This window comes from Schistocerca nitens, chromosome 9 (assembly GCF_023898315.1).
Source record: "Schistocerca nitens isolate TAMUIC-IGC-003100 chromosome 9, iqSchNite1.1, whole genome shotgun sequence".
Lineage (NCBI taxonomy): Eukaryota > Metazoa > Arthropoda > Insecta > Orthoptera > Acrididae > Schistocerca > Schistocerca nitens.
In genome coordinates this window covers 17,433,668-17,677,460 of record NC_064622.1, presented here as the reverse complement: position 1 = coordinate 17,677,460, position 243,793 = coordinate 17,433,668, and the positions used below count along the sequence as shown (strand labels likewise).

The 243,793-nt window shown below is 42.2% G+C and overlaps 2 protein-coding genes across 3 annotated transcripts; one reads left to right on the top strand and one right to left on the bottom strand.

Moving 5' to 3' along the window:
• Nucleotides 1-6,958: 6,958 nt before the first annotated feature.
• On the bottom strand, nt 6,959-121,505 carry LOC126202990 (UDP-glucosyltransferase 2-like). The gene is made up of 6 exons (XM_049937188.1): nt 121,280-121,505; nt 90,851-91,103; nt 75,602-76,185; nt 46,241-46,463; nt 11,448-11,667; nt 6,959-7,877 (listed from the first exon to the last, which is right to left on the bottom strand). Exons 1-6 carry the CDS (start codon nt 121,283-121,285, stop codon nt 7,577-7,579), a joined length of 1,587 nt encoding a protein of 528 aa, XP_049793145.1. The 5' UTR covers nt 121,286-121,505; the 3' UTR covers nt 6,959-7,576.
• Nucleotides 121,506-154,380: 32,875 nt separating this feature from the next.
• LOC126203122 (UDP-glucosyltransferase 2-like) lies at nt 154,381-234,293 on the top strand. Of its 2 annotated transcripts, none has more exons than XM_049937369.1 (6): nt 154,381-154,481; nt 180,449-180,683; nt 188,731-189,314; nt 203,064-203,286; nt 208,044-208,263; nt 233,581-234,293. In XM_049937369.1, the coding sequence occupies exons 1-6, from the start codon at nt 154,422-154,424 to the stop codon at nt 233,879-233,881; spliced, it is 1,623 nt and encodes a 540-aa protein (XP_049793326.1). In that variant the 5' UTR covers nt 154,381-154,421; the 3' UTR covers nt 233,882-234,293. The 2 variants fall into 2 exon arrangements, with proteins under 2 accessions (XP_049793326.1, XP_049793327.1); XM_049937370.1 differs by lacking the exon at nt 154,381-154,481 and adding an exon at nt 169,172-169,314.
• Nucleotides 234,294-243,793: the final 9,500 nt, after the last annotated feature.

Genomic DNA, 243,793 nt, shown 5'->3' with positions numbered 1-243,793 from the left:
TGGAGGGGTTAGCACCCAGAGAGTCCTGCAGACATTATTTTAAATCTCTTGGTGTAATTACAGTGCCAAGCATGTACATATATAACTGTTTAATATATGCCAGAGAAAATCTGAAAAAATTGAACATGAGATGTGATGTGCATGCACACAGTACAAGAAACAGTCACCTGCTGGACTTGCCTTCCACAAGACTTGCTGTAGTCCATAATAACTATAAGTACTTAAGCATAAAATTGTTCAATAAGTTACCATGCTCAGCTCGTACAGTACCACTAAATAAATATAAGAATACATTGCAAACCCGGCTAAAAAACAACGAATTCTATACAACTGAAGAATTCTTAGAAACTAATCATCAAAATATATGTTTTACCTAAGTTATGAAGAAAATGTTTTGATATTATACAAGCTAGTTATTTACTGTGATTCTTTTCTTATGTGTGTATTTAATTACTGTATAAAACATTGTTTTACATAATGCTGAAGAAAAGGTCTTTAGTTCCTTTTCTCCCTTTCTGTAACTATTTTAATATTGTGCTGAAACTAAAACCCTCTCTAAACTTTGACGAAGCCAATTGTATGAAAAATACTGAAAGGCTAATAAAAAAAAATTCTGTTCTGTTCTATTCTATTCATACACTAAAAACTTATCTGCAATTTAAGTTTCGATTCTCCAGAAAATACTTTTATTTTTCAGCCCTTAAACACATCTAATTGCAAGAATTAATAATATAATTTTTTACCCTAATTCTTCTGACGTAGTAAATACACTTGGTTGTCAGAATAATGTGTTACTTGAGAAATTAAGCAAATTAAAAAAATTAAGAAAGGAGACATTTACTAGAAAATTGGTAAATCCCCACAGAGGTCTACAAAGTATGAACAAATAACCCATCTCATTTTGTTAGTTTTGTAGTTCCCTAAGATATAGTTGAACCAAATTACTACTTGATTTTCTATGGTTCTACTGCCACTAATTTGGACCTTAATCTCATTGTAAAGCTATATGTACTTACAGATTTCACTAATTACTCACACACGTATGTATAAAAACACTGGACAGTAGTTCTAGCAGACTGTGACTAGTAATCAGTCCAGTAGTTTCTCTCTGCCAGTCTGCATTCGCTCACCAACATATAAAATTCTGAGTGTTAAAATCTGTGCCTGGTTACCAACCAGTTAACATCTAACAGTTACTATGTGTCAAAGTGTACAATTAATTTGCATTAAACCAGTTTTTCTATCCATTTTAATGACTTTACATACACACATGAACTGTGTCAACCAGTACATAGAGGTTGGACAAAGAGATTTGCATGTTCAAACATAAATGCAGATGCTAGTCAAGCTCACAGGTTTCACTATTGTATTTGACAATGAATGGCACCTGCGTAGTATTCTCAGTACATTGCAAGTGTCAGTAACAGTCAGAAAAGTGTTTTAGACATGGTCACAACCAGTGCTTTTTTCTCTAAAAGAAAGTTTGAGGGTACTCCGACATTGGATATAAGCAACGAAAATAACTTACAACTGAGGCATGGGATACCACTATCTACTTTTAGCCATTACATCATCAACATGTCGAACTAAAAAAGGACAAGAACGGAACAGCAAATGCCAACGAATGAAGAATAACAAAACAAAGATGGCAATAAATCGTGAAGGATGATGGTAGTGGGACTGTAGAGACATCTATTGGTAGCTCGGCATTTGAGCGTACGCATATCCGTTAGCACTACCATTGCCCACTATTAGCGGGCGAGGGCACTACATGCTTGTCGAACTGGCTGCCAGCGATTCAGTTGTCGAGAACAGTTGCCATAGCTTCGAAATGCTTGAAAGAGTCAATGGCATCGCTTTTCCCACCAAAAGCTGCACTGGTACCGTTCGTATAGAAATTACCAACATGAAAAAATGAAATAAAAAATGTACGTCCGTGAAATAAATCTTTGCCACTCTTCCAGGTTCTCAACATCGCAAAAAAATTACTTTGTCAATGAATTAGTTTAGGGGTACGCATCCCCCAGCGTTCCCCAAGAAAAACAGCACTGGTCACAACAGTGTTTTGTGTAGCTTTGAGTGCATTATGTCAGAGCTAAGTGAATTCGAATGCAAACAAATTCTTAGTGTTTGGATGGTCCACCAGTGGACATCAAAATGGCTGCTGAGGCGCTGGCATGGTTATTGCAGCAGAATAATACACAACACTGTCAGAGAGGTGAAGAATGTTGAGACTGGGATGTGCAGAGCAGCCGACCGAGATGTTTTCCTGCAGTTGGCAATGGGCCTGGCCCGGCAGCTCTAATGCTGATTTCAGTTCCCACAGATCGAGTCTTTATCTCCCACAGTGCTCTGTTTACATGTGCTCAGTTGTCAGTGGTTCACACTGACTGGATGTTGTTTTCCCAATGCTCAACGTCTACGTGGTGTTCAAACACTCTACTCTCCCATAGATTGACTTGCATGTCGAGTTTCATTTCCTCTTCTGGAGTTCAGCTCCAGGCTTGTTGTTGAGTGACCATCAGCTCATGTAATTTACATTCGGGATGACAGTGGTGGTTTGCATCATTGTCACGCCTTGTACGGACACTAAACTGGTGACAGCAGACATTCTTATGTATGTGATACTCTACTTTTTTTTCTGATACTGTTAAAATGTGGCCATCATGGTGTTTTTGTGCTGCTGGAGGAAATGCTCAAACAGAATGTGGAATTTCTCCATACTGACAACACACTGACAATGGGCGAGAGCCCTACCAAGAAGTTTTGTGGTGATTTTAAACAAATGGTCAATGCATATGTGTTGCGGGTTGGTATCCAATTCCAGGGCCAGAGGAGTTGCTGGTGACATTGTCAGGGAGCCGGTATTTTCATACATCTATGCACATAGTTGAGTGATGCACACCTGCAGTTGTCACTGGATGCCATTTCTTGAAGGACCTTACTGCTCAACACCCATTTAGGCTTTATTAGTTTAATCGCTTACCTGTTGAATTTTCATCAACAATATTTGGAGAAGTTAATTCAGGGCATTCCTTTTGACATCCTCGATGCCATCTGAGTCACAGGCTCCAAGTGATACGAGAATTTATGGAATCTGAAGGTGGTTTTCATTGACTTCTGAAGAACGGTCTACATTGCAAATTGGAAAACTGTTTTTTTTTCCCCAAAGGTGCATTGTTTAGGTCATGTGCTTTGCAGAGATGGCCTTGTCCCTGTGTAAAAGCTCACCAAATCCATTATCAACTTGCCAGTGCTCAAAATCCTGTAAGAGCTGCAGTCCTTCTTGGGCAAGATTTCATTCGGTCTCTCTGCCATCCTCTTAACTGGCTTTGACTAAAGGATGTCAAATTTTTTTGGTCTGTGGATTGTCAATGAGCTTTTCAGTGTTTGTGCTTCTCCCTGTTAGGTTTACTTTAGGTAAACCTTCAACCCTGACCTGTGATGAGCCCCAGTATGGTACTGGCATGGTTCTGTTGCATCAGGGTCTGGATGACACTGAACAGCTCATAGTTTACTCATCAAAGACTTTTATGCTCTGCAACATAATTACTCAAAAGTGGAAAAGGAGGCATCAGCTATGATTTTTTGGGATTAAATAGTTCCATGTTTTCTTTATGGGGCAAGTTCCTACTCATTGCCAACCACAAGTCACGGGTTTCCTTATTCGTCACTTGTTCCAAGCTGCTATATAGGACTGTCCACCAATTGCAGAGGTGAGTGATCTTCCTCAGTAATTGTGGTTATGACAGTCAATACTGGTCACCAACCAGTATGCAAATGCGGATGCTCTATTGTGATTGATAGTGGTAGTAGATGTTGAATTCAACCAACAACCTGCTCTTGTTTTTACCATGCTTGCTACAGTAGAGCAAGGCTGTTGAGTGGTCACCCTTCCAGCATTATCTCCTCACATACTCCAGTTGCTGCATGCATCACACTGGGGTACGACTTGTATAAAAGGTTTGGAATGTTGTCATGTCTGCTGGCTAGCAATCAACTGTGGTACTGAACTTCTGGTAAGGGCTTGCATGGCCTGTGCACAGTACCACGGTGCACTACCACATCACATTCCCCTTGGCCAATTCTGACCAACCTTGGGACAGAGTGCACTTGGGGGCACCCCCCTGCCCTTGTATCTGATAATGATCAGCAACGCAATGGTGTCCAGTAACTGACTACTTCCCCATTTCAACCACAATCGAACTGGAGGCCCAGATGAAAAAGTCTGTGTCTACCTCATCCTGAAAAGATGCACTGACCAATTTTCTTGGATGCGTACTGGGAAATGCTGGTTAGTGGGTGTAGTCCTCCACAATGTTTGCATGGGCACCATCTACAGGATCTTTGGGATTTGTTGCACCTCAAGTTCCATGCCCTGGACTGTTCCGGCCTGTCATATTTCCTTCATGGGGCTGATGTTTGTGCCCATTCATTCAGCTGGTAGCAGGTGTAGCTGCCAGGTACAGTGGTGGGCAAAACAGGTCGGCAGTTGCTTGTGGTTGATCTCAGTCAGCAGCTTTAGATCAGTCATTCCAGTCACTCGTGGCCACGACCTTTCAGACCTCCAATGCTGCTGACTCCGAGCCTGACGGGTGAAAGGGTCAGTCGAGGCACTGTTCTGGTTGGAGGCTCCCAATTGTGGCAGTGTGCTCGTGCACTGCTATCCCCACCGTACCCTCTGCTATCCTGCCTTCAGCCACAAAACTGGGTGACAGTGGACCTGCCCCTTGTGCCTGCTGCTGTGGAGCCAATGGAATTTGAACCAGTGCACTCTTTTCCCTGCTCACCAGTGGCCCAACCATTACCCCAGCCTCTGGCCTCTGAAATCTTCTGGTCCTCCAGCCGAGCAAGTGGCATAAGCATTGTCTCCTTCGGTGGTTGACCAGCTTTTAAGGAATCTCGCATCCTTTCCTGTTTTGTGACACAGGTCGAGGCACAATCCAGGTTATTTTCAGTCCTATGTGGCCTTTCCAGTGGGGAGGGATTTAATATCCCTGCCAGCGGAATTCAGATGGATTCCGAGGAGCTGGTACACTTATAGCAGTGGAATAGTACAGGATGCTGACACAGAGGGTGGTGGGGGCAGAGCCCTGGCCCGAGTGTTTACCTGCCAGCAGCAACAGTGGCAGCTCTAATTCTGATTTCAACGCCCACAGACCGAGCCTTTGCCTCACGCAATGCTTTGTTTTTATGTGCTTAGTTGTCAGTCGTTTGCACTGGTTGTGTAGGGTTTTCTGCCATGCTCAATCTCTATGTGGTGTTCGGATTCTCTGCTGCCCCTTAGATTGATTCACACATCAGGTTTCCTTCCCTCTTCAGGGGTTTAGTTCTCAGCTTGTTGCCAAACTGCCATTGGCTCATACAGTATACATTTGTGCTGACAGTGGACAGCTGACAGTGTTGTTGTGCCTTGTATGCATACAGGGAAAATAGGAAAACATCATATGTTAAGTCACAATGTGGACAAAAGTGTGTTGAGTGATCATGAGAGACAGTCACTGAAGAAGATTGTGATGAAAACTAAGAGCACGGCAGCTGCAAAAGTCGCTGCAGAATTGAATGTTGCACTTGAGAACCCTGTCAATACCAAAATGACATGAAAGCAACTCCATAAGCAGGGAATTCCTTGGATCCCACGATTACCCTTGAAGGCTGCATTACTGCCAAGAATTGTGTGATCATTTTTGTCAGTCAGGCCCATCTCATGGCGCAATATTTGTTTCCCAATGGTGTTGCTGTGTTCCAAGAAGACAGAGCTCCTGTTCACACAGCTTGCAAAACCCAGGACTGGTTTTGTGTGCATGAGGATGAACAATTAAACAAACTGCAAAATTCAAAGTATCTGTGCATACATACCTCCTCTGTAAATGTGTCTTATAATATAAATGAAAATTTGTAAGCATATTCCCACCATGATGTCATAAAAATTCTAAATACCTTTTAATTTTCAAATTTGTGTTTTTTTATGAAAAAGGTGAAGTTGTAACTATGGTGATGAAAATGCTGTAAAAACTGTAAACATCATTTCTCTTTTTTTAACTAGTTCTACAAATCCGTACATCAAATCAGTATTACGATGAAGCAGAAACTTCACTTGAAAGTTATTTTATTTCATATTTTACAGTTTTCACAAATTAAGTCAGGTCCTGACAAGAACTGCTAACTTCCAACTGTTACAGCTCCCAACAGGAAATGGCTCTACGACTACATCACAACTGCCTCCAGCCAAAATATATCAAACATTCCGTTTGTTCAAGAACAGAGATCTATCCATTACATCGTCAATAGAATTGATATTCTTGACCAAAGAATTAGGATTTGGTTTATATTCCATGAAAACAAAAAGAAATACAGTCTTCTGTTTATTACAGAAAACAATAAGTAAGATCATAATACTAAATCTAAATATTATGGACTTCACAAATGAACAACACTGCAAAGTACGTTGGGAATAACAAAAATAATTATGATTCTCGTAAAATAATAAATTTTATGTCACCATTATGCCTCTCCAATGAACATTTGTATAAAAATAATATAAACTATACAATATGCAGTTTCAATCTCTTTGGATCATGTTGTGGATTATAATGTGTCGGGTTCTTCAACAGTGGAGAAAAAGAGGTATACTGAACAGTTCCATTACACTGTTCTCCACCTGCTTCCTTCCCTGCTCCTGCTCCAGCCCTACACACACTATCATAGCGCTTTAACCTTCTATACTTCTCTCCTCCCCCCCCCCCCCTCCCCCATCACCACTGCTCACCCTCTGGAACCCAGTATAGACTTCTGATGCTGCATCCAGCAGTCCACTACCTTGTGCCTACCACATTCCAACACATTCTCACACGCAGCACTACAGCATCTTCCCCCACCCCAACCCTGCTATCCTCCCCCTTCACATCCCACACCTCTTACCTCTTCTGTAACTCCCCCCCCCCTCTCCCCCCAGCACAGACCGCTGCTGATCGTAGACACATTGGCTGTCGGGCCTTAGTGCCTGGAGATGACTGCAGCCATGCATGTGTGTTATGGGTGTGTGAATGTATGCATGTTTTGTTTGGTCTACATCTCAATCTAATAGTTAATAACATCTAGTAGTCTTTCTTTCTTTGGCAGCTGTCAACACCTCCTCAGTGTCATAAGCTACAATCTATTCTTCTCATATTGCTGTTAATTATGTATGCATACCTTAATTGTGGGCAATCAGTGTGGCATGACTGGACATACAGTAAATAAAATACACAGGAAAGTGTAATAAATGTATTAAAGCCTTTTTTAAATACTCAGACAATCAAAACTAGGTAATTACATATGCCTTCTGCAGTTCATGTTATGAAATTGAAAATTTTATACCAAGTGATAGAATGGTATCATAGTAATATGTAAAGCACAATGTTCAGTAGTTTAGCACATGTGTACACATTTTTCATTCAAATAAACACAGCTTTGTAAAATTTGTTAGATATGTGATCTTGTTGATCATTGAAAATGCCAGTCAAACATAAATTATTTTATATGTACTGTCTTACTGCCAAGAAATCCTCAATATTTTTCTTTAAATGTCAAAAACCTAGTCATTTTTTGCACTTTTCTTCTTCTCAGAAGCTGAATGTTTGGTACCACAGATGTACTTAATAACATATTTTATTGTTATTGTCATTAGCAGTACTGCACTTAAAATGCAAACCAGTAGGAAGAAGATGACATCTAGTAGGAAGTATTGGTACCATGTCAGATCCAGTGCCCCAGACCTCATGTGGTAGGCTCCCTTGTGACGTAAAACATATTCTGTCCAGTAGACAGCTGCATCCAGGGGTTTTTGTGGACGGTCATGAAACAGTTTGGAATACTTTCTCGCATTCTCTACATATCTGAAACAATTGAAACACACCACACTTACATTAAGACATACACTATGGAGGTGAACAATATCAGAGATATTGAAATTAAGTTTGTCTACTGTTATGAAAATGAGTTTCAAGTCAGTTGTATTGGAAAGTTAAAATTAAAATTAATGTTTGTTTATGTTGTTCCAGTGTAAGTCAAGTGCCGGCACGCTGATCAAGAATGTCAAAAAGTGGAGAGGGCTGTGAAGAAGGCGTCAGACAATAGTACACTGACCGACCCCTCTCTAGGATGACACCGACACAGCAGTGGCCTCTAGGCAAAGAGAACATTGCCTGGCTGTGACCCAGTTGAAGATCATTGTAAATCCACAATGTTAAGTATTGTCATTTATCTTACTGTTATAAAAATTCATTAATGCAATTTGCCTCAATTGTTGTCTAGCGATCCGAGAAAGCAGGTTTCCTAGGCACCCTATATTCGACGAATGGGCAGGACACTACATAAGTATAGTAAAATACTGCAGAAGCATGATTGATCATTGTTGAAGCAATGGTCAATTGATATAGCCTATGACACAATGCTGGCCAATGGCCTTGCTGCAGTGGTAACATCAGTTCCTGTCAAATCACCAAAGTCAAGCACTCTCGGGCTTGGCTAATACTTTGATGGGTCACCTTCTGGGTCTGCCAAGTGCTGTTGGCAAGTGGGGTGCAGTCAGCCCTTGTGAGACCAGTTGAGGAGGTACTTGACTGGGAAGTAGCGGCAGCCGTCATGAAAACTGATAACGGCTGGGAGAGCGGTGTGCTGACCACACACCGCTCTGTACCTGGATCCAGTTATTCCTGAGAACTGAGGATAACATGGCAGCCAGTCAGTACCGTTTGGTCTTCAAGACCTGTCAGACGATGTTTGTTTTTACGACACAATTCTAGGAAAGGAAAATAATAATCACAATAATAATTAAATAATGTTTTAACTAGGTGTTATGAATTGTGCTCTTAAGTAGGTAGATGCCTCTCTTTCTAGTAGTAAAAAACTCCATGCTAGCCATTATTTAGTCCTGCTTCTATGCAGTTGTAGTCCATTTTGTTTAGTGGAAATCAGGACTTAAATTCTAATGAAATATGTTTGAAAAATAGTAAAATTTTTCATAAAAACTATCTACTTTGCAAAAGATTTCCAGCACTCTTCCTGGAAGTTTTTCTCTTAACACTATAACTCAGTCATTGTTTATTAGGTGTCAGAGACAGCAGTTGTTTGAAGCAAATGTTCTAAATGAACTTTCCAGCCATTTGCACATAGTATAATGTCTGCTCTTCACTAAACATCACCATAAAATCAAATAGTAGTTAGAGAATGTCCTCTTTTACACCATACATACAGTAAGAAATCTGTCTGAACTATAGGATAATGTAAACTTTGCCCACGACAATAAAAATAAAACACAAACTAAAAGAGACACATGAAGGAAATGTACTTCCTTGTTTCTTGGTAGTGCTACTGCAGCCAATTTTAATGAATGAAAAATCTTGAGAATCAATGTTTTGCAATAAGGGAAGTCCAATTCTTTCAGAGTTAAAAATAAACAAACCAATAATGTAAAATTCTTAGACATATAATAGAGGTTTATTGGGTGCTGGTTTGTTTCTGAAAACTCTAGAATGCCACATTGGAATACAAAATAAACTTGGAGTCTTCCCTTGTTACATCTGCACGTTTTGTATCAAATAAAGCTTTTGGCCCATAAGGCTGTTAAATCTTGCAATCCCACTGGATATATCAGGTGATATAGTTGTGCATATCTCCAGCAAGGTCACTAGGTGTGGTGCAGAGCACTATATATGCTGGCACCAGGTCATTAGGGTAAACAATGGTGACAAATTTAAGGACAGCCACAGATGGCCTCAGATGTCTGATCTGGCACACTGTCCACTTTCGGCTCTCTGGCAGGATTATTTATGACCACTCTGCAATACTTAGCTATTTCTAGGCATTAATTTGGACTCCATTATTTCCTGCCAACTGTGTTTCGCTTGCACATATGCACGTCTATTTTAATAATGTGGGCAGTCTCAATTTGACTGCATATTGTGCGTAACAGGACTGCACTAATGGTGTGTGCTTGTGCCTAGAAAGTGATTCACATTAGACAGCTTCCCAGCCCAATGAAGTGACAATGGTCTCCAACACTAATGTTTGAGTTATTTAGTAAATCTACAGGGTACTTTAAATGCCGATAGAAATTGTCCACATGGAAATCACTTATTCGCCTGAGTTCCTGTGTCACAAGAACGATGAGCAACCTGCAGAGGTGGGGCTTCCAGATGGACTCTCTTGATAGTGACTGTGGAGCTGCCATGCAGACATCAGATCTGCTACAATGCACATTACCTCCAACTGTTTGCACTATGGAAGATCTTGTATATGCTACACAAAATGTACTGGATGTTGCTAATTTTTGGGCATCCATTGTATAGTTAAATTAATCAATGTTTCTTAATATAATTGATGTGTATAAATATCTATTTCATTCTTTGACTGGTTTAATTTATAAACCATACTGTATGTAGTAAAGTAATGCAGAAATGTATTCAATAATGTTTCAGTTTGCTTCTGACATGAAATAAATAAAAACCCTTAAACGCCTTTGTTTTTTCCAGAATGAGATTTTCACTCTGCAGCGGAGTGTGCGCTGATATGAAACTTCCTGGCAGATTAAAACTGTGTGCCCGACCGAGACTCGAACTTGGGACCTTTGCCTTTCGCGGGCAAGTGCTCTACCATCTGAACTACCAAAGCACGACTCACGCCCGGTACTCACAGCTTTACTTCTGCCAGTACCTCGTCTCCTACCTTCCAAACTTTACAGAAGCTCTCCTGTGAACCTTGCAGAACTAGCACTCCTGAAAGAAAGGATATTGCGGAGACATGGCTTAGCCACAGCCTGGGGGATGTTTCCAGAATGAGATTTTCACTCTGCAGCGGAGTGTGTGCTGATATGAAACTTCCTGGCAGATTAAAACTGTGTGCCCGACCGAGACTCGAACTCGGGACCTTTGCCTTTCGCGGGCAAGTGCTCTACCATCTGAGCTACCGAAGCATGACTCACGCCCGGTACTCACAGCTTTACTTCTGCCAGTACCTCGTCTCCTACCTTCCAAACTTTACAGAAGCTCTCCTGCGAACCTTGCAGAACTAGCACTCCTGAAAGAAAGGATATTGCGGAGACATGGCTTAGCACATGGTAGAGCACTTGCCCGCGAAAGGCAAAGGTCCCAAGTTCGAGTCTCGGTCAGGCACACAGTTTTAATCTGCCAGGAAGCCTTTGTTTTTGTTTGGTTAAAGAGAATCAGGATCTATTATTTTCTGTGATTTAGTTTTACTTAACTGATGTTAATTAACACTCATGTTGTTGAAGAAGCAGGCTTATAAAACTACCTTCCTCATTTTCTCCCTGAAAATTACAGTCTTTCCTCAAGGGCATAAATTTCTCTCAGTGGAATAATCCTCACTCAAGTTTTAGTGCTTTAACTTATAGAAATTTTAATTATATTGTGTTTTGTACTGCTTTGCAACTCACATGTGGTCGTTACCTTGGATTCAGAAGTAGTTCATTTACTGCCCATTGAAATGATTTTTCAGTGATGTTATTAAGCAGAAGCATAATTCCATATCCGAGACTTTGCACTTTCAACAAGTTTGGTTCTTGATCACCATATATAGGAACTCCAAGAAGTGGGACAGCAAAGTGAAGGGCTTCTTGAACACTCATCATTCCTCCATGAGTGATAAAGAACTTCAAATTTCTGTGAGCTACAAGGGAAAAAATGATTATTACAACCTGGAAAGGCATGTATCCATATGAAGCAAGTGATTTCATTAATACAGCTTTAAGTTTATGCCTGCTCATCATTCCACCATCCTATTCTGTCTCTGTCTGTCTGTCTGTCTCTCTCTCTGACAGTACAATATATAAAGAGCAACTAGAAATGACGCGCATAAATGGATGTTAGTTGCAGGGAAATAAAGTATTGCATTAATAATGTGACTGTTTCACCACTAGGTAGAACAATTTCATGAGTACAAATGAAAAGCATAAAACTGTAACTGCTCCATAGTATTAATTCAATTAGATAACTTATCTGTTGCTTAGATGGCCTTGCAACCAAAAAACTGGTTAACTAAATAATTAATACTGTAGAATACCCACAATTTTGTGCTCTTCATTTGTAATTTACATCTGTTACATTCATATTCTGCAAATCACTATGAAGTGAATGGCTGAGGGTAATAATCTGTTTATTACCAAAATACTCCAAGCATATGATTATGTAAGAAATATATTCAGGATCTTCAAAAATAAATGTAAACAGCTCAAAAATAAAATTATAAAAAGAAAATTAAAGTTTTGTTGAACATTACAGTGGCTACCCAGACACATTACTAATTGGTTTTAAGGCCTGCTCACCAAACATAAGAAACATAGACTGAGGTGACAAAAGTAATTCGATAGAGAGATGAACATGTACAGATGATGGTAGCATCACATACACAAGGTATAAAAGGACAGTGAATTAGCAGAGGTGTCATTTGGAGTCAGGTGATTCATGTGAAAAGGTTTTCAATGTGATTATGGGTGCAAGATGTGAATTAACAACTTTGAATGCAGAATGGTAGTCACAGCTAGACACATGGGATATTCCATTTTGGTAATTATTAGGGACTTCAGATATCCATGGTGTCAAGTATGAGACAAGAATATCACGTTTCAGGCATTACCTCTCACCACGGACAATGTAGCGGCCGATAGTCTTCACTTAATGACTGAGAGCAGCAGCATTTGCATAGGGTTGTCAGTGCTAAGAGACAAGCAACACTGTGTAAAATAACGGCATGAATCGATGTGGGCCATATGATGAATGTATTCATTAGGACAGTGCAGCAAAATTTGGCATTAATGGGCTATGCCAGTCGGTGACTGACGCGAGTGCTTTTGCTAACAGCACGACATTGCCTGCAGTGCCTCTCCTGATCATATCAGTTGGACCATACACTACTGGAAAACTGTGGCCTGGCAGGGTCTGGGTGTGGTGCAGACCCCACAAAGCCATGGTCCCAAGTTGTTAACAAGGCACTGTGCAAGCTGGTGGTGTCTCCATAATGTTATGGGCCGTGTTTACTTGGAATGGACTGGATCCTATGGTCCAAATGAACCCACCATTGACTGAAAATGATTATATTTGACTACTTGTAGACAATTTGCAGTCATTGGTGGACTTAATGTTCCCAAACATGTCACCAGGCCACAATTGTTCGCAAATGGTTTGAAGAACATTCTGGATAATTCAAGCGAATGATTTGGCCATCCAGATCGCCTGGCACGAATACCATCAAACATTTATGGAACTAATCAAGAGGTCAGTTCATACACATAATCCTCTGCTGACAACACTTTTGCAATTATGAATGGTTATAGAGGCAGCACGGCTCAATATTTCTGCAGGGGACTTCCGACAACTTTTTGAGTGAGTGCCATGTCGAGCTGCTGCACTCTGCTGAGCAAAAGGAGGTCTGACACAATATTAGGAGGTGTCCCCTTATTTTTGTCACCTCAGTATACTTCATGTGACTACGTCTTAAGAACAAGGCAGTTTAAAATATTTTTTAAGGCTCAGAGTAAATAACATTTTCTTTCACCTTTTACTTCAAATATTATCTCACTTCTACAAAGACAAGAGAATCACGTATTCTAGAACTTGGATATCATACTTCGTATGTTTTGACAGTTATTTCAATGGGCTGCAAAACAATTAATTTTAAATATGTACTTTTGTGTAGGGGAAGGTGTTGTATCTTAGTAACTTTTCAAACTTCGTTTCTAGCCAGCTCTTTAATGGAAGTTTGATATATTCCCTTGCTCCACTTTTCAATGATGCCATTCACTTTTTATGTGGTACAATCTTTTCCTGAACTTACAACAGTTACTTCAGAAAATTGTGTTATTTTTTTAACAGCAAAAACATGTTCCAAAATGCAACATGATCATGTGCGTACAAACAAACATTCACTTGAAATTTTAAAGCTCTGCAATCAAAAAAAAAAAAAAAAAATCTTGTCGATACTGTGTTTAACAGTCTATCTGTTATGTTATTACTCTGCTCCACACCAACAGTCACTAAGTGAAATCAAATTAAGCAGAAGTATTATAAAAAAATGAATTACATGTTATACACAATTTCAAATAGAAGCTATTGCAAATTAACACAAATTTCCATTTTCAAGACAAGTAAAATTGTTAAGACATTAAAGAAACTCAGATCATTTGTAAGTAACACATGTTCCACTGTAAAAGATTTTCTTCTGTTTCAAAGTACAAGATGATGCATGACCAAAGTACAGCTTAACTTTGCACATGTTACATAAATAGTTTTAAAAATATATAATAGTTTACTCACCATGAAATTCTACACCTGAAGAAATTAGCAATATATTTCAAACAGTTTTAGTTCATTGTACACCACTTAAATGTCTAGAATGCAAAATATTTACAAATGCTGTGCAAAACATAACCTCATACCTAACAACAACAAAAACTGTAGAAAATGACTGAAACTGCTTAGGGTAGTCTCCAGTGTGCATTGCTTCTGATTCTAAAACCAGTCACTAGACTGAAGTACTGACAAAAAACATTGTTTGTTCCTAGGTGCAAATCTCTCCCCTACTCTCAATTAATGTCATATGTTGTACAATAACCAGACAATATTTCTGCAATTATCTTTGATCTATGATAACAGAAATGTGTAAATCACAGTGGCAAATAGCATCTTATGTATGAATGTTTCTCTTGTTCTTCTTATTTCTTTTATTAAGCAAATATTTCCATGTAGCTCGTAAGTACAAACTCTTATTATTAGTCTTTCAGTTTGGTAGGAGGGAGAAATGTGTAGAAATGAAATTGTGAAAACTGAGGAAATGAAAATAATAATAATAATAATAATAAAAATAATTGACATGTTCCACATCCACAAGGATCTCCTCAGCACAGATCTATGTAATGAAAAGCTAATCTAATCCAATATAATATAAAGAATGAGTGTCATATCCATGGAATCTAAAAAGCAGAGTAATTAGTGATATATGTGTCTGCAACAACAAAACAAAATTTTTTGAGAACTGTTGTATTCTAATGAGAGAAAATTCACTTAGTCTTCATAATGTCATGCATCAAAGAAAATTAAATGCAGAATATTTTTTGAACACAGTAGTTTCTAAATCAAAGCTTTATTTATGCACAATGAGTTCTTAAAACAAGTTTTTGAAAAGTACCAGTGTAATCAAGTAAATATTAAGCTACCACTAGTGGATAAACAGCATTGATAGTTAGAGACTAGAGTGTACACACTGTAGTAATAGGCTTTTGGTACTACTTTAGTACATTATGGCATTGGACTAGAATTTCTGCATGAGGTTCATACCCCAGAGCTGAATATGACACCCTGTCACCTTCTCAGCATGCCCAAATTCACAGACGTCTTGTAATTCATCCTTTGCATTTTTATTGCCAGTTATTTATTGAATTCTGCTGTCATACCTTGCACCATTCTTTACCAAAAGGTAGTGAGCGACTGTGGCCTTGCTTAAAGTGCTTGGTAGTATTTTATATAGTTTTAATTTGAAACAAGTCTTCCTCGACTCAGTCCCATAAGATTGAGGTCTATATTAAGACTCTAAACTTGAAGAGACCAATATCACATTTCTTACAGCCCAGAAACAATATAATATTGGCAAGCAGGTGAAATATCTGTCATGCATGATGCTTCTGAATTATGGAGCTAATTATGCTGAAAATAATTTCATTTTATGGCTTCTTTGCCATATCCTAATTTTATTCCCATTATCCACTATTACAAATTGTAGGAAGTGCCAAATAATTTAAATTACATCCATTGTGCTAAAATATTTTGTCTGAGTTATATAAAAGACACATTTGGACACTGATGTTCTTTTATACAGCAAGAAACCCAAAAGCTTAGTTGAGTAAAGAAGGATAATAAGCAAAGGTGAAAATGTTATGTCAGAAGAGTTGCTTTTATGCTGTAGAAGAATTTATGAATGCCAATCTAAAGTTGTTGTTGTTGTGGTCTTCAGTCCTGAGACTGGTTTGATGCAGCTCTCCATGCTACTCTATCCTGTGCAAGCTTCTTCATCTCCCAGTACCTACTGCAACCTACATCCTTCTGAATCTGCTTAGTGTATTCATCTCTTGGACTCCCTCTACGATTTTTACCCTCCACACTGCCCTCCAATGCTAAATTTGTGATCCCTTGATGCCTCAAAACATGTCCTACCAACCGATCCCTTCTTCTAGTCAAGTTGTGCCACAAACTTCTCTTCTCCCCAATACTATTCAATACCTCCTCATTAGTTATGTGATCTACCCACCTTATCTTCAGCATTCTTCTGTAGCACCACATTTCGAAAGCTTCTATTCCCTTCTTGTCCAAACTCGTTATCGTCCATGTTTCACTTCCATACATGGCTACACTCCATACAAATACTTTCAGAAACGACTTCCTGACACTTAAATCTATACTAGATGTTAACAAATTTCTCTTCTTCAGAAACGCTTTCCTTGCCATTGCCAGTCTACATTTTATATCCTCTCTACTTCGACCATCATCAGTTATTTTACTCCCTAAATAGCAAAACTCCTTTACTACTTTAAGTGTCTCATTTTCTAAACTAATCCCCTCAGCATCACCCGATTTAATTTGACTATATTCCATTATCCTCGTTTTGCTTTTGTTGATGTTCATCTTATATCCTCCTTTCAAGACACTGTCCATTCCGTTCAACTGCTCTTCCAAGTCCTTTGCTGTCTCTGACAGAATTACAATGTCATCGGCGAACCTCAAAGTTTTTATTTCTTCTCCATGGATTTTAATTCCTACTCCGAATTTTTCTTTTGTTTCCTTTACTGCTTGCTCAATATACAGATTGAATAACATCGGGGAGAGACTACAACCCTGTCTCACTCCTTTCCCAACCACTGCTTTCCTTTCATGCCCCTCGACTGTTATAACTGCCATCTGGTTTCTGTACAAATTGTAAATAGCCTTTCACTCCCTGTATTTTACCCCTGTCAACTTCAGAATTTGAAAGAGAGTATTCCAGTTAACGTTGTCAAAAGCTTTCTCTAAGTCTACAAATGCTAGAAACGTGGGTTTGCCTTTTCTTAATCTTTCTTCTAAGATAAGTCGTAAGGTTAGTATTGCCTCACGTGTTCCAACATTTCTACGGAATCCAAACTGATCTTCCCCGAGGTCCGCTTCTACCAGTTTTTCCATTCGTCTGTAAAGAATTCGCGTTAGTATTTTGCAGCTGTGACTTATTAAACTGATAGTTCGGTAATTTTCACATCTGTCAACACCTGCTTTCTTTGGGATTGGAATTATTATATTCTTCTTGAAGTCTGTGGGTATTTCGCCTGTCTCATACATCTTGCTCACCAGATGGTAGAGTTTTGTCATGACTGGCTCTCCCAAGGCCATCAGTAGTTCTAATGGAATGTTGTTTACTCCCGGGGCCTTGTTTCGGCTCAGGTCTTTCAGTGCTCTGTCAAACTCTTCACGCAGTATCATACCTCCCATTTCATCTTCATCTACCTCCTCTTTCATTTCTATAACATTGCCCTTAAGTACATCGCCCTTGTATAGACCCTCTATATACTCCTTCCACCTTTCTGCTTTCCCTTCTTCGGTTAGAACTGGGTTCCTATCTGAGCTTTTGATATTCATACAAGTCGTTCTCTTCTCTCCAAAGGTCTCTTTAATTTTCCTGTAGGCAGTATCTATCTTACCCCTCATGAGTTAAGCCTCTACATCCTTACATTTGTCCTCTAGCCATCCCTGCTTAGCCATTTTGCACTTCCTGTCGATCTCATTTTTGAGACGTTTGTATTCCTTTTTGCCTGCTTCATTTACTGCATTTTTATATTTTCTCCTTTCATCAATTAAATTCAATATTTCTTCTGTTACCCAAGGATTTCTATTAGCCCTCGTCTTCTTACCTACTTGATCCTCTGCTGCCTTCACTACTTCATCTCTCAGAGCTACCCATTCTTCTTCTACTGTATTTCTTTCCCCCATTCCTGTCAATTGTTCCCTTATGCTCTCCCTGAAACTCTCTACAACCTCTGGTTCTTTCAGTTTATCCAGGTCCCATCTCCTTAAATTCCCACCTTTTTGCAGTTTCTTCAGTTTCAATCTGCAGTTCATAACCAATAGATTGTGGTCTGAATCCACATCTGCCCCTGGAAATGTCTTACAATTTAAAACCTGGTTCCTAAATCTCTGTCTTACCATTATATAATCTATCTGATACCTTTTAGTATCTCCAGGATTCTTCCAGGTATACAACCTTCTTTTATGATTCTTGAACCAAGTGTTAGCTATGATTAAGTTATGCTCTGTGCAAAATTCTACAAGGCGGCTTCCTCTTTCATTTCTTCCCCCCAATCCATATTCACCTACTATGTTTCCTTCTCTCCCTTTTCCTACTGACGAATTCCAGTCACCCATGACTATTAAATTTTCGTCTCCCTTCACTACCTGAATAATTTCTTTTATCTCGTCATACATGTCATCAATTTCTTCATCATCTGCAGAGCTAGTTGGCATATAAACTTGTACTACTGTAGTAGGCATGGGCTTTGTGTCTATCTTGGCCACAATAATGCGTTCACTATGCTGTTTGTAGTAGCTAACCCGCACTCCTATTTTTTTATTCATTATTAAACTTACTCCTTCATTACCCCTATTTGATTTTGTATTTATAACCCTGTAATTGCCTGACCAAAAGTCTTGTTCCTCCTGCCACCAAACTTCACTATTTCCCACTATATCTAACTTTAACCTATCCATTTCCCTTTTTAAATTTTCTAACCTACCTGCCCGATTAAGGGATCTGACATTCCACACTCCGATCCGTAGAACACCAGTTTTCTTTCTCCTGATAATGACGCCCTCTTGAGTAGTCCCCGTCCGGAGATCCGAATGGGGGACTATTTTACCTCCGGAATATTTTACCCAAGAGGACGCCATCATCATTTAACCATACAGTAAAGCTGCATGTCCTCGGGAAAAATTACGGCTGTAGTTTCGCCTTGCTTTCAGCCGTTCGCAGTACCAGCACAGCAAGGCCGTTTTGGTTAGTGTTACAAGGCTAGATCAGTCAATCATCCAGACTGTTGCCCTTGCAACTACTGAAAAGGCTGCTGCACCTCTTCAGGAACCACACATTTGTCTGGCCTCTCAACAGATACCCCTCCGTTGTGGTTGTACCTACAGTACGGCCATCTGTATCGCTGAGGCACGCAAGCCTCCCCACCAACGGCAAGGTCCATGGTTCATGGGGGGGGGAATCTAAAGTAACCAAGTTAAATAGTTTCTTCTGTACCAATAGTTTACAGCTGATTAATGCACTGTACATATGTTACTGTTACTTTGCTTATTGTCAGCATAAAATAAGCAAGTTAAATGTTTTCTTCAATACCACAAGCTTTTAGCCGATTTATTTCATTCTACAGAAGTAACTGCTGTTTTTTCTTTTTGTGAGTTAATTATAATATATAGGCTACACAAAACCTAACTGTGACTTTTGCTATATCTGTGTGTAAAAATACACAACAGGATTTTCGGAATCAGTAAAAATCAAATTTCATTTGGAAACATTCACTACAGAAAGGTCTGAATGTAAAAAATAGATATCACTTGGAGTGGACAGACAGTGCCCTATTCACAATGAATCCCTCAGAAAACTGGGCATGTAAATAGCCTTGTAGTTGACTCATTGAAGGATATACAAAAAATGTAACACAACTGAAGGGCAACATACTGATCACATAAATGTGTGAAGTACCAGAAGCATTCCACATTTACTTACCATCCTTAAATGGATAACTGAAGTTGCAGACTGAATTATTTATAGTATCAAAAGAGTCATAACATGATATTTTTTGTGCTCTCATGAGGAATATCAGCATATGATATAAAGTTCTAGGCCAGTTTTTCTGACACTGATACATAGGACAGACATCCTTTTTTATATAGCTTTTGTAAAGTTTTAAAGAAATGATGTGTTCTAGTCACTTCATTCATGAAGTATATTGATTAAATATATTTTTTAAATTATTCTGTCAGAACCCTCCTATGTACTGATATGCAAGATATGAGTGGTGGATTTAAGTCAGTTAAATGCTACATGTTAACCACATATATGTATAGATGGAAAAGTAAATTGCATCAAAAAGAAAATTCACTCGAGAAAACTAAAAAATAGACAGACAGGATTGGTGAGTGGTACTTATGCTCAGGAGGTGAAATGCAGTACCTGACAAAAAATTCAGCAATCAGGAGACACAGTCAGGTGTCAAAGTAATTTTGTATGCGTACTCACCATAGGTGAGAATGTAAATGATTAATAGTTGCTTACCAGGCTTGTGAGGCTATGTATGGGGCAGGAACAGTACGAGATCACTGTGGAGGACACAGAGTATAATATCCCTTGACCCGTACTAGCTGCCAGAAGAGAGTGATTGGTTCAACGACCTTTCTATTGTTATTGGTTTAAAGTGAAGATATATCACAAGGTAGCGCGTTTTGCCTAGTGATATGTGATATTAATGTGGAGTTTAGTAACATTCATAATACAGTTTGTATCATTTCAAAGGTAAATGCGGGTATTTAGTTTTGATCAAATGATTCTGTGATGAACTATTATGTACTACAAGCCTGTATAGGACTTCATCATTTGGTGGTTGATGTTTGCTGTAGAATCTGCTTCAATAACATGGTAAAAAGAATAGAGAAAGTTTTCTCTGCTAAAAGGAACTTATTTCACTCGCAGAGAATCATCGAATGACTAAATGTGAATGGCAGTGTTGGAGTTCGAGAAGATCCTATAGAAGTTTTCTTTCTCTTACATTTCAAGAATTTTACAGGCAACCGTCAGAGTCGGCAGCTGCTTCTCCACCGTGAGATTAACTTGTTTACGTGTACGAAATTATGTATGCTGTGGGAGTAGTCGACACCGATCGAGACAGTTCTCTTCACAGACATACAGAGAGAGAGACTACACAAACTAGTTCAGTAACAATGAGTTTAATATTACCAGCAGCTTAAAAGATTAATTTCTTCTTTCGAGCAGTAAAAATATAGTAAAGGAGGGGCCACAGTCTTGCATGAGGCAGTGCCCTCAGCATGTGACCGAGCTTGAAAGTGGCCTCATTGTGAGTCTCCATTTGGCTGGCTGGTTGGAGCGTGTAGTATCCAGATTTGTGGGGCATTCAGATGTGACAGTGTCCCAATGTTCAGCTGCACGGGGATGTGAGGGCAGGCATTTTCACTGCCAAGGTTCCAGTTCACCACCCCTGATCATCACAAGTGAGGATCACCATATTCTACACTGAGCACATTGGAACCCCTTCACAACTGTGTATGCCACCTGAGAACAAGTAATAAACTCTCTGTAACATTCTGTGTCATCACGCACCATTGATCAGAGACTAGCAGAGCCGGACTAGGGAATTATCATTCCACGCGTACAGTGCTGTTAAAAGAACAAAACAAATGGGTGCATTTGGAGTGGTGCCATGACTGGGAAGCACGGACAGCTGATGAATGAAGTCAGAATGTGTTCAGCGACGAATGGCAGTTCTGCACAATCCCAGATGACCTTTGTTGGAGAATATGATGGTGGCCTGGTGAGAAGCCTCATTTAAGAATTTTTAACATGTTGCAGCCTTGTCAGCAAGTGTGATAAATTAATGAAGTTTTGTGTAGAGAAACATATAGAAGCATGTGCCTGTGAGCTTAAATTAAATAAAGGCACATTTATAATTGTAACTGTATATAGGTCCCCATCAGGAAATTTTCATCTATTTCTGAAAAATTTGGACTCCTTGTTGTGTTATCTGTCAGACAGGGGGAAGCAAATTATTATTTGTGGGGACTTCAATGTAGATTCTCTGAAAGAGGGTAATAGGAAAAATGACCTTGAAGTATTACTCGGTTCTTTCAATTTGACACCCGTTATTGATTTTCCTACTTGGGTGGTAAAGGATAGCAGCTCACTGATAGATAACTTCTTTATAGACCAAGATAAGTTTAACCAGATAAATGCTCAGCCTGTTGAGAATGGTCTTTCTGATCATGGTGCACAGCTAGTTACAATATATGACATAGCTCCATTCAGCAATACTAAACAGTCCTCCAAAGTAGTACGTTCAGTCAACGATTTAACAATTGCAAATTTCAGGGAAAGCCTACAGCAGTTAGACTGGGATGAGGTGTACCGTGAACCTGATGCCAATTTAAAATATAATTTATTTCATGACATTTTTGTAAATGCATTTGAAAACTGCTTCCCCAAGAAAATAGTTAAATATACTCGTAAGAAACCTTGTAACAAACCATGGCTTACTAAGGGTATAAAAATATCTTGTAACCGGAAAAGGGAAATGTATCTGACAGCAAGAAAGAGTAGTGACCCAGAAACTATCAAACATTATAAAAACTACTGTGTTATATTAAGAAAAGTTATTAAAAAATCCAGAAGTATGTGTATCATGTCTGAAATCAGCAACTCTGATAATAAAATTAAAACAATTTGGAATATTATTAAAAGAGAAACAGGTCAACCAAGAGCAGAGGAAGACAGTATTACCATCAAATTGAATGAAAACTTTACGAACAAAAAGTCAGAAGTTGAAAATATTTTTAATAATCATTTTCTAAATGTTGTGGATATAGTAGGATCCAGGTGTTCATTAGAAGATGCTAGGCTGTTAATGGAAGAGGCCATACCTATGCAATTTGATACAATTGAAATCTCACCCACTTCTCCCTCTGAAATTAGGAAAATAATAAACTTGCTTAAAAGCAAAAACTCACATGGAATTGATGGCATTTCCAGCAAAATACTAAAAGCTTGTTCTCAACAGATAAGTAAGATTCTCAGCCACCTGTGTAATAGCTCTCTGGAACAGGGCATTTTCCCGGATAGACTGAAATATGCTATTGTTATACCTTTGCATAAAAAGGGGGATAGATCTGATGCCAACAATTACCGTCCAATCTCCCTTCTAACAGCTTTATCCAAAATTTTTGAGAAAGTAATGTATTCAAGAGTAGCTTCACATATCTGTAAAAATGAAGTACTAACAAAATGTCAGTTTGGTTTCCAGAAAGGTTTTTCAACAGAAAATGCCATATATGCTTTCACCAGTCAAATTTTGAATGATCTGAATAACCGAACACCACCCATTGGGATTTTTTGTGATCTCTCAAAGGCTTTTGATTGTGTAAATCATGAAATTCTGCTAGACAAGCTCAAGTATTGTGGCATGAGTGGGACAGTGCACAAATGGTTTAATTCGTACCTAACTGGAAGAGTGCAGAAAGTAGAAATAAGTAGTTCTCGTAACATGCAAAGATCAGCACATTCCTCAAACTGGGGAACTATCAAGAATGGGGTTCCACAAGGGTCAGTCTTGGGTCCTTTGTTGTTCTTATTATATATTAATGACTTGCCATTCTATATTCATGAAGAGGCAAAGTTAGTTCTCTTTGCTGATGATACAAGTATAGTAATCACACCTGACAAACAAGAATTAACTGATGAAATTGTCAATACTGTCTTTCAGAAAATTACTAAGTGGTTCCTTGTAAACGGACTCTCACTGAATTTTGATAAGACACAGTACATACAGTTCCGTACAGTGAATGGTATGACGCCATTAATAAATATAGACCTTAATCAGAAGCATATAGCTAAGGTAGAATATTGCATATTTTTAGGTGTGTCCATTGATGAGAGATTAAATTGGAAGAAACACATTGATGATCTGCTGAAACGTTTGAGTTCAGCTACTTATGCAATAAGGGTCATTGCAAATTTTGGTGATAAACATCTTAGTAAATTAGCTTACTACGCCTATTTTCACTCATTGCTTTCATATGGCATCATATTTTGGGGTAATTCATCACTGAGGAATAAAGTATTTATTGCACAAAAGCGTGTAATCAGAATAATAGCTGGAGTCCACCCAAGATCATCTTGCAGACATTTATTTAAGGATCTAGGGATATTCACAGTAGCTTCTCAGTATATATACTCTCTTATGAAATTTGTTATTAACAACCAAACCCAATTCAAAAGTAATAGCAGTGTGCATAACTACAATACTAGGAGAAAGGATGATCTTCACTATTCAAGATTAAATCTAACTTTGGCACAGAAAGGGGTGAATTATACTGGCACTAAAGTCTTTGGTCACTTACCAAATAGTATCAAAAGTCTGACAGATAACCAACAAGTATTTAAGAAGAAATTAAAAGAATTTCTGAATGACAACTCCTTCTACTCCATAGAGGAATTTTTAGATATAAATTAAGAAAAAAATAAAAAATAAAAAAAATAAAAATAAAAAATAAAGAAAAACAAAAAACACAATAAAATAAAGTTGTTATATTAATTTAAGTATGTTGTTAAATTAACCTAATTATGTCATGTATTGGAAAATTCGACTCGTTCCACATCATTATGAAATATCGTATTCATGATCCATGGAACTAGTATTAATCTAATCTAATCTAATCTAATCTATGTCAATAATCCGCCTCAGTTGCTAAATGTTACTGCTAGAGTAACTTCCAATGTAGCGTCTGTGGCTAACCGACCGCTTTCCACGAAGTGGGGCCGGGGCTGTTCCTCAGTTAAGTAACATAGCTTGACATGGTACTTTAGCTTTTTATGTTTGACCGTGCCTTATTCTGGCATGTATTAGTTTATTTAAGATGGCGGCTAGTGACAAGAGTAAATCGTGTCTTAAATGCAATAAATTCATAAAAACCACGGAAATATTTGTGATCCATGGATTATGTTGTAGAAAACAGTTTCACAGTGATTGTGTTGGTCTAAGCAATAGTGAAATAAGTCTCGTGAGAAATTCGAAAGAGTGAATTAAGTTTTGTTGTGAAGCATGCGAGTATGCCTTACATGTTCAGCTGTCGAAAGAGGTAGGAACTACAATGGATTGGGAAGCTGTACAATATTTAAGGGGCTCTGGAACGCCCTATACTTGCAATGTTAAAATAACGCTTATAAATTACATCTTTCATCACAAAGTATTTGAGGTAGGAAGTTGAACTTTTTACAGATTATTTATTGGAATATTGGCTACAACTTAACACAGGGATTTTACAAAATTTTAGTTCAGTTATTAAGGATGATTTTTTTTTTCAATTGTAATGAAAATTCACAACATTTTTTGCAATTTTTTATTTATATATTAAAAAATATACAGTTTTTTGGAAAAAAGGCTGTGTTAAATTATGCAGAAGGTACTGTGTAACATTTACTGAAAGTTTGAAACAAATATGTTTGGAAGATCCTTAGAAAACATGTAATTAGTATGAGAAAATAAAAGTTTTGGGAATCGAGCGACAAAGATTGGATTAACTTTTTAGTGCATTCCAGGTCCATAGGATGGATTATCTTCATCCTCTGCAAACTCTTCCTCCAGCTTCCTCTTGTTCCTCCTCCTGTTTACTCTTGCTTGTATTTCTAGACTCTTTACAGCCCTGTCTGCAGCCCGAAGGCGTTCCTTGTCTAAAGCAAGCATCGCTCGTACCATGTTAGAACCTATCTTCATTCCCATATTTCTAAATACCTTGCACCTTACAATGTTGCCATCATTGAAAGTCGCAACAGCATCATACACACCAAAGTGAAGTGTTTCTATTCCAACAAATACAGTCTTGGGGATTCTCGACCATATAACACTATTTACACTTTCATTGGGGTTTTGAGTTTTTCCGTGAATACACTTTTTCAACAGTTCAGGTGCTGCTAAGTCTCTGAAAATAGGTTTTATTACCTCCATTATTGCATGAGGCAGACTATGCTTATGAGTGTACACTTCACCAGTTAGCAATACTTTTTTATATTTAAACCAACTGTCTTCTTCTTTGGGACACAAGCTATGTTGGGGATTTTCATCGTCTTTATTGTTTACAGTAATAACACATACCTTTGGCTTTCCAACATTTCTCCTTTTCTTAAAAGCCTTCAGAGGATTTCTAATAACTTTACTTTTACTCATTATTATACTTCAACAAAACAGAGACTCAAGAAACAGAATTAATTACGAATATTTTCGAGATAACGACAGAGTAAATAAACATGAAACAATCGACAATCACACCAGCGATATATATTGAACCATCACAGGTTAGCCACAACACATACTTTATCTCACATAACTAAAATGTACCTGATGAACACGGACGTTAATAATAACACCATTTGACAGCAGTTTAACAGCGCCACAGTGGGTCACGCCCATGTAGAACACATTTCAAAAAATATTTAAAAATAGTTGTAGTCTTCGGAATTGAATAAATTATATATCTATTAAAAGGTAATAGTCTGCAGATTCAGAAAACGCAAAAAAGTAAAAATTGAACTTTTCATGATTTTGAGCCTTTCCGGAGCCCCTTAAGGGAAAGCACGTCAAGTGCAGAAGTGAGTAATATTAACGAGACAAAAAGCTACAGCCACGTTGTAAAAAATAGTGTTTGTAATAACGGTAAAGGTGAAATCGAAAAGTTAAATGAACGATTAAAAAGTCTTCAGCTAGCTGCTGATATACTGAGATGAGATACCACTAAACTCGAGAACGAAAACCGTGAGTTAAAAACACTGGTTGCGAGCAGTAAACGCCAAAAGAGCATACACAACTTAAACACGCATTCCAGTGAAAGTAATTGTCAAAATTGCGCAAATAGGCTGAACTCAAATGCCAGTAAAAGTAACGGTCAAAACTGCGTAAATAGGCCTAACTCAAATGCTCTTCAGAGCGAAAACAGTGGGGTACAGTGTGTAAACAATTCAAAAACTATTTCTCGTGTAATGCCAAACAAAGTGACTAAAAAAGTGCCTTGCTCACAATGAAATACATGGAATAAACCTAATCTCGTGTGCACAAATAAGTTCAGTGTGTTATCAGAAAGCAGCAGCAACTCCATAAACATTGAAAGTGAACAAGCCACCCAATGTGAAGATAAAAACATTGCAGGGAGCTGCAAAAACATCGCCAACAGCCAGAAACAGTGAACAAAGAAACATAATGTGCTTTCTCTAGCAGACAGCCACGGAAGAAAGCTAGCAAATATTCTACAGGATGTGAATACGAATATTCGTGCAACTGGCACCGTAAAACCTGGTGCGAGGACAGAAAATATTGTTGAAGGCATCCTAGAACACAAGAATACAAGGGAAAGTGACTTTGTTGTTTGTGTGACTGGTGCAAATGATGCAGCACATAATGAAGCCAAAACATGTATAAAAGTTTTGAAAATTTTTTTACATGTAAGTAAGATGGAAAACACTATTATTGTGACGATACCTCATAGACATGACTTGATCTATAATTGATGTGTTAACAAAGAGATTCGCAAAACAAATATTAAAATCAAACAACTATGTTCCATTTATGCTAAATGCAATGTAGTGGATATTAGCAGACTTGAAAGAAATTTGCACACTGAACATGGTGAGCATCTAAACTACCATGGGAAAACATTTTTGTGTCAGGAGATAAACAATGTTCTAAATGAAATACGAGCACGCAGCAGCCTTGTCTTAAAAGACAGTCCCACAGAGCATGACTGTACACCTCCTTTTTTAGAGAAAACGACATTACAGACGAAGGAAAGTTAGAAACCACTTTAACTGGAAACAGCAGCAGTCTAATTCATTCAGATAATTGTGCAACCCTAGATCATGTAGCGAAAATAAATGAATACAGAAAGTTCTGTGAAAGTAGAATACCATTATGTAGCAGTGGCAGTTTCCTCCTCCTTCATATAAATGTACAATCTCTTAGGTGTAAAATCAATGAATTACAATACTGGTTCGATAAAATCAACTGCAGTGTACTATGCATCAATGAATACTGGATGGAAGACACTGAAATAGACTTGTGTGTTCCTCTTGGATATTCGTTAGTTACAAGCTACTGCAGAAAAAGTATTACACGTAGTGGGGTCTCAATATATGTCAAAAGTAACCTTGAATTGCTTTACTCAGTTATAGACCTTAGTAGAATATGCCTTGAAGCTACAATAAAAGTAGCTGGTGTGGTAATGCACGAACAGAAAACTGTAGTTGTCTCAACCTATCGAATCCCAGGCTCTGATGAGATAGTATTTATAGAAAAAATTAATACTTTAATATTGCTGTTGTCAAAATATAAACAGCATAGAATTGTAATTGTAGGGGATATTAACATAGATATAAGGCCAAAGAGAAAAAATGTAATACATATGATTAACACTCTGAAGTCATTAAACTATTACTGTCTCAATGAAAAACCCACTAGACTGAACGCATGCCTTGATAACATAATTAGCAATGTACAAAGAGACTCCATACAATGTGATGTAATAGAATTACGAATATCAGATCATGCAGGGGTATGGCTTCAAATAGAAAAGTCAGCCTTTAGTTCTACAGAGAGAGAAGTGACATATAGAATTCTAGGCGAATCCAATGTAAACAAATTGATAAACCAGTTAAAAGGAATGGATTGGACTCATGTAATGGATAACAAGAAAATGATTAATAAATGTTTTTCCATTTTCCTGACAGAGATCAATCATATAGTAGAAATGACATGCCCCTTGGTAACCAAAAGGTACTAGTGTAATATTACTCATAAGCAACAAAATACTAACAAGTGGTAGGCCTACACCCCACAACTTAACAAATTCACAATACTACTGATGATTATGAAAGACAAATCTCATAACAGTGATAGGGACAGGGAAAATTACACTAAGATGAGAAACATTTACAGATTAGAAATAAAAAATGCTAAGTGCTGTGCAAATGATGAATATATTTTAAATTCTAAAAATAAATGTAAGGCTGCCTGGACTGTCATTAAAAGGGAAATTAATAATACCAATAAAGAAAGGAGTATCCCTATTGACTGCAATATTCTCAATGAATATTTTGTAAATAGCATCACCACCCCACCCATCAATTCTGCCTCTGATGCAGAAGCATTGCTCACTTGTGCAAAACAGACAAGAAGTGAGAAGTTCACTTGTACCCGAATCACATTAAATGATATTCATAAGTCAATAAACAAATTAAGTAATTCCAAAACAGAAGATTATTATGGACTCAGTAATCTCATCATTAAATGTATAGCAAAAGAAATTGAAATGCTACTTCTCTCACTATCAAACAGAGTACTTGATGAAGGAACATTCCCCGACTGTCTTAAGCTCACAGTTACATTGCCTGTGTATAAAAAAGGTGAAAGAAACCTCCCAAATAACTACAGACCCTTTTCAATAGTACCAATCATATCCAAGTTAGTAGAAAATTGTGTGCATAAGCAGATATACAGGTATTTTGAAACCAATCAAATTTTAAATGAATAACAGTTTGGCTTCAGGTCACACCTATCAACTGTAAAAGCAGTAGAAGCTTTGGTGAGCAATGTTTATGAAGGGTATGAAAAAAGGGTATCAATGTTTGGAACACTTATTGACCTAAGTAAAGCATTTGACTCGGTGTCACATGACATACTCATCAAAAAGTTAAAATACTATGGCATTGAAGATGACACACTCTGTCTATTCAAATCTTATCTAAGAAATAGGGTACAACTTGTATATGCAAATAAGCAGAGGTCAGAAATACTCCCTATAGAGGGAGGAATACCCCAAGGCTCTGTTCTTGGACCTATTTTGTTCATTGTCTATATTAATGACTCCTCGAATTACATAACGTGTAAGAACATATTATATGCTGATGATATGACATTAATAAGTACAGGAGAGAACTTACATACTGTACTGGACAAAAATAGAGAAATGAGGCAAATGGCTAATTACTGGTGTCAGGTTAACCAGCTGTGCATAAATCAAACAAAAACAGAAGAAATAATATTTAATCTCAAAGTAACTAAAAATGAAAACAAAACAGTGAAATTACTTGGAATAATCATAGACCAAAAGCTCTCATGCGAAGGACACACCAATTATCTATGTAATAAACTAGCACAAGTACTTTTCTTACTGTATAAATTAAGAAACAGTGTGAGCAAGCAATTGCTACTCCACTCATACTATACTTGTTTTCATTCCCAACTGCAATATGGAATATTGCTTTGGGGTAACTCCCCAGGGGCTGAATGTATTTTCAGATGGCAGAAGAAAGCAATCAGGTGCATGGAAGGGTTAGCACCCAGAGAGTCCTGCAGACATTATTTTAAATCTCTTGGCGTAATTACAGTGCCAAGCATGTACATATATAACTGTTTAATATATGCCAGAGAAAATCTGAAAAAATTGAACATGAGATGTGATGTGCATGCACACAGTACAAGAAACAGTCACCTGCTGGACTTGCCTTCCACAAGACTTGCTGTAGTCCATAATAACTATAAGTACTTAAGCATAAAATTTTTCAATAAGTTACCATGCTCAGCCACTAAATAAATATAAGAATACATTGCAAACCTGGCTAAAAAACAACGAATTCTATATGACTGAAGAATTCTTAGAAACTAATCATTAAAATATATGTTTTACCTAAGTTATGAAAAACATGTTTTGATATTATATAAGCTAGTTATTTACTGTGATTCTTTTCTTATGTGTGTATTTAATTACTGTATAAAACATTGTTTTACATAAGGCTGAAGAAAAAGTTCATACTGCAACTTTCTCTGTCAATTTGACTCTTATATTGTAAACACTGAAATAGCATCACACCCTCCCAGCCTACCCCTTCTGGGTGATCCACTTTTTTTTTCAGGCTGCTTCTTTAGTATTGTGACACACACACACACACACACACACACACACACACACACATACACACACACACACACAGACATGTTGGTAACAGGTGGGTCCCTGTTATCCTGGTGTCTAAGTATCCAGCTCTTCCTTCTGCATTTATTTATTTATTTATTTATTTATTTAGCATCCAGTAGATCACACATGTGATATACTGACCCAGGTGGGTCCCTGTTATCCTGGGGTCTAAGTATCCAGCTCTTCCTTCTGCATCCCCAAACTGACCCTCCTCTCTCATGGAGGAATGAACTAATAGTTCTGAAAGATAGGATAGTGTCATCACTTTAACTTGTACGGCTATTGGCAGCACTAAATATTTCACCTCTTGATGTTAAGTACTGGCTAGCAGACCTCTCTCATAATTTTATAAACAAAAATTTAACCCTTCAGTTTTTATGTCAATAAATTTATTAAAAGCCACACAAAATAAATCGGTGAAATAGTTTCCTTTAATTGTAACCAATACTGTAACATCCCCCTCACTTATCGACCTTAATGTCAGTGAAAAATTAAACCACGTGTACCTAATGGAAATTTGGGAAAAGCAATCGTCACCAAAGTTAATTTGTCGGTAAAGAGGGGGGAAAGGGTTACATCTAAATGAAAGGAAAAATGCAAGTGAAACTGGTGGAAATTAATTTTGAAAAGGGGTAAAGTTAATAAAGAAAGTAAATGTGTGGCCGTTACGTTAACAATTAACTAGCGGTAATTAGATATTTGAGATTTGGGGGAAATTACGGTCGCCAGTCCTATGGACAACTACTGTAATAACTGAAAAAGAAAGGTTAATGCACATATAATTAGCACTAAAAGCGTGGCAACTGAAGGTTGACACGTGTAGTGTGAAAACGGAAAGTTTGTCAGAAGTAATAAATTTCGCTACGTTCTGACTTAATTTAGCAAAAGAATTAATAAAACCGGAAAATCGTGAGTTAATTTAGTGACTAAAGTTAATAGTGAGGTTTCTTTCTGAAGCACATCGAAATTCAGTAAGATACGGTTAGTCTTGGACTACCTCAACAATCATTTCAAAAGCTACTTGAATCTACGCAATTTAGAAATAAGAGATTTAACTTTGAACTTGAATTAAATGATTCTGAACAATTAACAATAGTAAAATTTAGTGCGTACCAAGCTGAGCTGCAGTCACAGGTAAGCTAAAATACGGTAACAAAACTCGCACTCTTAATTTGTGCTTGTGTAATCTAAATATTGTAGCCAGCTATGAATACCTTAACTGAACTTTGAAATTAAAGCAGTGAAATCAAATGAATTTCAATGACACTCAGGTTCATTCCGGAAAAGGAAGGGACCCTGCTTGGTAATGCAATTGGGACAATGAGCAACAGAGGTTCATGCTACGTTGCTGAAATTTTGTGATTTGAACAATTTGAAAAGCTGAGGTCTGCCATACAGTTCTAAAACTTTACGTGCTTCCAGTCTTCCTTGTTGGTTGATTGAAGATTTGAAGCCGTCGATCGAGGTGGTGTCGACAGTCACTCATTGTCGGCTGTCACTGTTGCAGAAGCTGGATGTTGGCGCGCCTTCTTCTCGACACGTTCACCAGGCGAAACGGGCTCTTGATGTGCGCCAACTAATGCTTCCCGTCCGTGACACCGTGTCAGAAACTATCATAGCAACTCGAGCGCAATTACATGCTGCCCAACCCCGGAAGCGCGGCAACTCGCGGGAGCGTCACACAACACACCTGCTCCACTCGCTACTCCAGGCAGACTCTCCCTCTGCCCGCGCTCCACGTGACAGAGTTAACACTACCAAAGACCCTAAACACTTTTGTTCTCCACACGACCTATCGATGTATTCGTTCGATAGCATAGGATATGCATTTCCGGCGTTATGATACCAGTTAATGATTGTATGCAATGGGAATGAATCTCATACTCTCTGTAGTGGAGTAGCTACTGTTATGAATTGTGTGATGGACTATAACTGAGCTTCAGACCAGGACTCTAATTCAAAGCCCAACAATTTACAGGCATTCCTCACCAGCCATGTCACAGCTTCATCCTCTCTGTGCCACTTCCCTACTTTCCATATGCTACAGAAGGTCTCCTAAATGTCTTGCAGGATTAGCATTGTTGGGAGAAAGTGTATGGCAGTTGAATGGCTTAGTCACAATCTATGTGTGGTCACTGCATCACTTTCTGTGGAAGGCAAGGGCCTCGATTTGAGTCCCCGTGTGGCACATAAGCTCTACCCACCAGCACACTACTGGCAGGGCACACTTTGTAGCAGGCTGGAAGATTAACACTGGAAACAATCCACAGTCAGTCACTTTTATGCCAAAACATTTCTATTAAGGATGCTAGTGTAGCAAAGTTTGCACAGGACCTTATGTGGGATTCGCAGAGTTGGAGGGGGCTTCTTACAGACTGAACCTGTGTCAGATTGGTCAGGAGGCATGTCTGAGTAGCTGAGCAGGTATGAGCGTCATCTGCAGGAGGCAGAGGACTGGGTGCCTGGTACCCAGTTCTGACATATCAAGAAACCTTTAAGGGAACCAGGCAGCAAAAACCAGTCAAAATAATGAACTATTTTTATTGTGTTACATTACACACTACTTCTTCATGAACCAGAATATGAGTATGGTTTTTGTATGTTTGGTGCATAGTAATAAGAAAGAAAGAGCATTTTCTAAGCAATGACATGTCCCCTTCTGTCTGCTCGAGCTGTGTTTATTCTGGCTGCAGCAGACTCCCTTTCTCCTTACTCTAAAATTCTTTGACCACTGCTTCACTAGTTGGTCAACCTCATGCTAGGACAGTGTAACAGCTGAACATCAAGCAACACGCTGTTTTTGTTTTACTCATCATAGTGATTTCAAGTAGTACTCGATTTTAGGAACTAATCATGTAATATTTATAGTTACATTTTATCTGTGCAGATAATGAATAAGGAAATTTAACAGTAGGAATAAGTTTGAAGGTAAGAGAGGTGGCCAAGATGGCGGCTAGTGTAAAAATTCGTTGTGCTTGTCCGAGAAAAAGTGTGAATTTTGCCATGAAAAAGAAAAATTGTGACAGTTGTAAGGATGAAATTACAAAGCTCAGCGAACGGGTGTCTAGTTTACAATTTATTATCAGTTCCTTGAAGATGGATATCAAGAAACTTAAAGAAGAAAAAAGTGAACGGAACATGAAAAACTCGTACCATGAAAGTACGAATATGTTGGAGAATTGGACGGAAGTGAAGTACAAAAGACGCAAACAGATAATACAAGATACAGAAAACGGCAAAAGAAACATAAATATAGTGAACGAAAATTACTTTCAAGCACTTTCGACTACGGATTGTGAAAGTGAAGTTAACAGTGAGAGTGTACCATGTGGAAAACCAAACGACTTTGTGAATAAGGTAAAACATGGAATATTTCAGCAGCAGTTAAGTAAAAGATCATATGCGAAAGTGCTCACGAAAAATCTTCCACCGTTAAGCTGCTCTACTGAGACAATATCGACATGTGTTAGCAAACAAGACACAATAAATAGTGGCAAACAAGACTTCGCTTACTGCAAGGGTAGGCAGGAAACAGGCAATCTCGGAACAGCAAGTACCGGTAAAATTGAACTGTATGCCGACAGCCAAGGACGAAATACAGCCGCTGAATTTCGGCGTACAAGTAGTCAGAATTTTAGTTTTAACTGTACAATAAAACCAGGAGCAAAATTCAGTGCTGCTACGTCAATGAGTCAAGAAAAAATTTCCTCATTGAGCAAAAAGGACTTTTCCATCTTCCTGGTGGGATCAAATGATATAGCTAGGAACGAAAAAAACGATCTCTTAATCTCGCTAAAAAGAAAACTGTATGAGCTGAGAGGAACAAATGTTATTGTTTTTTCAGTGCCACACCATTACGACTTGATGGAATGGTCCTGTGTAAATAAAGAAATTGAAACTGCAAATAAAGAGATGCAAAATATTTGCAAGTGGTTTGAAAATGTAACATTTGTGAACATCAGCAATTTAGGGAAAAGGTTTCACACAGCACATGGTTCCCATCTAAATGTACTTGGACAAAATGTAATAGTAACAAAAATTTTAGAACTTGTAAATAAAATCTGAAATGTGCAGTGTGATGATAGAAAAGTCATACCTCTCATGGACAGAAAGTGTGTGAATCCTGTAGAATCCAATGTGAAATCTGATGTCAGTGAAGCTACACCCCTCCAAGACAAATGTGAAATTTTATTAATGCAAGTGAACACTCCAAATGTTAATAATTCACAGAAAGACACAGCAGTTATAGAACAACAAACACCAGAAATAAGTGAAACAGCAGCAGCACCATCATTATCAGCAGAAGCAGCAGCAGCAGCAGAACCAACAACGACTGGAGCAGCAACACAGCAATGCTTAAGGAGGAGCCAAAGGAAAAATACATCTGTGTCATTCAGTGATAATTTTTTATGGTTTCAAGCCAAGAAGAAAATAAAATTGTGAAAAACCAGCCTGCTAACTCACAGATAAGTCACAACAACATCCTATTTTTAAACATTCAGGGTCTTGAAAATAAAGTTGAAATTCTGGAGGAGTCATTGCCACAGAATAAGTATTCTTTCTTATGTCTATCAGAACATTGGCTTAAACCAGAACAAATACAATACTATGTACCAGAAGGTTATAAATATGGAAACAGTTTTGCAGATCTCAGTACCGTAATGGTGGTACTGTTATCTATGTTTCAAATGAAATAGAGTGTAGAGAACTAGATCTTAGTTGGGCATGTGTAGAGAAACACTTTGAAATTACCGGGATCATATGTGATATGATGAAACTTATCATAGTATGTATCTACCATTCCCCTGACTCAGATGATAAAACTTTTTTAGATAATTTAGACAGTGTACTCTGCTACATAACAAAATGGAAACAGTATGTAACTGTATTTGGGGGAGACTTTAATTCAAGCTTTGATGTAACATGTAACAAACCCAGTGTAAATAAGTTACTGAATATGCTAAGGCAGCACAACTTCCATCATGTCAATTCAGAACCAACAAGACTACAAGCGTGCTTGGATAATGCTTTTGTCAACTGTGCTCGTGATATGTACTCCACCAAGGTAAAGGAATTTGTTTTCTCAGACCACTCCATGTTAACGGTAGAGTTAAGACATTTTATAAAAGGGGATGAGAGCAAGGCTGCACAAAATTTAACAAAATCTAATACCTTAATATTAACAAAACACAATCTCATAAAACTAACACAGCAGCTGAGCATAACAAACTGGGACAAATTATTTCAAAACTGTGATTCCAGTGCCCAAACAGTTTATGAAACATTCCACAATTACTTAACAGATATTTTAAAAGCCCATCTTGTTCAAAAGAAATACCATAAAACAAGAAAGGGTAAATTTTGGTACACCAAAGAACTGGAGAACCTAAAAAATAAGCTACTGCTGTTGAAGCGCCTTGCCAAAGTAAACAATTCTAATGAAATTAAGGATCTCGAAGAAATCACTAAGAAACTGTATAAGAAAGAGTTGCAATTGGCGAAACTAAGATACAACACAAATTTCATAAAAAATAGTAAAAACCAATGCAAAACAGCCTGGTCAGTAATTAATACTGTTAAAGGTGAAGTCAGAAACTTCGACAAGACAGTCCCAATACCAGCATATACATTCAATAAATATTTTGTAAGCTGTGCTGATGATATCAAAAAGCTGATCAGTAAACCCAATGTAACATGTATAGATTATCTGAAGAGAGCAAACCTAAATCATAATAGGGCCAGATCGTCATTGAAACACTTCAAAGAGGTATGCCAACATGAAGTTCTTAAAATAGTCAATGAAATGAAAAATTCATACAGTACAGATATTTTTAATATGTCAAACAATCTATTGAAAGAAATCATACATTACATTGCAGCACCATTAACATATTCTATAAACCTGTGTCTCATAGAAGGGTTTTTTCCTGATCCTCTCAAACTATCCAAGGTAACTCCAGTCTTTAAGAAGGGTGTCAAATCAGATCCTGCAAACTACAGACCAATTTCACTAATTCCAGTACTAGGAAAAGTGTTTGAAGGCATAATATATAAGCAGATGTATGAGTACCTAGAACTAAATGGTATGTTAAGTGCATCACAGTTTGGTTACAGAAAAGGAAGGTCAGCTATACATGCCATAGAGCTCTTAGTCAGAGACATTCTAGCAGCATTTGAGGACCATGCGCATGCACAGGTAACCTTATGTGATCTGAGCAAAGCTTTTGACTGTGTTGACCACTCACTTCTGCTCTCTAAACTTGAGTACTATGGAATATGTGATAAAAGTTTAAAACTCATCAAATCATACCTCAATAAAAGGAACCAGGGGGTGAGTTTTATTTATTTTATTTATTTATTTATTGTTCCGTGGGACCAAATTAAGGAGAAATCTCCATGGTCATGGAACGAGTCAATACATGAAATTATAACACGATATTAGAAACAGATAAAATGAAATATAGAAAAAAAAAACATATTCAGGTGACAAGTCATAAGTTTAAATGAAGACAATCAACAATGTAACACTGGAATTTGCTTAATTTTTTAGCTCTTCCAGGAGCTCCTCGACAGAATAGAAGGAGTGAGCCATGAGGAAACTCTTCAGTTTAGACTTAAAAGTGTTTGGGCTACTGCTAAGATTTTTGAGTTCTTGTGGTAGCTTATTGAAAATGGATGCAGCAGAATACTGCACTCCTTTCTGCACAAGAGTCAAGGAACTGCATTCTACATGCAGATTTGATTTCTGCCTAGTATTAACTGAGTGAAAGCTGCTAACTCTTGGGAATAGGCTAATATTGCTAACAACAAACGACATTAAAGAAAATATATACTGTGAGGGCAATGTCAGAATTCCCAGATTTTTGAATAGGGGTCGACAAGAGGTTCTCGAACTTACACCACATATAGCTCGAACAGCCCGTTTTTGAGCCAAAAATACCCTTTTTGAATCAGAAGAATTACCCCAAAAAATAATACCATACGACATAAGCGTATGAAAATATGCGAAGTAGACTACTTTTCGTGTTGAAGTGTCACTTATTTCAGATACTGTTCTAATGGTAAATAAAGCAGCATTTAGTTTCTGAACAAGATCCTGAACATGGGCTTTCCACAACAGCTTACTATCTATCCGTACGCCTAGGAACTTGAACTCTTCCGTCTCGCTTATAACATGCCCATTCTGTCTGATTAAAATGTCAGTTCTTGTTGAATTGTGAGTTAGAAACTGTAAAAACTGAGTCTTACTGTGATTTAGCATCAAATTATTTTCCACAAGCCACGAACTTATTTCATGAACTAAATTATTTGTTACTGTTTCAATATTACACACAAGATCCTTCACTATCAAGCTGGTGTCATCAGCAAACAGAAATATTTTTGAATCACCTGTAATACTAGAAGGCATATCATTTATATAAATAAGAAACAGCAGTGGCCCCAGCACCGACCCTTGGGGAACGCCCCACTTAACAGTGCCCCATTGGGACTGAACATCACTACCACTCTCAATATTGCGGAGAATTACCCTCTGCTTTCTGTTCTTAAAGTAAGAGGCGAACCAATTGTAAGCTACTCCCCTTACTCCATAATGGTCCAACTTCTGCAGTAATATTTTGTGGTCAACACAGTCAAAAGCCTTCGTTAAATCAAAGAAAACACCTAGCGTTCGCAACCTTTTATTTAATCCGTCGAAAACCTCACAGAGAAAAGAGAATATAGCATTTTCAGTTGTTAAACCATTTCTAAAACCAAACTGAACATTTGACAGCAAATTATGTGAATTTAAATGCTCCAGTAACCTTGTATATACAACCTTCTCGATAACTTTAGCAAACACCGATGGCATAGAAATAGGTCTAAAATTGTCAACATTATCAATGTCTCCCTTTTTATAAAGTGGCTTCACTACCGAGTATTTTAATCGATCAGGAAACCGACCACTCCTAAAGGAAAAGTTACAGATATGGCTAAGTACTGGGCTAACATACATAGAACAATACTTCAGTATTCTGCTAGATACCCCGTCATATCCATGAGAGTTCTTGGTCTTTAGTGATTTAATTATTAACTCAATCTCCCTCTTGTCAGTATCATGGAGGAGCATTTCAGGTAACAGTCTCGGAACACTTTTTTCTAAGAGCGCTATATGATTCCCTGTTGGAATTAGGTTTCTATTTAGTTCACCTGCTATATTCAGAAAGTGATTATTAAATACTGTACATATATGCGACTTATCAGTAACACGGACATTCCCACTACGCACTGATTCTATATCCTCGACCTGTCTCTGCAGACCAGCAACTTCCTTTACGACTGACCATATGGTTTTAATTTTATCCTGAGACTTAGCTATTCTATCTGCATACCACATACTTTTTGCCTTCCTAATAACATTTTTAAGCACCTTACAATACTGTTTGTAATGGGCTGCTGCATTTAGATTTTGACTGTTTCTAACGTTTTGATATAATTGCCACTTTGTTCTACAAGATATTCTTATCCCTCTAGTCAGCCACCCAGGCTGCCTGTTTGTGCTAGTACCCTGTTTTAAACGTTGTAACGGAAAGCAACTTTCAAAGAGCATGAGAAAGGTCTTTAGAAAAGCATTATATTTATCGTTTACTGTCTCAGCGCTATAAACATCTTGCCACTCTTGTTCCTTTATAAGGTTTACAAAGGTCTCTACAGCAACCGGATCAGCTTTCCTGAACAGCTGATGACTATATTTAACACGAGTTGCAGCATAAAACCCTTTTAAAGTTAAAATTTGCGCATCATGATCTGAAAGGCCATTCACCTTTTTTCTAACAGAATGCCCTTCTAGTAATGAGGAATGAACAAAAATGTTGTCTATGGTTGTTCTACTGTTCCCTTGCACTCTCGTTGGAAAGAATACGGTTTGCATAAGATTATATGAATTAAAGAGGTCTACCAGCATCCTCTTCCTTGCACAATCACTTATACAATTAATATTGAAGTCACCACATATAACTAACTTTTTGTATTTCCTATAAAGTGAACCAAGAACCTCCTCTAGCTTTAGCAAAAATGCTGTGAAATCGGAGTCTGGGGATCTATAAATAACAACAGTTACAAGTTTAACTCCGTTAAATTTAACCACACCTGCACAACATTCAAACACCTTTTCAGTGCAGTACTTTGAAACATCAATTGACTCAAATGCGATGCCGTTTTTCACATACATGGCTACTCCCCCACACCGCAAAGAGCTCCTTGAAAAGCAGCCAGCCAACCTGTATCCTGGTAAAGGAAGCCTCTGAATTATCTCCTTATTTAAGAAGTGTTCAGATATACCAATAATTTCAGAGTCAACATCTATAAGCAGTTCACTAACTTTATCCCTAATACCTTGTATATTTTGATGAAATATACTAATTCCCTCATTACTCGGATACCTAAGCTTTGTCAAAAGTGATTCCCTTGTTAGAGAGACTTCCCTTAAGCAGGAATACCTATCAGCTGACTTCAATCTAAAAAAGGTGCAGCTCTAACACACACTACTGCAGGAATTTTCCCATGAGTGATCCCACCAACCCCACCTATGCTGTCACCTATAAGCTTTGCCAACCTCCCCTTCCCATACCTGTTGAGGTGCAGGCCGTGTCTAGTGAAACCCGTCCTGCTGATAGACTCCACCGACACCACTGAAATGTGACCCATGCTTTCCGTCATCAGCGCACCCCCAAGTCTCATGTTATTACGCCTGACGGCTGTATTAAGATGAGGCCGATCGTGACGCTGAAACAGTTCCATGAAATGCACATTCGTGTTGCCAGTCTGAGTGGCTATCTTTTCCAGGTCACCATCTATGTTATACTCCCCATCCCTACCAATACTATTACCAGCCCCACCCACAATCACTACCTGATCCTCTTTAGTAAAATCCCTACATAACCCCCCTATGTTAACAGTCACCTGAGCCAACCCTGCATTAGGCTTCACAATGCTGGTGACCTGGTACTCACTTCCCAGCACTTCCTGCAACTGCTGGCCTACACCTCTGCCATGTGAACTACCTAACAGCAGAACCTTCTTCTTCCTCTTCGACTTTGCAACTGTTCTAGGCACAGTAACTACTGAGGTCTGCTGCATACTTCCTACATCTACAGCTACTAGAGATTCCTCTCCACTAGACTCTGACAGTTGGTCATATCTATTGTAAACACCAATAGCAAAACTATCTGAAAATCTTCTTCTCCTAGCAGATCTCTTGCCAACAGCCAGCTCCCATTCCCCAACCCCCTTCTCCCTCCTCATCCTATCTAGCTCCTCCTGTGCGTTTTTCAACTGCACCTGAAGGGCACAGATCTTACGCTCCTGCTCCTCTATCAGTTTACTCTTGCTACATAACCTGCAGTTCCAGGAGAGGATCTCACCAGAATGCCCACTGGCTTCCCCACTGCATTCCCCCCAGTGAAAATACTTCGAACAAGTGTCACACCGCAATCCACTACTCACGAACCTACGGCAAAGCCCACACTTCTCACTCATGGTAAAATTTTACTTTTTCTAAGTTCCGCTACTACAATAAGAAGATGCTAAAAACCTGACTACAATAATCACAAACTTACTCTACAAGGGAAGTAACTACTATTATTAACAGTATTAATAAACAACAAATGTGAATATAACAAAAGACTAATACAGAAAGAGAATCAAACGTCTAATCACACAGTAACGAGCTGTAAACAGTTCCCAAAAGGTTCTTCTGAAATTATTTCACCAGAAAACACCACGAACACCGGTTGAAGACTACTAAAGTTCCTAAATAAATCACTATGCACAAACAATTAATTAGTACTTAGCTTTCGATGCGCCGCTACAGCTGCAACTGGTCAGCGCGGAATGTAAACACAGGCAAGAGGTTAAGTTGCTCGATACGAAACACTCACAAATATCACGTCACAACAGAAGAAAGGCAGAGCTGAATGAAGAAACCACTAATACGTCACTTATATAGTAAATATTATCACAAAAACCGTTAAAATATGTATCTGGAACCTAAAAATATATGAAAACTTAGAGAGCGATCTCACACGCAGTCACTCGCTTATGACGTCACACCAAAGTTCAGGAAGTCATCTATCAAACATACTCGAGGTTCAACAAGGAGTGCCACAGGGATCTAAATTGGGACCACTTCTTTTCCTTGTACACATAAATGACTTACCAGGAAATATAGATGTAAAGACATATATGTATGCAGATGACACAACTTTTCTATCTGTAAACCATGTACTTGATAACCTTGTAAGTGATATGAAATTGGCAAAAGAAAATGCAACATCATGGTTTAATGCCAATGGTCTGCTATTAAATGAGGAAAAGACCCAGAATGTGTGGGTCAGTCTATCAAAGACTACAAAAATAGAAAAACAAAAGGCAAAGTTTTTAGGTATTGTACTTGACAACAGTCTAACATGGAACTCTCATGTTGATCACATAGTGGTTAGGTTGTCAAGAGTTATATATTTGTTGAAGAGACTGATGTGTTGTGTGACATTTCAGTACGCAAGGACAGCGTACTTCGCCTTTTTTCAATCTGTTTTAAGGTATGGGTTAATACTCTGGGGAAACAGCAGAAAAATAAATGAAATTATGGTGATCCAGAAGAAAGCAATCAGAGTAATGGCTAAGGTAGATAATAGAACACATTGTAAACCATTGTTCATTAAATATAGATTTTTAATAGTAATTAATTTATATATTCTTGACAGTGTTAACTACATACTTGCTGAACTACCTAATTTAAGTGTAACAAATGAAAGGCATGGCTACTATACAAGAACGTGTACTTCTCTGCTGTTGCCACAAAATAGATTAGCTAAAACTAACAATAGTCATAAGTATATGGCAATTAAAATATATAACAAATTGTCTAAAAATGGGTCAATCAAGCCTGACAAATTATTTAAAGATAATGTTCATAACTTCTTGTTAACTAATCCATTCTATTAATTAAAAGAATTTTTAGAAATGCCCAATATCAACTTAAATATGTAAAAATTTATTTTGTAAAATTAATAGGTTAAGTGAACTGACGAAGTCTATTGCATGTAACAATGCTGAATGACTAATAAAGAATCTGAATCTGAATCTGAACCCTATCATTCTCTCTGTCCAGTGAGCCCTGAGTCTGGTGTAAGTGTCAGACAGCAAGTGTAACTGGTGATGAATATAGACATAACCAATCCCTACCAGTGTCAATAACAGATGTTGTAAGACCTATCTATAGAGACTTAACTAGCAAAAACTTGTTTGCTAAATGCATTCATGGGAAAACTCAAAATCCCAAAGAAAGTTTCAATAACTGTGTGTGTGGGAATGATTGCCTAAAAGAGTATTTGTGGTCCTCAAACCTTCTAAAAACTGTTGTCTGGATGCAGTGTTCTGTTTCAGTGATGGATCAGCCAGCAGGCTGAAACTTGTCACAGATATGGCCACAGAACCTGAGGTGCACATGAAGAAAGCCCTATTGTCCAGCTGACACGCTGAGAATGTGTGAGGCTATGAAAAGTGCCCTACAAATAATGAAAGAGACCAGAATTCAAAAGAGGACTTCCAAACAATTTAAGGAGATGGGACCTGGATAAACTGAAAGAACCAGAGGTTGTAGAGAGTTTCAGGGAGAACATAAGGGAACAATTGACAGGAATGGGGGAAAGAAATACAGTAGAAGAAGAATGGGTAGCTCTGAGGGATGAAGTAGTGAAGGCAGCAGAGGATCAAGTAGGTAAAAAGACGGGGGCTAATAGAAATCCTTGGGTAACAGAAGAAATATTGAATTTAATTGATGAAAGGAGAAAATATAAAAATGCAGTAAATGAAGCAGGCAAAAGGGAATACAAACGTCTCAAAAATGAGATCGACAGAAAGTGCAAAATGGCTAAGCAGGGATGGCTAGAGGACAAATGTAAGGATGTAGAGGCTTGTCTCACTAGTGGTAAGATAGATACTGCCTACAGGAAAATTAAAGAGACCTTTGGAGAGAAGAGAACCACTTGTATGAATATCAAGAGCTCAGATGGCAACCCAGTTGTAAGCAAAGAAGGGAAGGCAGAAAGGTGGAAGGAGTATATAGAGGGTTTATACAAGGGCGGTGTACTTGAGGACAATATTATGGAAATGGAAGAGGATGTAGATGATGATGAAATGGGAGATAAGATACTGCGTGAAGAATTTGACAGAGCACTGAAAGACCTGAGTCGAAACAAGGCCCCGGGAGTAGACAACATTCCATTAGAACTACTGATGGCCTTGGGAGAGCCAGTCATGACAAAACTCTACCATCTGGTGAGCAAGATGTATGAGACAGGCGAAATACCCACAGACTTCAAGAAGAATATAATAATTCCAATCCCAAAGAAAGCAGGTGTTGACAGATGTGAAAATTACCGAACTATCAGTTTAATAAGTCACAGCTGCAAAATACTAACGCGAATTCTTTACAGACGAATGGAAAAACTGGTAGAAGCGGACCTCGGGGAAGATCAGTTTGGATTCCGTAGAAATGTTGGAACACGTGAGGCAATACTAACCTTACGACTTACCTTAGAAGAAAGATTAAGGAAAGGCAAACCTACGTTTCTAGCATTTGTAGACTTAGAGAAAGCTTTTGACAACGTTAACTGGAATACTCTCTTTCAAATTCTGAAGGTGGCAGGGGTAAAATACAGGGAGCGAAAGGCTATTTACAATTTGTACAGAAACCAGATGGCAGTTATAAGAGTCGAGGGGCATGAAAGGGAAGCAATGGTTGGGAAAGGAGTGAGACAGGGTTGTAGCCTCTCCCCGATGTTATTCAATCTGTATATTGAGCAAGCAGTAAAGGAAACAAAAGAAAAATTCGGAGTAGGTATTAAAATTCATGGAGAAGAAGTAAAAACTTTGAGGTACGCCGATGACATTGTAATTCTGTCAGAGACAGCAAAGGACTTGGAAGAGCAGTTGAACGGAATGGACAGTGTCTTGAAAGGAGGATATAAGATGAACATCAACAAAAGCAAAACGAGGATAATGGAATGTAGTCAAATTAAATCGGGTGATGCTGAGGGGATTAGATTAGGAAATGAGACACTTAAAGTAGTAAAGGAGTTTTGCTATTTAGGGAGTAAAATAACTGATGATGGTCGAAGTAGAGAGGATATAAAATGTAGACTGGCAATGGCAAGGAAAGCGTTTCTGAAGAAGAGAAATTTGTTAACATCGAGTATAGATTTAAGTGTCAGGAAGTCGTTTCTGAAAGTATTTGTATGGAGTGTAGCTATGTATGGAAGTGAAACATGGACGTTAACCAGTTTGGACAAGAAGAGAATAGAAGCTTTCGAAATGTGGTGCTACAGAAGAATGCTGAAGATAAGGTGGGTAGATCGCGTAACTAATGAGGAGGTATTGAATAGGATTGGGGAGAAGAGAAGTTTGTGGCACAACTTGACTAGAAGAAGGGATCGGTTGGTAGGACATCTTTTGAGGCATCAAGGGATCACAAATTTAGCATTGGAGGGCAGCGTGGAGGGTAAAAATCGTAGAGGGAGACCAAGAGATCAATACACTAAGCAGATTCAGAAGGATGTAGGTTGCAGTAGGTACTGGGAGATGAAGAAGCTTGCTCAGGATAGAGTAGCATGGAGAGCTGCATCAAACCAGTCTCAGGACTGAAGACCACAACAACAACAACAAAATTATTGTCATATAAGTTATACACTTCAAAGAAAATATGACAACTTATGAATGTCACAAATTTGGTTTGATTAGAACCAACAATTTTTCAGGAAAGTGTACCATCATTAGCTTGGTCAACCATAGGATATTTGCTCACAACTGGATCCTCTTAAATGCAAAAGAATTAAAACTGATAAGCATGAAAAAACACCCAACATTGGTGTAATATTCTATGATATTTATTTTTCTCCAAACCAGTTCTCAGTTGTTACACTATTGCCAGGAACAAAGACAAATGTATCTGGCTGTGAAATCTTTGTACCTCACAATAATGCAACAGCTGAAAACCAGTTTGTAAAATGATAAATACTGAAGAATATCTCCCCAGTGCTGCACATCTTTTCCTCCCTAATGTATAAAATATTCTACATAGAACCAATGGGACAGTCAGTTAATGCAATTAAAACTGAGTTTGTGAGCAGGTATTAAACCTACATATCAGGCATTTGTGGGCCATGCACTACCAGTGCTGTTACTAGAGTACATGCCATGGACCAACTCAAACTCTAAATGGTTTGCAGGCCTCACACCATTTCATACAAACATATAACCAAAGGAGAATAAAATCCACCAGAGAACATAAGAATTCATTATCAGTAGCTGAAGACTTTGGCTCAGTGAATTAATGCAGGCAGGCAGGAAGCCAGAAAAAAGTGAATAGGCTTTGTTTGCGGGCTACTTACCGAGAATGTCACTCTGTGGCAACCATTTGCTAATCTTCACATTAGCGGGTTGATTTGGCAGAGATTCTGTCTCAAGTTTCCACAGAACTTTTTGTTTCAACTTGGAGAATACCTTGAGGAACATATTCCTCATGTCTTCTGGGAAGTCTGTGCTTTTGATATTGCTCCCCATGCTGAAGTATATGACACCATCTGTCGCAGTGTCCATAAATATTTGTAGATCCTAAAATACAACACTTACTGCAAAAAATAGGCTTGCAGATATTGGTAATGAAAGAATTAATTATTTTCTATTGGGTGAACAAAATAAAGTTGCATGAAGTCTAATTATCTCTTCCAGCTCAATTATCAAGCAGCCAAAGTAATTGTGAAAAATTACTGTGCGAGGGGAAGAGATGTGACAAACTCATTTCAGTAAAAGTAACATCTATTTATTTATTTAGTCTTTGCCTGTGGTCTCAAGCTGACGATTTTCAACTGGGAGTAACGGGTGTGTTTCACAATTTTTCTACGCAGACAGAGTAAGAGAGATGTAAAATCTGTCTTCTGGCTGCAGTTACCATGTTTGCTACACTACATTACAGCATATACAGTGTGTTTAACAATCCATGTTACACACTTCTAGAGGCTGTAGAGAGGACTTGGTAGACCAAGTTTTACTTAGGAACCCTTGTCAGGTAACATCATTCAACAAGTGTCGAAGTTATAGGCCCCGGTGCCTGTCAATGCATTTATATATACAGTGTGTCCCTTGTTGATGCTACAAACTTTCAAGGATGATGGAGATGGATAAACATATCAATTTGAGGTAAGGGTCCCTGTACCAGTAACAACTAAGTTGAAAATTATAAGTGAAAACCGATCTGATAGCTCTGACAGTGGAATACATGTGCTAGCACTGTTGTTGCTAGGACTGTGTGGTAGGCAACTTTCAAAGGTGGAAGTATGGATCAAAACAAGGCAAAATGTACTCTAAATATGGGCTCTAAAATGCATACCTGAGGAGCTATGAGCACTTGTTCAATACAGAAGACATGTTTCAAAGCAGTGAAGATGAACAACCATTCATAGCTTCTATGGCACGCACTTTAGAGCCCAAGTTCACTGCATATTTTTGCCTTATTTTGTTCAATACTATCTCTTTGAATGTTACCTACCCTTCAAATCTTAGCAACAACAGTACCAGTACATGTACATATTTCATTGTCACAGGTATCACAATGGTTTTCTCTTATAACTTCCGACTTGTTTGTTTCCAGCACAATGAACCTTATCCTTCTCCATCATGCTAGAACATTTGTAACATCATCTCAGAATCACCCTGCATTTACATGTACAATTATAGGCACTGGCACCTATAACTCTGATACTTGTTGTTGGGTGATGTTTCTGGACATGGGTTCCTATGTAAAACTGGATCTACTGAGTTCCCTCTGCAACCACTAGGAAGTGCATACCATGCATTGTGAAGCACTCTGTATACAATAAGAGTAAGCAAAATTACACTTTACAGGCACATAAAATCTTATTATATATTTCCTGTTGCAATGTAACACCCAACATGTAGTTTCATTTTAAGTACTCATATGTAAATACATTTCTTTATGAGATGCGCGTTTAAGCAATTTTTAAAAATTTGACTTTGTTAATTGATAATATTATGAGAAGGAAAGTTGCTTCTCACCACATAGGAGAGATGTTGAGTCACAGATAGGCACAACAAAAAGATTTTCACACTTACAGTTTTCGGCCAATGGCAGGCAGGGGTGAGGTGGGGAGGGGGGGGGGGGGTGGAGTAGTAGGGGAGGGGGGAAAAAAGAAAGACTGGGTGTGGTGTTGAAATGACGGCTGTGTAGTGCTGGAATGGGAGCAGGGAAGGGGCTGGATGGGTGAGGACAGCAACTGACAAAGGATGAAGCCAGGAGGGTTACAGAACGTAGGATGTATTGCAGGGAAAGTTTCCACGTGCATAATTCAGAAATGCTGGTGTTGGTGGGAAGGATTCGTATCACACAGGCTGTGAATCAGTCATTGAAATGATGGATATCATGTTTGGCAGTGTGTTAAGCAACAAGGTGGTCCACTTGTTTCTTGGCCACAGTTTTTTGGTGGCCATTCATGTGGACAGACAGTTTGTTAGTTATAATGCGTACATAGAATGCAGCACAGTGGTTGCAGCTTAGCTTTTAGACGACATTACTGGTTTCAAGGTAGCCCTGCCTTTGATGGGATAGGTGATGTTAGTGACCGGACTGGAGTACGTGGTGGTGTGAGGATGTATGGGACAGGTCTTGCATCTAGGTCTATTACAGGTAATGAGCCATGAGATAAGCGATTGGGAGCAGGGGTTGTGTAAGTATGGACGAGTATATTGTGTAGTTTCGGTGGACGGCAGAATACCACTGTGGGAGGGGTGGGAAGGATAGTGGGCAGGACATTTCACATTTCAGGGCACGATAAGAGGTAATCAAAACCCTCACAGAGAATGTAATTCAGTTGCTCCAGTCCTGTGTGGTACTGAGTTACGAGGGGAATGCTCCTCTGTGGCCGGACTGTGGGACTTTGGGAGGTGGTGGGAGACTGGAAAGATAAGACACGTGAGATTTGTTTTTGTATAAGATTGGGAACATAATTATGGTCAGTGAAGGCTTGCTTCAACTGTCATATTGAAAAGAGCAATAACTCAATCATGTAACATAGCTTCTTGTATTTAGAAAGTTCCAGAGAGTCATCACAGGAAAATCAAGACTGATAAGTGATGTATAACTTAATGTATAAAGTAACTTGCTCAGTCAGAAAATGTAGCTTTGGAGTTGGTGTTGTAGCCCACCGTGCAGCACTTGTCTTGCACTGGCACCACTGCTATGGCAGCCAGAACGTTTTGTGAGGGGCCTACACAAGCCATCACTATCCAACCTGCCTGTGCCAGCACCACCTCGAGACACTGATCAACAAACTTACTTCATACATTATGTGTATACGCAGACTGAAATGATGAATATATATATAGATAATGTGACTTACCAAACGAAAGCGCTGGCGGGTCAATAGACACACAAACGAACACAAACATACACACAAAATTCAAACTTTCGCAACCAACGGTTGCTTCATCAGGAAAGAGGGAAGGATGAAAGGATGTGGGTTTTAAGGGAGAGGGTAAGGAGTCATTCCAATCCCAGGAGTGGAAAGACTTACCTTAGCGGGAAAAAAGGACAGGTATACACTCGCACACACACACACATATCCATCCGCACATACACAGACACAAGCAGACATTTGTAAAGGCAAAGAGTTTGGGCAGAGATGTCAGTCGAGGCAGAAGTACAGAGGCAAAGATGTTGTTGAAAGACAGGTGAGGTATGAGCGGCGGCAAATTGAAATTAGCGGAGATTGAGGCCTGGCAGATAACGAGAAGAGAGGATATACTGAAGGGTAAGTTCCCAACTCCGGAGTTCTGACAGGTTGGTGTTAGTGGGAAGTATCCAGATAACCCGGACGGTGTAACACTGTGCCAAGATGTGCTGGCTGTGCACCGAGGCATGTTTAGCCACAGGGTGATCCTCATTACCAACAAACACTGTCTGCCTGTGTCCATTCATGTGAATGGACAGTTTGTTGCTGGTCATTCCCACATAGAAAGCTTCACAGTGTAGGCAGGTCAGTTGGTAAATCACGTGGGTGCTTTCACACGTGGCTCTGCCTTTGATCGTGTACACCTTCCGGGTTACAGGACTGGAGTAGGTGGTGGTGGGAGGGTTCATGGGACAGGTTTTACACCGGGGGCGGTTACAAGGGTAGGAGCCAGAGGGTAGGGAAGGTGGTTTGGGGATTTCATAGGGATGAACTAACAGGTCACGAAGTTTAGGTGGATGGCGGAAAGACACTCTTGGTGGAGTGGGGAGGATTTCATGAAGGATGGATCTCATTTCAGGGCAGGATTTGAGGAAGTCGTATCCCTGCTGGAGAGCCACATTCAGAGTCTGATCCAGTTCCGGAAAGTATCCTGTCACAAGTGGGGCACTTTTGTGGTTCTTCTGTGGGAGATTCTGGGTTTGAGGGGATGAGGAAGTGGCTCTGGTTATTTGCTTATGTACCAGGTCGGGAGGGTAGTTGCGGGATGCGAAAGCTGCTTTCAGGTTGTTGGTGTAATGGTTCAGGGATTCCGGACTGGAGCAGATTCATTTGCCACGAAGACCTAGGCTGTAGGGAAGGGACCGTTTGATGTGGAATGGGTGGCAGCTGTCATAATGGAGGTACTGTTGCTTGTTGGTGGGTTTGATGTAAACGGACACGTGAAGCTGGCCATTGGACAGATGGAGGCCAACGTCAAGGAAAGTGGCATGGGATTTGGAGTAGGACCAGGTGAATCTGATGGAACCAAAGGAGTTGAGGTTGGAGAGGAAATTCTGGAGTTCTTCTTCACTGTGAGTCCAGATCATGAAGATGTCATCAATAAATCTGTACCAAACTTTGGGTTGGCAGGACTGGGTAACCAAGAAGGCTTCCCCTAAGCGACCCATGAATAGGTTGGCGTACGAGGGGGCCATCCTGGTACCCACGGCTGTTCCCTTTCATTGTTGGTATGTCTGGCCTTCGAAAGTGAAGAAGTTGTGGGTCGGGATGAAGCTGGCTAAGGTAATGAGGAAAGAGGTTTTAGGTAGGGTGGCAGGTGATCGGCGTGAAAGGAAGTGCTCCATCGCAGCAAGGCCCTGGACGTGCGGAATATTTGTGTATAAGGAAGTGGCATCAATGGTTACAAGGATGGTTTCCGGGGGTAAAAGATTGGGTAAGGATTCCAGGCGTTCGAGAAAGTGGTTGGTGTCTTTGATGAATGATGGGAGACTGCATGTAATGGGTTGAAGGTGATGATCTACGTAGGGAGAGATACATTCTGTGGGGGCTTGGTACCCAGCTACAATGGGACAGCCGGGATGATTGGGTTTGTGAATTTTAGGAAGAAGCTAGAAGGTAGGGGTGCGGGGTGTTGGTGGGGTCACGAGGTTGATGGAGTCAGGTGAAAGGTTTTGTAGGGGGCCTAAGGTTCTGAGGATTCCTTGAAGCTCCGCCTGGCCATCAGGAATGGGATTACCTTGGCAAACTTTGTATGTAGTGTTGTCCGAAAGCTGACGCAGTCCCTCAGCCACATACTCCCGATGATCAAGTACCACGGTTGTGGAACCCTTGTCCGCCGGAAGAATGACGATGGATCGGTCAGCCTTCAGATCACGGACAGCCTGGGCTTCAGCAGTGGTGATGTTGGGAGTAGGATTAAGGTTTTTTAAGAAGGATTGACAGGCAAGGCTGGAAGTCAGAAATTCCTGGAAAGTTTGGAGAGGGTGATTTTGAGGAAGAGGAGGTGGGTCCCACTGTGACGGAGGACGGAACTGTTCCAGGCAGGGTTCAATTTGGATAGTGTCTTGGGGAGTTGGACCATTAGGAGTAGGATTAGGATCATTTTTCTTCGTGGCAAAGTGATATTTCCAGCAGAGAGTACGGGTGTAGGACAGTAAATCTTTGACAAGGGCTGCTTGGTTGAATCTGGGAGTGGGGCGGAAGGTGAGGCCTTTGGATAGGACAGAGGTTTCGGATTGGGAGAGAGGTTTGGAGGAAAGGTTAACTACTGAATTAGGGTGTTGTGGTTCCAGATTTTGTTGATTGGAATTTTGAGGTTTTGGGGTGCGTGGAGCTGGAAGTGGGAGATTGAGTAGATGGGAGAGACTGGATCTGTGTGCAATGAGAGGAGGTTGAGGTTTGCTGGAAAGATTGTGAAGGGTGAGTGAGTTACCTTTCCGGAGGTGGGAAACCAGGAGATTGGATAGTTTTTTGAGGTGGAGGGTGGCATGCTGTTCTAATTTGCGATTGGCCTGTAGGAGGATGCTCTGAACAGCCGGTGTGGATGTGGGAGAGGAAAGATTGAGGACTTTTATTAGGGATAGGAGTTGACGGGTGTGTTCATTGGCTGAGTTGATGTGCAGGTGAAGGATTGGGTGGGTTAGGGCAATGGATTGTTCAGGGAGAGGGTAAGGAGTCATTCCAATCCCGGGAGCGGAAAGACTTACCTCAGGGGGAAAAAAGGACGGGTATACACTCGCACACACACACATATCCATCCACACATATACAGACACTCTCCCTTAAAACCCACATCCTTTCGTCTTTCCCTCTCCTTCCCTCTTTCCTGATGAGGCAACAGTTTGTTGCGAAAGCTTGAATTTTGTGTGTATGTTTGTGTTTGTTTGTGTGTCTGTCGACCTGCCAGCACTTTCATTTGGTAAGTCACATCATTTTTGTTTTTATATATCACACACACACTCCTGGAAATTGAAATAAGAACACCGTGAATTCATTGTCCCAGGAAGGGGAAACTTTATTGATACATTCCTGGGGTCAGATACATCACATGATCACACTGACAGAACCACAGGCACATAGACACAGGCAACAGAGCATGCACAATGTCGGCACTAGTACAGTGTATATCCACCTTTCGCAGCAATGCAGGCTGCTATTCTCCCATGGAGACGATCGTAGAGATGCTGGATGTAGTCCTGTGGAACGGCTTGCCATGCCGTTTCCACCTGGCGCCTCAGTTGGACCAGCGTTCGTGCTGGACGTGCAGACCGCGTGAGACGACGCTTCATCCAGTCCCAAACATGCTCAATGGGGGACAGATCCGGAGATCTTGCTGGCCAGGGTAGTTGACTTACACCTTCTAGAGCACGTTGGGTGGCACGGGATACATGTGGACGTGCATTGTCCTGTTGGAACAGCAAGTTCCCTTGCCGGTCTAGGAATGGTAGAACGATGGGTTCGATGACGGTTTGGATGTACCGTGCACTATTCAGTGTCCCCTCGACGATCACCAGTGGTGTACGGCCAGTGTAGGAGATCGCTCCCCACACCATGATGCCGGGTGTTGGCCCTGTGTGCCTCGGTCGTATGCAGTCCTGATTGTGGCGCTCACCTGCACGGCGCCAAACACGCATACGACCATCATTGGCACCAAGGCAGAAGCAACTCTCATCGCTGAAGACGACACGTCTCCATTCGTCCCTCCATTCACGCCTGTCGCGACACCACTGGAGGCGGGCTGCACGATGTTGGAGCGTGAGCGGAAGACGGCCTAACGGTGTGCGGGACCGTAGCCCAGCTTCATGGAGACGGTTGCGAATGGTCCTCGCCGATACCCCAGGAGCAACAGTGTCCCTAATTTGCTGGGAAGTGGCGGTGCAGTCCCCTACGGCACTGCGTAGGATCCTACGGTCTTGGCGTGCATCCGTGCGTCGCTGCGGTCCGGTCCCAGGTCGACGGGCACGTGCACCTTCCGCCGACCACTGGCGACAACATCGATGTACTGTGGAGACCTCACGCCCCACGTGTTGAGCAATTCGGCGGTACGTCCACCCGGCCTCCCGCATGCCCACTGTACGCCCTCGCTCAAAGTCCGTCAACTGCACATACGGTTCACGTCCACGCTGTCGCGGCATGCTACCAGTGTTAAAGAGTGCGATGGAGCTCCGTATGCCACGGCAAACTGGCTGACACTGACGGCAGCGGTGCACAAATGCTGCGCAGCTAGCGCTATTCGACGGCCAACACCGCGGTTCCTGGTGTGTCCGCTGTGCCGTGCGTGTGATCATTGCTTGTACAGCCCTCTCGCAGTGTCCAGAGCAAGCATGGTGGGTCTGACACACCGGTGTCAATGTGTTCTTTTTTCCACTTCCAGGAGTGTGATATATATATATATATATATATATATATATATATATATATATATATATATATCTGTGTGTGTGTGTGTGTGTGTATAAATATAATAGAGGGTAACATTCCACGTGGGAAAAAATATATATAAACCAAAGATGATGTGACTGACCAAACGAAAGCGCTGCCACGTCGATAGACACACAAACAAACCCAAACATACACACAAAATTCTAGCTTTCGCAACCAACGGTTGCCTCGTCAGGAAAGAGGGAAGGAGAGGGAAAGACGAAAGGATTTAGGCTTTAAGGGAGAGGGTAAGGAGTCATTCCAATCCCGGGAGCGGAAAGACTTACCTTAGGGGGAAAAAAGGACGGGTATACACTCGCACACACACACATATCCATCCACACATATCCATCCACACATATACAGACACAAGCAGAGATATATATATATATATATATATATATATATATATATATATATATATATATATATATACAAAGTGTATTGATCTCTTGGTCTCCCTCTACGATTTTTACCCTCCACGCTGCCCTCCAATGCTAAATTTGTGATCCCTTGATGCCTCAAAACATGTCCTACCAACCGATCCCTTCTTCTAGTCAAGTTGTGCCACAAACTTCTCTTCTCCCCAATCCTATTCAATACCTCCTCATTAGTTACGTGATCTACCCACCTTATCTTCAGCATTCTTCTGTAGCACCACATTTCAAAAGATTCTATTCTCTTCTTGTCCAAACTGGTTATCGTCCATGTTTCACTTCCATACATGGCTACACTCCATACAAATACTTTCATAAACGACTTCCTGACACTTAAATCTATACTCGATGTTAACAAATTTCTCTTCTTCAGAAACGATTTCCTTGCCATTGCCAGTCTACATTTTATATCCTCTCTACTTCGACCATCATCAGTTATTTTGCTCCCCAAATAGAAAAACTCCTTTACTACTTTAAGTGTCTCATTTCCTAATCTAATCCCCTCAGCATCACCCGATTTAATTTGACTACATTCCATTATCCTCGTTTTGCTTTTGTTGATGTTCATCTTATATCCTCCTTTCAAGACACTGTCCATTCCGTTCAACTGCTCTTCCAAGTCCTTTGCTGTCTCTGACAGAATTACAATGTCATCGGTGAACCTCAAAGTTTTTATTTCTTCTCCATGAATTTTAATACCTACTCCAAATTTTTCTTTTGTTTCCTTTACTGCTTGCTCAATATACAGATTGAATAACATCGGGGAGAGGCTACAACCCTATCTCACTCCTTTCCCAACCACTGCTTCCCTTTCATGCCCCTCGACTCTTATAACTGCAATTTGATTTCTGTACAAATTGTAAATAGGCTTTCGCTCCTTGTATTTTACCCCTGCCACCTTCAGAATTTGAAAGAGAGTATTCCAGTTAACGTTGTCAAAAGCTTTCTCTAAGTCTACAAATGCTAGAAACGTAGGTTTGCCTTTTCTTAATCTTTCTTCTAAGATAAGTCGTAAGGTTAGTATTGCCTCACGTGTTCCAACATTTCTACGGAATCCAAACTGATCTTCCCCGAGGTCCGCTTCTACCAGTTTTTCCATTCGTCTGTAAAGAATTCGCGTAGTATTTTGCAGCTGTGACTTATTAAACTGATAGTTCGTAATTTTCACATCTGTCAACACCTGCTTTCTTTGGGATTGGAATTATTATATTCTTCTTGAAGTCTGGGTATTTCGCCTGTCTCATACATCTTGCTCACCAGATGGTAGAGTTTTGTCATGACTGGCTCTCCCAGGGCCATCAGTAGTTCTAATGGAATGTTGTCTACTGCCGGGGCCTTGTTTCGACTCAGGTCTTTCAGTGCTCTGTCAAACTCTTCACGCAGTATCTTATCTCCCATTTCATCTTCATCTACATCCTCTTCCATTTCCATAATATTGTCCTCAAGTACATCGCCCTTGTATAAACCCTCTATATACTCCTTCCACCTTTCTGCCTTCCCTTCTTTGCTTAGAACTGGGTTGCCATCTGAGCTCTTGATATTCATACAAGTGGTTCTCTTCTCTCCGAAGGTCTCTTTAATTTTCCTGTAGGCAGTATCTATCTTACCCCTAGTGAGACAAGCCTCTACATCCTTACATTTGTCCTCTAGCCATCCCTGCTTAGCCATTTTGCACTTCCTGTCGATCTCATTTTTGAGACGTTTGTATTCCTTTTTGCCTGCTTCATTTACTGCATTTTTATATTTTCTCCTTTCATCAATTAAATTCAATATTTCTTCTGTTACCCAAGGATTTCTATTAGCCCTCATCTTTTAACTACTTGATCCTCTGCTACCTTCACTACTTCATCCCTCAGAGCTACCCATTCTTCTTCTACTGTATTTCTTTCCCCAATTCCTGTCAATTGTTCCCTTATGCTCTCCCTGAAACTCTCTACAACCTCTGGTTCTTTCAGTTTATCCAGGTCCCATCTCCTTAAATTCCCAACTTTTTGCAGTTTCTTCAGTTTCAATCTGCAGTTCATAACCAATAGATTGTGGTCAGAATCCACATCTGCCCCTGGAAATGTCTTACAATTTAAAACCTGGTTCCTAAATCTCTGTCTTACCATTATATAATCTATCTGATACCTATTAGTATCTCCAGGATTCCTGCAGGTATACAACCTTCTTTTATGATTCTTGAACCAAGTGTTAGCTATGATTAAGTTATGCTCTGTGCAAAATTCTACAAGGCGGCTTCCTCTTTCATTTCTTCCCCCAAATCCATATTCACCTACTATGTTTCCTTCTCTCCCTTTTCCTACTGACGAATTCCAGTCACCCATGACTATTAAATTTTCGTCTCCCTTCACTACCTGAATAATTTCTTTTATCTCATCATACATTTCATCAATTTCTTCATCATCTGCAGAGCTAGTTGGCATATAAACTTGTACTACTGTAGTAGGCGTGGGCTTTGTGTCTATCTTGGCCACAATAATGCGTTCACTATGCTGTTTGTAGTAGCTAACCCGCACTCCTATTTTTTTATTCATTATTAAACCTACTCCTGCATTACCCCTATTTGATTTTGTATTTATAACCCTGTAATCACCTGACCAAAATTCTTGTTCCTCCTGCCACCAAACTTCACTAATTCCCACTATATCTAACTTTAACCTATCCATTTCCCTTTTTAAATTTTCTAACCTACCTGCCCGATTAAGGGATCTGACATTCCACGCTCTGATCCGTAGAATGCCAGTTTTCTTTCTCCTGATAACGACGTCCTCTTGAGTAGTCCCCGCCCGGAATTCCGAATGGGGGACTATTTTACCTCCGGAATATTTTACCCAAGAGGACGCCATCATCATTTAATCATACAGTAAAGCTGCATGTCCTCGGGAAAAATTACGACTGTAGTTTCCCCTTGCTTTCAGCCGTTTGCAGTACCAGCACAGCAAGGCTGTTTTGGTTAATGTTACAAGGCCAGATCAGTCAATCATCCAGACTGTTGCCCCTGCAACTACTGAAAAGGCTGCTGCCCCTCTTCAGGAACCACATGTTTGTCTGGCCTCTCAACAGATACCCCTCCGTTGTGGTTGCACCTACGGTACGGCCATCTGTATCGCTGAGGCACGCAAGCCTCCCCACCAACGACAAGGTCCATGGTTCATAAGATGATGTGACTTACCAAACGAAAGCGCTGGCACGTCGATAGACACACAAACAAACACAAACATACACACAAAATTCAAGCTTTCGCAACAAACTGTTGCCTCATCAGGAAAGAGGGAAGGAGAGGGAAAGACGAAAGGAAGTGGGTTTTAAGGGAGAGGGTAAGGAGTCATTCCAATCCCGGGAGCGGAAAGACTTACCTTAGGGGGAGAAAAGGACGGGTATACACTCGCACACACACACATATCCATCCACACACACACACACATATATATATCACAGATGTCTCAGACTTGAAAAGGTCTTGAAACCATATAGTCACATTTGATTTTAGTTCATATAACCTGGGAGTGGAGCAGCCTCTCTCTCATTTCACGATTCTAAGAACTCATAGTAGCTTTAACACTGCTCTCAGGATGAATCAGTTTTGTATCTTTGTCTAGGACTAGCTTTTGTACTGTGGACTTGTATGGAATATCAGACCTCTTTTTGCAATAAAATATTTAGTACTTCATGCATGTTCTTATTTGTGTTGTGTAATCGCAACACTTTGGACATACATAAACGTTAATAATCACAGTAACTGAGAAATTTATTAGAAATTTACATATTTAAAAATTAATTGTTTACAATTCACATTTTACAAAATTCTGTATAAAACAGACATTGTACAGGGGAACAAATAATGTCAAATCCTTACTTTTTTTATTGTAAACCTACTGACACAGTCAAGTTGTAGTGCATATATAATTTCTAAGTATAATTTTGTAAAATTATGTATTCTAATGATGCTCGAACAGTCCACGGGTATACTGCCGGTTCATAGTGTCTAACGGGCAAGCAACAAATACTGTTCAAGCAACAAATACACTGGGAGAAACTGAAGAATCATATTCTAATGATGCTGTTAATTCTGTATATTGTTTAACTTTGATATAAAGGCTGGTGCTAGACCAAGGAAGTAGGTAGCAGACAGTCAGTTGTTTGCTAGTCCGTTGTTGTCAGATCTGGTCAATGTTGAAAAAAAAAGCAGTAATTGATGTGAACGTGATTATGAAAATGGAAAATACGTGACAACTAGTGCTGTAAGACAGCATTTCGCTCCTGCAGTTTTGAAAACCCCAAGACAATGGCCATGTCACAACAGATAAGTAAATTTAACCATTATTCTGTATATAACCCTCTTTTTGAAACATTAAGTGCTTTGTTTTAATTAAACAATGACATTATTGCAATTATGTCTATGGTTGTAGACATGAAATACCACCTTACTTGGTCAGTTCATTTTTAATTACATTTTTGTCCTTATAAAGTCCAGTTTATATGAATTTTCTTTGGACAGTTTGTCTTAAGGACATACTTGTTGTCCTCAGGAAGTTCTGTTTCTACTTGACCCCTATCATTTCTGCTATAATACCCAGTTGCCTACTGAAGAAACATCATCTAGTTTTTCTCTTACTTTTGCATTTAAGAGCCTCATTATTGTCATGTAGTGAGATTTGTCATTACTTAGCAGTTTCTGTGCCTCTTTGCAGAGCTCTTTTCTCCCTCCTCATCAGAATGTATGTTGGTGCAACTGGCATGATATCCATGTAAAATATTTTGTGATGAGTATTGCCATTTTATCTGCAATTTCCTCAATAATTCCACAATGATAAGAATTTATTTAAAAATAAGGGATTGTGTATTAGATCATATTAAGCAACAAGATTATACAGAGTAGACAAGAGGAGAAATTGTTTAACACAGGCAGTTAAACAATACAAAATGTGCTTGTACCAAAAAGAAAAATGATAAGAAAATCTCAAATAGAACAAGGCCACAATTAAAATTAAGGATGGCGTTTCAAGAAAATCATATTAGAAACATGGCAGAGTATTATGCTAAATTAAACTGAAATATTCATCATAAATCTTGTGGCAGCTGTTGGCTCAGCATGCGTCAACCACCACATCTGTGAGAAAGAACTTCTTTGACTTGTTCATCCTTGCATGCTTTTTTTAGTTATATTTTGTACGCCAATGTTATTATCTGCCACAAGATTTCTGTGAAGACACTGTTAATAAAGTGTATATTATTGAAAAATGTGTCTCTAGTCCTTTCTACTACAATGTAGTACTGGAGTACCTAGTGATGACTCCATTATTGTGCATTTTTATGTTGTGTTGACTTTCCTCGGTGATTATTGCAGTTTGTTGTCAACAATGTTTTCCACGATCAGGGTGTCATCACCATATTATACATTGGACGCTGTGTGCCAACCTCTATAATTGAGTGCAATACAGAGTGTCACCTCAAGTATGTCAAACGTTGCTTTCCATGCTGCCTTCACGTCTCCTGATTGGGTCCCCCCCCTAATCGACAGCAGCCATCTTTGCCATTTCAAGTTATAGCACAACGAATGCCCAGTTTGAACAAATGATGATTAAACAGGATCCAGGACCCGCAGCAGACTGAGCAAAAGGTGAGTATCAACACCTCCAAATTGTGTCTCTTTTTCAGCCTTTGGGCACTGCCGCCCTGTCCACTCAGATGGAGCATTCTAGACTCTTCCACGATGTAATGGCCACAGCTGTTCATATTGCACCGGTCGTGTCATCCGTGTCAGCAGCATTTGCACCAGCGTCATCCACGCCTACCACATCTGCCACCGTATGTGACACTGTAAAGTGCTCCCCCCACTATGACTGTTACGTCGGGTACCGTACCACTGTCGCTTTCCACCATTGCTGTGATGAGAGTACCGCCATCATCTAGTACCAGGTTTTGTGCTGGCTTAGGCCACCCTTCCCTCCTGGCCACTTCTCTAAGCTGCCTCCCCTCGACAAGGCAGCCCTCTCACGTGGTTCACCCTGGTGGACTCAGTGCGTTAGCAGCACCACTTATCAGTTATATCGTCCTAACCCTGCCTCCTCCCCCCAGATACCTCAACACAAGACAGATCATTGTCGAGCACCTTTCTCGATCACCGATAGATGCTTCATCACGTAATTCATGTGCAACAAACTGGTGACAAGATGCCCTCACACCTCGGGGGTCACCTGCATGCCATGTTGGTCCTAACATCTCGCCAGAGGGTGCCTTGTGGGCCATTTGTAACGCCAAGCTTCCTTGTGAGGCTACAGTTACAGCTACAGCTCTTATGTTTGTCTACAGAACAACTGGAACACAGACTCTGACATGCAGATCAAGTGTTTCAAGTCATGTGACACCATGAGCTTGTCACTTCTACAAGACCTGATTCTGCTTCCTGCATTGGCAGTCCTGATACAGATAGGGCTATCCCTCATCCTTGCCACCCAGAGTAAGTTATGCAAGATCTTACACATCAAGCAATGAAGCAGTGCAGCCAGTCAGCGGCAGACCCGCCACACTACTTGCACTCCCTCCCCTATCCCCCTCCCCACTCCTCACCTTCTACTCTCAACAGTTCCCTGTGCAGAGCAAAGACAGGTGTTGGTAGTTCATGTCCTACTTGCTACACTATGTGGTCAAAAGTATCCAGACACCCCCAAAAACATACGATTTTCATATCAGGTGCATTGTGCTGCCATCTACTGCCAAGTACTCCATATCAGCGACCTCAGTAGTCATTAAAAATCGTGAGAGAGCAGAATGGGGCACTCTGCAGAACTCACAGACTTCGAACGTGGTCAGGTGATTGGGTGTCATTTCTGTCATACGTCTGTACATGAGATTTCCACACTCCTAAACATCCCTAGGTCCACTTTTTCTGATGCAATAGTGAATTGGAAGCATGAAGGGACATGTACAGCACAAAAGCATGCAGGTCGACCTCGTCTGTTGACTGACAGAGACTAGCGAAATTTGAAGAGGTTTGTAAGGTGTAATAGGCAGACATCTATCCAGACCATCACACAGGAATTCCAAACTGCATCAGGATCCACTGCAAGTACTATGATAGTTAGGTGGGAGGTGATAAAACTTGGATTTCATGGTCTAGCTGCTGCTCATAAGCCACACATCACACTGGTAAATGCCAAATGACACCTCGCTTGGTGAAAGGAGCATAAACATTGGACAATTGAACCACGGAAAAATGTTGTGTGGAATGACAAATCACGGTACATAATGTGGCGATCTGATGGCCCAGTGAATGTCATCTGCCAGCGTGTGTAGCGCCAATAGTAAAATTTGGAGGTGGTGGTATTATGGTGTGGTGGTGTTTTTCATGAAGGGGGCTTGCACCCCTTGTTGTTTTGCATGTCACTATCACAGCACAGGCCTACACTGATGTTTTAAGCACCTTCTTGCTTCCCACTGTTGAAGAGTGAAATACGGCTTTTCCGGAAAGACACAAGTTGAAAATATGGTCACTATTTTTTAATTAACTCAAATTTGCCATATTTCGTGACAGTACCTTTTCCATTGGATGTTTGCAAGGCGATATAAGTCTTGGCTTCAGTTGTCTAAGTATGATTCCACAATGCATCGTTGTCAGCTGCAGAAATGACGTGGTTCAAAGTGTTTCTCTCATTTTGGTGTTTTAAATACAGTTTCTTCTTTATAGTCAATACAAAAATAATAGTAACATAATTCAAAATTATTTAGGACTTCGACCTTCACAATGTTCTTCCATCATCACACACCAACAGTTAGCTGCCGACTGACTATAGTCAAAGACGACTCTAACGTCAAAGATACTTTACACAATCCACAAGTTTCCATTTGTAATCAGTCTCTTTGCTGTTCTTCGATACATTTCCTAATAGTAAACAATATGCTTTCACTCTCAAAAACAGAGGTAAATTAACATGTAATAAGACAAATTATAATAAATTCTGACAAAAATATAAGAAAACATTTACACTTCGGTATCGAAAAATAAGGTAAAAAAAAATAACATTTCCCAGATCCATTACAACTGCTCCCCAGGGCTTTTGTTGTTATGGAAATATACAACAAAATCCCGACCACTCTCAGTAATGGATCTGTATTACACAATTAGTACACTAATGATGCAGTCTGATAACCTCTTCTAAATTTGGATTCTTTGAATCTGTGGACTTGTTACTGGCTGTTGTTGCAATGATACTTCCCCATCAATCCCATACACAAAAATTCAAGTAAAGAAATTATTTGACATGACAAATATATATGGTATAAAACATACATGAGAAATATTCTAACATACAGCATACAGATTAAAAATAATAGAAAGGTAAAACTCCTTTGCTAGAATAAGATTTAATTTAATTTTTTCATACATATATTTTTTTTTAACTTCTGATTTTTTTTATTTTTTTATATTTTTTTTTATTAGTCACGGTTTTTTTTGTTTTTGTTTATTTTTTTTGCTTATGATTTTCTTTTTTTACTCATTTTTTTTTTTGTTTGTATTTTTTTTTCTTATGATTTTCTTCTTTTAGTACAGCTAAAGATACATCAGTATTATCTAATTTTTTTTTTTTTTTGCAATTATTTATGTACACTTTCCTCTCTACTACAATATTACTACAAGTCACATTCTTATGAAGAGTACTTTTGCTCCCCACAGCATCAGTATAAACAACAATAAACTGCTCATATATCATGAGGCTTTATCTAAAATTGGTTTTGAAACTTATACCTTTGCATGCATGTCCTCACATGCATGCCTTCACCCACAGGGAAGACTTAGCTTCCAAAAATTAGAAAAAATTCAGAAATGCTCACTAGGGAGACTTTTTTTTGTAAAAATAGTAAAAATAAATCTTTCTCTCATTCTTTGTTACATCAGTGTTTTTTCATCAGTTTCAATTAACATGTGACTTCAAATTATTAATTTATACATGCAAATATACATACTTGGTTGTACAGGTAGTTTGACCTAACAAGCATATTCCAGTGGAGGACTTTTGTTTTTGATGATAATAGATTATTTAAATTTTTTGAAATTATGATTTCTGTTTATACAGTTTTAAAGAGACAACATTCCTGAGACCAAATAATTTCTTTGACTTAGGATACACCAAACGATAAGCATTAGGGTGTGGATTTTCTATGACTTCAAAAGGCCCAATATAGATATCAAAGAATTTTTTAATTTCTGAAGTTAACATTTTTGATTTTTCATGAGATTTGACCAGAACAAGATCCCCAATTTTAAAAGTGGTTAATCTTACCCTATTGTTATGTCTTTTATTCCTCTTTTCCCCTTGTTTCCTCATAGTTTCCCTGACAATATCTTCTCTCTCTTGCATAGTTAAAGGTGTACATATAGGAAATTCAATAAGTTCTGATATAAGATTTGGAGGTCTAATATTAAACATAATCTCATACGGTGAAAATCCTGTGGAACTATGTTGTAGGCTATTCATAATATCTTCAAAATTTCGAATGTGCTCAAACCAAGTTGGATGTTTATGGCTACAGTAGGTTCTACAAAGTCTCCCAATTTCCCTCATATATCTTTCTGCAGGATTGGTGGACGGAGAATAAACAGATATAAGTATATGCTTCAATTTTGATCTTTCAATAAACTGTTTCCAAATTTTTGAAGTAAACTGTGAACCATTATCTGATAATATAGCTTTTGGTTTACCCACCTGTGCAAAATAATCTCTTTCAATTTTTATTATAATTTCATGACTAGTAGCTTTTTTCACTGGATATAGTTTAATTAATTTTGAAAATACATCTACCATAACAAATATGTAACAGTGACCACCTTTACTCTTTGGTAACATTCCATATAAGTCCACTGCGATAAGATCTAAAGGTTTTTCCGGAATAATGTTTTGCATCTCTCCACCACATCTTTGATTGCTCACTTTAACTCTCTGACATTTGTCACAGGTTGCCAATTCTTTTCTTACCTTCTTTCCAATATTGTAAAAATAAACATTTTCTTGTATCTTTTGAATGCACTTCTGTATCCCACAATGACCAAAACTTTCATGTATGTAAATGATCAGCTTATCAGCATCTGCCTCTGGCCAACACAGTTTCCAATTATCAGAATCTACATCTGTTCTCCGAAATAAAATCCCCTTATGTAATTTGTAAAATTTATCAAGTTTCTCATACCCCTTCTTGCCTAAACATTCTTTGATTAATTTCCAACTCTGATCCAAATTTTGATTTTTTCTAATTTTGTTACACATAGCTCTAATTGTTTTCTCATTTTCCACCCCTTTTAAGTATCTAATTTTAAATTGCTTTTCCTCCTCTTGTTCAAAAATCTCCTTTTCTCCCCCAATTGGTAACCTTGAAAGTGAATCAGCTACTACATTCTCAGAACCTTTAATGTGTTTGATTTCGAAGTCAAACTGTTGCAGAAATATTGCCCATCTGGTCAATCTACTGTGGTATAATTTGCACTCTTGTAAGTAACTCAAAGCTTTATGATCCGAAAATACTATGGTTTTATGTCCAATAAGGTAAATTCTAAATTTTGTAAAAGCCCAATGAATTGCCGAAAGTTCCTTCTCTGTGACTGTATAATTTTTCTCATGCTTGAGCAACATTCTGCTTGCAAATGCTATGGTACAATGTATCTTAACTCCATTCTCTACTCTTTCTTGAAATAACTCTGCTCCAAGCCCATAATTACTGCTATCAGTGTTCAAACAAAATGGTAAATTAAAATCAGGTCTGTGTAATAAGTGTTGCTTCCTCAACTCTTGCTTAATTTTATCAAACTCTTCCTGACAACTTTTATCCCAAACCCAAACAGTGCTTTTCTTAAGTAACTGACTTAAACATGGTGCATTCAGACTCTGATCACTTATATGTTTTCGGTAATAACCGCATAACCCAAAGAACGACTTTAATTGTTTTTTAGTCTTAGGAATAGGAATTTCTGAAATTGCTTTAATTTTTTCTGGATCTGCCAAAATTCCCTTGTCTGTGACAACATGACCCAAAAATTTTAATTCAGAAACTGCAAACTTACATTTCTCTAATTTCAATGTCATCCCCCCTTTTCTAAGTTTTTCACAAACTGACTTCAAAATCGAAAAATGTTCCTCCCAATTTTGCCCTGTAACCAAAATGTCATCTACATAAATTATCAGTTTAGACGCAAGTTCTTGCCCCAGTACATGATCCAAAGCTCTTATAAATTCGGAAACAGAAGAATTTAACCCAAATGGTACAACACAATATTGGTAACTCTTACCATTGTACAAGAAAGCAGTATATTTTCTAGAATTAACCGAAAGTGGTACCTGATGAAAACCCGAAGTTAGATCCAAACTTGACATATATTTTATATCTGTAAATTTATAGAGTAACTCATCAATATTTTCAGGATGGTCTGTCTGTCTGAACAAAATTTTGTTTAAGTGTCTAGAGTCCAAAACCAATCTTACTCCACCATCTTTTTTCGAAACTACAACTAGAGGATTATTATATGCACTGATACTCCTTTCTATTATATTACATCCTTCCATTTTTTTCAGCTCTTTCTCAACAGCAGGTCTTTTTGATATTGCAATACTGTATGGTTTTATGAAAAATGGTTCATGAGGTTTTACCTGAAGCTCACACTGATAACCCTTTACCCTACCAGGTATGTCACTGAAAACATCACTGTATTCCCACAGCAGATTTTCTAACTGTTGTTTTTGTTCCCCAGATAAATTTTGTGTTTCTGAAATTTTCAAATTTACTAAATTCCCAAATTCAACTTCATCAGTATCAAATCTATGAGTTTCAATATTCTCCAATCTATTTTCTTTTAGTAAATTGATACTGTCAAAATTTCCATTACTCTGATCACCAAGTGTGTTCACAAAATTTGTCTGAATGTATTCCCTTTCACTAGTTTCTATCAAAAGTTTTCTTCCAACCCAATCAAATGCTGTATTTACTTTTACAATCCAATTCATACCCAAAAGAAAATCCTCATTAAATTCCTGCATTACAAAACATCCATGTGTGAACAACTTGCCTTCAATTAAAAATGTCACTAAAGCCTGGCTTTTTACCAATTTACTGCTCTTCCCAGTAGCACCTTTTATCTTTACCCCAACAACTGGCATTTCAACATAATCTTTCCCCACTTTCAATTTCTTGCTTAACCTTTCAGATATTCCCGAGATCTCACTTCCTGTATCAATTAAACATTTACCAATCCATGACCCAATTTGAACTTTTATATAAGGACTGCAAAATTGATCACTTTTCTCAGAACCTGTCTCCTCATGTAATAAATCACTTTCAATTTCCCCAAACCTATACTTATCAGAATCATATGGTATATCATTATATGTATTATTTGTCACAGTTATAAAATTTGCACAAGATACAAAATTGTCAGTATTACTCTCTATTATCTCAAATAGCCAAGAATTTTCATCCAAATCACATTGTATACTATTGAAGTACTTTTCCTTCAGCTTTTCAAAAATAACATATCTCATCTTTTTCCACCACTCAGGACATACAGTTTCACATACATTAATAAACATCTTTCTAAAGTTCTTGTCAAAAGAAATAGTTTCACTGTTCAGCCATATATTCATAAGAAATGTGTGTGTATCATTAGTATCTGTAAAAGTTTCACTTAGGTAAGAAGTTATACATGTGTCATCGTTGTTTGTGTAGTCAGATTCTTTACCAGCAACATCTAAATTCACACTTTTACATACACCCAGCTTGCGAGCTTTATTCATCCTGGTAACATCCCTGGGAATTTCTATAATATTCTCACTATTTAATCCATTTTCAACCATGTGTATACCCAACTCCCTATTTAAACTAATGAAACACCTTTCCTCAACATCATCATCAATACCATTACCATCATTATCAACTATATCAACAACATCATTATCATTACACATATTCAGGTCATACACATTCAAATTATCCCCCAAAATATTATTTCCCCTTTCTAAAGTTACCAGATCCCTTTCACCAACATTTTCATTCTCACAGCATACATTCTCTCTTTCATTCACACACATCTCTGAACTACTACAAATTACATCATCTGGCAAAGTGTTGTTCTTTTCTACCCAAGTGTAAAACTCTGTTAAATTAAATGAATCACAATTGCTTTTTTCTACTGTATTTTCTTGTGTATTCAAAATGTTATCTTTATCATCATTATTTTCCTCTTGAAATTTCTTCAATAAGTAACAACTAATGACCTCATGTGATAGCTTAGGTTTGGAACTGTCATATTTGGGTTTATGATAGTCACATCCATTGGTCCTTTCATCATGCTCACCTTCTGCCTCAACCTTGCGGACCTTCAAGGGGGCGTCTACTCGTTTTTTATTTCCGGTTCCTGTTTGAATTGCTGATTATGGTTCTGCCAATGTCTCTGATCAACATTTCTATTCCCATTCCTATGCCAAACATTACCTGATTGTTGGTAATTTCTATTGTACTGATCTCTAACAAAATTTCTGTGATTTTGATCACTAAAGTGTTCTCTATTTTGTTGATTATTAACGCGAAAATGTTGTTCTTGTTTTGGATAAAAATTATGGTCCTTCTTTTCAAAATTGCTATATCTCCCTGAATTTTGACTGACACCATGATAATTGTTTTGTTCCCTTTTTTGAAAGTTGTCATTTCCCCAATTTTGACCATCACCTATCTGAGTAATCCCACTGTGTGTTCTTGTTGTTACCCTATCCAACTTATCAATATAATTGAGAAACTGCTCTACATTACTATCAGGACAATGAACTAAACTCAACTGCATTGTTGATGGCAATCTTCTCTTTAAGGTATCAATTTTGATCAAGTCATCCAAAGGTTTTGTTAAATGAATAAGTTTTTGAAGTTCACATTTGCAAAATTGTTTCATGTTCCCATCTGATTCTCTATAGTTTCGCCCATTCAAAAATTCACTTTTGATTCTAGTTTGTTTAAGATCATCCCAAAATTTTTCCAGAAATTTTGATTCAAATTCTAAAAAGGTCATCCCCAAAGTTACAATCTGGTTTGCCCAAGTCAAAGCTTCCCCTTCCAAGAATTTTTTCACAAATTTAATTTTTATTTCATCTGGTGAGTGAGGTAAAAAACAATCCTTACAATACTGCATAAAATCAACGGGATGTAAGGGTCCATCTGCCGAAAAGTGCTTCACTGGAATATTAGATACAAGATTACATGTGTTGACATTGTAATTCTTGCTTTGAAATTCAATGTCAAAACTTTCAATTTTTTCGCTAAGTTCTTTGACAGATTTTTTGTTTTCTAAATCATTGCATTCTACTTTTTCTTCTAGAATAACCAAACGATTGTCAGTTTTTTGTTCTACATTTTTAACTAAAACTTTTGTATTCTCATCCAAATTTTTAATTTCCCCTTTTATCTCATTAAAATCAATTAAATTTATTTCCCTATCTGCCAGTAACTCATTTTTTACAGTATTAATTTCACCACTCAATTTAGCATCAATTTCATTTACTTTTGCTTCCACAGATTCAATTTTTTCCTCAACACTGCCAACTCTGTTCGAAAGATCACCCACTTGGGTATTGACTGCTTGGACTTGCAACAAAATGTTATCAATTTTTTCATCCCAGTAAGTCTTATTGTCGTCAACTGATTGTCTAATTTCTTGCGTGAAATTTACAAGAAAACTTTTCAAATCAAATTGATCGGTTTTTTCTATTTTATTTGACCTGTCCTGATGTTCGAAGTCTATTAAATTACTACTTTCTACTTTAGGCACAATACTCTCGAAAATCTCGTAAGTCATTGTGAAGAACAAACATTTATACACAACAATACAAAACAAGTTAAAAATATTGTTTTAACAAAATACGAGGGTTTCATGACTTATCTGGAACACTCTTCTACTGTTGCAAAACCACGTTTTCCATCCATGTGATTGTTGACCAAAATTCTTGAAGTATTTTCTTCTGTCGAAAATTATATTTTTTTGCCGAAACATTTCTTCTCCAAAACTTTTACTTCCCGATGAACACAAACACTGTAGCACACATTCTGAAGAAACTGGTATTAACACACAAAAATTTTCTTCCTCGTAGCACTGTTGAAGATCTCGTGAACACAATATCCCGGCACTGAGCCCCCAGTTGAAATACGGCTTTCCGGAAAGACACAAGTTGAAAATATGGTCACTATTTTTTAATTAACTCAAATTTGCCATATTTCGTGACAGTACCTTTTCCATTAGATGTTTGCAAGGCGATATAAGTCTTGGCTTCAGTTGTCTAAGTATGATTCCACAATGCATCGTTGTCAGCTGCAGAAATGACGTGGTTCAAAGTGTTTCTCTCATTTTGGTGTTTTAAATACAGTTTCTTCTTTATAGTCAATACAAAAATAATAGTAACATAATTCAAAATTATTTAGGACTTCGACCTTCACAATGTTCTTCCATCATCACACACCAACAGTTAGCTGCCGACTGACTATAGTCAAAGACGACTCTAACGTCAAAGATACTTTACACAATCCACAAGTTTCCATTTGTAATCAGTCTCTTTGCTGTTCTTCGATACATTTCCTAATAGTAAACAATATGCTTTCACTCTCAAAAACAGAGGTAAATTAACATGTAATAAGACAAATTATAATAAATTCTGACAAAAATATAAGAAAACATTTACACTTCGGTATCGAAAAATAAGGTAAAAAAAATAACATTTCCCAGATCCATTACAAGAGCAATTCAGGAATGATGGTTGAATCTTTCAACACGATTGAGCACCTGTCCATAATACACGGCCTGTGGCAGAGTGGTTACATGCCAATAACATACTTGTAATGGATTGGCCTGCACAGAGTCCTGATCTGGATCATATAGAACACCTTTGGGATGTTTTGGAACACTGACTTCATGCCAGGCCTGACTGACCAACATCGATACCACTCCCCAGTGCAGCCCTCTGTGAAGAATGGCACCTGACTGAATGTATGCCTGTAAGAGTGGAAGCTGTCATCAAGGCTAAGGGTGGGCCAACATCATATTGAATTCCAGCTACGAACTTGTAAGTCATTTTCAGCCAGGTGTCCAGATACTTTTGATCTCATGGTGTATGTTGGTTCGACACAAACTCTGGGGATGCTGCTTGTAACTGCCACCCTCTGTGTGTGATGAAAAACTCACCACATGGGCTGCAGTAGGCTCCACATCCTGCCCTTCTTCCCCAGAGTGCCGCCCTTCAAAGTCAGTAACCATCCAACAATCACCTCATGTCTAGACGCTTCTATTTGCTTAACACTTCAACCAACACAGGCTTCCTGATTGACACCGGTGTGGAAGCAAGTGTTATTCAGCATGCTCTCACTCCATCAAGCATCCTGCCATCACCTAGTACAGTCCATGAGGCCAATAATTCAGACAAGGCCTATGGCACAGCCATGCTACAGCTGCAGCTCACTCCAAATCTGCAGTTCCCATGGGCCATCCACATGGCAGATGTCGAGAGTCCTGTCCTCGGAATTGACTTCCTTAAGCACTTTGGCCTCTCGCTGGACAACCAGTCATTTGTGCTATTGCATCACACTTCTGGCACACTTATACTATGTTCCCTCATTCTGCTGGCTACAGCCCCTTTGTCTCACTGTGATACACTTGTCCATCCATCACCTGAGTGTATACTTCTGATAGCTCAACTTGCCAACTCCCTCGTTCGAGCTCTTACTCCAATGTTGTGACATAGATGTCCTTCATGCGAGCAACAACATGCTCCATCAGGTAGTTGCGGATGCTTCCAACGACCTGACACATGCAAGTCACATGGTCAATGCTCTTCCTGCCATGACACCACATGCTACACATCTGACCAACGACACACACACTGCCATTCAGCAGACTTGATAGGTTGGTGACTCTTCTCGTATCAATGTTGCGTGTGATGTTCGTCCGCCCCCCCCCCCCCCCCCCACTTTCACACCTCATGGCTATTTCACATGGAACCTGTCATAGGTTAATGACCAATGAAGGCCCTCCTATTCATTACAAGACAAGGCACCTGACAGATAACAAACTGCACCAATCAAGCCACTGTGCAGGAACTGTTAGACACAGGTATAGCCCACCCCTCTTCTAGTACCTGGTCTTCACCTATCCACCTGGTCCCTAAAACAGGCGGTACCTACAGGTTATGTGGAGACTACTGCAAACTGATCACACACACAACTGACAATTATCCTATTCCACACATCCAAGACTTTGCACAACAGCCACATGGCATGCATATGCTTAGGATCATAGATTGTCGCAAGGCTTAGCATCAAATACCAATGCACGCTGATGACATCCCATAAGCACCCATCATTACACCAGTCGGCCTATTGGAACATGGTTTCATGCCTTAAGGACTGAAAAATGCCGCCCAAACCTGATAGTGCTTTACTGATTCTCTACTTTTACCGCTGTCATTCTGCTATGCATATGTAGATGACATCCTTATCTTTTCCTCTTCCAGTGATGAACACAGGTTACAAGTCCTTGCAGACAATAGTGTCAAAATTAATAATAATAAAACTCACCACACTAGCATCACCTTCCTCAGTCATGAAGTAAACACTGAGGTCATTCGCCCAACTTCCGACCATGTCACTTCATCTCTGACCTACTGCTACCTGAAGCCTACTGTGATCTTTGCAGGTTTCTAGGTACGGTAAACATTTTCAAGTGCCTTATATCTGATGCTGCCTCACTTCAAGGCCCTTTCATGGATCCTTTAGCAGTTTAGAACACTTCCAGATTACATAGAATGAACTGGTTGGGTGCTATGTTACAAGCTTTTAAAAATCTCAAGTTTGTGCTCTCCAATGCTGTCATACTTGCACAGCCTGTAACAAATGCATGCATCTCTATTAACACAGATGCTAGTGACTACTCTGTGTTCAACATATGGACCTCATTTCTCAGTACACTATGGATGTCCATTATATCAAAGATGCTGACAATATCATCGCAGACTAAATGTTGAGAATTAATACCATTACTTTGCCACTTGATGTGGACAGACTGGCTCACTTGCAGCAGCAAAACCCCAAAGTACAGAACTTGTTACAAGACTTGTATATGTCCTCTATAGTGGAATCCTGACACCTACCTGCATCAGATACTCCAGTATTGTGTGAAACGTCTACTGGGACACTGCATCCCATAGTTCTTTCCACACTGCGACTCACAGTTTTCAATGCCATTCACAACATGGCCAAACCATGTATCAAAGCCACTATGTGCCTACTTACTGAGCATTTTATTTTACTGAACATCAAAAGTGACTGTCACACCTGCATGTGCATGTGCACTCCCTGCCAGTGTGGCAGTGTCAGTCAACATGTCCACCTCCTCTTGGTGGGTGGGTGCTGTCCCTCTCACCAACATATGAGCCAGCTCAGCAGCCTGTGGTTTCATTCACACGTGGCTGGTCCATGTCGGCTGCCCACCATCTATCGCAACAGATCAGGGTCGGCAATTCAGATCACTCACATTCACTAAGCTCTGTAATCTATGTGGTGCTGCCAAGTTCTGTGACACTACCTACCATCCACAAAGTAACAGACTTGTGGAACGCTGGCAATATGCTGAAAGTGGCACTCGTGTGTCGTGCCAGTGGCTGGGTGGAAGCATTATCGTGGGTCCTCTTGGGCATATGCACCACCTTCAAAGAGGATCTTCAATCATCTTTAGCCAAGGTACTGTACAGTGAATCTTTGGTCCTTCCCACAGAGTATGTTGAGGGCTCTCATCCTCTTCCCCCTCCACTCTATGCACAATAGATGAGCGTGTGCGCTCACACATCTCAAACATTCATGTGCCCTCTCCCCATCTGCATTTCATTCACAGTGACCTCCCCTCCTGCGACTGTATTATGCTCAATGATGAACCAATTTTAACGGCTTTGCAGCTCCTTTATTTGGGCCCTCATAAGGTACTATCATTAACAACAGCTTCATTATTCTCCTCAACAGTAAGCCACAAACTTTATCCCTTCATAGGCTAAAATCAGCCTACACAATTGAAGCAACACAATTCATGATCCACCACCCAGTGAATCTACTCCAGATGAGTATGGCAACTCATTGTTCGATCAATGCACATCGATTCTTGCTTCCCCTTCCAATCCCGTCCCTCCCAGTGCTATAATGAATCTCCTAGAGTTGTGCACAGAACGTGTGATTATCCTGTGTTCACTCTCATGACTCATCTCTCACCAGCACCACTGAATGTCCCAACAATCTCCATCAATATCTCGTTGTTCACCTCCGAAGATCTTTTGATCGAGATCTGCAATGATACTGTCTTCCTTCTCCATACCCCTCCTTGCTCCTTCATTGACCCCAACACTCCCCACATCATCCTTCTGAAACGTTCTATTACCCTTTATCTCCTTTTTAAATGAGGTCAACATTACTGATTCTGCAGGCCAGCATACCATTACGATCCTTCTTTTGTGTGTGTCCTCAACCTACTCCCCCTCTCCCATCCCTCATATTCCCTTAACCTGTGCAAGCCAGCCGTGGTGGCCGAGCAGTTCTAGACGCTTCAGTCTGGAACCACGCGACTGCTACAGTCGCAGGTTTTAATCCTGCCTCGGGCATGGATGTGTGTGATGTCCTTAGGTTAGTTAGGTTTAAGTAGTTCTAAGTTCTAGGGGACTGATGACCTCAGATGTTAATTTCCATAGTGCTCAGAGCCAGCACAGCCTTAACCTGTGCATGTTGTCCCCTCCACTCCCCTTTTTGTCACCAAGATTATGTGCTTTCCTCTTCTCCTCCTGTCTTGTAAAACAACTTCAGCTCCACCTTCCCCTCATGACAGCTGCGACACGGCTGGTGACACTGTCTCTCAGCACATCAGGAGCTCCTCCGTCTAATGACCTCCACCGTGCTCTGCACTATGGGGGCAGGGGGCTCTGTGGTGGCAGTCAACTTGGCACGAGTCGACCTCCACCTCTGTGAGGATGAACTTCTTTAACTTGCTTTTCCTTTTAGCCATGTTTCGTATGTTGTTGTTGTTATTTTCCATGAGCTTTGTGTAAAGATGCTGTTAATAAACTGTATATAATTGAAAAGTGTGTCTCTAGTACTTTCTACTATGATGTACAGGAGTACCCATAGGCAAAAGGAGAAATTGTTTAATGCTGATACGTTGTCCGACAGTACAAAATTTCCTTGTATGAAAAAAAAAGAGAAGTAAATCTCAAATAGAACAAGGCAGCCATTAAAATTAAGGGTAGAGTTTCAAGTAAATTATATTAGAAATATAGCAGAATATTATGCTGAATTAAACTGAAGCATTGATCATAAATATTAGTGAACTGATGTAAGTTGGCATGATGAAAATCTTGAAGAAACAAATGAAAATATAAGAGGATGAAGAACAAGTAGCAGCTCTTTATAAAAATAAGATTTCCTTGCTGAAAAGAAATACTAATGACAGCCAGTTGTTTTAGCCATCAAGTTACAAGAGCAAAAAGTAGTACTCATTAGATTATCTAATACAAATATGAATACTTCTTTAAGGTGCATTTTGGGAATGTGTTATAACTTGCTAATGCATCTTTCCATCTCTCTGGTATACATTAAATTTTTAGTTCAAAATCTGTAAGTACATGCATGTTGGCAGATTCCCAAGTTTGGTGTTCTTACTGTTGTTGTCTTCCCATTGTATTTTGCTGATAAGTAAAGTCTGTGTTTGTAAATGCTTGATAGTGGACTAATGGCAAAACTACAATAGCAGAATAAACATTTGTACACCCATAAGTAGATAATGATGCCTCTTAGATATACTGACTGTTTACTTTTTTCTTGTGGTTCTCTTAAGTCATTCCCATTTATTGTCACATAATGTATCTTACTTTTCCATACAAAGGATTCAATGATAAACCTAAATCTTAAATGTTTAAATACTGCATAATGTTTATCACTCCAAAATTCTTTGCAGTTTTTGACATTTCTGGAAACTACAATCTAAGGAAAAAGAAGATACATAGCTTCTTTAAGCAATAAACTAAGTACAGTAACAGGAGCAAGATATTTCTTGTGTTTAAAGTTTTTATATTAATGATGTATAGAAAATATAACTTACCTCTGGAAGTTTTTTTGGTGTCTTAATGTGCATGCCTGCTATTTCTATAATATTTGGTACTAAGGGCCTGGAGTAGTCGAAGCTGAAATGAGTGTTAAGTAGCATGAGAGAAGTATTGCTCTCCAGTTTTGCCAAAGGAGGTATACTGGGATCCTTGAAGTACTTCTGGACCATTTGGTCCAGAGCTGGAAGGTAAAAGTAATGGCGATAGGCGTTGAACGTGAGAGCAGAAAAAATGTTGTATGTCCGCTGGAACAGGTTCATATTGGTTGTGTAGGCAACCCCTATCTCAGGGAGGTAGGACAGAGGGTAGGGGTTCCCCACCATGGCATGTGTCCATGTAGCACCGGCTCCAGTAGCACATGCTCCAACAATGGGAGTTTTGAACTTGTGTGCAAAAGCAAGTAGACAGTCATGGAAAAAAGCTTCAATTATCAGGAGCTCAAACTTCTCATCTTGTGAATTAATAAGGCTTTGCACACCTTCGTCTTCCATTAAATCTTGACAAAATTGCTCTCCTATCTTGAACATGAGAAGGAACTGCTGTTGGTGTGAAAGCTTGCCAAAATCCAAGAAATTTACTCCTGTAACAGAAAAAAAGCAAAATTCCATCTTTAATTAATTGTAGTCCTGTATAAGACATACATTGCATTTTGATGAACATATGTGTAAAATAAGCCAAAAATTAAACAATACTGTCTACACTACCCACATGGATGTTCATACAGGTTATTCCTGGTTAATATAGTAAGTGGGGTGGGTCTTCAGTTTAGAAAACAACACTGAAGTATTTATGTATTGCAAATTTTAAAACCTGCCTACTTTAAAATATATCTATACTTAATTCTGAATGGCGGACTCACAATATTGTGTGTGAAGAGGGTAAGAATATGTTAACCACATTTCCAGTTATTGAAACATCCAACATGCTGTATGCCCTACACTTCATCAGTTCCTGAATGCAAGATCCTTTAAAATCTGTTTGTTTCACTCACTGGAAGCATAAGCAGGTAGTGTACTGAAGTCTGCTGACTGTGTAATAGAGCACGCTGGAACTCTTCCACCTGTTATTATTGCTCTTCTATTAGCAATTAACTTTCTTCATAATTTTTTTTATTTGAAACTAGTTTTCTGCATTGTTTGTATGTAGTGTATGCCCAAATCTATCAAAATATTATTACAACTACAGTAGAGTCCCGCTAATCTGAACTAATTGGAAGCGGACCTTGTTCAGATTACTGATTTGTTTGGATTAGCTGGAATTATGGTGACAAGTTTCTAGAATGAAGTATACCAAGCAGATAAGTAGGTACACCATGGTAATAAATGGGAACAAGTGTGGGAACAATGGCTCACTCTCACTCCCTGCCCTTGTCGTTGTGCATTGTTGAGACCTTTGTTTTGTCTGAGGTCAGTGCACTGCCAGTTGGCTCCCAAAGCATTGGTTATGTTAGTTATTGATTGCTGGCATGCATAACAGTTGTATTGTATTCGTTCAGGTGTAGTGGTGTAGGTATTTTCGTCATGAGTAAACGGAAACATACAACATTAATTCTCAAAGAAAAACTGAATGTTTTGACGTGGATGGACAATGGTGAAAATTTATCTAAACTGGCAATGGAACTGGGTTTTGGTAAAGCAACTATTTGTGATTGGAAGAAGAACTGAGTGAAGCTTGAACAGTCCTGTGCAACGTCTTTGGGAAAAACACTTGAAATTCAGCAGAATTTTGACACAGTCCCAGTATGATAAAGTGGATGAAGCTTTTTTCCTTTGGTTTATGCAGGAAAGAGAAAGAGGAACTCCTTTGAGTGTAGCACTGGTTCAGGAAAAGACTGTTTACCTGAACAAGTTAATGAATGGTGATGAATCTTTTAGTGCGAGTACAGGTTGGTTGGACACATTCAAAAAAGTCATGGAATCCGCCAGCTAACAATTACTGGAGAGAAGCTTTCTTCTGACCGTGATGCAGCAAAGGAATACTTGGATGAGTTTGAAAAAATGATAAGAGAAGGAAATAATTCTCACCAACAAATTTATAATGCTGACGAGACTGGCCTTAATTTTAGGACATTGCCAACAAAAAGCCTGGCATCAAAAGCGGAAGACCATGCTCCTGGTTTTAAAATGTGCAAAGATCGTGTGACTTTATTAGTGTGCAGCAACGCTGCTGGTAATCACAAGCTGTCTTTAATGCTGATTGGCAAATCTGCTAGGTCCACAGCTACAACGTGAAGTCCCTGCCCGTATATTATCACAACTGGAAAAAAGCATGGATGGATGGTAAGCTGTTCAAAGATGGTTTCACAGCCAGTTTGTTTCCTCTGTTTGATGGTTTTCTAAGGAAAATCATTTGTCTCCTTGTGCAATCCTTTTGATTGATAACACGCTATCTCACTCCAGCACTGAGGAATTCTGTGATGGAGAAACTGTGGCGAAGTTTTTGCCGTGGAATGTTACACCACTGCCGGCCGCGGTGGTCTAGCGGTTCTGGCGCTGCAGTCCAGAACCACGGGACTGCTACGGTCGCAGGTTCGAATCCTGCCTCGGGCATGGGTGTGTGTGATGTCCTTCGGTTAGTTAGGTTTAAGTAGTTCTAAGTTCTAGGGGACTTATGACCTAAGATGTTGAGTCCCATAGTGCTCAGAGCCATTTGAACCATTTGTTACACCACTTCTACAGCCAATGGACCAGGAAATACTGCAAACATTAAAACTGATTTACAGAAAACAATTTTTAAGAATGCTGATCAAAGATGATAGCATTCCTTTAGTGGAAAAAATAAAAAAGACCAATGTGAAGGATGTTGTTTATTGGCAGGTTGAATATTTCAGAAAATACTCTGAGAAAGTTGTGGAGGAAACTGTAGACATCTCTTGAATTTCAGGACAACCTAGCTGAAAATGAAGAGGAAAATCTACTACAAATGGTACAGACAATCCTTGGATGTGAAGAAGCTAGTGAAGGAGACGTAGATGAGTGGTTGGCAGCGGATGGGGCATGTGTGGAGAACCTTACTGACGCTTATTTAGTTGCTGCTGTGATTCAAGACCAGGAAGAAGTGGATTGCTGTGACGGAAGTGATGATGAGCCTGAAAGCGGCGAAGGAGAGCTGGTGCCACACAGTGACGCAGCAGAAGCCCTTGACCATGCGCTACGTTATTTGGAGAAACAGGCCACTGCTACACCTGCTGATTTGATGTTTATGAGACGATGGTGTAACTATGCATCATATAACAGACTATCTTCATTACACCAAAAAACACTGATTGAGTTTTTGTCATCTAAAAAGTAGGGATAAAATGTACACTGTGTTTTAATAAGTTTGACAGCTTTTCTTTCATTGTTATGCATTGTTTGAACCTAATGTTTTCTTGCCAGTTTTTCTCATGCATATTAACTGTACTGTGTAAATTAAAATAGTGTGTATGTACAGCAGTTTACCACACAGTTTTCCACACTTAAACTAACATTATCATGTTCGGATTAACCGAATGTTCGGATTATCGGGGTTCAGATTAGCGGGACTCTGCTGCACATTTCATGTATAATTATGATTCAGAGGATGATTTTGAAGATTGTAAGTACAGTAATGTGTTTAGTTTCTTCTGGAAACCATTTTAATTAAAAGTAACAAGTAATTGTAATGATATATTTTGACTGATCCAATCAGTAGTTTCAGAAATACTCATGTACACCATCAGAAAGCTATGACTCCAGACTTGACTGCAACATGTTTTAATTTTTTGGAGCCTGATAAGTCTGGATACCTGTTTTGCCTTTTGTGCCACTATACCAGCTTAATTCCCAAGTCACTCACTAAACATTTGTTGCCCCAAATTTTCTGGACCAAATGATAGCATTCATCGGTCAGTTAAGATGCTACTTAAGATTTTGCATATTTTATCATAATTTCAAATGTGACAACTGTAGCCATAAATATGTAATTCCCAGCATAGCCACACAAAGTAGTTCTGAAGCCTTTTGTAATTTACTAAGTAACAAGTTATTAAGCAAACCAAATTGTTGCCTGAATATACAGCTCACATACGCTGCTAAACCTCAACTGCACAGTTTAATAAACTGTTATGTATCTTGAGGCATTGCATGTTATGGCAGATAACAGCACCATTCTTGCATGATACTTCAACAATGTGACTGATTATCTTCATCAGGTGCTGCCTGAGACTGCTTGTTGAGTGGAACACGTCCTGTACTTATACCTAAGTTCTTCCCCCTCTAAGGTAGGTTCCAGACATTCTGTCTGCAGTTTTCTCCTGCTAACAGCACCCTTAGGCATTCCCTCTTTGGTCCGGTGCACCAGGCTGAGCACTGGTGTTTTGTCTTCAATCCCATGCACCCGTCTGGATGCTGGTGTTCTATTTTCAGTCTTGTGCTGTACTAGGTGACCTCTTTGTGGTCTGCTCTCACTAGAAGCTCCCTGCAATGTCCCACCTTCAGTCTGGTGCACCTGGTGCTCTGTCTGGGATTTGTTCCACTTATGCACATTCTCAGTGCCTGTATTTGTGGAGTTCTGCTGTTGCCCCCATTGCGTTTTCAGCAACTCCAGTGCAGGATCACAGGCTCTACTGTGTTTGTACCCAGTGTCGTGGTTCACAAAGTTTTCTGACACCTTTCTCTCTCTAGTCTCCCTTATAAAATGGTCCCAGTATCTGGGCTTTTGTACAAGACCCTTGTTTCACCATAGTTCATGGAATTATTGAGTTCCACACAGTGCTCTGTAATGGCTGATTTAGTTCCCTGTTCTAGTCAGGTGTGCCTCTGATGTTCCTTTTATCTGATGTCCACTACCCTAGTTGTTTGGTCAATGTATGAAATGCCACAGTCGCAAAGTACAGTATAAATTCCTAGTTCTCATACTCCTTGGTCATCTCTCATGTTTCCCTGTAGCATTCTTATTTTGGTAAGTGGACAGAATACATTTGATATTGTTCTTCTTCAGAATCCTGCTGATTTTGGCTGAAACAAATACCACACAGGGCAGGTATGCCACAGTCTTTGCCTTATCTTGCTCTCCTTCTACAACATGTGGCAGAGTGGCTTGTTGAAGGGCCTTCTCAATCTGTTTGACTGTGTATCCACTCTTGGAAAACACTGATTGTAGATGCTGTATTTCTATTGCTAAGCTATCTGGTTCTGGTAAGGAGTGTGCTCAGACTGACTTCCTCAAGTGAATGGGATGTATCCTTAGTGATTGTAAAGAAACCGTCTGATCAGTTTCAGCTCTGTGGCGAGTTCAAGGTCACTATAAATGCACAGGCAGTCACAGATGCTTACCCCCCGCCTCACCCTAAGGAACTAACCACAAAGTTGGCTGGGAGACAATTCTTTTTGAAAATCAACTTGGCCAAATCCTGCCTTAAGATTCTCTTGAATGAGACATCAAAACATTTGCTTATGGTTAATATGCCTTTTGGCCTCTATCAGCATCAATGGCTAATGACTGGGGTCACTAGTACACTTGCCATCTTTCAATGTTTCTTTGGCCAGGTTACAATTTTTGTCCATCTTCGCAGCTATCTTGATGATATCATCGTGGCAGGTGCCACCATGGAGGATCACCTATGAAACCTCCATTCTTTGTTCTACAGGACACATGCCTCAAATTTAATCTTGCTAACTAGGTCTCACTTTTTCCAGCCTTCCATTGTTTATTTGTATCATGAAACTCCCTAGAAGGTCATGCACCCAATGGAACAACATGTCATCACCATTACAGCTTTGCTGCATCCATCTATTTTATGAGAACATCAAGAATTCCTCACCAAGGTGGCGTACTATTGCAAGTTTATACCCAGAGTGGCCACTATCGCCCACACCTTGCATCTGTTGCTTTACAAAAGTGCTCCTTTTGGTTGACCTGCAGCCTGTCAGTGTGCTCTTGTGCAGCTTAAGGACAGTCTACACTCTGCACCGTGTCTTGCAGCACTTCAACCTGGCAAGCATTTGGTCCTGGCTACATATGTGTCCCTTGGTGGGGTGGTTGCAGTTCTGGCCCATCGCCATTCAGTTGGTTCCAAACAGCCTATTGCCTTTGCATAAAAAAATTCTCTACTCAGCTCAACAACATTATTCTCTGGTGGAAAACGAAGCTTTTGCTATTGCCTATGCATTAAAAACTCAATTTGTTCTTGTATGGAGCAAAATTTATTTTCATTACTGACCAAACCAGTTGGTTGCCCTTTTTAGCCTGTCAGTGGCCTTATCAGACAAACCTGCTCTTAATAATCAGCTCTTTTTTTGTCCTGATACAATTATGAGATCCATTTTCATTCCACCTCACAACATCCCGGCTTCCCATGGGTACTGACTCTCACTCAATCAGGAGGAACTGCTTTGTTTTCAACTGGATACAGAGATGAGGCAGATTGTGGATGGCTTCCCCATCACCAGTTCCTGTATTGCCTCTGCTGTGGCACCAGGTCCTGTGCTCTGACAGGTCATACACATGGTGCTACATGGGTGGCCTGACCATCTGCCAGGCTGGGCATCAAACCCAATTCAGATTTTTTTTTTTTTTTTTTTTTTTTTTTTTTTTTTGCTCCACTGCCTCTCCCTCACTGATGGCATTATTCCCCTGTCAAGGGAATGGCTTACTCCCCACATCATGGTTCCAGCGGCTTTGTGGTGGGAGGTCCTCTGCTTATTACATCAGGGTCACTGGGGGATCTCTCACTTAAAACTATTTGCACACTGCCAACATGTCATGGCCTACCACAAGTGTTCAGGTCAGGACAGCTCCTTGTATTGTATTTTTGCCAAGGCTGGCCCCTAAATGACTTTGGGAAAGAGTCCACATTGATTTTGTTGGCTTCTGGTTATTGACAATTTATGCTTTTTGTTGTTTTCTTCATGTCATTTGTTGTCCATTCTATGACAACAGACATGGTGTTCAGTGCCCTGTTGAAGATATTCTCCATAGCAGGCTTGCCTGTCAGACTATGTTCTTCAGTTTGCAGTGCAATCTTTTAAGGCCATTTTACACACAATGGCATTCGCCACATCACGCCACCTCCCTTCCATCCACAGTCAAATGGCGAACCAGAGCACCTCATCTGAATGTTTGTGATGTCGATGCACAAGTATAAAGAAGACTTCCCAACTAAGTAGGCTTTCACATTCTTTGAAGATCTTACAGAACATTGCCAATGGGGACCAAGAGGCCCACCAAGCTCCTGCAAGGCCATGAACAGTGCAGGCAGCCTAACCTCTTGCTACCAGGCAGGTGCCCACTAGAAGCACCAATTCTGTCAATGTTGACACCTGCCACACCAATCTGGATCACATTCAGACGGTGCCCTCACTGTATTCTGGCTGCCATCCACTACCAGCGCAGTCATCACGAGTTCGTGGTTTGCACCAAAGTTCGACTTGTGGCACACCACCAGAAACAGTTGCAGCCCAGAATGGAGACAGGGACCCCTCCTTGCACCATAGGCACAACACCTAATTCTTCACAGGCCCTAGTTGCTCTGGGGTCGAGTGGGCCCGGTCGTGCCCGCCTACCCCGGTAGTTGGGGCTTCGTCACCACAGATGGTTGGCTCACTTCCTGTGGCCCCTTCCACCACGTCCCACTGCACAATGCAGGCACCACTGTCAGTGGGGACAGAAGCTGGGTTTCCACCACCAGAGCCTCTCCTCTCCAGTCTGCCCGTGTCGGTGACCCCTGTCGTGCAGTCTGCCCCTGCCGCCAGTCCTGTGCACCGGCTGCCTCTCGGACTGCAGAAGATGCCGCAGCCATCTCTTCAGTCACAGCATTGTGGACGGCGTAGCCTGCTCCTTCCCCCTACAAGGAGATGGAGTGTGGTAACCTTCTATACTACACCCACTGCTCACATCAGACATATCTCAGGCCACTATTGAAAGCGTAATGCTCACCAACATTCAGACGGTGCACCCACAGTGAGCAGAGGCAGCTGCCAGTAGTAGCCTCATCAACAACCACGGTCGCCAGGTCTGCGATGTGTGCTTAGCACTACACCAGTGACACCTGAAGTGGGTTGTGTCTTTATAAGAATATGCACGGGCCTCTGGTCCCTTAGTTGTCAAATGTGTTTGAGCCTTGTAAACTACTTTCATTGTGAACCTGTGGACTGTTAGATCAACAATAATCACATTATTTTCACAGTATTCTTGTTGATGTCACCCTATTACCCAGTAAACTGTAACTTCTTTACAGCAGTGTTTTGCTGTGTGTTCCTAGTTAGAACAACCTATGTGAACTTTTTTTGGTTGTTATCTACGTTACTACATTTATCGATCTACAGTTGGTGGATGTGTTTTGAGAAAGAGGGCACACAAAATTCTTATGTTGACTTTAATAAATAACTGTGTTCAAGTGTCTGCTTCTATAAACTGTGACTGATGAGATGTAGAGATTCGTGATAAGTGTTGCCACTGAAACCGTCACTGGCTGGATGGTCTGGCCTTGTTACCCTAATGTATGAACAGAAGTGTTGGTGCACTCCTCACCATCCAGCAGATGACCAGCTGAAACTAAAACACAGTGGTGTTGCACCCTTTACTGTGTAACATGGATCAATATCCAAAAAGAGTTCAATTTTGAGACAATGAACTTATGCACTGAGAGTCAAACCAAGTTAGTACCTTTCCAACTTGAATGTAACAGCTCATTAACTCTGTACCCTTTCTATGAAAGTATTAGGTTTACCTAACTGTTATCGTTGATGCAGTCTTCGGTGCAAAGACTGGTTTGATGCAGCTGTCTACGCTAGTCTATCCTGAGCAGACCTCTTCATCTCTTCATAACTTCTGTAACCTATGTCTATTTGAATCTGCTCATTGTGTTGTATTCATCTCTTGGTGTCCCGCTACAACTTTTACCCTCCCCCTCCCCTCCCCCCACTTCCTTCCACTATCAAAATGATGACTGCTTGATGACACAGGATGTGTTCTGTCAACCAATCCCTTATTTCAGTCAGGCTGCTCTACAATTTTTTTTTTCCTCAATTCGATTCAAATACCCCTCATTTGTTAATAGATAGATCATACACTCGAATTACCCAGAATGTTCTACAGACTAATCATGAATAATTGAGGCCCAGTGACAAGTTGCACTGTCGTCCATAAAATTTCCATTTAGTTTGGGAACATGAAGTCCATGAATGGCTGCAAATGGTCTCCTAGTAGCTGAACATAACCATTTTGGTCAATTGTTAGCTTAGAGGGCCCAGTCCATTCCATATAAACAAAACCCACACCATTACGGAACCACCACCAGTGTCTTTTTGACAACTGGGATCTGTGACTTTGTGGGGTCTGCACCACACTCAAACCTTACCATCAGCTCTTACCAACTGAAATCGGGACTCATCTTACCAGGCCACAGTTTTCCAATCATTTAGGGTCAAAATGATATGGTCACGAACCCAGGAGAGATGCTGCTGGCGATATCATACGGTTTGCTAGGGCACTCATGTCAGTTGTCTGCTACCATAGCCCATTAATGCCAAATTTCACCACACTGCCCAGGAAACGCCTCAAATCTAGAAGACCAGCACATGGAATGGGAGTCCAAATGCTATCCACAGGATTCGACCAGGATGCAGAGTGGCAAGCCAGAAGAACCCGAAACCATGAACTTGTAGACAATCCAACAGTTCCAGTTCCAGTCTTCCACCAACCAACGGAGGTGTGGGCGCAGTTAAACAGATATCGGACTGAAGAGGGTAGGTGCAAATACAACATGCATAAGTGGGGCTTTTCAAGTGACAGTGTGTTACTGTGGTGACACCCAAACAATGAGCCACACTGTGAATGAATGTCCAATCAGGTGCTTCCCTGGTGGCATTGAGAAGCTCCATCAAGCATCCCACGAGGCACTCCGCTGGATCGAGTCCATCAACATCCGAGTGTAGCCTGAGCCGTTTTAAAACTTGTGTACTGTATATAATTTCACACGTTCATTTTTACATATATATTTCTTTGTTTTGCTAAATGTGTATTACTGTAATTGACGCGTATGATAATAATAATAAACCACACTGTCCTAACAGATAAAATCTTTGTACTTTCCACATTGATTTCGGTAGTTATTTCAAGCGGTGTTGCTTGTCTGTTAGCACTGACAACTGTGCAAATCCGCTGCTTTTGGTCTTTAAGTGAAGGCTGTTGTCCATGGTGAGAGATAATGCCTAAAGTATGATGTACTTGGCAGACTCTTAACGCTTTGGATTGTGCAATACTGAATTCCATAACAATTTCTAAAATGGAATACCCTATGTGCCTAGTTCCAACTACCATTCTGCATTCAAAGTCTGTGATTCCCATCTTGCAGCCATAATCACGTTGGAAATCTTTCCACATGAATCACCTGAACACAAATGACAGCTACACCAATGCATGACCGTTTTGTAGCTTGTGTACACGATACTATCACTCTCTGCATATGTGCATATCACTACCCCATGACTTTTGTCACCTCATTGTGCTCTGACTGCATTCCATTACCCTTGTCTCTTTCAAGACACTATAAATTCTGTTCAACTGCTTTTTCGAGATCGTAACTGTCTGTGACAGAATTACAAATGCCATCAACAAACAGCAAAGTTTTTATTTCATCTTCCTGAACTTTAATCTATTTCCAGAGTTCTCCTTCATCACTTGCTGAGTGTACATTGAATAAATTCAGTAATACACAACAACCCTGTCTCACTCTCTTCTCTGGTTCCTTTCCACGTCTGCTTACCCTTACAACTGCAGCCTGGTTTCTGTGTAAGTTTCAGAATTTCAAAGAGTGTAGTCCAGTCCACATTGTCAAAAGCTTCCTCTAAATCCATAAATGCTATAAATATGGATTTGGTGTATGCCATGAAGGTGTTTCTTCACCATGCAGATGCATACAGTTCCTAGAGAGGCCGGAGGAAAAAAAAAAAAAAAAGACATGAAACCTCCATTAGGAGATTATCTTGCACGTTTTGTTTCCTGCATTTGGAGGGAAACAACACTGCAACATTTCATGCTGAGATGCTCGAAGTGTGCGCCAACAATCACCATCATATGACACAGTGGTCAGCTGGTTCTGATGCTTCCAGTGTGGTCAAACAAACCTGATTGATGAAGAATGAAGTGGCACACAATCCATCTGCGAGTAACTGAGAATCACGGGCTGTGATCCTCGAAGACTGCTTGGTATTAATCTAGGCGACTGTGGAAAACGTGAAAATCAGCCATGAGTCAGCGTTCATGTTGCGCGACCTCTGAAGATGACGTAGATCACTGTCCACTGAGTTCTGCGAATTCTCACACCCATTTAAAAAGCCCACTGAATTGAGGCAGCAGTGGAAATGATTTCTTTAGCTGCCTAATTGATGAGTGTCGATTGTATCAATATAACCTCAAGGCAAAGGGGCAAAGCAACCAGCAGAAACGTGTGGGTTCGCCAGCACCTGATAATGTTAAGACCCAGCCATCATTGGGAAGGGTGTCACTGGATGTCTTTTGGGACTGGCGTGGTGCATGTTGATAGATTACTCTGATACAGGGCACACGGTCACAAGAACATACTATTCAAATCTCCTGATGAGGTTACAAGAGACTTTCAAGGCAAGGCGTTGTGTAAAGATGTCCAACATGCGCATTTTTCCTCCACAATAAAGCCCCAGGACAGAGCCACACGTGCTGCTTCTTTGGGCTGTCAAGTTTCGTTTCACATCTGTATTCTCCTGTCATGACATCTAATGACCTACTCCTCTTCCCTCAGGTGTAGAAACCATTGCATGGCAGCTGTTTCCAGAATGATGGAGAGGTGAGTTTCGAGCTGGAACGTTTCGTGAACAACCAAAATGCAGACTCCTACAACACACATCTATGTCAAGTCATCCATAACTGGGAAACATCACATTGAGAAGTGAATGTGTAGGGCAGCACCTCACGGTGTCAGCGTCACAGATCCTTTTTTTTTTTTTTTTTTTTTTGGTGCTGGTTATGACCTTAAGAAAATATCGTTCGTGTGAAAAGCAGTTAGCTCTGTATTCTCACGAAGTAATGAGTGCTATCGCCAGGTGACGTCAAATTTAGTCCACATTCTTAGATTTCCAGATAGCTTTTGACACCATACCTCACAAACACCTTCTAATCCAATTGCACGTCTATGGTCTATCGTCTCAGTTGCGTGACTGGATTCTTGATTTCTTGTCAAAAGGGTCCCAGATCATAGTAACTGATGGAAAGTCATCGAGTAAAATGGAAGTAATATCTGACATTCCCAAAGAAAGTGTTAGAAGCCCTCTGTCGTTCCTGATCTACATAATCGATTTACGAGACAGTCTGAGTAGCCCTCTTAGACTGTTTGCAGATGACGCTGTCATTATCAGTCATGTAAATTCATCAGATGATCAAAAGTACAGTAAAATGAATTATACAAGATATCTGCATAGTGCAAAAAGTGGCAACTGACTCTAAATCATGAAAAGTGTGGAGTCATCCACAGATCACTAAAAAGGATCAGCTAAACTTCGGTTACATGATATATATCACACACATCTAAAGGCTGTAAACTCAACTAAACACTTAGGGATTACGAATAACTTAAATTAGAAGGATCACATAGATAATACTGTGGGGAAAGCAACCCAAAGACAGCGATTTATGGCAGAAGACCGAGACAGTGCAACAGGTCTACTAGTGAGACTGCTTACACCACGCTTGTCCACCCTCTTCTGCAGTATTGCCGTGCAGTGTGGGATCTCCATCAGATATAAATGGCGGTGGACATGAAAAAGGACAGCTCGTTTTGTATTATTGAGAAATAGGTGAGAGAGTGCCACCGATGTAGTTTTTGTGGTCTCCGGTCCAGAGACTGTTTTGATTCAGCTCTCCATGCTACTCTATCCTGTGCAAGCTTCTTCATCTCTAAGTAACTACTGCAACCTAACTCCTTCTGCATCTGCTTAATGTATTCATCTCTTGGCCTCCCTCTACGATTTCTAGCCTACACGCTCCCCTTCAATACTAAATTGGTGATACCTTGATGCCTCAGAACATGTCCTACCAACTGATCCCTTCTTCTAGCCAAGCTGTGCCACAAATTCCTCTGCTCCCCAGTTATATCCAGTACCTCCTCATCAGTTACATGATCTACCCATCTAATCTTCAGCATTCTTCTGCAGCACCACAATTCAAAAGCTTCCATTCTCTTCTTGTCTATCGTCCAAGTTTCACCTCCATAATGGCTACGCTACATACAAATACTTTTAGAAAACACTTTCTGACACATACTCGATGTCAACAAATTTCTCTTCTTCAGAAACACTTTCTCTGCTATTGTCAGTCTACATTTTATATCCTCTCTACTTCGACCATCATCAGTTATTTTGCTCCCCAAATAGCAAAGCTAATCTACTACTTTAAGTGTCTCATTTCCTTGTCTAATTCCCTCAGCATCACCTGATTTAATTCGATTACATTCCGTTATTCTCGTTTTTCATTTGTTGATATTCATCTTATATCCTCCTTTCAAGACACTGTCCATTCCGTTCAACTGCTCTTCCAAGTCCTTTGCTGCCTCTGACAGAATTAAAATGTCATCATCAAACCTCAAACTTTTTATTTCTTCTCCACGGATTTTAATTCCTACTCAAAATTTTTCTTGTGTTTCCCTTACTGCTTGCTCATTGTAAGAGTTCTTTATTTACGTGACCATTACGGCACTCCAACCCCAGTTCTCGATACCAATAATATCGCCCTGCTTTTCTGCGAAGTAACAAACATATTTTTGTGACGATATTCACATTTGGTTTTATTAATGTATAGGCACTCCGACGTATCAATATATTACAGTGATATGGTTCTTGTGTGTATTCATTTCTGTGAGACTGTCATACTCTTTGATTTACCTGTAACCGTTTTGGCACGAATGCGCACAGAGCAGTCTTTGTTTCACTTTGCAGAAGTTAAGTTGTTTTTTCGCTTTGTAAAAGAACAGTCAAGTCTTGTGTTTGGTTAAAGTGGAAATTAAATATATGAAGATTGATACAAAACTGTTTTATTGATAATGTGACAATTAAGAAGAAGTATATGTGAATTTACAAGAAGTTTAATAAAAATGTGGATCGTGAACACCAAGTCAAAAATTATTTCTACCATACCATTGTTCTGATCTGGGATTGTTTGATCATTAAGAATTTCCTGAAAAACGCATTTGTTAAGTCTTCAAATATTGCTAAAATACAGATCTGGACCTTCTAGCAGTCAAAGTGGAATCACTGTAGAATCAACAAGATGAGCCATAACAACTTCGACGAAATCCATTCAAGATAAGTCCAAAATTAATGACTTTTTTCCAGTGGCTTCATTATTTCTATTCTGACAATACCATCCACAGTCAATAACTTTGTTGTTGCCCGATAAAGCGAACATATGCTGCGTGAGCAACATTATTAATCTGATTTCTAACCTACTTTGCAAGTGGTGGTATTGTTAGATGGTATAGAGATTGAGTACCATCAGGGATAGGCTACAACACTATGTCACTCTCTTCCCAGTCATTACTTCCCTTTAATGCCCCTCGACTCTTATAACTGCCATTTGGTTTATGTACAAATTGTAAATAGGCTTTCGCTCCCTATATTCGACCCCACCGTTTTTCAGAATTTGAGAGAGTATTCCAGTCAATATTGTCAAAACCCTTCACTGAGTCTACAAATGCTATAAACGTATGTTTGCCTTTCCTTAGTCTATCTTCTAAGATAAGTTGTACGGTCAGTCGTGCATCATGTGTTCCAACATTTCTACAGAATCCAAACTGATCTTCCCCGAATCGTGCATCATGTGTTCCAACATTTCTACAAAATCCAAACTGATCTTCCCCGAGGTCAGCTTCTACCAGTTTTTCCATTCGTCTGTGCTACCGATATGATACACGAATTGGGATGGCAACCATTAAAACAAAGTCGTTTTTCGCTGCGACAGGACCTTCTCATGAAATTTCCCTCACAAACTTTCTCTTCCGACTGTGAAAATATTTTGCTGGCGCCCACTTTCGTAGGGAGAGATGATCAACATAATAAAATAAGAGAAATCGGAGCTCCTACGGGAAGACTTAAATGTTCTTTTTTCCTGTGCGCTGTTCGAGAGTGGAGAAGTAGCTTAAAGGTGGTTCGATAAACGCTCTGTTATGCGCTTGATTGTGAATTATAGAGTAAACACGTGGACGCAGATGTAAGACCGCCCCCCACAGTTTGCGCAGGTGGCCGTCACTACATTACCTCCACCGCCGCCTCCTCCTCCTCCCCCTCCTCCTAGGTTGGGCTTGGTCTGGACGTGGTTCCAGGGGTCGCCCTCCTGCTGGAAGGGCGTCACCACGGTGAGCCGGTGCCCCCTCCTGGAGAGCTCCACCAGCAGTCCGCGGAACACCTGCCAGTGGCTCATGCCGCCCAGCGGGAAGATGGCCAGAATGCTGGCGCAGCCGGAGGGCTGCACCCAGAGGCACAACACAGCCGCCAGCATCACCAACGCCGTCTGCAAGGGGACGGGGTAAATTATTCACTAGCTGCTACTCGTACCCACGTGCATCGTCAACATACAGCCTGAAATCTTTATGTAAGAGTCACACAGGAAGAAGATTTGACACCTGCTGATTCCCTAGACCGCAGGTAATTGGTCAAAGTGGGGTCAAAATAATGATAAATTAAGCGAGAGGCTCAGTTTACCAAGCTTTGGTCTTAGAGGTATCATTAGTCAAGGATGTTCGCTTATTTAGCATATCTACACTTCCCGCTGTCTCACTGAATTTCCTTCTGGACTATCGCAGCTAAACTAAATAATTACCCAGCAAATTTTTAATTCGTGTTAGAAGATTCAGTACAAAGCAACAAAAAGAACATAGAATACATGAAACAAGTATCTTGTTACACACATGTCTGGGTATAATGCACGGAGGATTACACGATCAGGAATATAAAGAATGAGTGCATAGTTCACCCAGTCGTTCCCTGGGCAACAATACCAGTTACGGACACATCCTTTCACTCCAGCGGCAGCATCGCCACTAAAAAGTACTTATAACTACCGTCCCCAGTGCCAAACCTCACTGTAACATCTGTAACACGGAGGGATAGCCTGCAAATAACGAAGAGCTACTAAGTGAGATGTACTATATACATATAACACAAAAAGTTTGCATCACCTCGATTCCCAGAGCTCCTGAAGATAGACATTGACTATGAATATCCAGAACTCCTGAAGATAGACGATGACTGTGGATATTGTATCACACACACAGTCCCTTTGACTGTTGAGAGTTGTCACTAAACCCGCCGAAAGATGTAAACAACCATGGATGTGCTAGCAGCGCCTATTAGACGCAGGGGGTCCGACAGCCGATCAGTTCCAGTCATTCCACCAGGAAGGAGATGCACGGCTTGTGTTGTCTGTAGGTCAACCATGCCTACACGGTCAATACTGTGGTTCGATCGCGTCCGCATTCTTACTTTGTGCCAGGAAGGGCTCTCAACAAGGAAAGTCTCCAGGCGCCTCGGAGTGAACCAAAGCGATGTTGTTCGGACACAGAGGAGACACAGAGAGACAGGAACTGTGGATGACATGCATCGCTCAGGCCGCTCAAGGGCTACTGCTGCAGTGGATGACCGCTACCTACGGATTATGGCTCGGAGGAACCCTCACAGCAACGCACCATGTTCAATAATGTTTTTCGTGCCGCCACGGGATGTCGTGTTACGACTCAAACTGTGCGCAATAGGCTGTATGATGCGCAACTTCACTCCCGACGTCCATGGCGAGGTCCATCTTACGCAACCACGACACCATGCAGCTCGGTACAGATGGGCCCAACAACATGCCGAATGGACCGCTCAGGATAGGCATCACATTCTCTTCAGCGATGAGTGTCGCATATGCCTTGAACCAGACAATCGTTGGAGACGTGTTTGGAGGCAAGGCTGAACGCCTTAGACACACTGTCCAACGAGTACAGAAAAGTGGAGGTTCCCTGCTGTTTTGGGGTGGCATTAAGTGCGGCCGAGGTACGCCGCTGGTGGTCATGAAAGGCGCCGTGACGGCTGTACTATACATGAATGCCATCCTCCGACATGGTGCAACCATATCGGCGTCATAATGGCGAGGCATTCCTCTTCATGGACGACAATTCTCGCCCCCATCGTGCACATCTTGTGAATGACTTCCTTCAGGATAACGACATCGCTCGACTAGAATTGCCAGCACGTCCTCCAGACATGAACCCTATCTAACATGCTTGGGATAAATTGAAATTGATGAACTTGTGGATAGTATGCCACGACGAATACAGGCATACATCAATGCAGGAGGACGTGCTACTGGGTATTAGAGGTACTGGTGTGTACAGCAATCTGGACCACCACCTCTGAAGGTCTCGTTGTGTGGTGGTACAACATGCAATGTGTGGTTTTCTTGAGCATAAAAAGGGTGGAAATGATGTTCAGGTTGATCTCTATTCCAATTTCCTGTACAGGCTCTGGAACTCTAAAAGAACCGAGGTGATGCAAAACTTTTTTGATGTGTGTATAACTATATACAACTATATATATTAATGATCTTGCAGACAATATTCATAGTAAGATCAGGCTTCTTGCAGATGATGCAGTTGTCCACACTGGAAAGCCTGCGGGCGCCCCGAAGTGCCGCAACACGATGCGGCACGGACTTATCTAATATCTGAAGTAATGCTGGAGGGAACTGACGCCATGGTTCCTGTGGGGCTGTCCATAAATCCGTAGGAGTACGAGGGGTTGGAGATCTCTTCTGAACAGCACGTTGCAAGGCAACCCAGATATACTCAATAATGTTCATGTATGGGGAGTTTCGTGGCCAGCGGAAGTGTTTAAATCCAGAACTGTGTTCCTGGACCCGCTCTGTAGCAATTCTGGATGTGTGGGGTGTCGCATTGTCCTGCTGGAATTGCCCAAGTCCGTCGGAATGCACAATGGACGCAAATGGATGCATGTCACCAGATAGGATATATATATAAAGGGAAAGCGTAGTTACCACAGCTCTTGAAAACTTGTTGAACGATTTACTTTCAATTTTTACATGATACTCTAATGAACAGTGAAACGGACATAGCCTATATATTTTTGTAATATATGTAATATATAAATGGGAACTGTCGAACGGGCATTGGCTATATATTTTTGTAATATACTACATATAAAAATGTATATGTAATATACAAATGGGAACCGATTTATTTATTTTTACTCGATACTCTACGGAACATTCAGACGGAAACGGGCGTAGAGAGGTGGGTCGAGGAAATGGACAGAGAGAGGGGGGAGAAGGTTATGTACAGAGAAATGGGGGGAGAAGGGGATGCACAGAGAGAGGGGGGATGAGAAGATGGGCAGAGAAAGGGGGGAGGGAGGAATTTGGGATGTACGTTCAATTCCTATTTGGAAAACGCGAAGGATTGTCAGGTTCGCTAGTGGCAATAAATTACACTCGATAACCCAAACTGACTATAGCATGCTTCACATAAGACAGCGCTTCAGCGCATAGAGGCGTTGCGATATGGAGGCGTGGAGGGGATGAGGTTTGCGTTTGCGTGGCGGCAGAGCGCGGGCAAACGAAGTCCGTGTTGCCGAACTGTGTTGCTGCGGACAACAACGATGTTCATTTGCCTTCGGTGCATCGTATTACATGTTCAAATCTATGAGGGAATAATACTTTTTAAAACCGATTCCGATCATTCGTCTACATGAGACAAATCTTACTTATGAGTTTTGAGGTTGTGTCCATTGCTCCACAGCAATTGTCTGTGTGATATCGGAAGGCGAGGACAACTGATAGAGCTTTGTGAAGACTTCAAGAGAAATTTTTCTCAAAACAACGATTGTCTAACGACATGATCATCGAAAATAGTTGCAATAATTGCCATTTATTGCGATTTGGAATGTGTTACAAGTAAAAATGTAATGCGTAACAAAATAAACTTCAAACTCAAACCGAAATTATTATATTCGTTTGACAACTGCTTCTACTCTGCATAAATTTTTAAATGTGTATAATGCGCCTATGTGGGTGGGTGTCACTGCTGTTCAGTGTAAACCACTATGCGTGAAAAAGAATCACTGTTAGCTAACGCTAGTGCAAAAACTATCGGCAAAATTGGCTGTACGTTATCATATTTTACGGTGTCAACAGGCATTATGGGTTTAAAGTAACTCGTTCCACATTACAGTGGGAGAACGCAGTTATGAATTTTCCAATTCGTGCCATGAAAATGACAGGGGTTTACGAATTTATCCAGCCGCATTCTCGCAAGTAATACAACAGGCTGGAAAAGCTTAACTTCTCCTTGGGCAACGTGTTGAACATTATAGTCTGAATACTTCACGGGCTACATATTGCTAACCAATGAGAACTAGGAAGTTCTCATGTACAGAGCATGATTCAAATGGCTCTGAGCACTATGGGACTTAATATCTGAGGTCATCAGTCCCCTAGGACTTAGAACTACTTAAACCTAACTAACCTAAGGACATCACACAGATCCATGCCCGAGGCAGGATTCGAACCTGCGATAGTAGCGGTCGCGCGGTTCCGGACTGAAGCGCCTAGAACCGCTCGGCCACTCCGGCCGGCACATTTTAAGTTATTCGTAATTGTAATCCCTTAGTGTTTAGTTGAATTTACAGCCTTTAGAATCGTGTGTTTTATCCTGTAAACCGAATTTAGCGGACTCCTTTTAGTAATCATGCAGATGACTTTTCGTTATTTAGAGTCAATTGTCACTTTTCTCACCATACAGATATCTTGTCTAAGTCGTTTTCTAATTTGTTTTAATCTCTGATGACTTTATAGGACGGTAAATCACAGCATCATCTGCATACAGTCTAAGAGGGCTGCTCAGATTGTCTCCTAAATCGTTTGTTAAACAAGGAACAGAGGAGCGCCTATAACACTTCCTTGCAAACGCGAGATATCACTTCTGCTTCAGTCGATGATTTTCCGTCTATTACTACATACAGTGATCTTTCTGACAGGAAATCATGAAACCTGTCGCACGACTGAGACGATACTCCATAGGCACGCAATTTACACTACTGGCCATTAAAATTGCTACACCACGAAGATGACGTGCTACAGACGCGAAATTTAACCAACAGGAAGAAAATGCTGTGATATGCAAATAATTAGCTTTTCAGAGCATTCACACAAGGTTGGCGCCGGTGGTGACACCTACAACGTGCTGACATGAGGAAAGTTTCCAACCAATTTCTCATACACAAACAGCAGTTGACCGGCGTTGACTGGTGAAACGTTAGGAGGAGAAATGCGTACCATCACGTTTCCGACTTTGATAAAGGTCGTATTGTAGCCTATCGCGATTGCGGTTTATCGTATCGCGACATTGCTGCTCGCTTTGGTCGAGATCCAATGACTGTTAGAAGAATATGGAATCGGTGGATTCAGGAGGGTAGCCGTGCTGGATCCCAACGGCCTCGTATCACTAACACTCGAGATGACAGGCATTTTATCCGCACGGCTGTAACGGATCGTGCAGCCACGTCACGATCCCTGAGTCAACAGATGGGGACGTTTGCAAGACAACAACCATCTGCACGAACATTTCGACGACGTTTGCAGCAGCACGGACTATCAGCTCGGAGACCGTGGCTGCGGTTAACCTTGACGCTGCATCACAGACAGGAGCGCCTGCGATGGTGTACTCAACGACGAACCTGGGTGCACGAATGGCAAAACGTCATTTTATCGGATGAATCCAGGTTATGTTTATAGCATCATGATGGTCGCATCCGTGTTTGGTGACATCGCGGTGAACGCGTATTGGAAGCGTTTATTCGTCATCGCGATACTGACGTTTCACCAAGCGTGATGGTATGGGGTGCCATTGGTTACACGTCTCGGTCACATCTTGTTCGCATTGACGGAACTTTGAACAGTGGACGTTACATTTCAGATGGGTTACGACCCGTGGCTCTACCTTCATTCGATCCATGCGAAACCCTACATTTCACCAGGATAATGCACGGCCGCATTTTGCAGGTCCTGTACGGGCCTTTCTGGATACAGAAAATGTTCGACTGCTGCCCTGGCCAGCACATTCTCCAGCTCTCTCACCAATTGAAAACGTCTGGTCAATGGTGGCCGAGCAACTGGCTCGTCACAATACGCCAGTCACTACTCTTGATGAACTGTGGTATCGTGTTGAAGCTGCATGGGCAGCTGTACCTGTACACACCATCCAAGCTCTTTTTGATTCAATGCCCAGGCGTATCAAGGCCGTTATTACGGCCAGAGGTGGTTGTTCTGGGTACTGATTTCTCATTATCTATGCACCCAAGTTGCGTCAAAATGTAATCACATGTCAGTTCTAGTATAATATATTTGTCCAATGAATACCCGTTTATCATCAGCATTTCTTCTTGTTGTAGCAATTTTAATGGCCAGTAGTGTAATTAAAGTTCATTGTGAGGAACTTCACGTTTATTGCCGTCACATGACATTTTCATTTGGAAATCACACCAAAACGTTTAGATATACACATTCACAGCTATACCTCTACAAGAAAATAACATCGACATCTGAATGAATAATTCGATCGCTCTGTGAATGAAACTGCACTGTTGCGAAATACGGCAACAGCGCAGCACGTGGGAGAGAGGAACGTATGTGTACGGCACTGGGAACACAGGTGTTGTCATCTTGTAAGACTGAGTGCCCACAGCATAATCACCATGAACATGTACGAGAATAATGTTAAAGTAAAAATGTTCAAGGTAACCCGGATGACTGAGTCTAAGCCACGGTACAAAAAGCAGCTCCCACAACATAGACAAACGCTTCCCGCACGAATTACATTCTCTACACATCGCATTCATGGAGAAGAAGTAAAAACTTTGAGGTTCGCCGATGACATTGTAATTCTGTCAGAGACAGCAAAGGACTTGGAAGAGCAGTTGAACGGAATGGACAGTGTCTTGAAAGGAGGATATAAGATGAACATCAACAAAAGCAAAACAAGGATAATGGAATGTAGTCAAATTAAATCGGGTGATGCTGAGGGGATTAGATTGGGAAATGAGACACTTAAAGTAGTAAAGGAGTTTTGCTATTTAGGGAGTAAAATAACTGATGATGGTCGAAGTAGAGAGGATATAAAATGTAGACTGGCAATGGCAAGGAAATCGTTTCTGAAGAAGAGAAATTTGTTAACATCGAGTATAGATTTAAGTGTCAGGAAGTCGTTTCTGAAAGTATTTGTATGGAGTGTAGCCATGTATGGAAGTGAAACATGGACGATAACCAGTTTGGACAAGAAGAGAATAGAAGCTTTCGAAATGTGGTGCTACAGAAGAATGCTGAAGATAAGGTGGGTAGATCACGTAACTAATGAGGAGGTATTGAATAGGATTGGGGAGAAGAGAAGTTTGTGGCACAACTTGACTAGAAGAAGGGATCGGTTGGTAGGACATGTTCTGAGGCATCAAGGAATCACAAATTTAGCATTGGAGGGCAGCGTGGAGGGTAAAAATCGTAGAGGGAGACCAAGAGATGAATACACTAAGCAGATTCAGAAGGATGTTGGTTGCAGTAGGTACTGGGAGATGAAGAAGCTTGCACAGGATAGAGTAGCATGGAGAGCTGCATCAAACCAGTCTCAGGACTGTAGACCACAACAACAACAACAACACATCGCAGGTTGAATGCCCCCCTCCCCCCCTCCACTTTGCGAGGCCGACCGCATTCGCATTGTTGAAGAGGCGAAGGAAGTTATGGAAAAGTTAGACGTGGAGATAAGTGTTCCTCGTCTTACAGGCAGACAAAGACACAGGGAAAACTGTGATCATAATGATGATGTTCTGACATACTGGAAAAGAACTGATTTTATTCCAACACTGGACCACGTTACAACTACATGAGAGAACGGTATGTTAAAGAAAATATTTATCATTTAAAATTTAACATACTTTTATCGTCGCAACTACTGAAACATGACGGTAATGATGTGGCACATAAATTGAATCAGTGCTTAACTGAACTACCGTTGTTTGAAGAAAAATCACTCTTTGTGATTAAAAAGAGACTAATGGGAGAGATTCTTCAATACAAGCAAACGAGTATAAACGCCCTTAATGATCGTGGTTATGTTATGCAAGAGTTGTCTGTTTGTCCTAGATCTGACTGTCATACTTTGCACACGCTGTACAAAATATTTGCTTGCCTACCTGCATCTATTGCTTCAGTAGAAAGAAGTTTTTCAACATTGCGGCGTACAAAGACATGGCTGCGGTCGACAATGAAAGAGGATCGACTTAATGGCTTAGCTCTGATGAACACTCACCCTGACATTGATTGTCCTAGTGACGATGTAATTAACCAATTTGCGAAGAAGAATAGGCGCATATAATGCATCATGTAAGGAAGAGAACAACAATTGTAACTCTTTTATATCATTAGATGGAATTGTCTTGTATATATGTATAATCAGTTTAAACAAGATTTCCTTACACTTTGCATGTGACTTAGTAAAAGGTAGCTCAAGATATCTTTAGCGCCCCCTCCTTGAGGTTTTTCTGTATCCGCCACAGGGCCGGTTTAACCCGACTGTTACAATCGCTCAAAATAATCGGTTTCTAAAATAACCCGTTTTCGGTTTTTTATTCCTTTTACTTCCTGTAACATACGCAGAAATCGAACATGGCTGGAAAAATTTTGACTCCGTCAGTTTCAAGATACTTGGAATCAAAATGTTGTGTCTTGTTTATACAGCATAGACACAATGAGGTAGCTAGGTGCACGCTAAACTAACGCAGACGGGCTTGAAGTTCTGGAACATGAGACTTATTAATGAATAAGAAGAAAAGTACGTAGATGTTACTTAACTTTTATTCTCTTGTTGGAATACATCTCTTGAATAGTAGTAAGCTATAAGCACTGATACAAATGGCGCCTTGCTAGGTAGTAGCTAAGGACTAAGCTGAAGGCTATTCAATCTGTCTCTCGGCAAATGAGAGGAAGGCGTCGTACTTCTGGTCGCAAGCAATGTCGTCCGTACAACTGGGGCGAGGTCATGTCCGTGTCTTGTGACCTGCCATGTGGTGGCGCTAGGTTTGCGATTACACAGTGGCGACACGCGGGTCCGACATGTACTACAGGACCGCGGCCGATTTAAGTTACCACCTAGCAAGTGTGGTGTCTAGCGGTGACACCACATTCCTCCCCCGCAAATCGGCGAACGGTCGTGAGATAAGGCTTCCGCCCGCCGTGGGGAGGACCCCATGTTGACGTATGCGATGAGGTGGGGAGCCTAACAACAGGCGAGGCCGTGCCACCCGCACCCGGCCATTCGGTCCGAGGGGAGCTAGGAAACGCCTGCAAACCTAGTCCAGGGTGCACGTCAACATGAGGTGTATGCGCACGGAATGAGACAAGAGGGGCCGAAGGGTCGACCTCCATGTGGTCGGAGCACCCGACGGGCGAAGACGACATCTGGTCCGGAGCGGGCAAAAGGTCCATGGCGGAGGACGGCTGGTCACGGGAAGCGAGCGGCGGCGCGGGACCCAGGGAGGCGCCAGGCGGTTGCAGCGACGCGTCCACTGCGGGCGGCGCCGGCGGCAGCTGCGGCGGCGGCGCGACGCCATGAGGCAAAATGGAAGGCAGCGTCGGTAACACCTGGGGATGAGGCGAGCCAGTAGATGGGTCCCCAAGGCGCTGACCTGACGGCTCCGTCGCTGAAAGCAGACGGGGAGCGGCAGAACCCAGGCGACGACAGAGGCGCAGCTGATTGAGATGCCGACGCACCTCACCAGAGGCCCCCAAAACCAAATACATCGCGCGGCCGAGGCAGCGAAGAATGCGCCCTGCGAGCCAACGCCGTGAACCGCGATAGTTGCGATAATAGACAACGTCGCCAGGAGCAAAAGCAGGAGTCTGCCGCTGCACAGGAACCTGATGCGGCGGATGCAGCAAAGACATCAAGGTGCGATGAGGACGACCATGGAGCAATTCAGCCGGCGAGCGACCATCGCGGGGCTGAGAGCGATACGAAGACAAAAAGAGCAATAATGCGTCCTCCCGAGAATGCGACTCTTTCAATTTCAACATCTGGGACTTGAAAGTCCGGACCAATCGTTCAGCGGCACCGTTTGACTGGGGCGAAAACGGCGCGGACGTCAGATGTTGAATACCATTGGCCTTGCAGAATGACTGAAATTCTGCGGACATGAATTGTGGGCCATTGTCGGAAACAATAGTCTGCGGAAGACCCTCAATGCAAAAGATAGCAGACAAGGCTTGGATTGTGGCAGAAGACGTCGTGGAAGACATCCGGACAACAAAAGGAAAATTACTGAAAGCATCGACCACAACCAACCATCGAGCATTCCAGAATGGACCAGCAAAATCGATATGCAAGCGTTGCCAAGGGGAAGTGGCTTTCGGCCATGCAAAGAATTTCCGCGGCGGTGCGGATTGTTGTTCGGCACACGCCACGCAAGAGGAGCACATATTCGTAATCGCAGCATCGATTCCGAACCAAGTACAGTGCTGACGAGCAAGTTGTTTCGTACGCACTATACCCCAATGACCTTGGTGAAGAAGCTGCAAGACAGAGGACTGTAACGATCGTGGGACCACGACTCGGGATTGATCATTATCAGAACGCAACAACAAAACACCATGTCGCACAAAAAGTCTCTCCTTATGAGCAAAAAAACGGCGAACCAAAGGATCTTCGATCCGTGACTTTGACAAGGGCCATTGCGTAGCAACAAAACGCAAAACAGTAGCAAGGACAGGATCAGCAGCTGTGGCTGTAGCAACACGACGAAAATCAATCGGAAACGATGCGACCACGTCATCGGCTTCCGAATCAATGAACATGCAAGCAAGTTCGGAAGAATCGAATGCTTTATCCTCAGCAACAGGCAAACGGGACAACGCATCAGCGTTTCCGTGCTGAGCAGTGGACCGATACAAGATATCGTAGCGGTACTGCGAGAGAAAAAGTGACCAGCGAATGAATTTCTGCGCTGTACGCGGAGGTACAGGCGTGTTCGGATGAAAAAGCGATGTCAAAGGTTTGTGGTCTGTGATGATGGTAAAGTGACGACCATACAAGAAGTCATGGAACTTGGTAACACCAAACACGAGAGCTAAAGCTTCCTTCTCTATTTGTGAATAATTTCTTTGCGCAGATGAGAGCAATTTGGACGCAAAGGCAATAGGGCGATCATGCGAGCCATCCTTGTGCGCAAGCACAGCACCGATCCCGAAATCCGATGCATCTACCATCAACAAAAGGGGTTTTCGGGGATCGAATGGCGTAAGGCAAGTATGTGAAAGAAACGCCGATTTCAACTGGCTAAAGGCGCGTTCGCATTCCGTCGTCCAGACGAACGGAACACCTTGACGGCGTAAGCGATGAAGCGGAGCTGAAATGGAAGAAGCATTGCGCACAAACCTGTTTGGAATTAATGCTAAAATAAAGCAGGTGTGGATGCACACCCGAATGGCAGTCTTTTGATGCGATACAAGCCAAGATGCGTGTTTACCACCAAGACGCGCTGGGATTCTTCGTCCACAGGTATTTGCAAGTACGCATCTGCTAGGTCCAATTTCGAAAAATATTTTCCCGGGCACAGTTTGTCAAAAAGATCTTCCGGGCGGGGCACAGGAAAAGTAGCAGTCACAAGTTGTGGATTCACAGTTGCCGTGAAGTCCACACAAAGTCTCAGTTTTCCGGAAGGTTTCGGCAAAATTACTAAGGGTGAGGCCCAGAGAGAAGCCTGCACACGTTCAATTACACCTTGAGATTCTAAATCGTGCAATGTTCTCGCGACCTCATCACGCAATGCGTGGGGAACATTGCGCGCTCTGAAAAATTTCGGTTGCGCGTTGTCTTTCAGTTCCAAATGTGCTGCATAGTTCTTAGCGCAACCAAGGCCCGGTGCAAAAATGTCTGCAAATTCTTCACAAAGACTAGAAACACTGGCGGAAGGCACAGTCTGATTCACTGATAGGACCTGATTTACTATAGACAAATTAAATAATTGAAACAAATCTAAACCAAACAAGTTCACTGCACTAGAAGAACGAAGAACGTAAAATGACACAAGTTTCATTTGTCCCTTGTATGTAGCAATAAGGCTGCACTGTCCTAACACAGGGATCGGCTGTCCTGAGTAACTAGTTAACTTAACATTTGCGGCACGCAATGGCGGTTTGCCCAGTTGTTTGTACGTGTCGTGATTGAGCAATGAAACTGCAGCTCCGGTATCGAGCTGGAATGGTATCACTTTGCCTTCAAAGTCTAAGTCCACAAAAAGTTTATTGTCCTGCTGACGACAAGAGCGACTGTCACGTGCAATTTGAACAGACACTGGTACAGCAGCACTTGCGACTTTACGGGATTTGCGGCGACGTCGACGCACTCTGTTTGTGGGACGAACACAGTCACTGTTAGCTAAAGTGTCACTGGACGGGTGGGAATGAACTGCATGAATGTCCATGGGCGAAGGTCCACGAGCCTGATTGTCCTGGGGTCGATTCCGGCGCGAAGCAAAAGGCCTGGAAGTTGTGTGATTGTCTGATCTAAGCCTTTTCTGGCAAACACTTTGGACATGTCCTTTCTTTTGGCAGTAAAAGCAAATAGCTTGGCGTGACGGGCAATTTTCACGCGAATGTCTAGTTGCACACCTCGGGCATGATTTCACTGCAGTTGCTTGCTTACGCGGCGCACGTGTTTGCGAGCTAGGCTGCCGCTGCTGTGCGGACGGGCGCGAGGGCCGTGTAGCGTCCCGGGCAGCGCGGCCGGCGGGCCGGTTAATGTGACACACTGCTGGCGAAGTTTCAAAAGATGCCTGAGCAAAGTCAAGTGTGTCTTGCCTATCCAATATGTCTATCACTTGTTGAAGGGAGGGATTAACTAGTTTCAAAATCTGTTCCCGTATGCGAACATCAGAAACGTTCTGTGCTATTGCATCACGCACCATAGTGTCTGAATAAGGAAGTCCACAGTCACATTCAAATGCACACTCCCTAGTAAGTCCTTGCAAAGTTGCTACCCACTCCCTATTAGTCTGACCGGCCGTACGTTTGGTACGAAAGAACGTATACCGTTTTGCAACTACATTTACTGTTTCTTTGAAATAGGCATCTAAAGCAGACAAAATTTCTTCGTAGGACAGAGTTGCTACGTCGCGTCGGGGAAACAATTTCACTATCACACGGTAGGTAGACACACCGACACAAGAAAGCAAAAACGGCTGCCGCTCATTACCTTGAATTCTGTAGGCTGCTAGATGGAAGGCAAATTGTCGGGACCACTCAGTCCACGACTCTTCGGCCGCCACGTATGGCCGAAAGGGAGGTGCAACAGCGTTTTGTGGCAGCGGTAGCGAAGAAGCGGCGGCTGCCGCATCGTTTTGCAGCGCACGTTGACCCTGGACGAGCTGTCCAAGGGCTTCCAATAACGCCTGCGTCTGCTGATTCTGCAAGCGAAAAAATTCGGACAGTACATCTGGAGATTGTGGCGAAGCCATGACACAAACGAATTAATACAAACTCTTTTACTCGTCGCCAAATAATGTTGTGTCTTGTTTATACAGCATAGACACAATGAGGTAGCTAGGTGCACGCTAAACTAACGCAGACGGGCTTGAAGTTCTGGAACATGAGACTTATTAATGAATAAGAAGAAAAGTACGTAGATGTTACTTAACTTTTATTCTCTTGTTGGAATACATCTCTTGAATAGTAGTAAGCTATAAGCACTGATACAAATGGCGCCTTGCTAGGTAGTAGCTAAGGACTAAGCTGAAGGCTATTCAATCTGTCTCTCGGCAAATGAGAGGAAGGCGTCGTACTTCTGGTCGCAAGCAATGTCGTCCGTACAACTGGGGCGAGGTCATGTCCGTGTCTTGTGACCTGCCATGTGGTGGCGCTAGGTTTGCGATTACACAGTGGCGACACGCGGGTCCGACATGTACTACAGGACCGCGGCCGATTTAAGTTACCACCTAGCAAGTGTGGTGTCTAGCGGTGACACCACACAAAATATTACATTAAATAAGGAAATAGAAGAAAACATCGTCCGTCCACCGTTCGCTGCTGTGCGATAACTGGTTGAGTACTAAAAAAAAAAAACAACGGTATCCTCCTGTTGATTCAAATTTTTTGAAACTCCCCTCAAAAATCATGATGTAATCGATGGTCATACCACTATTTGGGCATTACGAACAGTCGGTGCTGAAGGGTGAAAACTGAGGGTGAAGAAGTCTATTTTTCATGTTAATGTGTCCGTTTTCAAAAGATGCAAGCGGGTGAAGGTATGTTACGTATGTGGTGTATTATGTGTATTACGTATATCGGCCACTTTCAATTTTTATTGTAAGCTACGAATGAATCGTTAAGTTATAAGTTTTTTTCCGTATTTGATGTCGCAAGTTTGTTGTGGGTCCTCCGGTTTTTAATGTTTTAAAGCCAATGCACCACTGTAATTCATTAATACTGACTTCGTAAAATAATTCCAGGTTAGGGTTCGTACCGTTGTGTAATACAAAATGATGCTCGCCCACAAAGGTGAGAAACTACCGAACAGACCAAATGGACTGCATGTGCACGTGTGCCCTGTAATAGGATACACCACATGATAACAGGTATTTTACTCACTCAGCAACGCTCTATCAATTCTTATGCCATGTGTTTGTTGCTCGTTTCTGTCGGCATTGTTGTTAAAACAGCACTGATCGCTATTCCCATTTTCTATTACGACGCAATATTTCAAAGCAATGGAAATTTTTCGAATAAAAATTACTTTTTTTTTTAAAAAAAAGAAAAGGTTTAGTTAAAAACCAAAAATTTTAGCACTGTTGGTATGGTTAACTGAACTTCGTTTTTTCTACCTGGTGATAAAATTAAAAACTCCTGTTCCATCCGAGAGCAAATAAATACCGAAAGATACCGGTTATTCAGAACTAAAATACCGGTATCGGTTTCAACCGGTCAGTTTTCGCATCCATGATGCCTCTGAGATCGATGACCGTTAAAGAGGCTCACATCTCCAGCTATCCACTGCATGCGGTTACCTTCGCGATGTTCGTTCGGCCACTGGTTTGAGATGGATCTACCACAGACAGCACCAGTTCGCACCGTTTTTGGTCAGTGACAGGGAGTGACACACGTACCCGGTCGCTGTCGGTTACGACCTTCCTGCGCTCGGTGTTCTCACGGAGTGCTATGTGGCTGTGGTTCGTACACGATGTCCTGTCGACACATCGGACAGCCCACGTTGACAAGCCAACAATCTGGGCTACTCCTTTCGCGGTGTGGCCATGGGCAAGTCCAAACACGCTAGCTACGATCTGCCATTCTGTGACGCCTCCACGCGTACTCAACTCAGAGCGGTGATTCGCCGCGCGCACACACCACTGCACTGTATAAAGGCACATTTGCATGCCGTGCGTGAGTTTCCTCGGAAACGCGAAATCTTAATTAAATAATTAATCTCTGACAAATAAATAAAGCCTATGGCACAGAACTGCAGCGCTATGTCGCTGATAAAACAAAACACAATTAGAACACTCTTATGTTTGATTAAGAAGGGAGAGGTCTTGCAGAACATCTGGTGCAGGAAGCACGTATATTTTATTAACTGGCACACCGCCATATTTGAGGTTATATAAGAACACTGCGAGTTGCAATCTTACTAGGCACTCGATTCTGTAAGAATTTATATTTATGAAAGTAAGTAGAATTATTTAACTGTAGGCTTATTCGTTGAATATATCTGATTTAACTAACTGTGTAAACTTTTTATGTTTAGTAGACAGTCACCTCTGTACGACGTATTGACATGGCTGGCAAATTATTCTAATATTGAGATTTAGATTTTGAGTCCGCACCTACCGCAGCAGTCTTTGGAAACGATTTAAATACGAAGTCCGATTATTTGAATCACATTTCACGGTCAACTACGAATAACATTGCATTTACGAAAAAGCCATTGTCAAGCGTCTGATACCAAATAATTAAACGTCCACGTTCCAGATAAGCAAATATTAATTACAACCAATCACTATAATACAAAATGAATAATTAATATTTCATTTTATTTTATTTTATTTATTTATTTTATAACTGGTGTGGCTTGCGCCACCGGTGGAGGATCACGTGACCGGTTCTAGAGCGTCGACAGCGCTCCAGAGCGACCGGTGTGCTTTTTTAAAGGGGCGACGGTCTTTCTGTACTGTGAGCTTATTACAGAGTTTTGCATGCAACCCACAGTAAAGTATACATTAGGAAAATGTCAGAAATTTGGCATTGTGATCATACACTGTGGTGCATCAACATGAACCGATGACGCGTTCTTACGTCAGCAGCTTCGCACGAGGGCCGCCTCGCATCGTAACCAGGACTAACGATACTCTCTAAAAAGAAGTGCAATTAGGACATTTAAGCCGGCCACTGTGGCCGAGCGGTTCTAGGCGCTTCAGTCCAGAACCGCGCTGGTGCTACGGTCGCAGGTTCGAACGTGCCTCGGGCATGGATGTGTGTGATGTCCTTAGGTTAGTTAGGTTTAAGTAGTTCTAAGTCTAGGGGACTGATGACCTCAGATGTTAAGTCCCTTAGTGTTTAGAGCCATTTGAACCATTTGAGGACATTTAGCTAAGACCTCAACGTAGGAAGTGATGCACAAAAGTTCCAAATATCACTTGTAGTTCGCCTTGTCACGTTAACATGGACACGTTTGTAGTGAGTTGTGTTTATTATTAAGAGTAGTGCACACAGATTCATAATATCGACACTTAAGTTATATTCTTTATGTTGTGGAATGTAAAGTACTCGAAAGTATCTCTTTTTGAAGTCATGGGACACATCCAAATGTCGTGTTGCACTTCCTTTAGCCCGACGTAGTGCAGCAACCAGACGTGGAATGGACTCAACAAGTCATTACAAGTATCCTGCAGAAATATGGAGCCATGCTGCATCTATAGCCGTCCATGAGTGAGAAAGTGTTGCCGGTGCAAGAATCGTGCACGAATGGCCTCTTGACTATCTCCAGTAAATTTTCCATGGGATACATGACGGACGATCTGGGTGACCAAATCATTCCATCGAACTGTTGCATGGGGGCTTAATTAAATAAATGAAAATAATTTTTATTTTTAGTAGCTGTCTGTCCGATTACGAAGTCTCGTAAACGGTTGGCCCTGACTAGTATTACTCCGCAATCTGACTGCATAGAATAACAACAAAGAATGAAAGAAAATTTCCGTTAACACAATTAATTAATTAAGTCCCCAGCAACTATAAAATCTACGAAACCAAAGCACAAGTGTAACTGTTCTGTTTGTGGAAGTGTGATTCAACGTACACATCTGGCACGGTTCTTCCTCAATAAGACAAGATATTTTAAATACCATTTATACTGAAGTAGTTAAAAAAAATAAACAGAAATACTATAATTGCACATCGAAACCAGAAATACAGTCTAATACAAGAACACGAGCCAAATGCTTTGTTGACTGAACCTGTGACCAAGGGGCATTATTGTTTCACACATTTGAAATAAAAAAATAAAAAAATTTTCTTTACCTTTATATATATTGACGAAAAGTACTCTGATCATTACAATATCTCCATTCGAACAGCATCTGGTGTCTAGCCCATCAAAACATCTGCACACAACATGGCCTCAAATAGTACAGGTATCAGCATCCTCTCTCCAAAGCACTAACTACCACCACATCTCAACAACGACTGACTACTGGGACTTTTCAACAAGCACTACCAGTGGAGGCGGCGGAATAAAACTCTTTGGCGCAATCTCTGGCGCTGTGGCTCAGTGTAGCCACCTTTCACTGTCCAGACTGTTCTTGATAGATGTCGTGAACAGCTGTGACCCAGTGACGTGACATCTTTGTTTGGTGATATGACGTCCACGACTGGCTGCAGATGGTCTCCAGGTAGCCCAGCAAAACCTTTTCCAGTCAGTGATCGGTTACGTTGGACCAGAGTCCCTAGTGCACTCCATGTAAACACAGCCCACACCATTATGGAGCCACCAATAGCTCGGTCAGTGCCTTGTCGACAACTTGGCTCCACGGCTTCGTGGGCTCTGCACCACACTCCAACCCTACCATCATCTCTTAACAACTGAAATCGGGACTTATCTGACCGTGCCACAGTTTTCGAGTCATCTACGGTCCGACTGATATGGCCATGACCTCCAGGAGAGTCCGCCAAATCCCAACGCACTGTCCCTGTAGATACGTTCGCCGTAAGTCCCACATTGATTTCTGCAGCTATTTTACGCAGTGTTGCTTGTCTGTTAGCACTGACAACTCTACACAAACGTCGCTGCTCTCGGTCGTTAAGTGAAGGCCGTCGGCCACTGCGTAGCCGTGGTGACAGGTAATGCCCGAAAGTTGGTATTCTCGTCACACTCTTGACACTGGGAAAATCTGAATGTTGAATCCCCTAACGATTTTTGAAATGGAATATCCCATGCGTCTAGCTCCAACTACCATACCGCGTACAAAGCCTGTCAATTGCCGTCGTGCGGCCCATATCACACGGGAAAACTTTTCACATGAATCAACTGAGCACAAATGACAGCCCATCCAATGCACTGCCCTTTTATGCCTTGTGTACGCGTTAATACCGTCATTTGTTTACGTGCACGTCGCTATCGCATGGCATTTGTCACCTGACTGTAGGCTAACCTTATCGTAACCGCGTATGACAGGTAACATAGTGAATGAGTAACTATCTCATTGCCGGCTGTTGTGGTTGTACTGACGAGAAACCTGTTTTACGAATCACTGACGTGTCGATGTCCTCCAGATAACTCCTTTGTTGCCTTACAACTTTACAGGTTTTGGTCCTACTGTGCAGCAATATCCCTGCATGCAGCTGCGAGACTCGTCGCCGGGGCCCTTGCAAGTCGCGAGTCACTGTTAACTTTTTTGTTAGCACCATCGGTGAGTCATCAAATTTGTTTTACGGCGCTAAGACACCAAACTCGCCGCGCAGCGCACAAACGGGCGGCTTATAACGGCGCAGACTGCAGGAGTGTGTTCGGAGACTCTGTAATGTCCCCACAGCAAATACCCTCTACCACGCACCAATTAATCATTTTCAATCAAACCATCCACATTCATTCACTTTGGAAAAGTTATCTGATCTGATTTTTTCGTAACGTATGCGGCGACAGCTCGTCGACGCCAAAGTATTTTCTAGTGCATTTATTCTTTGAAATAACAGAGATGCATATATGCATTCTCCATGGTTGTTAGAGTGGTAACTAGGACCGCTTCTGGAGTATCGGTTGAGGGATTGACGTGTTTCTGAGAGATACATATTCTGCTTTTCTTCTCGCTAAAGCGAGTCAATTAACATTTGTGCCGCTAGCGGTTTGTTTTGAAGAGAAAGAGATTGTAAAAGGAAAATAATTAAGGCGTGGAATCACCGGAGACTGGACATGTAATGGAGATGGATTTAATACACGATTTCCTCCATAAATAAGGTTTGTGACTTTTTTGTTCTACAGTGAATGAACGAATGAGTTTTTTCTGAATCATTTGTTGATCACGTTGGCCCTGTAATTAGTGGGGAAGTTTCAGCTGTGTCGAAGAGAGCCTGCAATCACTGAGTCTGTGTTAAATCGTCCAAAAAGGCTTCGTACACATCTGGAATTCGCAATCTTTCGTAAAAGGAACAAATTGTCCACACGATTGATTCTCCCGACTGACTGCAGTTATTAACAGTAATAATAAATGTAAAGATCTCTTACAGGAAGCCAGCCGCTGATTACCAAGACGAAGGACTCCACCAAAGATTCTATTTGGCTGATTCTTTTTATCACGTAATGAAATCTTATATTAAAAACTATACATAGATACAGGAGAGAAAGAGAGAGAGCGAATGAAAGTAGAGATAATACTAATAATCCTCCATTAGTCTAATTTTTCGCCTGTCTCATCACGGATCAGCCAAGAACTGGGAGGGCCTTACTTTACTGTATACACTTATGTGTGAAGGTGAAGGGATCTTAAAGACTACAGATACACGTCTGTACAGACAAGGCATTACACAGAGATAGCGGCTAGCTGCATTGATCATCTATTCTTAGATTAAAGAGACGGCAACTTATTATCCGAACATTAAAATGTTAAAACTCGCAGTATGATTCCAGTAGAATGGAACGCGAAACTCTGAGAATCGCAAGTGATACTGAAATCTGGTTTCGCAGGACAGAGTGGACTAGGGCGTGGAAAGGGGCCAAGATCAGTTACACAAGAACACACAACTTTATTCCTCGAAAACCAATGCACAGTTTTCTTTTTGCGAAAAGGATCAAATACACGGCTGAGGGCCCAAGTACAATTTCAGATCAGCAAAGGAAATTCTTAAAAGGCAAGCATTTACAAATTTCGGCTATAAGCCGTATTAAGAAAAATTTAAATTAATTCCTCGGCTGAAAGCCCAATAACATTTCAACATAATTTCAAAAGGGAAATGGATAGGTTAAAGTTAGATATAGTGGGAATTAGTGAAGTTCGGTGGCAGGAGGAACAAGACTTTTGGTCAGGTGAATACATAATAGAAGGTAACCTTTAAAGACAAGCATTTACACAGTACAACAGAAAACCATCTTAAGAAAACTTGAAATATCTTGACGGCTGAGGGCCCAAACAATTATTCAAAATAATTAAAAACAAACCTTAACATAAGCATTTACACAGTACGGCTGAAGGCCATTTTAAGAATTCAAGATAATGAAAGACAAGCCTTACCGACAGGAATTTACACATTACGGCTGAAAGCCACAGATTTTAAAACAAACGCGGCTAAAGACCTAAATACAGAGCAAACAAGAATTTTAAATAAAACACAGCTAAAGGCCTCATCTTAAAATACTTCACATAAGGTTCGGCTGAAGGCCATACACTAAACATAGAACAGACAAAATTAATACACCGCTAAAGGCCTGGTACAGTACTTGTGACAAAAGAAAATCACAAAGAACAGAACAGTGATGCTCAAAAGTGTTCCAAGGGTCGGCCTGGGGAGGAAACTCTTAACAACAGTTTAGGTGGGACAGGCATCCAAGCGTAACACTAAATAATCGGGTGCCAGCACGACCTAGGTACGGTTGAAGAACCAGCCAACAACCTGATCAATTCCCCTGTCGCAACCGACCGACTGACTACTCCAGTACGCAGGCAGCATTGGTCTGCTCAGCGGAAATAACAGTAGCTACTCACAGTCCCACGTAAACACTTGCACCAAGAACTCCGACAATCCTAAAACCAATCACCGTGGTACAACAAGGAGAAATGACAAGTCACCCACAGAGACTTTAAATAAGCGGGCGACGACCAAACACACGTCGTCCGATGAGGCGACCGACCGAACGACCAACCAAGATCGTCCCCACTCAAGTTATGAGTGTCGGCAACGGTCGGGCGAGTCTCGGCCGTCCGGAGCTCACTGCAGCTCCAACCCGACTCATCTTGATGACCGTTCGGAACTCGGAGACACGACGACCTGGGCACACTGGCTCGGACCCAACCGTGCAGACGTAACACTTGCCATCGGCGACGACATCTCTGCACGAGGCCCAGAAACGGTCAAAAGACCAAATACTTGTCGTCCAGTGAGGCGACCAAGTGAATGAACAACCAGCGGTCGTTCCCGCTCCAATCTCCTTCCGTCGGACAGCTCACGTGTGTGGCCAGCGGTCGGCGAGTACTGGCTGTCCGCGCCTCACAGGTGCTCCGTCCCCGACACACGACGGCCCGGAAATACTGCTCCAGAGATAGTACGACGGTGCACTATCGATACGCGCAGCTGCTGCCACTCGCGGGCAACCGAACCAGCAACCTAGTGACGCTAGTAAATCGAATTAAAAGAAAACGAGGCGACAGAACCGTGAAAACAAGATGACGAGCAATAAACGGCATGATCGCGAGCCGCTCAGATACTTCCACAATTGTTTACCATCAAATGAAGGGGGGCAAGAATCTAAAAAAACTTCGTTATTGGGTGACACCAGTGCTGAAAAGTCAAAAGATATGTGGTGAAAATAATGTCGCAATTGCTCGGTAGTGATCGGAAAGATATCAGTGATAAAGATTCGCTGATGACTTTGTGTTACCCTCAGTGAAAGATGGGAAGACATGTGGGACATAGTGAGCGGAATGTAAAGTCCAGTGAGTACAGGATACAGATTGAGAGTAAATCGGACAAAGACCAAGGTAATGAAGACTAGCAGAAATGAAAGTAGTGAGAAACTTTATATGACAGTTAGGGACCACGAATAGTAGGAATTCTGAAATGAAACTTCCTGGCAGATTAAAACTGTGTGCCGGATCGAGACTCGAACTCGGGACCTTTGCCTTTCGCGGGCAAGTGCTCTACCAACTGAGCTACCCAAGCATGACTCACGCCCCGTCCTCACAGCTTTACTTCTGCCAGTACCTCGTCTCCTACCTTCCAAACTTTACAGAAGCTCTCCTGCGAACCTTGCAGAACTACCACTCCTGAAAGAAAGGACATAGTGGAGACATGGCTTAGCCACAGACTGGGGGATGTTTCTAGAATGAGATTTTCATTCTGCAGCGGAGTGTGCGCTGATATGAAACTTCCTGGCAGATTAAAACTGTGTGCCGGAAAGGCAAAGGTCCCGAGTTCGAGTCTCGATACGGCACACAGTTTTAATCTGCCAGGAAGTTTCATATCAGCGCACACTCCGCTGTAGAGCGAAAATTTCATTCTAGTAGGAATTCTGTGCTACGGTCGCAGGTTCGAATCCTGCCTCGGGCATGGATGTGTGTGATGTCCTTAGGTTAGTTAGGTTTAAGTAGTTCTAAGTTCTAGGGGACTAATGACCACAGCAGTTGAGTCCCATAGTGCTCAGAGCCATTTGAACCATTTTTTAGGAATTCTGCTATCTTGGAAGCAAAATAACGCGTGATGGACAAGGCAAGCGCGACATAAAAAGCAGACTAGGAAAGGCAAAGAAGGCATTCTTCGCCAGAAGAAGTCTACTCAGTACCAATCATCGGCCTCGATGACGTAGACGGGCGACCATCTGCTGGGACTGCGCGTCGTCCGTCAGCTCCTACAAACCGGCGTATTCATGACGTGGCTTGTAACAAACAACGCGTGCAGCTTAACAGTCACACAGCGCCTTCCTAGATTACCGTAAGGGATTCCACACCGTTTCACGTCGAAGAATGCTAACCTTCATCCCATCACACTGAGTCACGGGAAACAGGTGCTGGTGCTGAAGCCGAACTGGCAGCAAATGGACCCAAAATGACGTACACTGGGGAGAGCGCTATCCACGTGTAGAGATGGCGGTAGTGTCGCGGACGCAAAGTATAAAATGCCAGTGCATTGACGCAGGTATCATTTCCACCCAGGTGATTTGAGTTGAAAGGTTTCTGACGTGACTGTGGCCGCACGTTCGCAATTACAGATTTCGAACGTGGAGTGGTGGTTGGAGCTAGACACATGGGACAATCCATTTCGAAAATCGTTAGCAAATCAGATATTCCAAGATCCACAATGTCAAGAGTGTGCAGAGAACACATTTCAGGCGTTACCTCTCACCACAGACAACTCAGCGGCCGACGGCCTTCACTTAACGACCGAGAGCAGTGGCGTTTGCTTGGAGTTGTCAGTGCTAACAGACAAGCAACACAGCGTGAAATATGGCGTCAATGGACTACGGCAGCAGACGACCGACGCGAGTCCCTTTGCTAACAGCACCACATCGCCTGCAGCACATTCCCTGGCCTTGTGACCGTATCAGTTCGACTCTAGATGACTGGAAAACTGTGGCCTGGTCAGATCAGTCCCGATTTCAGCTGGTAAGAGCTGACGGTAGGGTTCGAGTCTGCGCAGAGACCACAAAGCCACGGATCCTAGTTGTGAACAAGACCCTGATCAAGCTGGTGGTGGCACCGTAATGGTGTGGGCTGTGTGTTTACGTCGAATGGACTTGGTCCTCTGGCCCGACTGAACCGATCATTGACTGGAAATGATTATGGTCAGCTACTCGGAGAAAATTTGCACCCATTCGTGGACTTCATATTCCCAAACACCAGAGCAATTTTCATGCATGACAATGCCCAATGGCATCGCGCCACAGTTATTCGCGATCGGTTTGAAGAACGTTCTGGAAAATTCGAGCAAGTGATTTGGCCACTCAGACTGGCCGACGTAGGACACAATCGACAGGTCAGTTGGTGCACAACAAGCTGCACCGGCAACCCTTTCGCAACTTGGATGGCTACAGAGGTTCCATGGCTCATTATTTGTGCTGGGGACTTGGAAGGGCTTGCAGAGACCATTCCACATCCAGTTGCTGCACTATGTCGGGGAAGAGGACGTCAGATCGATGACAGGACGTACTCTATGACTCTGGTCACCTCAGTTTACAAATATAGCTGAAGTCATATCCGCATAGGTGACTGACAAAAAGATACACACAACAAGACAACGCTTAACTGCCCCTCTTCATCGTTACTGTAGTTGGTACGAAGTAAAGAACAGTTAGCGTCTCAGCACCAACCCTGAGTCTAAAACTTATCGATTTAGCTACAATGAAACTTACCTACAGTGGGAACTGAATCACACAGATGATGCAGTCATACTATTTACATAACGAGAATCCATCCAGTCGACAGAACACCAATGCTGATATAACAAATAACGCCTTAGGTCTGAGGAAAGTTGCAACAAGAACGCCTCTTGGGCAGTGTCTTTTTAGGACAATAAAAACAGGCAGCTGGTTGCTACACGAGACCCCTAGTGGAGACAAAATGCAGCTCAGTTTGCAGGATAAGAATTAAGAATGGTTCCTTTCAGCGCCGAACAAGTAATCTGCACATTTTCTTCTACTAATTAGCACACACAGAAACAGGACTCGAACTAGCAGAGACACCAGCGAACTACAATCCGGGAAAATGAAATTCTAGAGAAGTGAGATCCGTAAAAAGCAGCATATGGAATGACAAGGAACGTGGCCTAGTGAACGCGGAATAGTCACTCACTGACATCCTGTAGCCGTGTTAAGTTGGTTCGGTCATTTTCCACCAATAAAATTGGAAAGAAAAGCTAAGTAAGTCACTCAACCGTAATGCAGATGTCTGGACTTCCCAAGACGGACTCGAGAGAACTTTACAATCGTCAACAGAAACTGTACTGTAAATTATATGATTTGAATTTCACACTGACATATTTTTTCAAAACTTTTGGCAAGAGAAATTAACAAGGAAATGGATTCAAATAGTCCAGCAATATTAAGAAAGAAACGTCGTAACGGAAGAAGAAACAACAGAGAGAGAGTTTTGCAATAAAAGTATTACTGATGGAAGTATTTCAACGTACGGAGAACAGAAATACAGAAATAAATATATCGAGGAAATCAAAAAGGAAACACAGTAAAATCACAAAGTAGTAAGATGTGGAAAGGAAGAGAAAACAACGTGAAATCAAGACCTAACATTGGCACATGGTCCACAGCGAGAGAGGAAGAAGCAACAACCGACATACAGCTCGCGAAAGAACAGAAAAGTGTCCATTGCAATCGAAAAATTATTGCGTCTACCGAGGTCGAAACTGAGTGTGACTGTGTAGCTATCCGGATGCGAGTAACAGGCCTCAGTCAGCTCAAGTTAACTACCGGATGTTTTTACCGGTCACCCGATTCCGCCTCAGCAGTTGTAGAATCAGTCCGAGAAAATCTACGCTCGCTTTGTCGGAAGCACTTTGATCGTGGAGTATCAGTTGGAGGCGACTTTAACCTACCGAGTACAGACTGGAAAGTCTACTGATTCATTACAAGTGGCACGGACAGGCTTGTGGAGCACATTTGAACAAATTTTCCAAAATTTTCTTGAACATTTACGTTGACAACCACACGCGACAGACATGTTTTAGACCTTTTACCTATGAACAGGCCTGGCCTTATCGACAGTGTCAATGTGGAGAAAGGGATTAGTGGTCATGATGTGATCATAACAACGACGATTACTAAAATCAATAAATTCAAGAAGGCTAGGAGACTATTTTTGTTGGAAAGAGCAGATAAGCAGTTTTTAACATCCCACTTAGAAAATGAATTGATACTTGCAGCTACATCTACACGAGTACCCTCCAATTCATAGTTAGGTGCCTGGCAGAGGGTATGTTCCAGTATGATGGACGTGGAGGAATTATTGGCAAAGTTTAAACAGATTGTAAATCGCTCCCTGGAGAAGTTTGTGCCGAGTGAATGGATCCAGGACGAAGAATACCCACCGCGGTTAATAACAAAATTCAGAAAACGCTGAGGAAGCACTCTCGGTTGAAAAAATAACGCGGGAATGCAGACAGGCAAAAGATACTAGAAATTCGTACGGCTATAAAATGATCGATGCGCGAGACATACAACAACTTCCACCGTCATACTGAACATCTGAATTTCGCGTTTAAGGAATCGTTCTCGCTGGAGGATCGTCAGCATACCGCCATTTGACCAATAGTGCAGACTCCCTCGTGGAGGAAATAGTAACAGGCATCCCTGCCGTAGAGAAACAAGTGAAAGAGTTGAAAAGAAACAAGTCCACAGGTCCGGATGCAATGTCACTTACTTTCACAGAGAGTACTCTTCGGTACTGGCCCCTTACTTAGCTTACATTTATCGCGAATCTCTTGCCCAGCGGAAACTCGCACGCGATTGGAAAAAAAATCGCAGGTGAGTGCTGTGTATAGGATGGGTGAAAGGACTTTTCGTCCTCACTGCAGGGAAAATGACAGATATATGGACGATTTGTATGCGTTCCAATGGACTTGATTGCTTACGAACGATTAAGGACTTTTCAGAAGAGTAAGGAGTTAAAAATAAGAGAGGCGTTTTTTGAAGCTTTTAATCACCATTTCCCAGGCGAACAGCAGATTAAACATAAAATGAACTGTGGATTTAAGCCGCGCGGGGTAGCCTCGCGGTCTTGGGCGCCTTGTCACGGATCACGCGGCTCCCCCCGTCGGAGGTTCGAGTCCTCCCTCGGGCATGTGCATGGGTGTGTGTGTTGTCCATAGCGTGAGTGAGTTTAATTTAGATTAAGTAGTGTGTAGCCTTAGGGTCCGATGGCCTTAGCAGTTTGGTCCCATAAGACCTTACCACAAATGTCGTTGTGCCAGGCCCTTGAAGGGCCGCGAGGTCGACTCCAGTCCACCGCAGGCAGTGGAGGGTGAAGCTCTGACGGTGCCAGCCACTCGTGCTGGCGAAACGTCAGAGAAACGGTCAAAAAGACGTCGGCCGAAGAACCCGAGATACAAGCCAACAGGAAGTTTGTCAACAAGTGGCTACTAAAGCCTTAACAATTGTGTATTTAAATGTATACCTCAGCGGAATTCCCGCGCAGTTCAAAGGACTGTAAAATGCCACGTCGCCACTACATACACGGTGACAGTTATTCAATATACGAAATAAAATAGTCATAATTTCTGAACGAAAAAATGGTTCAAATGGCTCTGAGCACTATGGGACTCAACTGCTGTGGTCATAAGTCCCCTAGAACTTAGAACTACTTAAACCTAACTAACCTAAGCACATCACACACATCCATACCCGAGGCAGGATTCGAACCTGCGACCGTAGCGGTCGCGCGGTTCCAGACTGCAGCGCCTAGAACCGCTCGGTCACTCCGGCCGGCGACACTTAAGTGGGTCATGTACAATTTCGTTATTTGTCTGCGTCACATCATCGCCAATGATGGCAGGCGTATCGAACATGTCATAACGTAAATGCGAATATCTGTAGTGACGTTTACATGTTGAATTAAGTGTGTGCACGCCGCAGTTTGTAAATAATTTCCCTTTTTTCGTATAATTAAGTAATTGTCACCATGTATATGTGCGAAACAAGATTCTGAGATTACGTCTCAACAAACAATAAATATTTCATCAGACGTTTAGCGAACGTGCCATCAGAAGTCAACTTTCATCGATACAGCCTAATATTAAGTGTCTCGTATCTGCAAAAATGTGAACCAGTACCACTCACCTCATTGAAATTGAAATTTATGTTTAACAGCCTGATCCTTTTATTTTAAATTTAAGTTACTTTGGAAACTATTGCCTTAATTATACGTTTTTAAGTAAATAAATATTATTTGAAATCACTCTCATTTTTATGCAAATAATTCTTTCACTGAATGCCGCAGCAAAAACATACAATAGAAACAAACCAGCAGTCCATGACGAGAATACCCATTAAAAAGGGTCCCACTTATCGGTAAGAATAACAAACGCATGTCTAGGGAAAAGGTGTAATGATCATACTTGGTCTAGGGAAAAGGTGAAATGATTGTATGAAGTCCTAGAAGGAACAGAAATGAAATGGCAGCAGGTAATAAGTGAGGACATTAATTGTCATTTACCTGACACCCACTGTTCAACAATAACCCGCTTGAGACTGTCCAACTATTCACATACTGCATGTTTAGTAATGTCATCAAAATACTGTTCATAAGGTGGTCGTCATCAGTAACGTGGCGACCTTCCCGTATCTCGTGGAACGCACGAGAGAACTACTTCAGGCCGTCCATCATAAACCCGCCTGGCTACATGTGCTGTCCCACCTAAAACCGTTTCATTTTTATTGCAGGCTTCCACTGTACACTAATGCAGTTTATTTGTTATTCTCTTTACTGCCTGTGATTACCAACACGAATCTGTCCATTTTCATGCGGTTCTCGTATAAAAACTCAATGATTCATAGTCAAAAGACAAAACTGGAATTACAGACCCACTGTACCCTCTGCCTTTGCCACATATCGCGACTTTGGTTTTGGAAACACTGTTTTGTTTACGAAAAGCAGTGCAGACCATATTTAGTCTTCTGTTTACTTCCTTTCGTATCCGTCTTGTTTCTTGTCTTCAACCACCCTAAACACATAAAGTAGTGAACTGCTTCTATGTCTTCACTGCTAACATGCAGCATTTTCTTTTCAGTGTCTTAACAGAATATTGTTGTAGCCACATTGCTATTTGTTTTTCAGACGCATTTTCAAAAGTTACGCTGTTACTTGTGCGTTGCTCCATTCGCTGGAAGAGGAACACAAGTTTCTTTTCTCAGGTGAACGTCAAGCACACAATTTTCCAACACGAGAATGTACCTAAACAAGTAGGGAGAGATTCAGGGGGATCCCCCACCACATTGCCTCACCTGTAACGCATCAGATCACGAAGACTCTACCGCTAACTGCCTGTTATACTACGAAATTATCTTCTGGCAGAACGCGGGAACGGATAATATGCAAGGCTGAGTTTACTTCTGTCATAGAAGACACAAATACAATTAAAGTTTTGCATCCTTCTCTTAGACTTGGACTACAATTCTGTTTACCGATTTAAACATTTTGAACAAACTGTTTGCAACTTCAAGTTGTAATGGTTCTTTATTTACGCGACCACTACGGCACTCCAACCCCAGTTCTGGATACCAGTAACATCGTACTACTTTTCTGCGAAGTAACAGACATATTTTTGTGACAATATTCACATTTGGTTTTATTAATGTATAGGTACTCCGATATATCGATATATTACAGTGATATGATTCTTGTGTGTATTCATTTCTCTGAGACTGTCATAATCTTTGACTTACTTGTAACCGTTTTGGCGCGAATGCGCACAGAGCAGTCTTTGTTTCACTTTGCAGAAGTTAAGTTGTTTTTTCGCTTTGTAAAAGAACAGTCAAGTCTTGTGTTTGGTTAAAGTGGAAATTAAATATATGAAGATTGATACAAAACTGTTTTCTTGATGATGTGACAATTAAGAAGAAGTATATGTGAATTTACAAGAAGTCTAATAAAAATGTGGATCGTGAACACCAAGTTAAAAATTATTTCTACCATACCATTGTTCTGATCTGGGATTGTTTGATCATTGAGAATTTCCTGAAAAACGCATTTGTTAGGTCTTCAAATATTGCTAAAATACAGATCTGGACCTTCTAGCAGTCAAAGTGGAATCACTCTAGAATCAACAAAATGAGCCTTAACAACTTCGACGAAATCAATGTGGGAATCCATTCAAGATAAGTGCCAAAATTAATGACTTTTTTACAGTGACTTCATTATTTCCATTCTGACGATACCGTCCACAGTCAATAACTTTGTTGTTGCCCGATAAAGCAAACATATGCTGCGTGAGCAACATTATTAATCTGATTTCTACCCTACTTTGCAAGTGGTGGTATTGTTAGAAAGTAGAGAACACACTTAACTCGAATAAGCACATTATGAATCTATAAAAGCAACCTAGTCATGATACTTCGAAAATGAAATTGCTAGCTTCAATAAACAACAGGCCTGTATTTGTTTCTGGATACAAGCGTTCCCTCAATGTGCCCAATGTAAACACAGAACACGTAAGAGTTGTTCTGCTATCACACTGGAATATTATCGTTGAAAAGGACATGCTGTATTTGAATCCAGACGATGAAGTTCTATGACGTGGAAGAGAACGATAACCCAATATTTGGAAAGCTGTGGAAAAATAATGAAACGCATGTGGGAAGCAGTTCCTACACGGAATAGAAACGTTATAGTGCGTATATTCCGTCCGCAAGAAGCTGCAAGTAGAGCGTAGCAAATGAGACCTATTCTTACCTTCATTTTTCAGGTCTTTCCGACTGAGTCCAAGCGAAGCTAACACGCCGTCAGCAACTGAACGCGTGTAATTTGGTATTGCACACCGCTGCTTCAGTCGGCCAGTGTATCAGTTAAAGTTATCTGTGTGTGCCGGTATGCCTCAGGGTCGCATGCGCATGCGCAGGAAGTGTTGGGTCGGAAAGCACCTGACCAATGGTGTCGCTAGCGCGGGAGATCGGTCAATTAGCGCTCACTTCACACCTACAGTCAGTGTCTCTTCCGCGCAGCTCATTCTGCAGACTGACGTTCAGACCGCTGTCACTGTAAGCGTGCAAGGACTACAACTTGCAGGTGACGCACGCACCGTTTCTAAGAATAGCTGCCATCTCCCGTCTTCAGCGATTTCGTGGAATGCGCGTGCTCCGCTGTTCCGTGAACACTTATTACGTCTGCGCTCACTTTGTGTGGTGGGAGGCTGCGCACTAAGCACGTGTATGCTCAGCCAATAACAGCCTGTCTGCCGACGACCTTCCGCGAGCACGCTCTTCCTCGTCTGTGTAAAGTTTACTGTGTGTGTGTGTGTCTGTGTGTGTGTGTGTCACATCGTGGCCTAATCGTACTACAAGCGCCCGCGGCTATCATACTAACAAGGGAACCTCCCCATCGCACCCCGCTCAGTTTTAGTTATAAGTTGGCACAGTGGATAGGCCTTGATAAACTGAACACAGATCAATTGAGAAAACAGGAAGAAGTTGTGTGGAACTGTGAAAAAATAAGCAAAATATACAAACTGAGTAGTCCATGGGCCACATAAGCAACATCATGGACGATCTGCGCTCGAGAGCGCCGTGGTCCCGTGGTAGCGTGAGCAGCTGCAGAACGAGAGGTCCTTGGTTCAAGTCTTCCCTCGAGTGAAAATTTTACTTATACAAACTGAGTAGTCCATGGGCCACATAAGCAACATCATGGACGATCTGGGCTCGAGAGCGCCGTGGTAGCGTGAGCAGCTGCAGAACGAGAGGTCCTTGGTTCAAGTCTTCCCTCGAGTGAAAATTTTACTTTCTTTTTTTTGCATAGTTATTATCTGTCCGTTCGTTCATTGACGTCTCTGTTCACTGTAATAAGTTTAGTGTCTGTGTTTTGCGACCGCACCGCAAAACCGTGCGATTAGTAGACGAAAGGATGTGCCTCTCCAATGGGAACCGAAAACATTTGATCGCAAGGTCATAGGTCAACCGATTCCTCCACAGGAAAACACGTCTGATATATTCTATACGACACTGGTGACGGCATGTGCGTCACATGACAGGAATATGTCGTCGACCCACCTAACTTGTACACTTGGCGAATGGGTAAAAATATTCTTCTACCTTGCCCGATTGAGGTTTTCTTGTGGATGTGATAATCACTCCCAAAAAAGTGATGAAAACATAAGAGTTGGTCACATAAACTGAAAATAAAAAATTAAACTTTTCACTCGATGGAAGATTACAACCAAGGACCTTCCGTTCAGCAGCTGCTCACGTTACCACGAGACCACGGCGCTCCTGCGTTCCCAGTGTCCTTGATGTCGCCTATCTTCCCATGAACTACTCAGTTTGTATATTTTGCTTATTTTTTCACAGTTCCACACAACTTCTTCCTGTTTTCTCGATTGATCTGTGTTCAGTTTCTCAAGGCCTATCCACTGTGCCAAATTATAAGTAAATCTGAGGGGGGTGCGATGGGGAGGTTCCCTTGTAAGTGCTTTTGCCACTCCCGCCCCCCACAATAGGCGATACTGGTCTTGGAAATGGGAAAACTTCACGAGCGCACTTTTCCCCAGGATACCACTCTTCAGTTCCCAGTCGTTCTTATTCGAGTCATCCCTACCAAATAACTGAGTGACTTCTAAGCAGGCCGATTCAGTAAGTGTAAGTAGGCTGTTAAGGTTTTTATGTTGGTAACGCCACGTAGCGCTCTGTATGAAAATCACTGACTGTGCTGTGTGCAGTCTGTGGCTGGTTGCAATTGTTGGAATATTCACTATTGTAGTGTTGGGCAGTTGGATGTGAACAGCGCGTAGCGTTGCGCAGTTGGAGGTGAGCCGCCAGCAGTGGTGGATGTAGGGACAGAGATGGCAGAGTTTTGAGAGCAGACGATCTGGACGTGTGTCCGTCAGAAAAAGGAAATTTGTAAGACTGGATGTCATGAACTTGATACATATATTATGACTTTTGAACACTATTAAGGTAAATACCTAGTTTGTTCTTCATCAAAATCTTTGATTGGCTGACTATGCCTATCAGTAGTTAGTCCCTTCAGTAGTTACAATCTTTTATTTAGCTGGCAGTATTGGCGCTCGCTATATTGCAGTAGTTTGAGTAACAAAGATTTTTGTGAGGTAAGTGATTCATGAAAGGTATAGGTTATTGTTAGTCAGGGCCATTCTTTTGTAGCTATTATTGAAAGTCAGATTGCGTTGCGCTAAAAAAAAAATATTGTGTGTCAGTTTAGTGTTGATCAGAATAAGTAAAGAGAGAAATGTCTGAGTACGTTCAGTTTTGCTCAGCTGTTTGAAAATCAAATAACGTAGAGGTTTTCCAACACTGTCATTTATAAATTTTTCTAAGGGGATGTTTCATAAGTTACTCAACTTGTACGCCATGGACGATCCGCCGTAGAAATTCTGGTAGAGTGAGCGAATTACTCGCATTGTACTCCGCCGGGGACATGGAAATGTCACACAGTAGTAACGGCGCCCTGGCACGTTCAGTACTACTGGCAATACAGCAATATAATGGGCCTGTGAGGACTGGAACTGCATTGTTAATACTGGAAATACTGACGAACAATACTGATGCAGCCCAAAATATTTTCAGTACAGGCATTATGTATCGAGCGTGTGAGGGCGAGTATTATCGGCTTGACATTTCGCAATTCTGTTGTTCGCAGTCCGCAGCTCGTGGTCGTGCGGTAGCGTTCTCGCTTCCCACGCCCGGGTTCCCGGGTTCGATTCCCGGCGGGGTCAGGGATTTTCTCTGCCTCGGGATGACTGGGTGTTGTGTGATGTCCTTAGGTTAGTTAGGTTTGTTCTAAGTTCTAGGGGACTGATGACCATAGATGTTAAGTCCCATAGCGCTCAGAGCCATTTTTTTTGTTGTTCGCATTTTTCCAGTTTGGCCTCCATATAGACTGAAGAGCGAAAGAAACTGGTACACCTGCCTAAATATCGTGTAGGGCCCCCGCGAGCACGCAGAAGTGCCGCAGCACGACGTGGCATGGACTCGACTAATGTGTGAAGTAGTGCTGGAGGGAACTGACACCATGAATCCGTAAGAGTACGAGGGGGTGGAGATCTCTTCCGAACAGCACGTTGCAAAGCATCCCAGATAGGCTCAATAATATTCATGTCTGGGGAGTTTGCTGGCCAGCACTCAGAAGAGTATTCCTGGAGCCACTCTGTAGCAGTTCTGGGCGTATGGGGTGTCACATTGTCCTGCTGGAATTGCGCAAGTCCGTCGGAATGCACAGTGGACAGGAATGGATGCAAGTGACCAGACAGGATGCTTATGTACGTGTCACCTGTCAGAGTCGTATCTAGAAGTATCAGGGGCCCCAATCACTCCAACTGCACACGCCCCATACCATTAGAGAGCCTCTGCCAGCTTGAACAGTCCCCTGCTGACATGCAGGGTCCATGGATTCACGAGATTGTCTCCATACTCGTACACGGCCATCCGCCCGATACAATTAGAAACGAGACTCGTTCGACCTAGCGACATGTTTCCAGTCATCAACAGTCCAATGTCGGTGTTTATTGCCCCAGGCGAGGCGTAAAGCTCTGCGTCGTGCAGCCATGAAGGGTACACGAGTCGGCCTTCGGCTCTGAAAGCCCATATCGATGAACTTTCGTTGAATGGTTCGCACGCAGACACTTTTTGATGGTCCAACATTGAAATCTGTAGCAATTTGCGGAAGGGTTGCACTTCTATCACATTGAACGGTTCTCTTCAGTCGTCATTGGTCCCGTTCTTGCAGGATCATTTTCCGGCCGCAGCGATGTCGGAGGTTTGATGTTTTACCGGATTCCTGATATTCACAGTATACTCGTGAAATGGTCGTACGGGAAAACCCCCACTTCATCGCTACATCGGAGATGCTGTGTCCTCTCGCTCGTACGTGGACTACAAAACCACGTTTATCATCATCATCATCATCATCATCATCTTTTAAAACTGATTATGCCTTTCAGTGTTCAGTCTGGAGCATAGTCCCCCTTATAAAATTCCTCCATGATCCCCTATTCAGTGCTAACATTGGTGCCTCTTCTGACGTTAAGCCTATTACCTCAAAATCATTCTTCACCGAATCCAGGTACCTTCTCCTTGGTCTGCCCCGACTCCTCCTACCCTCTACTGCTGAACCCATGAGTCTCTTGGGTAACCTTGCTTCTCCCATGTGTGTAACATGACCCCACCATCTAAGCCTGTTCGCCGTGACTGCTACATCTATAGAGTTCATTCCCAGTTTTTCTTTGATTTCCTCATTGTGGACACCCTCCTGCCATTGTTCCCATCTACTAGTACCTGCAATCATCCTAGCTACTTTCATATCCGTAACCTCAACCTTGTTGATAAGGTAACCTGAATCCACCCAGCTTTCGCTCCCATACAACAAAGTTGGTCGAAAGATTGAACGGTGCACAGATAACTTAGTCTTGGTACTGACTTCCTTCTTGCAGAAAAGAGTAGATCGTAGCTGAGCGCTCACTGCATTAGCTTTGCTACACCTCGCTTCCAGTTCTTTCACTATGTTGCCATCCTGTGAGAATATGCATTCTAAGTACTTGAAACCGTCCACCTGTTCTAACTTTTTCCCTCCTATTTGGCACTCAATCCGTTTATATTTCTTTCCCACTGACATTACTTTCGATTTGGAAATGCTAATCTTCATACCATAGTCCTTACATTTCTGATCTAGCTCTGAAATATTACTTTGCAAACTTTCAATCAAATCTGCCATCACAACTAAGTCATCCGCATATGCAAGACTGCTTATTTTGTGTTCACATACCTTAATCTCACCCAGCCAGTCTATTGTTTTCAACATATGATCCATAAATAATATGAACAACAGTGGAGACAGGTTGTAGCCTTGTCTTACCCCTGAAACTACTCTGAACCATGAACTCAATTTACCGCCAATATAGCGTCCCCAGTGCTATATTACGAAAAGACTTAAAAAACAGTATTTATAAAGAAGAGACATTTAAAAATTGAATAATATATTTTTATCATGGACCTGTAAAACAATAATTTCTCTGTCTAAGTTTCGAATACAAAGAAATAATTTATGACAAAATGATCTAAAGAGGTGACAAGATACGCTTTTTGTTAATTTTTTTAGTCGACTTCACTTCTTCTCTTGTCTTGATTGTGTATAGACGGACATCTTGCGAGTGCTGGCAAATGTAAGCATATTTGTATGAGTTAAGCAGATTATATATATATATATATATATTGATTTAATATTATTGTGCACTTTTAATTTGTAAGAGGTGATCTCGATTTCATGCCGTCCTTGAATTAACCTGCATTCAAGTAATTTACAGTTCAACAATCGCAGCGGCCGATGCAGCCAACGACGCCATTACGTGGCGATATTAACTTATGAAAAATTAGCGGAAGCGGAAAACTCGCCCGCTATTAACATGACAATTTTTCTCCACAGCCGCACGAAGTTGCAGAAATACGTAGCTTTAAGATTCTTATTTTCAGTACCATAGCCGAGACCCAGAGCCAGGACTCCGACTACAATACAATGGTTAACGGAGGTAAGAAAAAATACTCTCGCGCGTGTGTGGGCCGCAACTGTAATTAATAACTAAAGATCTTTTGCTTTAAAGTGAACTGACTAGCCGAGGAAATTAATATGAAAGGTTTATTCCAATGTTCAAGTTATATGCTCGTGTTTTAAGATTCAGCGAGTCTACCCTTCATTAACGTAACAAATAATTTGAGATTAATATTGTTTAAAAGGAGAACTTCAGGAAAGCATTTAATCGTAAATCAAAATTAAATGAAATATCATTTTTAATAAGGCCCACCATGTAAGTCGACAACAATCAAAAAATAATAATAACAATAGTAATATATTAAATTACGACGGCCGAGAGACGCCAACTCTAACTGCTGCCTCACTATCTATGTAAAGACCTTTAATTGCTTGCAAAAGTTTGCCTCCTATTCCATAATCTCGTAGAACAGACAATAACTTCCTCCTAGGAACACGGTCATATGCCTTTTTCTAGATCTATAAAGCATAGATACAATTCCCAGTTCCACTCGTAACATTTCTCCACTATTTGCCGTAAGCTAAAGATGTGGTCCTGACAACCTCTAAGAGGCCTAAACCCACGTTCAAACTCACTTAAATCCTGATAAGCTGCCACTGTAGCAGCAGTAACCGATCAAACAACTGCGTTACACACTTGTTGTGTTATATAGGCGTTGCCAACCATAGCGTCGTAATCTGCATTTTTACATGTCTCTGTATCTGAGTACGCATGCCTATGTCACTTTCTTTGGCGCTTCAGCGTATACACTGAGAATAGCGATGTGCCTCTATGTAGATGCTGGTGGTATGGCGCACACAACGTAAGAAAGGGCAGTGCATTGCGCAGCTGTCATTTTTACTCAGGTGATTCGCCTTGAAAAGTTTCCAAACTGAATATGACCACACGACGTGTATTAACAGGCTTTGAATGACGAAAGGTGTTAGAAGCTAGACTCTGCCGTGTATACCACATTTCAGGCATCACCTCTCACCACGGACAACGCAGTGGCTAACGGCCTTCACTTCACGACCTAGAGCAGCCGCGATTGCGTACAGTTGTCAATGCTAGCAGACACGCAACACTGCGTGAAATAACGACAGAAATCAATGTGGGACGTACGGCGGACGTATCCGTTAGGACAACGCGGCGAAATGTGTTGATGGGCTGTGGCAGCAGGCGACAGACGCGGGTGCGTTTGCTGACAGCACGACAGCAGGTGGTTCATTGAACCCTCTGCCAGGCACTTAATTGTGAATAGCAGAGTAATCACGCAGATGTAGATGTAGAGATCGCCTGCTGCGCCTCTACTGGGAATTGGACGCTAGACGACCGGAAAATCATGGCCTGGTCAGACGATTCCCGATGTCGGTTGGTAAAAGCTGATGGTAGGGTTAGAGTGCTGAGCGGTCCCCATGAAGTCATGGAGCCAAGTTGTCAACAAGGCACTCTGCAAGCTGGTGGTGTGTCCATATTGGTGTGGGCTGTGTTTACGTAGAATGGACTGCGTCTTCTCGTCTAACTGAATTCATCATTGACTGGAAATGGTTATGTTCGGCTACCTGGAGACCATTTCTAGCCATTCATGGAGTTTGGAATGTCACCCGCCCGCAGCTACTCGCGACTGGTTTGAAGAACATAGTGGACAATTCGAGCAAATGGTTTGGCCACTCAGATCGTCCGGCGTGAATCCCATCGAACATTTGTTGGACATAATAGAGAGGTCAGGTCGTGCACAAGATCCTGCACTGGCAACACTTTCTGAATTATGAACGGCTGTAGAGGCAGCATGGCTCAATATTTCCGCAGGGGCCTTCCAAACACTTGCTCAGTCCCTGCCACGTCGAGTTGCTGCACTACGCCGAGCAAAACGAAGTACCGCCACGATATTAGAAGCTATCCCACGACTTTTGTCACCTGTTTGTAAACGACTCACTCGTTTTTAAAGTTATATATTTACCAAAGGATCAAATGCACAAATGTGGTCGATGCATGAATAGAGCCGTAAACGCGCCGAGTTTGCATCGTGACCACCAATTGGCGTTACGAGTGCAGTGCCTTGACAAAATGGCGACAAGGCAAGAAAAGAGTTTTTGTGTGTTAAGATATGCGAGGTGTTTATCAGTTACAACAGTCCAGCAAGCATTCAGAGGGAATTACGGAAAAGTACTGCCACGTAAACAGGGCATCGTGCACTGTTATCGACAATTTACGGACCTGGTTGTCTCTGCAAACAGGAAAGTGTGGGTCGATCAAGTGGGCCAGATGCAACCGCGGAGAGGACGAAGGAAAGTTTTATATGCAATTAAAAAATCTGATGGTCCACGTAAGCTCGAAATTGTAAAACCGCGTACACTATGGAAATTTTGGGACAGGGGCTACATTTGAAACCCTCCCACCTGCAGCTCGTGCAACAAGTAATGCCGGAAGATTGTGGCCGGCGCTATCTATTTTACAAAAGAATGGGGTAAGCACTTGAAGATGAACATTTCGCCACCGAGCTGGTATTCGACAACAAAGAAACCTTCCATTTACTGGGAAGGTTAATCGCCACATTGCGAAAGTGTGAGGCACTGAACATCCCAGTGAAACTGTGGTCCATGAACGAGGTTTTATGTGCAGTGTCACAGACGAAGTTGTATCGGCCGTTTCTCATCTCTGACAAGGCTGTGGCCGTTGCCTCTTAGGTTAACACATTGCACTGGATTGGACTGCAGCACCAATGTTTGTCGCAACCTAACCACCACCAGACCCTCTCCCCCGAACGTATCGCTAGTGGAACTGCCTCCAGGTGCTACCCGGATGGTTGAATCCACCCCACAAAAATCCCGATTGTAGCACTGGTGGACCCACCTGGAACAATGTGACAGACCTAATGAGTGTGCACCCAACTCCAAATGCTACTGCGGACTTAACATGGGTGGATCCATTTCCGAATCGTCCGCAGCTCGTGGTCGTGCGGTAGCGTTCTCGCTTCCCGCGCCCGGTTTCCCGGGTTCGATTCCCGGCGGGGTGAGGAATTTTCTCTGCCTCGTGATGACTGGGTGTTGTGTGATGTCCTTAGGTTAGTTAGGTTTAAGTAGTTCTAAGTTCTAGGGGACTGATGACCATAGCTGTTAAGTCCCATAGTGCTCAGAGCCATTTGAACCATTTCCGAATCCTACTCCAAACCATGGGGATCCTAGGTAGAAACTATCAAATGCACACACACAAAAAAGGTAAATGAGTTTTGTAAGTCAGGTTCTCAAACACAATTTCTATCTATCACATACAAACATATTAGATTTTCAGTGTATAGCTGTATAGAAGCTTTGATATTTGCAGTTGATCATATTCCAAACAGCTAGAGGTAAAAATGGACGTCTTCATGGTTACATAGTCATGTAGTGATATTTTGTGAGAATCAGTAGGTTTAAAGCTGTATTTAAGACAGTTAATGTCAGCGCACCACCTGCACCGTAATCATGTGTCTTGTAGCAAATGAAAGTATTCGCTTCGGCAAGTAGCATTGTGTTTTTCAAGGTCGACATCTGGAAGAAGAGGAGTATGTGATCAAGCAAACACTTCATAGATTCTCTCGGGCTTGTTGGGGGGAAACAGAATGACTGTTGGATGCTAATGAAGCCTGGTAGAATAAGTGAGCCTTGTGCATATACACGTAAAACATGGAAAAATATGGGAAATAAATATATAAAGAAGGGCAAAAATCCAGATACAGAATTGTTATACAGCTTATCTACACACTTTTAAAAAAGTTTTGCATCACCTTGGTACCGAGAGTTCCGGAACCTGAACAAGAAATTGGAATAGAGAATAATATAAACATCATTCCGCCCTTTTTTAATTGCTCATGACAACCACACATTGCATGTTGTACCACCATACAGCGAGACCTTCAGAGGTCGTGGTCCAGATTGCTGTACACACCGGTACATCTAATACCCGTTGGCACGTCCTCTTGCATCGACGGCGTCCCGGGTTCGATTCCCGGCGGGGTTGGGATTTTCTCCTGCCTCGAGATGACTGGGAGTTTGTGTTGTCCTTATCATTTCATCATCATTCATGTACGTGGCGAGAATGGACTGAGAAAAGGTTGGGAATTTGTACGGGCGCTGATAACCGCACAGTTCAGCACCCCACAAAGCAAACAACATCATCTTGCATCGATGTATGCCTGTATTCGTCATGGCATACTATCCACAAGTTCATCAAGGCACTGTTGGTCCAGATTGTCCCACTCCTCAACGGCGACTCAGCGTACATCCTTTAGAGTGGTTTGGGGGCCACTTTGTCCATAATAACACTTTTCAGTCTATCCCAGGCATGTTCGATAGGGTTCATGTCTGGAGAACATGCTGGCTACTCTGCTCGAGCGATGTCGTTATCCTGGAGGAAGTCATTCACAACATGTGCACGATGGGGGCGCGAATTGTCGTCCATGAAGACGAATGCCTCGCCAATATGCTGCCGATACGCTTGCACTATCGGCCGGAGGATGGCATTCACGTATCGTACAGCCGTTACGGCGCCTTCCATGACCATCAGCGGCGTACGTCGGCCCCACATAATGCCATCCCAAAACAGCAGGGAACCTCCACCTTGCTACACTCGCTGGACAGTGAGTCTAAGAAGTTCAGCCTGACCGGGTTGCCTCCGAACACGTCTCCGACGATTGTCTGGTTGAAGCCATATGCGACACTCATCGGCGAAGAGAACGTGATGCCAATCCATTCCGTATGTTGTTGGCCCCATCTGTACCGCACTGCATGGTGTCGTGGTTGCAAAGATGGACCTCGCCATGGACGTCGGGAGTAAGTTGCGCATGATGCAGCCAATTGTGCGCAGTCTGAGTCATAACACGGCGTCCTGTGCTTGCACGAAAAGCATCATTCAACATGGTAGCATTGCTGTGAGGGTTCCTCCGAGCCATAATCCGTAGGTCGCGGTCATCCACTGTAGTAGTAGCCCTTGGGCGGCCTGAGCGATGCATGTCATCGATAGTTCCTGTATCTCTGTATCTCCTGCATGTCCGAACAACACCACTTTGGTTCACTCCGAAACGCCTGGACACTTCCCTTGATGAGAGCCTTTACTGGCACAAAGTAACAATGCGGACGGGATCGAACCGCGGTATTGACCGTATAGGCATGGTTGAACTACAGACAAGACGAGCCGTGTACCTCCTTCCTGGTGGAATGACTGGAACGGATTGGCTGTCGGACCCACTGCGTCTAATAGGCGCTGTTCAGGCATGGTTGTTTACATCTTTTGGCGTGTTTAGTGACATCTCTGAACAGCCAAAAGGACTGTGTCTATGATACAATATCTACAGTCAATGTCTATATTCAGAAGTTCTGGGAACCGGGGTGATGCAAAACTCGGATAGGTGTTTTGGATAAATGGCTCTGAGCACTATAGGACTTAACATCTGAGCTCATCAGTCCCCTAGAACTTAGAAGTACTTAAACCTAACTAACCTAAGCACATCACAAACATACATGGCCGAGGCAGGATTCGAACCTGCGACCGTAGTGGTCGCGCGGTTCCAGACTGAAGTACCTAGAACCGGCCACAGCGGCCGGCCCGTATTTTGGATATTCTGTAGAGTTTATGTGGTATTAGACCTCACATGGTGGGGTTAAGAAAAAATACTGTATAATTATATATATACATACAGCTAAAGGATGTGACGTTTTTATTCTTTTAAAGTGGGACACTGCACATTGAAGTACAGAGACAGATAATATTTAGTTGGGTCAGTTCTAAATACGTGTTAGCGAGTGCTTTGCTATGTGGGAATAGCTCGCCAGAGGCAACTTGTGCCGCCCTTTCCGCTACGCTAGCAGTGACCTGATGCTCTGTCAGGGTGTGACCTACTTGGCGTGTCTCCCAAGGACTGTTAACTTAGGAATTTATTCCGGTACAGGGCGAATCACCACAATGGTGAATGGCTTTTATATCGGTTTTGGCAGAACTAATATGAGTTATTTGACAAAATAAGACAGACAGTTTAGACGTCTAAATAATATAGCGTAGTATGGTAAAAGATCTAACCATTCTCGTCTACAACTGTTGCTTAACCTGTAAGTTACGATTACATACTGATCGTAACACATCCCTGTAAACAACTGACCAACATTTAAGAACGACGAGTTTGGTGTCAAAGATGTAGTACTGTCAGACAAGGATAGGCACAATATCATCGTTTGCTAATGTAAACAATCTTCCACATTGCATCATTGTATATCCTACACAGTTCTCCATCGTATATTAACGAGTATGAGAATAGCACACCATTCAGAATCCAATTGAAGCATATCAAAAAGAGTCAATTTGTGCACCCCGCTAACCTAGCAATGATATGAAACATATGTCAGATAATAATAGCTCTAACATTATGTTTTTTATCGATAATGTATGGGCCGCGCGGGATTAGCCGAGCGGTCTAGGGCGCTGCAGTCATGGACTGTGCGGCGGGTCCCGGCGGAGGTTCGAGTCCTCCATCGGGCATGTGTGTGTGTGTGTGTGTGTGTGTGTGTGTGTGTGTGTGTGTGCCGCTAAGAAAGATGACCGAACATACGCTCTTAAGATAAAAAAAAGTAGCACGAAGGAATAATCCAAATAGGACGGAAATCGAGAGATGTGATGTATACGTACAGACAAAAATAGGATTACAATTTCAGAAAAATTGCATTATTTACTGGAGTGAAAGAGCTTCACCAATTGAGCAAGACAATATCGCACTGTTCCACCTCTCACCGTTATGCAAGCAGTTGTTCGGCTTGACACTATTGATACAATTGTAGATTGTCCTCCTGGGGGATATCGTGCCAAATTCCATCCAACTGGAGCGTTAGATTGTCAAAATCCAGAGCCGGTTGAGGGGCCCTACCCATAATACTCCAAACGTCCTGAATTGGGGAAAGACACTGCTAGTCAGGGGTAGGGTTTGGCAAGCATGAAGACAAACAGTAAAAACTCTCGCCGTGTAGAGGCCGACATTACCTTCGTGAAAGGTAACTCCACCATGGCCTGCCATGAAGGGCAACTAAACGAGGGTAGAACGTCAATATACCACCTTGTTCTAAGAGTGCCGCAAATGACAACCGATTGGGTCCTGCTATGACATGAAGTGGCAGTGCACATTCTACTTCCCTGCTGTTTAGGAAGTAGGATGTCAAGCAGTAAATACTCTTACAGCGTACAGGCGTACATTATCATGCTGAAATGTAAATCCGGGCTGGGTAGCGATGAAGGGCAACAAAACGAGGCTAGAGAATGGTCAATGCAGCAGGCTTATCTAGCATAAATACGTTCAGCTGATAGTGCCTTATCTGGCATCCATTGTGAGTTATCGAGAGTCATCGTGACGGCGAGTAACTTTAGCTCAGAAACATGATTGTTTCATCAGCCGCTGCTGCGACCACCTCATCCCATACATATCGCTGGGTTCATGGATTTTACGCCTATCTATATAAGGAATACTTAGAACTGCTTATCTTATGATGAAGGACTTACATTAAGGTGATGAAGTAATTGTCTATTTCATCCGATGTGTCAGGGGAATTATATGTCACTTGCAGCGATCCTTACAGTTTCACTGCAGTATGTTGGAATCATTTTCTTCTAAGTTGTCTCTGTATTAGCTCATTCTCAGTTTCGCTGAAACGCTTTATAGACCAGCCAGGGTCTTTACTTCAAAATTCCTGAGGCAGATTTCACCCTGTGTCTCTGTCCAACGAAGTGGTCCACGTCTTATGGTTTGGAGGTAACAGGGAAATTAAATATCAGCCTCGTTTCACACCCGTTCTTTACCAACGTCTGCCTACGAGAGTTCCTTCCCCTCTTGCCTCTCAGGGCCTGATATTTTTTACACACGTGAAATACCGTGTTTCTTTTTGGAAGCAGGTTGTAGAGGACGCAATCTTGATGTAGGGTAAAATGAACAATTTGTTTGCTTCCTTGTTGTCAATCCTACTACAAGACAAACGTGAGTACTCACAACAGATGTATTTACGCAGGTAAGTGCCATTTTCAGGATTGTTTCTGTATCGCTTAACGATGCTTCTCTGACGACTGATTGACAGCCACGATGCTAAAGGTATTCGAGATCCTGTTAGCAACGATGACACACTCCATTCACTCACTTTCAACATCTGCAAAATGTTCTAATCACACGATACCCAGTTGCCACCTGGGACTTCTTGTATCTGTGTAGCCACTGTAACGTCACACATGAGATGAGCCAGGTCCGTACACACGTCTCACCACGTCGCAACCAGCATCAGTGTTGACCGAGCGGTGGTCGTGATGTGGGAGACAAACGTGCGGGCATGCACGACCTGTTCACGGTGAAGTGACTCGACGCCTGTTGCCACACCGTGCGATGACCGCAACAGGGTCTGATGGCAGCCCATACACGTGACTTATTTATTTTGTGGTGCCATAAATCTGGTGTCATGCCATCTACAACGGGTAATAAACTACAAACTCTTCTTACCCCAAACACAATTTTTTTATCTACAAATAACATATCATCATATTATACTAGTAAGGACAATTTGCAAAAATAGCATCAAAAGAATGGTACAATCGTTTTCATATAGTTCACATTTATGGAGGGATCACCGGGAGAAAGTGTTAAGCCGGCCCGTGTGGCCGAGCGGTTCTGGGCGCTTCACTCTGGAACCGCCCGACCGCTACGGTCGCAGGTTCGAATCCTGCCTCGGGCATGGGTGTGTGTGAAGTCCTTAGGTTAGTTAGGTTTAAGTAGTTCTAAGTTCCAAGGGACTAATGACCTCAGATGTTAAGTCCCATAGTGCTCAGAGCCATTTGAACCAAGAAAGTGCTAACTCACGAAAACAGTTTTCTGTCGTTGGGCGTTATCTGTTTCAATCTGAAAATCGTAAATCACAATGGAATTATTTTTAGGTTTTTCTATGGATTGTTGTACATTTTTATCTGTGTAGTCAATTACAAGGGTAAAAAATCGTTAATGAAGTCCAGAAATATGTTTATTTGTAGCACTGTACATCTACGTCTACATCTACATGGCTAATCTCCAAATCACACTTAAGCGCCTGGCAGAGGAGTCATCGAACCACCTTCACAATAATTCTCTATTATTCCAATCTCAAGCACCGCGGAATAAATGAACACCTATATCTTTCCGTGCGAGCTCTGATTTCCCTTATTTTATTATGATGATCATTTCTCTCTGTGTAAGTCGGTGTCAACAAACTTTTTCGCATTCGGGGCAGAAAGTTGGTGGTTGAAATTTTGCGAGAAGATTTCGCCGCAATGGGAAACGCCTTTCTTTTAGTGGTGTCCACCCCAAATCCTGTATGATGTCCGCGACACTCTCTACTATTTCTCGATAATACAAGACGTGTTGCTCTTCTTTGTACTCCGTTAATCCTGTCTGGTAAAGCTCCCACACCGTGCAGCAGTACTCCAAAAGAGGACGGACAAGCGTAGTTTAGGCTGTCTCCTTAGTAGATCTGTTGCATCTTCTAAGTGTTCTGCCAATAAACCGTAGTCTTTGGTTTGCTTTATCTATGCGATCGTTCCAATTTAAGTTATTCGTCTTTGTAATTCCTAGGTATTTAGTTGAATGTACGGCCCTTTACATTTGACTAACTTATCGTGTAATCAGTTTAAATGATTCCTTTTAGTGCGCATGAGGATGACCTCAAACTTTATATTATTTACCGTCAATTGTTAATTTGCGCACCATACAGATATCTTTTCTAAATCGTTTTGCAATTCGTTTTGATCTTCTGACGACGTTACTAGTCGATAAACGACTGCGTCATCTGCAAACAAACTAAGACGGCTACTCAAATCGTCTCCCAAATCGTTTATTAGATAAGGAACAGCAAAGGGCCTATAACTCTACCTTGGGGAACGCTACAAATCACTTCTGTTTACTCGATGACTTTCTGCCAGTTACTACGAAATGTGACCCCTCTGACAGGAAATCACCAATCGAGTCACATAACTCAGACGATATTCCATAAGCACGCAATGTCGCTACAAGCCGCTTGTGTAGTACAATGTCTAAACCCTTCTGGAAATCTAGAAACACGGAATCAATTTGAAATCCCTTGTCAATAGCACATAACACTACGCGTGTCTAAAATCTAGTTGCGTTTCACAAGAACTATGATTTCTAAATCCGTGTTGACTGTGTGCCAAAAGACCGTTTTCTTCGACGTAATTCATAAAGTTCGAACACAATATATGTTCCAAAACCCTGCTGCAAATCGACGTTAATGATATGTGCCTGTAATGTAGCAGATTTCTTCTACTACCTTTCTTGAATATTGGTATGACATGTACAACTTTCCAGTCTTTGTGTACGGATCTTTCATCGAGCGAGCGGTTGTATATGATTGTTAAGTATGGAGCTATGCATCAGCATACTCCGAAAGGAAGATGACTGGTATACTTTTTGGACGGAAGACTTGCTTTTATTAAGTGTTTTAAGTTGCCTGTTACTCCCAGTATATCTACTTCTACGTTATTCATGTTGGCGACTGTTCTTGATTCGAATTCTGGAATATTTATTTCCTGTTATTCGGCGAAGAAATTTCGGAAGGCTGCTGGCATGAGTCTCTGCACTGGAAACTGAGTTGATACCAGGTAGGGTGGAGAGTGTGTACCACAACATGCTTCGTAGGTGCAGTGTCTGTAACAACGTTGGTGGTCGCCACATCGAACCGCTGCTGTAATGCATCAGTGCTCTTCTGTAAGTGCAGTATTCTCGGTTCTTTTTGTTTTAGAAGCAATGACAACATCGAACTGAAGCAATCAATCACGTAATCAGTTCACTTAAATAACAAAAAAAATGTTAAAGTACAAGTGGCACACACAAGACTATACATTAATAAACTCACCATGCCAAAGATGTTCACTCACTAATAGCTCATATTGAAATAATTCTATGGCCCAAAGAACTCTTAAGCTACCTCTGGTGGCACGATATCATCTAAACAGACCTTACCACAAAATCGATGATAACAAACAGACCACAAACTCTGTGCTGCCCATCTATTTAAAAACACGGTCGCGTGACCCACTGCATAACTCAAGGTAGCAACTTCAACTTGACAAATGCTTTTCAAGTTATATGTTTGTTGATATTTGTAGCTTAACCATGTGTGAAATATATTTCTGGTTAATCTGAATTCTGATCGTGCAGAAATTGAATTCATATAGAGCAAAGTTATTGGCTTCATTAAACATTCACGCCACGAGATGGAACTTCAAGGGCCCAGTTAAACTGACATTTATTCAGCATGGCCCTGTGGCACCATACCACTCTAATGACAACCTTAAAAACATTATATCACCAGAATTTTTACTAAATAACATGAAGATAATGGGGAAATAGGGTAAGTCATTCACGCTGCCTGAAGCAATACTTAATTCTAATTTAGCATTGTAATTGGGGTTTGTACTCATCTGTCGCAGCCATGGTCCTGGAGTCTTAGACAACGACTGTAAAATACACTCAAAAGTCCAATGAATATTTAATCGAGTATTATGTTTCAACAGATTATTTATTGCAATCTCGAAAAATGAAAGCATCTTTACAAAACTCCAATAATTAGTAACATACTTACAATACTGATGTGAATTTTACAAGCTCCATGCTTCCCATCCAAAATCACAAATAAGACTGCCCTCCTTGCCAATATGGCTGCCCCTTTATATACAAATCCGAACAATCCTCAGTATTGTTATAAAGGTTTTTTAATAAAATTACAGTTAAAACTCTCATTCTAAAACCAATGACACATTTCAAAAACTACGATAGCTCCCATAGAGTAAATACATAATTGATTCCACAAGCATATTATATTTCATATGTGTACAAATGCATAAAAACGTTTCGTTGACAATGGTTTTCCTGTTTTTATATATTGTAATTGACACATGTTATAAAAAATGTTCCTACCAGTTAATGGACTTCTAAAAGTTAGCGAAATTATCATTCTGTAATTAGGTTTTTCGTAACCTTTCCAGAAGTATATATTTGCCTACATCCGTACGTTACAAATTGCTGTTTATGGTCGATATATATATATATATATATATATATATATATATATATATATATATATATATATATATGTGTGTGTGTGTGTGTTTCAATTAGACTGTTACGTCTCATGCCGATAATCTTTTGTGTACACTGCAGCGACCTTTGCTTTGGCAGTAAAGTGTAAAATATTCCATACATTATTAGTAACCCTTTGTGTATTTGTTAACAATATTATAAACATAGCCATTCTATAGGTGGCTTAAAGACGTATCAAATTGTACGCTGTATGCACGTTTAGTGTGTCTAACTTAAGCTATTAATTTAATACAGAACCTTATATATAAGTGTTGATAGCTTTGTTAATGTTGACTGTATACATCTGGTAATAATTTTACTGAGCTGGTCCCACTACCACGAGTTTAATGCCGTCTTTATATTCCTGGTAGCTTGTGTGGACGTGGTTTCAGTGAATATTCTCAGTTTCCAGTGACTGTTGGTACCGTTCTACAAGCACGCCGCGCCCGCGCTTCCTCCCCTTCTACCTCAGCGTTTTCGGAGACGCAACGCCGTGCGGCACCCCAACCCCCCCACCACCCCCCACCCCCACCACACCACCACCACCTCCACCTCTGTACACGCCTCGCTCGCAATGTAAAGCAACCCAGGCCGCACCGCCCGGCGCACGCCCTAAGCTACCTGCAACATGCCACACACAACACACACACACACACACACACACACACCGCTCAACCAAACTCGCTGTCGTAGAATACCTTGCACAGCGGACTCCCCACTTATGTCACAACATCAGACTGTCAAATCACTTTTATTCTTACGAAAAATATTTAAATCCCTGTGCATGACCGCTAGGAAATGCGTGTTTACATCTCCATAAGCGTCTAGTTTTATTGGTGTAAAACATCGTCAGAGGCGTACAGTGGGAACATTTACTGTCTGATAAAAAAAAAAAAAAATATTGAGCCACCAAGAAGAAGTGGGGGAAACTGAATGTAACTGCATTGGTTGAGTAAGTATGTGACGTTATCCCAGCGACTACCGTACAGAGTCAAAGACTCAAATTTACAAAGAATTTGGCAGTACGAGGCCCCCTATTCAGTATAACCTCCTCTGGCATGGGATGATGCTCTGATGGGATTGGGAAGGATGTCATGAAGCCGGTTTGTCCTCTGGCGAGACATCTGGCCCACAACTGTCGCAACTTGTCCTTGGTATCCTGGGACGGAGTTCACGCCTCAGCTGCTGCCTCCCACACACGTCCTACTGGGAACAGTTCTGCGCATCTTGTCGGCCGCGCGAGTACATAATCTAAAGCCTGACAGTTCATATGGAGAAATGTTATGAGTGTAGTGGTGTTCTCCTATTGAAAACTCTCGCGTGAGATGTAACACATGAGGACGAAGCATGTCCATGTGGTACCGTTGTGCGTCAGTTCCCTCAAACACTACCAGCCTAAAGCGTTTCATATTAACATTAATTTTTTGTGCTGTAATTTTCGTTATCATAACTGGAAATGTAGTGATGTGCAATAGGAAAACCATATGTCATTTGATAAGAGACAAACATGTTTGTAAAACACGTATCCGTTGTACGTTCAAAGACTGGATTTATCATACCAAAACTTGCTGAAGTTGTAAAAGTGGTCAGTGTAAAGCTACTGAGAATAAGTGAAGGACCGCTGGTCTTTTATCTTCCTCCCGTGTCATCGTCTTTTATCGTTTGGAGCACCAGTGGAAGAGATGTAAGTTTCGTAATCGTCAATATTTGTGATCGATATAGATTATTTAAATATATCTGTTTTGTCGCCTCCGTCACTGATTCAAGCCACTACCGCGTGTCTTAATCATTTATGTCGTAATTTCCACATGTTACAGCATAACGTAGGCGGGGATGGTGGCGTATTGTTCGGCCACGAACGATCGGACGTAATTAGTCTCCAATCGTTAATTACTTTTTAATTAGACATTTCAGACCCTACGGATACAATTGTGTACATTAACTTTTACTGTCTCTCAGCTGCAATGGAAGTATTTTTTCTTTATGGCAACCTGAGGTAAACAATTGTCAATGTTCAACCTTCTCATCATGTGCAAGTCCTACCAACTGTTAGGCATCACTGTGAAAATATCAGCAAGTCAATGTTCAGTGAGTGCACACTAGCCCGTCACCACCAGAATACACGGTTGTGGTTGGTTCGAGATATTACCCTGTATAACCGAATATTGTTACTGTTATTTCGCGTGGTAATTATGGAGTGACAATTTTACTGTTCATTAGAATACAAAATATTTCGTAATTAGGTATTTTAGTCCATAAAATGAAGCAAAGTGTACAAATTACGTTTTCAAAACGGGTACATTCGACGGTTGGAACTCCAATAGTGCCAACTATTTATTTACAGCTCGTACGAAATAGATACTGACCTTCAAAGTAGTCACCAGCATTGTGTATAGCCCGCTGCCAGCAAAGTGGAAGTCGTAGGATACTCTTAGCAGTGCCAGTTGTGTTCACAGTTCGAGCGGCGCGGTCTATTGCCCGACGAATTTGTAGCAGTTCTGGAGCGAGTGCCGTGAAGTGTTTCCTTCAGTTTAGAAATCGAACTCACGAGGGCTTAAGTCAGAGGAGGACAGTAGGTCGTATAGCACTTTGCAGTCCCATCAGTCAAACAAATCAGTAACAAGATCAAAACTGTGTGCCGGACCAAGATTCCAAATCAGGACCTTTGCCTTTCGCGGACAAGTGCTCTACCATCTGAGCTACCCAAGCACGACTCACGCCCCGTCCTCACAGCTTTACTTCCGCCAGTACCTCGCCTGTTACCTTCCAAACTTTACAGAAGCTCTCCTGCGAACCTTGCAGAACTAACACTCCTGAAAGAGTGCAAGGTTCGCACGAGAGCTTCTGCAAAGTTTGGAAGGTAGGAGACGAGGTACTGGCAGAAGTAAAGCTGTGAGTACCGGGCGTGAGTCGTGCTTGGGTAGCTCAGATGGTAGAGCACTTGCCCACGAATGGCAAAGGTCCCGAGTTCGAGTCTCGGTCCAGCACACAGTTTTAATCTGCCAGGAAGTTTCATATCAGCGCACACTCCGCTGCAGAGTGAAAATCTCATTCTGGAAATCAGTAACAGCTTGCACTGTACGTGCTTGAGCATTGTCCTGCTAAATTGTGGTCAAGTCCAGCAGAAATTGTCATCACTTCTGTCAGTAAGCTGGTCGTAGGTTGTGTTCCAAAAATGAACAGCAGAAAAAACTTCACGGCATTCGATTCAGAACCGCTGCAAATTCGTCGGGCAATAGATTGCGCTGGTCGAACTGTCAACACAACTGGCACTGCTAAGAGTATCCTACGACTTCCACATCGCTGGCAACGGGTTATACACAATGCTGGTGACTACTTTGAAGGTCAGTATCTATTTTGTACGAGCTGTAAATTAATAGTTGCCACTATTAAAGTTCCAACCCTCGTATTTTTGCATAAATGGTTCAAATGGCTCTGAGCACTATGGGACTCAACATCTGAGGTCCCCAGTCCCCTAGAACTTAGAACTACTTAAACCTAACTAACCTAAGGACATCACACACATCCATGCTCGTGGCAGGATTCGAACCTGCGACCGTAGGAGCAGGGCGGTTCCAGACTGAAGCGCCTAGAACCGCTCGGCCACACCGGCCGGCTTTTGCATAAATGTTGCACCTGAAATCATTAACATCACCACCTAACGAGCATTAGCACATAAAGAAAAATCTCCCGTCTTCCAGAAAAAAAATTCAAATCTGAAACGGTTAAGTGTCCGAACCTCCCTGTGATGTTTATTCCGATCGTTTCTCAGTTATATGCAATGATTTGCAATTAAGACTGTGCCCGTCTGATAGGTTTCCGTTTCCGAACAATGACATCTGCCAGCGTGCTTAGTGGCCTAATAGCACGCTGATCTGAAAACAATCTGCAAGAAGGTGGATTTGTGCAAGGTAAAATTGTCGTATAAAAGCAGTGAAGTTTCCTGTGACGCACGACACTGTGCTCTTCTTGCAAGGGAACCTCCCCATCGCACCCCCCTCAAATTTAGTTATAAGTTGGCACAGTGGATAGGCCTTGAAAAACTGAACACAGATCAATCGAGAAAACAGGAAGAAGTTGTGTGGAACTATAAAAAAATAAGCAAAATATACAAACTGAGTAGTCCATGTGCAAGATAGGCAACATCAAGGATAGTCTCAGCTCAGGAGCGCCGTGGTCCCGTGGTTAGCGTGAGCAGCTGAGAAACGAGTGGTCCTTGGTTCAAGTCTCCCCTTGAGCGAAAGATTTTTATTTTTATTTTCGCAAAGTTATGATCTGTCCATTCGTTAATAGACGTCTCTGTTCACTGTAATAAGTTTAGTGTCTCTGTTTTGCGACCACACCGCAAAACCGTGCTATTAGTAGACGAAAGGACGAGCCTCTCCAATGGGAACCGAAAACATTTGATCGCAAGGTCATAGGTCAACCGATTACTCCACAGGAAAACACGTCTGATATATTCTATACGACACTGGTGACGGCATGTGCGTCACATGACAGGAGTATGTTGTCGACCCACCTAACTTGTACACTTGGCGAATGGGTAAAAAGATTCTTCTACGTTGCCCGATTTAGGTTTTCTTGTGGATGTGATAATTACTCCCAAAAAAGCGATGAAAACATAAGAGTTTGTCGCATAAACTGCAACAAATGAATCCAAAAGTCTCACAGTCGCACACTTTTCCCTGTGCTCTGTCAAAACATATGTTTTTAACGTTTTCAAATTTTTCCGTGTGTAGACCGTCAAATACTGCATATGTCCAAGCAAATCTGAACATGTCCTGGAATTTTGGAGAGCGAAGTTGATTATGTGTGAGTGCCTAAACTTTGATAATTGTCTGAAAATAAAAAATTAAACTTTTCTCGCGAATGAAGACTTGAACCAAAGACCTCTCGTTCCGCAGCTCCTCACGCTAACCACGGGACCAAGGCGCTCCTGAGCTGACATTATCCTTGCTGTTGCTTATCTTGTGCATGGACTACTCAGTTTGTATATTTTGCTTATTTTTTTCATAGTTCCACACAACTTCTTCTTGTTTTCTCGATTGATCTGTGTTCAGTTTTTCAAGGTCTATCCACTGTGGCAACTTACAAGTAAATCTGAGGGGGGTGCGATGGGGAGGTTCCCTTGTTAGTAAAATTATCCGTCCTCAATGGACGCTGCCTCCATGTCGCGGCTGGTCTATCACACAAAGTTGCACCATTTGCAAATTGTTAAATGCTCGCCGCACCTTTGAGAAACCTTTACCATTTTTAATTCTCTTTGTTAGCGCCTGAAGCCGTGACCTCAAGTCAGCGGCGATGGCCGCCCGCAACCTGACGCCAGGACTGACACCTCCGTGTTTTCCAGAATATCTCCCCACGTCACGGCACCGTACTCTCTCACGGCGGTCGTCGCAAGTACTGGAGAAGCGCGATTCACCGCTGGACAGACAGAGCTGCCTGCTGGCGGTACCGCTCACTACAGACGCACCCGTTCCTCTTTTTGTGTTAACGGCGTTGATTCGCCAGTGCAGCTGCTGCTAGTCTACGACCAATGGTCTCACACAGTGTTGTTGCAGGGAGGCCATTGCGTGTCCTCGGATGGCAGGCGCAGCTGTGGAGCCGTCACGTTCTGTTTGGTGCGCAACACGGCGATCCCCCACTGTACTCGACCGGAACCCAGCTTACGGGTACGTCGGCCCTAACGTTCCCCTGCAGTCCGACATGGAGCCAGCGTAACATACGATTGTCGCACATCTACGTCTACATCCATACTCCGCAAGCCACCTGACGGTGTGTGGCGGAGGGTACCTTCAGTACCTCTATCGGTGCTCCCTTCCATTCCAGTCTCGTATTGTTCGTGGAAAGAAGGATTGTCGGTACGCCTCTGTGTGGGCTCTAATCTCTCTGATTTTATCCTCATGGTCTCTTCGCGAGATATACTTAGGAGGGAGCAATATACTGCTTGACTCCTCGGTGAAGGTATGTTCTAGAAACTTCAACAAAAGCCCGTACCGAGCTACTGAGCGTCTCTCCTGCAGAGTCTTCAACTGGAGCTTATCTATCATCTCCGTAACGCTTTCGCGATTACTAAATGATCCTGTAACGAAGCGCGAGCTATCCGTTGGATCTTCTCTATCTCTTCTATCAACACTCTCTGGTACGGATCCCACACTGCTGAGCAGTATTCAAGCAGTGGGCGAACAAGCGTACTGTAACCTACTTCCTTTGTTTTCGGATTGCATTTCCTTAGGATTCTTCCAGTGAATCTCAGTCTGGCATCTGCTTTACCGACGATCAACTTTATATTATCATTCCATTTTAAATCACTCCTAATGCGCACTCCCAGATAATTTATGGAATTAACTGTTTCCAGTTGCTGACCTGCTATATTGTAGCTAAGTGATAAGGGATCTTTCTTTCTATGTATTCGCAGCACATCACACTCGTCTACATTGAGATTCAATTGCAATTCCCTGCACCATGCGTCAATTCGCTGCAGATCCCCTGCATTTCAGTAGAATTTTCCATTGTTAGAACCTCTCGATATACCACTGCATCATCCGCAAAAGCCTCAGTGAACTTCCGATGTCATCCACAAGGTCATTTATGTATAATGTGAATAGCAACGGTCCTACGACACTCCCTTGCGGCACACCTGAAATCACTCTTACTTCGGAAGACTTCTCTCCATTGAGAATGACATGCTGCGTTCTGTTATCTAGGAACACTTCAATCCAATCACACAATTGGTCTGATAGTCCATATGCTCTTACTTTGTTCATTAAACGACTGTGGGGAACTGTGTCGAACGCCTTGCGGAAGTCAAGAAACACGGCATCTACCTGTGAACTCGTGTCTATGGCCCTCTGAGTCTCGTAGACGAATAGTGCGAGCTGGGTTTCACACGATCGTCTTTTTCGAAACCCATGCTGATTCCTAATGAGTAGATTTCTAGTCTCCAGAAAAGTCATTATACTCGAACATAATACGTGTTCCAAAATTCTACAACTGATAGACGTTAGATTCGACCAGCGCCCACTGGCTTGTTGCGTCATTCTTAAGAATTTGCCCAAGCCTTATCTCAGAACAACTGCGTGTCTTTTGAATAAAATTATTATTTATATAGTTTCAAATGACATCAAAAGTCAGTTTTAAGCAAGCTTCATCGCATCAAAATAAAATTCGGGAGTCCTCACTGATTGCCGCTCGTGTTCGCATGTAAATAATATTTATAACATACGGGGTGTTCAAAAAGTCTCTCCACAGTGCCGTGTGATTGTTCGTCTGCCTGGGTTACTTCCCTTCAAGTGGACTCTCCCAACATTCCACTGTTTCGTTTATCTCTGGCAGCGTCAGTAGTATCGTTGGTGTGGTCCGTTACGTGTTGACGTGAACGTTTAACTTTAGTTCCTATGTTCGTTTGTTTCGTTTCTGTCACTGTTAAAATGCTAACTATTAAAGAACGTGTGTTTTTAGTCGAACAAATGTTCAAAGCTGGCAGTAAATACACAGTTTCAGTTCGTCAAACACTTAATTCAGTTTTCCCGGAGACAACACTCCCACATCGCGATACTGTGCCAGATTTGACTAACAAATTTCGAAGTACGGGTTCAGTGACAGATGCACCGAGAAGTGGTCGTCCTAGCGTTTTGTCTGAGGATAAACTACTCGATATTTCCGATAAAATGTCCACGAGTCCGCACAAGTCAGTAAGAAAACTCGCTCAGAAAATCGAAGTTAGTGTCGGAATGGCCCACACAGCTGTAAGGATTTTCCCATACGAAGTGACAGTCGTGCAAGAACTGAAAAATACTGATCATGGCAAGAGACCGCATTATTGGCAATGGTTCAGAAATTTCGTTCAACAAAATGGAAGGGATATTCTTAATGAAACGTTTTTCACTGATGAGGCGTGGTTTCATTTATCCGGGTACATGAACTCGCAAAATTCTCGTATGTGGAGTACTGCAAATCCATTGTGTATTCATGAGGAGCCACTTCATTCTGTGAAAGTAGGAGTTTGGGTTGCAATTGCTAGACGTCGCATTGTGGGTCCCATATTTTTCAACGAAACAATAAACGCACAACGACACTGCAGTGATATTCTGTACCCATTCATAGGAGAACGTGTGTTAAGTGAAATACTGAACGATTATTTTCAACAAGATGGTACAACCGCGCATACAGCTCGCGTTTCAATGTCACTGCTTTCTGATGTTTTTGGTGATCGCATAATTTCACACGGATTTTTGCCTCCACGACCGCCTGACTTAACACCAGCTGACTTTTTCTTCTGGGGCGCAGCGAAAGCAACTGTCTATAAAAACCGTCCAAAATCCATCGATGAATTGAAAACTGCAATATCCACTTTCACGGCTTCTGTTACGGAAGAAATGTTACAGCTTGTGTTTGGAAACATGGTTAGACGAATTTAATTGTGTATTCAACAACACTTCCCCCATGAACCATGGACCTTGCCGTTGGTGGGGAGGCTTGCGTGTCTCAGCGATACAGATGGCCGTACCGTACGTGCAACCACAACGGAGGGGTATCTGTTGAGAGGCCAGACAAACATGTGGTTCCTGAAGAGGGGCAGCAGCCTTTTCAGTAGTTGCAGGGGCAACAGTCTGGATGATTGACTGATCTGGCCTTGTAACATTAACCAAAACGGCCTTGCTGTGCTGGTACTGCGAACGGCTGAAAGCAAGGGGAAACTACAGCCGTAATTTTTCCCGAGGACATGCAGCTTTACTGTATGATTAAATGATGATGGCGTCCTCTTGGGTAAAATATTCCGGAGGTAAAATAGTCCCCCATTCGGATCTCCGGGCGGGGACTACTCAAGAGGACGTCGTTATCAGGAGAAAGAAAACTGGCATTCTACGGATCGGAGCGTGGAATGTCAGATCCCTTAATCGGGCAGGTAGGTTAGAAAATTTAAAAAGGGAAATGGATAGGTTAAAGTTAGATATAGTGGGAATTAGTGAAGTTCGGTGGTAGGAGGAACAAGACTTTTGGTCAGGTGATTACAGGGTTATAAATACAAAATCAAATAGGGGTAATGCAGGAGTAGGTTTAATAATGAATAAAAAAATAGGAGTGCGGGTTAGCCACTACAAACAGCATAGTGAACGCATTATTGTGGCCAAGATAGGCACAAAGCCCATGCCTACTACAGTAGTACAAGTTTATATGCCAACTAGCTCTGCAGATGATGAAGAAATTGATGAAATGTATGACGAGATAAAAGAAATTATTCAGGTAGTGAAGGGAGACGAAAATTTAATAGTCATGGGTGACTGGAATTCGTCAGTAGGAAAAGGGAGAGAAGGAAACATAGTAGGTGAATATGGATTGGGGGGAAGAAATGAAAGAGGAAGCCGCCTTGTAGAATTTTGCACAGAGCATAACTTAATCATAGCTAACACTTGGTTCAAGAATCATAAAAGAAGGTTGTATACCTGGAAGAATCCTGGAGATACTAATAGGTATCAGATAGATTATATAATGGTAAGACAGAGATTTAGGAACCAGGTTTTAAATTGTAAGACATTTCCAGGGGCAGATGTGGATTCTGACCACAATCTATTGGTTATGAACTGCAGGTTGAAACTGAAGAAACTGCAAAAAGGTGGGAATTTAAGGAGATGGGACCTGGCTAAACTGAAAGAACCAGAGGTTGTAGAGAGTTTCAGGGAGAGCATAAGGGAACAATTGACAGGAATGGGGGAAAGAAATACAGTAGAAGAAGAATGGGTAGCTCTGAGGGATGAAGTAGTGAAGGCAGCAGAGGATCAAGTAGGTAAAAAGACGAGGGCTAATAGAAATCCTTGGGTAACAGAAGAAATATTGAATTTAATTGATGAAAGGAGAAAATATAAAAATGCAGTAAATGAAGCAGGCAAAAGGGAATACAAACGTCTCAAAAATGAGATCGACAGAAAGTGCAAAATGGCTAAGCAAGGATGGCTAGAGGACAAATGTAAGGAAGTAGAGGCTTGTCTCACTAGGGGTAAGATAGATACTGCCTACAGGAAAATTAAAGAGACCTTTGGAGAGAATAGAACCACTTGTATGAATATCAAGAGCTCAGATGGCAACCCAGTTCTAAGCAAAGAAGGGAAGGCAGAAAGGTGGAAGGAGTATATAGAGGGTTTATACAAGGGCGATGTACTTGAGGACAGTATTATGGAAATGGAAGAGGATGTAGATGAAGATGAAATGGGAGATAAGATACTGCGTGAAGAGTTTGACAGAGCACTGAAAGACCTGAGTCGAAACAAGGCCCCGGGAGTAGACAACATTCCATTAGAACTACTGATGGCCTTGGGAGAGCCAGTCATGACAAAACTCTACCATCTGGTGAGCAAGATGTATGAGACAGGCGAAATACCCACAGACTTCAAGAAGAATATAATAATTCCAAAACCAAAGAAAGCAGGTGTTGACAGATGTGAAAATTACCGAACTATCAGTTTAATAAGTCACAGCTGCAAAATACTAACGCGAATTCTTTACAGACGAATGGAAAAACTGGTAGAAGCGGACCTCGGGGAAGATCAGTTTGGATTCCGTAGAAATGTTGGAACACGTGAGGCAATACTAACCTTACGACTTATCTTAGAAGAAAGATTAAGAAAAGGCAAACCTACGTTTCTAGCATTTGTAGACTTAGAGAAAGCTTTTGACAACGTTAACTGGAATACTCTCTTTCAAATTCTGAAGGTGGCGGGGGTAAAATACAGGGAGCGAAAGGCTATTTACAATTTGTACAGAAACCAGATGGCAGTTATAAGAGTCGAGGGGCATGAAAGGGAAGCAGTGGTTGGGAAAGGAGTGAGACAGGGTTGTAGCCTCTCCCCGATGTTATTCAATCTGTATATTGAGCAAGCAGTAAAGGAAACAAAAGAAAAATTCGGAGTAGGTATTAAAATTCATGGAGAAGAAGTAAAAACTTTGAGGTTCGCCGATGACATTGTAATTCTGTCAGAGACAGCAAAGGACTTGGAAGAGCAGTTGAACGGAATGGACAGTGTCTTGAAAGGAGGATATAAGATGAACATCAACAAAAGCAAAACGAGGATAATGGAATGTAGTCAAATTAAATCAGGTGATGCTGAGGGGATTAGATTAGGAAATGAGACACTTAAAGCAGTAAAGGAGTTTTGCTATTTAGGGAGTAAAATAACTGATGATGGTCGAAGTAGAGAGGATATAAAATGTAGACTGGCAATGGCAAGAAAATCATTTCTGAAGAAGAGAAATTTGTTAACATCGAGTATAGATTTAAGTGTCAGGAAGTCGTTTCTGAAAGTATTTGTATGGAGTGTAGCCATGTATGGAAGTGAAACATGGACGATAACCAGTTTGGACAAGAAGAGAACAGAAGCTTTCGAAATGTGGTGCTACAGAAGAATGCTGAAGATAAGGTGGGTCGATCACGTAACTATTGAGGAGGTATTGAATAGGATTGGGGAGAAGAGAAGTTTGTGGCACAACTTGACTAGAAGAAGGGATCGGTTGGTAGGACATGTTTTGAGGCATCAAGGGATCACAAATTTCGCATTGGAGGGCAGCGTGGAGGGTAGAAATCGTAGAGGGAGACCAAGAGATCAATACATTAAGCAGATTCAGAAGGATGTAGGTTGCAGTAGGTACTGGGAGATGAAGAAGCTTGCACAGGATAGAGTAGCATGGAGAGCTGCATCAAACCAGTCTGAGGACTGAAGACCACAACAACAACAACATTCAACAACAGCGAGGACACTTTCAACATTTAATGTGAAAATTTGTAAGTGTAAATGAATATTAAATAAATTAATAACTTGTATTTCACTGAGTTTCATTTCGGTATATTCACTGCGGCATACGGCACGCGCGGCTAACAATCATACGACACTGGAGAGAGACTTTTTGAACACACCGTACAATGGGACAGCGATGACACTGAGATCGATGAGCTAAAAACATACGAAACTAAGACGAAAAGAAACAGAACGTAGTTGAAATATATATCGATTTCGATGTTGTTGTTGTCTTCAGTCCTGAGACTGGTTTGATGCAGCTCTCCATGCTACTTTATCCTGTGCAAGCTTCTTCATCTCCCAGTACTTACTGCAACCTACACCCTTCTGAATCTGCTTAGTGTATTCATCTATTGGTCTCCCTCTACGATTTTTACCCTCCACGCTGCCCTCCAATGCAAAATTTGTGATCCCTTGATGCCTCAGAACATGTCCTACCAACCGGTCCCTTCTTCTTGTCAAGTTGTGCCACAAACTCCTCTTCTCCCCAATTCTATTCAATACCTCCGCATTAGTTATGTGATCTACCCATCTAATCTTCAGCATTCTTCTGTGGCACCACATTTCGAAAGCTTCTATTCTCTTCTTGTCTAAACTATTTATCGTCCACGTTTCACTTACATACATGGCTACACTCCATACAAATATACCGAGCGAGGTGGCGCAGTTGTTAGCACACTGGACTCGCATTCGGGAGGACGACGGTTCAATCCCGTCTCCGGCCATCCTGATTTAGGTTTTCCGTGATTTCCCTAAATCGCTTCAGGCAAATGCGGGGATGGTTCCTTTGAAAGGGCACGGCCGATTTCCTTGCCCATCCTTCCCTCAGCCGAGCTTGCGCTCCGTCTCTAATGACCTCGTTGTCGACGGGACGTCAAACACTAATCTCCTCCTCCTCCATACAAATACTTTCAGAAACGACTTCCTGACACTTAAATCTATAGTCGATGTTAACAAATTTCTCTTCTTCAGAAACGCTTTCCTTGCCATTGCCAGTCTACATTTTATATCCTCTCTACTTCGACCATCATCAGTTATTTTGCTCCCCAAATAGCAAAACTCCTTTACTACTTTAAGTGCCTTATTTCCTAATCTAATTCCCTCAGCATCACCCGACGTAATTTGACCACAATCCATTATCCTCGTTTTGCTTTTGTTGATGTTCATCTTATATCCTCCTTTCAAGATACTGTCCATTCCGTTCAACTGCTCTTCCAAGTCCTTTGCTGTCTCTGACAGAATTACAATGTCATCGGCGAACCTTAAACTTTTTATTTCTTGTCCATGGATTTTAATGCCTACTCCGAACTTTTCTTTTGTTTCATTTATTGATTGCTCAATATACAGATTGAATAACATCGGGGACAGGCTACAACCCTGTCTCACTCCCTTCCCAACCGCTGCTTCCCTTTCATGCCCCTCGACTCTTTATAACTGTCATCTGGTTTCTGTACAAATTGTAAATAGCCTTTCGCTCCCTGTATTTTAGCCCTGCCACCTTCAGAATTTGAAAGGAATTTTAATGTATGTTCAATTTCTCCAGGCGTATTTTATGACGAAACAAATCTCGGGTGAACAGCCTGGTATGAGTGTGCATAGGGCACAATATTTAGGCAATCGACCACGTTACCATCATCCTATGCACACTCATACCAGGCTGTTCATCCGAGATTTATTTCGTCAAGGAATTTTAATTTTAAAACGGCTGAAGACCCAAGATTTAAAAAAAAAAAAAAAAGCTCCGTCTTTAGGCCACAAGTGGCCCTTCCGGGACCGTCCGGCCGCCGTGTCATCTTCCGAGGAAGATGCGGATAAGGAGGGGCGTGTGGTCAGCACACCGCACTCCCGACCGTTAGGACGGTATTCTTTGACCGAAGCCGCTACTAATCGGTCGAGTAGCTCCTCAATTGGCATCACGAGGCTGAGTGCACCCCGAAGAATGGCAACAGCACATGGCGGCGGGATGGTGACCCATCCAAGCGCCGGCCACGCCCGACAGCGCTTAACTTCGGTGATCTCACGGGAACCGGTGTAGCCACTGCGGCAAGGCCGTTGCCCAAGATTTAAAAACACAACTATAATAAATTTCTAAAGGCGGAAGGCCCAAAACTTTATACTTAAATAATTTTTAAAAAAGGAGGCTGAAGGCCCAAACAATCTATGACTTAACACTAAGGAATTTTACTTTTAAAAGGGCTGGAGGCCCATGATTCAAAACACAACTACAATAAATTTTTACATGGCAAAAAGCCCAAGGCTTTATCCTTAAATATTTTTTTCTAAATGAGGCTGAAGGGCCAAACAATCTAAGATTTAACAAGTAAGGAATTTAAATTTTAAAACGGCTTAAGGCCCACTATTATAACCGAACTATAAGCATACAAATTCGAACCATCGGCTATGAGCCATTAAAATACATACTGAAACACCAATAAGAAAAGGCAGTACAGCCAGTGGCGCTCAGAAGTTTCCGGGTGTCGGTCTGCACTTGAAATATTAACGTTCACTTAGGGGAGACATGTAGTCGGCCCAACTATATCCGATCCGCCGGCAACCCAACCAAGAGACAGTCAGCGGACCCACCGACAAGACGACTTGCTTTTCCACCCGACCAGTACACAATGAACTCCAAAGCCAAAACGTAAAAGGCGTAGCCGCCCACAACCAAGTAAGCATAATCTGTCAAAACGACACACACGTGTTGGACAACGACAACACGGCGAGGAAAGGACACTGCCTGAATTTCACGTCAGCGGCCAGGGCAGGTAACCGGAATGCTGACGGCCACAAGGCGGAAAATTCCGCTGGTCCACTTGGACTTCAAATAACCAAAATACAGTTAAACTCCACCGGACGGTGGCCAAACTTTCGGCAACTCGAACTCTCGCTGTTGTTCACGGTGGCCGAAGTGGCCGTGCGGTTAAAGGCGCTGCAGTCTGGAACCGCAAGACCGCTACGGTCGCAGGTTCGAATCCTGCCTCGGGCATGGATGTGTGTGATGTCCTTAGGTTAGTTAGGGTTAAGTAGTTCTAAGTTCTAGGTGACTGATGACCACAGATGTTAAGTCCCATAGTGCTCAGAGACATTTTTTGAACTCTGTTACTTGGACCCAACATGCCAGGAACACACCGGTTCTCTCTCTCTCTCTCTCTCTCATTCTCTCTCTCTCTCTCTCTCACACACACACACACACACACACACACACACACACATTCTTTTCCTACCATCAAAGTAGAAAATCTGTCGCAACGTATCGATCACTACATGACGAAGCTGCTCTGATAAGGACATCTGTGAATACCAGCCCGCAGTTGATTGGTATCGATATCTTCTAACATGAATTCACAGATCGGCTGCGACGATAGCGTGGAGAAACCTGTTGGTCGCAGATACTCTCCGGCTGTATCATATCTGCACGGCTCCGGGCGATATATGTCTGCAGCCCTCAGAGCAGTTTATCAGTCCGGTACGGTGAAACGGCGAGACATGAAGGTGAGCATACGTATCGTGTTAATCTGGAGGCACGTGGGGATGACCGGGTCACGTGCCTTACAGGTACCGCTGTCTTTGCCCACAGAAGCCTGCAGTGCTGGCATCCGACAGACTAGAGTGAAGTCACTGAAGTAAACACAGCCTTTACACAGCTTCTTATCTGATTCCTCTGTATAACACTCACGTTGCCTTTTGTTCACACGTGTACTGTGACGACTCTGTGGGTATCCTGCAGTGGTACGCCTAGCTCTTTTCTGGCCCCAAAAGTACTGGTACATTCTATTTTCGAGGCGTCGTACTTTGTACTGGGAAACGATAAAGGGCCATCGTCTCTCAAAGAATTGGTACAGTTCATTTGCGAGAAATCCTATTGGTCAACAAGCTGTATTACCTGTTTGCCACCCCACACAATATTCTACGATATATCGGCGATATTTTTTTTTGTCACACGCTGTATAATTTTGTCCAGCCTTTTTGTCTTCGGGAGTGTCTGAAAGCCGTTAGTTAGACAGTTACGTGTTCCACTGATCAGTCTCACGGCAACCGTTATGATGTGGAACGTCTCAAGTGCATACGAAATGCACACATGAATCAATCTTTTCTTTTCTTTTTAAGCTTAAAATCTTTATTACCTACCCCATTCCCTTAAATGGCACAACATGCATCTATTATACCTATAGATTTATTAATTTTTTTTCAACAATTCATATATGGTGTAGAAGGAGTTGTCAAGGACATATGATTTCAATTTATTTTTGAACCCATTACTGCTGCCTGTCAGACATTTTATTTCACCTGGTAGTTTATCGAAAAGTTTTACAGTACCAGGTTTTACCCCTTTCTGTGTCAAAGATTGGTTAAGTAGAGGATAGTCCAAGTCCTTGTTTCTTCTGGTATTATTATCATAAATGTCACTGTTGTTTTTAAATTGGTCCATGTTATTGAAAACAAATTTCATTACTGAGTAAATGTAGTGTGAGGCTGTTGTAAGAATTCCTAACCTGTTAAACAGATGCCAACAAGATGTGCGACTATGAGCGCCACACATTATTCTAAGCACTTCTTTCGAGCAGTGAATACTTTTTGGCTAAGTGTTGAGTTACCCCTAAATATTATTCCGTACGACATCAGAGAGTGAAAGTGTGCAAAGTATGATAGCTTGCTAATTTCTATATCCTCAAAATTAGCAGTTACTCTGATTGCAAAAGTTGCTGAACCTAGTCGCTTTAGGAGATCCAAAATACGAATTTTCCAATTAAGATTCTCATCTATATGTACACCCAAAAAGTTAGTATCCTCTACCCTGGCTACTAACTTCTGTTGGTGTCTTATACTGTATTTATTGAAGGAACTGTATTGCTTGCTGTATAAAATTGGATGTACTGTGTTTTTTCAAAGTTCAGAGAAAGCTCTCTTACAGAAAACTAATCAATAACTTTTCTAAAGACATTATTTGAATCATTTTCTATTGGAGTTTCTTTTACTGGATTAATAATGATGCTTGTATCATCACCAAACAGTGTCAGTTTAGCTCCTTGTTTAGATAAGAAGGGAGATCATTCACATACATCAAGAACATCAGTAACGATTGGTAAAGAACAGTAACGCTACGCTTTAGTCACAAATGATGTTTGAGAACTGTAAAAAATCCAAACTCACAACTGTTATTTGGATTACGTCTGACGCTTGTAGTGCTACGCCATTGTGTATCGTAAACTTCTTAGTTAGAAATCAAGTTGAGACAGCCTAATGCAGGATTGGCTCAGGTGACTTTTAACATGGGGGGTTATGTAGGGATTTTACTAAAGAGGATCAGGTAGTGACTGTGGGTGGGGCTGGTAATAGTATTGATAGGGATGGGGAGTATGACATAGATGGTGACCTGGAAAAGATAGCCACTCAGACTGGCAACACGAATGTGCATTTCGTGCAACTGTTTCAGCGTCACGATCGGCCTCATCTTAATACAGCCGTCAGGCGTAATAACATGAGACTTGGGGGTGCGCTGATGACAGAAGGCATGAGTCACATTTCAGTGGTGTCGGTGGAGTCTATCAGCAGGACGGGTTTCACTAGACATGGCCTGCACCTCAACAGCTATGGGAAGGGGAGGTTGGCAAAACTTATAGGTGACAGCATAGGTGGGGGTGGTGGGATCACTCATGGGAAAATTCCGGTAGTTGTGGGTGTTAGAGCTGTACCTTTTTTAGATTGAAGTCAGCTGATAGGTATTCCTGCTTAAGGGAAGTCTCTCTAACAAAGAAACCACTTTCTACAAAGCTTGGGTATCCGATTAATGAGGGAATTAGTATATTTCATCAAAATATACAAGGTATTAGAGATAAAGTTAGTTAACTGCTTATAGATGTTGACTCTGAAATTATTGGTATATCTGAACACTTCTTAAATAAGGAGATAATTCAGAGGCTTCCTTTACCAGGATACAGGTTGGCTGGCAGCTTTTCTAGGAGCTCTTTGCGGTGTGGGGAAGTAGCCATGTATGTGAAAAACGGTATCCCATTTGAGTCAATTGATGTTTCAAAGTACTGCACTGAAAAGGTGTTTGAATGTTGTGCAGGTGTGGTTAAATTTAGTGGAGCTAAACTGCTTACTGTTGTTATTTATAGATCCCCAGACTCCGATTTCACAACATTTTTGCTAAAGCTAGAGGAGGTTCTTGGTTCACTTTATAGGAAATACAAAAAGTTAGTTATATGTGGTGACTTCAATATTAATTGTATAAGTGATTGTGCAAGGAAAAGGATGCTGGTAGACCTCCTTAATTCATATAATCTTATGCAAACCGTATTCTTTACAACGAGAGTGCAAGGGAACAGTAGAACAACCATAGACAATATTTTTGTTCATTCGTCATTATTAGAAGGGCATTCTGTTAGCAAAAAGGTGAATGGCCTTCCAGATCATGATGCACAAATTTTAAGTCTAAAAGATTTTTGTGCTGCAACACATGTTAAATATAGTTACCAACTTTTTAGGAAAGCTGATCCAGTTGCTGTACAGACTTTTGTAAACCTTATCAAGGAACAAGAGTGGCAAGATGTTTATAGTGCTGATACAGTAGACGATAAATGTAATGCTTTCCTCAAGACTTTTCTCGTGCTCTTTGAAAGCTGCTTTCCGTTAGAACGTTCAAAACAGGGTACTAGCACAAACAGGCAGCCTGGGTGGCTGACTAAAGGGATAAGAATATCTTGTAGAACAAAGTGGCAATTATATCAAAACGTTAGAAACAGTCACAATCTAAATGCAGCAGCCCATTACAAACAGTATTGTAAGGTGCTTAAAAAAGTTATTAGGAAGGCAAAAAGTATGTGGTATGCAGATAGAATAGCTAAGTCTCAGGATAAAATTAAAACCATATGGTCAGTCGTAAAGGAAGTGGCTGGTCTGCAGAGACAGATCGAGAATATAGAATCAGTGCGTAGTGGGGATGTCCGTGTTACTGATAAGTCGCATATATGTACAGTACTTAATAATCACTTTCTGAATATAGCAGGTGAACTAAATAGAAACCTAGTCCCAACAGGGAATCATATAGCGCTCTTAGAAAAAAGTGTTCCGAGACTGTTACCTGAAATGCTCCTCCATGATACTGACAAGAGGGAGATTGAGTTAATAATTAAATCACTAAAGACCAAGAACTCTCATGGATATGACGGGGTATCTAGCAGAATACTGAAGTATTGTTCCACGTATGTTAGCTCAGTACTTAGCCATATCTGTAACTTTTCCTTTAGGAGTGGTCGGTTTCCTGAACGATTAAAGTACTCGGTAGTGAAACCACTTTATAAAAAGGGAGACAGGGATAATGTTGACAATTATAGACCTATTTCTATGCCATCGGTGTTTGCTAAAGTTATCGAGAGGGTTGTATATACAAGGTTACTGCAGCATTTAAATTCACATAATTTGCTGTCAAATGTACAGTTTGGTTTTAGAAATGGCTTAACAACTGAAAATGCTATAGTCTCTTTTCTCTGTGAGGTTTTGGACGGATTAAATAAAAGGTTGCGAACGTTAGGTGTTTTCTTTGATTTAACGAAGGCTTTTGACTGTGTTGACCACAAAATATTACTGCAGAAGTTGGAACATTATGGAGTAAGGGGAGTAGCTTACAATTGGTTCGCCTCCTACTTTAAGAACAGAAAGCAGAAGGTAATCCTCCGCAATATTGAGAGTGGTAATGATGTTCAGTCCCAATGGGTCACTGTTAAATGGGGCGTTCCCCAAGGGTCGGTGCTGGGGCTACTGCTGTTTCTTATTTATATAAATGATATGCCTTCTAGTATTACAGGTGATTCAAAAATATTTCTGTTTGCTGATGACACCACCTTGGTAGCGAAGGATCTTGTGTGTAATATTGAAACATTATCAAATAATGTAGTTCATGATATAAGTTCGTGGCTTTTGGAAAATAATTTGATGCTAAATCACAGTAAGACTCAGTTTTTACAGTTTCTAGCTCACAATTCAACAAGAACTGACATTTTAATCAGACAGAATGGGCATGTTATAAGCGAGACGGAACAGTTCAAGTTCCTAGGCGTATGGATAGATAGTAAGCTGTTGTGGAAAGCCCATGTTCAGGATCTTGTTCAGAAACTAAATGTCGCTTTATTTACCATTAGAACAGTATCTGAAATAAGTGACACTTCAACACGAAAAGTAGTATACTTCGCATATTTTCATACGCTTATGTCATATGGTATTATTTTTTGGGGTAATTCTTCTGATTCAAAAAGGGTATTTTTGGCTCAAAAACGGGCTGTTCGAGCTATGTATGGTGTAAGTTCGAAAACCTCTTGTCGACCCCTATTCAATAGTCTGGGAATTTTGACATTGCCCTCACAGTATGTATTTTCTTTAATGTCGTTTGTTGTTAGAAATATTAGCTTATTCCCAAGAGTTAGCAGCTTTCACTCAGTTAATACTAGGCAGAAATCAAATCTGCATGTGGAATGCACTTCCTTGACTCTTGTGCAGAAAGGAGTGCAGTATTTTGCTGCATCCATTTTCAATAAGCTACCACAAGAACTCAAAAACCTTAGCAGTAGCCCAAACACTTTTAAGTCTAAACTGAAGAGTTTCCTCATGGCTCACTCCTTCTATTCTGTCGAGGAGCTCCTGGAAGAGCTAAAAAATTAAGCAAATTCCAGTGTTACATTCTTGATTTTCTTTATTTAAACTTACGACTTGTCGCCTGAATATGTTTCTTATATTTCATATCATCTGTTTCTACAATCGTGTTATAATTTCATGTATTGACTCGTTCCATGACCATGGAGACTTCTCCTAAATGTGGTCCCACGGAACAATAAATAATTAAATAAATAAATAAAAATGGAAAAAAAGCAATCGTGAGTTCCCTCTTCTTGCTCTTTAATGAGACAAACATGCCTTACTAATGTGACCAATTTGGGAATGGTAGTAATGTGGTATTTTTGTGAAACGTATGTTTTCTCTTTTGTGATAGTTATATACCTTGTGATCATTAATATTAGTTTGAGTAAATATTTCTATTTTTCTATTTGTCCGTTGTTGTTGTTGTGGTCTTCTGCTCGAAGACTGTCCCGATGCAGCTCTCCACGCTAATTCATCCTCTGCAAGTCTCCTCATCTCTGAATAATTACTGCATCCTACATTCTTTTGAATCTGCTTACTGCATTCAGGCCTTCCTCTCCCTCTGCAATTTTTATCCCGAACACTTCCATCCATAACCAGACAGATGATTTATTGATGCCTCAGGATGTGTTCTAGCACTCTATCTCTTCTTTGGTCAAGTCCTGTCACGTCTCTCTTTTATTCGTAATTCGAATCAGTATCTTGTCATCAGTTACTCGATATATCCAACTAATCTTCAGTATTCTTCTCTAGCACCAGGCTAAGAAATTTTGGTTATGTCAAAGCGGTAGGTGGATCAAAACAAAATGTCCAGACACTCTGTGACCAAAATGGTACTGAAACAGAGGATGACAGACTAAAGGCCGAAATACTAAATGTGTTTTTCCAAAGCTGTTTCACAGAGGAAGACTGCACTGTAGTTCCTTCTCTAGATTGTCGCACAGATGACAAAATGGTAGATATCGAAATAGACGACAGAGGGATAGAGAAACAATTAAAATCGCTCAAAAGAGGAAAGGCTGCTGGACCTGATGGGATACCAGTTCGATTTTACACAGAGTACGCGAAGGAACTTGCCCCTCTTCTTGCAGCGGTGTACCATAGGTGTCTAGACGAGCGTAGCGTTCCAAAGGATTGGAAAAGGGCACAGGTCATCCCCGTTTTCAAGAAGGGACGCCGAACTGATGTGCAGAACTATAGACCTATATCTCTAACGTCGATCAGTTGTAGAATTTTGGAACATGTATTATGTTCGAGTACAATGACTTTTCTGGAGACTAGAAATCTACCCTGAAGGAATCAGCATGGGTTTCGAAAAAGACGGTCGTGTGAAACGCAGCTCGCGCTAATCGTCCACGAGACTCAGAGGGCCATAGACACGAGTTCACAGGTAGATGCCGTGTTTCTTGACTTCCGCAAGGTGTTCGACACAGTTCCTCACAGTCGTTTAATGAACAAAGTAAGAGCATATGGACTACCAGACCAGTTGTGTGATTGGATTGAAGAGTTCCTAGATAACAGAACGCAGCATGACATTCTCAATGGAGAGAAGTCTTCCGAAGTAAGAGTGATTTCAGGCGTGCCGCAGGGAAGTGTCGTAGGACCGTTGCTATTCACAATATACATAAATGACCTTGTGGATGACATCGGAAGTTCACTGAGGCTTTTTGCGGATGATGCTGTGGTATATCGAGAGGTTGTAACAATGGAAAATTGTACCGAAATGCAGGAGGATCTGCAGCGAATTGACGCATGGTGCAGGGAATGGCAATTGAATCTCAGTGTAGACAAGTGTAAAGTGCTGCGAATACATAGAAAGATAGATTCCTTATCATTTAGCCACAGGTAAGCAATTGGAAGCAGTTAATTCCATAAATTATCTGGGAGTACGCATTAGGAGTGATTTAAAATGGAATGATCATATAAAGTTGATCGTCGGTAAAGCGGATGCCAGACTGAGATTCACTGGAATAATCCTAAGGAAGTGCAATCCGAAAACAAAGGAAGGAGGTTATAGTACGCTTGTTCGCCCACTGCTTGAATATTGCTCAGCAGTGTGGGATCCGTACCAGATAGGGTTGATAGAAGAGATAGAGAAGATCCAACGGAGAGCACACGCTTCGTTACAGGATCATTTAGTAATCGCGAAAGCGTTACGGAGATGATAGATAAACTCCAGTGGAAGACTCTGCAAGAGACACGCTCAGTCGCTCGGTACGGGCTTTTGTTGAAGTTTCGAGAACATACTTTCACCGAGGAGTCAAGCAGTATATTGCTCCCTCCTACGTATATCTCGCGAAGAGACCATGAGGATAAAATCAGAGAGATTAGAGCCCACATAGAAGCATACCGACAATCATTCCTTCCACGAACAATGTTGTTTGTTGTTGTTGTGGTCTTCAGTCCTGAGACTGGTTTGATGCAGCTCTCCATGCTACTCTATCCTGTGCAAGCTTCTTCATCTCCCAGTACCTACTGCAACCTACATCCTTCTGAATCTGCTTAGTGTATTGATCTCTTGGTCTCCCTCTACGATTTTTACCCTCCACGCTGCCCTCCAATGCTAAATTTGTGATCCCTTGATGCCTCAAAACATGTCCTACCAACCGATCCCTTCTTCTAGTCAAGTTGTGCCACAAACTTCTCTTCTCTCCAATCCTATTCAATACCTCCTCATTAGTTACGTGATCGACCCACCTTATCTTCAGCATTCTTCTGTAGCACCACATTTCGAAAGCTTCTATTCTCTTCTTGTCCAAACTAGTTATCGTCCATGTCTCACTTCCATACATGGCTACACTCCACACAAATACTTTCAGAAACGACTTCCTGACACTTAAATCTATACTCGATGTTAACAAATTTCTCTTCTTGAGAAACGCTTTCCTTGCCATTGCCAGTCTACATTTTATATCCTCTCTACTTCGACCATCATCGGTTATTTTACTCCCTAAATAGCAAAACTCCTTTACTACTTTAAGTGTCTCATTTCCTAATCTAATTCCCTCAGCATCACCCGACTTAATTTGACTACATTCCATTATCCTCGTTTTGCTTTTGTTGATGTTCATCTTATATCCTCCTTTCAAGACACTGTCCATTCCGTTCAACTGCTCTTCCAAGTCCTTTGCTGTCTCTGACAGAATTACAATGTCATCGGCGAACCTCAAAGTTTTTACTTCTTCTCCATGAATTTTAATACCTACTCCGAATTTTTCTTTTGTTTCCTTTACTGCTTGCTCAATATACAGATTGAATAACATCGGGGAGAGGCTACAACCCTGTCTCACTCCTTTCCCAACCACTGCTTCCCTTTCATGCCCCTCGACTCTTATAACTGCCATCTGGTTTCTGTACAAATTGTAAATAGCCTTTCGCTCCCTGTATTTTACCCCTGCCACCTTCAGAATTTGAAAGAGAGTATTCCAGTCAACATTGTCAAAAGCTTTCTCTAAGTCTACAAATGCTAGAAACGTAGGTTTGCCTTTTCTTAATCTTTCTTCCAAGATAAGTCGTAAGGTCAGTATTGCCTCACGTGTTCCAACATTCCTACGGAATCCAAACTGATCTTCCCCGAGGTCAGCTTCTACCAGTTTTTCCATTCGTCTGTAAAGAATTCGCGCTAGTATTTTGCAGCTGTGACTTATTAAACTGATAGTTCGGTAATTTTCACATCTGTCAACACCTGCTTTCTTTGGGATTGGAATTATTATATTCTTCTTGAAGTCTGAGGGTATTTCGCCTGTCTCATACATCTTGCTCACCAGATGGTAGAGTTTTGTCATGACTGGCTCTCCCGAGGCCATCAGTAGTTCTAGTGGAACGAGACTGGAATAGAAGGGAGAACCGATAGAGGTACTGAAGGTACCCTCCGCCACACACCGTCAGGTGGCTTGCGGAGTAGGGATCTAGATGTAGATGTAGATTTCACAAGCTTTTCTTCTCCTTGTTTTGTAGTGCTTATAATCCACATTTCACTTCCATGTAAGGTTGTGCACCAAATATTTTCTGAGAAAACTTCCTAACAGTTAAATTTATATTCGATGTTAAAAGATTTATCTCTTTTACGCACAGTTTTCTTGCTATTGGCAGTTTGCATTTGATATGTTATCTTCTTCGGCCATCGTCATCTGTTTTGCAACCCATATACGACAATCTCATCCACTACGTCTTGTGTCTTCATCTGTTAACTTAATTCTCTCAGGATTACCTGATTTAACTCGACTGTATTCCTTTCCACTTGTCTGACTTTTCTTGATCTTCATCTTCTACAACTCTCATCTCATTCTCCTTTCAACCACTGCGTCCCTTGCATGTTCTTTGGCAGTTAGAACAGCAGTGTGGTTTTGTGTAACTGTTGTAGATAATCTTATCATATCTTCAGAACTTGAAAAAGTGTATCCCAGGCAACATTGTCAATACTATAAACGTAGGTTTCGCTTTCTTTATAGTGTCTTTTATGATGTGTCGCTGCGTCAGTAGCGTCTTCTTACATTTCTCCGAACCTATACTGATCTTCACCGAAGTCGGCTTCTACCCATTTTCCCTCTCTCTGAAAATAATTCGTGTCGTTATTTCGCAACCATAAATTATTAAGCTGATATTTTAGTAGCTCAGACCTGTCAGCACCGGACTTCTTTGGAATTGGCATCCATAAATTCTTCTTAAGGACTCAAGGTGCAGGGTGACAATTATTGAACTATATGAAAAAAAGTAAATTAGTTACAAACTAGGGCGGGCACGCACTTTATTCAACATGTAAACGTGCTACAGATACTTTAGGTTATGACATGTTCGATATACCTCCCATCATTGGCGACGATGTGGCGCAGACGAATAGAAAATTCTGCACGACCCGCTGAAGGGTCCGAACATCGATTCTTTCGATGACCTCCTGAATGGCTGTCTTCAGCTCAGCAGTGGTTTTGGGGTTATTGCTGCACACCTTGTCTTTGATATAGCCTCGCGAAAAGGGGTCGCATGACGGCCAATCGAGGCCCATTCCAGTGGCCTCCGAGTACCCCAGAGCCAGAATGCGGTCCCTAAAGTACTCCTCCAGGTCATCAAACACTCTCCTGCTCCGATGGGGTCGAGCTCCGTCTTGCATGAACCACATCTTGTCGTTGGGAAAAGGGGGATGAAATCATATCGTTCAGTAGTCACTCTACCATCATGGAATATCGCACCGATTATTCCGTGACTGGACATTGCACACCACACAGTCACCCGTTGAATGTGAAGAGACTTCTCGGTCGCGAAATGCAGATTCTCTGTCCCCCAAATGCACCAATTTTGCTTATTGATGAACCCATCCAAATGAATGTAGGCTTCTTCACTAAAACAAACCATACAATCCCCATAATGCCCTGCGGCCAACCGTGCAGATTAAACGTCCCGACGCAAACCACTTATGACGATTTTATTTCATTTAGTTCAATAATTGTCACCCTGCATTTCACCTGTGTAATATATCTTGCACACTAGGTGGAATAGTTTGTCTTGTTCGGTTGTTTTAAGGACCTCAATAGCTTTGTGCGAATGCTGAGTTTTTCCTGGTGCTTTGATTCGCCTTCGATCTTTCAGTGGTCCAGGCGGAGGTTCGAGTCCTCCCTCGGGCATGGGTGTGTGTGTTTATCCTTAGGATAATTTAAGTAGTGTGTAAGCTTAGGGACTGATGACCTTAGCAGTTAAGTCCCGTAAGATTTCACACACACTTGAACATTTTTGATCTTTCAGTGCTCTGTCAAATAGTAGGACTTCTCTTATTGCCCGTCTCGCTCTTTGCTCAATCAGATTACCACCAGCACTCTCGACTTCAAGCCATCATGTCAGACCACTACCTTCGGTAACATCCTAACTGCTCTCCAGAACTGAAATGCTCTTTACTTAACCACAAGCGATGTGCTCTCTGCCTCTGCTGCGGCCGTTTGTCTTGCATTGGATGATCAGTTGCCCTTTGTCAGAGTCGCTTAGTACCGGCGAATTTTAGTATCTACTGCTCGTATCGTCGTCAGAATGATTGCCCAGTCGTCTCTACTCGACCCTCGAAGAGTTTCGCATTACAGTCTTCCAGGAGAAACAGTAGGTGAAGTTTTGGTAGGGAACCCATGTCCGGAAAAGCACGTTTGGGTCTAAAATAAGTTTGAAGATGGGGTCACCTTCAAATCTCCCACTTCACGGTATGCACAGAGCGGAGACGAGTTCTGACCTGTGCTGCGCTGTAAGAGCACATGGGACGGGCCTCGTTTCGAGTAACTGGAGTCAGGTTCTCTTCTACGTGACGAAGGACGTCCAGAGAGCAGCGCATCCGTGGAGCACCACAGCCAGCCCTCACAGCTGCGAACGGACCAGATTATTCTCGCAGCTGTTCTCGTAATCAGACGATGGTGCTACGTGATGTCACAATTACGACAGGGGCTGGGTACGGCGCCTTCTTCTCAGTTTGTGTGTGCGCCGTGAAGCAGCAGAATTGAAAGTCATCCCATCTTCACGTTAATTTTACTTTCCTGACAAAGAAAGTGTAGGACACAGAAGGCGAGGTCGAATGTCAATGCAACTTCAAGTTCCAGGCATTAGAGGGCACGTACGAGTTGCAATTCCCTCTGACCGGTGGAATGGCCACGAGAGTGCATTAGTGTCGTTCAGGACTAGTATTGTTTGTTGTGTCAGCACCAACACAAACAAGTAAGGAGAGCCAGTGGCAGGAATCCGAAATCATCTCCACAAAACGCTTGAAGATTAATTGAAAACTGTATTTCTAAAAAGAAAAGAAACTTAAGTTCTCTTTATGAAGTGACTTCCTGTGCCTCCTACTTGCAAGTACTTTACTCTCTATTACTACTCGCAGAAAGCAGAGTAAGTAATGTCTTCCTATTACTCAGTACCGATGCTCTCAAAGTCTGCGACCGAGGTGTGCCAACCAGCAATGAGCAGCTGGTTGAATCAGTGCTGACAGGGGGCGCTGAACTCTGTCTTACTGGAGGTGTGCCACGGCCTGCTATTTCCACTGGCCCGCGAGTCAGCACCTTCTCGGTGCCATTTCGCGGCACTGTGCTGGTCAGTCTGCAGTCAGTGCTTTAGGACTGCACATTGTTTCCAGGGTCGGGAAGAGACAGCGCCTATAAGTGGCGTGAGCAGCATCACATGTTGAGTGGTTACCGTGAGGGATGCGGACAAGTCCCTTGCTTACCATCACCTTACAGAGTTCGAAAGAGTCCTCAATGTGGGGCTTCATTTGGCCAACCGGACGAATCGGGCAATATCCAGATTTACAGGGCATTCGGTCGTGACAGTACTGTGATGTTGGGACTGCATGGGAATGTCAGGGCAGGCAAACTCGTTGTCAGGGTTCCCGTCAACCCTGCCAGACCACCACATGGGAGGGTCGCCGTATTGTGCACTGTGCACATCGTAAAGCAACAATATTCTGTGTCATCCCACACCATTAGCTTAGCAGGAGCCAGACCAGGGAATTACCATGCCATGCGTAGGGTGTCATTGGTGTCACGAGACAAATGTCCTTGACTCGAGTGGTGCTGTGAGCTAGGGTGATGTCCCATCCTTACAGTGTTTTGGAGAGGCTCTGAAGTGTTAAGTCCTGCTGTCATGATGTGGGGCCAATCGTGCATGACTTCAGATCTTGGCTGGTAGTGTTTGAGGGAACTCTGACAGCACACTGGTACGCCACAGACATCCTGCATCCTCGTGCGTTGCCTCTCACGTGTCTCTATGAACTGCCAGCGTGATGTTGAGCCATGCCCACGGTTAGCAAGATCCCCAGATCTGCCCCAATAGAACATGCGTGGGAACAACTTGGATATGAACTACAGTCCAGTGCCAGTATGGGAAATATCGGGACCAAGTGACAACAGTCTTTGGTTAGCTTGCTTCAAGAGACGATGCAACTCCTTTATGACACCCTACACCCTTCGGAACTGAAACAGTGCATACCTCCACGCCAGAGGCAGTGCATCGTCATACTGGAAACTGACACATACTGCCAATTTCTCTGCCGGCCGTTGTGGCGGAGCAGTTCTAGGCGCCTCAGTCCGGAACCCCACGACCGCTACGGTCGCAGGTTCGAATCCTGTCTCGGGCATGGATGTTTGTGACGTCTTTAGATTTGTTAGGTTTAAGTAGTTCTAAGTTCTAGGGGACTGATGACCTCAGATGTTAAGTCCCATAGTACTCAGAGCCATTTGAACCATTTGCCAATTTCTCTGTAAATTTCACTAGATTTTGCAATCACTGAAACAAGAACACCTACCCTCTAAACCTGTGAAGTTTCATTTCGTGTCGCCCTCCCCTTCAGGGTGTTCCATTATTTTTCAGACAATGTTTTAGCCAGTCTGAGATAGGCTGGGACGAGTTAACGAAATGTAACTAACCCACAAAAGATGTGGCTCACAAAACACTCGTTCAACGAGTTCTTGAATATCTCTCATCACCCTGCGACCTTTTAGTAGATTGGGAGAAATGGAAGGGAAACCTTTCGGCACGGGGCCCGAGAACGTTACTGCGATACTCAGCAATCTCCAATGACAGACGCTACAATGACAGACGCTACGCACCACAGAGACATTTACTGCTGAATTTCCGATAGCGTACGTTGCATGAAAATACGGGCAACATATTGTTTCCCCCACATGCGACTCGCTAAATGACCATGGCGAAAATATCAGAGAAGCTTATGGACTGTCACTCTTCCCACGCAATATTCGCGGGTGGACCTGTGATTGGGAACTAAGATAGCGACACGACCGAACCCTCCCCACACACCGTAATGCAGTATAGATTTACATGCAGACGTAGATGTGAATCGAGCTTTCATTTTTTCAGATATTGTACGTTACTGCTTTTGGCAAGAACCTGTTTCTTTATTACTTATTTATTCATTTAATTTTTCAATAGGACGGAGTGAATTATCTCTCGAAGCGAGGGAGTAACAGGGTTAATACTGGAGACTTCTTTCCAACTCTCGTGAAATCTCGCACTGAGGAATATGGCATCCCCAGTGTCATTCATTGGATTTAGTGTATTTCTTGGTGTTCACTGGATAGCAATAAAGCTTCTCACGACACAGCGTCTAATCCTAAAGCTACTCACTGTCGGTTGCCCGAAGCTGGAGGAAACTCTTGGGAGTGGAAACTGCGAGCAGCTAAGAGACAGGTCAACTGCTGAAACCACGAGTTTCAGCTGTTCCCGACAGCTGAACGTCTCGTTGCGCCTTGCTTAGGGCGCGTTCGGTACGAATCTCAACACTGCTGCGTATAAATGGACGTCAGCAGTGAACTTGTAGCACTGTGCATTTTTCTTCATTAATATTGAGAATGCTGCCTGACCAGTCGCAAAGACCGCACAAATTATCGCAGAAAATACAACTCGTTTCCGCTCGTCATATACCTTATCAATAGTTCCCGCTCTATGTCAGAGTTATCGCTCACGGCGGCGTTACACGACTGTGCGGTTAATCTGTCTGACCTTGCCGCAGCCTGACGTAATACGTACAGTGTCAGGGACTCGGGTGACGATCTCCAGTGCTGCAGCGTTGAGCAGCGGGCGTTGTACAGACAGCATCCGAGTGTCGCTCCGTTGTACGTTGCTGCCCGTCAGAACTGATCTTTCTCGTGTGCGGTGTGGTAAAAATCAGTAGCGTTCCGTGGTCTTATGCGAAGACATGACGAGGAAACAGGTACGTCAAAGAAACATCCTGCGGAGGATAATCTAGTTTCGGTGTTGGTGGCGTCTCGATCACGTTTGAAAAGCTGAAATTGTATGCCTGATACCTACCTTTCCAGAACCTGTAATATCCCCAGATATTTATTTTATTTTATTTTACTATCTTTTTATCAAGGTACCAAAAATTACACCACAGAGAAAATATTGCTCCCACAATTAATACACAGACTTTGTTACGCACGCTTATGCAGCGATGCTGTCTCACAACTATGAGCGGAATCGGGACATATACAGCATTACGTCTCTTCCTGCGAGATTAAAACTGAATGCCCGGACCGTGATTCGAACCCGGATACTTCCTGTGGCGTGAGGCGTGCCCCGATTTCTGGGCTAGGAAGAGCGCTGCCAGCGTGGGGCGAGGTCCCATGTTCGAACCCCAGTCCCACAAACACTTTCAACTCGACAAGAAGTTTCAGACAAGCGTCGACTTCTCTGCATAGTGATAGATTCATTCTGAGCTCACAGTGTCGTCTTAAAATTACGTATAAAAGAATATATTAACATGCAGAGTGACGTATGTCCTCGGAATAGTGAAGCACCTTAAACACGGTAACAAAAGCAGGTCTTTATATTTACTAAGATGGTATCGGTTTTTTCGGACATGTCCGAAAGAACAGATACGATCGGTGGCCAAGCAGCACGTTAGAATGAAATTACAATGAAATGAACACCCTCAGCTGCTTACGGGCGTTGACATACGTCAAGGGGGACAGACAAAAATGTGTGCCCCGACCGGGACTCGAATCCGGGATCTCCTGCTTACATGGCAGACGCTCTATCCATCTTAGCCACCGATTCCCGTAAGAGTTCGGGCAATGTTTGTGCATTCGCACAGAAGAAGAAGATGGTCAAGTGGCCAGTGAGCGTTAACTATATATTTACTAAGATGGTATCTGTTTTTTCGGACATGTCCGATGTACAATCGCTCGCTCGACGAAAGATCCGTACCCAAAGACAGGAAAGTTGCACAGGTCACATCAATATTCAAGAAAGGCAATAGGACAAGTAATCTACTAAATTACAAGCCCATATCATCAACTTCGATATGCAGCACGATTTTGGAACATACATTATGTTCGAACATTATGAGAACGCTCTACTGACACACAGTCAACACGGATTTAGAAAACGTCGTTCTTGTGAAACGTAACTAGCTCTTTACTCATACAAAGTGTTGAATGCTATTGAGAAGGGATTTCAAACTTATTCCGTATTTCTAGATTTTCAGGACTCTTTGACACTGTACCACACAAGCAGCTTCTAGTTAAATTGCATGCTTATGGAATATAGTCTCGGTTATGTGACTGGATTCGTGATTTCCCGTCAGAGACGTCACAGTTCTTAGGAATTGACGGAAAGTTGTTGACTAAAACAGAAGTGATTTCTGGCGTTCCCCAAGGGAGTGTTGCTGTTCCTTGTCTATGTAAAGGATTTGGGAGAGAATCCGAGCTGCCGTCTTATCCTGTTTGCAGATGATGCTGTCGTTTATCGCCTTGTAAACTCATAAGAAGATCAAAACAAACTGCAAAATAATTTAGAAAAGATATCTGTATAGCGCAAAAATTGGCAATTGACCGTAAATAACGAAGAGTGTGAACTCATTCACATGAGTGCTAAAAGAAATCCGTTAAACTTCGGTTACACGATACATCAGTCTAATCTAAATGCGGTAAATTTAACTAAACACCTAGTAATTACAATTACGAACAATTTAAATTGGAAAGATTACACAGAAAATGTTGTGGGGAAGTCAAACTAAAGACTGCGTTTTATTGGCAGAACACTTAGAAAGTGTAACAGATCTACTAGACTGCTTAAACTAATGTATAAGGTACCAGACGCATTAAATGGTAAATCTTTAACTGAAGGGGCAGAAAGGCGTATTACAGCAGACAACTGAACCTGAAGTATCGAGTGTAACGTACCTACAACAAATAAAGCCTATGATCGTCTGTGAAAATGGACTCGATAAGCACCCGGAGCTATCAGTATTCGGAATCTAACCTGCATAACACTATGTGCATGTTGTATGAGCGTCAGTTTCAAACCCCCAACAGATCGTTACATGAAAAACTTAAAACTGACATTTGGTTAAGCTTTCTGACTGCGTACTTGAATAAGAATTTACAAGTGGTACAGAATCTGGCTTGTGCAACGGAATTGACTGATTAGAGTACATGACATGTTGTGATGTGTTATTGTCTCCATTTTGGCCCTAAGTTTTGCACTCACCTCTTTAGATGACTACCTTTTTCCAAGTGGTTTGCAGCAATTCGCAGCAGCATGCAGCAGCAGCGGCTAAAGCTTATTGTTACTAAGAATGAATTTAATAAAAAGGGGTTTGCTTGGGTCCTGTTAACTACTAAATAACTTGTAAGAAGGGATTTCATAAATTAATTCTATTCAAAAACTTCAGGAGTCATCATGATCAATAATAGGCTGACAAGTATTAATATTGGCGAAATGCCTGACAATGACCTTATAAGTATCAATAATGGCTGACTGCCTGATTAACAAATTATTTTAATTCAAAGTTACATTAACATTTAATAACCACAGTATATTTATGAATTAGATGTGGAGCATAATTATTATTATTTGGAGGATAAGGAGGCTTCTTTAACTGAGAAGAAAAACACGGGATTATTGCAAACTCGGACTAACAATCGCGAGCCTAACCCTGCAATTGCGCTTTACGCTATGCTTGCGAATTTTACCTTGAATTCCATCTTCAGTCGTGGTTAAGCTATGTAAGTCTCTCCTGGTCATATAAATGAAATCAGTCCTTGAGTGTGGTAAGATCTGCCATCACCGACGTTAGGGCAGCGTAACACGTCTTCTGTCTCAAAGCTCTCGACCAACACTACTGAAATTTTACTCTCGCAGACAGACATCGTCTCACAACAATGCTTAGAATCGCACTCCCGTGTTTCGCCATCAGATTGTTACTATCGAGATCTGAGTGCTTATTTGTTTCCATAGAGAATAGCAGAATCTTACACAATGAAACGAATAGTTTGAAGTTGTCTAAATTCTTTTCGATACTCGGTGTAATATTTAATCAATGTAATGGAGAGTTCTGACACTCTCCTTTCACCAGTACTCCCAGGTAATGACAATTTCGTTCCAGTACCTGCGTCTCTTCCACTCGTATCTGACGTACCGCACCTGCATCAACGTTCATGAATTTGAGGTCGGAGAATTCTACTTTCAAATGATTTTGGAGTCGATTTTTCGGTAAAAATTATTTCAGCAGTTGAGTCCCATAGTGCTCAGAGCCATTTGAACCACCGTCTCAATATGCAAGTTGTTGTTGTTGTGGTCTTCAGTCCAGAGACTGGTTTGGTGCAATTCTCCATGCTACTCTATCCTGTGCAAGCTTCTTCCTCTCCCAGTAAATACTTAAACCCACATCCTTCTGAATCTGTTTAGTGTATTCATCTCTTGGTCTCCAAAAAAATGGTTCAAATGGCTCTGAGCACTATGGGACTCAACTGCTGAGGTCATTAGTCCCCTAGAACTTAGAACTAGTTAAACCTAACTAACCTAGGGACATCACAAACATCCATGCCCGAGGCAGGATTCGAACCTGCGACCGTAGCGGTCTTGCGGTTCCAGACTGCAGCGCCTTTAACCGCACGGCCTCTTCGGCCGGCTCTTGGTCTCCCTCTGCGATTTTTACCCACTACGCTGCCCTCCAATACTAAATTGGTGATCCCTTGATCCCTCAGAACATGTCCTACCAACCGATCCCTTCTTCTAGTCAAGTTGTGCCACAAACTTCTCTTCTCCCCAATTCTATTCAATACCTCCTCATTAGTTATGTGATCTACCCTTAATATGCATATGGAGTATGAAAGCGAGGTTGACACGAGGCCAGAGTTCTCCGAAAAGGAACGATTATGGATCGACAAACTTCATAGTGTTCTGCAAATGGCTATGAGCGTTATGGGACTTAACATCTGAGGTCGTCAGTCCCTTAGAACTTAGAACTACTTCAACATAACTAACGTAAGGACATCACACACATCCATGCCCGAGGCAGGACTGGAACCTGCGACCGTAGCGGTCGCGCGGTTCCAGACTGTAGCGCCTAGAACCGCTCGGCCACCACGGCCGGCACAGGTCGAAATAGCGACTGTGAATAAACATATTTAATAACAGTGCAGATGGAAAATATTGTCAACTCTAAGAAAAGTTTTTCGCTTTCCCGCTAAAATATTATCTTTCAGGTACGTTCTACGTTATGAACAACTTGGTAGACAATGGCAAGGAGAGGTCGGTTACAGAGTGGGGCACCAACAGCTGTGGAGGAAAGCTGGCCAGCAGCAGAAGCGATTAGGGAACAAGTCGACAAAGCAAACAGAAGACCTACTTAACTTGTATTACTCCAAGCAAAGGAAGGCGCGGCAGCAGTAAATAGAATTCAGCTCTGAACATCGACAAGCATGAGGCTCTTTGATCTAAAGCACGCACGACGCTGTCGGAGCCGCGACTAGGTGGCAGAAAGATTACGGAAAGGCAAACCTACGTTTCTAGCATTTGTAGACTTGGAGAAAGCTTTTGACAATGTTGACTGGAATACTCTGTTTCAAATTCTAAAGGTGGCAGGGGTAAAATACAGGGAGCGAAAGGCTATTTACAATTTGTACAGAAACCAGATGGCAGTTATAAGAGTCGAGGGGCATGAGAGGGAAGCAGCGGTTGGGAATGGAGTGAGACAGGGTTGTAGCCTCTCCCCGATGTTATTCAATCTGTATATTGAGCGAGCAGTAAAGGAAACAAAAGAAAAAGTCGGAGTAGGTATTAAAATCCATAGAGAAGATATAAAAACTTTGAGGTTCGCCGATGACATTGTAATTCTATCAGAGACAGCAAAGAACTTGGAAGATCAGTTGAACGGAATGGACAGTGTCTTGAAAGGAGGATATAAGATGGTTCAAATGGCTCTGAGCACTATGGGACTTAACTGCTGTGGTCATCAGTACCCTAGAACTAAGAACTAATTAAACCTAACTAACCTACGGACATCACAGACATCCATGCCCGAGGCAGGATTCGAACCTGCGACCATAGCGGTCGCACGTTTCCAGACTGTAGCGCCTAGAACCGCTCGGCCACTTTGGCCGGCGATATAAGATAAACATCAACAAAAGCAAAACGAGGATAATGGAATGTAGTCGAATTAAGTCGGGTGGTGCTGAGGGAATTAGATTGGGAAATGAGACACTTAAAGTAGTAAAGGAGTTTTGCTATTTGGGGAGCAAAGTAACTGATGATGGTCGAAGTAGACAAGATATAAAATGTAGGCTGGCAATGGCGAGGAAAGCGTTTATGAAGAAGAGAAATTTGTTAACATCGAGTATAGATTTAAGTGTCAGGAAGTCGTTTCTGAAAGTATTTGTATGGAGTGTAGCCATGTATGGAAGTGAGACATGGACGATAAATAGTTTAGACAAGAAGAGAATAGAAGCTTTCGAAATGTGGTGCTACAGAAGAATGCTGAAGATTAGATGGGTAGATCGCATAACTAATGAGGAGGTATTGAATAGAATTGGGGAGAAGAGGAGTTTGTGGCACAACTTGACAAAAAGAAGGGACCGATTAGTAGGACATGTTCTGAGGCATCAAGGAATCACAAATTTCGCATTGGAGGGAAGCGTGGAGGGTAAAAATCGTAGAGGGAGACCAAGAGATGAATGCACTGCGCAGATTCAGAAGGATGTAGGTTGCAGTAAGTATTGGGAGATGAAGATGCTTGCACAGGGTAGGGTAGCATGGAGAGGTGCATCAAACCAGTCTCAGGACTGAAGACCACAACAACACCATATCACAGTGGCAGGGGCCGCTCGTGTTCGGAGTCCTGGGGATGTGGCTCAGCAGGCGCGCGCATTGGGTCCACCGACTCCGCACGACAGCTATCGGCATCTGACTGAAACTTGCAACTCCTTTGCCAACTTTGACGCCCTCCGGTGGTGGCAACAGGTGATACCACATTCTACACACTGAAGGTCTATACACAACACATTATCACCATTATGGGAAAAATCGTTATTTTACTGCAGTCTTTTTTTTTAACATACAATTTAGGAGAATTTGTTCAATACCGCCGTCCTTTTATTCATTTCACCATCACAATGGACATCTAAATATCCGTGCAAAATTTTCATAATGTTTTGCAGTGCCAAAAGGAAAATAACATCTTAATCCCATTCGCCAATATGTCGTCGTCTGTGTATACACCACCTTTAGAGCTTTGAAGAATCATAATCGGCGATTTAGATATATCGTCATCAACTGCATAAAACCCATGCTGTTATAATATTGCACGCTGTAGACCGAGGTGACAGAAGTTATGGGATAGCGATACGATATGCACGTACACAAATGGCGGTAGTATGGCGTGCACAAGGTGTAAAAAGTCCGTGCAGTTGGCGGACTGTCATTTGTACTCAGGTGGTTCACGTGAAGAGCTTTCTGACGTGATTATGATGCCACGACGGGAATTAACAGAGTTTGAGTGCAGAATGGTAGTTGGGACTAGACGCATGGGACATTTTATTTCGCAAGTCTTTAGGGAATTCGTGTCAAGGGTGTGCCGTGTGTAGCACATTTCAAGCATCACCTCTCACCACGGACAACACAGAGGCCGACAGTCTTCACTTGACAACCGAGAGCAGCAGCGTACAGTTGTCAGCGCTAACAAGGCAGCAACACTGTGTGAAATAACCGCAGAAATCAATGCGGGACGTACAACGAACGTTTTCATTAGGAGAGTGTGGCGAAATTTGGCGTTAATAGGCTACGGCAGTAGACGACTGACGTGAGCGTCTTTCTAATAGCACGACACCAACTGCTGTGCGTCTCCTGGGCTCATGACGATACCGATTGGAGCCTAGACGACCGGAAAGCCCTGGCCTTGTGAGACAAGTCCCCATTTCAGTTGGTAAGAACTGATGGTAGGGTTTGAGTGTCGCACAGACCCCACTAAGCCATGGATCCAGGTTGTCAACAAGGCTCCCGGAACTAACATCCAATACATGTTCGGACTCACATGCGGTTCCTCTCCGTAGAAATTTCTTGGCTCAACCTAGTCTAGGTGTTGAACCGCACGTATCTCATTACACGCCCTAAATTAGACACTTGTGACGCTTTGGTTAAATTGTCTGGCTGATGGCAAGATTACGAAATACAAAGTAAATATAATATATATAACATATAATAACAGTAATAATAATATCGGGAACTAAATTAACGACCCATAAATGACGTAGGCCACACAGTTGCGATTTGGTTAGAATAATGTTTATTCAGAAAGCAAACTAATAGCGGAAGTGATAGTATTTAGAGTTGCTGTTACACTCGAGCGCATATCCATTTGACACAGTTCGATCATTCACAATCTCATCTCGAAATACAAGTCTAATATTCCACCTCGTTGTTGTTGTTGTTGTTGTTGTTGTCTTCAGTCCTGAGACTGGTTTGATGCAGCTCTCCATGCTACGCTATCCTGTGCAAGCTTCTTCATATCCCAGTACTTGCTGCAACCTACATCGTTCTGAATCTGCTTAGTGTATTCATGTCTTGGTCTCCCTCTACAATTTTTACCCTCCACGCTGCCCTCCAATGCTAAATTGGTGATCCCTTGATGCCTCAGAACATGTCCTACCAACCGGTTCCTTCCTCTTGTCAAGTTGTGCCACAAACTCCTCTTCTCCCCAATTCTATTCAATACCTCCTCATTAGTTATGTGATCTACCCATCTAATCTTCAGCATTCTTCTGTAGTAGCACATTTCGAAAGCTTCTATTCTCTTCTTGTCCAAACTATTTATCGCCCATGTTTCACTTCCATACATGGCTACACTCCATACAAATACTTTCAGAAACGACTTCCTGACACTTAAATCTATACTCGATGTTAACAAATTTCTGTTCTTCAGAAACGCTTTCCTTGCCATTGCCAGTCTACATTTTATATCCTCTCTACTTCGACCATCATCAGTTATTTTGCTCCCCAAATAGTAACTTATTCAATCATTAGGTAATAGAATACTTGTTGTAAAGTTTAGTGCATAATAGTTACCTTTGTTCTTTGTTTATTTATCAGAAAGCACATTGGTGCAAGACCCACCTCGTTATCTTCGCCAAAAGTTAGAGTTCACACCAGGCGCGCCGCTGCTCACCGCTCACACTTAAGTACCGCGATGTCACACAACGTGAAATTTTCTAAGTCGTCTCATTTCCTAGCTACCTAAACACCGACCGTCCGCTTTCGCGTCTCCGCCAGCACTGTCTGTCTTTGGTGTCTCCAGACGAACTGTCCACTTTGGTGTCACCAGCCGAACTGTCCCTTTGGTGTCTCGACCAGAACTGTCCCTCTCTGCCCGTCTCCGGCCGCGTTTTCTGCGCGAGCCGAACCTCCTCGCTCAACTGACTAGGGCAGTTCCCTTTCCTGAAGCCGTCCATCTGATTGGTTACACCTTATTCTACATTATTTTAAGTTTTAACATATTTAAATAATCAAAGCTTGACCACTGCCACGTTCTAAATAAGGTAAGAATAATATCCATTGTTAAATTCTTTTACATAAAACCAATACAATTTCCTTCTTTGCTTTGAAGGCCACGGCCAGTAGCCTTGCACCAATGTGCTTCCTGATAAATAAATAAAGAACAAAAGTAACTGTTCTTAAACTTTACAACAAATATTCTATTACCTAATGATTCAATAAGGTGTCATGCTGCCATCGTTCAAAGTGTTTTGTCTGGAGCAAATGATGATCTGATGCTTAACTGTAAATACTGATAATTTAAAGTTACTTTATCTTTTAACAATAAACAAATAAAGTTACAGAGTTGATATTTACAACGTTTGTCATTTTAATGATGTGCTTCTATATCAAACGTAGATTATTAAGATCGAACAAAGCGTTCAAATTTTAGCATTCAGGTCTTTGTTACAAAACTTGTTAATTTCACTTTAACAGTAAATCCTAAACTATTATACATATGATCAATATTCAAGTTTCATTGGAACCACCATGAGAATTAATGGAGGATGGGAGATTAAAATTACTGTGGCTTGATTCCCTGCAGTACTACAGAATTAAATAGTTTTCATAAATGTTTCCCTTTATGGCCGATCTTAGGCCCGCCATATTTAACACTGCTACGGCTCCTTGGCCACAAAAGCCTTCTACAGGGTTTCCCTATGACGTAGGTTCTCGTTTGTTTCACTCGCACACTACAATGCTTATGCCTCAGTAGACAATAGACACCTGTGAGGTGTCTGTGAATCTGCGCCCTTTGTGGCACCCAGTCCTGAATGACAGGGTTTGTTTCACAGTTCCTGTAGGCTGATTGTTTCGGCCATATACTTAAATGAGAGCGTAAAGTTCGTTAAGTCACAGCACTATGCATGCTGGTGGTGGTTGCGCAATGTTGTGGACTGTGTTTAATGGACTGGACTGGGTCATTCACTGGAAATGGTTATTTTCGACTGCTTGGAGACTATTTGCAGCCACTCATGCACTATATATTCCCAACCCCCCCCCTCCCCCCCCCCATGAACCATAGACCTTGCCGTTGGTGGGGAGGCTTGCGTGCCTCAGCGATACAGATAGCCGTACCGTAGGTGCAACCACAACGGAGGGGTATCTGTTGAGAGGCCAGACAAACGTATGGTTCCTGAAGAGGGGCAGCAGCCTTTTCAGTAGTTGCAGGGGCAACAGTCTGGATGATTGACTGATCTGGCCTTGTAACACTAACAAAAGCATACGAGGATAATGGAATGTAATCGAATTAAGTCGGGTGAATCTGAGGGAATTAGATTAGTAAATGAGACATATAAAGTAGTAAAGGAGTTTTGCTATTTGGGGAGCAAAATAACTGATGATGGTCGAAGTAGAGAGTATATAAAATGTAGATTGGCAATGGCAAGGAAAGCGTTTCTGAAGAACAGAAATTTGTTAACATCGGATATAGATTTAAATGTCAGGAAGTCGTTTCTGAAAGTATTTCTATGGAGTGTAGCCATGTATGGAAGTGAAACATGGACGATAAATGGTTTAGACAAGAAGAGAATAGAAAATGGTTCAAATGGCTCTGAGCACTATGGGACTTAACTTCTGAGCTCATCAGTCCCCTAGGACTTAGAACTACTTAAACCTAACTAACCTAGGGACATCACACACATCCATGCCCGAGGCAGGATTCGAACATGCGACCGCAGCGGTCGCGCCTAGAACCGCTCGGCCACTCCGGCCGGCAGAGAATAGAAGCTTTCGAAATGTTGTGGTACAGAAGAATGCTGAAGATTAGATGGGTAGATCACACAACTAATGAGGAGGTATTGAATAGGATTGGGGAGAAGAGGAGTTTGTGGCACAACTGGCATCAGGGGATCACCAATTTGGTACTGGAGGGCAGCGTGGAGGGTAAAAATCGTAGAGGGGGACCAAGAGATGAATACACTAAGCAGATTCAGAAGGAGGTAGGCTGCAGTAGGTACTGGGAGATGAAGAAGCTTGCACAGGATAGAGTAGCATGGAGAGCTGCATCAAACCAGTCTCAGGACTGAAGACCACAACAACAACAACATATTCCCAAACAATGATGGAATTTTTATGGATGACAACGCACCATGTATCTGGGCCACAGTTGTTCACGATTGATTTGAAACACATTGTCGACAATTTGGGCGAATGATTTGACCACCCAGATCGTCCAACATGAATCCCATCGAACACTTACGAGGCCCAATCGAGAGGTCAGTTCACGCACAAATTCCTGCAGTGGCAACACTTTCGGAATTGTGGAAAGGCAGCACAGCTCAATAGTTCTGCAGTGGATCTCCAAAGACTTGCTGAGTCCATGCCATGTCGAGCTGCAAGTACTACACCAGGCAAAACGAAGTCCGACATTATATTAGGAGGTATCCCATGACTTTTGTAACCTCAGTGTAATGTCCATTAATGTGTGTCCAGACAAGTATGTGTTTGGGGTACATTGTGGAGCAGGCACTTGAGGGCTGTTTGGAGAGTACAGGTGCAGAAGTGGATGCCACATGCTGATCTTGTCGTTACAGGGTGTGGCTCTGTTGGTCTCGGCCACTCTGGCGTGCTGCTTTGTGCTGCCATCGAATGGCGCCAACATCCTGGCCATATTTCCCATGGGTGGCAAAAGCCACTGGATCGTGTTTCGAGAGATGCTGGTGGAGCTGGGCAGGAGGGGCCACCACCTCACCGTGGTCACCCCCTTCAAGGAGGAACACAAGAACTGGGAGCTTCTCAAAATGGCCGACCCTGTTCTTGATTTTGGAGGTACGTGAATTTCCTTCCTCTTCTGATCCGTAATCTAGAGAGTAATTGGCAACAGCTCACCACTAAACCCGTTTTCTAGCTGGCGGCCCTGCATCACTTGTCTGCTGATGTGTAATACGTGAGACCCACCACTCCCATACTTTTCCTTCGTAATGCTATCTAGAGCTCGTAAACAACACAGACCTGCAAAGTCGCCAGAAGACTTTTGTACTGACGAGTAATGACGATTAGCATAGGCGATTAGTGGAAGGCAGGGCTTCACCTTGGGCAGTAACCGCTGTAAACCGAAAAGTATGCCACATAATTTCGTACAAGAGAGCCGGTTAGCGAAGTGTGGTAACGGAGATTCCACTCGAGTCAAGAGTGTAACCGTCAAGAGATCCGCAGCCATGTCACTGTACTGCATAGCTCAGCGGTTCCCAACATGGGTATGATTGCCCCCAGAGGGGTAAAACGACATTTTCTGAGGGGTAAAAACAAACGGTTCGATAGTGCTTCGGGAAACAAACTAAATATTTTTAAAAGGCTATGAGTATTATCGTTATTTTATAAGACTGTAACACTGATTATACACTGAAGCGCCAAAGAAATTGGTATAGGCATGCGAAATCAAATACAGAGATATGTAAACAGGCAGAATACGGCGCTGCGGTCGGCAACGCATATATAAGACATTAAGTGTCTGGCGCAGTTGTTAGATCGGTTACTGCTGCTACAGTGGCAGGTTATCAAGATTTAAGTGACTTTGAACGTGGTGTTATAGCCACTGCGCGAGCGATGGGACGCAGCATCTCCGAGGTAGCCACAGAGTGCGGATTTCCCTGTACGACCATTTCACTAGTGTACCGTGAATATCAGGAATCCGCTGAAACATCAAATTTCCGACATCGCTGCGGCCTGAAAAAGATCCTGCAAGAACGGTAGCAACGACGAATGAAAAGAACTGTTCAACGTGACATAATTGCAACCCTTCCGCAAAGTGTTGCAGATTTCAATGCTGGGCCACCAACAAGTATCAGTGTGCGAACCATTCAACGAAACATCATCGATATGGGGTTTCCGAGCCGAAGGTCCACCCGTATACCCTCAGTGACTGCACGACACAAAGCTTTAAGCCTGGCTTGAGTCCCTCAAAACCGACATTGGACTATTCGTGGCTGGAAGCTTGTTACCTGGTCGGACGAGTCTCGTTTCAAATTGTGTCGAGTGGACGGACGTGTATGGGTATGGAGACAACCTCATGAATCCATGGACCCTTCATGTCAGCAGGGCACTCCTCAAGCTGGATCAAGCTCGGTACTGGCGCAACAAGGTTTTTAATTAATAGTAGTTCGTCGAAAATTTGGAAGAAACGTTTTCAAAGTATGGCATTAATGAAATAACCAACGGTCGTTAGTTCCTTACCGGAACAAGAGTAATTAAACTGAAACTGAACTTTATACTCGTAAGCAATCTTACGTAAGAATAGTTATTGGCGTTATGACGTAGGAACAGCACCTGACGCACACTTTCAAGAAGTTAAGAGCACTCATCACAGTAGTCAGATAATAATCAAATAGCAAACACATAGCCGCGCGGGATTAACCGTGCGGTCTGGGGCGCTGCAGTCATGGACTGTGGGGCTGGTCCCGGCGGAGGTTCGAGTCCTCCCTCGGGCATGAGTGTGTGTGTTTGTCCTTAGGATAATTTAGGTTAAGTAGTGTGTAAGGTTAGGGACTGATGACCTTAGCAGTTAAGTCCCATAAGATTTCACACACATTTGTACATTTCTGAGCAAACACATACAACATATCATATTAATTTTCAGAGATCAATTAAAGTAAGAGTGTTCACCGGATGTGGACAGAAACTTTTTGTTACGTTACTCGCCGTAATACTCAGTGTCGTAATTGCAGCAAGCAGAAAGGTTGTTTGAATTTAGCAGCTACTTCGACATTTCTTTGTAATAAAAGTTACAAATTATGCCAAAAGCTGTAAATTAGAACTGCGCTTTGACAATGAAATTCAGTATCAAAATTGCGTAAAGTTTCACTACCAATTTTTTATTATGAAAGTTGCTCTATTTGAAGCAAATGAATTAATACTGGCTTTTGCATCTTCTATCTCTGACATCGTTCATACTACAGCGAAAGACTTAATTATCAGGTAATTGTCCAAAGTTGTAAAAATTGTTGTTGTTGTTGTGGTCTTCAGTCCTGAGACTGGTTTGATGCAGCTCTCCATGCTACTCTATCCTGTGCAAGCTTCTTCATCTACCATTACTTACTGCAACCTACACATCCTTCTGAATCTGCTTAGTGTATACATCTCTTGGTCTCCCTCTACGATTTTTACCCTCCACACTGCCCTCCAATACTAAATTTGTGATCCCCTGATGCCTCAGAACATGTCCTACGAACCGATCCCTTCTTCCAGTCAAGTTGTGCCACAAACTCCTCTTCTCCGCAATTCTATTCCATACCTCCTCATTAGTTATGTGATCTCCCCATCTAATCTTCAGCATTCTTCTGTAGCACCACATTTCGAAAGCTTCCATTCTCTTCTTTTCTAAACCACCTACCGTCCATGTTTCCCTTCCACACATGGCTACACTCCATACAAATACTTTCAGAAACGACTTCCTGACACTTAAATCTATAGTCGATGTTAACAAATTTCGCTTCTTCAGAAACTCTTTCCTTGCCATTGTCAGTCTACATTTTATATCCTCTCTACTTCGACCATCATCAGTTATTTTGCTCCCCAAATAGCAAAACTCCTTTACTGCTTTAAGCGTCTCATTTCCTAATCTAATTCCCTCAGCATCACCCGACTGAATTCGACTACATTCCATTATCCTCGTTTTTCTTTTGTTGATGTTCATCTTATATCCTCCTTTCAAGACACTGTCCATTCCGTTCAACTGCTCTTCCAAGTCCTTTGCTGTCTCTGACAGAATTACAATGTCATCGGCGAACCTCAAAGTTTTTATTTCTTCTCCATGGATTTTAATGCCTACTCCGAACTTTTCTTTTGTTTCCTTTACTGGTTGCTCAATATACAGATTGAATAGCATCGGGGAGAGGCTACAACCCTGTCTCACTCCCTTCCCAACCACTGCTTCCCTTTCGTGTCCCTCGACTCTTATAACTGCCATCTGGTTTCTGTACAAATGGTAAATAGCCTTTCGCTCCCTGTATTTTACCCCTGCCACCTTCAGAATTTGAAAGAGAGTATTCCAGTCAACATTGTCAAAAGCTTTCTCTAAGTCTACAAATGCTAGAAACGTACGTTTGCCTTTCCTTAATCTTTCTTCTAAGATAAGTCGTAAGGTCAGTATTGCCTCACGTGTTCCAACATTTCTACGGAATCCAAATTGATCTTCCCCGAGGTCGGCTTCTACCAGTTTTTCAATTCGTCTGTAAAGAGTTCGCATTAGTATTTTGCAGCTGTGACTTATTAAACTGATAGTTCGGTAATTTTCGCATCTGTCAACACCTGCTTTCTTTGGAATTGGAATTATTATATCCTTCTTGAAGTCTTGTTTTGATAATGTAATAAATTAATGTTCACTTCAATTTCAGTTTATTTTCTGATTATCTCGGTTCATACAAAGGGACAGGAGGGATACTACTTGGATAATGACTAGGAAAATTATTTACGTGACATGCACGAAAACAATGTTATTTAAGCAATAAAATTCCAACTATGCTAGGCAGCCTATTACAATTCTAGTTATATAAAAAGTGTGAACCCTACTTCTCTTCATGATGCCGTTGGTTTACCGAGTGACTTCATTTAACGGTAAATAGGGCACAGGTCGATCTTCTGGCCATACCATAGACAATAACAAGGGCCCTCAGTACTCTTGATGTTATGTGAATTACTGTTGCTGCATTTGTACTGTAACCAATAAATTCATAGCTTGTCCAAATTAAACATCCGCCAAAACAACCAACTCAGTTTTTACTGCTCCGAACCTCGGAAACAGACTTTTTGTCTCCGCACTTTGCATAGTCACACCGTGGAATACACGAAACCAACGACACCAATCGTCTCCTTGCGACTCCTAACTGCTACATTTTTGGCGCGCTCGCACGCCCATCGATAATGCTTTTACAATTTATTACACTGTTTGACAATAGCTTTTTCCCTGACTAGGCCAGCGTGTCTACTTATAAAATGTTAACATTCCACGCGTATTCTCTTTTTTAAATAACAAATAGAATTTATAACTTGACAACATACTTACAAGAATAATATTCAGCACAAGTAATAAAGCAATCTTCGCAAAACACGTAGAAAATGTATGATCATGCATAGAGTTGTGGTGTTACAAGCCTACTTAATAGCGGGTATGCCCACCTTCGACATGGATAACAGCGGCGACACGTCGTGTCATGGGAGGAATGAGAACTTCGTAGATCGCTGGAGGTAGTTGTGACGACATCTGCACACACAAGCCACCCAATCACCGTAAATTCCGGGGGGGAGAGGGGGGAGGGGGGGCGTGATGAGCTCTGACGTCACTTTGAATCACATCCCAGATGTGTTCGATCGGGTTCAGATCTGGCAGTGAGTTTTGGGGGGGGGGGGGGATGTAACCGTCCCCTCACTTATCGACGTTAATGACAGTGAAAAATTAAACCGCGTGTACCTAATGGAAATTTGGGTAAAGCAATCGTCACCGAAGTTAATCCGTCGGTAAAGAGGCAGGAAGGGTTACATCTAAATCAAAGGAAAAATGCAAATGAAATTGCTGGAAATTAATTTTGAAAAAGGGTAAAGTTAATAAAGAAAGTAAATGTGCGGTCGTTACGTTAACAATTAACTAGCGTTCATTAGATATTTGAGATTTGGGGAAAATTACGGTCGCCAGTCCTATGGACAACTACTATAATAACTGAAAAAGAAAGGTTAATGCACATACAATTAGCACTAAAAGCGTGGCAACTGAAGGTTGACATGTGTTGTGTGAAAACTGGATGTTTGTCAGAAGTAATAAATTTCGCTACACTCTGACTTAATTTCGCAAAAGAATTAATAAAACCGAAAAATTGAAAGTTAACTTAGTGACTGAAATTAATAGTGAACTTTTCTTCTGAAGCACTACGAAATAAAATAAAATAAGGTTAGTCTTGGGCTACCTCAACAATCATTTCAAATGCTACTTGAATCTACGCAATTTATAAATAAGAGATTTGACTTTGAACTTGAATTAAATGATTCTGAACAATTAACAATAGTAAAATTTAGTATGTACCAAGCTGAGCTGCAGTCACAGATAAGCTAAAATATGGTAACAAAACTCGCACTCTTAATTTGTGCTTGTGTAATCTAAATATTGTGGCCAGCTATGAATACCTTAACTGAACTTTGAAATTAAAGGAGTGAAATCGAATGATATTACTTTAATGCTGGCGTTTGAATTTCAACGACACTCGGGTTCATTCCGGAAAAGGAAGGGACCCTGCTTAGTAATGCAATTGGGACAATGAGCAACAAAGGTTCATGCTATGTTGGTGTAATTTTGTGAGGCAAATGGAACAATTTTAAAAGCTGTCTTCCATGTTGGTTGATTGAAGGTTTGAAGCCGTCGATCGAGGAGATGGCGACAGTCACTCATTGTCGGCCGACGCTGTTGCAGAAGCTGGATGTTGGCGCGCCTTCTTCTCGACACGGTCACCAGGCGAAACGGGCTCTTGATGTGCGCCAGCTAATGCTTCCCGTCCGCGACACCGTGTCGGAAACTATCATAGCAAGTCGAGCGCAATTACATGCTGCCAAACCCCGAAAGGGCGGCAACTCGCGGGAGTGTCACACAACACACCTGCTCCACCGCACTACTCCAGCCAGACTCTCTCTGCCCGCGCTCCACGCTGCAGAGTTCACTACCAAACATCCTAAACAGTTTGGTCCTCCACACGACTTATCGATGTAATCATTCGATAGCATAGTTTTCCCTAGGCCAGACCCAGCGTAAAAATACAAATAATATTTACAATTCAAACCAATTATACATCGACATATATATATATATATATATATATATATATATATATATATATATATATAGTAAAACAATTACAATATATAAAGACACAGAAATGTCATATCTTCAGGTAACAAAATAAGGAAAAAATTTATAGTACAATAGATGTAAATAGGAGGATATGCTTTTCTGGCGTTGTAGGGGGAGGCAGCATCTGAATTGCAGCTCACTCGTTTTCCCTCGAACCACTCCATCACACTGCTGGATTTGTGACATGGCGCATTATCTTGCTGAAAAATGCCGCTGCCATCGGGAAACACGATCGTCCTGAAGGAGTGTATGTGGTCTGCAGCCAGTCGACGATGGTCCTTGGCTGCCTTGCATGAGCTGCACTGGACCCGTGGATGCCCACGTGAATGCTAACCAGAGTATAATGGAGCCGCCGCCAGCTTTGTCCCACAGTACAAATGTCAAGCAGGTGTCTCCCTGGAAGAAGGCCGATTCGCGCCCATCCGTCGGCGTGATGAGGAAGGTGTCATGGTTCATCAGACCGTGCAACGCTCTGCCACTGAGCCGACGTCCAGTGCCGATGATCACCTGTCCATTTCAGTCGTAGTTGCCGATATCGTGGTGTTGACATTGGTTCATGCATGGGTCATCGGCTGCGGAAACCCATCGTCAGGAGTGTTCGGTGCGCTGTGTGTTCAGACACACTTGTACTCTGAGCAGCATTACTGTCTGATATTAGCTCCGCCACAGTTCGCTGCCTGTCCTGTTTTACCAGTCTGCCCAGCCTACGACGTCCGACATCTGTAAAGAGTGGTCGTCCAATACCACGACGTCTAGGCACGGTTTCACCGTGATTTGGGCAACTTGAAGCCGCTCACCACGGCACTCCTCGAACACCCGACAAGTGGTGCAGTTTCCGAAACTCTCGTGCCGAGCCTTCGGGCCAATGGCTCGCCTTCCTGGTTCCACACACTGACAGCACGCTCACCGATACTACATGCACCGCGCGTGTGTCTCACTAGCAGTCATTCCTCGCCAGGTGACGCTGCTGTCGCCTGGACTGTTCTATGTTGGTAGTTGGTCGGTGGTCGTAATGTTCTGGCCGATAGTGTACTTACTCCTTACGGGAAATGACGCTACAAAAGGAACTATGCAACCAAGGCACACGACCGCAACCGGCCTATTGTTGGTAGGCAAGACAAAGCATGTTTTCTCGGATGTGCCCCAAGGAATTCCTTGCTGCTCATATTGTACGTTAATGACTTAACCAAAAATACTAACTGTCTTAGTCAGGGGCCAATCATTATGAGATGGATAGATGGTGCGATGGTGCACGCACCCGACTCGTGAGTAAGGTTAAAATTGCCACCCTACCATGTAGGTTAGATTTTCTGCGTTTTCCGCAGACAAACTCATGCAGATTTCGGTTCCTGTGAACGTCTGTGTTTCCTGCGCGTGGCACGTTCTCCCCTACTATTGCAGCCACTTCATTTGTTATATTTATAAGTCTACCTCTGAATTTCTACCGTTTATTTCATAGTAGGGCCCTCATAAGACGGAGGATAATTGAAGAAATTCGGCCGCGCGGGATTAGCCGAGCGGTAGTCATGGACCGTGCGGCTGGTCTCGGCGGAGGTTCGAGTCCTCCCTCGGACATGGGTGTGTGTGTGTTCGTCCTTAGGATAATTTAGGTTAAGTAGTGTGTAAGCTTAGGGACTGATGACCTTATCAGTTAAGTCCCATAAGATTTCACACACATTTGAACATTTGAAGAAATTCGTATCTTCGTACGAGATCTTATGTCCGTTCGTTCGGCAATCACTGATTTTTCCAGTTTCCTTAATATCGTGTGACGCTAACACATCAGCTGTTCATGCGAAGCCAAGGAGCAGCGTCCGATTTTCTTTCCAGATATCGTCCAGCACTCGGTCCGTAGAAACGTTACTATCGACGGCACACTGCACTCTTACTTTCCTTCACACTTTGCACGAACTGCGTTATTATGATGGGTCGATACAATCAGAATACTAATATGCTAATTTCTCTCTGTCTCTCTCTTTTCTGCAGGATTCACTTTTCTCTCCTTCGGCAGCCTTCCACCTGCTCTACAAATCATGTTTATGCTTTACGGCTCTGCCGACGAGTGTCGGAAGTATATGGAAGACGAAGCCATGCGGACCTTGATCGACTCCCGGGACCGGAAGTTCGACCTCGTCATACTGGAGACGTTCTTCAACGAGTGTCTGCTCGCCTTCGCGCACAAGTTTGGGACTCCAGTCGTGCAGGCGGTCGCTTTAGGCGGTGGAGCCACCTGGATGAACGACATGGTCGGGAACCCCTACCCGCTGGCCTACGTCCCTGAAACCTGCCTACCGTACACCAGCAACATGAACCTCTTCCAGCGTGTCAACAACGTCTTCACCGCATCGCTTTTCAGACTTTACCGCCAGTTCTTTTATCTCCCAGCTATGGACAGAGCGGTCAAGGAGTACTTCAAAGACATCACGGTGCCTCCTGTAGCGGAACTAGAGCGGAATACTTCCCTCTTGCTGCTCAATTCGCACTTCAGCTTCCAATACGCGAGGCCGTTCGTACCAAACGCCGTGGAGGTCGCCGGTATGCACATCACGCCCCCTAAGAAACTTCCACAAGTAAGTTCTGTACATTTTTCTCATATTTGTAAACATTAGCACGTATTAATACTTACTCCTTACGGGAAATGAAGCTACAAACGGAACTATGCGACCAAGGCACACGACCGCAACCGGCCTATTGTTGGTAGGCAAGACAAAGCATGTTTTCTCGGATGTGCCCCAAGGAAGTGTTTTGGGTTCCTTGCTGCTCATATTGTACGTTAATAACCTAGCCAAAAATACTAACGGTATTATTTATTTTATTTACACGTCTAGTTCCGTAGGACCAAATTGAGGGGCAAACCTCCAAGGTCATGGAACGTGTCAGTACATGAAATTACAACATAAAATTAATAACAGCTAAAATAAAATGCTTATGAACCCAGAAAAAGTCAACCCCTAAGTTTAAGTGAACGTGATCAACAATATAACACAGGAATCAGCTTAATTTTTCAAGCATCTCCTCTACAAAATAGAATGAGTGACCCATGAGGACACTCTTCGGTTTCGATTATAAAGCGCGTGAATTACTGCTAAGATTTTAAATTCTTGTGGTAGCTTATTGAAGATGGGTGCTGCAGTGTACTGCACACCTTTCTGCACAAGAGTTAGGAAAGTGCGATCCAAAATGCAGATTGGATTTCTGTCTAGAATTAACTGAGTGAAAGCTGCTAATTCTTGGGAATAAGCGGATATCGTTAACAAGAAACGACAGTAAAGAATACATATACAGGGTGTCCCATTTATCTTGACCACCCTAAATAACTGTTTGTCCAGATGCAAATTAAAAAAGTTTCAAGCAAATGTTCTTTAGACGACAGGGGGACATCAATCGGCATGATTGCCTTCGTTGTAGCTCTGTTTTTACAAAGATATGAACGGCGGTATGACTTTTTTAAATGGCACCCTGTATTTTTTATTCGGTAATTCATTTCCTCTCCTAAAGACCTATTCAGAAATGTATCACAGTGTACCACTCACTGAAACACAACGTTATTAATTACATAACAAACATTGACTTTGAGCCCGGAATCAAAAACTCGTCCACTTGCTGGAGTTGTCAGAAAACAAATGAAAAGCAAGTAAAATCATAACACAAAATTGACTGTGACTCTCCTGTACCATTGCCCAGGTGTAGAACATTCAAAGGTGGTCAAAGTTGTGACCCTGGACACCGATACACTGGTGCACTCGTTGAATGAAAGAATTATTTATACTGCTTCCAGTGTTGGCTGCTGAAGAGCGATACGTTCCTACTGTCCTCTGGAGTTGTTGGAATATCGCGATAGACAACGTCTTTAATGCATCCCCAAAGAAAAAAGTCCAGAGGATTTAAATCGGGAGACCTAGCAGGCCAAGTAACTGTTCCTCCTCGACCAACCCATCTGGCAGGATACCTTCGGTTCAGAAGACAACGTGCACGAAGGCATTATGTGCTGGACATCCATCGTGTTGATACCACATAAGCATTCTGGTTCTTAGCGGCACTTCATCCAGAACAGGAGGAAGAATTCGTCTGAGGAAGTTGGCATACGCTGTGCCGTTTAGACTAACATTGATGAAATAAGGGCCAATAATTGTAGTACCAAGCATCCCACACCAGACGTTAACTCTCCATTGACGCTGATGTTCCGCCTGTCTAAGCCATCGTGGGTTGTCGCTGGACCAATAATGCATGTTCCTTGTATTTACGTGTCCTTTGAGAAGGAACATTCATCGGTAAATAGAACATTGGAGAAGTAGTTCGGGTTGGCGAGGATTTGCTGCTGTGCCCACTGACAGAACTGTACACGATTCTGGAAATCATTCCGATGCAGTTCTTGATGTATGTGTACATGGAAAGGATGCAACCAGTGACGTGTAAGAATACGATGTACACTGGCTTTAGGAATGCCAATCTCGTGTTCAAGCTGTCGTGTGCTCACATGTGCATTCATAGCAACGGAAGCGAGAACAGTAACTTCGGCAGCTTCGTTTGTGCGAGTGCTACGACTACTGCGTTGTCGTGGGTTGGAACTTCCCGTTTCCTGAAGCGTCGCAACAAGACGGGGAAACATCCGTCGGGAAGGTGGGTTCTTGTCAGGATATCGCTTCCTGTACAGTTCCGATGCCTACCTTCAACAACAACAACAACAACAAAAATCAAGAAACGTTATGTCAATGCAGTTTGTAGGAAGGACAGCCTTTACTGTATCCATACTCTACAAAGCAGTCTTTAAACGAACTACACCACTGTACTAAATGTACCCGTACGTAAGAAAACAGTACTGCAATTACTGTTCTGCTAACTTAAATTCCCCATAGATGAGTAGCATTTGTACTTTCTCTTCTACTCACACAACTCTTCAACTGACGATGGTTGACGGAATGACGGGTGTGAATTCTACTAATGTTTACATTTGTCCGCTGCCAACGTCAGCACATGGATGTGTTCCATTACCCCGAGTACCTGCACTAAACACTGGGAGCGCCAACGTCAATGTTGTGTTATTTAATTAATAACGTTGTGCTTTAGTGAATGGCACACTGTGATACACTTTTGAATAGGTCTTTAGGAGAGGAAATGAATTACCGAATAAAAAATACAGGGTGCCATTTAAAAAAGTCATACCGCTGTTCATATGTTTTTAAAAAAGAAAGCTACAACGAAGGCAATCATGCTGATTGATGTCCCCCTGACGGCTAAAGAACATTTGCTTGAAACATTTTGTAATCTGCATCTGGACAAACAGTTACTTAAGGTGATCAGGATAAATGGGACACCCTGTATATTAAGAGGTCAATGTCAGAATACCCAGACTAGTGAACAGGGGTCGGCAAGAGGTTCGTAACATTACACCACTTATTGCCCGAACTGCCCGTTTCTGAGCCAGAAATATCCTTTGAGAATGGGAAGAGTTACCCCAAAATATAATACCATACGACATAAGCGAATGAAAATAAGCAAAGTGGACTAATTTTCGTTCAAACACCGTTCGAATAGTAAAAGTGGCAGCATTAAGTCTTTGAACAAGATCCTGAACGTGGGCTTTCCTCGACAGTTCACTATTTATCTGAACAGCTAGAATTTTGAACTGTTCCGTTTCACTAATCATATGCTCATACTGTGAAATTAAAGTGTCGTGTTTTGCTGAATCGTGTGTTAGAAACTGTAAAACCTGAGTCTTGCTGTGATTTGGCGTTAGTTTATTTTCTACAAGCCATTAACGTAAGTCATGAACTGCACTGACTTCGCATATAATGCTGTTATCTTTGATGAGGTACGACCTGAAAAAATTCCTCTGATTTACATTCAAATGTGGATAAAATATCGAAATGGTGCACGGAATGACAGTTTCCTTTAAATGTTCGGAAATGTAAATTTGTGCTCTTTGCGAAACAGGAAAAACGTAGTATCCTATGATAGCAGTAACCACCAACGGTCAACTCATACAAATACTTGGGTGTAACGATTTGTTGGGATACGAAGTGAAATGATCTGATAGCCTCCAACGTAGGTTGGAAGCTTCGGCTCATTGGCAGCATGCTCCAGAAATATAACCAGTCTACGAACGAAATTGCTCACAAAAACACGCTTGCGAGCCACTCGTCACTCTAGAATATTTCTCAAGTGTCTGGTACCACTACCAAATAGCACTGATGAGTAATATTGGGCGTGCACGCAGAACGGCTCGACTAACGACCGCAGGTTTTCATTAGAAAATGAGACAGTAAACCCAAATCTAGCCTGCGCGAAAATAAAAGTATTGTGGGAAACAGGCCACAGAAATGTGTCTGTAAATGTAAACTAAACGATAAAATACAATCTCAAGTTTACTAATGCTAATGTAATGGAAACCGAATATTTCAGAAGCTTACTTTTACACCGTAAAGCCAAAGAAACTGGTACACCTGCCTAATATCGTGTAGGGCCCCCGCAAGCACGCAGAAGTGTCGCAACACGACGTGGCATGGACTCGACTAATGTCTGAGGTAGCGCTGGAGGGAACTGACACCATGAATCCTGCAGGGCTGTCCATAAATCCGTGAGAGTACGCGGGGGTGGAGATCTCTTCTGAACAGTACGTTGCAAGGCATCCTAGATATGATCAATAATGTTATGTCTGGGGATTTTGGTGGCCAGCACTCAGACGAGTGTTCCTGGAGCCACTCTGTAGCAATTCTGGACGTATGCGATGTCGCATTGTCCTGCTGGAGTTGTGCAAGTCCGTCCCGTTGGAAAGCACAATGGACATGAATGGATGCAGGTGATCTGACAGGATGCGGATGTGGTGTCACCGCCAGACACCACACTTGCTAGGTGGTAGCCTTTAAATCGGCCGCGGTCCGTTAGTATACGTCGGACCCGCGTGTCGCCACTATCAGTGATTGCAGACCGAGCGCCGCCACACGGCAGGTCTAGAGAGACTTCCTAGCACTCGCCCCAGTTGTACAGCCGACTTTGCTAGCGATGGTTCGCTGACAAAATACGCTCTCATTTGCCGAGACGATAGTTAGCATAGCCTTCAGCTACGTCATTTGCTACGACCTAGCAAGGCGCCGTTACCAGTTACTATTGATGCTGTAAAACATGTACCGTCAAGAGCGATGTTCACCATTTATGGATTAAAGTTAAGTATTCCACAGCTACGTCCTTTTTTGCTAGTCTAATTTCCTTCACCTGTTCCAGACCTCACGCCAGCCTGCGTGAGCAAAAACGCGTGCCTTTCGGCTTCCTCTCAAAAACGGGTTGGCTCTCTTGCCAATCCACAACAGCGGACGTACGTGTCACATGTCAGAGTAGTATCTAGACATATCAGGGGTCCCATATCACTCCAGCTGCACACGTCCCACACCATTACAGAGCCTCCACCAGCTTGAATAGTACCGTGCTGACATGGATTCATGAGGTTGTCTCCATACCTGTACACGTCCATCCGCTCGATACAATTTGAAACGAGGCTCCTTCGACCAGGCAACATATTTCCAGTCATTAACAGTCCTCGCCAGGCGAGGCGTAAAACTTTGTGTCGTGCAGCCATCAAGGGTACACGAGTGGGTCTTCGGCTCCGAAAGCGTATATCGACGATGTTTCGTCGAATAGTTTGCACGCTGACACTTTTTGATGTCCGAGTACTGAAATCTACAGCAGTTTGCAAAAGGGTTGCACTACCGTCACGTTGAACAATTCTCTTCACTCGTCGTTGGTCCCGTTCTGGAGGATCTCTTTCCGGCTGCGGCGATGTCAGAGATTTGATGTTTACCGGATTCCTGATATTCACGGCACACTCGTGAAATACTCGTAAGGGAAAATGCCCACGTCATTCGTTCCTCGGAGATGCTGTGCCTCATGGCTCGTGCGCCAACTATACCATCACGTTCAAACTTACGTAAATCTTGATAAGCTGCCACTGTAGCAGCAGCAATCGATCTAAAACTGCGCCTGACACTTGTTGTCTTATATAGGCGTTGTCGATCGCAGCGTAGTCTTTTATCTTTCTACATGTCTCTGAATTTGAAAACGAATGCCTATACTCGTTTCTGTGGCGCTTCAGTGTTGAAAAATAACGTCGAGTTAATCTTAAAAGTTTGTTCCACGGAACAAAAATTTGTGATTTGTATTTCAGTTTTTCCTTCCCTATGGATGGTGGGAGCACCTCCTCTTCATTCAACTGGATATCACTGAACATGTAGCTTTTTCTTTACGAAGAACACGATTATTTTGGTAGAGAAAGCATCAATAGGAAAATACTTTCCGTCGTATACAAGATAGAGCTGTCGTATGTCTCTGTGGGCATCCATTATATTTCATGAACGGTTCGAGACATGGAAATGAATTCAAGTAAGGCATTAAATCTGCTAGCCTCTTATTTTAGCTAAAATAACAAGGTAATTATTTACAGGAGTGGTAAACAACATTAAGTGCTTTTTATTAATAAAGGATCATTGGGTGTCAAGAGAACATGACCCACATTGAAATGGAAAAATACAGTATTTAATTCTCGACAACAAAATTTTGTTGAAGAGACTTGGTTGTGCGATACAGATACAAGGGATGGAGGAAAGTATGTAAACATAAAAAACAGGAATTCTTCCTGCTAAACAGTCGCAGTTTCAGGTAGCGGTGATGGAAGTGGAGAGACTTTGGCTCCCAGGAGACATGCGACAGATCATCGTCGTGTTCGGAGAACCAGTCCTGGAATATGCAGGATGTGTCAGTTGGGGCCCTGTCGTCTTGGTACACAGCACACCCGTTGGGGAACGAGCCTCATACCATGGGGTTGACCTGATCAGCCAGTATGGTCACATAAGCCTCGGCGGGAGTCCGCAGCTCGTGGTCGTGCGGTAGCGTTCTCGCTTCCCGCGCCCGGGTTCCCGGGTTCGATTCCCGACGGGGTCAGGGATTTTCTCAGCCTCGTGATGACTGGATGTTGTGTGTTGTCATTAGGTTAGTTAGGTTTAAGTAGTTCTGAGTTCTAGGGGACTGATGACCATAGATGTTAAGTCCCATAGTGCTCAGAGCCATTTGAACCATTAAGCCTCGGCAGTAAGGCGAATGTGGAGAGGTAACTATGGGACTCGTGGAGTACCATCATATGGCTGCCCAAATCATCAGCGAACCCTGTCATTCTTCACTCTTGTGTCGTAAACTTGGCCAGAGGTTGGAAGCCGTGAGATATGAGAATCATCCGACCAAATGACGCTCTCCCACCGTTCCACAGCCGAGGTTTTGTGTCTTCGGGACCACTTCTTCCTGTTACGGGCATTTGTGTCACTGGTGCGTGCTTTTGGAAAACCTTCGTGTTCTTTAAGTGCTGACAGGGTTCGGGAGTGAGACACTCACTTCTGCAGTGACTTTCGCAGCGGTCATCCTCTTACTTTTCGTCACAATCCTCTTCAGTACCGTGTGTCACGATCGCTCAACACACACTTTCGTCTGCGTTGTGACTTAGCGGATGTCGTTTCTCTGTTTTCCCCGTATGCGGTATAAATCTTCGATACGGTGCCTCTTGAAACACCACACTCTTCGGCTCCCTCGGTTACGGAATCACCCACCAGACGAGCAGCAACAATGTGCCCACGTCGGAATTCACTTCGCTCCGACATAACGCACTCACAACTACACATTTGTGACCACGGCTGACGCTGAAGACGTATTGACGACATCGTCCAGGTGCCGTTCACAACGGTGGAGCCTGTAGGCTTGGCTTTCATGTTCGAGCACTCACTTCCCGCAGCGTTTCTAGACTTCTGTCCAACCGCAGCCGTGTACCGCAAGTCTAGGGGAACTTTGCTTTCGCCGTTTTTTCTCGAAGTTCGGGGCTTTATTGTGAAAAACTTACAAGAAATTATGATTCATAGTATTGCCCATCGCTGGCCATTACATTCTCCCATGTTTTGGATAACATACGAATCCCGTGGCGGAAGAACTGGTCGTCTTTTGTGGGGATCCATGAATCGATTCAATTTTGCACTTGTTCATATAATCGGAAGTGCTGGTCAGCCAGACTATGCCACTGATCGAAAAAGGTGGTAGTCAGAGGGAGCAACGTATGGAGAATACGGCGGGAGGGATACGACTTGTCGTTTCAACGTTTCCATGTGTATTTTGACGGGTTATGCGACTTGGGGTCGAGTCCTGACATGCTGCAAAATAACCTCTACGTGTCTGTCGGTGTGTTGTGGTCGTTTGTGTTTCAGTGCTGGGCTCGAACGCATCTATTGCTTTCGATAATGATGTCCTGTGACTGTCTTCATCTGTTTCAGTAGCTACGAAAACGTTCCGTCTTCCCCCGCCATGTCGGTCTTCGACATCAAAATCACCCGTTCTTAAGGCGTTGAAAACATTCTCTGCACGTTCTTCCACTAATAGTTCCCTCACCATTGGTCTTACCCAGCATTTTAAGAGCCACAGCCGCAGATTTCTTCATGTTGAAGCAGAAAATTAAAACTTCCCGCAAACGGCGAAAAATGGGTACTTAAGTCGACGTAATTAATCGAGAATAACCTTACGATGCAATCACAAATCGACTAATATTTTTATGGCAGTGTGTTTACATGAAATGAAATTATGACATTGTTGGCCGGGAGGCCCCATGCAGGAGAGTTCGGCCCCCGTATTGCAAGTCCTTTTTAGTTGACGCCACTTAAGCGACTTGCGCGTCTATGATAATGATGAAATGATGATTAAGGACACACGACACCCAGTCATCTCGAGGCAGAGAAAATCCCTGACCCCGCCGGTAATCGAACCCGGGACCCCGTGCGCAGGAAGCAAGAACGCTACCGCATGACCACGAGCTGCGGACCTTATGTTTAAAGATGCCTAAGCTTATTGTATTACACCTATGACCGACCACCTGAACACCACTGGCCGCTACTGCCGCCTATTGCAAAACGGTGGAAGCAAAGTTATAGACCTAATAGCTGGTTTCGCAGATAGGTTGACTGTAAAATGAATTTTGCGATAACGCTGATGAGCAAATAATTGCTTAACTTAAGAATTTCGATTCCTCCTTTGTTGTTACCCACCGTCCATAAAGGTTGATTAAGTGCATGCTGGAGGTAAGGTTCTGATGTTTAAGATACGCACTATCAAATGACCGGTTACTGATGTTTGCTCTTCGAAAACACAAAGTTTTAGTCTCTCAATTTTTTTGTCACAAACTAAATCATCTCAAATAAAATATGTCACACTGTTGATAACTTCCTACTGCTTCCGTCAACAACCATCCTCCAACTACTTCCTCCATGTTAGTACTGCATAGCTCACTGAGACACAAAAATCAACAACTGCGAACAAGCAATAGGTTACAGCTCAGAGATATTTGAAAACTGTGTAAATTGTAGGTAGCGGGGGAGGAGAGGGGGGGTGGGGGTGGGGGGTGGGGGGGGAAGGAGGAACTATGAACTTGTCATGTCATCTGCATCGGGACTTTATGCGGAATAAGTGCGACGTGTGAAAATGTGTGCCCCACTGGGATTCGAACCCGTGATCTGCTGCTTACTACGCAGTTGCGTTAACCACTATGGACTACCTCGACACGCCTCTCGGCCGACCCCCATTCCCTCTAGAGCCACCTGTCCGCAGTCATATAACTGATTCGTCTGATTCTGGACACAATGTAACCACCACCTTCAGTGCGAATGCACAGACACGCCCGACCTCCTGCGGAAATCTCAACAGAAGCGAGCAGGGAGGAAGTGGACGGGGGACCGCATGTAGGCGACCCTGGGTGGGAACGTGGGTCCGCCGAGAAAGTCCGCGCAGGTTTTGTAAATACTGTGTCCATACGGCGCACTGGTTAACACACCAGCCCAGTAATCTGGAGATCCGAGGTTCGAATCTTGATGTGGCACACATTCTCACTCTCCGCTGCCGATGCCGCAGAAAGTCCTTATGCAGCTGACATCAACAGCTCGTCCAATTTCCTCTCCTTTCTCCCTGCTCCACCTTGAATTTCCTTAATATGTATCACAGCTGCTGATACCACGTAGTGTCTGTTCTTCCCGACATGTCCGAAAGACCAGTCACTACGCATTCATGTAACACTCGAATACATTCACAATCGAATACTTCTTATCTATTTTTTTTCGGAATAATTATTGTTGTTGTTGTGATCTTCAGTCCAGAGACTGGTTTGATGCAGCTCTCTATGCTAGTCTATTCTGTGCAAGCTTCGTCTCCGAGTAATTACTGCAACTCATACCCTTCTGAATCTGCTTAGTGTATCCATCCCTTGATCTCCCTCTACGATTTTTTATCCTCTACTCTACCCTCCAGTACTAAATTGGTAATCCCTTGATGCCTCGGAACATCCGATCCCTTCTTCTAGTCAAGTTGTACCACAAATTCCTCTTCTCCCAATGCTCCCCTCCTCATTAGTTACGTGATCTACCCATCGAATCTTCAGCATTCTTGTGTAGCACCACATTTCGAAAGCTTCTATTCTCTTCTTGTCTAAACTATTCATTGTCCATATTTCACATCCATACATGGCGACACTCCATACAAATACTTTCAGAAAATGCTTCCCAATACTTAATTCAATACTCGATGTTAACACATTTCTCTTCTTCAGAAACGCTTTCCTTGCCATTGACAGTCTACATTTTATACCCTCTCTACTTCGGTCATCATCAGTTATTTTGCTCCCCAAATAGCAAAACTCATCTACTACTTTAAGTGTCTCATTTCCTCTTCTAATACCCTCAGCGTCACCTGATTTAATTCGACAACATTCCATTATCCTCGTTTTGCTTTTCTTGATGTTCATGTTATATCCTCCTTTCAAGACACTGTCAGTCCCGTTCAACTGCTCTTCCAGGTCCTTTCCTGTCTCTGACAGAACTACAGTGTATCGGCAAACCTTAAAGTTTTTATTTCTTCTCCATGGATTTTAATTCCCACTCCAAATTTTGCTTTTGTTTCGTTTACTTCTTGCTCGATATACAGATTTAATAACATTGAGAATATGCTACAACACTGTATCACTCCCTTCTCAACCACTGCTTCCCTTTCGTGCCTCTCGACTCCTATAACTGCCAGCTGGTTTCTGTAAAAATGGTAAATAGCCTTTCGCTCCCTGTATTTTACCCCTGCCACATTCACAATTTGAAAGAGTAATTCAGTCAACATTGTCAAAAGCTTTCTCTAAGACTACAAATTCTAGAAACGTAGGTATTTCGGAATAATTATACAAATACAAATAATGAGAGTAATTTTAAGTTGTAATTACAGCTTCAAATTAAACTGGAAATAAATCTTGTGTCAGTTTTATATATTAGTTCTGTTTGTGAAATAATATAAGAGTGAATTAGAATTTCAGATCTACAGTTTTGATTACAGTGGGTCATCTCTATATGATGGTAGATGTAAAAGTCTAATTAATTCTTATACAGGGCGTATCAAAAAGAATCATCCGATTTAAAAAAATTGGAACTATTATGTTATTTGAGATAAGTGCGTGAAAAATGTACTGTTGGAAAGAAAAAAAACACTAGTTTTAGATGGTTCCGCTAGGTAGCAGCTGAGTGCACCCATTCCAGTTCTGGTAAAAATGGTGTTGCGACAACAGAGAGCATTTTGTGTTCCACGTTTTGCGCAGTGCCGGTTGGTAATAATTGTTCAGTGCGACTTTCGTACTAGGTACGATGTGGATCTTCCTACAGCACAGATCATTACACGATGGCATGAACAATTCCGAGAAACAGGTTGTTTGTGTAAAGGGAAATCGCCGGGCCGTCCCCGAGTGTCTGGCACAGACGTTGAAAGCATCCGCCATAGTTTCACAAGGAGTCCGCAGAAATCCGTTCGCCGTGGAGCTCGACAGATCTTCACGCCCCCGATGTCCGTCTGGCGTGTGTTGCATCGACGTTTACACATGAATCGGCACAAAATTCACTACTGCAAGTTCTTAGTGAGGTTGGCAAACAACAACGTGTGGAGTTGTGTAATTTCGTTCTTGGCAAGATGGAGGATGACAGTTTTCTTCCACGCTTAGTGTTTAGTGACGAGGCAACATTCCATTTAAGTGTAAGATGAACCGTTATAAATGTGAGAATATGGGGAACTGAACAACCACATGAAGTTGTCCAACATGAGAGGCAATCTTGAAAATTTAATGTGTTTTGTGCAGTTTCAGGGAGAAGGTGTACGGTCCGTTTTTCATCACTGAGAACATTGTTACAGGGAGCACATGTCTCGCTATGCTTGAGAACATTCTTTTCCCGCAGTTGGAGACTGATTCGAACGATTTCATCTACCAACAGCATGGCGCACCGCCGCTCTGGCATTTGGAAGTGCGGGAATTTTTAAAGCAAGGTATTACTGAACGATGGATCGCTAGCACTGGAGCAACTTATTCAGTCTCACATTACTGGCCTCCAAGGTTGCCGCACCAGACTGTGTGTGATTATTTTTTGTGTGGGTTTGTAATAAAAGACTCTGTTTATGTGCCTCCGTTACTAACGATAATTAATGAACTGAGACATCATATAACAGCAGCTGTGGAAGCTGCAACTCAAGACATGCTGACTACAGTGTGGAATCGATTTGACATATGCCGTGCATCTCAAGGGGGGCATATTGTAAAACCTATGAAAAAAAAAAGCTTTTTGAGTTCCCTATTAATCAAAAAAACAAAATTCATTGTATACGTTCATTAGTTTCAGAAATATAGATGTACCAAATCGGATGATATTTTTTGATACACCCTCTATTATTTCATAAACAGAACTAATACATAAGACTGAAACAAGATTTATTTCATTACATGAATTTTAGAGTACTGTAGTCTACAAGATATGACAGAAATAGGTGGACTGACCACTCCAATTACAACTGGCTCACTCTTGAAGATAGACGTAAACTATCCAGGGAAAGCCTACTAAATAAATTCTAATAACTGCTTTTAAATGCTGCCTCTAGGAAAATACTACAACGCCCTACATACCGCTCCCATAGGGATCATGAGGTCAAGATTACATTAATTACAGCATACACAGAGGCACTGAAACTATCATTTCCCCATCGATCCTTGAATGGAATGGGGAAAAATCCTGGAGGTTACTCTCTGGCTTGCATCTCACAGTGGTTTACAGACTATAGATGTAAACGTTGACTCAGTCTCTCGTGGCATGACGTAATGATCACGTTTGCCGACCAGTCAACTGTCGGTTGCGGGAGGCCACTACAACAGGAGTCCCGGCAGTCAGTTGCTCCTGATAAAGGTGACAGTGGTGATCGTCAAAAGCTTGAGGTTGTATTTCACGTGGCCAGAAAACGGAGAATGTTTACACAAGGACGTCGTCGCGAGAAGGGTCATTCTCACCTTGCTGCAGTATGTTGAACTGTTCATGAAATACTCTGGATGCGTAACTTACTGACTGTGAACAGAACCAGCACTAAAGGAAAAGGAATTAAAGTTTAGGGGGAAAAAATAAAATTGCTCATCTTGACCAATGGCAGTGTTTATCTATTAGAGATGGTAAAGGACTAAGAAAATAGTGGAACCGAACAGTATCATCGAAAGATACCATGAATATTAAATAGTAATATAATGAGTGTAGTTGAATTAAATCAGGTGATATAGGGGAGTTTTAGGTTAAGCAAGAGAGGCAAAATGTAGTAGATGGGTGTTGTTATTTGGACTGGAAACTAACTGGCGCCTGCAAAGTAGAGACCAAATTGGCAGTAACAAGAAAAAACTTTTCTGAAAAAGAGGAATAGGTTAACAGAGAATGTAAATTTTAGCAGATCTTTTTGGAAGCATTTCTGTGAAACTTTCTCCATAGGGAACTGATACGTTTATGGTAGAACAGATAGGAACAGAATACAAGCTTTTGAGGGGTACAGGAATTCTGAAGATTAGATAGGTACATGGGCTAACCAGTGCAGAGATAATCAATCAAATCGGCGAGAAAATGGATTTATAGTAAAAATTTATCAGAAGAATACATCCGGAGCCATCAAGGAATAGTTAATTTGGTAATGGAGCGTCCCTGGTACTGGGGGGAAGTAAATTCTTGAGAGCAAGACTGAATGCAATAAGCAAGCTGAAATGTATGCATGTCGCAGTAGTTTTGCAGACATGAAGAAAGTTGCACAGGAGAGATTGGTGCTGAAAGTTACGTTAATCCATAATTTCGAAAAAGACCACAACGAGTGAAGAGTGATAACTTGTACTGCGAGGAAAAACTTAAAATTATATTTTACTATAATTATAGCGAAACTGTGAACCGAACATTATCGCAATGTGTCGTCTACAGAGATGCGTTTCATTCCAGGACCTGCAAAAATTTCTGGATGCTGCAACAGACGGTGTGATCTACTTCAGCTTGGGTAGCAACGTACAAAGTGCAGACTTGCCAGAAGACATAATTAACGTCTTCCTCGGTGTGTTCTCCAAGCTCAAAGAGAAAATCATCTGGAAGTTTGAAACAGATACTCTCGCCAATCCGCCAGACAACCTCAAGATTGGAAAATGGTTTCCTCAGAGTGACATACTAGGTAAGTCTGTATACCTGCCGTTTGCCTGTAATAAGAATTACAAAACATCCTCAGCATCGCCTGCCCTTTTTTTTTTTTTAATTCACTTCGAGTCTATTTTTCTCCTCTTACTCTCCTACGTTTTCTTCTTCACCTATCTTGTCATTCATTATTAAAGATCAATAATATTCTAGTGAATCACCTTTTCTTTCCTCTTCTTCCACTCTCTCCAGCATCCTCAAGTGTACTTCTGAATGGACGAACATATCGATAATATGGTGTCGATGAGACGATCACATCAATGATCAACACTACTCGCCAGCAAAGAACATCAACCGTATTGAACTGTTCTGATAGCTCTTAAATACTTTTGAGTCACTCGACTAGTTTCATGTACATTTATGTGAGGTACGTAATCTGGCAGTCATCGATTCTCCAGTTAATTCTCCAAGTTCTATTTGGCAAACTAAGCATTACGAGCAACAGTAAAGCAAATACAATGTAAGACCAAAAAATGACGCATCACGAAGAAATTATCCAAATGGGACGCAATTCGGTAGATATGATGTACATTTATAGACAAATGAATGATTAAAATTTCAGAAAAATTTGATGATTGATTCAGGAGAAAAAGCTTCACAAACTGGGTTAGTAAATAACACGCTGGTCCACATCTGGCCCTCATGCAAGCAGTTGCTCGGCTTGGCATTGATTTGTAAGTTTGTCGGATGGCTTCCCGAGGGACATGCTGCCAAATTGTGTCCAACTGACGCGTTAGAGCGTACATGTAGCGACTGCCGGCAGGACGTCGGCAAACTGCTCCTTGTGGTTCTTGACACGCTATTGGTCGGGAATGCGAGTGAAACACTTAATTAACATTACGTAGGGGAACTCGGGCCGGAACGGGATACTTAGTGTTCAACAATTTCTATAAAGTAAGGGAACACAAGGAAACACTTCTTAAAGTGATAAAAAAACACCTTGTAGTGTAACCTAATGTACCTTATTTTAAAATCACTTAAAACAATACATTTTGCATTTTTTACAATTTTTCAAAGAAGTCTTGCATATTTCCCGTTCCGTCCCACCTACGGGGCAGAGTGGGATAAGGGTATTTTTTGTTAAGTTATTGCATAAACGTTGAATTTGAATTACGAATATCGTATTAAATTATGACAAAATGTTGTGTAACAGGCAATTCAGACTAAGGAATGTGTAATTTAAACAATTAAAAAGTCATTCTTCAAAATAAGAAAATATTTTAATGTCATTCTGAAAAATGTACAATGCTTAATAACCACCAAACCACTAACTACTAGCCCTTTCGACGACAGTCACAAATCAGTATTTCCTCTTTATCTTCACTGTCTGTGCCAGCACATGAATTGTGTGCCCACTCTGGCATACGACCCAGCCCTCATTAGAAACGGAGTAGAAGTCCCCACAGTAGAGACATCAGCATCCTCTCTCTCTCTCTCTCTGATTCTCTCTTCTCCATCATCTTCTTCCTTTTATTTTTCTTAAGGCCTTTGATGTTCTCTGTTTTTTTTTTTTGGGTGTACAGTTTGATATTTTTGCTTCAAGTTGCATTGCACCTGACGTCTCTGTCCTCACACTGTTCATATTTCTGTACCCTCATCCTTTCTGTAGGCCTACTTCACGTGCGACAGCATTCTGCAGTTCCTTCTTATAAGGAGAATCTGTTAATACGACGGTTTTTCCTTTTCGTCTTGTAGTCCGCAGAGTATTTTGACAGATTAGTGGGATTGAAATGACACCCTCGGGCGATATCTGGATAGCTTAGTTGTTCGGCGAACACAGCTGGTTGGGAGAGTCTGGTATCCATGAACATCCAGTCCGGGTTTGCTTTCTACTTGCATCAAAATATGACGGAGCAGAACGGGACACTATCCCACTGTGCCCCGTCCCGTTCCGCCCCAAGAGCACTTTTGAGGTTAACAACTTTCATGGAGTGTAATAACTGACGTATTTAAGCGCATTAAATAACTAAAGTACAACAAATGCCATGCACTTTAAGGGAATGTGTCATTTTAGGGTATACAATTAACAGTTAACAGCTTACCTGGCATTGAAATTCAACAAACGTTAGAACAACGCAACTTCAAACTAAATCAGAATGACTGCCCTCACTTCCCTTCCATTCGGAGAAATAGTCACATGCCCATGCAACAGGTTGCAACACTGTCCGATCTAGAAAAGAGCAATTTCCCATTGTTCCCCGCTATCCCGTTCTGCCACGAGTTCCCCTACATAGGGAAAAACTGAGTCAGAACCGAAACTGTGTGAGCATTAACTGCAGATGCCATTTTCCAAGATTCTTCTGTAATCAAAGCGAATTTGGAGATCTTGCTCCCACAGTTCTTTAGTTTACTTATTTGTTGTATCTTCAATGGGTCACAATTATGATCTCCAAGTGAGTTTCATAGTTACTCTAAATCTTCTTGGCGAAAAAACTGAGAACATTTCCCCTTTTGCATGATTCTCGTAACTTACATTTTTACATGTAATGGAGTCATAACCTAACCTAACACACATACACACACACACACACACACACACACACACACACACACACACACACACACACAGAGAGAGAGAGAGAGAGAGAGACGTCACATTATTAAGCATTTAGGCACTCTTACATCAAGAACAGAATATAAGCTTCCGAAATGTGGTGCTACGGAAGAATGCTGAAGATTAAATGGGTAGATCACATAACTATTGAGGAGGTGTTGAACAGGACTGGGGAGAAGAGAAGTTTGTGGCAAAACTTGACTAGAAGAAGGGATCGGTTGGTAGTACATGTTCTGAGGCATCAAGGGATCACCAATTTAGTATTGGAGAGCAGCGCAGAGGGTAAAAATCGTAGAGGGAGACCAAGAGATGAATACATTAAGCAGATTCAGATGGTTGTAGGTTGAAATAGGTACCGGGAGATGAAGAAGCTTGCACAGGATAGAGTAGCATGGAGAGCTGCATCAAACCAGTCTCAGGACTGAAGACCACAACAACAACAACAATATGATGGAGAAGGAGTTGTCACACAGTTATTAATTCAGTCGATGTCTGAACTTAATTTTATAATATATTAAATTCTTACACCACTATCTAGGTTGTCACAGATTTTTTATGACTTAGTACTTCTCCCCTTTCTGAGCCACACTGAGTGATGGATAGTGAAGTCGTTTCTTCTTCTAGTGCTATATTTATGAAAGAGAATGCTTGCACAATGTAATGGGTTAGTGACAAACTTCATAATGTAGCAAATGTAATGCGATGCTGTTGTCAGTATATTGAAATGATTAAAGAGCTGTCTACAAGAGATTCTAGAGTAGTCTGTCTAAAATTATAGTATAAATTGATAAAATTCTCATTTTATATCACATATGTTCTTTCCATTTGTGATGCAGCAAACTTCCCACTGGTAATCAATTTCTTCCCACATTCGTTGCATCAAATCGGGTGTAACTTGTGCATGGCAGCGTAAAAAAGATTTTTCAGGTCGGCTCTTTTGTTTGGTAGGGGAGGAACATACACACGGTCTTTAATGAAACCGCAGAGAAAGAAATCCAATGGTGTCAAGTCTGGGGAGCGAGGTGGCCATGCGATTGGACATTCACAGCCGATCCACCGATCTGGGAAGCGATTATCGAGGAAACCTCAAATTTCCGTGAGAAAATGTGGTAGTGCACCATCTTGCTGGTAGTAAACCTTCCAATCTCGGTCTTCTTCATCGATCTGTGGAACAAAGAAAGTTTCAAAGCGCTCAGCGAGTACGCTCCACAGCAGTGAAAGCAGACATTTTAACTGTGCACTACACTGGCGCTCCCGGTGGCGGAATGGGATACTGACTCACAAACTTGAGGCTGCTTGCTACAAAATGACACATCTACCGATTTCGTATGTTATCTCAATAAATTTCTATATCATTACAAAGTTGTAAAGTCTTTTTTTATTCATAAAGACAATTTCTCACAGGGTTAACAACTGTGCCGTGATTAGCTTGACGTGGACTAACCGACCTTTGCTTCAGGTGAACAAAACTGAGTCTGGAGGTTTCACGGAACAAAATTATTTATTTCGGTAACAGTGTCTGCCGAACAGATTGGAAGAGCGGCTTCTCTCTTAAGTTGCGTACCAATCCGAACGTTAAACTCGCAGGTGAAACGTTCTAAACGTGCATATAAGTACGACGTTGTCATTGTATCCCCAAGAGACTGGTGCTCAGCGTAAGGTAAGAAAATGGAAGTAACGGAATCATACACAAGTTGACGTGTCAAAGAATAAACAATACGACAGAACGCAAGACATACTATGAAACCCAGCGTTCCCTTACAAACGGTCATAAATTGTCTTCTCTGTTTATCAACATGCTTGAGAATTTCTGATGTTACTTTCTTTCTTTCTCAGCCCACATTGTCATTGTATCCCCAAGAGACTGGTGCTCAGCGTAAGGTAAGAAAATGGAAGTAACGGAATCATACACAAGTTGACGTGTCAAAGAATAAACAATACGACAGAACGCAAGACATACTATGAAACCTAGCGTCCCCTTACAAACGGTCATAAATTGTCTTCTCTGTTTATCAACATGCTTGAGAATTTCTGATGTTATTTTCTTTCTTTCTCAGCCCACAAATATATAAAAAATTATCAGTTGCTGCTTATTAATTCCTTACAAACGGTCATAACTTGTTTTCTCTTTTTATCAACATGCTTGGCAATTTCTGATGTTACTTTCTTTCTTTCTTTCTCAGCTCACAAAAATATAAAGTTGTTTATGACTCACGGAGGAATGATGGGTTTGCAAGAAGCTCTCCATAATGGCGTGCCTCTACTTGGATTTCCTGTGTTTGGTGACCAGACACCAAATCTTATGAAAGCACAAGACTCTGGATACGGCATCATGCTCAACTTTAACAATGTCACAGAAGAATCTTTGAGTTGGGCTCTAAAAGAAATTCTCACAAATCCAAGGTAATGTTTCTACAGATTACTTTAAATCTGCTTGCACAAGAACGTAAGTAGATACTTTCTTTATTGCTGTCTCAGCTGTTGGAAGCTCTCAAACAGTTGAGACTGGTGCTTGAAACTCTTAGGATGTAGCTTTCACAGTAAATAACAAATTATTATGTAGTACATGCTACGCCGGCCGCTGTGGCCGAGCGGTTCTATGCGCTTCAGTCGGGAACCACGCGGCTGCTACGGTCGCAGGTTCGAATCCTGCCTCGGGCATGGATGCGTGTGATGTCATTAGGTTAGTTAGGTTTAAGTAGTTCTAAGTCAAGGGGACTGATGACCTCAGATGATAAGTCCCATAGTGCTTGGAGCCATTTGAACTACATGCTGCCTAGGGGTTCCCTGGTGTTACATCTGGCTAGTTCTAAATACTCTGCCACATAAAACTGTAGATAACACGTGGCGCTTCAGCAACACGATACGGTTCGATCGTCAGCTGTCTTGATATGAGAGAAAGACACGTCAGAGTCAATGCATATTCGTTTCGCTCCCCCTCCCTTTTTCTCTACCATCATTTGGTCCTGACTTGCCATGGACGAAAGTGCACACTGGGTCTATAATGAGACTTCTAATCTACCAAGTCAAGCGCAGTTTTTGCAGAACGCTGATAGAGCGTCCCAATTATTTGAGTTAACAAAAGTTCTAATGAACTCTTGTATCTGGATTAGGCTGACAACGAAAGTTTTGGAATACGTTTTCTGTAGCTGGAGCGCCCTATAGCTACCAGGCATTTGTCTCAAATCGCGTTAAACCGTTGTCACATTCTCTTAACTTTTTGTTATTGCCACCAGTTTCCATTCTTCCTAACGATCATCAGACTTAGCCAGTATTTGAATTACAGATTTATGTGGACGCATATATGACGTTCCATTCCGCTCTACATGAAGTTCAAAACACGAACGGAACTCCAACACATATGGGTGATTCCATGTGAAAAAGTCAGAGACTTTTTTGATTTTGATTTTTAATTAAATTTACGTCCTAATTTTCTGAATCTACAAAAGTTCAATTTGCGTGTCGTAAGAAAATTACCAGAGTTACGAAATCATTTTGGGAAATACAGTTTAACCAAGTCAGCACTTCAGTAGATGAGGATGGAGGACAAAATGTTTGCTTTATACGTTGACAGTTATCTAAATTTACGTTGCAGGCACAATTGTTTCAGTTCTTGAGTTTCAAGAGCAGAACGTTATCCTTCACACAAATTTCAGTTTTTAAAGAAAAGTATGCAGTAATTTACAAAAACAGCTACGCTTCTAGTGTCCCATTCATGACAAAAAACACGAAGAAGTAATTAGAAAAATTCTATTGATTTTAGCTTAGGAGTTAGAAAACTCAATAAATACACGCAGTGACACAAAAGTAGTGTTTAATACGTAAATGCCAACGTATGAATGTTGAAAGTAATTGTGACCCATCTGTGGCAGTTTTTTTGGTTGTTACTGAAATCTAAACCATTTAACTCTCCTTGTCATTTTCAAGCTATGCTGGTTGGTACAGCAAGTACCTTAATCGTTTATACTAATAGTGACTTTTTATTTATTCAGGTAAAAGGAAAAACAATGTCAGCAAAGCATAAGACACGATTTCGAGAAAAGCTGCAGAAAGATGCCAGCAAATACAGCACCCGTAAAGGAAAAGAACGCAAACAGGTGTAACATCCCCACAAAAATGTAAATCACAATATTTAAATGTTAATGGGCATAAACCCAAAGTGAGACTTCCCAGCAAAAAGAAAAGAAAAGTCTACGATAATGAAAACGAGCCAAATGTTTGGTCCCCACAAAAATTATAGAATAATGATGACCCAAATGTAAACTCGACACAAAAATTAAGAAATCAAGATTAATCATTAAACCAACAATAATAGGGCAGCATCTCTGGCCTTAGGCCCTGTGCAATAATTAATCTGATAAATTGATTCTGGGAGGAAAAACATAGGAAATTGTTTCAATTGGAATGATTCTTTTCTTAAAAACGATTGCTTTGAAAACAAAATTATTATTGGCGCATTTCTTGAACAAATTAATTACAATTAACATACATTACATTATCAGATGTGCGCAAAGCTGCTTCATTACCTTATTTAACAATATACCTCGTCCCGAACCTTGACCAGAGATGTAAAGGGCGCACGCCGCCGACCCATGCCGACGCCCGCTCAGCACTACCGTCCACTCGCTACTACAGTCGGCTCACTACTCGACTGAGTGCAGCTCGCAACATCCTACTCGCTCTGCCGACTCCACACACACTACTTCCGACTGAGTACAACTCCCAACTGAACTCTCGCGCAGACTAGACACGATAAATAACTCTCTGGTCAGAGATTCTGTCATGCCTCGCCATCGCTGGTACTGAAAACATATGAAACGTACGCGTTTCACAGGGTAGAAAAAGATAGGAAAACACGAAGATAAAGGCATCCTCATCTGAAAAAAATTTAATTACTCATTGTAAGAAGGAAACTGAAAGAAAAAGGAAGTACTGGCATAAAGCAAAATCTGTACACACTGTAGATGAGTTGGAGACTTGTGCTTCCCAGATAGGATTATACAAATGTCTTCAGTCCCTTGGCAAAGCTGTTTCTCGGGTAAAGAAGATGCTTCCTTACAGCCCATCAGAGAAATCGAGTCACAAAATAAGCTTGTACGGGAAAGAAAGCCTGTCTCAAAAGGTTGCAAGCAGATTTCTTAAGACACAAGAAAATTTCAAATAGTTTTCTGTTGAAACTTCCTGGCAGATTAAAACTGTGTGCCGGGCCGAGACTCGAACTCGGGACCTTTGCCTTTCGCGGGCAAGTGCTCTACCAACTGAGTTACCCAAGCACGACTCACGCCCCGTCCTCACAGCTTTACTTCTGCCAGTACCTCGTCTCTTACCTTCCAAACTTTCATTCTAGAGTTTTCTGTTGATGACAACCGCGGCTGAAGTAGCCCATGTTTCTGAAATAAACCGCTGTCGCCGCTTCCTGGTGTGAAGTAAATGTGCTTTTAACATGTCAGTTTCTCAACTGGTCAGTTTGAACTATTAAGTCCTGCTTGTTGAAGGTAATAGTATTTTACTTTGAGAAGGTAGAGTCCTCCTTCCGTATCAGGTCTTCATGTTTTACTGATGTATGTACACGTAAAGGTGTGATATGAAATCATAAACCGGTCTTGTTCCGTGCGAGCTAACATCCCAAAGATGTTCGGGCTCACATGCGGTTCCTCCTCTTCGAAATGTCTTGGCTCAAACTCGTCTAGGCGTTGAACCGCACGTGTCGCATTACACGCCCTATATTAGACACTTGTGACCCTTTGGTTAAATTGTCTGGCTGATGGCAAGTTTGCGAAATACAAAGTTAACATAACATATAATAACAGTAATAGTAATATCGGAAACTAAATTAACGACCCACAAATGATGTAGGCTACACAGTTGCGATATGGTTAGAATAATGTTTATTCAGAAAGCAAACTAATAGCGGAAGTGATAGTATTTAGAGTTACTGTTACACTCGAGCGCATATCCATTTGACACAGTTCGATCATTGACAATCTCATCGCGAAATACAAGTCCAATACTCCACCTCGTTATCTTCGCGATAAGTTAGGAATTCACACCAGGCGCGCGGCTGCTCACCGCTCAGAGACTAAATCCCGCGGTACCACACAACGCGAAATTTTCTAAGTCGTTTCATCTCTCAGCAACCTAAACACCGACAGTCCGCTTCCGGGTCTCCGCCAGGACTGTCTCTTTTTGGTATCTCCAGCCGAACTGCCCCCTTTGGTGTCTCGATCAGAACTGTCCCTCTCTGCCCGTGTCCGGCCGTGTTTTACGCGCGCGTCGAGCATCGTCACTCAACTGACTAGGGCAGTTCCCTTTCCTGAAGCCGTTCATCTGATTGGCTACAGCTTATTCTATATTATTTTTCATTTTCAAAGCTTGACCACTTTCACGTTCTAAATAAAGTAACAATGATATCCATTAGATAATAAACGTTAAATTCTTTTACATAAAACCAATATAATATCCTTCTAAACTTTGAATGTCATAGCCAGTAGCCTTGCACCAATGTGCTTTCTGATAAATAAATAAAGAACAAAAGTAACTATTATGCACTAAACTTTACAACAAGTATTCTGTTACCTAATGATTGAATAAGGTGTCAAGCTGTCATCGTTCAATGTGTTTTGTGTGGAGGAAATGATCATCTGATGCGTAACTTAAATACTGATAATTTAGAATTACTATATCTCTTAAACAAATAAAGTTACAGAGTTGATATTTACTACGTTTGTCATTTTAATGATGCGCTTCAATATGAAATGTCGATCGTTAAGATCGACCAATGGGTTCAGATTTTAGCATTCAGGTCTTTGTTACAAACTTTTTAGTTTTACAGTGAACCATAAACTGTTATGATCAATATTCTAATTTTATTGGGATCATCATAAAAACTTATGGAAGATGGCAGATTAAAATTACTGTGACTTCATTCCCTGCAGTACTATAGAATTAAATAGTTTTCATAAATGTTTCCCTTTATGGCCGATCTTAGGTCCACCATATTTAACACTGCTACGTCTCCTTGGCCACAAAAGCCTTCTACTGGGTTTCCCTATGACGTAGGTTCTCGTCTGTCTCACTCGCACACTACAGCGCTTAGGTGTCAATAGACTATAGACGCCTGTGAGTTTCCCCATCTCGTGGTGAATCTGCGCCCTTTATGGCACGCGGACCTGGACGACAGGGTTCGTTTCACAATTCCTGAAGGCTGACTCTTTCGGCCAAATATTTAAATGAGAGCGCAATGCTCGTTAACTCAGATCCTGTAAACGTCCGTATACAGCTCAAAGCGGTTTATTTCAGAAACAAGAAAATTTCATCTTGCCAACTTACGGGTGATAATTTGTTCAAAATTTTAAAAAAATTGACAGATGATAAAATCAGCAGGCAGTTACCTTGTGTGAAGGCTGTCAAGTCTATTGTAGACCCAGCAACTGGCAAAATATCTAGCAGAAACGTTACATTATTCTGTAAGCAAGAATATTCAGATACTGAAATCAAGTTTTTCGGCTTACACCCTGTGTACATTCCCTGACCTACATAGTTTCTCAGTTAAGTGATGAACAATCTCATTCTGAAGACCGGTAGACACAATAACGTCGAAGAAGTTACAGGGCCAGAATCAGCTGTCGAAATGGTCACGCCAAGAACATTTATTATTATTTTACTGAACAGAAGAAAATTTGTGCGGAGGGATGTGGCGCAAACATTACATTTACACTTTGGTGCTCTATATAGACGAATTACATTATTACTACTGGCAGAACATGTTATTTTAAAGAGAAAACGGATGCTACATTACTTTTGAACTGAGAGAATGAAGAGATTTCGCAGCCTTTGTCGAAAGTTTCCTCAGTGGCTACGCCTCACCTCATTGCTGGATTCCGAGTTGCTGTGGTGACGATGACACGCGATGTTGCTTTTTGGCGATTATGCTTTGAAAACGACGTCTCCAGATCCGTTATCAACATCTGCTGCAGGTAACGAAAGGACTCCCGTAATGTCGTAGTGAACCTGATGTCGTGGGGTTGCAGTTCCAGAGTAGGCACAGTTTGAAATACGCGGCACTAACGTATTTACAGAGCACATTCGCCTTTACAATGTTCAGCTCCGTGGCACACTCGAAATAGTTTTATTTCACTGATTGATACAATACAGTTATATCAAAGAACACTCCTAGAAATGTACAAACCTGATGTGCGCACGTATTCTTCCATCAACGGCCAACCTATTTGCATTCGTTGCACACGTGTAAACTATCTGAGGTGATCCACGCACAAAGCAGAGGTCACAGGTCCCTCATTATTAATACGTCTCTGCGCATGAAAACCAACACATCAACAATACCACAAGTCAACAATAAAAGTTTTCTCGTCACAGTCCTACCGCTCAACTGTTCGGTCTCCACAGTCGAAGACAGTCTCTCTGACAGCAGAGATACATACGGATACTTTCAAACACTTTCATTCTTGTAATGTTTGAATGTATTGACATTTACTGCCAAAAATAATTAATAAACAAAAATATTTATGTATGTACCCAGAGATGTACCTATACACGTTCAATGTAATCTTTCATAACTTTGTTCTTAAAGTCTTATTTAGTTCTTCACTATATTTTCAGGTCATATTTGCTCTTCCCTTTAATTCTTTTGCTGTGCTATCGGTCGTTATCTAATAATAATCTCACCTCCCCCCCCCTCTCAAGTCCGTAGCTCGTGGTCTAGGGGGTAGCGTTGCTGCCTCTGGATCACGGGGTACCGGGTTCGATTTCTGGCCGCGTTGGGGATTTTCTCTGCCCGAGGACTGGGTATTTGTGTTGCCCTCATCATTTCATTATCATCGTTTGTGACAGTGGATAGGTTGGACTGTGAAAAAAATAGGACTGTGTGACAACTGGGACTTTGTACGGGCGCTGATTACCGCGCAGTTGATTGCCCCACAGACAAAACATTATCATTATCATTCCTCCCCCCTCCCCCCATAAAAAAAAGAAAATAGTAACACGTCGATTTCCTTTTCGACGAGATAATTACGCATTATTTCAGCCTTGGTGTAATCGATTTTCCGTCTTTCTTTCAAACTTACTATTAGCTACTTCCATTAACGACGCTTATGAATACTAGGGCAAACAATACAATTTCATCAGCAACACAACTGTAGTTGAAATCGAGAGCGTGCCCAGGATCTGAACTGATGGGGAGAGGGGCAACACAGGAAGAGAAGTGAAGGGAACGAAACACAATTTCTTATGAAATAAAACTCAGCAGTGTCCTTATTAATCACCAAACACATTCCGGAAAGAATTTTATAGTTGGTTCCTACTACATACTACGTTCTTAACGGAGAGAGTACAGTTTGTATGAGATTTGTATATCTTGTTTTGCTGTCAGGCAGGCAACGTTGTGATACATGTACGCACTTCCTATACCGATGTTTGAGTGGTTTTTGACATCGGCTGGTTAAAAAGAGGAGGAACATAACGAACTGAAGACACAACGGTACTGCAAGTTTCTAGAACCTAAAGCCATGTGGCATCTACATTTTCAGTGAGAATAACAGCAAATCTCCAAGTATTATAAATATTCAACATGTCCTCCTAAGCTACAGCATCGATTTCAACGAAACTTGGTACACCATCCGTTGTTATCTGTCTGGAAAGAAAGACTGAGCAGGTAAAACGCAGCAACTCTCATTGGGATGTGTTGGGCGTGATAAGAGGGTGATGTGCAGAGAAGGGGAGAAGCAGGAAGTGGACAGAGAGAGCGGGGTAGAGGATGAGGAGATGGGCAGAGAGGGGGGCAAGAGGGAGATGGACTAATAGAAGAGTGGAATAAATAAATACTTGGGCGATGAAGGGTTACTCAGCTAACAACTAAATAATTTTGAGATTACGTGATAAATAGTTGTTAGTTTACTCGCTTCTAATCAGTGTCCATTAAATACTCTCAATTTCTTAAAAGTGATGCTGGATTTACACTTGTGTGAACTTTTTTGGAGTGAGTGTGAGTTCGCTTTTTCTAAGGGGTCTAGAAGGGCATTGACAGTTACCTGCTCCTCGCTAGTCACGCTCTTGATTTAGGCACGTTCTTCTTAACTCGTATTCCTTCTTTGTTTTCTCAGTTCAATAATTTGAATTTCACGATCTCCTTCCTTGGACCAGCTTTCAATTCTGATTTTTCCATTATCCTGACTAACAGTTTTAAACGTATCTGTTTCTCATTATATAAACGTAAGCTGCATTAATACCTTATTTATCAAGGGATGATAACGTACCCATATATGAGATATGCTTTAATGACTTTTATTGTGTTAGGTGATGATAATGTTGACTGGAACCAGCAGCAAAAAAAGGGCAGTTCATCACGAGTTCGTTAGAGATCGGCTGCGAACTCGGACTGGACAAGAAGGGGAAGCGACACAGCCGTAAAGGTCTCAGGGAAATCTTCGATAGCCGGCCGGGGTGGCCGAGCGGTTCTAGGCGCTACAGTCTGGAACCGCGCGACCGCTACGGTCGCAGGTTCGAATCCTGCCTCGGGCATGGATGTGTGTGATGTCCTTAGGTTAGTTAGGGTTAAGTAGTTGTAAGTTCTAGGGGATTGATAACCTCAGAAATTAGGTCCCATAGTGCTCAGAGCCATTTGAGCCAAATCTTCGATATGTACCTGAAAACACAGCATCACGGCTGCGCTTTATGCGCCAGGCTGTGGCCGGACGACACGAGTGCGTGACACAGCAGTATGGGTCCGCTTAGTGTGTTGGCAGTAGTCCACTTGGTTAGGGGTTTTTGAGTTCAGCAGCGGTTTCATATATAGATGCGTGGGTAATTTAGGAGAAACCTTGGGTATCGAAGCCGCGTGTGCATTGAGCCCGATATACAGCGGTATTCTAAGCGCTGAACCCATTTTCAAAAATTCATATGTATTCAAGTACAAGCCCAAAATGAACAAGTTTATATCTATGAAACGAGGAAGTTGCAGTTTTCGGCGAGCGGGTGGTGATGGTTTGCGAAGCGGCCGGTAGAGTTCGCGGGGCAATAGGACCGTCATTCCGTTTCACTGACAGTTGTGAGATGGCGACTGTGGAGCACAAGGTTTTCTGCGTTCTTGAGTTCCCGAAAAGTGAGTCGCAAATTGCACTGCAGCGGATATTTCGTACCAAATTCAGTATTCAACCACCAACTCGCAAAAGCATTACCCATTGGTTTAAGCAATGTAAAAAGACTGGGAGTGTGTGCAAAGGAAAAAGCACAGGCCGATTGCGCGTGTCAGAGGATAATGTCCCACGGATTCGAGAAAGTTTCGTGCGCAGTCCCAGTAAGTGTACCAATAGAGCCAGTCGAGAACTTGGAAGACCCCAACCAACTGTATGGATAGTTCTGAGACGGCGTTTGCTGTGCAAACCCTACCGATAACGTGTGCAGGGTCTCAGCCGCAATGACAAAGAGAAGCATCTCGCATTTTGCGGTTATGTGCTAGCAAAGATGGAGGATGACGCATTTCTACAGCGAGTCGCTTTTTCCAAAGCTGTTTCACAGAGGAAGACCGCACTGCAGTTCGTTCTCTAAATCGTCGCACGAACGAAAAAATGGCTGACATCGAAATAAGTGTCCAAGGAATAGAAAAGCAACTGAAATCACTCAACAGAGGAAAGTCCACTGAACCTGTCGGGATACCAATTCGATTCTACACAGAGTACGCGAAAGAACTTGCCTCCCTTCTAACAGCAGTGTACCGCAAGTCTCTAGAGGAACAGAAGGTTGCAAATGATTGGAAAAGAGCACAGGTAGTTCCAGTTTTCAAGAAGGATCGTCGAGCAGATGCGCAAAACTATAGGACTATATCTGTGGCATCGATCTGTTGTAAAATTTTAGAACATGTTTTTTTGCTCGCGTATCATGTCATTTCTGGAAACGAAGAATCTACTCCGTAGGAATCAACATGGATTCCGGAAACAGCGATCGTGTGAGACCCAGCTCGCTTTATTTGTTCATGAGACCCAGAAAATATTAGATACAGGCTCCCAGGTAGATGCTATTTTCCTTGACTTCCGGAAGGATTTCGATACAGTTCCGCGCTGTCGCCTCATAAACAAAGTAAGAAAATTAGAGAGATTCGAGCGCTCACACAGGCTTTCTGCGACAGTGGCACGTAAAGTGCCCTCCGCCACACACCGTTGGGTGGCTTGCGGAGTATAAGTGTAGAATGTAGATGTGTAATTTTTAGTGCTGAAGCGACGTTCCACCTTAGTAGAAAAGTCAACAGACACAATGTTCGTAGATGGGGTTTTGGAAACCCGCATTCAACATTACGCCACAAAAGAGACTCTCCGTAGCTCAACGTGTTCTGTGCCGTATCCCGTATAAAGGTTTATGGACCATTTTTCTTTGCGGAAAGATTTGTAACAGGATTCCCGTACCTGGACATGTTGGGACAATGGCTGTTCCCTCAAGTTATGGAAGATTTCCAGGACTTCACTTTCCAACAGGATGGAGCTTCGCCCCATTAGCACCGTGATGTACGAGGCTTTTTGAATGACTTCCTTCGTCACTGCTGGTTCGGCCGCAGGGGACTTCTGGCCACCGAGATCTCCTGATCTCTCACCCTGCGACTATTTCTTACGGGGTAATGTGAAGGAAGCTGTTTACGTCCCGCCTCTACCAGCCACTCTGCGGAAACGGATCACTGCTGCCCTGCATTCAGTAACAGCAGACACGCTTTCGCGTGTGTGGGACGACTTTGGCTACCGTGTCGATGTTTGCCGTGCAGCCAAAGGTGGTCACATTGAACGTTTATAACATTTATCACATTTCTAAGTGTTAAATAATTATTAAAAACTAATTATTTACAAATTATTAAATTTATTAAACTGATTTGAAACATTATGAAGACAACTTGAAACTTTCTCTTTCCATTGGTGTAAAGCTTGTTCATTTTGGATTTGTCCTTGAATAAATAAGAAGTTTTAGGTGCGTCCATCATTTAGAATAACAATGCATATCGAATGCCTCACTGTGTAACTGTTGTCAACATAGACGACAAAAGACGAACGCGTACTTCCCTCGTCAGCGATATCCTCACTGTGGACAATGCAACGTATTGTATAGACAAGCAGCAGAATTTCTTGTTTTCCGTAGCCAGGATAAACTCGCGCAGTATCTCTGAGAAATACGGGGAGAGTTTCAGAAAAAAGATATTTCTGCGTCCGGCGTAAGTTATGGAAATGTTTTATGTACTGGAATATGTGCAGCTCATCTCTTCCCCCGAATGACGTTCACTCTTAATAGATGACTAAGGATTTCCATACAAGCACCGTGTTGATGGACAGATCATCAGATGATACGAACTCTGTAGAGCAACTGACGAAAAAATGGTCGATACCTTCTTTCCGCAAATTGCACTACGACTTTCATCCATCTCTTAGACTGTCATACTAGGTCAATGCCTTATCAGAAGCACTAAAAGGAACCTTATCCGAGAGTACAAACGAAGTATAAAGCACTTCTTTGATTCTCCCTCTATGCCACCACAGAACCACATGTGTTCGATTTCGTTTCTCAGGAGCCGTCCTTCGCCGCGAGGTGCGACTCGTCAGTTTCTACGGTTTTGTTATGACCATACATGGGGACACTTTAATTTGTGACATAGACATAACACACTTCGCGACAGCATCCGTAATAGTCCCACAGTCGTGACAGACACTTCATTTTCAGAAGCAGTTGCTTCTAATGTATAACTTTACACCAAGCAGGAAACGATAATGACACTCTTTTCAGTGCTCAGTTTTGACGTGTCACACCGAGTCTTCTTCCTTGCTGATGTCCTTTTCTTACATTTTATGCAATACAGCTCGAAGGGGAACTCGACACCACAGATTGTCGTGTAAAGATTAACGCATGTCTGGCCGTGACAATGGATGCAATTTTTTTTGTTCCGCATTTGGCAACAAGTTGTAGTTCCAACAAAACTCGAAGCACTTTTCCAATGTACATATTCGACGAATAAATTTCCGCCAATAAAAGTTTACTTTTGGTAGATATCAAAACAGATTCAGTCATTACTATTTACGCCATTGCGTGATACTCCCCTGGCAACGTAGAAAACAAGATCCAGATTCGCCCGTCACGACAGCGAGGCATTCGTTGTATCGCTATTATTGCGTCCCCGACTTCGGTAAGCAATGCTTCTTCCAAATTACCGATGCGTGCGTTTGGCGTAGAATAGTTGAGCCGGAGGGGGGTGGGGTGGGGGATGGGGGGAAGGCACAGCAAACACATCTGGGTGCCCTTTCGAGAGGCAAAATGACCGGGACGTTGAAGGGTGGACGCAGGTTAATAGAGACAAAGTAGCATATAGCACCGTTTCTAGGCCTTGGAAGGAAGGTTAGGGTTTAACGTCTCGTCCACACAAAAGTCATTAGAGACTGAGCACACGTTCGGAATGATTTCAGGATGGAAAAGGAAACTGGCTGTGCCATTTCAAAGGAACCATCGCGATATCTTCCTGGAGCAATTTAGGGAAATCACGGAAAACATATAAATCTGGATGGTTGGACGCGAATTTGAAGCGTCGTCCTTCCAAATGAGAGTCCAGTGTACTAATCACTGCTCCATTTCGCTCCCTCGAGACCCCGCAGAAGACCTCACGAGGAAGGAGACCTTCGGCGGTATCACGGTCAAGATAAGCAGCGTCGCTACCCAATGCCAGAAACGTTATCTGGCTAGTGCTCACGGCCTGGCGCCTCCACTGAGTCACGCACGCCCTGTAAGACCGCGTACTCGGCGAGGTTGCTGAGCACGCTTCGCTACCAGCCATTCCTGTTCCCCTCGTACTGTGGCACCGCTTAACTCAGCGCTGTTGCGTCTTGTTCTCTGCAACTCGCTACGAAACATCCACGTCAGAAAGATTTTCACTGGTCACGAAGCTCAATTGGGCGTTGTTTAGCAGATATTAAACTCTAGCAACCGCAACTTCATCACTTTGCTGTTCGAAAATCGCTGTTGGGTAATTTCCAAAACCGTTTGAAAGCGATATATATCGAACGCGCGACTGTCTCGCAGCGAGACATCGATTTTGTATACAGCGATCGAAAGTATTAGAACAAAAGAAGATGTGGATTTCAGTTATAGCGTTGGCAACAACAGAAACAATACATGAAAATTGTCCAATGACGACTTAAGATGTTATTCCATTACCTTGTTTGTCATCCACATCTTGGTACTGGGAAATTCCGCGTGATGTGTATGTTGCCGGTGGAAGTCCTTTTTTTCTATTGCAAGGGTACATTCCAGCAATATCTCTTAAGAAACCTGGGAATGTCTCACAGGGAAGTTTTATACCATGTAACCGCAAATTGTGCAAGTAGATGTATAGAAAAATACGGTTCACCTCCGTCTCCCCATCGTTCTTCTCTTTTGACGTATGATTTCAGGGATTACCATAATGGCACTATGTTCTGTGTGTGAACAGACGAATCATCAGAAGACAGGATGGATTACAAACTCGTGGTGAAATCTCCCTTCATTCAAAGCGTTGTACGATTTCCATCCACTTGTATTGAGTTTGGTGCCACGTAAATGAAGTTCTTAAAAAAAGGCATTAAAGTTAATTTATTCCTGGAATACACTTTCACAATGAAATATTTTGTCGATGCTCCTTCTATGCCACCGAGTACCCAAATCTGTTCAGTTTCGTTCTTGAGGAGTCGTCTGTTCCCATATTTTCGAGTTGTTATGTGCAACTCATCTACTTCCACAATCTTTTTGACATCGCCTACTGGAGCTCTTTCATCATTAGTCACAATTACGTGACATACTTCTCCACTGAAGCCGTAATAGTCACAAACAGTAGTAATCGACAGTCCAGTTTCGGACGCTGCCTTTTCCCGCATGTAATCTTAAGTCCAGTAGGAAACCAAGATGGTGCTCTGATTATTGTCAATTTAGAATTATCAAACAATGTGTTTTCCCTTATACTTGTTCTTTTCCGGCGTTTGCTATAATACAGCTGTAATGGGAACTCAAGTTAGCTGCTTTTGAGCCATGTCTCACGCTGTTCTCCCCATAACAATCCAGGTAATTTCTAGTGTTGTGATTCGGCAGCAAATGGTACTCCCGACAGAAGTCTAAACAATTTTCAACGGTACTCAACCTAGGGATCAACTCACGCCACTTTTGGTATTATGGGGACTGTGCTGCAAAATTGCTCCCAACTAGTAGACACCCGAGAACAAGTCTTCCCCGACCCCCTCCTAGCCTTCCCTTACTAAAAAATGGCTGCTTACCCTGCAAAAAATGGTTCCCCCTCAAAAGGCAATAATCTTTCACATCACACTCCCTATAATTGTTAAGTTCATAGAAATCTTTTTAAATGCAGAATGAAATTTTGTTTTAATTAAATACGATTACTCTATCTTAATAGTAGGAGAAATTACTTCACGGTATGTGACGTAAGGATACAAATCACACCCACTGTTCCTAACGGCTGGAAGTTCTCGGGCGAAAACAATTGCCATGCGTGAAAGCAATATCTCTGGGTTAGCTTCAGAGTCTCAGAACCAGAGAGTAGCTTTTCTATACACTTTGTTATACTGCTTGCTTCCCACCGAATGCATCCTTCTTTAAGCCAAACAGTTGGAATTCGGGAGCTGCGAGATTCGACCTATAGGATGGATGAGAAAGAACAGTCCACTGAAGTTTTGTGAGCTCCCCTCGTCTGTGCAGACTCGAGTGCTGTGCTGACGAACATGCCGAAGTTATTTCTTCAGTTTCCTGAGCATAGCACAATACACTTCAGAGGTGATCGTTGCATCATGACGGACGGCATCAAACTGAATAATCCCTTCAGAGTCTCAGTCTTTGTGATCCGTCTATCACCTCAAATGAGAGTGTCCGCACGAGTCACAGCTGTGTGTTACCTGCTGGCAGGTGGGATATCAGACAAGTTTGCGCGACCTTGTTGCGATGAAGACAGACGCTTCACCCAACGACTCACCGTGTTTTTGTTCACTGCCAGGTCTCCGTACACATTCTGTAAGCACCTATGAATTTGTGATGCTTTGGTTTTCTGCCAAAAGGAACTCAATGACGGCTGTTTGCTTGGAATGCACGTCCGTTACCGGCGCCGCTTTGAAGACTACGTATAGCACACCCAACTATCGGAAGTCCACGAAACTATAGTGGGTGAAGCGGGGATATTCCACGACGTCCCTCAACAAATTCCACTTTTTTTTCAACCGAAACTGGCCGAGAAAAAAAGTGTTGCAGTACTTATTGAACCCCTCTCGTATTTAATTTAATATTTTGTTTCCCAGTTTTCATTTTATTTTACTGTAATTATTAAGGTAGATAGTGCACATTTGAATGCTGAGTCGACTACATCCTTACCGATCATGGCGTCGCCGTTGTGAAAGTACTGGACTCTCATTCCGGAACAGGGATTTCCAGCCAGCCAGCTTCACGTTTTCCTTGGTTTCCATGAAATGCTTGAGGTGAATATTGGGACGTTTCCTTGGAGGAGGCGACGGCCTGTGCTCCATCTCTAATCAACAGGTCATAGACAGGTTATTTAAACCCCAATCACCCGTCTTCTTACTCTGCCCTTCCCATTATTCCACTGTGTTAATTAATAACGTGACAGATCGAGAAACTAACTGCAATGAAAAGTGAATACGATAGACTGGGAAAGCCCCGTAACCGCTGAAAGGGGTTTCTGTAGACATCCGTCAGTGGTTGGCTGGTTGGTTTTGTGGGGAAGGGACCAAACAGCTTGGTCATTGGTCCCATCACATTAGGGAAGGATGGGGAAGGAAATCGGCCGTGCCCTTTGAAAGGATCAATCGCGGTATTTGCCTGAAGCGATTTAGGTAAATCGTGGAAAACCTAAATTAGGATGGCTGGATGTGGGTTTCAACCGTTGTCCTCCCGAATGCGAGTCCAGTGTGCTATTCACTGCACCAACTCGTTCAGTAATTCTGTAGAAATAATTATTTCTTACACAAGTTCCACGGAGTACCTACCTTTCCAAAACAATTCAACCACGTATTTCATACATTACGTAACGAATGGCTATGTCAGCTGTTCAGTGGAGTTCAAAGTCAGATTCAGTCATTCGATCCTGCATTTCGTTATTTTTTTTAACTCCTGTAGGAGACTGGACCTGCGGGCTTTCAAAAACATTAAAATGAAACGGTGTGATGGTGGCCCTCAACTACTTTCCCTCTGACTCAGTGTTGAAATATTAAAAGTTTTGGCTGGTTTCATTGTCGAGGGGCTGGGATACGTAGTTGCCGCATTACGAGCCAAATACTGCTGAGTCTACAGTATACAATATGAATATAAACATGAATCGAATGGTCGAAGGTTTGTATCACTCGGCGATTGCGAATGTAACGTAGAAACTTTTAAATGCAAGATTGCAATTAAATAAAATCTGCGGGTACTATGTTAAAGACTTTAAATGATGAGTACGATAGTAGAAGTTCTTTTTGAGAACGTAGTATATTTCTGCAAAACACTTATTGGTGTCGATGGTCCAGCAAATAAATAAAATACAAAACTTCCTGGCAGATTAAAACTATATGCCGGACCAAGACTCGAACTCCCGAGTTCGAGTCATGGTCCGGAACAGTTTTAATCTGCCGGGAAATTTCATATCAGCGCAAACTCCGCTGCAGAGTGAAAATCTCATTCTGGAATTAAATATAAGTTGAATAACAGGGAAACAATAGATTACTACTGCAAATAATTAGTTATGAACAACAACATAGCTCGCCGGATATTCACTTCTAAACGCACACTACGTCTTCACTGTAGGTGCCACGGAAATCTCACAAGTGCACAAGTCGGCACTCCAAAGTATTTCTATCTGCCGCGACCACGTGCAAACAAGTTTATACAACTACACCCATTGGAAACAATAATAACAGAATTTTAACACTTTCAGGAAACTCTTTTGCCAAATTGTTTTCACAAAAAAAGTTCAACAAAGTCAAAGCACCTTTCATAAAATCATTTCGGATTCATTTCATGCCATAACTCTAAACACTGTAATTTTAAAAAAATTGACGGCTACATTCAATTCCTTTTCCGCGAAAACAAATTTTATGTTTGGAAAGAATGACGGTTCAAAGAATTGTGTAACTGACAAGTGATCCTTACAACTGAATCAATCATTGATCTGAGTCACGTTGCCGTCTCAGACGTCTCATGCATGCGCCATTCTTGATTCAGTGAAACGTCCCTAACATGCTGGGCAGAAGCTCCGAACTGAGATACATATTCAACGGTTTTCACTGCATCAATATTCCTTTGCTGGAGTCCGATGAAGAGAATGTCACAACGAGGCAGGACTTTATTTTTAAAAAAAATGTAGCCAGAAGACGAAATCTCCGTCTTGCAGGAAACCTTTGAGCCTCATAGCCTTGTTTATTGTCTTCTAATTATTACTATCATCACCAATGACATTTTCCACCCACAAAACTTTCCTTCTGGTATTTGTGTATAGCTGTTACGCTCAGTGATTTGAAATTCCACCGGATTGACTGAGGACAAGTAGGAACACGTTTCTTCACTGTATCGTCAAGAACGGCTGTGTGTTTAGGAGACTGGGAAAAAAGGGGTACAAATTCCTTCCAAGTTGCTGAAGAAGATCCGCATTTGCTTATTGCCTGTCACACAACGTTTAACAGTTAAATTTAACTGATGTGCGTAACAGCGAATGAAGCAGCATATTTATACACCTCCTTAATCCTGATTTGAACTCCACTTTTGTGGCCACTCTTAACAGAAGCAGCGACGTAACACTGAGCTCTCAGTTTCTCAGATGTTTCATTTACGGTCATTCTCTCTAGCTAGCTGAGAACAGCCGTAGTCACATCTTCTACAGTGTGACTTTTTAGTCGTACAAAGGAAACAAATCTATCGTTAATGTGCCCCAGCAGCTCATCGCGAATTATTTCGACCAGTTTGACAATTTTTCACAGTCAATTGTTTCGTTCACTTCGATAGCAAGGAAACATGTCTTCGACAGTTCATTCCTGATCAGATTTAGGCATACCTAGTAAATTAAATCCAACAGTTCATTTTGAATTGCTTTGGAGAGGCCTAAGGAAACCCGGTTTTCCGATATGCTGCTTCAAGATGCCGTAGAGTTCTGCCATCGGATCAGTCAGATCAACTAGTCCTCGAAAACTTCCTGGGTTCTCCATGGCGCCTTAAGGCCAGGTCGAATTTGCCGCAAAATTTAATGCAATCTATCAGTTTACTCAAGATGTACCGGTTTTTGAGACTTTTCATTGTATGTGTTTACGTTAGGGCGGTAAGCACTATCTAGTTGTCACATAATGTCCACTTTCCTTAGCACTGAAAAGTTCAATAAAACCATTTACATGTTTTTCACAAGAATCGTGTTTTCTCACCTTTGCGTGAAAACTTTTTTAAGTCTGTAGTACCAACCTCAGTCAAGGCACTATCACTTCTGTTTATCACGAGACAGGCGAAACAGAAAAATGCGTATTTCACTTCACAACCACTCAGCTGCACTTTACATTGTTCTGTTAAAATGTCGTTTATACCCTTGCCGCGATTTACACAGTTTTTGTTCTTGATTGATTTTCGGATCTGAGCTTTCACTTTTATCCTATCGGCATGCTCCAAATTTTTACCTAATAAATTACACACCTAATTCATACTCGTGAAACGCTGCAGTTGATCGTAAGATAGTATAGCTCACTTCACTCACGCACAGTACCCCCAAGAAAAGAAACACAACCACAAAAATAACGCACGTTTACCGCGAACTCAATTAGCAAGCAAGGAACTAAAGTAACGGATCATATTTCGCGCGCTTTGTTCTACTAACCGTTCGTCAAACTGTCGTTATAATCCGTTCATCTTAAGAATAAACGAAATGTAAACACTGCACTGTGTATTCTTCCGCGTTTGTTGGAACCCCATTGGATTTCCGTTTCACATGGGACTGCACCCAAGCTGTCTCGAGTACTGTCACGTACGATAATAAGAGTACGTTTTGTGCTGTGCGTTACGCACACATCCACTTAGCGATAATACGGAACAGCTTTACCGGCACATTTGACTTGGACAGCACTGGCCGGTCATCTGATACAGCTAGCCTGCAGTGACGTGACCAGCTGCAGTTCACTTGCTAAAAGCGACGAGCAGAGGAACAATACAGCTCCGAATGTCATTTAATTTTTAAGCCGAATGAAATAATACGCTGCAAATCTCCTATAATACGCTCCTTAAACGACTAGACGAAAACCGCAACACGTTATCGTTTTTAGGTAACGCAGAGGGTAATTTTTCTGCATAAGCTGTGTGTAACGTAAGAGAGTGTTGAAGGATTTCACCGTATAGTTAAATATTGAAGCCACTGAAGGTATTACTTACAATCAGTTGCCTGGTAATCTCTTAGCTCCTTCCTTATCGGAATCCGAGAAATACCTTTCTATTCTGGGAGTGTCACCTGCTACGTTGATAACGAGCTTATCAATAACAGAATTCACGAAGCCAACCAGGCGCAACATTTTCTCTTCTTCTTTTATGACGAGCCGTTATACATACCGCCAGCTTTCGGCAGTGACGTGTGAAAAAGCTGCTTGCGTTAAGTTCCAGTACGACTGGCAGCTTCGTCTTTGTTACTCCTCGGGCCAAATCCCGCAGCTTGGCTCCAGATCAGTTCTGTTGGGTTCATATTGTAATGGTACAGTAAAAATGTAACAATGCAGTATTTGTATGATGTGCACGATGCTGGGAAAATGATTGTTCTTTATGTTTCTACGATACTTATCTACCTCTGTGGTATAAAACGATGGACATAGTCCAAATAAAGAGGGTTTGGTTTTTCATTTTTGCCTTAAAAAATTAAATTGTTATGTTTTCTTAAACAACTTCTTTGAAGTCTTGCATAAAACATCGATAATTAAGAATTTGTATTCGAAATGGAAACAGGAATTTCGCGTCCATTATGTAATTAGAAACATGACGTGCATTATACATAAAAATGATGATGAGTTTTATAATTACGAGATGTAGGTATTTCACATTGAACGGGGAAAAAAATACGATGCTGGGGAGATTTTAATCGGCGCACTGTTAACCTCATTTCGGTCACCATTACGCTAGCAACTGCGCTACACATTCAAGGTGGGTTTATGTATCAACTGCATTATATACAACACTGAGAAAACTTCAGAGCCGATTATCTCCGTAAATTTATGGGAAACATTAAGAACAGCCTATTTCTCGGCACTTTTTAACCGTGTTCCACGCGCGTTTCACTACGGAACAGAAAGCAGGCTCAGCCATTTTCATGCTGCACATTAACAGCGCGACAATCTGAGAACAACGCTGCAGAAGCTATGACTGTACATGATTTTTGAAATAAAAGCTACGTAGCTAAAGCGAGATTAAGAAAAGCGTTGATGACTTAATACATTTGAATATCTCGAAGTTTCATTTAACGCAACTTAGTAATAAGATATGTCGTACAGTAGGACCTACTTCCAAGAGCATAACACCAACGTACGTGTGCTACAGCTTCTGACCAATCATTGCGTTTGTGTTTGTTTACATCCGATTTATTTATTTAGTATTATGATGAACGGATTATAGGTGGTGATACTTATGTTACCGCATAATGCACTCCAGTGAGAGATTTCCAAACTTGTATTAACAGTGGCTAGAATAGCCAATGGAGAACAAAAACAAGTATTTAAAACGATTTCAAAACAATAATAGTGAACGTCGATTAACGCATCAAAGCATAATATACAAGACAGGGATTCGATAGCAAAGTTTTAGCAACTCTCTGTTCATTCTCATTTGGTATAAGCCTCGTGAATGTTGTGACCATGTGGTGTCAAAACTGAAATGTAACAGGCATTTTTACTTAAGCTGATCTAACAGTTTGTTAAGATATTCCTCTATGAAGTAGAATGGGTTGCCTATCAAAAAGTCTTTCAAACTGTAATGAAACTGTGCTTCATCTGAATCCAAGGTTCTTATGAATGCTCGCAATTTATAGAAAATTGTGTTTCCTGAATATTGGACGCCTTTTTGGACCAAACTAATTGATTTTAGGTCTTTACGTAGATTGTTCTTATTGCTGGTATTGATACTATGTATTGAGTTATTGGTTGGAACTAGAGATATACCGGTATTGCTTGCAACAAATTTCATTAAGGAATAATATACGTACTAAGAAGCAGTAGCTTGAATTCAAATTTCCTTGAGCGGGTTTCTACATTATGTTCTTGAATTTACACCATAAGTGAGTCTTATTACACGGTAAAAACTTCTGCTCGGTATGACGAGTTACCCCACAATATGATCCCGTATGGCATACTAGAAAGAAAGGAAGCAGAGTATGCAAGCTTATACATATATATATATATATATATATATATATATATATATATATATATATATATATATATATATTTCGTACGTCTGACATCATTCTCATCGCTAGTACAGATTTGTTCACGAGCTTCAGCAATTCTGAGTTATGCCCTTCCAAACTGAATTTATTATCGAGTTGTAATTCCAGAAATTTAACATTGTCAAGTTCTTCAATCTGCATGTCTTCACGTTAAACCAATGCTGCAAGGAAATCTCTTACAGATTCTGAATTGCACATAGTGGGTCTTTTCAAAATTTAATTACACCTTTAGACCATTTATTGATGTCAGTGAAAATTTCATTATCAGCCATTTCTAAATTTGTACTGGACTTGCTACTTACTGCGAATTTTCAGTCTGTTGGGAACAGAAGTAACCCTTCCTGCTCCTCTCAACGATACCAAACACTGCTGTTGCAAAATAACCTTGCTGATGTCACGGATATGTATTGACGTTTTCTTCCGTCTCGAAGATATTACACTCCTGGAAATGGAAAAAAGAACACATTGACACCGGTGTGTCAGACCCACCATACTTGCTCCGGACACTGCGAGAGGGCTGTACAAGCAATGATCACACGCACTTTGAGCGAGGGCGTATAGTGGGCATGCGGGAGGCCGGGTGGACGTACCGCCGAATTGCTCAACACGTGGGGCGTGAGGTCTCCACAGTACATCGATGTTGTCGCCAGTGGTCGGCGGAAGGTGCACGTGCCCGTCGACCTGGGACCGGACCGCAGCGACGCACGGATGCACGCCAAGACCGTAGGATCCTACGCAGTGCCGTAGGGGACCGCACCTCCACTTCCCAGCAAATTAGGGACACTGTTGCTCCTGGGGTATCGGCGAGGACCATTCGCAACCGTCTCCATGAAGCTGGGCTACGGTCCCGCACACCGTTAGGCCGTCTTCCGCTCACGCCCCAACATCGTGCAGCCCGCCTCCAGTGGTGTCGCGACAGGCGTGAATGGAGGGACGAATGGAGACGTGTCGTCTTCAGCGATGAGAGTCGCTTCTGCCTTGGTGCCAATGATGGTCGTATGCGTGTTTGGCGCCGTGCAGGTGAGCGCCACAATCAGGACTGCATACGACCGAGGCACACAGGGCCAACACCCGGCATCATGGTGTGGGGAGCGATCTCCTACACTGGCCGTACACCACCGGTGATCGTCGAGGGGACACTGAATAGTGCACGGTACATCCAAACCGTCATCGAACCCATCGTTCTACCATTCCTAGACCGGCAAGGGAACTTGCTGTTCCAACAGGACAATGCACGTCCGCATGTATCCCGTGCCACCCAACGTGCTCTAGAAGGTGTAAGTCAACTACCCTGGCCAGCAAGATCTCCGGATCTGTCCCCCATTGAGCATGTTTGGGACTGGATGAAGCGTCGTCTCACGCGGTCTGCACGTCCAGCACGAACGCTGGTCCAACTGAGGCGCCAGGTGGAAATGGCATGGCAAGCCGTTCCACAGGACTACATCCAGCATCTCTACGATCGTCTCCATGGGAGAATAGCAGCCTGCATTGCTGCGAAAGGTGGATATACACTGTACTAGTGCCGACATTGTGCATGCTCTGTTGCCTGTGTCTATGTGCCTCTGGTTCTGTCAGTGTGATCATGTGATGTATCTGACCCCAGGAATGTGTCAATAAAGTCTGCCCTTCCTGGGACAATGAATTCACGGTGTTCTTATTTCAATTTCCAGGAGTGTATTTAGCCTCAGTGGCTGTTCTGCGTTAGTTCGGTTAAAATGCTCAATAAATAAACTAAATTAAAGTCGAAATTAGAGCAAGTGACTTTACTTTTGAGATGTTTGAAAAAAATGAAAATAATTTAGGAAGAGAGGCGTCTTTGTCACTCATTGATATGCAGTACTTCTCATGAAAATACAACATGAGAACAGATGTATTCTGTAAGGGAGGAAACAGTGTCACTCGAAGCTTCCTGGAAAATGACGCCAAAATGTCGTGTCTTCCATGAAAACTAGATAGCAGTCGACAAATAAAGAACTCCGGAGACGTCGTTTTTACTTAACGTATTTCACTACTTTTGTATTTTAACTTAAGTTACGTCATATGACACCATGTCGTTTCACGGCATCTGTGCATTTAGCATTTATCGCAAACATGTCACTTTCGATACGATTTGTTAGAAGTAAATTTCTGTTAATGTCCCATCGCCGGTAAAAGCTTTCAGGAGATTGTAAGATGAGAGGCAGTGTCAGAAGTTGAGTGACTACACTGCACTATAGTGGGTAAAGTTATCAAGTCGAAAGGAGCAGGTTTGGGTCCTGCTATTTTCAAATATTTTTAGACACCAACGCATTTGTAAAACATTCCGGTACTTTCTTATTAATTTAATTGAAGTAAGTTGTTTAATATTTGGTGTTATACACATCTCTGCCTGTCTGAGTTGAGTTTGTTCGACTTTTTGACCATGCCAGGGAAAGGGGCTGAACAAATTCTAAGAACAATAGTCTGAACCCCATCTACATTAACTGGGAAAATCGCGAAGGTAACGCGAAAATGAGTGTTAAAAAATGTGATAATGTAAGTAGGTTCATATATTCACCAACGTATATGGATGTGACACTAGAGTTGTGTGACAAGCTCCGTTTTTTTTTTTTAGACAAATGTACACTTTGCAACAAATTACCTTGTTTCTGTTTATTCCAAGGCAATTACACACGTATTTAAATTCTACATGCACTATTTTTCGAGTGCACGTGCTAATACTGCATTGCATTTGTGAGGTGAGGAGGCCACGTAATATTCTGTAAACATAACTAGAAGACATTTATAGTATAGATTTTGTTCCACGAATGAATCAACAGACAGTATAATTAATTGGAATGCAACAGAAGGCTTTATTATTTATCTACGATTAACTACACATTTGTCCCTCTGAACTGACATCAAAATGAAAGGTGTGTAATTACTTTGGCAGGAAAAGAAATGAGGCAATTTCTTGCAAAGTATACACATGAGTCTGATTGGAAAACAAAGATGTGACTTATTCACTGCTCTATAACCTACAAGTCATTTCCATTTCTGCATTAAGAATGTGAAATGTTAGTTGTGACACCTTGACGCAAGGGGAGTCCACCACGTAACCTTTACTGTAATATTGGAAACAGCAGCCACTCTCATCAGTTCCATTCACAGCACAGAGCAGACGCAACATTACTTTCACGTCACAGTGGGACTAAATAGAATTATTGTCCCTAGCTGCTGGTATCATATCAACACGATCACAGTCCTGTATTGTTAAAGGGGATGCCTCACCCCTTCACTACTGAGCTCAGAATAACCTACAAATGACCCCCCCCCCACCCCCCTACTTACTCATCAGTTGAGAGTAACAGTCAACCAACAATGAACAAAATTTGCATTTTTAAAATTTTTTTGTAGTGGTCATTAAGACAGAAGTAAACTTTATTGATGTTGCCAAGAGTGTTCTAAAAGCTGTCTTCAAATTCTGGAGCCTACTTATACATCAGTACCTCTGAAAAGTATGTTGTTCATATAATTCAACAACAGTTAATGAGATTTGTTTCTTTCAACATTTTACTGTAGGCATGAAGTACCCCCCCCCCACCCGGTAATGTGCATTGTGGAAAATGCCTTGATATTGCTACGATGAATTATGATTGACAGCTGTTCCAAATAAATTCGCTGACTGAATACCTTAGCATCAGCTGTATTAATTACAGATGTACTACCTACTGGTGTCATGAAAATTTGTGCTTGACCGGGACCCAAACCCAAATTTCCTGACAACCGCAAGTGGTTGCATTAACCACTTGGTCTACCCTGCATGCCTTCCTGACCGACCCAAACTTCTACACGTCACATTATCAACATACCCATATCATTGTCCCTTGCACTCATTACTTAATGGTCATAGTCTCGTTCTCACTGGCGCATGAATACGGGGAAAAGCTGTGAGCATTAAATGATGAATTTAGTGGACTACTATATAGGAACGTGGACAGTGTGGCACATGGAAGTTTGGGTCGGTCTGCGAGGCATGCACGGATAGTCGAAGTGGTTAAGGTGACTGCCCGCGATAAGCAGGAAATCCAGGATCGAGTCCCGGTCCGGTACATATCTGTGTGTGTCGCCAGTAGGTAGTATATCTAGTACAGCTGATGCCAAGATATTCGTGGTCAGAGAATTTATTTCAGTCAGTTTATTGTTGACACACTCCCAAACCAATTTTATATCATTATTTTTTTTCCTTTTCTTTCTCTCCTTGCACACTAATTGTACTGGGTACACGTATAAAATTATTATTTCAGATATATGGAGAACGCAAAAAAGTACTCTAGGCTGTTCCACGACCGACCGGAAAAGCCTCTGGATACGGCCATCAACTCCATAGAGTACGTACTGCGCCACGGTGGGGCCCGCCACATGCGGTCTGCGGCTCTGGACCTGACGTGGTACCAGTACTTGCTGCTAGATGTCATCCTCTTCCTGCTGGCGTGCGCAGCAGCAGCTGTAGCGGCAGCAGTCGTGGCAGTGAAGGTCATTGTGAGGCTTATTTCCAGCAAGGGTGGCTCAGCCTCAAAGAAGGGGAAAGGAGCTAAGAAGGATTAGAAGCTGTCAAGTTGAGGTCCCAGGGACCTATAGACGCTGCAAGCTGTAGGATGGATCGAAGTGAAGTCTGCCAGCTGCAGAGTGATTAGAGAGGAAATGAGACACCAGTGTTCGATATTTATTTATTTTTCTTGGAGCAGAAGCTACCTCTTGATGTACAAACGGACACAAAATAAAGTGGTACAAGAATACTTTATGTTCGTCTCAAATATCAGAGGAAACCATGGAGTGACCTAATGCAGACTGTTCACTAATTAATAATTGTTCAAAACAAATACTTTTCGTATTTTCTACTTACTTACAGAAGTTTTATATGTAATTACGTTTTTGTACTACATAACTGAGATTGCTTTAGGTGCTATGTACAATATTCAAAAAGTAAAAACACTAGAATATTACAATAAAAATATAAACCAACATTTTAAAATAATCTGTTATTTTCTTTTCTCAAATGTTCCATAAATCACAATCTTTATGCAACTATCCGTACTTTTTTTATCTGTCGAAAGCTCTTATAATAAACTTATCTCTACAGCTGAGATGAAGCTAGAGGGCTGGTTCTCGGAGTAGAAGTGGTGATTCGAGTCTTGGTAGTGGGTGAAAACTACTTAGGCTCTAGGAAGAAAGGTAGTAGTACACAATTCTAGGTGGTAGTGTACAGTTCTTGATGGCTAACTAGACACTAGTAACCCGGGTAAAATCCAAAACTTGTCACAGTGTCTAACGGAGAGAATGCACGTGACAACAGATTATGATCGCCAAAAGGAAGGGGAAGTTCGTGGCTCCTTTGGTGCTTCTGGAGAAGAGTATGTGCCGGCGTTGGGTCTGACTCTGACTCAGCCACTCCGAAATTTATATGTAACGATGGATTACAAATATTTTAGAGACTCTTGGTTCTTAAAATAGTGTGGAGCTTCCGGATTGATTGCTTGCAATGAATCACAGAAAGCGGAATAATGTTGCTATAAAACAGTGTATTGCAAAATGAAGATACAACATGAACATGTGTGCACAGATAACTGTTCACAGCAAGTTCCAAATACCAAATACAATCCCCTCACAGGAGCTCAGCTGCTGGTGAGGTCCACACAGTGCCTCTCCTCCAGGCTCTTTCTTCTGGCAGAAGAATTGCAGAGGAAGGCTCTGAGCACTATGGGACTTAACTTCTGAGGTCATCAGTCCCCTAGAACTTAGAACTACTTAAACCTAACTAACCTAAGGACATCACACACATCCATGCCCGAGGCGGGATTGGAACCTGCGACCGAAGCGGTCGCGCGGTTCCAGACTGTAGCGCCTACAACCGCTCGGCCACACCGGTCGGCTGAAGAGGAAGGAAAAGGACTGGAGAGGATTAGGATCGATTAATTGAGAGGAAGGTTACCGTACTAAACGGTGAGGGCATTAGTCCCGCAAATCCGAAGTTACACACAGAAGAGAGAGGGTGTGCTAAAAGTGGACGGATCCAGTCAGAGGAGTCAAACTATAAAAATGAGGAAGTTAAGACACATGCAGGAGAAGGAAAAAAAACGGTAGCCAAAATCTAAAAACTGGGAAAACGGAGGGGTAAAAGATTGGTCTCTGCAATGGGGGAGTGGTCATTAATCCCAGACTGAGAAAACATGAAGAGGCCCCATCCACAACCACCGTGCCCCTGCTCCAGGAGAGAAGCAAAACCTTATATCTGAACACTTTATGGACCAGTTCAGCCATCCATTAATCTTCTGCTTATATTAAATTTAGGGATTCTGAAAGAGTATACTTACAAGGGAATGGTCAGACTTGTCATGCCGAAACGTGTATTGCTTCTTTTAGCCCTGTTGTTTAACTGTACAAAAGGTCCGTATGCAAAACTGTAGCTGCTGACATGAACTGGAAGTCACAAAAAAAAAAAAAAATCACGAACATGGCTGTGTTTCCCGCTTGGTGCCTGCAGTGACGGCTGGCCACCCCTGGAAATGGAGTCGGGAGCGTCGTGCGCATGGTCGGCAAGTGCGGCCGTCTTATCGCGGCGTTCACTAACGAGGAATATCGCTGCACGCTTTTGGCGGAAAGGGGAAACGAATATTCGTTTCTGTGGCATGCACGTCCTTTTAAGTTCTGGTACGTATTTCGAAACATACCGTCCTGAAACTGGTTAGAGATGTGAAAGATGTTCTGTACATGTTCATCTATACTCCGCTAGCCACTTTACGGTGAACATTGAATCTCCCCTCACAGGTGATGGCGAACCCTGTAAATGTTTTGCTGCTTGCCATGGAGATATACCACAGACGCCAAATGAAGCAATGAACAGAAAACACGCGTGAAGACTATGTGTTGTGCGACATGGTTGTTAAACTTCTAGACGACCATGTAAATGGCGCAGACATGTGGCTAGAAACAACTGAAACACTCGATATTGCAGACTGTGAATCTACAGACGGGGAAGACACCGACGAAAGTGGCACTCGTGAAGACTCTTCGAGCCATAGTGCCACGTACCATCATCAGTTATCTCCGAAAGTAACACCAGCAACTACAATTACCTTATCAGACAAAGAAAAAGCGGTGACGTATTGGTTGAACGAGAGTGGTAAGAAACGCCTACGTGTCAGTACTGTTCAAAATAAGTATCGCTTTGTCCGTTCTGAACGTGAATTGTGTAGATGGAAAGAGGAAGTCGCTGGACGACGTAAGAGTCGACTGGAAATTGCGACGTAGATAAATGCGCAACTTTTTGAGCTATTTACCGATGCCAGATAACAGTCAGTGTCAGCGATACAACTTGGCGTGATTGGGCGTTAGAGATTGCCAACGCGATAGGCGCTAAAGAATGTACAGCTTCTCAAAGTTGGATTAGTCGCTTCAAAACATCACATAAAATTGTGGCAAGAAAAATTACAAAATTTGTATCGAGAAACAGGTCGGAAAATAAAGTGAGTCAAATCGAAATGATAGAAGCTTTTCTTACGAATGCAAAAGTACGATCGCTAGTTTTAGTGAATAGTACGTGTACAATGCTGATCAGTCAGGTTTTCAAAAAGAAATGCGTGCGAAAAGAACGCTGTCATTCAAAGGGGAAAAACATATTGAGGCGATTGCGCAGTCCACGACTGCGCTCACCCATTCATACACTATAAAGACCATAATTAGATTGGATGGTTCATTGCTGCCTAAAATATGTGTGTCTTGAAGAACCAACTGGACGTTTTGGACAACGTCTCAAAAGAACAATGTTCTACGCAAACAATCTTGTGGTAGACACATCGAACTCTGGAACAATGGGAAATGAGAACGTTACACTTTTCATGCGTCATGCTTTTCTTCCGTTCTGCGGGAACAAATCTGTTCTCCTTCTAGATTCGGGGTCAGATCATAAAAGGTCTGATTCATTAAATCTGTAATTCAAGCCCACCCTGACATACGTCAGATTCCACCCGGCACGAGAAACGTAATTCAAACTTTACACAGAGAATTTTTCCGTCAGAGGAAGGCATTTTACAGAAAACTAACAGAGAAAATTATTGTGTGCAGATCACTGCAATTTCCTGTCTATCACCGTGACAATATTCTGAAACTGCAATCAGTAGCACATTATCAATTTTCCTCCCCACGGTTTGAGAAGTTGATTAAATATGCGTGGCACCCCTCGAAATATACTGATACTAGGCCTGATTCATTCCTAACACCAGCCCAGTTTTGTCTACGGACATCTAGCAACGTCTGTGATTCGCAGGGCTGTCATGTCGTCTTTGCTTGTATGTTCTTGGTGCACAAAAAACCTCTGTTTTGAACATTGTACCAATATTTCGCATTTTTGCGGTAATTACAAGAAATAAAATTTGGACGTGTTGTAAACCGTATATTTATTTGTGTCTATTTCATAGCTATTTGGAAAGAATGTTGTAGATAACATATCAGCCATATTTGTCAACGAATGTTTAATTATCATACGATCGCTTTCACTGGGGGAATCAGCTCTCTCACTGCTGTGGCAAGAGAGCGGCGCCCAGCTGACGCCACCTTGTCCCTAGATGGCGTTGGTTAACGTAGCGAGAGAGGTCAGGGTTGTACAAGAGGCAGTTATAAGCGTGGAAACCATGCGACAATAATGTCTTACTTCATAAAATTGTTTACAGGCTTCCAGGTCATGTCAGCAGCTAAAATTCTGCATACAGACTTCTTGCAACGTTAACTCACAGTGGTAAAAAAAGCAACACAGGTTTCGACATGACAAGTCTGACCATTCCCTTGTTAGTAGGGAGTGCAAAAAGAAGGGAACATTACACCAATGTGTGGGATACTGTCAGTCTGGCTCCACAACCATATTGTGTGGGTAGTTCATTATGCAAGAGGAAACAATGAGTGAGCCTGGTATGACCAATGTGTAGATGGCATCATGCAGTGGAGACAATTAGGAAAAGGAGTGCAGTTTTATATATCGCCCGTCGGACAGTAACTGGTCCTCGCCCATACATTTAGTTCCCAAAAAGGACGGCACAGTGCGCCTCTGCGGCGACTATCATCGCCTCAACGCGCGGACGGTATTAGACAAGTACCCGATACCACACATACAAGACTTTGCGCAAGTACTTAGTGGAGCACGCATCTTCAGTGTCTCGGACTGCCGCAAGGCATATTTACAGATACCAATGGAACAGCGTGACATACCAAAGACAGTAGTGATAACACCTTTTGGCCTGTACGAATTCTGTTACATGCCTTATGGTCTCTTAAACGTGGCCCAGACTTGGCAGCGTTTTATAGACTCACTCCTGTTTAACTGCACATATTGCTACGCATACCTCAAAGACACACTAATTTTTTTCCCCCTCCGACAGGGAACATGAACTCCACCCGGCCACGATACAGGACTTATTGACACGTAACGGAGTCGAGAACAATAATGACAAGTCACAACTCCGCTGCAACACTGTCACTTTTCTGGAGTACACCGTCTCTTCGGATGGTATAGGCCCCCCACAGGAGCAGGTTGACTGCATTCGTGATCTACCTCTCCCAGTGTCGTTTCGTGAATTACGCCGGTTTTTAGGAACTGTCAATTTCTACCGTCATAACCTGTCGATGGCGGCAGCAGTTCGAGCCCCTTTGACTGATGCATTGGCCGGGAAACAAACCTCGGGCAGTCGCCGAGTACAGTGGTCTGACAACATTAGCACATGGTGTCACTCTCGCCCACCCTTTGCCAGATGCCTGCATCTCTATTACAGCGGGTGCAAGTGATTTTGCAATCAGTGCAGTCCTCCAACAGCATGTCAATGACACGACACAATCACTCCGGTTTTTTTCCAAAAAACTATCTACAGCTCAACGTAAATGGTCAGCATTTGACAGAGAATTGCTTGCAGTTTATGAAGCTGTAAAATATTTCTGCACAGACATCACATCAAGGAATATAACAATTTTCACAGACCACCCCCTCGCGGAGGCTACCCGTAACCCTGCTGCTCACCTTCCCATATGTAGGTTTCGGCAAATGGACTTAATTTGCCAATACACAACAGACATCCGTTACATTAGAGGTTCAGAAAATGTGGTGGCTGACTACCTATCACTTATCACTGCAATTTCGTCCGCCATTAATTTCGACGAATTGGCCCACTTACAGGACAGTGACACCGATTTGCACAACCTGACAGGACCCAGATACCTCCCTTCAGATCGTTTCGTGTAACCTACTGGGCTCGGTCAGGCCACTGTGGTGTGATACATCCGTGGGCACCGCCCGGCCTATTGTTCCCCCTGTGCTGCGTCGCCAAGTGTTCCCTACGTTACATAACCTGGCACATCCTGGTGCTAAGGCTACTACGCGCCTGGTTACAGAACGCTTTGTGTGGCCAGATGTGAAGAGGGATTGTATACTTGGGCTCGTGCTTGTTTACAGTTGCAGCGCAGCAAAGTCGGCAGGCACACACAACCCGGTCTAGGTAAATTTGACATCCTGAAAGGCCTCTTCCACCATGTAGTTGTGGACCTCGGAGGACCGTTACCCCTGTCTGATGGTTTCAGGTATATCCTGTCCGTCATTGACCGCATTACACGTTGGGTGGAGGCAATACCCCTGCAGGACATCACAGTGGATTCCGTAGCACACGCATTCGTATCCTCCTGGATAGCTCGATTTGGCTGCCCTACATCCATCACCACCGACCAGGGAAGACAGTTTGAATCCCTGTTGTTTGACAAACTCTTCATCCTCTGTGGGGCTGATAGATTCTGCACTACGGCTTACCACCCTCAGAGCGGTGGACTGGTCGGGTGGTGCCACAGGACTCTCAAAGTGGCACTCACGTGCCACGGTGGTGAGTGGTGCGACGCCCTTCCCTTGGTTATGCTAGGAATACGCACGGCTTACAAGACAGACCTCCAGGCTTCACTCGCAGAGCTCCTGTATGGTGAGACCCTAGTTCTCCCCGCAGAGCTTGTCAGTGATGAAGCAATCGCCGATCTATCCGACCTCCCCATGATAGTTGAGCGTGTCCGGACACACTTAGCCGCGATCCGCACACCTCCTCCATGACTACATACCCGTCCACGGGTATTCCTGCATGCAGAACTGGACTCTTGAGAGTTCGTTATGTTACGGGGTGACACAGTCAAACCGGCACTACAGCCACCTTACTCTGGCCTGCATCAAGTAGTCTCTCGCACGGACAATACTATGGACATCCTTGTCAGTGGCTGCGAGCAGACAGTTTCCCTCCAACGCATGAAACCAGCTTGGACGATCGAGGAACCTGTACCTCACCCCCTCGAGTCGAGGGTTCTTCCATCAGGTAATGACCCCGATCTCACACAGACTGCCCACTCCCTGCACCCCACCATTATCATATGTGCACCGAGCCTACACCCGAGGGCAACTCAGTGGTTGTGTATGACAATACTCTATCCTTGTTTCACACAGGCACTGTGTGTGACAATCCACAACCTCAGGCTCAACCACATGTTGTGTGGGACATTACCCCATCCCAAGTGTTTGCACCCAATCCCCCACAGTGTTCCAGTGTTTCTCTTGAACTACGTTCCTTCCCCCCCCCCCCCACCCCACCTAGTGCCCTCTACACCCACTGTCAATGAAATTTGCATCTAAATAAACGCCTCTGAGTGCCGAAGTGACGAGCTTTCCTTGCAGCTCCACGAGGGATCCATCTTCATCCTCCACATAGGAGAAACTTCACGTGGGTCCACACCCACGTCACATATCACCATCCTGCGCACAGTCCCTATCCCAAATGGGGTGGATACAGCTGCCATAGCTGCAACGTTCAGCACCGACGGGATGCTCAAGATTCGCATCCCCCTCTCCGCCTGTACTGCAACGACGACATCTTCTGTGCCAGTCCAGTTCACACGTGCAGGTCGACCAGTCGACCACATTACCAGCATGGTAATGTGGAAGAGAGTGTATCCAAAAGAAATAATAAAGATTGAAAAAAGCTACAAATCTTCATGGAGCCCTGATATTATGGCATATCCTGTACTATGTTAAAAACTATAATCATTGAAATTGCACAGCCATTAGCAGTAGTAATAAATAAAAGCCTCCGTGCAGGGGAATTTCCAGACCACCTGAAAGAAGCACGCACAATGCCTGTTTAAAAAAAAAGGCAGCCCACATGAAGTGTCAAGCTACAGGCCCATATCTATAATACCAGTACTAGCGAAGGTAATGGAATCTATAATGAAAGAACGACTATTAAGTTACTTTGAAGGAAATAGTCTCTTTTATGATGCTCAACATTGCTTTTGGAAGGGCAGGTCAATAACAACAGCTGTACTTGACTTAGTTACAAACATAAGTCAAGGCTTTGAAGACAAAGGTCTATAGCACTAGTACTCTGTGACCTTAGTAAGGCATTTGACTGCGCCCACTTAAGGTCCTGCTCAGAGAGCTAAAAAAAATATGGTATAGGGGGATCTGTACTGCAGACTCTTGAATCCAACCCGAGAAACAGACGACAGATTGTCTCCGTGCAAATAACTGATTCAGGTGAGAAGAAGCTACAGCATGGTGTGCCACAGGGATCGGTAATAGGGCCCCCTGCTGTTTTTTATCTTCGTAAATGACATAGGCTCCAATGGGCACACCTTGCAGTTTGCAGATGATACAACCTTGTTCTCAAAAGGAGACAATGTTGAAGAGGCAGTCCAACAAGCAGAAGTCTTGTTCAATGAAGCTAAGGCCTGGTTTATCATGAACAAAATGAAAATTAATGAAGGAAAAACTCAGAGGAAGATATGCAACCTCAGCAATACTGAGTATTCATGTACACTCCTAGAAATGGAAAAAAGAACACATTAACACCGGTGTGTCAGACCCACCATACTTGCTCCGGACACTGCGAGAGGGCTGTACAAGCAATGATCACACGCACGCCACAGCGGACACACCAGGAACCGCGGTGTTGGCCGTCGAATGGCGCTAGCTGCGCAGCATTTGTGCACCGCCGCCGTCAGTGTCAGCCAGTTTGCCGTGGCATACGGAGTTCCATCGCAGTCTTTAACACTGGTAGCATGCCGCGACAGCGTGGACGTGAACCGTATGTGCAGTTGACGGACTTTGAGCGAGGGCGTATAGTGGGCATGCGGGAGGCCGGGTGGACGTACCGCCGAATTGCTCAACACGTGGGGCGTGAGGTCTCCACAGTACATCGATGTTGTCGCCAGTGGTCGGCGGAAGGTGCACGTGCCCGTCGACCTGGGACCGGACCGCAGCGACGCACGGATGCACGCCAAGACCGTAGGATCCTACGCAGTGCCATAGGGGACCGCACCGCCACTTCCCAGCAAATTAGGGACACTGTTGCTCCTGGGGTATCGGCGAGGACCATTCGCAACCGTCTCCATGAAGCTGGGCTACGGTCCCGCACACCGTTAGGCCGTCTTCCGCTCACGCCCCAACATCGTGCAGCCCGCCTCCAGTGGTGTCGCGACAGGCGTGAATGGAGGGACGAATGGAGACGTGTCGTATTCAGCGATGAGAGTCGCTTCTGCCTTGGTGCCAATGATGGTCGTATGCGTGTTTGGCGCCGTGCAGGTGAGCGCCACAATCAGGACTGCATACGACCGAGGCACACAGGGCCAACACCCGGCATCATGGTGTGGGGAGCGATCTCCTACACTGGCCGTACACCACTGGTGATCGTCGAGGGGACACTGAATAGTGCACGGTACATCCAAACCGTCATCGAACCCATCGTTCTACCATTCCTAGACCAGCAAGGGAACTTGCTGTTCCAACAGGACAATGCACGTCCGCATGTATCCCGTGCCACCCAACGTGCTCTAGAAGGTGTAAGTCAACTACCCTGGCCAGCAAGATCTCCGGATCTGTCCCCCATTGAGCATGTTTGGGACTGGATGAAGCGTCGTCTCACGCGGTCTGCACGTCCAGCACGAACGCTGGTCCAACTGAGGCGCCAGGAGGAAATGGCATGGCAAGCCGTTCCACAGGACTACATCCAGCATCTCTACGATCGTCTCCATGGGAGAATAGCAGCCTGCAGTGCTGCGAAAGGTGGATATACACTGTACTAGTGCCGACATTGTGCATGCTCTGTTGCCTGTGTCTATGTGCCTGTGGTTCTGTCAGTGTGATCATGTGATGTATCTGACCCCAGGAATGTGTCAATAAAGTTTCCCCTTCCTGGGACAATGAATTCACGGTGTTCTTATTTCAATTTCCAGGAGTGTATTTTGATAATGTTTTATCTTGATGCCGTCTGTCCAGCTGTGGCTGGTGAATGACATAGAATTGGTAATAAAGGTAATAATAACGGATTCTGTGTACCATGTAAAAGGGTTGGATGAGAAATGGAATGAATTCTACTCTACCCCACTGCATCATTATGAATATAGTTGTCCAGTCAGAGAAATGTGGAAGGTAGTTAAACACTGTCAAAATGGAAG

Coding starts and splice junctions, on each gene's coding strand:
- LOC126202990 (XM_049937188.1), bottom strand. Junction 76,186..90,850: donor AGGAGGAGGCGGCGGTGGAG/GTAATGTAGTGA, acceptor TTTCTGTTACAG/GAGTAAATTTCTTGGATTTT. Junction 11,668..46,240: donor GCCACAGAGTGACATTCTCG/GTAAGTAGCCCG, acceptor TTTCCCTTGTAG/CTCACAGAAATTTGAAGTTC.
- LOC126203122 (XM_049937369.1), top strand. CDS start 154,422: ATGTCTGCAGCCCTCAGAGCAGTTTATCAGTCCGGTACGGTGAAACGG. Junction 189,315..203,063: donor CCCCTAAGAAACTTCCACAA/GTAAGTTCTGTA, acceptor GTTTCATTCCAG/GACCTGCAAAAATTTCTGGA. Junction 203,287..208,043: donor TCCTCAGAGTGACATACTAG/GTAAGTCTGTAT, acceptor TTTCTTTCTCAG/CTCACAAAAATATAAAGTTG.